Source organism: Daldinia loculata, assembly GCF_022478755.1.
Source record: "Daldinia loculata strain CBS 113971 unplaced genomic scaffold F4817scaffold_32, whole genome shotgun sequence".
NCBI classification, from domain to species: Eukaryota; Fungi; Ascomycota; class Sordariomycetes; order Xylariales; family Hypoxylaceae; genus Daldinia; species Daldinia loculata.
This window is the reverse complement of record NW_026054886.1, coordinates 160,241-409,843: the sequence shown is the minus strand read 5'-3', so window position 1 is coordinate 409,843 and position 249,603 is coordinate 160,241. Positions and strand designations below refer to the sequence as shown.

Here is a 249,603-nt window from a genome sequence, read left to right as displayed (position 1 = left end):
AAATAAATTAAATAAATTAAATAAATTAAATAAATTAAATAAATTAAATAAATTAAATAAATTAAATAAATTAAATAAATTAAATAAATTAAATATATTTAAATACATTAAATACGTTAAATACATTAAATATATTAAATACATTAAATACATTAAATACATTAAATAATTTAAATAATTTAAATAATTTAAATAATTTAATACATTAAATACGTTAAATACATTAATTACGTTAAATACATTAAATACGTTAAATACGTTAAATACATTAAATAAATTAAAAAAAAATTAAATATAAATTATGTATAACAATTAATTTTAAATGATTTATTTTTAAAACTATATTTATTTTTTATACGTATTAATAAAAAGACTATTATAAAGTAATCTATGGAATTATTGGATTTTATTCCTATACAAATCTTTAATCATTGGGATTTGGATAGTGATTATATACCAAATAAATTAAATATTGCATTGTTTTTAACGCTGTCTCGAAAAGTTTAATCCCATACCCCTCTTTTTTTATTACTTAAAAATTTAATTTTGCAGGAAAGTAAACTACGTTTATATTAATTGCTTATAAAAATCTAAACTTAACTTATAAGTTACCTTTGTATATATTATTTGCTTAAATCTCCTCGTTTAAATCCTTTTGCATTTTGTTTTAAAAGTCGTTTATAAGGCTTTAGTAAAGGCTGTATTCATCGTTTTAATAACCTTATTAATAATTTTATTATTATTAATAATCCTTTTATAATCTGTTATAAAAGTTGTTTTCTTAACTATACTTAATAAATTTAACAGGTAATCTTAAATTAATATTATTTTAAAAGTTGTTTACTTACCCGTAATCTTGTTAAAAAACCACTTATTTTTATTATTTATAACCGTTTACTTATCCGTTAGCATACTTTTAACAAACCCCTTATCTTATATATAAATAATCTTTTTAATTATTTTATTTTAAAAAAAAATTTAACTATTAAAAAAAAGTTTAACAAAATATTAACAGTTAAAAAAATAATTTACTACTTACGTTATTAGTAAATTTGGTTTAATATTATATTTGTTATTAATAGTATTTGCAAAAAATATTATATTAAAAATAATAAAAAATAACGTAATAAATTATTTTATTATTTAATAATAAATTATTTAAATTTTAACCTTATTTCTACTTATTTTTCTTTATTTTTATTATTAAAAAAGTAATTTATTATTTATATACACGTTAATATAAATATATATATTATACATATTAATTATTAAATTTAAAAATTAAAATAAAAAAATTAATATATTATTTAAATTTATAATTAATAATATAAATATTGCAGTTATGTAATTTATTTTTTATAAAATACCGGCAAAATTTATAATAAATTTCTTTTATTTTTTAAATATTTAAATATAATTATTTTTTGCTTATATAAATTTAAAATTATATTATAAATAATTTAATAATTCCAAACATAATTTCGCATACAAAAATATATAATCCAAAAATAATTAACTTATCTTTTTATTAATTATTTTAAATATTACAATTTAATTATTAACTAAAAAAACTTAAATTAATTACCGGTAAATATATTTATATTTAATAATTTAAATATTAATAAATTAAAAAATTTAAAAAACGCTTTTATTAAATAAGGTTTAATAGTAAATAAACCCGCATAAAACAATAATATTTATAACAAAACTACCGTTTTAAATATACTACTTAACATACCTAAACTAAAACTTTTTTGCAAAAAAATAAACTGCCAAAACAAATTTAACAATAACAGAAATAAAATTCTTTTAAAAAATCGTAACCTTTACAAAACTTATTAAATATTTATACTTTTTTTCCGTAAAACCCTTTTAAATAAATTTAACTAAATTTAAATACTTTTCTCTTTTACTTATTTTACCTTATATCTTAATAAATTAACCAATTTTATAAAACCAAAACAACGTTTAATTAAATACCAAAATTATATAAACCTTATTATACATTAAAATAACAAATAATTTATTAAATATTACACTTTTTTATATATTACTTTTAATACGTTTATACACAAATAAATTAAAGAATACGTTAGGTTTTACATATAAAAAAACTATTTAATCTTTATTACAAAAACATAACTTTAAAAAATTTTTAACAATTTTAATAAACCGGAAATTTAAACGCTTTTTAACCAAATATCACAATACGTTAACATATTAAAAAAAACGCAGCCTTTTTAATACCGGCATTATAAAAAATGCAAAACATATACATATTATTTAAATATACCATCTATTTTTATAACTTTAATACTAGTTAACCTTTACTAATAAAACCTATATTAATATATGCTTAAATTTAAAAATTAAAAAACCGCTAACAAAATAAAACACATAACAATATTACATTAATTATTTTAAAAAAACTCCTATATTACTACCTAATATTTCTATTTAAAGATTATATTATTTTAAAAAATTATTTTAAAAAAAAAATATAACCTTATAAATTAATAATATTAATTCAAATAATAAAACTACAATTCTAACTACAATTATAAATTAAATTAATATAAAATAAACCTTAAAATTAATATAAATAAAAAAAACCGCATTTATTTTACCAAAATATAAAATTATTATATTAACGCTATAAATTTTATCCCTAAATTTATTAAATATAGGTATAAAAATAATTTATTTAATCTTAATTTTTTAACTATATAAATTATTTAAAACTAATTAAATAACATTATTAACCGTTACTAAAGATATTATTATACTAAGGCCTATTATTTAAGAAAAAATAAAAAAAAAAAGAAAACTGCCGAAAAAAAAGGTAAAACCGCGCCTTTAACCAAATGCCGCTTTAACTTCCCTAAAAAATCACGGGAAAAAACCACATTAATTAAACCAGAAAAAAAAAAATGGTAATTTTTTGAACCGGTTAAAAATAATCCTATTTTAAATTAATATAACCGATTTATATTATTATATTAATTAAAAAATATTAATATATTACCGTATATTAACATATAAATTATTATTAATTATATTACAAAATATTACAGCAAAAAGAAAATAACAACCATAATATATACAAAAATAACCGCCAATATTTTACTTTATATTTTAACCAATAATATAATATTATTATTTATATCAAAAATAATAAATAAATTAATTAAAAAAAAAAATTATTTTATTTAAAAGATTTTTTATATACTATTCGATTTTCTTTTTCAAATAAACAATTAAATTTACCAAAACGTAAATTATTACCTTTTTAATACCTATTTTAAATTTATTAACATATATAAAAAAAATAAACGTTCGTAATTTTTAACTATATATAAAAAATATTTTAAACGTTTATAAACTATAAAAAACGTATCGTACTTTAAATTTTTAAAACGGTAAAACTTTATATCACGTAATTTTAAAAAATAAACGTTATAAAAACATTTTATAAAACCTTATATTTTTATATATTTCCTACAGTATAAACCTATTTACAATTAACTTTAATATAAAGATTTTTATTATATAAAATTAACGTTAAATTATTTCTATTATAAATATACAAATTTTTTTTTTATCGGAAATTTGGAATTTTGCATATACATACACGCATACATATAATGTTAACAAATTTATAAACATTTAGATAATTATTATAAAACTATTAAAAACCTTAACTTAAAACCTAAAAAAAATAAATTTAAAACAGGTAATTTAACCAAAATAAATATTATTTTAAAAAATTGGCAAAAATTAATATAAATAATCTTAAAATTAAATCTTAAATAAAAAAAATTAAATCTTTTTAATTAATAAAATATTAATTTAAATTATAATTAATTAACTTACGTTAATTAATATAAATATTTATTTTTTTTTTTACTTAACTATTAAAAAAAATTATAAAAATAAAATTAAAGAAATTTTAACATTACCCAATTATTTTTAAAAGCCTAGAATATTTTAAATAAGAAATAATATATAATTTACAATATAATAATGGATTATTATTAAAAAGGTTAAAAAAATGGTATAATATTACCCCCGCTTTATATTTAATTTAATAATAAAAGAAAAATTAATAAATTTTATTTTATTAACATTTTCTTTTTACATTTATAAACAACTGCTTTACTTTATAAATCACTTATTATATAAACTATACCTACCAACATAGCCAATAATTTCATTATAAAATAAACTTTACATTTAATTTTACGCTTTTTAATTAAATAAATATATTAGTTTATAACTAATAATCCGGTAATGTTAAAAATAATATAACATTTTTTTAAAGGCGTTTATTACTTAATAATTAATAAAAAAAATATATTTAAATTTTAAACTTTTAATTAAATAAATAAACGTTTTAGGAAAATTTTCTTACATTATTATAATAAATATTTTAAAAAATTAAATATTATTATCATTGGTAATTTCTTTTAATTATTTCCGGTTTTATAAAAATTGCTATTTATAGTAAATAATATTTTAAAAAAAAATAAAATAGTTAAGAGAAACGTTTATTAATTATTTATACATTCCGTTTTTTTAAATATTATATTACATTAATAAAATAAAAAATAAATTGTTTTTAGGTAAATACTTTAAGAATTACATATAATTAAGATGTTAATTGCGTTATAAGAGTTATTAACTTCCTAATACGCGGTAAAATTCCTTTTAGAAAAAGTTAAATAATTTATTAAAACGCCAAAAATATACCTTTTAAAAAAATAAGTTAATATTTATAATTAAAAATATATAATAAATTTAATTACTATTATAATCTATATTAACGCAATAAATAACAATTTTAAAATTACGTAAATAAATTTTTAAATTATCGGAAATTTATTAAAATCTTTTTTTATTTATATTAAATATAAGATTATAATAACCTAAAATGTTTAAAGCTAAGTAAGTTTAATTAATAATATTTAAAATTATATTTATAACATATTATAAATTAAAAAAATTAATATAATTTGGGATTTTTTAAAGGTTATAATAATAATTTTTAATAAATATAAAGGTTTATTTTTTACTTTTTCCAATAGTAATAAACTTTGTAATAATTATAATAACTTTATTATTTTAATTAAACATATATGCTAGGAATTTATTATTTGCAAGGTAAATTATATTAAAGTTTAATTCTTTTTAATAATTTTTTATATTATTATTATTTATAAATTATAAGGTTTTATTTTAAAAAAAGTTGTTTGTAATATTTTTAAACCTAAATTTATTTTAGATTTATTATATATTACGGTATTATAAATGTTTAATTTATTTAGTTTAATATTTAATTATTTATTTAGTTATAACTGTATATATTGCAAAATTTTAATATTTTTGATGTAAATAAAGCTTAATGATAATAAATAAAGACGGCGGTAACAATTAGAAAAGCCTTTATATATGCTTAATTTATAATAATAATTAAAATTATTGCTTAAGTAATTAAAATATTTATTTTTGCAAATAAAATTATTAATATTCCGTTATAGGATTTTATTAAGTTATTATAAAAGTTTTATGTTTATTTTTTATGTTATCTTTATTTTTTTTAATTTAATTATTTTATTTATTAAATTATTTTAAATAATATTTTAAATTAAATTTTTATTATTTTTTTTTGTACCTATAATAATTAAAAGAATAATAAAAAATAAAATTATTATTTAATATTTTAGATATAATATTATATACTTACTTTTATTATAATTTCTTAAATTTTGTAATAAAAATATTAATTATAATTTGGTTTATTATATTATTTATATTATAGCAAGTAACATATGGTTTAATAATCTTATTCTTTATTTAATTAAAAAAAAGAATCGTAATTTGGCATGTATTATTTGTTTAAATAATAGTATTTTCTGCAATAATTAATATTATTTTTATATATTTAAATATAAAACGTGTAAATTTTTATTATAAATATTTATAAATTTTTATTAATTTAATATTAGGTAAATATTTTATTACGTTTTTTTTTAGTAATTAGGTATTTTCTTATAATAATATTCTTCAAATATAACGTAATTTAATTATTAACCAACTTTTTTTAAAAATACGATAATAACTTTTATTAATATTTTGTAAAATAATTATTACCTGCAACAATTTTTGCCAAATAACCTAATTTATTATTATTTTTGAAAAAACCTACGTTATACCTTTTATTAAAACTAATTAATTTATAAAAAATAAAATAGATTAATATAATATAAATTTTTTGAATAAATTAATAATTAATAACGTTGGTAATTTTTTTATATTATGCAGAAATATTTATTAACAATTTAATTAAAAATACTTTATTATAATATTTAAAATTATTGGTAATAAATATAAATTGGTAAATTAAATATTTTAAAAAAATAAAATATATTTATGTAAATAAAAATATCTATTTTATAATTAATTATTTTAATAATTAAATAATATTTTTAGAAAATATTTATTTGTTTATTTTGTTTAATTAATTTTTAATAATATTACCTTATCTTTTTTTCTTATAAATAAACGTTTTTTAATTATTAAATTCTGTTTAAAAATAAAATTTAAAAAAAAATTTAAAAATGAAAAAATTAAACACCTTCTTATTAAACTTTTTATTAAAAGAATATTGTTTATAACTACCTTTCTTAATTTATGCCAAGGATTACCTCCCGGTTTAGAATAAAAATATATTTATGATAAACTAACATAAAAAAGGTAATATAATAATAATATAAATTTATTTTAATCTATTAAAAAAAAGAAACTAATATATATCAATTAAATTAATTATTTATTTGATAAACCTAGTTATAATAAACCTATAATATATAATTTTAAATCTAAAAAACCTATTAAACGTAAACGGGTAAATAAATCCTTTTTATTATGCCCATTTATTCTTTTACTATCTCAATCTATTATTAATTTTAATAATAATTTTAAAAATAAAAGTAGTAATATAGAAAAAAAAGAATAATTTAATAATTATTTAAGGAGGAAATATATAACTATTAAAAAAAAACCTGCAAAATAAATTATATAAAATACATAAATTGCCAGATTTTGTCCTGGTTTTGTCACCTTAACTTATTACTATTCGTACTTAAATTAAATATTTCTTAGTTTTAATTTTTTCGCATTTTATATTTTAATTCCAATTAAGGTAACTTTAATATAAAAAATTACAAAAGATAAAATTTAATTACACACGTAACAATAATTTTAATTTAATTTAAAATAATTAAATAAAAAAATTAATATTAATAAAATAAATATATAATATTTTAATATATATAATATATAATATAATATTAATATATATATTAATAGGTTTTTAATTATAAAATTTTAATAATTTAATTAATAAAACCTTAATTAAAATAATAATAAAAGTTTTAAAAAAATTAAAAAAAATGTAAAAAAATAAATAACAAATTAATTAACTTTTATAAATAATAAATTAAATATATATTAAATAATATAATAAAAAAGAATAATTATTATTTATAAATTAAACAATTAAATTTTATTATTAACTAAATATATTAATTAATAAAAATTAAATAAAAAATTAACAAATAAATATTTAAAATTATTTAAAATAATTAATATAATTAAAAAAAATAATATAATTTATAAATTAAATTTATTAATTAATTATAAAATATATAATATATTTTTAATTAATTTTTTAAAATTATTTTATAATTAAATAAATAAGATATTAAAAAAATAAGTAATAAACTTTATTAAAAAAAACAAAATTTATAAGGTTAAAATTATTTTAATTTATAAAAATATAAACAAAAATAAATAATATTTAATTAAATGGTAAAGATATAATAACGATAAAAATTTATAATAAAAATATAAAAATATAATAAAAAAATTAAAAAAAAATTATAAAAACCATTTAAAATATATAAAATAATTTATTTATTAATTTAATAAAATTATTATAAAATATTGGTTAAATATTAATAAAATAATAATTAAAATTAAATAAAAATATAAAATATTTATATATAATTAATAATAAATAATTATTTATTAAATAAAAATTAATTTAATTATTTATTATTTTTATTATTAATTATATCTTTATTTTTATTTATATTACTTTTTATTATTAAAATATTACGGTTTTATAATATATTAATAATTAATTAACGGTTAAAAAAATAATATTTATAATTTTTTTATATAATTTAATAAAAAATAAAATAATAATAAAAATATTTTATTAATAAATTAATTACTTTTTAACGGCAGTAATAATTTTTTTAATAGTTTTAATATTACGTTTTAAAGTAAAATAATAACGTTTTTTTAATTTAATTATTTTAATTTTAATAATTTTAATAATTTTATAAATAAATAAATTAATTTATATTTTTTTAATTTATAAAGTTTTTTTAATATTAATTTACGCTTTTTTAATAACGTTTTAATTATAAATTAATATAATAAAAAAAAAAAGTATAATAATTAAATTTACGGTAAATTTATTATTATATTTATTTAAAAAAAGTAATAAAATTTATAACTTTTATTTTAAACGTTTTAATAAATTATTAACCATTTAACTGTTAATATATATTAAAATATTAATAATAATTTATAAAAATATAAAGTTTATTTTATTTTTTATAAATGTTATATTTAATAAAATTAGTTAAAATTATTAATATTATATTAGTTAAAAAATAACGATGTATATATAATTATTATTTTTATATTAAATAAATAGCAATTTTTTTTAACTTTTTTAAAAAAATAACGCCGAAAAATAACGATAATATAACACAAAATAATAAAATATTAAAAAAATAATAATAAGGTAATTTTTATTATTATTATTATTATGTTATTAAAATTAAAAAAATATTTAAAAAAATATTTATTTTAAAAATTTTAAAAATATATTTATAAATTTATAAAATTAATTATTTTAATAATTTAAACCAGTAATGCAAAATTTGGATTTGTTTTATTGTATTATTTTAACCACATTACTTTTTAACCAATCATATTTTTGATTTATTTTTAAAAAAAAATTTCGTATTATTAATTTAAATTAATTTAATCGTTTTTACCTTTAAATAAACACTCATTAAAATAGCATTATTATTAAATACAATAATATTAACGCGTTTAAAATAAATAATAATTAATTATATAATAATTATTAACCTTTTTATTAAGTTTATTGATTAAATTTACATATTTTAAGCCTTTTAAGGGTGTTAAAAATGGCTAACATTAACCGCGATATTGGTTATAATATCGATTGTAATATGCGTTATAACGCGGTAACCGTAACACGCAACAAAGTTATACAGGTATAAAAAAAAAATGGGAAAATTTAAGCAATTAAATTACGAGTTTTAGATATAAAATAATTTATTTTATACGTGGTTGTGGTGTTGATAAAAGTGGTTAATATTAGCCGCAATATCGGTTGTAATGTAATAGCTGTAATTTAATAACCGCAATATGCCACAAGGCCGTACGGGTATAAAAAAAAGACAAAAATATTAAAGCAATTAAATAATAACTTTTAAAGTATTTTATATATGGTTACGGGTGTTGTTATGATATTAATTATAATAATAATGTATTAATATTATTTTTTTAACAATTTTTTTAACGTTAAAGTTTAAAATATTATAACGCAATACCGTATAAATATGTAAAAAAAATGGAAAAGTTTAAACAATTAAATAAAAACTTTTAAAGTATTTTATACGTTGTTATAAATGTTGTTACAAGTGTTATAAATATTATTATAATATTAATTACGGTATATTATCGGTTGCGATATTATTTTTACGTTAAACGTTAAAGCTTATAATATTATAACGTAATGCCGTATAAATATGTAAAAAAAATAAAAAAGTAAAAAAAATAAAATATTAACTTTAAATTATAAAAATAAAAACTATTTTATACGTTATTATTAAATATTAAATTATCGTAAACATAATATTTTTAAAAAAATTATGCCATTTTTACAACTTTAACGCTTAAATTAATTTAAACCAAAATTTAAAAAACACTTAAGTCGTGACCCACAAATATAAACACATAAACCATGCGTTTTATAACGCTATAGCGTTAACAAACAAAGCCCGTTTCTCAAATTTTAGTTTAAACTATTAAAATAAAAAATTAATTGTTTTTTTATCTTAAATAACTTTAAACTTAAATTCGTTTTATAAACGGGTTACGCCCGTTTACGCTTGTTAACGCCATAAACGCCACGTAACGCATAACCCGTATAATTGTATTTATAAGTTATAAATAAAACATTTTACAAATTTAAATTTAAAGTTATTTTAAACTTATAAAAAACATTTAACATAAAATTATTAATAAAAAATAAAAAATAACATTTTTAACAATTTAATAAATTATAATAATATATAAAACAGTTTTTATTATAATAACTCGATTTTAATGTTAATTTTTTTTTATTTTTTTAACTTTTTTTTATATTCGTATAACGTTACATTATTATATACCAAGTTTTAATGTTAAAAAAAACATTTAACATAAAAATAATAAAAAATTAACATAATTAACAAATTAATTAATAATATAATATTACGTATAAAATATTTTTTATTTTAACTTTAATTTAATAATATTATTATTTAAACTTTTAAACTTTTTTTTTATATATTTATATAATTTTAACGCATGTTATAACGCGTATTATAACGTATATTACAACCGATGTTATAACCGATATAACTGATATAACCGATGTTATAATTAATATTATAATTAATTTTAACTTAAAATACATATATTTAATTAATAAACTTAATAAAAAAGTTAATAATAATTATATAATTAATTATAATTTATTATAAAAACGCGTTAATATTATTATTTTAATAATTGTTTTAATAATTGTTTTAATAATTTTTTATGCCATAAATTTAATTTTTAAAAAAACGGGTTTTAATAAAACTTTAAACCAAAGTTAAAATATTCAAAATATAAAATAAAGTAAAAGTTTAATTAATTAAAAAGTAATATAGTTAAAAAGGTATAACCAAACAAACGAATATTTTAATTTTAATTTAAAATCATTTAAAATAATTGTTTTTATAAATAAAAATATTTTAATTATAATAATTAACTAATATATTATTAATTATTTTATTATTATATATAATTTTTAAAAATAAAAATATGTTAAAAAAAGTAATTTTATTAAATGATAAAAATTATAATAAACGTATAATATAATAAAAGTTTTAAAATTTAAGCTAAAATTATTTACCAATTAATTATTTATTATATTATATATAAAAAATTTTTGGATTTTTTATAAATTTAAAAAAAAGCAAACGTTAATAATATTAAAAATTATATATATATTATAAATTATTTACTAATTAATTATTTGTTTTTTTATAATGGTTATATATTAAAGGCTGCTTATAATACTTGCTTAATGTGCTCGAGGCAAGTCCAAAGAGGCACCCCTATTATCTGTAGGGCCGGTTTAACGATAGGCCACCCTCTACTTCTCGAATGAAGACCGCAATCATACTACCGTCGTTGTCTAGCTAATGACAATCTAGGACAGTAATGGTGTCTCTACTGGTGAATTTCCCCTTAATAAAACCGGGGGCTTGGTCTGTCTAGCATCTATCACGACGAGAAAGAGTTTTGTATTGACCTCCTTGTCCCTTTAGTAGTATTGGTAGAGAGATTTTAGATACCCCCGTTAGTAATTCCGTATGGTAACCTGTCTTGGTTAATTTTGCAACTTACAACGCGCCCCGAGTTAATAAATTGAACTACAGACGAGGCTAATAGAGGATCCATAAGAGTGCCAGACGAAGATGGATTGGTCTTCATATTCCTTAACAATCTCCTCCTGTAGACTTAGAAACGATCGCTTCTCTTCGCTGTATAGGAGAGGCATAGCGATACCAAAAATTCCGAGTAAGGAGTAGACTTGGTCTTCAATCCGCGTAGTTTCCCTTTGCGAGGCCCAAAATATTTTCTGCGCAATGCTAAAGCGGCCTAAATCGCCGGAACGGAAGGGGTTAATGTTAATTTTAGTAAGATCGGAAATATCATCACGCAGTGTATCTCGAGTTCCAATGTTGACCTAATCTGTTGAGAAGAAGACAGCAACTCTCACATGTAATCAAATACTTTAGGTACGTCCTTCTCGTGACAAGTGCGTTCCTATATACATTACATACGTATATAAGGGCATTTATGTAGGGTACCTTTTTTACACACAAATGTACCACGGTATTAGGTAGTTGCGTATATGTACGTAAGGTTATGTACCCAATCTAGATGGGGTGCTATTGGATATGTATCAATCAAGCCAATGATGCAGTTGAAAAATAAAAGCTTGATTAACCTCACTTATCAAACTGATCGAGAAAATAGAAATGTAATTTTGCACTACAGGCATGCTTTGCAGTAGTTAAAAGTTATTAACATAAAGATAGCTTGTGATATATAACGGAAATCAGTAAGGCCAGTATTGGTAACCTTATTGGCAGTGAGGCTGAATTTAAAAACAATTACTTCTCGGTGTTTAGGTTACCCTTTTACTTGACATTATGGCGTCCTCGATGTACCTTAGGTACTTAAATTAAATTCGTTCTATAGAGAATATTACAAACTTTACTAAGGCGTATTGTTGTTATCGACGCAAATCAAAACGTGTATTATGTAGTGCTACATGTAGCCTCTGTTGCTTCATAAGAGACCTATCTTGGAGCAATGTAAATAGGAGCAATTGTATTAATAGGGGGGTGCGTGACGATCGAAGTATGGTATGTAGCTAGGTACCTAAGGTATAGAAATATAATTATTTGTACGTAAAAAAATTAAATCACTACCCGTATTACGCTGGTAGAATCAGTTCCAGTGTTGATTCTAATTATTATTGATACGTACCTTAGTACTGCGTACTTTGATTTTGATTTTGATTTTGATTTTGAGTTGACAATATATGCGTATCCTAGGTGATGGCCACCTGTTGCGCTGGTGATGTTACTGATTTGATTTACTTAGGTACCTCTGATTTAATCCCCTACTTGAAGATTAAATATTTTTGATCTTCTAGTAATTGATTACATTCCCATCATTCCTAATCACCCCTCCGAAATTTACCTACATAAAGAAGCCCACCAGCAACCAAAATTTATTTCCAACTTCATCCACCTTCAACACATTTCCCAAACCAACCTCTCTTCTTCTATCCATACTACCTCACCAACAACATTCCCAATACCCTTCTAATTAAAGCTTTCATCCATATCGAACTTGTCCTTTAATCCTTACCTTAGTGCACCATACCTATTGACCAACCTCACTCAACTGTACGGCTATTATTTTGTTCTCATTTTCTTGAAAAGGTTTCTCTGAGCTCAGGTACGTGTTGAAATTTTATTTATCCGAACGCGTCTGTTATACTCTGGCAACAAAGTCTACGTGCCTGAAGTTTACACCACGAATGGCACAAGTCATACTTCTTCCTCCTCCTGCTCGCTACCACCACTACCAATTCTTTCCTACTTCATCACAAACCACTCAACATGTTGAAGACTTTCAAACTTCTTATTAAACCCATGAACCTATTCGCTAAATTACATTCACTCCATTACTCGTCTACCTAACCTTACCCTAACTTGTTGCCTAAACCCAGACCTTACACTAAACACCACTACCTTTTATTATTTTTATATTCTCAACCCTTTCCATTCCTTATTCTTAACCTAATCGACTCCGCACTCTTACTGTATTAAAATGCTAACACTTACGCTAGGCCCTCGAGACTTCTTTCTTGATTGTTTACATCTCGGCTCCCCTCGCCCACCTCACTGACTAGCCGCTGACCAACTGCCTCTTACCTCCCCTTTTACCCTGACCTACCTTTGACTAACTTATTACAACCGATAACTACCTTCCTCATTACTAACCACCGAACAATAATAGAATCCCTACTTCCAATACCCTACCTCCTCGCCCTACCTCGCCCTACCCTCGACTGACCAACACTCTTTCCCGACCGACAATCCTCCTCCTCTTCCTCGCCGACAGCCGCCCGACACTCCTCTTCGATCGACCGACCAACCTCCTACCTCCTACCTCCTACCTCCTCTCCCTACCTTCGACCAACCGACCGACCAACCGACCGACACTCTACACTTATACATATACAGGACAGGGATGTGGTGCTTGGTCCTGGGTATGAACTTGCACTAGAGGAATTTGCCCGAACCCAACAGTCAAGGACGCACCTCCGAAGGCTGAATGAAACCCTTTGCAGGGAATCGGCAGTGTGCGGTTAAACCCACGCTCGTACGGCCCGGGTCCCTCGACTTGCTCCCGTATTCTCTTACCTTTTATCTATGAGAGAAGAAATTCCGGTGATCGGTTCGAGTCCGGCACGCGGTGGGAGCGAGATATTGTAAGCCTGGAGAGAAGCGCACTCTGGACTATTTTCTCTCTTACACGCATTGCACTCTCGGCCTAGTAAACTGACCCTGCGGTAACTGAGGTGGGGTGAACGCGGCAGAGGGTATGTGACGCCGGGGTCTTTCACTGCTTTGGCTGTCCTAGGTGTGCCTTGGCTCAGTTGGAAAATGAATTTTTGGAACCTACTTAAAGGCTCGTGTGCGGCCTGTTTCTGGTATTACACTACCTCCAGAAACGAACGCATGCAACTGGGCTCAGTTGGTGAGCGGAATGCTCTAATGCATTCCATAATTTTTTGTATCAACGGCTGCACGTGGCCTGTGTCTCTGACCAAATACATGCACCCCCTTTTTCATTACTCTCTCCAATTTATTGGGGGTGTAAAGAAGAAGCCTAAGTTTAGTCATTATTATTATGTATCGATATTACTCATTGTCTTGTAAGATAGACCCTATGAGGATATCATCGTCCATGATGTTAGGATATGGCCGGTTTAGAGCAATACGACCGTATATTCCTCCCAGTTATGATTGACTGCTTAGGTACGCAAGATGGTTGAAGTTGATTTGTATATCAACGTTCCCCGGCTCGTTCATTTGTTTTTGGAAACATCGACAGCATGCATGTAGGGCTTTTGGTATACATGTATCGATCTTCGATCAAGTCGTTCTCTTTTAGGCTTTAATCTATGAAGGGTTACATTGTGAATGATCGACCCGGGGTGTTGTTGGGCTATGGGCTGTGCTTGACGTTGTACTATAACGTACAAAGCTCAAGAGATGGGCCAATGAGATTCTATCCCGAGCAGAGAGGGGCTGAACTGCTAGACTTGCCAAATATGGTGATTCCGACCGGAGCGGAGAATCAGCTAAGAAGTTTACATTTCCAATCAAGCTCATGCTAATAAGGTTATAAATTAAGGGTTTCCGTCTTATTTGAATTCGGGTTGAAAAGTTATAGAGCATAATTCATATCTAACTGATTACTTAAATCATGGCACCTCTGGGAATAGCAATTATCGGCGGAGGCATCTTCGTCAAAGAGCAGCATATAGTGAGTATTTTGGAGACCCTCGTGGCTTATTGTCCCTGTCAGTCTCTCACCACGGGACCGACGTCATGCAAAATTCTACCCAAGAGGGCTAGACCCCCTGGACAGACACATCCTAAATCTCCCCCCTTAAAAAGTGATATTAGCTAACATACCACCAGCCCGCTGCTCTTGCCTCCCCCCTGCTGTCGATTAAGGCTATCTGGTCTCGGTCTCGTAAGAGCGCAGAAGAAGCCTCATGGCTTGTTTCTGGTGATGCTACTACTCCCTCGGTGGATCTGTACTCGTCGGATTCTGGAGATGGCAAGTCTTATGAAGACCTCCTTAAGCGCGACGATATAACCGGAGTTATAATTGCTCTTCCAATCCTGGATCAGCCCGCATATATCGAAAAGGCCCTGGCAGCCGGAAAGCATGTCCTAGCGGAGAAGCCGATAGCCAAGGATCTTGAAACTGCTAATAAGCTGATCGCATACTCGAAAGAAATTTCGGCTGAGACTAAGGCATCCTTAGCTATAGCGGAAAACTTCCGATTCCAACCAGGCTGGGCCTACGGTGCTGAGGAGGTCAAGAAGCTCGGCAAGGTTACGGGCTTTGTAGTAAGGCTACACTCTATGATGGAGGCAACCAACAAGTACTACCTCACACCGTGGCGGACAACGCCGCAGTACCAGGGTGGGTTCCTTTTAGACGGTGGCGTGCACTTCACAGCCGGCATTAGGAAACTCCTAGGCGCAGAAAATGCCATTGACACCTTGGTGGCCCAAACCGCCTTAGTTTCAAGCCATCTGCCTCCAGTAGACTCCATCAATGCGGTCTTGAAAACGAAGTCTGGTGTAGTGGGTTCGTATATTACATCCGTGGGAACAACTATGGATGCATTCGAATTCGACATCGCCTGCGAACAAGGTGTTGTTAAGGCTGAGGGAGCTAAGGTAGTTACGCTCCGAGGAATTGGGAAAAATGCCGTGGCAGAGGAAAAGGTGTTCGAGAAGACTAGTGGGGTCAAGGAGGAGGTTCATGCCTGGGCTGAGTCCATTGTGTCTGGAGTACCAAATCCCAACCAGACTCCTGAACAAGCACTCGCAGATCTGGAACTGATTGAGAAGATGTTGTCAAGCGGCGAACAGGATGGGGCGCGTCAGAAGCTGGAGTACCAAGATTTCGTATAGGGGGGGCTTTTCACAACTTGCTGGAACTAGGTCCTACATGTAGCTTCTCGAGTCCCTGCCGTAGTTTAGAATCCATACCGTTGGAATTAGGTCGTTGTGTTGAGCGGTCTACGAAGACTTGAACGTATTCGCCCACAGCCTTGACTTGCTCAACGCCCTTCTCGAACAGTGCAATCTCATAGACGACACTGGATTTCCCCAGTTTATTGACCCGAAGGCAGAGTTCGGCAACCTTAGGGTATGATATAGGGGAAAAGTAATTGCAATGCGTTTGGGCCATTAGAGGGTGCTGCGCCGAGGTTGGTGGATGGAGAGCACAATGGTCAATCAAGTAAGAATTAATCACAGAATCAAAGCTAGTAGACGTCTGGTGTTAGAAACCTTTCTACTTAGTACTTAGTGTAATCGGGTTGACTAACAGAAAGTTATATACTGAATTGTTCATATGATCGTACATGTCGTTGTCGCTCCTAGAGAGAGGTGTTAGTCACTTAGAGGTCTGAACATCGTCTTCGGGATGTAGGGATGGGCATACCATCGTGTTCGATATTCAAGCATAAAAGGGTAATCCTTTCTACTTCTACTTTTTAATTCCTTGCTTTGAGCCATGTCTATATAATTACTCGTACCAGATGAATATTTGGTGGATTTCTAGTCGGCTCAGGCTGGAATGTTGAATGTTGTATGTTGTATGTTGTCATCTTATCTTAGGAGGTATTTTTGAACTAAAATCTGTCGGTACCTAAGTAGGTTACATCCATGTTCCGCTCCCGTCCACTCCGGGCGGTTAGGTACTTCGTACAACACCGGATATTTTGGTCGGGCCGTTCTATACTGCCGACGCTCACCGACAAAATTTCCCCAGATACGCAAATGGTCTTTAAATTTGGAACCTTGAATATTACATACTTTAGGAATGTAACAGGGACCCCGCAATTAACCCCAATAGATTAGACTTTGGAGAAAATGTGATGCATTTGTGAATTCTACCATTCTGTACCTAAAGTGCGAGCTTATTTTTACCGAAATAATTCGACGTTGGCAGTGCTTCTTCGATCCATCATCTATCATGAGTCACGTCGCAGAACTGTCGCCTTCCTCGACAACAACCCCTGCGGCAATCATTATGCCGGATATCGAAGCCTTGACCATCACTGAGCCAGCAACGGCCATGAAAAAAGAGAACGGTATATCCTCTAACCTAACTACTCCGTGCGCTGATATTTGGCCGCGGCCATATTACTTCGAGAATGGTTTGCGACGTATCGCTCCGTATCATTTCACGTATAAAACCTGGTGTAAACAGCGATGGAGAGGCAGGAAGCTTATAGACGTGTTCGAGAGCGAGTTTAGAGACCGACCTCTAGCATACTATAAAAACGCCATGGAAACAGGTCAAATATGCGTTAACGGTAAACCGACTAGTCCAGATCATATCCTCAAAAATGGAGAGCTTGTGTCACATACGATACATCGGCACGAGCCACCTGTTACGGCAGATGATATAGGAATTCTCCACGAGGATGAGGATATGATTGTGATTAACAAACCTTCTGGAATCCCGGTCCACCCCGCAGGAAGATATAATTTCAACTCCGTCATCGAAATTATGAAGGCCGAGAGGGGTCCAGACTGGATCGCATATACTTGCAACAGGCTCGACAGGTTAACCAGCGGCATCATGTTCGTCGCAAAGAACCCCAAGGCGGCCGATCGCCTAAGCGAACAGATTAAACAAAGAAGTGTGCGAAAGGAGTATATTGCTAGGGTTATCGGCAACTTCCCCGACGAGGAAGTAGTTTGCAATCAGCCTTTGCTTCAAATTTCCCCAAAACTTGGGTTGAATCGAGTACGGGCAAACGGGAAGACGGCTCGCACGGTTTTCAAAAAGCTAGCATATTATCCCCCACGTGAGCCGCGACGGGAGGGAGATAACGATCCTTCTGAAATAGAAGGCGTTTCCGAAGATAAGGGTAGGCCATGGCTACGTAAAGAAGGATATTCTATTGTGCGATGTCTTCCAGTTACCGGCAGGACTCATCAGATCCGCGTTCACCTCCAGCATTTAGGACACCCTATCCAAAATGATCCCATTTACGCTAACCAAAGGGTTTGGGGAATGAATCTCGGGTACAATGACCCCGAGGCCCTTGAAAACACAGATGAGGATATTATTACACGTCTCAATCGGATGGGAAAAGAAGAAGTGGCAGACGCCGTTGCTTACCATGACGAGATGGTGGACGAGTACTACAAGAGAAAGGCTGAAAAGATGTCTGGTGAGCTCTGTAAGATCTGTGATACACCATTATACACAGATCCCGGACTGCAGGAGCTCTCGCTATGGCTACATAGTCTTCGATACGAGGATGCGGGTGGCGAGTGGAGCTACGTTAGCCCTCTTCCTGGATGGGCTTTACCCCCTTCTGGCATGTCAGGGCCTACAGAAGTCGGAGGTATGGAAGAACTGGTCTCAGCAGTAAAAGATGTCAACCCCGAAATTGTATGACTCCCTACGCGTTAACCCCCAATCGACCACCACCTATCGAATAGTTCGAAGAGAACGAGCAAGTAAGGACAGCATTGCCCATTTGGTCGGTACCGGGCGGGATTTCAAGTACCATTACCTGATTCGCCAGTTTCTTCCGACGTTCACCTACCCGAAGCAATGCGACCCTTTATCACAACCCTTCACGACTAAGTGGGACGTAAAGTCCAAGTACGGAATTGTGCGGTATACTTCTTTACTGCATCACAAATAGTGCTTATAAGGACTAGTCTAGTGAAATGATACTAGTTATCTACCTGGGTACCTTAGCTGGTTAGTGGTGAAAATACACCTGCTTAGAACTACTAATAGGTCTGGAGTCTTGCCCCGCCGCTTGGGTTATTTTCATAGACAGAGTTCAGACGGCATCCAGGCATTGTATGGGGGTCACGGCATCCAGGCATTGTATGGGGGTCACGGCATCACTTTGATCTTGATCTCCATCCCGCGGGTCTTAGCTCCATCGAAGGAGCATTCGCCTTGAACTAGTTTCGGTTTCATTAGGCCACCGTACTTCGTTTCACGCGTCGTTACTTTGACACGCCCGGCAAAGACAATGTGTAGCCCTTTTGGGGCTCTGCGTTAACGTCGGGGATCGTACCTGTTATGAGACTACTCAATAATAGCTATATTACGGAATACGGCTAGAGATCTTAGTGGTATATGTCACTCACGATATAGAAATCATCTTCAGCCGTCACAGCTAGCGAAAAGTTGCAGTAGCGTTTAACAACGGTTGAAGTCGGCGCAAATATTACGGATATAATAATCAAACGCGTCAGCATTCACCTCTATACGTCTTAACATCCTTGCAAATCCGCTGGGAGTAACTTAGGTACCTAATCCGAAGGTCATAAATATGATACAGCTTTCCTTTTCTATGTGGCAACCAAACCTCCGTTTCTACCTACTCAAGAATTATAAGGTCTTACAGCTCTTCAGAGAACATTAAATTTTCCATAAAAATTGAGGTCGCTGAATTCGGAAAGATAAGACCTAGAAAATGTTAGCATCATAGAGGTTGGTCTGTGCAATTATCAACTCGCCCAATTGGTCTCAACTAATCGGACCAACCCGAAGCCTACATTTCCCCCAGATTTTGATGTGATTTCTAGCATTAACCTACTATCTTTGTATAGACGTACTTATGCGCCCTCTTCTTCGCCCATTCCGGGGGTTCGCTCCGAGGGGTCTTCCATAGGCCGGTTCAAAATGGCCTCCATCTAGTGGCGTAGCGTAAAGTCTACTTGGAAACCCTGACCTTGCCGTTAACGCTATATTCCGATGTCCTAGGACACGCGCCTCTGTGTCGCTGCATCGAAGCTTTCTAGCAGACTAGGATTGAGGCTGTCAAGATTACTTAGGCTAGTTTGGAGTGGAACTTTACCTTCGGGTCCGTCGATGGGATAGCTATGTACCTAGCGAGTATGGCCAGAGTATATTCTAGGCTATCTTTCGAAGAACTACTTGTGTACGTAGTAATTTGGTAAATACCTAGGAGGATATTGGCTGTCTGGTTATGAGTTGGATTCCTGTAACCTGTCTGGAATTTACCTCCTTGCAGTACCGGGGGCATCCTTCAAGCTCTAGTCTCCCATGGGGAAGCCGTTTCAAGGATGGTGGGCTAGTTACACTGTTCGTAGCTTTAGTTCTTACCATATGGCAGTTACATGTTTAGTCACCCCATCTAGTTATTATATAACTTCCAGGTTATGTCAACATGATTGTCATCTGATCTTCTGCTATGTAGATCGAAACGACTAGACACATCGTCCAATCCTTAAAATACTTAGTATCACCTATGCTTCCAGACACGCCCTTTTCCATATCATCATCTTACACAAGAGTTATACTGCAGTCAACACTGAATCCGAAATATTTCCAACAGTATGAAGCCCGCAGGAGAGACCAACAAGGCTGGGAAGCGCAAAGGTAGCGTATACCCTATCATTTTTGAGTAGTCTTGGCTGAAGTTGACCTTATGCATATAGGGACCAGGAGTGTATCTACACTTACTCCTACGCAGCTCGCTCGGAAGCGTGCCAACGACAGAGAAGCTCAAAGAGCAATTCGTGCTAGGACGAAAGAACATATTGAAAGCCTTGAGAGAGAAATAGAAGAACTCCGCAGCCATCAAGATCGAGACAAAACTATTCAAACCCTCCTCCGGAGAAATAAAACCCTGGAAAATGAACTTCGTCATCTTAGAGAAAGCATGGGTATTCGTGCTGCTAACACAAGCGAACCATACCACCCTGGTATGCACGATATCTTATATTCAGGGTGCGATTTAGCGACTAACCCTTTTACAGTATTCCACAGTTCTAGCCCTTCGGAACCCCATTCCTTCGGGCAGTCTGGACCCAGCTTCCCCATGATGCAGAACATCTCTTCTTACAACAACATGCCCGATGCTGCAGAAGGTTGGCCATCGACTAGGCCATGTTCCCTTCCATCTACAGTCTCTAGCCCTGTTTCCTCCGTTGGTACAGACGATTTTGGAGGTAATTACATTCCTAGTGGTGCTCCCACCACAGTCTTTGAGCGGTCTAGTCTACCCCCAAATGTACACTCTCCTACCATCTCTTGCGTCAATGGCGAGGCCACCTTTGACGACACGAAGCCAGGTATGTTTCCGACTGCGATATAGCAAGTTTATATCTGAGTTTCTAATTAATATAATTATAGGATTTGGATGCGACCCGATCAACGTCATGCCTGTCAATCCAACTTATCATTTGCAACCGTGGAGTATGTACCCAATGCCGCAATACCAGCCCCAACAGGCTACACTCGGGCACAACTCGCATATACCCCAGATTGGGAGATGCACGTTCTAATCATGAAGGCTTCATGCCGAAATGATGTGCTCCTGATATGATATATCGAGGACTGCCGATGCCTGATTAATATGGCAGGAGAGCGATCGCGATCTGAAGTCATATTTGGTTCGGCGCATCCAGACGCCCGACCACTTCTACGCGAGTCCGCCGAGGCCATGTCCGCCCTTAAGATACAAGGACATCCAACATAGCCTCCATCGAGTAAAGGCAAAATGTTGCTATCACATCCTCTCGTCGACTTAGCTGCTGCGCTGTTTGATTGTGACCACCTGGTTGGGACACTTGAACGCGTAGGTAGCTTATTGTCTGGTTAATCAGACCGATTCACGGAGCATATACTAGACTCAGCAGAGTTTTAACACCTCAGCCGAGTCAGCAGATCATACCACACCGGCAATGGGTCGATTTGCTTTTCCGGCGGGCGCCGCGAGACGCAGTTACCAAGCAACAAGACAGCTTCACAAGGCGTTATCCGGAGTCCACAGGTACAGTCAGTATTGCCACGCACTCACATTAAGCTATCTTGATATAGACTTTTTATGGATTGAGTTATGGATGGGATGAGAAATGATTAATATGAAAGGAATTGGAAGGAAATTCCCGGTGTTTTAGGTGGCCAGTAAGGCAATATGTTAAATACCAAAATACTTATCTTGACTAGATATTAGATATATACTGCACACTCAATTAAAGATCACTACAATAACTACCTCAGTTCTTATTTACACGTTGTGTTCGAAACTTATTATAACAAGCTAGGTGCCAAGCTCAAAAATGATAGGCAAGACTCCTGCACTGTGAGCTTTCGATTCATAATATACGCCATTTCCTACAATAGGTAGATGCTTATTCAGGATGCCAATGTCTGAATTTAGTTTATGTAACGTTCCCTTTGATCTACATGGAGACCTTTGATCTACATGGAGAAAGCAGCAGACCTGGGGTAGTGCAACTCCACATCGACTAGTAGACTCCCTAGGGTACATTATGATAAAAGAGAACACCAACAGAGAGTGGTAAGTCTTTAGCAATGGAATAAGGGCCTTGTTATTATTCCCTACCTTAGGTACCATTCAACCCAATATTCTATCCGCCGATGGAATATTTAATCGTGATCTACGTGTTTTATCCCAACCATTATAATTAGATTTTTATCGAGATTCAGCCTCAATGTCCCTTGCTGACGACTCTGCGTTCCCCAAACACATCATGTGGCTTGTAGGATGAGCCAAGTTCAGGTGTAATCACAACTACGGTGTATTCCGTTGATATCCGAAAACTAGCTGGTGGACTTAACAAACACAAGTAGGTTAAGTGGTTGCACAAACTGCTTAGTTACAATTGGTGATAACTAGGTGGTGGCTAAATAAACTAGACGGCCAAGGTGGCTCTCTGATCCAGACCAAAGTAGACTCTTGTTGACAATCTGGCTACTTCGAACTCTTAACCTTTCCCTTCGTGAATTTTAGCTGATAACCATAACTTCACTTAGCTGGTTAAAATGGTTATTAGGTTAGCCTAATTAAGTCAGCCTGGTATAAATGCTGCTTAGTGTAGAGGCTACCTAAATACCCAAAATGATCACCAGCTAAGTTCTAGCTTCGCATCGACATCCGAATGTAGCCCTCCCGTGTCTAATTTTGCACTAGGTAGGTAAATATATTGCTACTGTCATAACCCGAATATGTCTACCTAGGTAGTTAGTGCTAAAACCGGAGTGTTGTAACGACAGAGTTAATCGGCGCTAAACCACTAAAATATCGAAAGCATACGTGTCCCATCCACACACGACAGCCTCAACGGCTAAACAGTGGTATACGATTCTTGATCCCTAGACTATCACCAAACTAATACACAATTATTAATCCCATTCACGGCTAGCTTAGGGTGCATGCGATATATAAAATCCTGCAAGGAAAGCTGACTACGTTGTTAGTGGTCTATCTTCGCACACTTCAAGATATCTCGCGTGTATGGCGGAATATTGCGGCCACGTATATTATAAAATTCCGATCATGTAGGCCATAGCTTTTCCAGATGATTTCGTAATAGCCTCTACTTGTCCAGTATGAAATAGAGTCATGAGATCATTTCGCATCATTCTTGGCTAAGTGACACGTGGACTAGGAACTCGAATGATCTAGCTGAACTCTACCTGGAGACAGGCATACCTACGGATCCCAACATTCTTACGCGTAAGTTGCAAGGCGTAGATATACCTAGGTTAGCTAAGTACACTACAGACCTTAGCATGGTTTGCAACTAGTAACAAGTAGTAATACTTTCTATTTTACTATAACTACCTGTCTATGTATCAGCCGCAATACGGGTCGTGAATATCCCATCTCCTCTATACCTTCTATTAAGGCTTCAAATATATTATTATAATAACTAAATCGGCAAAGGAAGCAATAAAATATAACTCGTTTATTAAAAAAATCTACAATTATATGTTATAAGCGCCTAATAATCTACTTGTACTATAACTTTATGTTAAGGGCGCACAAGTATCTAGGTCTCTATACAACTTTTCTTCTGGAACCACGGAGAGGATTCGCGGCCAGGAGCTCCATAAAAATATACTACTTATTGTATACTATAACGCTAAGACAATGGGTTTACAATGCCTAGGTACACGTTTAGTCGGTCCTAATAACCTACCAATCATGTGCAATTTTGCCGCTACATCAACGCAATTTTCCCCTACGGAACATAAATAAAGTTTTACTATCCCATGCCGGCGCGGCCCTTCTCGTAGGCTAAAACCGGAGCGACCTCCGGATTACATTGGTTTAGATTCGGAGATGATATCCGATAGGAGTGTAACTACTAGGTACGTAGAAGCAGACTCTTACCCCCACACGGGAGCTATCTACTTTGAGGCACTTATTCATGCTGAAGCCGGACAATATGAATATAAGTTAGTCTGGCCTTACGCAAGGTCCTAAAAACTAAGGCGCCAGTTGCCAATCATCACACGAGCTATTAGGATCTACGGCGGTACCCGTCTTGTCCTTGATCTGGGCGGACAAAGCCTTATTGCCATAGCCGTTGTAGTATCCTAGTGGATTCACATCATAGTATTAGATAGGTACCTATAATATTTAAATAAACAACCCAGGAAACTAGATAGACCTCAGATCTTACCAGTGTCTTTAGCAGCAGATCGATATTTTAAACCAAATACGCACCTCTTAGTAGCTTGTCGACGAGATGGTTGATGGGGTCCTCTGGGATTGTATCTCAGCGAGAATTGATAGTTACCTAAGTTTGGTCATTCCACGGAGCTTTTACGGACAGACCGCAAAGTTGTGGAATATTTCGCAGTAGAGTGACTCGTTTAGTGGCGGAAAAGGAACTACGATATTCCTCTAAGAATTGAAGGATTGCCCTCTGAATATGGAAACCCAGGTTTATGCCTGTACTAGTGTTGCCTTTCTACAGGTGATTTTTGTTAGCACATCTGAAGAGTAATGAGTTCGCCTGTCTCTAGGATCTCTAACCATCCGGTCCAGCGGGATAGGTAACCCTAATAACGCCACTAGAGGTCAATGGTGAAACCGACAACTAAATAAACTAAAGGGCTACTTATTGACTCGCATTCGAGTCGATGCCGAGTTTTTACCTAATATATCATATGGGAATCCATTTAAATACCCTATAACCACAAAGGTTCCTGGCAATATAAAGTTTGCACCTGCTCTAGCTTTTCCCGGCAATCTTATACCCAGTTCTTTACAACCATCGGCCACGTGTGAGCCATGTAGTCCATAAATCTCGTGGGCAGTGAGGTCACCGGAAAACTTGCTCCGATCCTAGTCAGGAGACATCTTGCTGCTGCACAGTCTCCACCGCTCGCCACTGGACCTGGATATTCGGATCCATATTGTGGTACACAAAAGACGTCAACCTTGTGACTTCTCTCATGATTCACTCTTGAAGGGACGACTACGTGGTACCGAGTAACTAGTTGATTTCTGCTGCAGAAATCAATCCCCGGTCAGATCCCGATGCCACCAGACCCCGATGCCACACATTCCATGACGTTCAATGGTAGGCGATGCAGTCATTCTTAGAATATACCTAATGGCGGATGGTTTTCTCCGCTGTATAGTTCGCAAATCTATTGGATCGGGGAAATGGTACCTGGTTGGAAAACCCCTACTGATGAGCGAAATAGGTAAAATACCTAATAGTCAAAACAATTAGTAGTTGCAAAATTGGGCCTCCTTGGATAGTATCTTAACTTAGCCCGCGTTCTTCTTTCCACCATACCTAGCCATAACACCATCAGCATTATGCATTAGAGCTACGGATACAACTCGACTTATCCGTAAGACTGGGTCGCATAAAGCGGTATGCGCAATGATTTCGGTTGATGTAATTGCTACGGAATAGAATAATATTCGACTTTCGGGGGAACTAAGAACCGTGCTATGTAGGTACCTAAGGTAGTAAGAATATGTGTGACGATAGTATGTGTAACTAGGTATATCAGTGATAACTACTATAACTGTTAACTAGATCTTTTACGGTATCACAAGTTTAGTCGTTTAATAAGCCACTGCTTAAAAAAAACTCAAACTTAATATAACTAACTACCAACAATTAAATAACTACACTCTTTATTACGTATTATAGGGTTGATAGGTAACTTAGCTCTTCTAGTCGTTGCACGTTCGGTGTAACTTAGGTACTTAACTACCTAATACTTAACTACCTTAGGTTAGGTAGTTATTCGCAATAAGACAAGAGGTCGCTTTCAGCAAGATTGGTATTTTAGTAGTACAGTCCTACTAGTTGATATTGGACTTTGAGTCCGACGAGTTTTAGGTCTAATAATATAATTTTACTTACCTAATTGCCATGTCGAAGATAGTTGCACGATAGAAACCGTCTGTTGAAGATAGATTAGACTTCGGTACTTGACAAGCCACAAGTTTCACTAACCCTTGTAGAAGCCATGGCTGTGTCTACCAATAATAGACGGAGGAATGACCAAGCTTGGAAAGGGGTCTCAGGCGTGTGGACCCCGCTGCAACTAATAAAGACAGTCAACGGTGCCCAGACTACGGATTACCAGAGCTTCGCTTAGCAATTCTAACTGGTTGATAAGTCTGCAAGGTACACGTTTTTACTCTTCGGCACTTGAGCGTTTAAATGGTCATTCATAAGAGCTACAGGCGCTGGGTGAGGATGATCAGTGTCGCGTCGATGATAAACATCTTTTAAGGGACATGAGGCATCGATGGCAGTGGGGCGAAACCAGGTACCTTAGGTAGACAACATTTCATTTCTGATACTAACGGGGCAAATACACCATTCCCCTTTATGTATCGTGCCTTGTCAGTAGGGATAATATGAGCGATAATATTGAAAGATCTAAAGTCATAATATTTTTGTATTTGTCCTGCCCGAATAGGAAAGCGAGATCTCTTGCAAACAACCTAGAGATCTCTAACCTACATAGTTAGCTAGCTGGGTGGCGTAGCATCAGGGGTACGTTTGGTGATGCGGGCGCGGGGACCCTTGTCTATCGTGGGCCTCGCGCGAGCTCCTATTTGATCCAGCTGTCTTGTAAAACTTGGTAACAAGCTCACAAGGCCCGAATCCATACAGGACCCCTTAAGACATTCTAGATGCAAATGTAGAAGGTCTCAGTCTCTATCCGGGATGGCCGCCCACATGTCACAGGCACACGCTAGAAAAGGAGCCTTTATAATGTTTTGTTCCTGATGAAAGAGTCTCGCGACCCCTGGTCATTCTCGACAATTCCCATTGGTGTTTTGTTTGTTCCCCTCTCAATGCTTTCATGCGCCCGACCATAAATATCCCCTATTTAAATACAAGGGCGCTCTGCAACAATATTATGGTGTCGCGATAGATCCAGATCTAGTCGAGATCTTCATTCATTGTTCGATTCTATATATACTTACCTAGTGTTGATCACTATACAAATTCAGTTCTTCCTTAAACCATTTTTACCTACAGAGACTATCACAGAAATGCGCAATAATATCCTTATCTCAGCCCTTGCCGTCGCGGCGGGGTCTCTCGCAGCAGACTGTAATGGTCATGCTGAGCTCTGCGACCGGCAGTATAGCAAGGTCACCTTCGTGGGGGCGCACAACTCGCCTTTTGTTGGGGTTGGCCCAGCAGACAATCAGTTAACCGACCCGACGGAACAACTAGACCTAGGTGTACGATTCCTTCAGGCGCAGACCCAAGAAAAGGACGGATCGCCCCAGATGTGCCATACCTCGTGGTAAGTTATATCTTAACTCTATTACTTCATCGCACGGACTTAATAGTAATTCTTTGCGAAATAGCTTATTAGAGGATGCCGGCTCATTACAAGACTATCTGGGCCCTATTAAAACTTGGATCGATGCTCACCCAAACGAAGTTGTAACGCTGCTTCTAACAAACCCCGATGCGATTGACATCAACAAGTATGGCGATGTATTCAAGTCGACTGGGCTGGATAACTACGTCTTTACACCGGATAAGACGTTCGGTCTAGATGACTGGCCGACTCTGGGAGATATGATCTCGAGCGGCAAGAGAGTCGTGGTATTTATGGGTATGAGTTACCTATATCCCGAGTTCTTCGACTGGGTAGACGGTAAACTAATAGCTAATAGATTACAACATGGATACTTCCAAGGTCCCGTACATTCTAGACGAGTTCGCCTACTACTTCGAGACTCCTTTTGATCCGACAGAGGATATACTAAGTGGATGCGGCGTTGATAGGCCCTCGGGCGTTTCAGCTGACGGCCGGATGTTCCTCGCCAACCATAACCGGAATGTTGAAGTCTTACCTGATGTCTTAATCCCGGATCTGGTTGAGGCGCACAATACGAACTCGGTAGAGTCTATTACCGAGCAGACAGACACATGCAAGAGTAGCTATGGCCGCGTGCCCAACGTAGTCTTGGTGAGTATACCTGCCTAACATCCTAGCAAAACTGGGGTATTCTAGTCAACGCGTTTCACGGGGAATTGCTAACGAATTGGTGTAGCTTGATTATGTTAGCGTGGGGGACACAATAAAAGCCCAGGACTTACTCAACGGGCTATAGATCTCTTAAGAAAGATCTCTTAAGAAACGAGATTTTATGAGGCGATACTTTATCATAACGATGATGACGACCTTTTATTTTTGAGCGTTACCTATTCCTAGTTCCTTGCATGTTAAGATGATACCCAATTAGTTGGTGGATCATTCATGTCTGGGATCAACGCAGACAACGTTATGGTCTCCGTTAATTTTCATGTATATACTTGAGACTACATTCTCTAAGAGATGGAGTTGTCTGTTGATTAGAATATTTTTGTTATTGACAACCTAAGTTACAATGAGTATACCTATGCGTAGTAGGTACAAAGCATCGACGCCGAATCAACCCAATAATCCTTTATACTTTTACGTCTATTCATAAGTCCTTTGAGGCTTTGACTCTTAACAATCAAGCATTTGCTCCTATGAAGTACTTTTATATCACAGGTATTAATAGTTCAACATTAGAGGTTTGAAGTAACGCTAATTATAATGAGTACTTAGTCGTAAACATAGCTCGACGGCTTCGTCTAAGCTTGGTCTCGACATTATGTACCTAGGTAGGTATCTAGGTTCTATTATTAGTAATATTAGTAATAATAGATTGTACAAAGGAATAACTTAGTATAAGGTCGAGAATGACTACGCGGTACATACATTTTTAACGCGAAGTAAAGCTATGTTGACGAATGAAGGAATTTAGATTCCCCAGCGTGTAAGTTCAGTGTAAGTTCATCAAATCGGCCAATCGCAGGGCAGCTATAAATATCGTTCTCTTCAACAAGCGCGGGCGGCATTCTGGGCGCTTGGCAAAGGTTCTAAAATCCATCGCAGCCAATCAATGTCTCCGCATTACAAGGAACTTCAAAAGTGAACCAATCAGCGCTCTGAAGATAGAAGGAAACTCTAGGGTCCGTAGCTTGCCGCCGGTATGCTACCTTGGATCCAATAGAGAGGCACATCACGATATTCTCGGATCTGGAGCCGCATACGCTATGCCGGTATGCCGGTATGCCGGTATGCCGGGCAAGTATACTTATTTAAAAGGGCCATTGCCGCAAGGAGGAGGAAAGTCAAGAACTCGTTACTACATCATCTCTACTGTCAGTCTGTCATCAGCGTTTCCTTTTGTTCATATTTCTATCTTTGTGGAAAGGTTACGATTTTTATATTTAATCCTTAGTCTCTTAACGTACCTTTGACTTGATCTTAACGCCAATTGATACCCCGATAATATCTTCATATATACGGAAACATGAAGTCCTCTAGTACACTCAGCCGGCTGAGCTTAGTTGCCTCTGCAGGTATGCCTCCTCTCATTACCCTGGACTTATATCAACTACTAACATAGAGTAGCTTTATCGCTCTTCACTACTTTCTCACAAGCACAGGATGCTAATAGTACTTCATCAAATACGACCGCTGGCTCGGTCTTTATCTCACCCCCGCGAGACCTTGCCTTCGCACTCAACGTCCCTAGCGATTCTACCACTGATCTATACTTCTCGCTGATGTTTCCGGAGGGAACGAGTTGGGGAGCCGTTGGACTTGGATCCGATCGTATGGCTGGCTCATTAATTCTGCTGGCATACCCATCAGAATCAGGGCAGAACGTCACATTATCACCACGAATCGCTTCTGGTCACTCAGAACCCGTATATACCCCCGATATCAAGGTTGAAGCATTGGATGGTACTGGGCTCGATAATGGGACGTTCATATTCAATGGGCGTTGTGGCAACTGCCGGTCATGGTCAGATGGGAATGGAAAGATCGATGTTGCGAGCAAGTCGCAGAATATGATATACGCCACGGGCGACAGTAGCACTCTCAAGTCTGATTCGTTCGATGCGCCACTGAGAATGCACTATAACTATGGTACATTCACGTTAGACATGGCCCACGCTACGGGACCGGCGGGCGTTCCGATAATTGACAGGTCGGAGAACAGCACACTAGTCGCTACGACTCAGGGGCTATCAAAGGAAGGTAAAAAGGATGTCGCGGCCTTGATGCACGCGATCATCATGGTTTTCGTGTTCGTTGGTCTATATCCATTCGGCATTTTTGTTCTACGCTTGGGAAGCTGGGTCCGTTGGCACGGGATCAACCAGGGCTTCGCTTTCATTCTCACTATTGTCGGCTCGAGTCTTGGCTTCTCGATCAGCAAGTACTACAATAGGGTACGTGGGCCATTATATCGTGAGCGTTGAAAGATAATACTAACACACTAGTAGTCCAAGAAGGTCAACACTGCTCACCAGGTTATCGGCATTCTCATCTTCATTTTCATTTTCGCCCAGTTTGCTCTGGGCTTCTTGCACCACCGCAATTTCAAGAAGACACAGCAAACGACCAAGATGGCCCCTATTCACGTATGGATGGGCCGCGTGATCATCGTTATGGGTGTCGTTAACGCATTCCTGTAAGCTTCCTCCTCACCCTATTCAGCCCAGATGAAACTTACTAAATGAAACTTACTAACATTGAAACCCAGTGGCTTCCCGCTCGCTCAGGCATCGCAGTACAACTATGTCCTCGCAGGTCTCATTCTTTTCCTCTTCCCAGCCATGATCCTCATCCTCGTTACGAAGAAGTTCATCCAAAAGAGGTGGAATAAGTCTAAGAACGAACCAACTGGTTACAATATGGAGCCGTGGAACCAGCAGAACGGCCAGGCAGGCCAAGGTAACGGCGCCGCGAATACACAACAGCCTATGGGGCAGAACGTGGGCATACCGGGTATGAGCACGTATGCGCCGTATCATGCACAGGGCATGAAGGCAGATCTCGGGCCGCAGCAGAATACTCGGGAATACGTATAAGGAGGTTGTATGATGGACTTAATTAATTACCTAGGCTGTGCCGGTATAAAATGCATCAATAGGGCGTTTGGGTATCGGATCATTCATTTATACTCGGGCGGGCAAGGGACGAGGATAGGTCAATTGGGTAACGGGGCGCAACATGAATACAATGAAAAAGGGGCAGTCATTTCCAACCGGTCACCTCCATGTTTCCATATTTCCAATATTATTGCTCTTTATGATTACCTTAGGTGCCTATAATATGGTAGCAAGAGGCAAACGTACCTAACCATCGTGTACGTCTTAGTCGAAAGTATGATACCGTGCGGTAACGTTCTTGTGTCTCAAGTATACACTGTCTGAATATTCCTCATATGAGCCAGCCCCTATATTCCTACAAATATAGACGCATATCGGTATTTAACGGGTTAGCAATAAATTATAAGGCGGAAAGGGAATCCGATGTTACTGAACACGAGGCTTCAAGATACATTACCCCTTGTTGGTATTCATCAAAAGCTATGCGACACGCTTGATACCCTTATGTGATCTAAAAACGAACCGTTTCTCATGGGTAGCTTTATGGCTGTCAAATATGTTACGAGGTTGAATGCAACGTAACATAATTATGTGTCCTCCTTTTCAATAAATATCTCTATATGCGCCTCGCTACCTCCAGCATGGTATTTGGAGTTAACTTTAGCCTACCTTCGTGGGACTAGCCGTAACCAGGGGGGTTCTGGCAAAATACATAGCCGTGCAGCACTCGTTAACAGCACCCAGGAAAGATGTTAATGGAATGATGAATAAATTGATAAATAGGGAATAAGACTTGCTCTAAAGTACCATCAATTGTTCTAGAAAGTAACTAGTTAATCTATCAGGTAAGTAATGTGCGCATATGGCCTACTTGCAAGTTCGACGGGGTTTCACGGCGCGTACCGAAAGGAGACATAACGGAATGTATAAGACAACATCTAGAATTCGAATATCATCACGGCTAAAACTAGACAATGGAACCACCTAGCCATGAATGCAAGGTGACGATACTAAATCTTACCAGTAACTACGTTTGAAGCTGACGCTTTGCCCTTTTATCTACCAATTAATTTTCTATGCTAGGTTGAAGGCTCGCCTGGGCCGGACTGTTTCCTGCGGTCTAGAAACATGCATCTACAGGCTGAATTGAGCCTATATAGCTTCGCGGCACCTTTAATGGCTCGTTACTAAATGTGCCTACTAGAACCTAGTATTTGGTCCTCGATCTAGCCAGTTACTGGCGTATAGAAATCTGTCAGGGTATTATGGGTCAGGGGTAGCTACAGGGGTCTATCGACTATATAAGAGGCGCGAAGCGCCCTCGTAAGAGGATAGAAGGCCAGGCGTTACAAGATCAATACTATTATTATTACTTGGTCTACCTATCCTAGACACTCACTCTGTGTATGACATCAATCGACGGGTATAAATCCTGACAAAATCCGTTCCACGACAGCCACGACAGCTTACAGCTTTTCGGGCTTCACTCTCACTATTATTAGAAACCACGAGACCATTTAATACTACACCTTGATCACTTACTAGGCCAATTTTAGAGGCTCTTGTCATATCTGCTGTAACTACAAAAGGATAGCTTAGGTAGGTACCTAGCGACTCACCTAAAGCGACCTCCTCGTGATTTAGAGCAGTTCTAAGCCGACAGCGCTTGGTATTTTGTTCTAAAATGGCTTCTCAAATCTCGAGCTTATGGCTTATTCTAAGTCTCTTCACCTTGAGAGCTCTCGCTGCGTGTGCTAGTTACGGTGTAGATTACGTGAACGGCGGTTCATACGACATCGATGCGTCTTCAAACGACAATTTCACATTCACCACTATATTCCAGGGTATAACAGTATTCTTATACACGAACTTGGAATAAACATAGGCTGACGATACTTAGGATGCGATCAAGAGTCTGTAAAGCCAATTCTCATAGATCCTAACGGCGGTCAACACCCCTGCTCTGCTATAAGTACAACACCTGCCGGAACTCAGGTAACCTCAACATGGTGAGACACAACCAGTTTTAACTTGGTGTTAATAAGCTGCTTATTATCATTTAGTGAAATCAAATACTCTGCCATGACTTCCGGGTTATACAAGATAATCATATCTGGAAGTGCAATTGGTGTTCAAAGGACTATTGCCCTGACAGTCGGCACCCCTGATGTGATTACTATCACTGTGAGAATATAATTCGTCAAATACCACGGTCAGTTGTTGCCAATACTAACTTCACTATAGGCCACGCCTACTGTCGTAGTTGGTGTTACCAGCACACCTAACGCAACAAGTACTAAAACCATGCCCAGTTGATTAAGAAATAGAACCTAATATAATAATAGCAATATACAAAACCATTGCCCAAACGCTGACTTCAACTCTGCCACCTGCGACGGTGACGACACCTTGCGATGGCACCACGCAAACAGTGACCATCACACCAACGGCACCAACAATTACTAGCACATATTTGATTACTCGAACTGCTACAGACAAGGTTACAAGCTACTCGACAACCACGATAACAAAGACAGCCTACTGTCACTATCTAACACCTCCATCATTTACTATACCAGATCCTGCCCCTACAATCTGTATCGGACTTGCCTGCTTCCCGAGTGTCGGCATAACCATAGTACCTGACACAGCTACGAAGACCGGCAAGTTAAACGCGGTTGCTGCTGCTGCTTCTGTAGCCGCTACTACTGTGACGGTCACAGAGACTACTTACACCGTTACAAGTACAAGCGTCACTACGATTCCAGCGTCGACAACAACAGAGGATGGTAAGCTCAGATAAATACCCCTATTGGAAGCTAAAGAAGCTAACATACCACTATTAGTCTACCAAACGATTATCGCTACTATGTAAGCTCGGCCTTAACAGTTGCCATTGATATAGCTTCAGTATAAAGTAAATTGCTAACTGAACTAACTGAAGAACACCCGCCCCGACAACGAAGTGTGACGATTCTAGGCCTCCACGTACTGTCACTATCACGAAGCCCTTCGCGACGGTCACGCAAACAGATATCGACTACACTACTACGCATGTCGAGGCTATTATTTGGGTCGGGTACGTAGTTTTCTCTGTTCAATGACTAATTCATCAAGTGCACTTCCGTATAAGTATTGTAGCATAGCTAACATTTCGTAGAAAAACTTCATACAAGACATCGACGGATAAGTCAAGCAAGACATCCTGCTCGAGGAACGGTGGATGGTACGGAGCTGATGGAAGTATGCCAGTCACGGCTACGGCCTAATAAGTTCATGTCTATATTAATTCCTACCATAGGGAGTACGAAAGGTAGTATCTTGTGAGCATCACGCGAGAGAAGGAAGATGATATCCTTGTCGGCCCCCTATTGCGCCCTGGCTTCAGTATCTAGGATTTCTACCTATATTCAACTACGCGAATACCTAAATTATAAGGTGTTCCCTTCATGTGATCCAGCATCTGATAATATTGATAATATCAAGATTACCTAAGATTTATCGGGTTAGGTATCCAAGGTATGCTATGACGGTAAGCCAAATAAAGGGCGCATCGATGCCGCAGTCGCAGCTTTGGTCTCATCATACGACCGCGGATCCGGCCCACGAGAGAGCTGTAGCCCATGGCGTGGTACTGTATCCTTATAGGCATCATCCGGTAGCGACTTTCCGCTGTGGCAGAAGTCACACGAGCAGGGCTGAGGACCGGTGCCGTGGTGATCGCACTAACATGTTATAACGAGAGTTAGTAATTCCTTTCCGCGTAAAAGAGAACCATATATCTCAAGGACAAGAAGTCCGGCCATAGCTAGGTAGTTGTAAATATCAAATACGTACCCCGAAATTCATATCGCTAAGCATGCCGCAGCACGTCCATCGAAAGCCTTGCGGCCAGTACTGATGCATGCGGATGTCATCCGACTTGAAGTCTTCCTCGTATTTGCGCTTCAGTTCCGCCGACTCGGACACGACACAGTTGCCCCAACCCAATTCATCGCCGGTAACTGAGCAAACACCACCCCAGGTGATGAGTTCCAGCTCGCCGAAGTGCGAGCCGCCGTCCTCGCATTTTCGGTACCGGTCGTACCACTGCTTACCCGCCGCCATATCGGCCCTAGCACGACATTCGTCCTTGTGCAATGGCCAGTCTTTTTGCTGACAACTTGTACCTGGAAGTTATGATTAGCTTTGGTAGTCTCGGCTGTGGATATTGAGCTAAAAGGGTGGCTTACTGCAGTAGAAGCTAGCTTTGCATCTCCCGCAGCGCTTAATGGCGATATCTCCCCCTTCGGCTTTTCCACAGACTCCACATTTCGATTTTTCTTGGTTCTCTGACATTATACTAATATTTTTGACTTGCAATATGTCTAGTTGCCGTCTTTGATTTTACTTAACTCTTTAGATTTTACAATAGTTGATGATGCGCATATGTAGGAGGGAGAAAAAAAATTTTGTTACGTGGAAATTTTTGAACCTATCTAAAACTAGACCACTGATAGAGGCAAATCATTGGTCGCCACTAGGTAGAGGTGGCCTATGTTGCCCTCGGTATATAGGTAGATTAAGAAGGCATATAGTGGTCCCTGCGCGCAGCGCATAAAAGAATTAAAAAGGGGCTCGAGTACATTAATCGACGATATGTGTTCGTATATACCTTAGGTGCCTACAGATATTGAACTAATTGGCTAGGTAAACAATGCTTAATTTACTTGTATAATAGTACCAAGTTGTCTTCGTTTCTTTCTTGGCCGCATTTCCATATCATCATTAACAAGAACGAATCACTCATTGATACTATGAAAATTCAATCATCTCCTTTTATCTCCAAGTCGCATCTTCTTTATATAACTTCCCACGAAACATTGGTGTGGTGATGCTTTTCTTTATGATACCCCATGCCTTGACAATGCTCAGTTCTCGCTTAGTAGCAGTATACATTATCTACCATATCGCCACGCGCCCCTAAATTAAAGGGCAAAAATATCACCTGATCATAGTGGTATTATCTATACCTATAATGTATTGTAAAGGGACAAGACCCCAAGAAGACAACTAAAGAGACAAAGTCATGCCAAACACCAGGCAATTTATAAAGCTATTATGACCTGCGAGATGTTTACTTAAAACCCATTTCAGTAACCAATAAGTTAAATAAGAGGAAAACCAAAATTAGAACAAGATGTGCGAATACACGATCCCGGCATTCATATGCGGCTGTCGCGCCGTAGGCCCCTCGAAGCTAAACATGCAGTGCGATGACCCTCGTACTGGCTGTGCAGACACACCATCGATATTGATCTTGCCTCGTCGGTGCGACGATGCTAGGAATCATGTCGATGAATAGATCGTCTAGTACGCATTAAGGGGTATGTTTCGAAAGATAGGGGGCCAAAAGGCATTATCAATCAACAGATTTTTGTACAGCGATAGATAGGGGTAACGAGTTGAGACAGGTATCTAGAACGGTATAAAATAGGTGTACACACAAGTAGGAAGGTAAGCCTAGTAAGGCAAATATAGGGTGATTTCTACAATATCAAACATTTAACGCGTGTTTATCTGCTGACGCATTGCGACTTCAACCCTCCGCTGGAACTCAAGGAATTACTAGCTGCGCGTCGGGGGCGCCTTGTCATTTGAGATTTGATTATGGCAGGAGACTAATTATACAACAGACATCTCACTTCTGTCTCATCCATCACGACTGGCGCTTCCAGTTCTAATAATATTGGTTAGAGCCCTAAAGCGGCCCCTGCTCTGTTGGATGAGACACTGCTCTTCGTAGAGTAACAATGTCGGGGGCTAGATGCTTCGTCACACCCATTCTTGAAAGAAGGGGCCCCGGCATATATGATTCATGATGATAACAGACTCCCTCTATTCACCAATACAATAGCGTCTTACTGCTGCAGGCCATGTAGTACAAGGACGAGTGGCGTTACGGCTGGGTTCGAACAATCACCTAAGGCTCGATTTTCAGCTGCTTATATCTGTGGTGCCGCTGTCTTACATAGGAAAAATTTAAATATATCATGGGGCGGACTTGAAAAAGCAATGTTCAACTTTCTCCAAGTCCTTAGTGGCGTGTGGAGTACCCCCTAAGGATGAGACTTGCTGCCTTGTGCAACTTCGGCAGTGTTATAATTATCAGAAGGATACGAAGATCATCAACTAGGTCTGATTCGGTGAGGGCTTGAACGAGGAAGGGCCTGGGAGCCATTGTTCAGTTTTGGCTGCGCGGTTTCTGCTGGTCTCGTGGGACGTAGCAAGTGCCCTGGTGTTGGAAAAATATAAATACCCTATCAAGATTCCTCTATTTTTCTGTCTATCGGCATCTTCTTGCACATCCTTGACTACTACAATCAAACTACGTTCGACTCTTTCATCTCTACACCATGAAGTCTTTCGGTCTCTTCGGCACTCTAGTTGCCTCTGCCTTGCTTCCCGCAACTCAAGCAACCTGGTGTCAATTCTTCTACGACAGCGGCTGTTCAAACAGCGCCAACGGCAAAACCAACTTCGATTGTGCCAACCACAATGTCTTCGGAAGCGGCGGAGGCTTCGCCAAGTGCCATGGCACGAAAGCAAGCAAGCAATCATGCTTGATCCATCGATGCTCTGACGGGTCATGTTCAAACAGTGAAACATTTAACGTCGCTTCGGACCAGGCCTGTGTCAACATGGGGGGCGCGGGGCCATACTATCAAATATATTTCGCCTAAAGTCTCACGGGTAGGTTTATTATAACAAGCACGGTATAGTCAAAAAGCTGATTAGGATAGTAGTTAATAACATTGTGTATTATTCAGTGGAGAAGTCTCAAACACTATAGATTTATACACTCACAAAAGAAATACGGAAGCTTATGTGGGGAGGGAGAGCCAGGTATCTAGGTAGTTGTATGCTACAATTTACCTAGAGTTGTTCTTTTTCATTGCTGTGTCTAAATTACTTGGTCTAAATGCGAATATCTCTCAAATGTGAAAAGCATAAATCTAAATGTGCGAATTATTCCAAGTAGGTAGTTATGTTGTTTCATAACTATCTTATAAACGTAACTATCATATTTCATCAAACAGGTATATAAAATATTCCGAATATTTAGGTACCCTAAAATATCCCAATGTTCATCGTACTGAAGTTCTATACGTACTATGAGCAGGCTCTTGTAAGCCTTCTTATTGGTTCTTATAAGATACATAGTAGTGTGTCTATTCCCCATTGCGTCTGAAAATTGGCGATCCGACAGCGCCACCTCCGCACTTTTACGAAAACTCCACCTCAACGACCGGCCCGCGATATTCATGTTTCCCCCGGATGAAATACCAAAAAATCGCGAACAAAGTGGTAAACCCAAAAGTAAGAACACTGAAGTTCATGTTCGCTGCAACTACTGGCGTAGCCGGGGGCCAAAAGGCCCAGAACCAAAGAACGAACAGATACACACAAGCAAACACGTTGTTGATCACACCCAGCACTCGCGGGATGCGCCAAGGGCCCCATTGGATATTCCCATAGCCAACCAATGTTGCATCAGAGTCATGTGCCTCGATACCTTGAAGGCGACGCCAAAGGAGCAGGCTACAACTGAGCAGGTAAGAAGAATAGAGTCCAACAACGCTCAAGTTAACGATGTTGCTAAACGCAACGCTTGAACCGAGAATTATGAGAGAAAGTAGTACGGAGACGGTGGTGGTAAAGCCGATAGTGTAGATAGGGATGGAGGTACGCTGATCAAGCTGGACTTGCTCGTTAGATGCCAACTACGTTAAAGCAATAGTGAGGGAATAGAGAACTAGTACCTACCTTGATGAAGTGTTTCCACAAGGGAATTCCTCGGTCCCGTGAAAAGGACCACAGCATTCTAGATGACGATGCTAAAACGCCGACCGTGCTACAGATACCAAGAGCCACAACGACTAGACCCATCACAACAGCTCCAGGTATCGACTGAGTTCCCGCCTGGAACACAAACAAAAATGGGTATCCCAAGGTGTTTTGAGATTCCAGGACCGCGTCCAAGTCTCCGAGGCAGAAAAGATAAGCAAGCAACATTGCGAACCCCAAAACGCCATTGAGTATGATAGTAATCAGGATAGCGCGTGGTACCACGGTAGATGCATTTTTAATTTCCTCCGCCATCTGTACAATTCATTACTCGTTAGCATTTACACTATTAGTGCTAACTTGTGAGTACCCTAGGTAGATAAAGCAGTCGAATTCCTTACGTGCACAGCCGAATCAGCGCCTTAAGTGCTATCAGTCAGCCAACCCATTCCTTAAACTTGACTGATTTCCTTGGTACTCACCGATCAAAGAGAATACAGCACTGGGCAGCCCAACCATGAACGAGAGCCCCTGTGTGGGCCATCCACCCTCGTTGACGAATGTCGTGAATATGGACGCATCGCCATGGGGGGCGAGATACACCAAAGGAATCAAGATGCCGAGAAAACCTAAAATGTGAAGGATCAATATTAACCCTTCAAATTTAGCAAGAGTTTTGCTGGCAACGGTATTGATGAATACTGCAAAAGCTAAAATTGCCCAGAGGAAGAGCATAGCTTGCCATGGTTGAGGGCTGTAATCGGGCTTGGCCAGAATAATAACACTCTGTAGAAGAGTTCCTATCAGATACGCCGCCGAAGCCGTAACGGCTTGCCAGCGGTTGGTGCCCTATGAATATCGTGTTAACAATGCGCATCCTAAAATAGGTGCATGTACCTAGGTAGGGTCATGACTTGCATTGATGCTAATTCTGACAAGATGGCAAACACTGAGATGGTGCCAATCCATACAATAAGATAGCCCCAAATTACGCCTGCTGGGCCGCCGCTACTACTATGAGCTACGTCTATTTTTTGAGCAAAGGGGTGCACATACTTCACGAGGCTCTGAGTTGAGACTCTTCAGGATGTTAGCTCTCGTTCCTACTAAGCAGGTACACGTAGGTACCTAGGTAGGTAGGTAGGTAGGTAGGGTAGATCATGACGAACATCAACATTCCTTCCCATGTTATGAGAACTGTGCACGAGAACCCAAGGACTGACATAAACCCAAAGTTGCGCTATTGATACCAGTTAGTTACAAGATAACAAAAGTCGGAGTGTAAGGCTTGCCTTTAACACCGGCTTTTTGCCTAGCCTCATCAAATCTCTCTCATCTCTGGTGAGTTCTGAGCCCCTTCCGACCAATGAAGCCACTGAAGTTACTACTTTCGCTTGGTTTTGGAGTTCAAAATCCATGGCAGATGATGGTCTTCGAATTGAGACAAAATCACGGATGGTTCAGTCTGATCTGGTTCTGTTTAGTGTGGGTAGAATAGGTTGTCCAGATGGCTTGCAGGAAGGGAATAACAAACGCCTTTGAGGGGGCGACGGAGCAGTACAAGTACACCCCTACCTAGGTTGTGTTACGTCGTATTCTTAATATCTCACATTTAATGACATTTATCTATCATCTACCATTTCTTGAATCGGGGGCAATAAGCCAAATTCGACATGGAATCAGACTCACATTTAACCGATGCAAGGCCAGACTCGCTGATTAATGACGATAATAGGGCCCCGTTGATACAAATTCTCTCGTGGCTCTTCCTCTCCTTCTGCATTCTGTCAGTTGCGGCACAATTTGTAACCAAACTGGCAATGTCAAAACGCTTAGGGGCTCCCGACTTGACACTCGCGGTTGGGTTGGCAAGTATACCTATCCATGTTAATGGGTATCATATATCATACCGTTCTATTACTAATTGGTTTTATGCATAGGTATTAGGTATTGGTCAAATATCCACGGTATTGAGTCCAGCAGGACAGGTTATCGGGAATTCGGCCCCACATTTCCCGGACACGGAGCTGCAGCGGGCTCTTATGGTAGGTTGGCCTAATCCAAAGTTATGACTTGATGCTAAGAACACAAGGTTTTATATTGCAGCGAGATACTCGCTATTCTTACTCTTATGGCTGTCAAAGGTAGCTTACTGGTTGCTCTACTTTCTATCACGCCGGTCTACGTGCACCGAATATCTATATATGGGACAGGTATAATCACCATGGCCTGGGGGATCACTGCGGTATTTTCCGTATCGTTTCAGTGTCCGTCACCAAGGAGGTGGGATGTGATTAACGAAAAGTGCATAAACATCGTAAGTTTGATGAATCAATAACGGAGTGCCTAAGGATGCAGAATTAACCCTCATGTTAGCAGTCTATGAAAACATACAACGCCGTGATGAATATTCTGACCGACGCCGCCTTGTTGATAATCCCGTCAATAATTATCCTGAGTGTGCAGGCTTCCTCTGAAGTCCGTATGAAAATTCTTGTGGGCTTCTTGTTCCGTGGCTTGTATGTTCTGCATAATACTACAAAGTACCTTGTCAACTGCAACCCACTCACCGTTGTGTACAGCGTCATCATAGCAACGATTATACAGATTATCTACATTCAGCATCTTGTTATCGATGGCTATTTCATACACAATGTCTGGCAGGTCGTGATCTGGAACGAAGTTGTGCAGACAGCTAGTATTATGACTGCCTGTATTCCATTTTTGAAGCCGTTCCTTCTGAGTCTAGAGTCGGGGTTCCTTCGCGCTGATGATATGAATCGACGAACAGCTGTAGGTATTGGGTCTGAGAATATTTCTTCCGGGTGGGCGTTGAGGTACATTAAGATGAGAAGTTAGCCAGTTCGTAGTAGGTCAATTGAACTGTGCTGTCTACGTAATTGATTTAAATATTTCGATAGGTATCAAAAGAATAAAAGCAGAAAGTAATATCTTTGAGACTCATTATGATAAAGTTGACACTATAGAACGATCCAACCTTATACGCGTGATTCTACTATTAGATCGTCACAAAACGGTCACTGCCTCTATGCCAATGTCTTCGGTCTACAACAAACCACCCTGATGAAATCATCGAGTTAGGAGAAGGAATCATAAGTTGTAACTTCTCGAAAGATGTCCGATTTAATACATGTACCCGTGCTCGAGATATCAAGTAACCTCCGAGATTAACCATCAACTTCGTCCTGGTCCCAGTCAACTCCACATTGTGAGTTGTAGTAAAAGATTGGAATACTAATTTACGAGCAGCTCATTGCGTCGACACGATCAGACGTAGCCTGATGTGCAAAGCTGATCTAGCAATATATACCGCTTACTGGATTGGAGACCAGAACGCTCTTCCCAGCAAAGAACTTCGGTCAAATTCGGATACCGTATGCGTAAATTGGGAAGCCGTTGAGGTATGGTCGAGGGCGAGGAGTTTGCCAGCGGGTTACAAGGTCAGGCCCGGTCCGTTCGAGAAAGACCAACATGCATCTCAGGGTACCTCAGGTGATAATCAACATACCCGTGGGACGTAAGGGAAATCCATGACTACCTAAGGTACCTAACCTACCTACCTATGTACCTACCTAAGTACGTACCTCGGTAGCATTCAATGTACCTAAGAGTTACATCTTTTATGTGCAACCATCCCAAGACTTCCAATCACTTAGGCAATCAACGTCTCCCTTTACAGCTATTTCTTCTCATACGCCCCCGCCATCTTTACGATTCACTAGGTTACTCATGCCCGAGTTTACGAGGGGTTATTGTGTCGAATTTTTTCCATGGCCCAAATAGGAAAGTAACTCAATGGGCAGTATCTGGCACGTGCACCACTTTTTAAGCGGTTTGATTGGGTGCACGACCTGTATATGTGGGGCATGGCTTGGCGTTTTCGTCGAAACCAGCTCCAAAGGCTAAAATAGCTCTGATTGGGTGCATCACTTGAATGTGGGCCCGACATTGATAAGATAACGCCACGTGACCACATACGTAGCCGCATGTGGCCACGTGACCTGGCGACAGGCCATTAAAAACAAAAGGGATAGACTTTCGCTTACGCTTTCGCTTTCGCTTTCGCTTTCGCTTTCGATGGAGGCAAAGGCAGCGGCGCTTCGCGCCGCTGACTTTGCCTGTTATATAATGCGTTAGGTAATTAAAAAAGGTGCGAGGTTGAGGAATCGAACCTGGGGCCTGGGAAGGTGTGGCCGGGATAATTTCGGGCTATAGTATAGCCAGGTGATTACGTAAGGGTTGTTACGTAAACTCGGGCTATTGTGCAGCCCCCGGGGGTTGCCTCCTGTTTACATCCTCGCAACTTATTATCACCAAAACATATGATACTGCAAGAAGGTTTTTTTTTTTTTTTCTTTTTTCAATTATAGATTCATCGTCATCTCAAATTGGAAAAATGGCAGAGGGCACTGTGCAGTTTGACGTTCCCGGCCTCTCCAAGCCTTGTCATACCTGGTACAAGATTGTCGGTGATCTCGAATCATCTGCCCCTCCTCTAGTTGTCCTACACGGAGGACCCGGAGCATGCCACGATTACCTGCTGCCATTGAGCGATCTTTCATCCTCTAGGCCGCTCATCTTTTACGACCAAATCGGAAACGGGCGCTCGACCCATCTGCCGGAGAAAAATGGCGACGAAGCCTTTTGGTCCGTGGATTTGTTCAAGAATGAGCTCGACAACCTCATCACTAAGCTGAAGCTCAATTCGCGACCGATTGACGTCTACGGACATTCGTGGGGCGGTATGCTTGCTGCAGAGTGGGCGTCAACGCCAACGAGTTCGGGAAACCTCCGACGTCTGGTCCTCTCCAACAGTCTGGCTAGTATGGATACGTGGCGAGAAGGTATCAACACCCTGAGAAAGCAACTCCCCAAGGACGTCCAGGAAACTCTTGACCGCGCAGAAGAGAAGAAGGAGTTTGAGACTCCGGAATACGAGGCAGCCATGGAAGTCTTCTACAAGCAGCATTTCAGCCTCGCAAGGCCGTGGCCGGCGCCGGAGGTTCAGGCGGCTCTTGATTGGTTCGCCAAAGACTCTACGACATACGGCACCATGTAAGATCCAGTACGTTCACCCATAACTAAACAACTCTACTAACCGCATAAAAAGGTACGGCCCAAGCGAGTTGTACATCTCTGGCTCCCTTCGCGACTGGACTTGTATTCCGTCGCTGCACAAAATTCAGGTACCAACACTCTTGATCAATGGAGTACAGGACGAAGCACAGGATGTCACAATGCAGCCATTCTTCGACGAGATCAAGAAGGTCAAATGGATCAAGTTGGATAATGCTGCGCACTTCTCACATGTCGATCAACGGGAGGCGTATATGAAGCATCTAGGGTCATTTCTGGCGGCCTAAATAGTCATATCAACGTTGCCCAGATTGCAGGCACTATATCAAAGTGTTAACTAAATTAGCGATAGGGAATGAATTACGATGATTTGCATGAGAAGAAAGTTAAGAGTACCCAGTTAATACTTAGATAGGTATTACGAGATACTTATACTTAAGACTCCAGATAACTAGGGTTATGATGCGCTCTACCGTGTTGTTCTAAATTTACTCTAAACTTAACCCAACTTGTCTATAAATTCATCATATCATGCCTTATGCCACATGCCTCATGACACTCCCGAATGCTCTAAATGCCGATGCGCACATCATATCTAAAAACAACAGCGAAAAGCATGCAATGCTCATGTACGCCCTTCGTCTTCGTCTTCGTCCCCTTCTAGCCATATCTCATGTCCGTTTCCTTCTCTGACCCAGAAACTCGCAACTAAACCACACAGAGCCACACCGGCAAGGCCCCAAAACACACCGCCGACTATACCGTGGCTCAGGCCAAGACCATAGAGCCATCCGCACATGACCGGTCCAACCGTCCGGGCGAAACTGCTGACACTCTGTCCAAGTCCATGAACAGTGCCTAACACACTAGGGTGCGGCGTGCAATTGTTGACTAGAATCGTTTGGGCGGGGAGTGCGAACGTGCGTCCTGTAACTTGGATGAACAACACGCCGGCAATGGCAGCCCATATCCAAGCACCTGTCTTCTGACTCGGAGGCGGCGTACTCGACGGCACAATTGATAGAAACGGGATTAAGGTGTACGCGATAGGGAAAAGAAATAAACACATGCGCCACGAGCGGACGGTACCCAGTCGCGATGATAGACGAGGGTATAGAAATAGCTGCATCGTAATACCAATTACACCCAGGATCGCCATGGCCATGCCGACAGAACTAGGAGGCAAACCAAGTCCACCCGTGAACCTGAAAGGTAGCTGCGGCTTAAAATCCGGCGGGTCTGGATTTTTTGGATTGTAAACAGGCGTTGAGAGGAAGATGAACCAGAGCGAATTAAAGGTACCAACGTGGAAAGCAAGGAAGAAGTGAGCAACAAATGTAAAGGATACGTTTGATGTGAATATGCGACGGAAGGGAAGTCTAGTCGTGTACCTATGCCTAGATGGCCTCTTCGAAGTCGCCGGCGCATTTTCAGACGAATCCCTCGGTGTAACGGGCGACATTTCCATATTTGTACTTATACTAGAAGTCTGTGAGTGTAGACGCGTATATGCTATATTCGTGCCGCGTTTCTTGAACAGTGGCGTGAATAGTGATGTCAATTTCCGGCCTATGATAATCCCGAAATCCCGCCTGTCTTGCAAGGCATCATGTGTCTGGTATATGTAAGATAGTAGTTCTAGCACGAAATCCGACGCGCGGGGGTATAACATACCTCTTCCAAAAACATCCAGCACATTAATAAAGCGATGAACAGAAACCCTGTGCTAACAAGATTTGGCATAGCATAGGGGAATTTCTGGAGGAATTCTATGTTGCCAAAGGTGTCAGGGTATGAGCCTGCCGGGTCAGATAGGACGCCACCAAGGACTGGGCCAATGATGACGCCGATATTAAACGTCATGGGCAAGATTAGGAACGCCCGGGACTGGTATCTGTAAAGTTGTTAGGTCCAGTATACTAACTACACAGTTTGTAACTAAATTGCAGAACATACTTCTTTTCACGGACAATCTCGCTAATCCTGTAGTTCTCAGTGTCAGTACTACTCACAGTCATTATGGCCGAGATATCGGAACCTACATAGTCCTCATCACTCCAACGTTGCCATTAGTTGCGCCACCTAGAGCTCTAAATAACAGAGCTTGGGAGAAAGACGTCGAGAACCCATATCCAAGACATGAAATGACTGTCTCTCACGTTAGCAAATTTATCATCAAGCCTTGTCTAGAAGGAAAGGGGGAACATACGAGTTCCAAACAATCCTATCATGATAACCGTCTTTCGGCCGGCCCAAGTAGAATCGGCAACCCGGCCCCATATCATAGCAGTGAAGAACTGCGCGGCGGTGAAGCTCGCATGCAAAATACCGGCCTGGCTCGAGATGGTAGAGTCCGGCAGACTTGGGTCGAACCATCGTAGCTGGTAGAACATGTATGACTACCTCATGTCAGCAACTAGAGGTCATCATGCAATATACCTTGGGGAGAGATATGATGGTAGGGTAGGGTCCAAAGGGATTGACACCATACCTGCAGAGACGTCTGGACTAATGGCTCACTGAGCCGGGCTAATGTGATGACTACCAACTGCTTCTTCTTAGGTAGATCACTCCAGGCCACCACTTTCTTAGAGTCACTCGGCCTCCGGCTGCGTTCTTGGTAGTTAGCAACCGCCGCGTTGGTGTCGATAGTTAGGATGCCGGCACGGGATGCCACCAGCCGAGTCCCATCCTGCCCGCTCTCGTCTCGGATGCCGAGCCCGGGATCAACCGCGGCAGATTCCTCTTCGGAATCAAAATCGAAGTCGCTCAAAGGGCCCCGGTCTTCTTCCTCGACGTCATCGTATTTGCGACCGCTCATTGGCCGTCTCACCGGCTTAACAGACAGAGATATCTAGCCTGAGGTCTGGGGTACGCTCACGTAAAGGAAGAGGGTCCTGTTAAGTATTCACAGCGGACAGAAATTTAGATTCGGGGTTCAATTCTAAGTTAGACCAAGCGAAATAATTTAATACTTGAAAATCAATTGAACTGAAGGACGTTCGCTGACTAGAAAACAAAATAGATTACGCTACGTCTATCTCCAGTGTCACCAACAAAGAAAAAAAGAAGAAGAAAAATCGCTGTCAGGTGCGCAGGCCGGGCAGGCTGATCTTCTGGGACCGATCTAGCCGAAGTCTACCTCGCTGCCTCGCCGCCCCAACGTTAAGTGGTGGGAGAGTTCCGACAGCGTTTAGGTGCAGAGGGATACAAGATTGAGATGGGTCCAATGAAAGACCGGCAGCGACACATCGATGAGGCAATCAACGGTCCATTGATGCCACACACTACTTACAAAGTTGAGACATGATTCGCTGGTTTCTAGGATCCAGGATTCAGCAGGGTGGACTCAGTAACTATTAAAGCCAATCAGCTCGTCGCTTTAGAAACCCTTGCAAGACAAACTGGAGCTTGGTTCAACTCTTAACAACGTACGGATCCGTACACGGGCCGGGGATGAGCATTCTCAATCTCATATCCTTACATAATATTTCAAGACATGTCCGACGTAACTGATAGAATGTATCATATCTAAAAAGATGCTGGCTAACTGATATCCGCTATCTATGCGGGTGTGGCGTGTAAATGAATCAGTCTTTCCCAAGTCCTATTCTCTTTCTCTATTTCATACATTTTCTAAATGTTTCCACCGTGGAATCCGTACAGAATTCTAGAAATCTATGTTCCAATTATCATCTCCGAGGAATCCAAACATAAACGGGCTCCATGCTTGATTGTAAGGGGCCCAAGGAGCCCAATTGCTAGAACCGCTAACTATCTGCGGCTCGCCCGGAAGCCCAATATCAGGTACTAGCGTTAGCTGAGTCGAGAACCAGCTCTTGATCCATTCAAGCTTCGTCGCATATTTATAGAAGCGATCAGTTTTTATGTCATCAGCCGTATCCGGTGTGAAGTTTACCCCGAAAGTAGCCGCGGCTTCCGCAGCCCTCTGTCCCTCGAGGTTAATGATGTTCTTGAAAGTCGATATGACACTCTCCATCGTCGCCGGGAAATCGAATGTTTTCCGTGCTTCGGCAAGGTCCCAACCGTCGATCTCCACTAATAGAAGTCGCGAGGCTGCGACGAGGACGAACAGGATCTCGGAAAATGAGGTAAAAGACCGGTATAGAAATCCCTCCGTGCCTATTGAGACTATAGTCGCGAAGAATGATCGAGCTGCTTGTAAACAGTAGAGCATGCACTGTCGTTGAAGCTGTGCTGCTACTTCGTCTTGTGGTGGAGATAGACTTGATGCTGGTAGATATAACCGGACTAGGACGTAGTTATGCATCGCCCAGAATAATACTAAGTAATCGTCAGCACCTAGTGGCAGAGGTCAAATCTTGGGGAAGTCTTACCAAATTGTCTGTGTTCTCGGGCCATATTCGCAAAGAGCTGGTTAAGTTGATTGCGAATTGACTGCATATCCTCGTTCATGGATATGGTAAATACTTTCGAGCGTTCCCCTTCGGATGGCATAGGTAACTTCTCCGATATCTGCTCGACGATCTGCTGGAATCTGACAATTTTATCAAGGATGAAGTCTGTGCCAAAGTCTGTAGGGTGTACTACCGAGTTGAGACAGCGATCTACATAGTCGCCTTTCAGCACGCCATCTCTCCCAAACTGTGATGCGTTCCTAGTCATGTCAGCCCATATGTAGAATAAGGATCCAAGGTGCTTGGTTGCATGCTCACACTGAAAGAAGGTATTTGCAACCCAGAAAAGCTCGCTGTTCTTCAGGGGTATGTGACTCTTCCAAAACTGTCGTCATACTATAACTCATCAATGCTTCCTTCACGTCTTTCTAGTAACCCGAAAAATATTGTGTTAGCTTTGAAATCCTATCATCCTAGAAGTTTCAAACTTATTTCTTAAGCAAGTCAAAATAGTAGGATCATATCACTCACTGCTACGCGTTAGCCGTTGTACATAAAAGAGATCCCGGAAACTATCCGGGAAAGGGGGTTTTGGAGATCACAATACGTAATTCTTTATACATACCCGGGTTTGCTGCTACTGTCATTTTCTGCTGCATCGTGGGAGGCGGCCGCGTGATTGCAAGGTTATGGGCGTATCCCATTGCAAGGTGAGTCAAGTAAGTTATCTTCTGATCGAAGTAGAAATCATGTTCGCCCCTACGCCACAGGTTAGCGAGTACATCATAGAGATATGCGAATACACCTACCAAGCTATGAAAACCAGTAGACCTTGAAGAATGCCTAGATCTCGTTCCTCCATTACCAGCACGTGCTGGCCTACATAGGCGAGTATGCTTTTTCTGATCTCACTTTGCTTCGCGAGCGTAAGATTACTCGCTACCAGCATGATAGCTCTGAATAATAGGGGCTTCTTGGCTAGGATTTCCTGTGCGGTGACATCGGGATCAAGAACGACGAAGGGGAAAAAGGGGGTAAACTTGATTTTGAAGTTAGATACTGCGTGCTCAGCTTGATCCCAAGTTAACCCAAATCCCGGCTGAGAGATCTTCTTAGCAGGTAAGATTGGAAGTGGTTGCGATACTCTAGATGTGGGGCTATAGGGGTTTCCCAGAGTCCGTGTAGCTGTCCCATTGTATGGGGGGCTTTCCGTCACTGGGGGAGCAGGCGGGGGTGTTATGCTCTCAACAGATGAATCATGATCCGACGTCGTGAACGGGCCAGCTTTAAGTAAGATATGCCCATAGTTAGGAGGTCTCATAAAAGCATAGCTATCATTGGCAGGGTCCGCGGGCTCAGTACTACCACAATATTACTTAATGTAGAGTCGGGATTAGTTTTAAACAGGGAACGTACTTGGGAGGCTTAATCTGGCGAGGTCTCCGTAAGCTCTTAGAAGTCTGGGGAGCACAGATGATTTTCATTCGCCGGCACCTAATTTAGCAAGCTGTCAGATCTAGAATTCTACCTATAATAGGAGAGAACTTCTGTAACCTATCACAACCATCTTCAACTTTATTCCCTTCAAAGCGGCAGCGAGCCTTGGCCTTTGTGCAAGGCGCACATGCACGCTGACGCCTTGGTGGACTCGCAGGGCGTTCGGTAATCTGCTGGCGATTGGATATGTTTGCCATCTTCGCGTCTTAATTGGTCCCGGAGCAGCCCCGGACGCCGGGATTCAAACAAAGGAGATAAACGCCGTGCTACCTGCTATCTAGCAAATACTAACCCGGAACTCTTGAAGCTTGTTACACGAGCTTTTGCGCACTGTCCGTAGCGCTGAAGTATTATAATAAACCCGGATGCTTAGTCCGGCGCTTGTCAGGTTTTAGGACGGTCAAGGGAAAGAGTCAATAGTAAGTAAATGAGGTTAAAAGCTAGATTACTTTTAGTATTCAGTATTCCGTGTCTACGTGATAAGAAGTGGCTTAGCGGCAATACCTCGGGTTGTAATATCCTAGCGTTTAATGGGTTTTAAGCGTGGATATAAAGTAAACATTATCCCGGCTTATCCCGATTTTGTTTTTTGGGTCTAGAAGCTTAACCCGGTCCATGTCGGGTTATGAATTACTCCATATACGGCGAAGTAGATCCATCATGTCAGGCTGTTAAACCGCACCGACCAATGACTTGAGGCAAAGACTATTAATATCCTTACCCAATCATACTGATTAAACCAAGGTTGAAGAATGGCATTTGCATGTTTATTGTTCCAATCAAGAGAATGGCTTCTCAATGAGTCCTTAACCTTGATAACTGATAACTTTGCTATCAATATAATTGTTGGGTTTACTTGGTAAGGGCGTTTAATCAAGCCAGCTGATGACATATAATATTGGGAAACTCCTTTTATTGTTCTATTTATTATGACGTCTTATAAATAAGATACTTCTAGCAAACTACATAAATATTAAGCAATAAACTAGAATCCGAACTTATATCTAACAGAAAACTAACGTTGCATGAGCATAAAATATTTAAGAATATTGCAATGGGGTGTTATTAAGCTAATGGTATAGCTTTTTTATATTACAATATTATCAACAGAGAATCATGTCGCTTAAACTACAATGTCAGTAATGTTCCCAATTAAAGGCATTAAATCTTTAGACCATTGAGATTCTCAGGACAAAAGGCTCTTAGCTATTTTAGTAATTTAGTCTCAGCTAAATTTGTGGTATTTCTAGCTTAACAAAATTGCGTCCTTACTAATTGCTTGTATCCTTACGATGTTTAACAATTTAAAGGTTTTACTACGAATATAATCTTAGTCACTTTTCATTTTCCCACTTACAACTGGAGTTCCTAATGTACCTAATTAACTATGTAATCTATAAAATTGTAAAACGTTAGACCTAACATTAGAATTCTCTCGCGGGGAATACTTCAGAGCGTCACACAATGCCTACATGGTGTATGGGCAAAACAAATTAACATATACTAATTTCCCATGGTCTGCTCATTCCATGGCGTTTATTCCACCACGTCGTTGCCTATGAACGCTTTATGAGTTATGCAAGAAAGCAATTATCTTGGTGTTCAAGCAAGTTTAAACAGATTCTAGGCGTTCTCAGAGGGAGAGTAAAAGGTAGACGTATATATACGCATTAGCATCGCTACACCTTGTTCCTTTACATGACCGTACTTCTACAGAATACGAATGGAATAAAACGAAAGGGTATGACAATATTAATACCTAGGTATTATTAACACAGTGTATCGTATATCTAAAGACATGTAAGAGTTAAATTTAGATGTTCTTATACGCTGCTGTGACTCTTGTCCTTATGTTTTCTTTGCAGATATCTGCCACGAATAACGCATAGAATCCTTACGAAACGGCTTATAGGGATGGCCATTGTCTGGGAGCCTGTAAAAGCTGCATAGGACAGTCCTAGCTCAGGCTTCTGTCTCCAGTTGTCCATCTCCTAAGTAGTAGTAGAGCACCCTTCTCAGTCTGTATCACGCCGTTGATATACCTGATAGTATATCCAAACGGCTTCCTCTTTGAAAGGGGGAGCTTCGACTATCACTCACGAACACAAGCTGATGCTTTCGTTCATGTCTTCATCTCTCCATGTACTAGCCAACCCCTAATCCTCATCCCTGTGGGTGATCTCCACTGTCGTGGTATCTCGACCCACGTCGTCGTCGTCCTCAACACCCTTGTGTTACTAATATTCTATGCGTACCTGATAATCGCGATGCGTCTACCCAGCGTTGCGTTTAGCCAGCGCTGCACTTTATTTCTTTCTTCCCCTGCTAGTACCTACAATCTTCAGGTGACCTGCCCTTACCCTTTCTGCACACCACATTCACTGCCACCTTTTTTACTTTTTTAATTCTACACTTTACACATCGTCAAGTGTGCTGCCCATACCAACAGAGCACATTGTCAACCCTCGACACCTTCATCAATACTTTGTCAACTATCAGGAATCTTCCTTCATTTCTGTTCTCATTTCTATCCTTGTTTCCATCCTCGTTTGTATTTTTGTTTCTATTCTTGTTTCTATTCCTACCTCATAATCCAAGGGTTTCTATTTTTTTTTTCACGATGACGAGGATAGGTTCTCTATCCTCTTCAGGTGAGGAACCTTTCCATCTTGAGAAGTATCTTCCAGCCTGTGAAGCAGCCAAAGCTCAGGAGTTAAATCAACGCGCCTCGAAGTCTCCTCAAAACGAAGACACCACTTACATTCAGACTGCTTCAAGTAAGACGCCATCCAAGAAGAAGCATTTCCTCCGCGCCAGCATTGCAACAACACTTGGAAGAAGCAAGGATAAAACTAGTCGTGAGGAGCAGACCGGATTTGGCATCCCATCGTCTTCATCTGAGGGACGTGGCTACAGGAGACTTTCACACAATGTGGTAGCCAAATTCAAGGGCCTGTTCAATGATGACGAATCGATACCTATCACTAAGGAGAATATGCGACTGTTGAATGAGAATCCGACTAATTCCCTCCAGTCTCTAAAGCTACACGAGCCGGTACAGCAGTTGAAAGTCGACCTCTCGCGCACTTCTTCATTGAGGGACATTATCTACAATTACGATCGATATGGAGTCTTGAAAGATGACAACGCAACTCAGGTTGACACATCTAATTCTAATGGACGAAACAGCCTAGAGACGGATAATGGTTTCTTATCGAGGCGGGCTACGATGGACGGCATCATGGGACGATACAATGCACACAGAGACAGCGAGTTTAACCAAGGGGGCATGCGCAGGATGAATGATCTTGAAAGAGCCCACAACGCTCCGAATCTCCTTCAACTGAACAGTCAGGCGATCGAAGCTGGCTACGAAGATATCTCGGACCGTATGGAATATGACCCAGAGTGGGGAGGAAGCCTCGGATACTGGGCAGTTGACATGGCATCAGAAGAAGGTTACTCGACACACCAACAGGGTGAATCGTGCCCCTCTTCTCTAGTCGACAATTGGCTAGAATTTAAGGATTTCGATGGTGTTTTCATATCGTCCGATAATGCATCATCCCGACACGAGTCAATTGACTCTAAGCAGTGGCCACCATTAACCATCGAAGACGGCGCAGATGCAACATATCGTCGCCCGGGCCCCACTATTCCCCGTACCTCAGTTAGAACTCGCACAGATTCTTGGGAATTTAACGAATATAATTTGTTACCTGTAATGCTTCGCGAGGAACAGTTTTCTACTTCCCAGTCTCAATCAGAAAAATCCATTTTCTCGCTCCGACAAGAAACCGAGCGCTACAATAGAGGTTACAATAGAGGTATTTCAGAACCTGGACAAACCGTTGAACAAGCAAATCCCACACATTCGGCATATCTTCCCGACTGTTCCGACTGGTTGTGCTCCCATTGCGGCTTCTTGAACCTCCCGAGACGAACGGCCTGCCTGCAGTGCTGGGAAGAACGTGCAGAACCGCTAGGCGACACAGGTCATCGCAACCGCCGGGTGACTTTCGCAGAGCCCACGAAATTCGAGGGCAAACACGCTTCATCCATGAAGGGATACAACGCAGCCATGGTCGATGCATCGCTCATTCCAGAGCCCCTCAACGTCAAGTCCTGCCTCAAGACAAAGGCTCATCGAGAGTCTAAACCCGCCGACAAGAGTACCCAGACTGGGATTCAGGGCTCTGATGGACCGGCTCCCCATCAGAATCAGCAGACCAATGCCACCAAAGCTATCACTACGTCTAACGAGGCCGAGCAGACCGCCGACGATATCTTCGAGGAAAGACTAAAGAGAATGGAAGCTATCGTGGACAAGACCAAAGAGAACAACGAGAGCATGCAACGCATGCTAGAGTCGATGGAGGAAATATTGCAACAGATTTCCGAGAAGCGTAACGCTGAAGACTAAGCTACCAGCCGCACAGGAGGCAAACCACGCTCCTATTCACAGATCTGCGAGATGGGCCGGATCACATTTGCGTATGCGTTACATGATTTTGAGGTTGAGAGCTGGAGGATGAGTAGGAGGAGATGCTAGGAGACGGGTAGCAAACCATACGGCATAGCAGGAAATGCCAGAAGAAGCCAGTATATGGCGAGATAGCTGGAGCTCATATTACGTAAAGGGAATTCTTCACCCTTTTTCTGGCCTTTTTTGAACATCTAGTTCAATTTGTCCGATCTTGTACAATAGCACGATTGAAAAAAAACGAAAACCAAGATTGAAGATAAAGGGGGGAGAGGTCATTAATGTACGTATGTACTTAGATAAGGCCGATAAGAACAAGCAAGGCACAGACCACGTTGCTTTCGGTCACACTAACTTTATCTTAGAACCTTAGCATTGAACCGCCTACCCTTGAACCGCCTACCCTTAAACCGCTGTCATTAAACCGCCGAACCTTAGATTATCAAGTAAACGAATTCGAGTAGAACCATAGAACCAGCAAGAAATCGCCAAATATGGATCCTTACTCGGCAGAAGGCGAGCTAATAAATATTCACAATCATTTCCACCAGGGCCAGTACCAAGAAGTCATCGACTTTGACACGTCTGCTCTCTCCTCCGAAAATGCCCTACCCGCCCGAGTACTCGCCCTCCGAGCTCGCATTGCTCTAGGACAAGCAGAAGAAGCAATCGCCGACGTTCAAGGAGAATCGGAACCTGAGCTAGTAGCAGTGCGCGCCTTAGCCGAGTACAGCCTGGGGAAGACGGATGCGGCCGTTCAAACTATCGAGGAGCTTGCCTCGTCAGCCAGCGATAACCAGACAGTCCAAGTTCTTGGAGGAACGGTCTTGCAAGCTGCTGGCAAATCAGAGGAGGCTCTCGCGCTCTTGTCACAACACTCTGGTAGCCGTATGTTTATCACTCGACAAGCAATGGCTGTCTGGTCCGAATACTAATAGGTTCTTGTCTAGTTGATGCTGTCGCTTTGATTGCGCAAATCCATCTCCAGCAAAATAGAACCGATTTAGCCCTTAAAGAAGTAGCTGCGGCTAGGAGGTGGGCGCAAGATAGTCTACTTGTCAACTTAGCAGAGTCATGGGTTGGCCTACGACTGGTATGTACTACGTTGAATTGGCCTCTCCAACGGCAGAGCTAACGAATGACTTTGTGCTTAGGGAGGAGATAAGTACCAGCAGGCATTTTACGTATTCGAAGAACTCGCACAAGCTCCCTCTACATCCTCGATCGTCTCCCTCGTCTCCCAGGCAGTATGCGAGTTACATCTAGGCCGCGTCGAGGAAGCACAGAGTGCTCTCGAGCAAGCCGTGCAGAAGCAACCTGTATATGCCGAAGCCATTGCCAATTTGTTGGTTTTGTCAATCATCACCGGCAAAGATGCTGCCGCTGTTTCTGAGCTTACAAAGTATGCTTTTTTTTTTTTCTTTCGAACTAGCCTAAACGTTCCACGCATGCTAATATAATTTCTCTATAGTTCCCTCAAGAAAGCCGCCCCTAAACACACATTCCTAGTCGATCTCGAAGAAAAGAGCGAATCGTTTGACAAGGCGGCCGCTAAGTTTAGTGCAAAGGTGTCGGCTTAAAATAGGAAGGGCGGCTAATACGGGTCTTGGTGAATGTTGATATACTAGTAGACCTTGGGGACGAGGCATAAAGAAAAGGCGAAAATGCTTTGGTTATGATACTCTATGAACATGATGAATACCTCATATTGCGTCGTCCTAATATTGGTTACGTGTCTTGACCACTCTTAATTGCGGGTTGAGGGAAGCACAAGTGATATTCAGCTTAGTCTACGGAATATGATACACCGAATAACTAATCTGACGATGCTTGGAGATATATCCAAATAGGGTATTCCGATATCCACATTTGTTGAGTGACACAAACTATAGAAACCAACTCAACTTAAGTGACATCATTTGTATCTCGGAGCCGTGTTTTCTAAATCATTAAGCTTACATCTAAGAATTTGAGATTATTCAAATGCACAATGACGCTTCTCGGACTATAATATGTGTATAATATGTGAGTGTGCCTTAAAATGATATTGCAAGGGGTAAATAACTGCATCTAATTGATGCAAAAAAGAAAGGGGGTTAGTCGACCTAAGTTGACATGGTTACTGGGTGACAATAATAATACGATAATTATACGGCTCATAGGGAGAAAATACGATACCCCTCATTCACGATGGCCTCCTCGATCTATTGACCGCTCGTGAGATTGTGCTAAGAGCCTCTGGCTGGCGATCTCATCATGCCTGAAACTAACCTCTTTTTGGTATAAAACTTCCGCCATCGCTGCGGCGCTAGTAGCCCATCAATGAACATGCTGGAATTATCGTGGGATTCATCCCAAATGCCGCTTATGACGTCACTACGTCACTCGGCCCTTCTACAAACGGACTCGTCGGAGCTAGATTTGTTCTCAAAAGCCTGCGAGCTAATGCTATCTACATATGTATGTGTGAGTGGGTTATTTATCAAATTAGCGCTAAAGAGGCATTACGAGTCCTTGAGAAAAAGAGAGAACGATTATCATTTATGTAAAAGCTTCAGAAGAATATCTCACAAATGAAAGTTGTTAAAATGAAGATCATACACGCTTTGGTAGACTTGCCACCGGTCTCGAGAGGAATCTAGACTTCGGGAGATGGACATAGAGGCTGATCCGGGACCGCAAAGAACGGGTCTCGACCCATATGTTGTGTAGATAATTTTTACAAGGCCGACAAATCAAGGCGGGTATGTAGGCCGCGTCGGACGCTTGCCCAGCCCGTCCACGTCCACGTCCACGATCTTACAGATTTCTGCAAGCCCCTGGTCTGTAAACCTGGCTAAGAAATTTTGGAAATGCCCGAGTGGACCGGGTGGCGCGCAAATAGGTAACACTGGCTATCCTAGACTATGTCAATGTGCATGCCGATAGGACGATGTCTTCGTTCTCTGCCGAACTGGACCTGCACTCCAAATCGGCGCTTGCATGAAACCCCTGTATACGTTTGATATGACGATGGCTTCGTTGGACTAAGCCTCCTGTCCAGTCTCGTCATCGTGAAGGATCCTCTCGTCCCGCCAAAAGTTGTGGGCTAGGCACTTTCTCCACGATGGCACACTTTTATATAAATCTGTTGTCTCGTCGTATTTCATGACAAGTTCTTCATTACAAGACAAGACATAGAAACATATCCACCAACCCAATTCACCATTACTACATTTGTTTCCGTAGTATAGACTTCGGTTTACATTTCTCTTAGACCATTTAGACTTAAGATCATATATACAGATATATCAACATTCAAGATGCCTATCGCACTTACACCACCTCCGGTTCCTGAGGTCAAAACCCTCGGAGATGCCAAGGCTCAGTCCGCAAACAAGAGAAAGATTATCTGCTTTTCAGGTATGGTACCATATTTATCTAAACACCCTTTTTACATAGACTCGTTTACTAACAATAATATCAGACTTTGATGGCACAATCTTCATGCAAGACACCGGACACGTCCTCTTCGACAACCACGGCTGCGGCTCCACACGAAGAGAGATGCTAGACGAGCAAATCAAGACCGGCGAGCGATCCTTCCGGGACGTCTCGGAAGAGATGTGGGGATCTCTAAATGTCCCCTTCGAAGACGGCTTCCAAGTCATGGAGAAGTCCCTCGAGATCGACCCAGACTTCCAGAGCTTCCACCAATACTGCCTCAAGAACAACATCCCCTTCAACGTCATCTCCGCCGGTCTCAAGCCCATCTTAAGAAGAGTCCTCGACACCTTTTTGGGAGAAGAGGCCTCGTCGCACATCGACATCGTAGCCAACGACGCGCACATCTCGGCCGACGGCTCCGAGTGGAAGCCCATCTGGCGCCACGACACGGAGCTCGGCCACGACAAGGCGCAGTCTATCACGGAGGCCCGCAAGGAGGCGGAGACGGCGTGCGACGACGGCACGGTCCCGCTTATCGTGTTCATCGGCGACGGAGTATCGGACCTGCCCGCCGCCCGGGAGGCCGACGTGCTGTTCGCGCGGCGCGGCCTGCGCCTCGAGGAGTACTGCCGGGAGCACAACATCCCGTACATCCCCTTCGACACCTTCGCCGACGTCCAGCGCGAGATCGAGCGCATCCGGCTAGAGGACGAGAAGAAGACGGGCGGCAAGGGCGTGCCTGTCCGCTTCAACCCCCGCGCTAATCTCTGGCGCAGAGTGTCCAGCAAGAACGCTGTGCCGAGATACGTGCTCATGTCCCCGACTCGGGAGGACAAGATGTTCCTCTGGCCTGAGGCCTTCTCCGAGCTTAAGAAGCCTGAGGTCGAAGTCACTGAGACGTCTATGCCGACGGTTCAGGAGCATGCTGTGAAGCACCCGGTGCAGTCTCAGGTGCAGAGCGCTGCTTAGTTGGAGGGTAACATATCATGGTTGAACATCTATCTTTCTTGGAAGACTATATTGCATATCACGGCGTTCATGTTGGTTTATTTTTATTTGTTTGGCATGGTACAGCGATGTGGAGTTACACGATACCGCCTTGCGATAGCACGAGGAAAGGAAAGGATAGGCGTTTGGGTTAGAACATAACATGGTGAAGCTTGCGGGATACATCTAGATTATATATCATAGTTAAAGAGGGGGGTGTTCTTATAATAGACGACATTGTCAGGTAACTTGAACTTGAGTATTAGTGTTGGTTTCTTGACACGATCAACTACTATTAGGATATTGATAATTTAAGAGTCTGTTTACTAGTTGTCTCATATTGTGCTTAGATTAGGTGATTGTCTTTATTTGCATTGCCACCCACCCCTATATCGCATCATGATACACCTACAGGTTGGTTTCTTTCCTGGTTACGACGTGTCATACACGGTCCTAGACACAAATGGCATTACCCAATTAGTGAGATCGAGCCAATAGGAAGCGCAGGAGTAGCTGCTCTGCCCCCAACCTACGACAGCCTTCTTTAAACAATCATCGATCAGCTCATTTGACGTCCGCCTAGATTTGATCCTACCTCAAGCCAACCCTAGTTAAGCTAAAAATCGGAAAATCGGAACAAAGAGCAGGGAAAAGGACAGAGAGCTGGAACATAGGTAGCTAATGATGCGCATTCCGAGTTCCGTCATGGTAAATTGGTACGTCATATTGCTACCTTTCCCTTATTCATGAATATCATTGAAGGAGAGCGACGGTTTGGTAATAAGAAGGTCGACGGATCTCACGGCAAATGTTTACGTAGTACTTCGCTTTGGTTGCGGTAGACGCGGCATCCGTAATAACACCCATTCCTAATCGTGCTTCTGGAGCTCTCCGAGTAGCCGGTAATCATGTGTCTTCAGAAATCAAATAGACACTTTGCCTCCCCCACAACGGCCTTCACCCGGTCCAGTACGCGGAAGGTAGACAGGTAGATGTCGATAGGCTATACGCAGTTACGTGCCGTTGCATTTTGGCCAGTTGGGATCTTCTGGAACGCGGGATCATCGATCGCCGCCGTCCTGCAGCTAAAGAGGCACAGCCCTATTGCCAATTCGAGGTACATACATCAACAACGACCGATGACCTACCTACCTCGAGCTTGTTACTAATAGTAGATACGTCGTTGTTGTGCGTATGATCTAATATTTGATTATTACCTAGTATCGGTATCGAGTCTTTGTCTAATATTCGCACGGGCTGCACGGGTTAACCAACGCGCATCTTCGGATGAATTGCGGTAAGTTTTGCTATTAAATCTCCGAAATCCCCCCCGGCTCTACTGTATGTAAAAGAAGCTTTTCTAGCAGGGGGTTGTTTACATATGTACATATGCTTTTTAGGTTCTAAACTAGATCGAGATGAGTTTCAGGTTTATGATTAAACTTCGTGTACCTGGTAGACCCAACAATTGTAACTTTTCTTTTTCCTGTTTTATCTAACAAATCTATTTTTATTGTATAGCGACCCTCGGTAAGTTTACGCTTATGTACATTTGGTTCAAGATGTATGTACATACGGATCTGTACGCGCACGTAATTCATCGAGATTAAAGTGAACCTTAGACGTGGGTGTACTTTTGATGGGTGTGTATTTTAGGTATTTAGTGGATCGAGTTCTAGGTACATTAGGTAGCTAGTGTACCTATATGTTGGCTATGGTGACAGTGAAGGCGGGGTGATTGCCAGGCCCAGCGTCAGCGGGCTGACCCTCCTGCCCTTTTGTCCTCAAAGCTTGAAGGTGCCTGGAACAATAGAATTTCGCATGCTTCTCGTACCACGCAAGCTCGCGACACGATTGGATTGGATACCAAAACTAAACTACTGCCCCTCCAAAGGAAACTTGGCAATTAGCTTCAAAAGCATGTTTAGTCCGTAACAGCTTCTTCTATCCCAGCTTGTTTATTTTTCTTTTTTTAGTCTTATTAGTCTTATTAAATATCGTAGCTTACCTTACCTTTAACTACTCCTAAACCATACAATATCCCGCCTATCAAAGCAAATCAAGTAATTCCAAACTCAAAAGTGGTAATCTACTAACTACCAACTTACCTAGATTGGTTCGTCCTGTCCTTAGCCTATCTTACAGTCAACTGCTAGTAGGCTCTAGCCTCTAGCAGCTCTCTTTGACATCATACCGAAACACTAGCGCGTTGAGTTCAGGGCATCACAAGCCCCCGAAGGCTGAAGGGGGACTCAGCTACCAAGCAATTCCAAGACAGGGTCCAGCACAACGTCACCCGCGTTTGCTCCCTTCTTGTTCCTTGGAAATACAACCTTCCATATTTTGTACCTCTACCCTCTTTAGTCCGACTCTCCTGAAAGTCTTCCACCATGGTTCGCATTATCCCTCAACGATTGAAAACCTACACTACTAGTTCTACCAACAATTCCACCGCCAATAGCCGCAGTACAAGCCCTATGCCGTTAAAACTCGATGCCGGTGTTGCGGAGGGCCGTAGGGACACGGGTTTGGTCTTAAAGATTATCATACTTCGAGTAAGGACAACGAATCGATAGATAATATCAATTCTAGTCTCTACTACGGATTCTAACCTGCAATGATATAGGCGAGAAATTTAGCTGCTAAAGATCGTGGAGGCACATCCGACCCCGTATGTCAACACCCGTCTTCCTATTCTTAACTCTAAAAAAGTAATCCGCGGCCATTGCTAATAGTCCGTATTCTCTAGTATCTCCAACTGACCTGCGGCGAAACTAAATTTCTTACACATCATATCCCGAAGACGCTGAATCCCGAGTGGAACGTTATCTGTACTGTACCCATCACTGGCGTAGAGAACCTACTGCTTGATTGCATCTGCTGGGACAAGGATCGCTTTGGCAAAGACTATCTAGGCGAATTCGATCTAGCCCTCGAGGAGATTTTCTCCAACGAAAAGACCGAACAAGAAGCAAAATGGTATCCTCTCAAGAGCAAAAAGCCAGGCAAGAAAAAGAATAATGTCTCAGGGGAGGTTTTACTACAGTGCACTTTATTTGACTCAACAGACAAGGATGCGACAGATGCTCAGATCTTAGAAAAGCTGCACTCACTTGCTACCGCCTTGCCCGAATCTACATCCCGCAATGCCACTCCTAACATGACACCCATGCTTGGCCCGACCTCGACATCCAAGTTTGGCTCATCCCCGTCTCCCCAGTCAAGTCAGAATACCACCGATGGATCCCAGGACGACGATGATGACGACGAGATTCTGGACGATGATGAGACTCCCGAGGATGAGGACCTGAGTAAGCCCGATGCTGTGGAGAAGAGGAAGAGACGGCTCAGGATCAAGGGTTTAAAGCGTAAGAGGAGACAGAATCCTTACGAATTCGTCAACGGCGGTAGTGATGTGGTCGGCTTAATCTTCCTCGAGATTTGCAACATTACCGACCTTCCTCCCGAATCAAACTTCACGAAAACTAGCTTCGATATGGATCCCTTCGTTGTTGCATCTTTAGGCAAAAAAACTTATCGTACACGAGTTGTTCGACATAATCTAAATCCCGTGTTCAATGAGAAGATGCTCTTTCACGTGCTGAACAACGAACAATCATATTCGTTTGCTTTCACGGTTATCGATCGCGACAAATATTCCGGGAATGACTTCATTGCCTCGACCTCCTTTCCCCTACAAGAACTCATCGAAAAGAGCCCTAAAGCTAATCCCGAAACTGGATTGTATGACTTGAAGGAACCAGCTGAGTACGTCCCGGTCCAGAAATCAAGGCTCGCAAGACTCGGCCTCTCAAGGTCGTCTTCAACACAGAGCTTGGGCAAAAATAGGCCGGTGTTACCCAAGAACCCCAGTGTGACTTCGGCAACATCCCAAGAGCAGGTCGAGCCAAAGGCAGCACCTACATCCATTCCAAACCCTAGTTTACTTCAACCAGAGCAAGTGCCGAACCTCAATAGCGGAAACGGAAATGGAAACGGTGAGGGCAGTGAGTTTGACGACACGGATTTTAATGTCTTCACAATCCCCTTGAAGATGAAAAATCTAGAAAAGTGGGAGGCTAAGCACAGCCCGATGCTGACTATCCGCGCCAAGTATATGCCATATCCTGCTTTAAGACAACAGTTCTGGCGGGCTATGTTGCGACAGTACGATGCAGATGAAAGTGGCGAGATTAGCAAAGTCGAGCTGACTACCATGCTCGACACGCTTGGCTCGACTCTGCGAGAATCAACTATCGACAGTTTCTTCCAACGATTCCCTCATAAGGCAGGGAACGGGGAACAAGAACTCACCATGGACGAGGCTGTCATATGTTTGGAAGATCAACTAGATGCCAAGAGTAAATCGGCTCCAGTGACTGACAAGTTAAAGAACATGCTGCCCGACGCAGAAAAAGTGAAGAATTTGCTAAACCCATCAAGCCACACTAGTAGCGCTACGCCTTCAGAGGAAGGGTCTTTTATTCTCAGCGCAGAAGACTCGACCATTCAAGGCACTACACCCGGAACATCAACTATTGTTGTCCCCGATCTCAGCACATCTGGAGAAGAGGGTGATGCGCTAGATAAAGATGACCTAAATATTGACCGTAGCGAGGAACATGTAGTCGAAATTCGAGAGTGTCCAATCTGCCACCAGCCTCGTCTCAACAAGCGGAAAGATGCTGATATCATTACCCACATTGCTACATGCGCCAGCCAGGACTGGCGCCAGGTCAATTCACTCATGATGGGCGGGTTTGTCACGGCAAGCCAAGCGCAAAGAAAGTGGTATTCTAAAGTCATCACCAAGATTTCTTACGGTGGTTATAAACTTGGCGCCAACTCGGCAAACATTCTGGTTCAGGACCGCCTAACTGGACAGATTAATGAGGAAAAGATGAGCGTTTATGTACGACTGGGAATCCGATTACTATACAAGGGATTGAAGTCCAAAGATATGGAGAATAAGCGAAGTGAGTGCTTATGCTGATATATAACATAGAAACCGTCGCTAATAACGCTCTAGTCCGCAAACTTCTGAAGAGTCTAAGTATCAAGCAAGGCAAAAAATACGACGACCCTGCTTCGAAGGCCCAAATTCCAGGTTTCATCCAATTCCACAAGTTAGATATGTCCGAGGTCTTACTCCCCGTCGAGGAATTTAAGAACTTCAATGAATTCTTTTATCGCGCACTCAAGCCAAACGCCCGGCCTTGCTCAGCTCCAGACAATCCTCATATTATTGTGTCGCCGGCCGACTGTCGGTCTGTTGTCTTCAATAGTATCGATTCTGCGACCAACATCTGGATCAAGGGTCGTGAATTCTCCATAAAGCGACTACTCGGCGACGCGTACCCGGAAGACGCTAAGCGCTATGAGAATGGTGCATTAGGTATCTTCCGTCTAGCTCCCCAAGACTACCACCGCTTCCACATTCCTGTGGATGGAATTCTCCGCAAGCCTAAACTCATTGCTGGCGAGTACTATACCGTTAACCCTATGGCAATCCGGTCCGCGCTCGATGTGTACGGCGAGAATGTCCGTGTCCTTTGTCCTATAGACACCGAACTATTCGGACGGGTAATGGTTATCTGCGTCGGAGCCATGATGGTTGGCAGCACGGTAATTACCCGAAACGACGGGGAAGAAGTGAAACGAGCTGAAGAGCTTGGGTATTTCAAGTTTGGTGGCAGCACAATTGTGACACTATTTGAACCCGGCACGATGATGTTTGATGACGACCTTGTGGACAACTCAAACAGCGCTCTGGAAACACTGGTATGATACTTACCCCTCTTAAGCAATGCAAGACTAAATATTGACATACATGCAGATTCGAGCCGGCATGTCGGTTGGGCATTCCCCACAGGTACCTCAGTTTACACCAGATATGCCCAAGGATAAGAAAGACGTTACGGAGGCGGAGAAAGCGGAAGCCCATCGCCGTATCCGTGGTGGTGGTGACAGCCCAGATGAAGTACCTTTACCATAGGAAGACACTCCGTGACAGCTAAGACGGGAAAGGCATCGCATTCGGGCGGCGTTATACCATATAAGCGACGGGTTTTCCCGAAGATTGGATTCCATTGGGTGGATAGACGAGACATTGAGCATGGGATGGGGGGAACTTGCAGCATCTGTCTATCAGAAAAGTGGGCATATAGCAACGAAGAGGGGAAAAGGGGGTTGAACAGCGAGGGGCAATGCAGTTGCTAGCGTTCGTCACACGTTCAGCCAGGGGGAGTAAGCGCAAGCAGACTATTATTGTACATGCAGTCAGATACAGCTATGTGGTAGGTAGTTATAGCCTGTTACGGGGTGATGGTTCGATATCCGACAGTAGGATAACCACAGCCCCGTCGTCGTCCCATTCATAGGCATCAACCCCCCAACGTCAACAGTGGCTTATAAGTCAAGGCGTATATCACGATACGATGTTTTTACCGGGTACTATACAAGGTGTCCTCTTGGGATATCCTCTTGGAATGGTATCATCAGCCCTAGTTTGGATATAAGAGGGGGTTCGTAACTAATTAGGTAAATAGTTAAGACCAATGGGTGCAAATAACACAAATAACACACCGATATTTCCATTTTTGTAGATGCGGTCAAGAAGTCGGTATGCAATGAAAAGCTTCCACGTGCATAGAAGGCGGGATGGATTGCGGGGCGGGAATTGGGATGAAAGATGTCATTTGCTGTTAGTTGCGGTAATTTGGTTCCACGAGACATAAACCCTGTCGGTACGGGGGCAGGTACCTGCGTGCCGGGTAACGGTCATGGCTGTCATGTAGGGTACCTAAAGTACCTAAAGTACCTAACGGCCAGACGGCCAGACGGCTAACCTGGTAGGTACGGTACCCTATTAGGTCACTTAAAGTTTTGTTTACTTTAGACCCCGCATAGCAACGAGATAGCATTTTCAAAGAAAAACATTACTATGTACAAACTTAAGGAATGCCGCGGTATTAACAAATAAATCCACAGAAGTAGACCCTTAGTCTTTAGAGCTATTTTGTACACTAGCTGGGCTCCAGTCGCGAGTGGCCCAGCTTTTACGCATACGACAAGATTTTTTTTCTTCGCGACTCCTGCTTCAATTGTGTAAAAGGGGAAGTAGGCGAACCGGAGTATTGATTGATATTGATTGAAGTTGTCAAATTTATACAAACATTAAAATATCAATCTGCAACAACCCGCATACCACCAATGCAGACAACTCCGAAAGCGAATACCGCATCCTTCGTGGCTTACTCCTGTTCTTAGTCCGATACTGGACGGCAACGGTAGATCCTGAACGGGATCAGATCAAAGGGGAAAGAAATAATCAAGGAGGGAAAAAAAGAGAGACAGGACAAGACAAGATGGTCGACCCAGATAACCTCCGCACGGCGTCGCTGTATATCAACAATCAGCTCCTATCGCGCGGCCTTCTTCGTGATGGCCACAATATCAACTTCGCAGATCCGGAGTTCGGTGATGGAGGAGTACAAGGCACGATGAGCAAGGTCATGAGCGTTATCAATGACCTCATCCTAAGACGCGACGTATGTATTATATTATTATATTGTCCTGATCTTCAATGACAATAAAGGGATAGATAACATGCTAACATTCTTTCTTACGATAGCGCGATGCTGAGAGCCGAGAGTCCTTATCCACAACCCTTCGGACCCTACGGGCTGACTCGCAACGGCAAACGACCGAACTCGTACGACAAACAGAAAAACTGTCTGACGCTCAAAGAAAGCTTGATTCTGCAGAGGCTACAGAGCGTGCCCTCCGTACCCAACTCAAGATTACGGATCAGAACATACACCGCCTAAAAGATGAAGCCATCAAGATGAAGACTATCGTGGCGCAGGCGCGCGCTGCATGCGCTAATGAGATCCGTAAGCGAGACCGCCAGATCGACGGCCTGAAGAAGGCCGTCGCAGATGCTGGTAGAGTAAGAGGCGGCGGTAAGAGCAGGGATGTCCTATGCATCACCGTAATAGGGGAAATCGGCGGCGAGGAGCGTGGAGTGCCTGCTGGTGCAACAGAGGCTGAAGGCTACAGCTTACGCTTGGAGACAAATCAATTCCTCACAGAACTAGCAAGAGGCCTCAGCGAGGAGAACGAAGGTCTACTCGCCTTAGTTAGACGCGTAGTCGACAGGCTACGCGAGATGAGTGGGCTAGAACGTGGTTCGGAGAATCTAAATGGGACCGCATTTGACTACCGCTCAGACAATAACAACGCGGACGTGCTAGTAATGGCATCTCAAAAGAGCGCCGATGAGCTCGCATCAGAGTTGGAAGAGATCATGGAGCATCTTAGGACGATATTAACGAACCCTTCCTTCGTGCCGATCGAAGAGGTTGAGATACGCGAGGAGGCTATCACTCGCCTACGCGCCGGCCTAGAAACAATGGAGTCCCGCTGGAAGGACGCCGTCCATATGATTGACGGCTGGCGGAAACGAATGGTGTCAAGCGGCAAGTCAGTCGATATGGAAGACCTGCAGATGAGCCTCCGACTTAGTCCCGTTAGGGTCAGGGACGTCGAGGAGACAGCAGATATCGTACCTATGAGACTCTCCTGTGTCCAGGAGGAAGAAGAGGAAGAGGAAGAGGAAGAGGAAGAGTATGGTGAAGAAGACAGTCTCGATGCACAGGAAGAAATTCAAGAGGACCAACGGCGGCTAAGGTCTCCAAGCCCGATCGATTCGCTACACCTAATCCCGGTACAAGGATGCCAAGTCGCAGAGAATGAAGAAAACGATTCCGACTCGGATTCTAGCAGCATCTTCCAAGATGATATAGACATAGACGAGCTGGACGCCGAGGAACCAAACGTCCAAGTCCTTCAGGAATCTACATATGCGAACTCGATGGATTCGCCTCCTCTCCCTATGCCACCCCAACTCAGCCCACTTAAGGACTCATATTCGGCAGGAAATAAAGGATTCTCCGAACGTGATTTTGCGTATCGCAAGCATGCAGATTTCACGACTATTATAGAAGAAAACACATGGGAATTGGCAGAAGAGGAAGAGGAGGAGGAGGAGGAGGAGGAGGAACAAGGGCCACCTCCGCCGCCACATGTCATCAAACCCCAGTCTCCTAGGTCTCCCCGGTCTCCGCATCAGCAGAAGAAGTCAGTGTCATACAAAAACTCTCCGCCATGGCAGGACCAATCTCGACCTAGCTCAACCGCCTCATATGAGAGTCCCCTATTCGGTAAATCCGGAGAGAGGCCGTCACAGTCTGATCCTTCCCGCAAACTATTCTCGAAACCCACCCCGAATCTAGGGAAGCAATTATACACCAAATCTCAGCCAGAGCCGGGTAGCACAAACTTTCAGGCTTCTAATAAATCATCGAAGAGGCCAACTTCATCGCCAGATCCATTAGCAGCAGATATAAAACGAACGAACTCAGATCCTACCAACCCACCGTCGCGTCAGCAGCCCTCGTCGAAATCCATTCGTCAAGTCCCTGCTACGACACAGTCGCAACCCATATCCTCGTCTTCTTCCGCCTCTTCCTTGAAATCCGCGGCCAACATAACGGAGCGACCGCAACAACCCACTATTGCACGTCCGCGCTCGCCAGTTCGTAATAACCAAGCCGCCAATACTACCACAAATACCTCCTCACGCCTTCCTCGACCTAACAGCGCGAATCCACCTGCGCAACAGAGCCCCCTAACTATGGCCACTATCGCCGCGAAGCTAGCGGCCTCAGAACGTGAGGCCGATGCTGCTCGTGTCAGGGCTAAGCTGAGGGCCGTCCGGTCTGGAGGTCAGAGACGGAACCCAGCTCTCCGGGCTCCTACTACAGTTGCTCCCGGGTCGCCGCCCCGGGAAACAAAGGTCAACAAAGTTGAAGCCAGGCAAGAGGAAAACAACCTCGCCTCAGTAGACCCCGTCAAGAAGGACAAGGACTTAGCTCAACCTCGTTCCCGAGGTGGGACACCGGCACGACGACTAAATCCTACAGCAGAAGTCGATGAAATTGACGAGCTGTCGGGATCAGCCGAGACTCGAGAGAAGGAGCAGAATAACGGCAGCAGCCCGCTCAAATCCACCAGCGGTAGCCCTCTCAAACTTGTAAAGCGAAGACGCGACCGAAACGAGCGTCATACGAGCAAAGTCGCGTCTCGTCGACGGAGCACGCTAAGCCCCTGGGAGTTGGATGCTCTCATTCAGGGGTCAGGTGCCGGGGTGGACTGTAACTAAGAACGACTAGACGATATCTACCCCCACCTACTTTATAACGACCTATATTTATCGAAGTATGATGATATAGGTAACATGAGGCCTGCTAGAAAGCCAAATACTAGGCTCGCGGTCTTATTTTACTGAAGCAGAAAATGATTATGAATGTTATGGATTATTATGCAACGTTATGCAAAAGGGAAAACAAGAAGGAAGTAACGAATGAATGAGTGAAATAGTATGTCTAGTGGGCATAATAATCTAAGATCCGGAAGCTCAAAGCGAAAGGAAAAATTGGTGTTTGGGGGAGGGAGGTTGGATATTCGGGGTGCCAAGGCGGAATATCATCATGTCACGAAGATCACGCACGAAATTTTTTTGAAACGAAGCTCCATCTGGCAAGTCTCCACGGGCGGGAGGATTGGGCGAGACTGCATATATGCCGTGGATGCTACGACTTACTACAGAACTGACGGCGGGTAGAAGCTGGTCGTTCGCTTACTACCTACAGTATTTACTTTGTCTTATACCAATGAATGAAAGTATGATTAGCTACACTATTTTACGAGTTTTGAGGTGATGATGATGATGATGATGTGTTGAATGTGTTGTATGTAGAAGGGTTGAAGGATATTTTATTCTATTTAGTATTTTACTGAAAACCTTTCGAGTCTTACATTTCATTCATAAACCTCGAGTGTCATCCAGTACCCCTATCCCCGCGATTCAACTCTAAACAGCAAGTTCCTCCGTAACCGTGTAGGGCTCACGCTGGGCATGATATAATATCCATCAGCGACCAGCTCGTGCCTGATCCGATGACCTTGGTTAACAGCCATCATTTGGAGTGTGTATGTGTGTCTGCCGTGGTCTTTTGGCTAGTGGATACATCAGATCCTCGGAGGATGGTAGTGGCCGTTTTCTTCTTTCGTCGTACACCTTCTGGAGATCTCTCTTGATGTTCTCCAACCTCTCGCCCATGGCCCATTTGCGGATATTGCTCCACAGCATCTGACACGCGATATGCTGGTCTGGCTCGTACAAGGCAAAGCTGCGGAACCCCTTCATGATGTACTTGTCGCCGTCCTTCCACATGACGAAGAACTCTGCTAGCCCGACGGGCAGGACGACGACTGTGAAGATGGCTAGGTTTCCTTGGAGTACTTTGCTGCTTAGACGGAGACATGTTGCTGCTGCGCTGAGACACCGGTTTTCGAAGCCGTGCGTGTTCGCGCTGAAACTTACTTCCACGATCATGTAGGGGAAGTATACCTCTGAATCGACGTCCAGATCCGTTCCGAGGGACGACTCGACTGAATTGACGGGTGACATGTCCATGTGGCAAATATGGTATCCAAAGGTGAAGCTGGGTTGTGGAGTGATCACGCCGCGGGGAACAAGGTAGTTGTGGAACTTTTTGTTTATCGACGCCTGCGGGATATCGCAGTCAAATGCCATTCCAAGTGTGTTGTGGCCCAGTAGATCAACGATATTTATAAGCTTCGATTCAGTATCTCCCAGACCTAACTTGGCGTAGCGGAGTTTACCTGCCATATTTTCTTTTGTCATGATGTTCTCGGACGGTTGTTGTAGCTTAGTGATAAGTTCGTCAACCCAAGGAGGTAATTCCCACACTCTCTCCTTATAACAAATCCCGGCAACATTTTCTATGTGTGCTCGATAACAAGTCGAGTCTATATAATGCCATGAGTCTGTATCGTTCGCCTCGTGTTCCGGCTCAGGTGTACTTGACGAGTTACATGGGTCGGCAACTAGATCGGGTTGTTTGCCTGGTAATGGCACACCGAGGTTAGATAATACATTTGGATCAGGTAAATCCGGATCGACATTCTCAGCCTAGCCAGAACATTGTTGAGATGAAGAGGTACCTTTGGCAATCTCTTGTTTCTTAGAGATGTAACGAAGCATTTGCTGTCGAGGACTGTGACGACCCATGATGAGAGAAATATACACAATAGCCAGACACAAGTGTAGACAAGAGTAGTGAGTTCTACAAGAGACAAAGAAGAAGAAGAAGAAGAATGGGACAAGGCCGTTTGTTATCGGAGCAGGAATTGTTATAAGGCCTGTTGCCTAGCAGAACGCAATATAACAGCGTCACACAGAGCACGGCAACCCGCTGCTTCGACGCGTCGACCCCTTGCACTTTCTATACAGTACGCAAAGCTTCGTTAGAGGAGGGAAGAGGGAATAGCTCGTACGGTCATGCGTTAGTACCTAAATAACGTTAAGTTTTACGTACTGTATAGAATCGTAAGATCGCAAGGAGGTGTCCGTTTATTACCAGTTGAAGACATATTAATCTACCAGGAAGTCTGGTGGTTCGATTGTGCTTGGTAGCCAGTAGAAGATTAACGTGCTATCATTTTATCATTATTAGTATTAACGCGCAAGAGTATAACTGCAAATCGTAACTGGTCATACATGAATGAACTCTTCGCAAGAAGCGGGTATCTGAAGCATGCTATTAAACAGAGCTGAAATAATGCAAAGAGGCTATCCTAGCCTATGCCAATACTGTGGGTATTCCGTGGTGGATTCTATGTTGACATCGTCAAAAGCGTTCCCTTCCTGTGCACGCATTCGTTCGTAATTCTACCGAATAGATCACGCATGCTCTATACTCCCCTTTTCATACCCCTAACTAAAGTGAACCACATCTCTACTCAAACGCAGAATCGAAACTACGGTAGCTCGGTATTTGAGAATTGCAAGTGATCGTTGAAGAAGCGTTGTCGATCAGGGTGCATCGATGGCAGGTGAGGCGGCGGCCTACTGATAACCTGAGCATTATAATGAGTAGCAGCCCACTCCTGAAGGTCCGCCTTCGACTGTTTTGCTCGATGGTATATTATCTTAACCCCGCGTTGGATGAACTTTGCGAGTAAAGCATCCGAAAACTGCTCATTAGAGATATCAATACTGCGCAGATTAGGAAAGCGACTGACAAGCTTGAGTAGCCCCTCGTCACACTGCTTGTACTGGCAAAGATTTGCCACGGTCAGTCCTGTAATGCTGAGGTATGTGAGACTTTCGCTTCTAAACCAGTCCGGAATCACAATTCTGAAGAGGCTTCCGAATAGCATAGGCACGGGGAATGGTCGGATGTCGAGCTCTCGCAGAGTACCGGATTCCATGCCAGGTCGAACAATGGTTTCGAATTCAGAGGTAGTGAGGGGGGTGTGCAGTAGTATCGACAATCTCTCAAGTCGACGAAGCTGGGGGAGGACTAAAGGTCCAACATGGATAGTTAGCAACCATGGTGCTTGAGGGTTGCTTGTGACCATAGGAGGGTAACACGTACTGAAGCGTGACTGAACAGACCGACCCTCAAAATGCAGCTCACGCATATCTTCGTTGTAACCACCTTTCACGTCACCTTCACCAATGACAGTGTCCAAGCGAGCACGATTTCCAACAAATATGTATTGCAGTTTTGGCCATTTGGTCATTAGCAGCTTGGACGAGTACGTGAGATTGTCGATCCAGACTTCTTCCACGTTAGGAGCCAACTCCATGATGCCACGCTACATATCGTTAGAATCGTCAAAAAGTCTTCACAACAAAACGAACCTACCAAGTTGGGGAGAGGGTCTGCACGTAATTCGTAATTCGGATATGCGAGTCGAACAACTTTCAGCTTTTCAAGTTTTACCCAGCCAGGATACCATGGCACCTGATCAGATGCCAATCTGTCACAGTGCGGGAGCTCGAAGATTGACAGCTCTTCCAGCGAGCTCCCGCATGCAGTTATCAGTTGCTCTAAAACTTGAGGTCGCGGCCGTACTCCGTAACCCAAGGAGAGGTTAGTGAGCTTTGGTAGCCGTAATTTTGGGGGCAATGATTCCAATTCAAAAGAACCTCGCGGCTCTCGGAGTTTAAGTACCTTGAGTTGCTGAGAGATTTCTATAACTTGTGAGAACTTACACCACTGCAAGAAGTGGGACAGGCCATCGATAGACAACTCTCTCAGAGCATTCTTGCCGTATTTGTTGTACGCTTTGAAGGCAGGTAGCATTCTTCGAATGCCAGGATGACTTCTTTGGGTGAGCTTGTATGTCTGGACATGCCACAAGTCTCTGAGGACGTTTGATTTGGTCAAGATATTGTTCCAAGCCTTAGAAACTCTCAAGCAGCGACTATTGATCGTGTCAGCAAGAAGTAAGAAAAGAAACAGATTGCTGGGGCACCTTACCACAAGGTCTTGAAGTCAAGAAACTCGAATGTCATACGAACAAGTTCGATAGGAAACTTCGTGACGGGATCAAACGCGGCTAAAGCAGCTACCCTATCTCTCTGGACTCGCAACTTCTATTCAATTGGTTAGGAAAATCCAGGGGTAACTCGGCACATATACGCACAGGCAACAAAGAATGATTAGGGTTCTTTCTCTCCACAAGTTCAATGCCTTGTCTATACATGTGGTACGCAAGGGTTTGCTTGCTTTTCAGGCGAAGGATCTTACCGAGACGCAGATAGACCTAAGATAGGTTAATAAACTTGCCGATTTCATCACAAAACCAGCATACCTTGGGTTCCCTCGGGGCGAGGTTAACCATACCCACGGCGAGGTTAAGGCACTTGTCTAATTTGAACAACATCTCGTATGTAGCAATAAGCGAGTCAAGAGCGCGAATATGAACGTGCTTGTCACAGCGTCTGGAACGGGGCGTCAAGGTTGAAAGGACTTCCTTCAATTGGTTGTTTTCAATGCCCGTCAAGATATCTTCGTTCGAGTCTAACAGCATCCCGCCATGGATTTGACAGCTGCAAGAGTTTATAGCCTGGTAAGGTAAGCGCGTGTAGGCATTCGGGTAAATGAATAAAATATAACAAACCTTCTTGAATAATTTCGCTGCAGCCTCGTAGTCTTCCTGCGCATACAGTTCCAAACCCTTCTTAAGGGCGAGAGAGCCCGCTGCCTCTCGGGCTGGCGCGGAGTCCTCTGAAGTTGCCATGTTAAAGGGAAGTTGAAGTTTATTAAAATGTGTCGCGGAAATAGGTTTCGTCAATACAGAACGAAAAACAAATTAGAAGTGCAAAGGGAATTGGCGCATCTTCAAATCCAAACGTTTTATTAGGTAAAAGCCACCAATTATGCAGCGCATTCACACTAGTCGCCAAGAAAGGAACGTATGTTAAAGTAAAAGAAAGTTTTGGTTTAAGGGAAATGTTGCGACCTGGGGCAACGTCGATGGAAAAGCATATGGATGGAAGTCAATAGACGCGGTTTAGATAAGTGAAGCAGCCACGCCGGAGACGCGTTAAGTGCAGTTGCATTAGTGGGGAATACGTCAGCGTAAATTTGAATAGTTAAGATTTGGTGGTTTGGCGGGGTAGCGGGGTTACTATTAGCATACTATGAACCTCACCTACATGTAGCCTCCTATATAAAATACATGCCTAGGTTAGGTAATTACTAATGTACACATAAAACATACATGTATACTTATAATGTCCATGCCTTAAATACATTTACGTAGTTCGTAACTTATATGAAACGTAACGCCAGAAATATCAGGCATCTATCTATATTCTATAGAGGTAAGTATAATACATGTTTATATCCAGCGCTGTCTATATCTAGTACAGGCAGACCTTTTAAATAGATGGAATGTTGGTTTCGTCTCTTAGTTTTAAATTTCATGTGTATACAGCCCTTAAAATTAAAGAGAAAATTAGTTACGACATATCCGTATAACCTAGATGAAGGATTACTAAAAGTTAGTAAAAGAAATCATACCATATGATGGACTAAAATGCGCAAAGTCATTTTACTCCCAAAATCCTGTTTCGTATAAAAACACCGCAATCTTGCTTTATCACGCACAAAATCGTTCATTACTATATTCTATTTCAGTAATCATGTTAAACTTAGCTACCTACCTATATATACTATCCAGGTATATACCACGGCTCTTTTATCAGTGGGGCATAGGAATCCATCATGAAACTTTTCCTAATAAAAGATATATATATATATATATCCTAAAGTGGAGATGTCTCAACGGAGGAGGAGATATAATGAGAAAAGGCCAAGTTCAAGTCTTCGCCTATCCTATATACAGTAATCGATAATAGACAGACATATCGATCCTATATCATGATACCCCGGCCGCGAGATGTGGCACAAACCGTTGCGGGGGCCGGAAAGCGGGAACTCGTGACCTTTTCGACCGCAATCCATCTGATTGTAACAACCTGAAATTAGATAGGCAGATTACTATGTCCCTTTGCCAATTTAACTTTATCAACTATAACTTGGAGCCGCAGCTTCGTGACACATAGCAACACGCAACGAGGCCGAGTAGACCATTTTTGAGCGCTTCCTCTTATACATCCGATGTTACTATCGATATACATAACTAGTATAAATACCTACGCTATACGAACTCGTGACGTACTTACCGTACGACCCCATCCCGCCCAGACGGGAACTCCCTTGTCTCCGTCCGTTAGCATCCCCATAACTTCCCTCTACGCTAGTATTAGTAGTATTAGTATACCAACCTGTATAACAGGAGGAGGCGCTGTTATCGCCGAAGGAGCCATCAAGGCCAAGCCCAGCCAGACCACCCGCCACGGGGCTGTTTCTACGTCCATTCGCGACCAAGCCAGCGCTCTCCGCACCGTCCTTCCCAAGATCCCATCCCGGAGTCTAGGAAATTCGCCTGGCGTCGAGGCGCAGGGACCCTAATTTTCCGATAACCGTACCCCGGTTCGCAAAGTTCCGTCTATGTAGGCTCGGCGAGGATGTTAACGAAAAATTAGAAATTTTGGTTGACAGGCCCTACGGTAGGCCCAGGTTGGTAAATTAGGTACTTAAATCTATCCCAAACCCCCAACCCTCCCTTCCTTCACCCCACTTTATCTTGACCTCTGTAGATCGGAACAAATTCCCTTCGGGTCGCTTATTATCTCCTTTGTTGTTCTTAGCTATATTATACCAGGCGATCCGGCGGTCTACCGGACCTGCCAAGTCTTACCCTCTGTTCTATTCTGCCCTACCTGTCCAGTGCCTCCTACCCATTCCCGGCCACCCTGGGGAACACCGTAAGGCGGACCATACGGGCTGTGACGAGCGAACGATGTGACGAGATCCCAATTGCCCATGGGCAGATGAACATATTCTAATTCAGACCTCCGAAATCCGCGTTGTTGCTGATGCTGGCTGGCTGGCAGGGCGAGGATCATAACTTACCGGGAGACGCCCCATCAGACTTCGTATTGGCAAGAGAGCTCTGCCCTTGCAGGATCGTTCGGCCTCCGATTTCCATATTCGGTTCGGGGATCCTTACTCATAGTTTGTCTTTTATACATAGTTAGTTCGTTTGTAGTCTAGTAAGATTCTTTTTTGGTCTTTCGTCATTCGTCATTCGGCCGATTCGGCCGTTAAACGTCATGGCTATACATAAACTGGAAGTGTAACGTGTATGTGCTATATGTATGTGTGTACATATGTAAAAGTCGTGCAGATATGTTTGTATGTATGTTGCATGTAATACATGCAGTTAGATATTTTACTTGCCACTTAATCAGCTCAGCTTATTTTCCCGATCTTCCAAATCTATGTAAACGCCTCCCCCGTCTACCGATGTTAGATAATCTGGTAAAATTACAACAGCCGAGCTCCGCCCCGCGCGAGTTAAACAACGGTAGCGAGTGGCGAGCGCAAGTAATACATACATACATAAATGCAATGCTCCCAACTCGCGTCTATTCGCGTTTATGGCGTCAAATGCGTCAGCAGCGTCTAACAGCGGCCCCTAAAAGCCACGTGGAACAGCTGCGGTAGAACCAGAAACTAATTGGTATGTATGCCCAGACAGCCGAGGCGCACGGCACCTGAAGCACTTTATTGTTGCGTAAATGACTGGTGCGGCACTTGGATTAGTTCGCATTACCTACCTATGCGATAGACCTGCATCATCCCTATGTACATACATACATCCAGCACCCATAGTGTCAAACGATAGGAGCTGTTTGCATAGGCGGGTCCCGGTGGCGTACGTGTCTGCGTTACGTATGTGGTTCATGGTTCAATTCATACCGCACTTATATCAGCCCACCCACCATCTGTCCTAGATAAATCTAAGCAGATCGAGACGCGGTAAGTTGATTATCTAAGAAATGCCAAGGGGGGTGCCAGTTCGGCTTGCCAAAAATGGAAGAGGTGGAAGAGGTGAGGGAGGAGACTGATAACAAGATTTGACTTTTTCTGGAATGATGAGACTTCCAGTTAAAAGACTTTGTCTGTTTGTACCTCAATATGTCACAAGGCTTGGCACGTAACTTTAGACTTTACCTATTTTTAGCTGCATACTCTAGGTAAGGGAGCCAATGGCAATAGAGGTTCTTTTTTCTAAACTCCGGTACCACAATTCTATCGGGCCGCTAGCCCCACCAAAGCTGATGGATAGCGGGGCTAAGAGATAGATTCTTAGAGGTAAGTTATAAGAGGCAGCTTATTATTGTCTTGTCCAGGGTTTCTACGGAAGAGGCTGGGACATCATCTGCAACCTGATGACGATGATGACGAGTTTTGTTTTTTTTTATTAGAGGTTGTCGTACAGCAATTCCATATAATTCAGGTGAGTACCTCCTACATGAGGTGGGTTACTAGCTTAGGTAGGTACCTATGTACATATTGTTACTCAACAGTTTGTACCACCAAGTACTGTTTGCATGCCATCTACGGGATACATACCCACCGGAACCTATCAAAGGACGACCTCTAATATTTCTCCAACCAGCCGGTTAGGTGGGTTGGGTTGGGTTGGGTTGTAAGCGCGTCGCAGTTCCCGTTCCCCGGGTCTAACTCGTACATATTGTTCGACAGAGATACGAGAACATGACTGGTTCGGCAATGATGGAGATGCTCACGCAGGCACATTTTTATTTGTCTGGCTAGTGTAATATGTAGTGTGCCACTCCGAACCTATCAGCGTATAAGGAGCTGTTTTTTTTGTGCATCCGGTTCGACGCACGTTGTGTTCCCCTGGACATTATAGCGTTGCCATGTATGGAGCGCAGGTACCCACGATCTAAGATGTCTAGGTTAGATGGGTGGCCTCACAACCTGCGAGGCTGGCGAGGCTACACTTTTCAGCCCACTTGGGGGCGAAATTTATAACTACCTACCTACGTATCAAGATATTATTGCAAGGAATTATAGAATTTGTCTCATCCATTGTTCCTACTAGGCTTCCTAAGGTCACGAGATTTCAGTACAATCGTTTTTAATTTACTTCAAACTAGAAATTTAAGGGTGTCTAACATTTAACCCCTCATTTATAATTAACCATATCCTCCATCTGAATAAATCTACCTACCTAGGTAGCAATCTAGTAAAATAGTGTTGTAATAGATGCATGATTATTCAACTATCTAAACCCCCCCAAAAGAAAAATATGTGCTTATTTTGACGCCATCCTTTCCGGCTATACGATTATTTATTCCCGCTATTATAAATTCCTGTTTAGTAGTTAAAACTTGGCGCAGATCAGTTAGACTCACAACTAAATATTTGTAGCGGCATGTTTATAAACCTCTCATGTCGATTAGTCACAGTGATTCGGACGGAATCGTGGCTTAGAAATCAATAGGACTCGGCTAGATTATTCAGCCTTAAGGATGACATAGGCACGCATAGATAATTTATCCCCAGTCATAAACATGGATAATTCTAGGATAGTCCTTAGCTAACTAACGTTTATTGAGCCGCCTCCTGCCGAAATCGCATTGCCTAATCGGTGTATCATCCCCAGGATTGCCCATTGTCCCCCTCTATTCTCGCTGAGAGTTCTAATCTAGATAGTATAAAGTGCGTCTTCGTAGCCGGACGAAACGCCGAGTGCCGTTGCCTGTTGGAATCTGCGGGAGCGAACAACGGGGAACTTAATCGGTTATCGGCTGTTCCGTGCAGACCATGAGAACCGATCAGTGCCGCCGTCTAGAGCGAAGCCAGTTCGTCCTTCTCTCCCTGCATACCAAGACCTAGCTCAACTAATTACAGCCTCGTAAGAAAGGAAATAGTTCGGAATACAAGATGACTGCTCCCAGAGCATAATTATGCTGTAAACTGATGTTACAGATGTGAGCTGCCAGCAGAAACATGTGGTAAGAGATGAGAGAACCCCCGGATAACCCCCAAAAAAACAGACACAAACCCAGGGAAAGAAAAAGAAAGAAAGAAAGTAGATGTGCGGCCCCAATACAGAAGCCACAAAATCCCTTCCAAGGAAATTCGCACTCAAGTCGTGAACCAAATAACTCTTCCCAAATGACGCCTGGTATAACCGGTCCTTCTTCCATGCGTAAATCCAAAGCCAGAAATCATTCGAAGGAAAGGTGTAATCGATCCGGTTCCCGTCGGGTCACTAAACGTTCCTCGTAACATGTGCGTGTGTGCTTTTAAGCTGTGCTGTGACGTGAGCAGTCCCGTGTCGGATACCACATTAACCTCATCTCTTTTGTGTGCCCTCTTAAAAATCCCAATGCAAGAAATATTCCCTCGCCGACGCTATGCTAAATCAATGAATAGAAAAGTAGAAAGTCGAGGGGTTAAATGAAAGTGCTGGGGACGTAGCCCATGAAACCATGGCTGCCGATGACATGCTAAGTAACATTAGGAAATGTAACTGCCGATGAAGGCCGCCAGAGAACCAGCCGCGTCGTCGATTGAGAGAGTTGAAGGTACCATCATATCTCGTTCCGTCTCTGCGTCTTCGATAACTAAATCTGTGCATCATGGCATTCGTAGCATTTTCTTTTTTGTGCCGGATCATACGACAAGGTTCTAAAGGACCCGATGGCTTCATCAAAGGGCGGGAGGAGCCGATGTTGACATAATACGGTCGTGCCCTACAAACAGCATGGATAACTGCGAAGGCTGACGGGAAGGCGACAGGTTTTTGGGTCTGGGTCTAAAGGAGTAAAGGTACGGGACCCAATCCCAAAATTCAAACATCAACAGCGGCGGAGAATGCCACGCGCAGCAGCCCATTACCGAAGACAATACTCTTCATCGTCGGTGGTGGTAGGAGCTATCTCCAGACTGGTTGCTATAGTATCCCGAGTCAGAGTATGTCTGGTTTCCAGAATATGAATGGCTGCTAGACTGTGCATGCTTGGAGCAGGCATATCCCACTAGTATCGTCCGGGTTGTGATGTGATGTCCGGACTGGCCATATGCTGGGCATCGATCGACTGCATGTTGGTAGTAAAGGCAATGGCACGCGGAGTACCGCTCAACTAATTGGTAGCACATTGTGATGTATTGTCGACTTGAGATGATATCGTTGTGGATCAATAACTCTGAAAAACGAGAGCAGGGGAAGCAATTATATATATCTGAGTTGGCAAGGTAGTCGTGGGCTGTGTAGGTGTAGGTGCCTCTTATGTGTTGGCTCTGATACGGTACAGATGTTGTGTGGTCGTTGTTATAAGTGCTCGTTACGAACTAAAGTAAGGGAAGATAAAGAGCTGGTACAAGTTGAACAATGGTGGTGAACGAAATAGAAATAAGAATAAGAAGCCGACCTTAAGAGGATACGAAAGGAAAGGACCGGAAGTGAATGTGTCGTCCAGGTGACTATGATGAGTCGACAGGACTTCTTGCTGCGGTATCAGGGCGAGAAGAGGCATCGTAGCCTTATAGGGCTTGCAGCCTGGCCAGGTTGTTGCGCGTGCCTCAATGGGGGGGACCAGGGAGGGACCATGAGTGACAGGGAAGTGAAGGAGAAGAGGCAGCAGTGACGAAAGCTTACTCGAGTGTACCCGTCTCAACTACATACACTACATACTAACGTAGTCGGTAACTATGTATATTAACTACTACATACGTAGGTCATGTAGGTATGTATCTTCTCTGCTGCATGCAACTTGACCTGCAGGTCCAGCGGAACGTGGACTGACTAGAGAGATCCATCGTGGGTACATAGGTAAGGAAAAAGGCGGCGCAGGGGTGTGTGATAGTAGGAGGGGCGGTAGATGCCTTGCCATGATGAGTAAAGAGTAAAATGCGCAGCAATGAGATTTCAGGTCAAGTTTTGGGTTTGTGGTATGCAGTTTGTAAGAGGGCGAAGGGCGAGGAGGGCGAGGGTAAGTGAAAGGTGAATAAGGTATCCGTATCGGAAAAAGAGGAATAAGAATAGGAATGTGGGTATAAGACCACAGGCACAGGCAACATGTAGACAGACATGTAAACATGCCGGAAACGAGCTGCCGGACACACTAGTGTTGGAAGTGGGCGACGAAGAAGTACAACAAGTACGTAGCTTTTGCATCCTCTACCTAATGCGCTCTCGTTCTTCGGGCAGTCAGGTGAAAGCGGGAGAGAGTGGAGTTAGTTGACTGTATTCTGCTGGTGTCTAAGGTCTAAGCTGGAAACCAGGGTATTGGCTTGGTAGGTAGCAAAAGTAGGTACCTTCTGAACTACGAGTATAACACATGTAGTTGGAATTGTTGCGTTGGCGGTTATCACGTTCGTTCTTGTGCAACGGCAACTAGGTAGAAGCTGAGTTCTAAGAAAGGAAAAAAAATAATTTACCATATTAGAATGCCATTTTTACCCAGGTCGGATTTTAGGTCGAATTATGAACTGGAAAAAAAAATTGAAATTCGGGGATCGACTTCAGGTGCCCTGCTCCCTGCAGGGCTGATCTATGTAGTACCTTAGGTACACTAAGGACTTATGTATACTTGCCCTGTAATGTACCTACCATAGTACCCGGTGTACCAACCCAGGGTACTGCGTAGCTGCAGATTACCAGGGCAGGGATAACCGCCGATGCATGGCACTGTGGCAGCGTACATAGCTGACATGCCATGCCGTATTGCAGGATTACCTAGGTACCTATGTACTTGACAAAAAGTACTTGGCTTGGCAGCAGTCGTGCTACTACATATACATACATACCTCCTCGAAAAACAGACAATAATAATAGTCATAATAAAACAATGCCGCTTACTAGAAATCTCTTCACGCAGATTAAAATTTGCCATGATATAAAACTAATAATACTGTTACTTTTAATGTTATACCTGTAGGTGCTTGGCGTAGCAAAAAACATGGAAGTAATAGACCTACCATATACGTAATAAACCCGGTATTCATATCACTGCGCCTTTTGACAACAGCCGGCATCGACGGATTTAAAGATGGATATGGATTGCTCATACTGGCGAGGGCACGCTCTCGACGTGTTTCAAACAATTTGGGGTCGATTCCGAGGCATCCTGATTGCGTTGCTGGCAATGAATTAGGTAGCTTAGGTGTGCTTACATGGGTATGGTAGGAGAGGGACATAATCAGTAACAATAGCTAACGATAGTAATTATAATAATAATAACTTTAGATGCTTACGACTATCTAGCACCTGGCCCGTTTCTGATAGTCCAACGTAAATTTGACTATACTATCAACTTGTAACACAGTTAGATAACCAATTTACCTGGTGCGTAGTATCCAAGTCCCTTAACTTCTTTAACATCAAAAAGGTTTAACATTCGAGTTAAGCTTCTATTTTAGTGCTCACCGACCCGAAAGTTTGGCGGACCGTGCCTAGAGTCTTTTTTCCTAACAGCCTAACGACTTAACGTACCTTGCGTATTCTATGCACTTCAGAGAGGAAAAAAAAGACTGACGTCAAATTAACAGGAGGAGCTCGGTCTAACATTAACCTAAAGGTGATATTAACAATCCGCCCGACGGCTTGGAAATCGCGACGTCGCGACGTCGCGTAATCGCCTTACCCCCCACCGGGAGCATCGGCGCGCCACGGTGCTGGATAGCCCGGCTCTTGGATCCTACAAGATATATTATAGTCAATACTCAAGAAGTATCGTAGCATTTTCGATAACGACATTATGCCGTCGGATGGCTTGGGATCGGCTTTAGGAAGGCTCATGCATAAGTAGATAAGGGTCGTTTAAACGGATTTAATCATCGCCGAGTAACCAGGTGCTATAAAGTCCCTATTGCCGATTTACCTCGTACCGTTTGTGTTGGTGTGGGTTTAGGTGGTCAGCAAAAAAAGCGTGGTGACGTGCTATGTAGTATTCTGCAAAGTGGCAGTACGCAAAGTAAGCAAGTAGAGTGCTGAGAAGGAGTTCGTTAGAAAGAAACTATACGCTTTGACCTATTAACTATGTACATTTTGTATGACATATTAGGAAGAGATGGGTAAACAAATCTAAAGAGTCATCCTTAGGAACCTCCACGGAATAGTTTGCGTTAGACACTAACTATCGTATAAACAATAAAGGGTATGCAAGTGTACGCATGTATTTTAAATTCGAGTAGGCAAACTTACTATTGCATGTAGTTAGTTAACTGATTCTTCTCAACTTACTCTTTTCTATAAGAGCCCACCGAACTCAAGGATCTATTGGATAGTTGGGGGTTGCACGCGACACCTTCTTTCATGTACCTTTAGGTCTGTAGGTATGTGTGACGATTGGTTATGGTACGGGTTTGTGGTTTTAGCAACCCATGCCTAAAATGCTTGAAATGTGGCAGATGAGGTACAAACCAGTACACTTACCCGCGACACCAGATCCAAATGCGGAATCGTGAGTTTCCTTCAATTCCCATCGTAGGCAAATCTTAATCAGTAATACCATATCCATGGCGGGTGAGGGTGAGGTCGCCCGGGATGATGACGGAATTCCCCTACCCAGGACCCTGGAGACGGGCACACTAGCACTGGTGGCCATCTACCTACCTGGTGCTTAGAAACCCCATGTAAAACTACCTGCTTGGTTCTAATAAGTTTATATGCATGTATGTTTATAGTCAGATGAAGCGCACGATGTCATCCCGTACATCATCAATTCAATTTATAGCGCGTTAACTGATTTGTCTCGCATGTAACTGTGCTAAACGCCGGAGGAGGTACCTAACGTAATACAGCGTAGTCCTGTGTAAATGTACCACATGGTAGAAACAATGAATGTAGGCAGAAGGACTCAATTTGAACTCATCTGACTGCCTATACGCAAACAAAATATTTCGGTAGGCACGTCGAATAAAATGTATCTGCCTTTGAGAACCTCATCACCTATGCTAGGTACCTAAGCTTGCGAAGTGTTGAATTCGTCTAAGTCTATACGCTATCAATGAGGCGGAGCGGACTAAACTGTTTTAGCTAGTAACCCGCCCAAGCTTAGGTAGAACAGTACGTACCTATCTTAGGTAGGTACATGTAGGGCAAGTGCAGGTGCAGGTGCAGGTGCAGGTGTTATGTAGATGCAGTTTAACGCAATCCAATACTGCGTACATGTATGTACCTAATGTAGCATGTTCTTTCCGCGTTAGTATTTCGTAACAGCGCCCAATAGGACTTAACCAACTAAAATTCAGGGACTCATCAGCCTCTCTTAATGTTCTTTTCCATTTTCTGTCCTGCAGCCCTCAGGGCATCTGCATCTTTCTATGCAGGTTATAGATCTACTCTAGCGGGTTGCCTACCTAACCTACCAATGGTCATATACCGATGAACACATCTCAATGGAAACATACTAACGTATGCACCTACATTGGCTTCCCCTGAAACGTGCCTAAGGTATCCAACGTCGAATCTCGATACCTTGACACCTCCCGACGTCTTGATCGACGTGGCTGCAACCCATTCCACTCTCTTGGGTCACCGGAGGACCGTCTCAGGCCTCTCTAGCTGTGAGACCTATCCGATGCCTGCAGATGAATACTATACCTAGTTGGTCTAGGCAGTTCAATTTGGTTTAACTATTTCGTACTCTGCTCACCGAAAGGGTCTAGACCAAGTAGGCATTAGTTTCGAGCTTGGCGCAAGTGACCGGTTGAAGCAATTCCCAAGAGGCGCAGGCGGTTCATAAGGTGAGCATTACGGGTTATCGGCGTGAAACCATGACTCTTCACACAGTTCCTTTTCATTAATCCCCTAGCCAGTGAAAAAGTATCACTACTGACGCACAACATCTCCGCCTGTGTGCAACCTGACAGGATCTTAAATGGATACTACTCGACCGATCTGTCTCAGATCGTCATTGACCATCCTGTCAACCGTTGAATTACCAGTCGCTTATCTTCCTTGGGCATTCTAAATTTGACGACTACTGTGGCTGTCAGCCTGTTCCTGAATCTTTGAACCTCATCACTGAGCAAAGTCAACCTTATCGTTATGGAGCCATAGGAGTCATCAATCATCAATGCCATTGATAAATGGCGATTAGTATTATTTCCATGATTGTGGGGGATTCTTACTGATGTTTCGCAACCCGCCCAATCGCCATCTCTCCGTGTCCCCATTGTTTCCCTAGGTTCTTTTCCTCCCGGGCTTCCTATCCGTACCCCATATAGATGCATGTACTTATGGTACCTGGCTTATTTAGCATCGTGGATGAGTCTTCTCGTCTCTGCAAGTGTGGCATCGCCTGACTCCAACTTCCACGACTGCGCCTCAAAGGTGGCTGTCTGATAGGCCAAGAACGGCCCCCCGACTTTCCACGGCGGATCTCTTCGCAAGGGCCTGAGGAATCAAGTGATGAGTTCTCGACTGGGATAGAGCGGGTGCCTTTTCCCTATTACAAACTATCTATTGCTTCGCACCAAGATAAACCCGGCAAATCCTCCACCAGTGCTCCACCAATTCAGCGGCATCGCCGGCGGAGTCATTAACAAATATCAGATTACTGACACGGTAGCCTCGGGAATTTCTCACAAAGTGCTTCGGAACGAGTTAGGGACCCCCAATAGTCAGGCAGCAATATGCATACCGGCATCACTTAAAATCGTGGTATCGATCATCGTCTACATCATTGCTTACCTGTCCCGAGTTGAATTACGTACACTTCTCCGACGGTCCATGTAGCGTACCAATCCCGTATCCCGTCTCCGAATGCAAGGGAATTGACGGAAGCGCCCGCCTGTTACTATTGTGGACTCTCCCTTAGCTCGGCCCTCTGCGAGATGATCAGCGTCGAGACAGCCTTGCAACCAGTGCAACAGTGTTTGAGCCGTATTCTTGAGGGTTATATCTGTATCCGGTTAGGTCGGATTCCTATATGCTCCATCGCGGGGCTCTGCCTAATTGCTGCGAGATGTCAGCCTCAACAGCTTCACTTAGAGCTATACAGTATTAGCCGATAGCTAAAGGCGGATATCGTCGCGTCAGATATCTTATAGTTCTACCGATATGCAAGAGCCTAGAAGCCAGCGATGTCAACGCCCGGGTAAGCACCCCAGTGTTGCTCACCTACATAGTCTTCTCACCGTTACCCCAATCGGTCGATCGTGCTGATATGTAAAAGCAACCTTGATGAAGCTTACCGTTCCTCCCGGGATTCATCAGCTGGGCTAGGGTATGACGATTCATGACTCCACCGCATCTACAATAATCTAAACTCTAGTCTTACCCCCTAGATTAGTACCTACCGTCAACCAGACTAGATTAGCAAAATTGCCCTATTCCATGTACCTCTATCGCCCATTCTCTAATGGGTAGTCTCGTGGATCAGGTACTAGTTGCAAAATCAAGGCTAACTACCCGGCAGCATTACCTCACCTACATATTCTCATGACCGGTATAGACGCCGGTTTCCGTCAAAAGAGTCATCTTCAATCCAAGCAGCCAGTGGGTCCGCTGGCGTGCTGAACCTAACTGGCCAGCAAGTCAGCAACAACTATATCTTACGATGACATATTACCAATTATTGACTAAATTACATTCTTCCGAACTCCACCCTATTCTAGAGCTATCTATTATGAAAATACCTGTCAATAGGAAAGGAAGCTCCATCTCGGCGGCCTCAAGAGCTTGACTTCGAGCGCCTACCGTGATTTCTTGGCATTGCAAAGTAAGACGGCCTATATACTCTTTTTTAAGAGTATGATGTAACGTAAGTTGTTTGGTTACGATTTCATACTATACTTGACAGGGCGATTCGTGCCATGGCTCTTTGTGTTCAAATGTTTATCTCTATTTTACTAAGCCTCCTTCGCGAAGAATCCTATAAAACAGGGCGAGGGGGCGGGATTCAATTCCCCTTGAAATACGCAGCAGGTAGCAGATTCTAAATGTATGATGGTGTAGTATTTTCAGTACGGACACAGTGTTTCTTTATTCGTACGTCTCATTCGCCATATAATGGAGGGTGAACCAGCCTCGTATAATACTGCTTTGTCGTTGGTGATAGACCGACAAGTCAGCCTTGCCAGGAGTAGCCTCTCCCGAGCCTCAGTGCCGACCAGGAGCGGCCTCTTATTTCAGCCGTAGCCCGAAAGAACACGGAGCCGAACGGCAAATTTGGCGTTTCGGGCGACGCACAGCGGATCTGAGCCTCTCGGTGTTGGTATACAGTTCTTGTGCGCCCCCATCTCGCAGACGTAGGGCTCTGTAATATACCTAAACGCAGCCCTACGAATCCCACGTTTTCGCGTCTGTGGCGTTAACATGTATTACCTGAGAGCACAGCACCATGCAAGTTAAAGATGCTGTGCCGATATGTGCATTCTGCATTCTGCATTCCGCATTCCGCATTGCAGCAGCCTGTTCTACCGGGGCGGCAAATGGCGTTTATCAAAGGAAGGATATTGGTGGGAATGGCGAAAGAATAGACCGAGAGGGCGTTTCCCCCTCATGTCCGACCGTGGCAAAGTTGAAGACATACCACCACGTACGGTATTGCTTGCGAATTGCCGAGGTAGGATTGAGGTCGACTGATGAGTATTATCTTAAATCGTCTCACTGCGTCAATTTAACACAGCCGATAATTATACCTGTTGAATCGCCTCGTAGCAAGCCATCTTGGAAATCCGTTACCGAATATGTATCTGCTAGAAGCTGGCAGCGTTGCAACAGGTCGTACGAGAAACCATTTAGAGGTATTATGGAGGCCTTTGTGTCTTCTTAACATAGCACACGATAGGCGTCTAAGGGGATCAAATACTATTAACGACATGGCCGTTCTGTACATTGCTACTCAATACGTATCGAGTATGCCTAGTCGTATAATCGTGAATATTATGTTTTTTTTTACCGATAGAGATACATATCCATTCGGTGTAATCTTTAAGTGTTGCATTCGAAAGTCTCAAATGTGGAAGTGAGTAGGTTAACTACCACCTAGGTACCTGATCTACTCCTTTCCTTGATTCCATTTTCGCTAGCCCCAATGACCCGTGTAACTAGATATAGACAAGTATATCGGGGAAAGGGGGGACGGAAGGAGTCACGAATACATATAGGTACCTTATAGATAATATTACTCCTATAGACCAGGAGAAATAGCCTACTTCGGAGGATTATAAATATGGGCTATACCCGAGTCCGACGACGCAGCCGGGGCCGCCCGGTTCCCGGCCTCGATTACCCTCCCCCTATCGCCCCCCCTATACAATTCCGCGCGGAACGTACATCTTAGCTGAGACGTGCAGGACGGCTAATAAGTTGGGGCCTACTTAAAGGAGGCCGCTCGCGATACCGAGTCCCGGGTCGCACGGGTAAGCATGTAGGTAATGTAATACATACATACCTACCTAGGTACATATAGAGCAGCAGCAGCAGCAGCAGCAAAAAAAAAAAAAAAAAGGCCGAGAATTTGTGCGTGCCTGAGTCATTACACATACACTTACACTTACACAGACACGGACACGGACACGCATACACTTGCATACGTGCGCGCATGAGGTAGGTATACACTTACACTTACACTTACACTTACATTACACTTACATTACATTACATTACCCATAAGACTAAATGCCGAAATAATTCCACCGTAGGTTCCGGCCCAGCTGAGTGAGTTTAACGCCTGTCCGGCGGTGACCATCATCTCCGACATATACGCGAATATGAGGTACCTACCTACCTCCTAATGTAACGTGCCCATTCTACCACCTCTTCATACCACCTACATACATACATACATACATACATACATACATACATACATACATACATACATACATACATAGCCCCTCTCCTCCATATGTATGTATACCTAGGTATCCTATGCAGCGAGACCGAGAGTCATCTCTATACATATCTGTAAGATATAGGTACCTACCTTAGGTACACAACCAAATACCCCCCCTCCCATTCCCAACGCCCTCGCCACCGGCCCGTACGTGCATAGGGCTTGTGCGACGGCAGCAACCCTCGGCTCGGCTGCTGACATGGTCTATATCCGCCCTTCCCTTCACGTGGTCGGAATAATTAAAATGGGGGTGGCTGCTTAGGTTAGATACTTGCTATTGCTGCGCAGTCAAGTATCGTCAAGTAGACGGATACCTACCTAGGTACCTCATGTATACGTATAGGTATATATGTATGAGGTATGTATATATATCTTATGTAGGTACCTACTCGTATGCAAGTGGGCGTGCGACGGGATACGATAGGTATGTATGTATTATGTAGGTACTGACTGCATATTCGCTTCGCCATGAGGTGAGATTCTCGAACCAGCGATAACCTTCCTTGCCGATTTCTGCTTCGTCAAAGCCAGTCATATAGTCATATATCCACCAACTGACTGACTGACTGCTAGGTATTACGAGAAAGTTGCTATTCCCAACTTACCTCCTTCGTATTAACTAGGTAGTTGAAGTAACCAAGTCGCTTTCAACGGCGTTAAGAGCGTACGAAACTAAGCCCGCCCGAATTAGCATGCATACACGAAAGTCGAGATGAGTAAGTGTGGGCAAAACCCCCAAGTCGCGAAGAGGCACGGGATTTCAAGATATCAATCGAGGTGGGTTTTGATACGTTTTGATAATGCTAGGTAGCAAGGAGCATAGGTATCGGATATCCTCTCTACCTCGTATCTTCACCTTCACCTTCACCTTCACCTACACCTATCTACCCTTCTCTATCGTCATTTGATTGTTGCTTTCGTCTGCAGCGTCCCCCTTTGTCTGTCTTCTAAACATCCACCGCGAAGCCGCCGTTAGGGAAACTCCAAGTCGAGTTCGCCCCTCTATCTGCATTTTACGGCTTGGACCTTCGTCATTATATAAAGTAGGTAGTATAGTACATGCGTTCAAAGGAAAAAAAAAAAGGAGAGTAAAAAATAATAATGTTCATGTCCCTTAACTCAAGGCTATGCTCCGTCTCCGTTTAACTCATGCACGGCAAGCTAGACTTAAAAGCATTATGTGTAGTTGTATATTCACTCGTCATCGGGATCGAATGCGGTGGGCAAACACGGCGAACATTATCCATGTATATAGTAGCAAGGCGACACCGGAAAGGAACTAATAGTAGCGATGGTAGCTATTTAGCTTCGACATGGTAGGTATACTCGATTTTCGGTATTCGTCGTCTTAAAAAACATGTGCAATACATCACGCCGCCCCCCGAGACAGACGTATAAACATGGAAGCTGATTTGACCCCTCTATGGTGTCAATGGAAATAAATGCCTAATTAATCTCATAAAACGTTGCCAGGACACTCGATGTCAAGCTCCTAATGTGTGAATATTTACTCATTCAAGCTCGTCGACTCATAGCAACATTAGCCCCTGCGGAGGCCAGATCTTGTTTGCCGCTAACAGTTCGGCCGGCCACACGGGGAAGGTTGCTGTTGCCTACTGCTGCAACTGTTCCCGCACTAGCTCTTTTTGTACCGGAAGCAAGCCCGGTGAAAGCAGATGTCCGCCTCGCTGCCCCGCCTGGCTTCAGAGGGCTATTATTCGTTTCTCTGGGTCGTAGGGTTGGTCCGCTCTTACCGGGTCCCGGGGGTTCGGGTAGGGGCCGCGGTGTTGAAATGGTATTATGACGCTTGACCGGGGAGGACTCGCGTGTTCTAGGTACGGGAACAGATGTTTTCTGTCCGGTAATGAACTCGTGACGTATAGCCTCTTCAGGCTTAAGACGGCGGTCCGGGTCCCATCGTAAGCACCGTCCAAGGAAGTCGAGGAATGGTTCGTCATCACATTTGATGGCCTGTTGAAGTGTCTTGGAGGATGGGCGGCGCCTCCTACCTTTTGAAGATACGGTCAAGCGCGGCTTGCCCATCGAATCAAAGAAAAGCTTCTTCCTCGTACTCTTCTCAATGAGATGCTTTTCAGGTGGACCAAATACCTCCATGATGCAAGCAAGCTGTTCTTGCTCATTCTCACCGGGAAAGATAGGAACACCGGTGTACAACTCGGCGAGAATACAGCCCAAACTCCACATGTCAATTGGTAGGCCGTAGGTCATTCCTAGAATAACCTCAGGCGATCGATAGAATCGGGATTGAATGTATGTATAAACCTTTTCGTTCTCAAAACAACTGGAACCAAAATCGATGACCTTGATTTCAGAATGCATAGGATGCCGAAGTAAAATGTTTTCCGGCTTAAGATCGCAATGGATCACCTTGTGCTGCTTAAGGAGGTTGAGAGAGCTCAACATCTGTTTGGTGAATCGTCTGATGAGTTTGAGAGAAAACCCGCGGAAGGCATTGGATTTGATGAATTCGTAGAGATTCATGTCAAGAAGCTCGGTCGAAATGCAGAGATGGCCGCGGAAATAGAAACTGTGAGTGAAGTTGACCATACTATGCCTATTTTGAGGATCCTGAAAGTCGATTAGTAAAATCTACAAGTTAGACGAACAATATTAGTAACTTACCCATTCACGAAGCTTTTGTAGAATATTGACTTCGACAAGAGCTTGCTGATGGAACCTCTTCTTATTGCGGATGATCTTCACCGCAACAAGCACGCCAGTTTTGTGATCGATACATCTCACCACTTGGCCAAAACTGCCCTTTCCGAGAACATCGACAATCTCGTAACGATACGCAAGGTGATCACCCACAACAATCGAGTAGTCTCCGCGCTCGTCATCATAACCAAAGTTCGGAAGTTTCGAGTTCAAATCGCCAATGACTTTACTAGCATTTTGAGTGCCGCAGAAATAGACGTCGTTATAGTCGACAATCTCGCCTCTCTCGTAGATGTTTAGCATGGCTATCCGGATTGCTTCATGAGCACCGACACGCTCCTTCGGCGTTGCCCTCTTGCGGAGAGCATCTAGCGTTCGAGCCGCCATTTCCGTCTCCTTCCTCCTCAAGGCTAACTTCCTCATCTCGTCCTCGGCGACCATATCGTCCTTATCCAACTCTGCGGTATAAGAATCCCGGCGCTTAATTGATGCAGTAGACGGCCTTGGACGGAGTATCTTCTGCATAGATAAATTCCGGGGTTGTGATGAAGCCTCAACCATTGAGTTATTACCCACGTCTTCCTTGGAGCTTGTCCAGGCATCGCTACGACTCTTCTGTGTAAACATGGTATTGAGACTAGACGCAGAGCTCTTCCTGCGTCTGGATTCCAAATACGTTCCCGATGATTTCGTGGTGTGGCTCGGACTAGAAGCCTTCGCCGCGCTTATATTTATGGATGCCGAAATTGGTAATCGTGGAGGTGGCATGCTGTCCTGCCGAGCATGCTTCTCGGAGGCCTTGTCAACAGAACTGGCAGACGCATGATGACTACTCTTCGAATTGCTTCTTTTCCAAGACAAGCTTAATTTCCTCCTCAAATTACTCATCGAAGATGGCGTTGGAGGCTCTTCCGGACTATTCTCAGCAGGAGACTTGTTGCCTGCTTTCGTCGACTTTTGCGCCCGGGGACCAGATGGCTTCTGGGGTAGTCGAGCTTCGACAGTAGTATCAATTGAAATAGGCTGATTTAGATCTCCAACCGTTTTAGATTTCGTCAGTCTACTACCAAATATGTCCTTTTTAGGAGGGGCCGTGGAGAGGAATGGCGAGGCAGAGACTTTGCGAATTTGGTTCTTAGCTAGAGACTCAAGTGGCGATTCAGATAAACTTCCTCCGGTTGGACTATCTACCCGGCTGTGGTGAATAGAACTATTACTCCGCAGAACTGTTTTTTCAGATTCTTTATCCGTACGACCTCTAGAGAAGAATGTGCTCCTCGATGCTGTCATTGGCGTAGTGGGCGTCTTGGGAATCATTCGCGAGAGCGGAGGACTGGATTTACCGTCATCTTCGCCTTGGTCTCGTAGAGCTGTGATCTTTGCTTCGTTTATACTTAATGGACCAAGAGTGAGCGGCGGAAGTCGTAGGGGCTGTAGACTCTTTTTCGACTGACTTATGCCAATCTTCTGTTCAATATCCGGACCTGCAAGTGTCTTCCGCGGGGCATGCTTTCGAGTACCGGTTTTACGTTGGTATTTCTTTATTGGTTCTTGTGATGGAGTACCTGAGGGGGTTCCCGTAGAGGTGCTATGAACGCTACTCGAATCTAACGTATACGTCGATTTTCTTTTCTCGAGGAAAGAGATTTCTGCTGGCGAATCCTTGGGTGACTCGTAAACCTTGGGAATTGCAGGCACAGGAGGTACATCCTCCTCCTCTTCACCTGCGGGAGGGTTATGTGCACTTAGCGTTTTTGGAGCAGGTAATCTCGACGCCGGACCGCCTTGCGGGAAGGTCCGCTGAATAGAACCAGTTGAAGTCCGGTGGGTGTTGAAACTGTTCACCGAGGCAACTGACAATCCCGAGCTATAGGATTTTCTATTAGTAAGCTCCGGGGTCGTCCTTAAGGACGAAGGCGTGGAAGTCTTTCGAGGAATCATGGAAGGTGAGCGTGAGTTAGGGCGAACTTCGATAGGCGGTGGCGGAGCGTTTGTAATTTGTGGTACGTTCTGTGTAGGATGGATCGACATGCGCTTCATCCGTTGTGCATCAGTTGGCGAGATAGTTCTGGCACCTAGACCGGTTACATGAGAACCATGAGTTCCAGGCATTACAGACATTCTCCTTGCAGAATTAGGTGTAGAACCTTTACCAGCTGCTCTTGGCGATCTAGGAAATGCTGCCGAAATACGGCTCTGATCTGGAGCAAGACCATTACCGGTACTAGTACTTCCGGAGATGTTGGCCGATATTCTTGGTGCAGGTTGTACCGAACGAGCCTTCGTAGCTCGTGTGTTTGCATAAGCCCTCGTTCCATCACTAGACTGTCCTGAAATATCAATCGAGGTCCGAGCTGAACCCACCACAACTCTCTCCGATCCATCTGATATTAGGCTTGGCCTTCGTTTCGGCACTCTGGTCCCGAAATCCGACTCGATAACACCAGGTCCAATCGACTTCCTCGGTTGCTTACCAATATTAGTGCTGGAAACCGGAGGATAATGGTTCTGGCGCCTATTTCTCATTGCAGCAGGTGCAGTCGGCGCATCGACGACGCTGGAAGACGCAGACGCAGTCACAGTAGAGCCGCTGCTAACCTGGCGATTTGACGTGCTGGGCCTTCTCAGTATTGAACCAGATCTCCCCGGTCTGGTGGCTGCTGCATTGGGGGTAGGGTTTGGTTGAGCTCCTGCACGGGTCGTTGCGCCATTTAGGCTGGTACCCGAAGACTGCCTGACCATTCTGTCTGAGGACTGCTCGTCGAGAATGGTTCCTTGGCCGGATGGCAAAGGAAAATGTGTCAGTTTAAAATCGTTGGAGGCCGACTCAATGCTGCTCTGGAGATCATCGAAACTGACGGAGGGTAGGAACTCGAAAGAGCTGGCGGTGTTGTCTCCTACGTCGCTTGGAGCCCCATTCCGACCGAAGGAGAAGAGTGAATGATTGTTGGACGATGATGCGTGAAGCATTGGCTCGTTATCGATTCTGTTTATAGGGTTGACGTTCTCCTTGGCCCTGGAAAGAAACAACAGGGTTAGTAACCATTACAGAAACAAACAGCAACGCGGTGTTTCTTTTCCTATTGTAACGTGAGACGCGAGGTAAGTGGGAAAACGCACGATCGAGTCGGGGACTGCGCAGCTGGTCTCGGGCCAGCAGGAGCCTTATGATCCCTAATCATAAGGAGTAACACAGTCAAGTATCGTAACGAGAATTGGTGATCGGAACGGGAGTATAATCGACGAGTTTAACGAAAGTCGCGACAGATAGTATTCGCTATGATCTCTAAGCGGCCAAAGCAAAAGCCGATAGAATCCCCTAACTCGACCCAGATCTGAACCTGGAGGCTCGCGATCAATCTCAGTCCGGCTAAGGACCTGAGGGCGGCAATACTGCTACCGCATTCCGGGATGCAAAAAAAGGCAAGACTAACAAAGTAGACGACAAAGTCGCCCGTGCAAAGAAAAAGAAGAAGAAAAGATACGATGGGCTGGCGTTGCGGTTTGACCGACTGTAACTACTATCGAATAGAATTAGGTTCACGAAAAGGGTCGGTGGATTGTTTTCATTAAGGGAAAGAAAATAAGAGGTCGAACGGGGCTGATCCACAGCGTTTTCCCGTACCGGTCAAGTGAGTTTTTAGTCGCCTCCAAACTATCCTAGGACCTAGGTATTAAAGGTATCAGACCCGTTAGGTAGGTACAATTTAGTACGATTACTACCGTACGGTAAGGTAAGGTAAGGTAAGGTAAAGGTCAGGTAAGGAAGGCACAGTTCCCTCCCGCGGTTCATCAAAGTTGGCTGTCTTGGATGTTCCCTATTAAGGTTGGCCCTGTCAGGGACTGGTCGGGGCCACTGTGCACTGATTAAACACACCTAGATGGGATTCCACTTTTATTAATGATACGTACTCCGTACCTAACACAGGTAGGCAGGTACCGATGCTACTAGTACTGCTTGCTGGCAGACACTTGGCAGGACCGGTCTACGGCACGTCAATAGCGGGATATCCTAGGCATGACACTTGGACACTTGGTACAGACGGAAACCCCTTAATTGCTTTGTTCTCATTTGAACACCACCACCTATTTCATAGTCCTTGTATCAATATATGATATAATTATAACCTCATGCAGATGCACATGTGTGTCAGCCGTATTACAAGCTTACGCATGGCATATATATTTATTTTATTATCACGCTTAAGGAAATGCATCTTCATTTCATATTAAATTTGGTATATGTTCGATCGGTATTCACTGCATTTAATTTGTGAAGAGGCGTTTTTACGTGTTATGCTAAGACTCGTCATTGCATGCGAGAGTCCAGATAAAAGAGATCGAGGGAGGAGAAATAAAAAAGTGGGAATACTAAGGAGACCAGTGTATGTATGTATCGCAAGGAAACGTTGAAGATCGAACAATACGGAGAAGCCCACCAGTATCATAAGCTCGGAGATTTATTTCTTGTCTTCTCATTTGATGAGAGAGATCTGCGGGGGACCTGATAACGGTTGTCTTGGTTATTTTCTTATTCTTTTTTGTTTCTCAGTACGTATTGTCTTGCTATGTCACCAGCCACCGACGGGGCCGTCATTATATCTCCAACAAGCTTCGTCTAATTTTCCTAGGGTTGTTGACCGTATAAAGTCGTCAAAGCAAGATGGTTGCCGGGTGAATGGTGATTGATGATTGATGAGAGAGAGGGAAGGACAATCCTGCTTTGTTCGTCTCCATTAACAGAGTTGAATCCAATTTGGTACGGTGTCCGTGCTTCAAGCTCGGTTTTTAGTAAAGTATCTACTCCCGTGTTTTCATCTCATGCCGCATGTTTCACTTGTCCAGTAATATACGCTAACGCTAACAAGGCACCAGACACTAAACATTTCGGCGTTACCGTGTTACCGTGCTATAGTGTTACCGTGCTACAGTGTTACAGTGTTACAGCGATGCAGACAAGGTGTATAAAATACAATAACGCCCACAACGCTTTCGTCACCAGCAACTCGCGAGATGACATGCAAGATTCGAGAGCACTGAGCAGTATATATTCCGCATCTTATCCGTTAACTGGACCCTCGACTTGAAAGGCACCTTTGTTTATGCAGCTAGCCCTTTACTACCTAGGTATGTACATGTAGGTCTTAGTGGGTGGCCAGCCACTTTTATGTACACCTGCATGAACACGTTCTGTGGGGTTGTTTCCTATCAGCCTATGAAAAACATGCCTAAGGACCCTCCCATTTTCTTCTTTAGATCAGGAACGAAGAAAAAAAGGGACTTGCCATTGCCCAAAGCGGCATTGAGCTGATGGAATTGGCTGCAATGCAAGAAAGGGGTTCAGTAGTTTTAGAGCTCTGATCTCTTTTAAAAGTTTTTTTTTTTTTTTTTTTTTTTTTTTTTTTACAGCCCTAACCGACGCGTTAGATAAGACAAATATTTCTACGCGTTTTCCGCGATTGAATAACCTTGTACCTAGATATTTAATATCGCGATAGATTATCAGGTAAGAGATAATTCTTTGTTATTATTCAAGGTCTACTGCCGTGATCCAAGTCAGACCCAACTTTCATCATCTATTCCGTACAACCTGCCGCCACCCCTTTTCAGCTATCCGCCACCAAATTTAACAAATTTATACATAAAAAGTACCTACCTAAGGAGACAGCAGGGAGCGTCGTAGGCCAGCGCCACATCGCCTTGCAGACCACGTGGAAAATGCATAGAGATTTCAACTTTACTTTGATACACAGCCGTTGATGACGCCTCGGGTATCTACTTACCTAGGTACCTAGTCTAACTTACCTCGTGAGACTGTTCTTACAGAAGGTATTTCGAGGAGCGCGTGTAACGAGAGACTGCGAGAATCTAATATAATTAAGATTGATTAGGAGGTAACTAGCCGCTATGTACAGTTAGCTTATAGCGATATATGATATTTTACTAGCTAGTTATCAGATTTGCGAAACTACCAACTTGAGTTGTCTAAAAGTATTAGATTCCAATGACGAGTCAACTCGTATGCGACAAGTCCTCTAATATAGAATCCATACCTATGACACAGCCCGCATTTCCATAATACGGCGAGCGGGGGAATCTTATCTATGATGATTCTCCCGTCCAAGATCATGCCGGGACTCGCATCGTGCAACAGACTGTCATTGACATCCCCCTTCCAATAACACTACATCGGCTCGACCTCATAATCCTAGAGCGCGATCTTTCTAGTAGTAGGCCATAGGCCTAGCGCAAACAACAAGGTCGCTGCGCCGGGCTCCCGTCGCGAAGTCGTGTTGTATAAGAGTGGAGTGGTTCGGTTTTCGTCCCGGTATCCTGCGTCCCGCGGACTACACACAACATCTTAACCCATCATCATTACCCCCTCCCCTATAAGAACAACCTCCAGATGCCCAGCCAAGCCAACCCCAACGACGTAGCCGCGATACCGAATCTCCGACTGCGCATGCCGAACATCGATTTCCTCGCTATGATCTGCGCGCGGTTCTTCTCGAGTTCTCGCTGGCCGGAAAAGTAGCTATAAGCCGCTAGGCCGATAAACGCACCGCCTCCTATAGTTTGTACATCAGCACATGGGTGTTCCGTGTAGTTGTTTGTTTATTTGTTTATTTGTTTGTCGGGGACACCGTTAGAATGCGCGGACTGACCTACAACTCTGCACGGGAGGCAATCTTCGCCCCGATCCTGTTTCAGTAAGTCTTTGAGGGCCTCGGGCCTGTCGAGAGTACCGACTGACGGCACATTATCCCTACTCATGGCGAAAAGTTAGAGCGTGGCTTTAGCGCGCTGAGGGTAGACAGAAGGAATTATTGTAAAACCTTTGATAATGGCGATCTTTTTTGAAAGTTGCTAAAACGCAGCTGAAGCTGAATTGGTCCGTGCACTTTCAGAGCCCCGCTAAGCTTCCGTCTAGACCGACTTGCCCGAGTACCCGAGTATGTACATAATCACTTCCGGAGCCGTAAAATCGGGGACATGACGGCTTTTCATCAAAATATTGGTATAAACCGAGGGCCCCCTTGTGAGGGGAACCATAAGAGCCCAACTTTTAGCAAGGCTCAAGTTCTTCCGAATTTTACTTGTTATAGTTTATCTCAGTTCTCAGACCTGAATTCGTTGAAGCGGGTTGCGCCCGCTTGCGCCACGAAACGCATGGCCCGTGTGTTTGTATCTGTGGGGCATGTGTGTAAGTTTCAACGAATTCAGTGATATTTTTTTGGGGGGGTTGTACGGGTTGTGATTGGTTGGGGGGGTGGTGTGGCTGGGGGGGTACAACCCCACGAACCAAAAAAATTCGAAACTCTGGTCTGAGGTCACCTGAGATAAGTTATAGTTAGGTATTTAAGTATATATTTATGTTTAAATTAAAAAACGGGTTAATATATTACGTTGTTATTTAAAATTATAATTTTATAATATTATAATTGTAATGTTATAATGTTATAATATTATAATTATAAAAAGTAATAAAGATTTAATTATTAAAACGTTATTTTTAATTTTATATATATTATATTTAATTAAATTTATCGAATTTTTTAACCTTATAAATTATTTTGTAAAAATAATTGTTTTAATGTTATTTATAAAAGTAAAACGGCGTATGTTTAAATAAAATAAATGGTTAGTTTATAATAATAATAAATAAGTAAATATTAACAATTAAAAATAACGTATTATATAATATAAAAACATATTTAATAAGTTTTATTTCGTTAATTTTAAGCTTTGTTTCATTATTTTTTTATTAATGTATTTTAATATATGTTAAAAATAAAATTAATTATAATAATAAAAGTTAAAAAAGTTAAAAAAAAGCAATTACTTATGTGTATAAAAGCGATTAAACGTTTAAATTATGTAAAAATTAATAATAATTAAATATAATTAACTGTTATTGTTATAAAATTACTTTTTAATAAAGTTGTTTTTTATTAAAGTAAAGTAATTATTTTACAAATAAATAATATATTAAGGTTTTATTAATTTTAATTTTTTAAATTTACGGATGTTATAAAAAAAGTTGTAAAATGACGTATCCCGGGGAATTTTTTTTAAAATTTATTTTATTATTTTGTACGGTTTAGTCCTTTAGTTAAGATTTGGATTTTTTAAGTGTATAACTTTTTATTTGGATAAAAGTTAAATATTATTAATTGTTATTTAAGTAAAGTTATTATTGTAATAATAAAATTAAATATAATAATAATAAAAAATAATGATGGAAGATAATAATGAAAGATAATAAAAAATAATAATAAAAAATGATTTAAAAAAATTAAAAAAAGTAAGAAAAAAGTAAAGATTTATATAATAACCGGGGCAAATAATATTAAAATATATAAATTAATGATATTATTATTAAAAGATAAATAATTATTATAAAAAAATAACAATTGTTATAAAAAAATAACAATTTTTTTCCGGTATTAATTTATTATAAAAAATAATTAACGTAATTTTTTAATATAATAAAAATAACGTAATTAAAAACTTACGTAAATTTTTTAAGTAATATTAATAAATTAAGTAATAATTTATATATTTGTTGTATAATTTTAAATATAATTTTATTATGTTAAAATCTTTTTTAAATATATTGTAATAAATTTATTAAATGTAAAAATTAATAAAATTAAAAAAATTACTACGTTATATTAAACATATTAAAATTATATGTTTTTTACATTATATAATGTAACTTGACATTTAAACAAAATTATGTTATTAATAACGTTATTGTTATATTTAAAGTTAATTTTTTTAAATTTTATAATATGTAAATTTATTATAACGTTATTGTTTTAACCGTTATTATTAACGGTAATAAAAGATTGTAAAAAAAAAAAGGTAAATTTATTGTTAAAATTATTAAATTGTTAATATTTTTGACCGATATATTTATTATTATCTTTATTATATACGTAATTATATAAGTTAAAATTTATAATTTAATTGTTAAAAAAATAATATTAATAAGTATTATTATTAATTATTTCATTATTTTTATTATTTTTGTCGTTTTTATCGTTTTTATCGTTTTTATTATATATGTTATTATATAAATTAAAATTTATAATTTAATTGTTAATAAAATAATATTAACAGGTATTATTATTAATTATGTCATTGTTTTCATTATTTTTATTATTTTTATTATATATGTTATTATATAAGTTAAAATCTATAATTTAATTGTTAATAAAATAATAATAACGGTTTTTATTATTTCGAAATAAAGATTGTTTTTTTAAAAGTAAGTTTAAGTTTAATAAATTGGTATAAAAAAACAAAAATAAAAGAATTTAATTTAAAAATATATCTTTAATTTAAATTTAAAGATATATTATATTTTTTATAAAAAATAAAAGTTTATATAAACCTTTTCCGGCTTTGTAAATTATAATAATATTTACATAAAAAATAAATTAAATAAAATAAATAAACAAATATTTTTAATAAATTTTATATAAATTTTAACATTTAAAATTATAATATTATTTTTTTATTTTTTTAAAAATAATACAAGTTAATTTTAATATATGGTTAACTAAATAATATTTATTTTTATGTTTTTTAAAAAGTAAAATAATTTTTATATTTTTATTTTATAAATAATAAATGTTTTTACGGAACGTTATTAAATTTTCTATATTATCGATTTTTATAAAATTAATATATAATCTTATTATATTTATTTAATACTACCGGTTTATAAAATTGGGAATTATATAAATACGTTTTAAAATAATATAAAAATTGGTAATTTAATAGGTTTAATTATAGGTTAATATTATTTGTTAATTATTATTATTTAATTTTATAATATAAATTAATTAAAATATGGTTATTTTTTGTTAAAAAAAAGGTAAATTATTGTAAAAAAATATTTAATAATTAAAAGTTAATATAAATAAGTAATATATTGTAATTAATTAATTACAAAAATAAAAATAAAAATGTATTATTTTATTATTATTTATATTATTATAAAAGTAATAAACCGAGTTGGTAAAAATATTATTATTAAAACGGGTAATGGTTTTTTATTTGTTAAGTTTTTTTAAACGTAATAAATAAACGTAGTTAAGTTTTTTACCGTTAAATTATTTATTAATTTTTTTTTGGTTTTTTATTTTAAAAAGTTAAATATTATTAATTATAATATAATAAATATAAATAATTAAATTGTAATTAAAGTTTTTATTAAAATAAATAAATTATAATAACGGATTATTTTTGTTTTTATAATTAAAATATTTAATAATAAAGGTATATTAAAAGTTAATAAAGTTAAAGGAAAAAGTTATATGTGGTAATTTAAAGTGTATATTTATTATAAAGTTAATATATTATAAGTTATTACGGTAAAGAAAAAAGTTATAAAAGATGTAAAAAATAATGTGGTATTAAAATAAAGTTATAAGTTTAAATTAATATATTAAAATAATAACGTATTAAATATATAATAATTAATTAAAATAAAGTATTAATTTTAATTAAATTAAAGTAAATTATATTATAAGTATTAAATAAAATTAAATTTATAATAAATTAAATTTATTATAAATAAAAATCTTTTTTTATTTTTTTAACGTTTTATTTTTTACCTTTTTTTTTTTTGTAAATAGTTGTTTTTATGTTAAAAGTTTAATTTTGGCGTTTTTGTTTAAATAAAAATAATTTGGGATTTTGTTTAAACGGAAATAAATTAAAAAGTGTATTATTTTTTATATTATTATTGTTTATATTAAACCTTTTTTTAAAGTTAGTTATAAATAACGGTTTATGTGTAAGCGTTGGTAAAAATGTTAAAACGGTTAATTTAAATAATTTCGTTTAATTTAAGGAATTGTTAGCTGTAAAAGTAGCTTTTATAGTTTATTTTAGTACTTTTATTTGCGCGGGGATTTGTTTTTTAACCAATTATATTAATTTTTATTATAAAAGAGTTTATTTGTTTAATTGTAAAAAAATGGCCTTTGTTTTTAAAATAATTGTGTTTAATATAATTGTAAAGCGGAATCTTTTTTTAATAATTACGATATAAATCGGGTATTTATTTAATGGTATATTTTATTTATAATTTGTTTTTATAATTAAAAAGCTTTTTAATTTTTTGATAATTTAATTAACGTAATAAATGTATTTATTATTTTAAAAGTTTAATTTATTATTTTTTAAAACTTATTTATATTTTTTATAAACTGATTTGTTAAATAAAAAAAAAATGTAAAAATTATATGTTTATATATGTAAAAGCCTTATTCTTATAATTTTAATTGCGGGGTTAAAATAAAATTAAAGTTTGATAAAAACTTTATGATTTTTTAACTTTTCCATTATATTATTGGTTAGTGTTAAAATAGTTGGGTTAAAGATATTTTATTTTTTATTTAAAAAAAAATAATTAATTTAATTTGTTTGTTAAATATGTTTTTCTGGGTTAATTATTGTTAAATTTTTTAACTTTTTGTTTTAAGTTAATTTTTTATAAAATATATATATAGTTTTTAAAAAATGGCTTAATATTTATATTTAAATGTTATTTAACGATGTTATTAATAATATTTATTAAATGTTATTATTATTAAAAAAATTTTTAATTTTAATTTGGTATTTTTATAAGTATAATGTTTTGTAAATTAAAATATTAATATTTTATTTAAAATTAAATTTATTATTAAATAAATAAACGTATGTAATTATTATTATTTATATTATTTTAATATAATTAAAAATGTTAAAATTTATATTGTTAATAATTAATATAATTATATTATTTGGTAAAGTTATTATTATAAAAATAAGTTAAAATTTTCTAAATTTTATTATTTATTATAATAAATAATTAAACTTTTTTAAAAGTAAAACTGTTGACGCGCAAGCTATTTTTAATTTAAAACCCGCGAAATAACAGGTAATTTATCTTTTTTTTTGTAAAATGGACAGGAATGATATAGTAATTCTTTTTACGTATTATTATGTTAAATAATGAAATATATAAAAACGTATTATATAACAAAATATGTAAAAATATGTTGTTTAATAAAATATTGTTTAAATTATTTATATAAAATTCTTGTTAAAAATAATATTAAAAGTAAAAAAATTTCCAATTTATATATGTAATAATATGGTATTATAATTTTTTTATTTATTAGTTTTTTTTTATATTAATGTTTATTATTTATATTATTTTGTTTAATTATTATTATAGGTATGGTTATTATAAATATAGTTGTTATAAACGTAATTATTGTAAATATAATAATTAATAAAATAAGTTATTTTTTTTTATATAAAATTATTAATAAATTAATTTTTTATGTTATAAAATTTTTTAATATTTTACCATATAATGGAAAATAATTTTAAATGTTTTTTTATTTTTAATATATTAAATATGGTTAATAATTATTTTAATGTAAGTTTTTAATTGTTTTAGCCGTTTAATTTTAATTATGCGGGCGGTAATGTTAAATTAAACGATATATTAAACGATATGTTAAAAAATATGTTAAATAATGTAATTTTTATTAAATTGTTACGGTATAAATAACATATTAACTTATACGGCGTGTATGTTATTTATTTTGTTTTTATTACCAAATTTAAAAATATTAAATTTAAAAATATCAAATTTAAAAACTATAAAAACGTATTTATTTAATAAGTTTAATTGTTATTAAATAATGTTTAAAAGTATTTTTTTAATTACGTTAAAAATAAAGGTAAAATTGTGTTTAATAAATATATGTTTATAGTTAAAAATTTGGAAAAAGTAAAACAATTGCGATACGATGTTTTTACGTAATTTAACTTTTAAAGTATATTTTTAACATAGTAAAGTTTTGTTTTATTACAATAAAGTCTTGTTTTACCTTAATAAAGTTCCGTTTTATTTTAACAAAATTTTGCTTTATTTTAATTTTGTTTTTATCTTGTTTATATTTTGTAATTTTATATTTATAATGTTTAAAATATTTAACCTTTAAAGTTTTATATGCTTTTAATATAACAAGGTTATATTTTTTTACAATTTCTTTTTTATATTATTTAAAATGTTTAATATAATATTTTTTATAATTATTTAACATAGTAAAGTTATACTTTTCTGTAATTTTTTTTTATATTATTTAATTATTATAATTTATTTAATTTTATATTTTTATTAATATGTTTTTAATAATATAAGTTAATAATATATGTTTGTTTTTATTAAAAGAAATATTAAACAATATTTTTTCGCTTTTTATTTTTTATTTTATTAATTATATTTAATTAAATAAAGTTAATATTTTTTAAATATAAATTTTATTAAATATTATTTAATTTTTTACCTTTTATAATATTTTATATTTATAAGTTAATGTTTATTTTTTATGGTTATTATTAAATAATGCTTTATTTTATTTTTTTGTTTATAATGTTATAAACGTATAAATTAATAATATTAACATTAATATATAGCAAATCTTTTTTATATAAGTTAATATTATGTTATATTTTCCGGAATATATTTTTTAAAACGTTACGGTTAATAGTTTTTAATATGTAAAAGTAAATAATTTATTAACGTATTTTATTTAAACATTTATAAATTAACTATAATAAAGGTAATATTATGTTTAACTATAAAATATTTATATTTAAAATAATAATATTAAGATTTATATTATTGTTTTTGAAAATGTAATGGATAAGATTAATTTGGATTTTAAGTATAAAAAAACTAAATTAAAAACGCATTTTTTTCTTTGTTTTATTAATAATTGTTATAAAGTAATTTATATATTTAATTTTTGGAATAAAATATAAAAGTTAATTGTTTTACCATTAAATTAATGTTATTTATATTTTATTTAATGTTCCGAAAGTTATATCGAAATTATATTATTAAATATTTTTTTTGATTGTTTTATTTAAGTTATTTATAAATTTTTTAAAAAATGTTATAATGTTAAGGTTAAAAATTTTAATAATATATTATATTATTATAATTGTTATAATTATTTCTTTTATAATTTAAAATTTGTTTAAATATGTAATAAATATTTTATTAATATTTAAAAAAGGAATTTATTGGTAAATTATTGATTTATTATAATATATATATTATATGTTTACTTTTTCTTTTTTTATTTTAAAAAATTACGCTTTTTTAAAAAGTGGTTTTTAACAGTTAATTACGCGTTTGGTATAATTACAAAATTTATATTAAATTTTTTTTTTAATAAATGGGTTAATAACGTTTATTAAAAAATTACCGGATATATTACCGTTTTCGTTAATAATATGTTTTACGTTACCGAATTTTTACTTTAAAACGTATTAAACGTTTTTAAAAACGTGCACGTTATTTAATATAATTTTAAAAAATTTAAAAAAGTAAATTTAATCTTTTTTTTTAACTTTTGTAAAATTGTAATAATAAACGCGTTATTATGGTTAAAAAGTAATAATTATTTTTATTATGATATATTTTTAAACAATAATTTCTGGGATATGTGGTAAAATAAAAAAAAGATTTTATTTTTTAATATTATTTTAAATATAACCCATGTAATAAATGTAAAAGCAAAATTGGTTAATAAAGTAATTTACGTTTTTGCATTAAATAACAAAAACTTAACTTATAAGAATATAAATAAACTATTACGCGCCGTAATATCCAAATGTTTAAACGGTATTAACAAAGTTAAAACCGAGGAAAGTAATTAAAATAAAGTTTAAATAAAAGTTTTTTAAAAGGTAAAAGGTATTTTATTTGCAAATAATGTAAAAGATAACAGTAAATGTGATATTTATGATAAAACTGTTGCCATAATTAAAAAGGGAAATAAAAACGATATTTTATTAACGATAATTTTTTTTAAGTTTTTTGATTTAATAGGTAAAATAACAAATAACGTAAAAAAAACGCGTTTTATTTAAAAATCCTTTAAAATAAAATTTAACAGTAATTAAACCAATTATAAAAATATTATAAAAAAAATTTACAATAATTAATTATATTTTAAAGTAAAATTAAATTTATAATTTTTAAACTTTTATAATCTCGATTTTTTTGCGTTAATATTTATTTAAATCTTTTTGTATGGTTTAAACGGTTTATTAACTAAAAATGCCAAGGAAATAAAAGAATTTAAAGTTTATAAAAAAAAAAATTTTAACTTTTAAACGTAAGTTTTACCGTGTTATAATTAATTTTTTATATTGTTTTTAATTAATTATTTTATTGTAAGTAAATTGCGATTAAATTGTAATAATATGGTATTTTAACTGTTACTTATCCCGTATTTTTTTTTTTAATGTTTAACCGGATTTTTAAAAATAATAGTTTTTATATTAATACGGTTTAAGTAAAAAAGTTGTCTTTTGTTTAAATCCGGAATATTTGCGAATTTATAATTAAAAAATAGTTAATAAAAGTTAATAATTAATTATGTGATTATAAAAGAATTAAGAATTTTAAGGTTAAAAGGTTATTAAAAAAAATTTCGGTATTTAACCGGTAATAATTATTTTTTAACGAAAAGAAAATTTAAACACGTAATAAAATTAAGAGTTTTGTTATAAAACATGGAGCTTTTTTTATTTGGTTTATTATTAATCTAAACAATATGTTTTCTTTTGTTTGTATTTAAATAAATTGCGAGTTTCGGAGTAATAAATTTTTAAAAAAGTTTTAACAGCGTATAAATTACCATATTATTAACTTGTTTTACGTATAATATAAAAAAATCAATTAAGACTTTGTTACAGTTATATTATGGTTTTACATTTATATAAAAGTCTTTTTTAAAGAATTAATTTGGACTTTTACAAAGGACGGGGTTTTCGGTTTAATAAATAACTATTTTAGATGTATTAAAACGAATGGTTACGGCGTTTTTTACTTGTACGGGTTTTTTTAATATTATAAAAATATCGGTTGTAAAAATTTGTTTGGTAAATTAATCGATTATGGTATAAAAAAAAAGATTGTAACTTTTATATAATATATTAACGAATATTTTTATAAAGATTTTAACGAAAATATTGTTAAAAAAAAGTTTAAAATGTTAAAAATTATTAAAACGTTTAAGTATTTACGTAATAATTTAATTATTTTAAAAGCGGAGTTTAAAACGGAAGTTTATTTTGTTATTTATATTATTTAAGTTTATAAATGTATTATTATATGTTATAAATATTGCTTTAAAAATAAAAAGTAAAGACTTAAGAAAAACGAGTAATGCCGTTTTGGTTTTTTTTGGAAAGTAATTTTATTCATGTATATAAACAAAAACGGTATTATTTATATTTAACGTTATAATAATAATTGTATAAAATGGAATTTAATTATTATTATAATGTGTTATTATAACCATGACTTTATATAAATATTAATTATAATTTAAATATTGGCTTTGTTTTATTATATTATTAATTATGTAATTAAAGTTAAAAGTTTTATGTATTAAAAACCGGTTATAATTACAAAAATTTTAAAAAAATTAAGAAAAGTTTATTTATTTATAAAAAACGATGATAAGTTTAAAAAAGTAAAAAACTTTATATTTAAAATATTAAATTGCGTTTTTTTTAAACGTAAATTGTTTTTCTTTAAAGTTTATAACCATATTTTAGGTTATAATATATATTATTTTTTAAATGTAAAATGGCGTTAGTTTTATTGTAAAACCTTGTATTTTACCGTATGTTAATAATAATTATATTTAAAGTAATTTGTTACCGAGGTTACCGATAAAAATATAAAGTTTACTGTTAAAAAAAATATGTTATATTTTATTAAAAGTATTAAACTAAGTATAATTAACGTTTACTTATACCAAAGCCTCGTATTTAAAGACTTATGTTTATATGATTATACGTTTATTATTAACATAATACCGCGATTTAAACGTTAAACCAATTGCCACGTAAAATTCGAAAATCTATTAAAAGAATAGCAATTTTATTAACATATTATTGCAAAAAATAATATATTAACGTTGTTATTAACCGGATAATATCTTTTTAATTTTTATAATAAAAATATTTATTACCGGACGGTTATTATTTATTTGGTATTATTTATATTTTGGTAAAAATTTTTGTTAGTTAAATTTAAGATAATTATAAATATTTGGGAAAATTTAATCCGTGTTATTTTAAACCGTATTTGATTTTATAACGATAACTTTTTACTGTTAAAAAAAAGTAAAAAAAATGTTATGTAAAATAAGGAAATTTAAAATGTGTAAATGGATGTTAAAAGAAATAATGTTAATAAAAATATTATTTATAATATAAATGTTAAATTTGACGAAAAGGTAAAAAAAAAAAATAAAAAAATAAAAGAATTTTAATAATTAAATAAGTTTAATGTTTTTATTAATAATATTAATTTTAATATTAAATATTTATTAATAATTGGTATATTAATTTTTAAACTTAATATTATACAATTAACGTAAAACTTTAAAATTAATAATATTATTAAAATAAATAATATGTTTATTATTTTAAAATTAAATTGTTATAAAAGGTTAATAAATAATATTAATTTATTAATTTTAAATTTAATAATAATTATAAATTATATTATTAAAATGGTTAATAAAAATATATAAGTTTAAAAAATTAAATTAAATATTTTTAATATTAGTAAATTGCGTAAAATTTTTAAAGTAAATAAAAAATGTATAATATTACCTATTAGTAATTTGGTAAAAAAAAAAGGTAAAGTTTAAAATAATAAGCTTTTTACGTTATTTGTTAATAATTTAATAAAATAAAAAAGCAAAGTTTAAAATAATAACCCGGTTTTTAAAACGTTTGTAAAAATAACAAAATAATTAATTTATATAATTATAAAATATTATTTTAGTTAAATTTAAGCTAATGCCAATGTTATTTTAACGGAAAAAAAAAAGTTAAATAAAAAATAAGTTATAATGTTAAATATTATTTTTTGTTATTTCGATTGTGTTAATGTTTTCTAAACCGGAGTAAACGAAGTTATTAGTAAAAGTATACTTTAATTATTTTATTATTTTAAAGGTAAAAGTAAAATAAAGAAAAGTATAGTTTTGTGTATTTTAATTAAAGCGTTAAAAGGGAAAGGTTATTGTAAGCAGTTTTAAATAACGGTAATGTTTAAATACGTTACCGTATAAGTTAATAATATTATTGTATATTTTGTTATAAGGCTTTTTAAGGATGGTAAAAAAAACATATCCGGTGTTAAAATTGTTATTTAAAAAAACGTTAATATTTTAATTATTAATAAATATTTTATAATGTTAAAGACGTTATTGTATAAAATTTATAAGTAATTGTAAATAATTTAAAAATAACTTGATGTAAATTTTAATAATATGTTTATTGTTATATTATATAGTAATTTTTATTAATTTGGTTTTATTATCGGTAATTTTTTATTATATTTAAATTGGTTTTTTATGCATGAATATTTTAAAAAAACTGGTAAAAAGTTTATAATAAATAATAAAAAGTAATATATAAGTTATAATTTATGGTTTAAATTTATATTAGTAATTATTTTAGATTAATAAATAAAAACGGTAGATTTTTAATTAATCTTTTTTTTTTATTGTTTAAAAAATAATAAGTAAATAATCGAAAATATTAATTTATTAAATTTTAAATTAATTTAATTAAAGGATATTAAGTTTAATAAAAATATTAAAATTATTTATTTTTTAAATAAAATGTGGCATGTTATAAATTTTTAAGTAATATTTATATTTATTAAAGAAAAAAAGTAAATAATTTAAATTTTTTTATTAAATTATATATTTTAAAAGATAAACCATATTATTACTTTCGAGGTAATATATATAATTATAAATAATTTAAACCTTAAAATGCCGGTTTATTTAACTTTTATAAAAAATATATTTATAAATATTACGGAAAATAATCATTAAAGTTTAAAAATGGTAAATAGTGTTTAATATATTATTAAAAGGTTTTTTTTTAACTTTAAAAGTACCATTTTTCATATAAAAGCTAACATTTTCATTATTATAAAGATTTTTTAAACCATCTTAATATTATCTTAATTAATACATAATATTAAACTATTAAAATTAAATTATAACATTTTATTTATTTTTAAAATAAAAGTGTTAATTATTTAAAAAAGGAAATAATTGTTTAATAAAACTAAATTTATTTTAATGTTTACTTTTATAATTATTAATTATAAATTATAAAATTTAACATTATTAAATGCTTTTTTAAACCTTATAAATTAAAAGTTATTTAAAAAAAACTTTAACTTTATAATTATATATGTTTAATTATTTTATATAATTAACTTTAAAAGTTTATATATTTTATTTTTTATAAATTACAAGTATTAAATAAAACTATAACTTTTATTCCAAATAATAAATGGCATTAATAAATTAATAACCTTAATTTAAATAACTTTTAACTAATATTAAAACGTTTTAAAATTGATTTAATAATATTTAAATATACAAAAAAATAACCGAAAAATGTTTGTAAAAAAATATTTTATAATATAAAAAAATTATAATATATAAAATGATTTATATTTTAAATTTTACTTTACTTTTTTTTTATTTTTAATAAATATTACCGCGTATATTATAATTAATTTAAACAATTATTTAAAAAAAAGTATTAAATTTATTTGTTATTTTTATAATAAATATAATAAAATAATTATATAATTATAATTTTAATAATAATATAATTAACTTAATATATTTTAATTTATACGTTTTTATCTTTTTATAATTATATTTTAATAATTATTTTTTACCAATTATATTTAATAAAAATTTACCGCAATTAAAATATATTTAATAATATTTTTGTTTATACTTTTTTTATTATTTTTAAAAAAACATTAAACGTAAAAAACGTTATTTTTTATTTATTAACTATAATTTAAAATATTTATTATATTTAATCTTTTTTTCCTTTTAATTTTAATATATTTATTATATTTTATTATTTATAATATTTAATTAATTATTATATTTATTTAATTTAAATTTAATATACTTATTAATTTTTAATTAATATATATAAAAACGGTTATTACATTTTTTTTATTTTTAATATTTGGTAAGTTTTTTAACAGCATTATTTTTAATTTTTTTACCTTATTTTTAAATGATTATTTTTTATTTAATATACTTTTTTAACTGTTTATTTCTAAAACCTGGATAGATATTATAATTTAACTATTTTAAATATACTTACTTTAGATTTATTGTTTTCTTACTTTTTTTACATTTTTATTTAATTATAAAAAATTAATATTGATTATTTTACTATTTTATTATACTTTTAATTTTAAATTGGTTTAAATTTTATAATAAAAATAATTGTAAAAATAAATTTTAAAATTATTTTTTATTTAAATAAAATATTAATTAGATTAAATATTATAATAATAAAAATTTTCGAAATAATTAATAATTAGTTTATTAATATTTTAAGTTTAAAATTAACGAAATAAAACATAAGTTTAACTTAATCCGTTAAAAGATTTAAATCTTAACTTTATTTTTAACTTTATTACTAATTTAAAAATAATTAAAGGTAACATTATTGTTTTCTTTTTTTTCGTTTATTATTTACCAACGGTATTTAATATACATATTAGCCAGTTACATATTTTAAAAAGTAAAAATTTGGTAGATTTTCCAATTTACCGCATTATTTATAAAATTGTTTACCTAAAAAAACCTATAAATTTAAATCTTATTAATATTAATACCAAAATAATACAATGGTTTAACAATATAATTTGTTAACGTCTCACTTTTATTTCCCAAAATAAATTTAATTATAAAATTATATTATAACATTTTCTTACCTTTTACTTATTAATTATCTCAAAAATATATTTTAATATATGGTACAATAAATTTATATTAATTTATAATATAATCAAACGTTTTAATAACTAGAAATATTTTTTAAATTTTAAATTACAATTAATATTATAACTTATAACTAAAAATTATACTTATTTATTATTTTAAACCTTTAATTATTTTATATTAAATATTAATATTATACGTTTATTAAATATTAAATAATTTAATAGCGTTTACCACATAAGTTTAATTATTTATTTATTAAAGTTTATTAACAGTAAAAATTATTATAAAGTTATTATTTTTAATTTTTAAAACCAAAAATAGTTGTTTGTTAATTTTTAAGTTATTTACCAAAAAACGTAATTTAATTTAATTATTTAATAATTATAAAAATAGTTTATTAAAAACTATTTAATTTTAAATTATTATAATATTAAACGTTTTTAAAATTAAAAAACCATATTTTAAATTATTAAATAAATAAGTTTATAAATTTATAATTTAATTATTTTTAAGTTCGTTTAATTGTTTATAAAGTTAAAAACAGGCAATTAAATTAACTAACAGATTATAAATAAAAAATTAACCAAATAATTAATTATTAACTCTTAAGGTTTTTAATTTTACCAGGAGTTAAGTTATAATAAAAACATTATTATACGTTAATTTTTTATTTTAACACTTATTTACAATTAATATTTATAACAATATTAACAATAAATAATGCTGCTACCGTTAAATAATTTGGCAAGACGGTTATAGTAAAATTCGTTAAACTTATTATTTTTAAGATTTATTTTTTTAAATCACCCATTTTAAAATCTTCGGAAAAGTACAAAAAACCAACCCATAAATATTAATTCTTTAATAATATTAAATTTACTACCTGGAAATTTTTTCCAAAAATTATAATTCGAAATTATTAATTTAACCAATTTATCTCCTTTTTTTAACAATCTTAAAAAACGTTAATAAAAAGTTAAATTTAAAGGTTAAATAATAAAATAATATTAAAAATAATATTAAAAAATAAAAAAAGTTAAAAAAACAATTATATATAAATTAATAAATATTATATTTTTATACGTTAATATTAAAAAAATTAAATAATATTAATTTATTTAAAACTTATATATAATAATAATAAATAATAATATTTTTATATATATATAAAATTTAAATTTAAAGTTATAAATTATTTTTTCCAATCTTTTTTTTATTTTTTTTATTAAAAGTTTTATTTTTTTATTAACTTATTAAAAACTTTATCCTTTTATTAATTTATTAAAGGTTTTATCTTTTTATTAACTTATTAAAAATTTTATTTTTTATTAAAAATACGTATTATTTAAAATTTTTAAATTAAAATTAATTTAATATTAATCATACAATTAAAACTTTAACCTTATTATTTAATTTATTATAATACTTAAAACCTATAACTAAAAGGCATTAATGGGTGCACAAACAAATTGCTTAATTAAGAAATATCCTTAACTTGGCCTGCTATAATAACCCTTTTAAAAGTCGGGCATTAACATAAATCAAGAATTATGTACAAGTTTAAGTCCAAATTTAATTAATATTCACAAAGCTACCTGTATCAAAGCTTAAAGCTACTACTCGACGCAGCCTTTGCTGCCTTTGCCTTATTACCTTCCATATCCACAATCTCGCCCTTCTTATTGATAACTTTAACACCGCCCAGCTTGAGATCACCAAGAGTCTGCTTCTGTGCCTGAGCCTTCGCGCTCTTAGGTTTCTTATCTTCAAGACCGCCAGCCTTCCGTATCCTCTCCTTCTCTCTCCTGCGTCTTCTAACCTTGTCCTCTCTACTCATCTCTTCCTTAGCAACAGGTAGACCGCTCTTGGCAACCACCTCACCCTTTTCAGCAGTGTCCTTGCCAGCCTTATAGATTTCTTGCGGGGCCAGAGTATGGTCACCACCGCTAACACCCTGGGAGGTCGTGGGTTGAGCGTCTTCCATGCTAATCGTTGCCACATCCGATACGACTGTGAGTGAGGGTGCGGCGGGCTTAGGTTTGTAGTGCCAGCTAGTGAGAGCATCAAGGCTCGCGCTAACTTCCTTCCACATCTGCTCAATTTCCTTCTCTTCTTTTCCAAGTTTCTCGTCAGCCTTGCTCACGTAAGAATCTGGATTTGTGTTCTTGACGTGCTCCTCCTCGTACATCTCCGCAAGTGACTGCTTAGCTTTGGTGTCGTCTAGATCGACAAGTCCTCGTCTAGTATTGGACGAGAACTCGGAGGCGTCGGGACGTCGTTTAACAACTTCGTCAAATTCTTGGGCTAGAATACGACGTTTAATCATATCCTCGATACTCTCGCTCACTTCAGCCGTAATGACCGGTACAGGCTTGCCCACGTGCTCAAAGTCGAGATCCTCCCCTAATAGAGAGTTCATCGGCCTATCAATAGCTTTAGCTTCTCCAGACATTGCCCATTGCCTCTTAGCCACATTTGCAGCTTCAAGCTGCCGAATCTCTTCTGCTAGTTTGGCTTGCCGCCTTTCGTGCGCCGATTTCCTGGATTTGGGGTCGCCCGCAGAAGCGTCAGACAGAGCATCTTCCGAGTCTTCTCTCTCTGATTCGTCTTCGAACAAATCTCGCCGGACATCAGCCATTGCGCGGTCAACATCGTTGTCGTCTGGTTTCGTGGGCCGGGGCTCTCTGAACTGCTTGGCTTTGCTGTTTTTAGCCCCCTTCCGCTGCGGGGGGGCGAAGAAATCTTTATAATAGATCTCGTTAGCGTTGGAATCATCTTCACCATCCATTTCGTCGCCTTCTTCTTCTTCGCTCTCTCCTTCTGGCGCATCTAGATCCATGTTACCGAAGGTGGGTCCTCCATCTTCCTCGTCGTCTTCGATATCGGAAAGCATCTCGTCATCAACGTCATCAGTAGGTTTCTTGGACGCCTTTCCGTTACTGGATGGCTTTATAGAGCGTGGGTCGGCGTGCCAATCTACTTCATCGTCGTCACTTGCATGATCAACATCCGGGTCTCCTCGGGCATCCGCATCCTCAAACAACTGGGTCTGTTTGTTGAAGTCGTCGATAGAAAAGAAACCATCGTTGAGACCATTGGGATCTTCAACCAGCTCCTGTGAGGCCTCTTCAGGCTCATCTTCGTCGTCGATCTCATCTTCTTCCTCATCGATGTCCTCTAGACCTCCCTCTATATCATTCTCTGATAATTCGGCATCATCCTCGAGGTCTTCCTCATCTATCTCCTCGTCATCCTCGGCATCCTCGGCATTTTCTATAAGTCCTTCCGAATCATCCATCTCCGAGGCAGACTCGTAGTCAGCCGAATCATCGTCGGAGACATCCACAGCCGGTTGGTCGATATCGATATGCGCATCTCCGTTAATGCCGTTCACCTGGATTTCCTTCTGGTCTTCTAATTCTTGGAGTGCACTTTTCGAATCCTGTAGTGCGCTTGTGATAATTCTTCTCGCCTGTTGCCAAACTTGACCACTTTCGAACCCATCAACATGAAGCTTCCTGATCTTTAGTATTTCGCCTTTGCCTAGCCCGTTCTCAGCTCGTTTCCGCTTCTTGCTCTCTTCCCTTTGGCGCTGTTGTTGTTCGTCGCATATTTGTCCAGCATATGCATCGAGCGTGGCCTTCGCAAGCTGCAACGAAGCATTTGGGATTGCAGAGGCTGGCTGTAGGAAGCTGTGCCGGTTGCCGGACTTGATAGCCTCGAAAAGTTCTAGCATCTCTACGGCGCTAGATGGTTTTGAGGAGTCGACGAAAGAAGATAGAAATCCTACTGATGGTGCATGTGTTAAAGTATGTGAAGTTGAGGTCATGGAAGACGTGGTGCTAGCAGGCCCCGCCATTGCTTGTTACTCCAGCGAGGAGGGGAGGAGGGGAGGATGAATATAAACACTGGACTTTTCTTAATCAATGGTTCGGCGAATCGAGAAAAATTGACCGGTTTAGAAAAACTTTCCTAGTTCTTAACTTCTTAGGATGAAGCAAGGACCCCACAGGGTTCGATGCTTATCGATAAAGAATAAGTTAACGGGTCGGTCCACAATTTACCTAAGTCTCGGACCCTCTGACGGAGTACCTCTCTCTTAGTTGTACCTTGAAATATTTAGCCTTATCTTCTAGATCTAATGATGTGCATAGCAACCCGGCCACCATGAACGGTGTAATAGAGGCGCTGCACATCTACGATGAGCATAAGTTAGTCCCCTCCCTCTTATCCCTCTTAGAATATTATATTTTAAACTCCTTTCCAACTGCAACTGACAATAACCGTATAGTCGTGCGATACTCTCCCATACCTATACATCACGCCCTCTTTCGGCCGCCGTCCTTCTTCCCCTGTATCTCGAACATCCGGCTCCGAGACCCAACTTAATATACCTACCAAATACCAACCCTCCGACCCTTGTATTTAGTCTTATACATGCAAATATACTTTACTTGGCAACCTCTTCTTCTGAGATAGAGCCTCTTCTCGTCCTCGAGTTCCTCCATCGCATAATCGACGCTCTTGAAGAGTTCCTCGGCGCGCCGGTCCTAGCGCATAAGATCGAAGCGAATTACGATGTCGTTGCTCAACTTCTTACCGAGATGTGCGATGCCGGCACTGTTAACACCACAGAACCGAACGCATTGAGGGATGTGGTCGAAGTAGAAGGTCTACTAGGGAAGCTATTAGGTAGCATTAATATACCTGGCAAATCCCCTAGTAACTCAAACACACCGTCCCTTATAGCTCAAACTACGCCGGCTCTCCCCTGGAGGCGAGCAAATGTGCGACATACATCAAATGAGCTCTACGCCGATATTGTGGAGACGTTGTCTGTCACTCTTGCACCATCTGGTAGGCCAATCGCTGCATATGCGAATGGTACTATTGCATTTACGTCTAAGGTATCTGGAGTCCCGGATATCCTCATAAATATCACTGGGCCCTCGGGAAAGCATAACCTAAACAGCGTTATGGAATTGCCAGTATTCCACCCATGTGTACGATTAAACAGATGGAAGGAGAATCCAGGAGAACTCAGCTTCATACCCCCGGATGGACGCTTCATCCTTGCAGGCTATGAAGTGGATTTACTACCTTTCACCAACGGAAAGAGCGGGAACTTGAGTTCGAACAGCCTAAGACTTCCAGTAAATATTGAGGTTAAAACAGGGTTGGGATCAACCGGCTCAGACTTCGAAGTTCGGCTTAATATCAACAAGAACTTTGGACCTTCTAGTTCTTCAATATCAGGGTCATCTGGTAGAGGTGGCGGCTCAGGTAGCAGAGGATTCGGGGGACCACACCCAGGCTCGGCCGGCGCGCCACTATTGCAAGACCTTATCGTCTCAGTGCCGCTACCTTCCGAAGTTAGGAACCTTTCAGATATTCGACCGAGTAAAGGAGACGCTAGTTTTAGTGCAGGAGATAGGGTATTGGAATGGCATATACCCACAAAGGAACTTTCCACCGGGACATCTTACTATGGCCTTCGATGCTCAGTCCAGGGTCCTCTAGCTGAAGGTCAAGAAGATACTGATCCTAATGGGTTCGGTTTCGGCAAGGACTATACTTACGACGAGCCATATCAAAGCAATGCCAACGAGAAGCCCAAAGTTGGCGAAGCAAGCTCGGACAGTGAGAAGGACGCAAAAAGAATTGCCCAGAACAAGATCCTTATGCCGAGCTCTGCGTCTGTTAGCTTCTCTGTCAAGGGGTGGCTATCAAGTGGAATCAAGGTCGAGAGCATCCTCATTGACCCGAGAAAGAGTCGAGGTATCGGCGAAGGAATAAAACCGTATAAGGGTGTGAAGTATCTTACTATCAGCAAGGGGGGAGTTGAGACCAGATGTTAAAAGGTACGTAGGGCATATTTACGGTTACATCTGGAGTTGCACTATCCAGTAGTGCTCCAGTACATGTAATGCGTTGCATGCATGCATGATCGGCGTTTTGGTGTGCATGCTGAGGACATGGAGCTATAAGATATCACTACGCATAGATCAGCAGCGTCAAGCTAGGTACTATTGAATGATTATATCCGTTCCCTCAAGATCAAACCGGGTTCGGACTTTAGTAAAACTCCAAGTAAGTGAAGAACGAACAAGCATCACAAAGACTACTGTGTCGCCGAAGTATTTAATGAAATCGTTTTAACGGATACCTTCGGATGTATATACATCTAATAGAGCCTACCTGTAGAGACATGGTACATGTACTGAGCTAGACCTGGGGAAGAATGTGGGGGGAGACCTTGGCAATTGCGGGCAGCTTAGCATCTGTCGAACATGGGCCGAGGTAGCTGTAGGTACCTAAGGTACCTAAGGTATGTACCTCAATACCTCAACAACTACATGTAGAGTCATCAATCCAAGCTTCGACTTTACAGCTTCTGAACTTTTGCTCCTTTAACCCGAATCTCCTTTCGCACCAATTACTATTTTATCTTCTTGCTCAACGGCTTAGCCAAGGTTCACATTCGATGACCGTGAGAATTGATCACCGCAGCGCAAACGTAACTGGCCTGCGGTGATGAGTGTGCTCATTTCCCCGTTGCGCCGGCCCATCCGCGCCGCGGGTAGGGTATGTCGCCGGCTCAGCTCAACCGACTTTCTCAGTGCGGCGGTATACTCCATGGGTCCAATTGGCCGTCGAAATTACGTATCAACAAAAGGGAAGAGACCGCGGACTGCTATCTTCTTTCCAGGTTAGGATTCCAATGATTCCAATGAAACCCCTCAAGAACTAAACTAATTAACTCTACCGTTATTATAGGCCAAGGAGTCCAGAAAGTCGGAATGCTTACGCCCTGGATCGAAGCCTTCCCAGCTAGAGCCGCGCAAATAATTGATGAGATAGATAGTTATATGGGATACAAGCTGTCCGACATAATACAAAATGGCCCAAGCCGAGTACTAACCGCAACGCCCAACGCCCAGCCGGCGATCATGGCAACCTCCATCCTCATTCTCCGCATCCTCGAGAACGAATTCAACTTTGATATATCCAAGCGAGTAGATGTATCGCTCGGGCATTCACTGGGCGAATTCGCAGCTTTAGTAGCAGGTGGTGTATTAGAATTCGAGGACGCTTTATATATGGTGCGCAAACGCGCGGAGGCTATGGCGGAGGCTACCCAGAAGGCCAAAGAAAAATACGGAGGAGAATATGGCATGGTAGCCGTCGTTACGGAGCCCGAGTATTTAACGCAACTGATCGAGGCTATAGACGACTTCGTGGGATACCGCAGTGCTGGCGCGAGGAGTGAGAGCGCCGACTCCATGAAGCCTATCGACCAAGTGCTTATCGCAAATATCAACAGCAAGAATCAGATTGTGCTGAGTGGGAATATACAAAGGATCAAGGAACTGACAGCTCATGTCCGACAATTCCTTGGCCACGACCCTAGAGCGGTTCGATTACATAGCGACAGTCCATTCCACAGTCCAATCGTGAGACCGGCAGTCAACGTGATGCGAGAACTAGTCTCGAGGAAGAGTAGAGTAAAGGGCCGCGAAGACAAGGATGTCATCACGTTTCCGGGCCGACTTCAATGTGTAAGCAACGTGAGTGCGCGGCCATTCGAAGACGCCGCGGATGTGAAAGACCTACTGGCGCGACAATGTCTCGAAACTGTCAGATGGTGGGACAGCATCAAGTATCTGGATCAAGAGCAGAAGGTTAGAAGGTGGATTGGTATTGGGCCTGGAAAAGTTGGTAGGAATCTTGTAGGAAAGGAGGTGGGCATGCGCGGGATGGACTCGGTTAAAGGGGGCGGCGTCTGGGCCATCACCGACCCAGTCGAGATCGAGGATGTCTTGAAAGGATTGGAAGAGACTGAGTCAGTACAAGAGGAGGAAGAGGAGGAGTAGTGACGTCTACATGATACTACGTGGGACAAGATGCCAAAAAAAGAAAAAAACATGGTGTCTTATAGACGATGTTCTATGATAGGAGGAGGTGGTATTAGATCTCTCAAGGTTCATCGAGCCTTTTAAAATAACTATGTGCTATTACATTGTAGGTACCTAGATATCATGCTAGATAAGGATACGTACAGGCGTCTTTAAGATGATAGATACTACTCGAATAATAAACATTTGCATTTATATCTCTGTTATATTTAGTGGTTATACCCCTGAAGATACATAGATGTTATGTCCCCCTTTGATTCACTGAAGACGAAATAGTGGGGCAGCCTCAAGCTCACTATCGATAGCTCAACTTCACCAAACCCAAGCACTCAATTATCTTTACATCTTTCCATCTTCCCAATCCCAACGCATACGCATACACAGCAGCGCAAACCCGGCAGCACATGTAGCGATGGCGACCGCAATACCCTCTATAGCCTGCCTAGGTGTCATAGGGCGAAATGTACGTTCCTTTATCATTTTCCCCCCTACCTCCCCTACCTCCCCTCTATCCTAACCTACCTATACGCGCAACCTCACTCACCCGTTTATTTCCACTCCGCGAAACCACCCAAACCACTCCGACCACCACACCACCGCTCCTCGCTAACATGAAAACGCAACTAGAACAACCCCCTCCACATAACCATATTCCCCTCCTACGACCCCGCGAGCAACACCCGCGCCCCCCTGCGCACGCCCCTGCAATTCTCCCTCCTCCTCAGCAGCACCCTCGACATCTTCGAAACGCGCGCCCGCCGCGCCGGCACCGCGCCCACAGCCGGCGCCACCGCCACCGCCACTACTGCCACGACCACCACGACCCCCATTCTCAGCGGCGATTTCGGCCTCCTGCATGCCGTGGACGAGCGCCTGGCCGCGTACGGCTTCGAGACGAACACGGGCGTCAAGTTCGTCGCCGTAGTCGATATGCGGGGCCGCGTGGCCGGAGGAGGGGGAGGGGCTGGGTCCGCGGGGATTATTAGAGGCGGTGTTGGTCTTAGGGAGACGGAGCTGCGCGTTGTGTTTCGCGCTATGCAGACTGCGTATGTCCGGCTGCTGCAGAATCCGTTCTACGACCCTGACGAGCACGCGCCGCTGGTGTTGCCGCCGGGGGGCGGCGTGGGGGGGAAGAGGATTACGAGCCGTAAGTTTGCCGAGGAGATGAGGCGGATTGGGGAGGGGTGGGTGCCGGGATTGACGAATTTGTAGTTGGGTGGAGGGGTATAGGGAAGAAAGGGAAAGATGAAGGGTGAGTTTGGGTTTAGGAGAGAGTGGTTGTTCGAATGCGCATGCATGTATAGTGGCGTTATGGGCTGGCATAGAGCATGGAGTCTAGGTGTTCGTGATGGAATGATATTTGATATTTCGTTTATACGGTGGTACTTGGGCATTTATGTACGTGCTCTATCTAGACATGATATGTACAATTCTATGGATTAGATCCTTACTCCTGGTCGCGACTTTTCGCTTGGCCCTCCCCCGAGAAGGTCTTCTTTAAATATTCGAGGCGTAGCCGTTGTAGACCTGCAGGTTCTTCGAGCTCTACTGACGGTCCCATGCTAGCATCATCCCCTCGGACAATCGGCGAGGCTGACCACGGCCGCGGTTTAGAAACTGGCGAACCTTCCCAATGCCGTGCTTCTGGAGGAAGTGGTTGCCACCAGTTGTCCCCTGTGCGGCTATGCCATTGAGCTCCGCAAAGTTCCCAGAGCCGACTCGTGGCTCGCTTGTAGGCGAATCGTTCATCCTCTCCAGTAAACGCACTGGTGTTACTGAAGTCTACTTTGGACTTTTGTTCTACACCAAAGTCGGAATCCTGATCCGGATCATAATCCGTATTTCTCGAGTCGGTGTATGACGAGATGTTCGGCCTGAAGGGCGACATTGTATCCTGGTAAACCTCGGCAACCGTCTCGGAGTGTATTACGTCTCCGTCAATACTCTCGCCTCTTTTAGGAGCATCCCGTTTCACGGGTGAGGGAACAACCTTCGCTTCCGGGAAGAATAGATCATCGGGAGCGGCTTCGGCACGGATAACTAATTTACACTTGGCTTCATATAATGCGTCCAATAATGTAATGAGTCTTCTTGCCTCGTTCTTTTTAAGAATCGTTAAGATAGGCACGCCATCGATGATGAAAGTATGAAAAGTTGAGGCCATTGTAATATAGTCGGCTGGTCCGAAGGAGGAGACGAGGTCCTTAAAGTCCCATAAAACAGATCCGCCGTAATGCTGAGGAATAGTGATAGCCCGGCCATAAACGGTCACTGTTAAGGACTCCCAAGGTATTTCGTGCTTTTCAGGTGGCAAAATCAAGCTGTTTAATGTTTCCACCCATAAAGCTTCATCCGTCTCACCTATGAGGAAATAATTCCTTGGTGTTGTAATGGATAGACTTGATTCGCCTGTCTCTTGAGTCTTCGTATCAGAAGAAAGCACTGTCGCGGAAGTTATTACTGACTCGTCAGATATATAATTCTCAATAGGGGTCTTAACACGTTGGCTCAGCAACTCGCTAGCTTCACGGCGCCTCCAGTCTTTACCTCCTTCCATTTGCCAGAATTCACATCTTGCTTTCAAAACTTCAAGAAATGATGCAAAATCACTAGTAGAGCCGAATAGTTCTCCTTTTCCACGCGTCTGTCTTAACCCCAAGACTTGACCTATGAGACTGCCAGTCGTTGGAGGAACATATTCGACTCCGGTAGCTTTTTCCAGCTCGTCTGGCATACGATTGGACGAAGCAACGAGGACGCCGCCTAGTTGAAAGAATGCAATGAATAGATTGCTTAGGATTTTGCTTGCCGCTCTATCTGGGAGTTGAAACTCATCCAGGAAGAGAATTGGCGATTTCTCAACCATATCCTTAGCCATCCAGAGTAACGAATATTCTTGATCACCGCGGTCTAGATGTGAATGTGACTTCCGATAACGCTCAAGCTGAGACAGCGTATACAGCATGAAAGTATTAAAATGCCATCGTCTTTTGCGACTCGTAGGCAACCCGTCAGCCAGGAGGTCAAGCAGCATTGACTTGCCAGTGCCAACTTCACCTGATAGGAATAAGCCTTGCGGCGAATCTATTTGAATCGCCTCTTCGTGGCTCGTGAGAACTTTTATAAGAGCTAGAGTATCCTTACTCTCATCGCGAGCGAAGAACCGAGAAAAAAGGGGGTTGCGCCAGATAGGATGGCTCTCGACTGCGAGAGTGCGCGATGGGTCTTTATCTTCCTTTCTAGCGCTGTCCAGGGCACTGGTAATGGCTTTTAATCTAACACGGTACTCATGTGATGGTGAATAATCTTTGAGCCGATGATAGACTTTTTGAAGATGGATCGCTAACCGATACTGAGCAGCATCGGGAGAACAGATCCCAGTCGCTAGTAGTGACTGATACTTCACCAGGGGATCTGTAATCGTAACTGAACTGATGCTTCGTCTCATCTTGAGTTCTTGTATAGCACTAGTATCCCTTTCAGATGATATGCGCGATTTGTAGCCTAAGCTGATATAATTGCTAGGGGTAGCTCCCCGAGATTACCTGGCTACCATGGAGGAACTAGGAATTACACGTAAGAAGTGCAAAGTCCAATCCCCCAGTAGAGTATAGCATCAGTGCTAAACATCTAATGGAGCTATCCACGTTGCTAGATTTTTCAATATCTTCTAGTAAATAGGGAGGTGGTGAACATGAACATTTCGAGAGGACAAACTTGAAATATTCACTTTCCTAAAGAGGCAAATGAAGAAATAGTAGGGACAACCAATCTTTGTTATTCTTGATATATTCGTGAGTGTCTTGGAATGTTATAAATCAATCGTCATAATGAAATGACTTTACGTTGAGAGGAGTTGTATGAAGTTAGATTACGGAACAATACGGAATAAGTTAGAAATATGTCGAGGATTGAGGTTGTCGTTAAAGTCGAGGCTCAAACATTAGGTTAGAACATTAGGTTAGAGGTTGCCCCGGATTTGTTAAGTCCTTGCGATTGGTTGCTTGGTCCGTGCTAAGCTGCCAGCGCACGAGCCACATGACGGTTGCAAAGCATTTGATCCGTCCCGGCTCGTCCACAAGCGGCGAGCACAGGGGTCTTGAAGGTTCTAAAACGGTCTAGCTTCAGCCGCGCCTGCGAAAGTTACTGGTAAATGCCAGAGCAACGTAGCTCCAGCTAGGTAACCCAATTTCTAGTGAGGTAGGTATGTGTTTTTTTTTTTCCTCCCCGTCCCTACAGGTACCCAGCCAAGGTGAAGCAGCGGCCCAATCAATCGTAGCCAAACATTTGTCGGCCTCGTCATTCTTTCGCGAAACGAAGGCCTTCACCATTCAATCATCATCTTTTTTTTTACACCTTCACACCTCACACCTTCTCCAACATTTTATCCACGCCCACGCCCACGACTTCTTCCGCCTCCTTTTCGTCTCCTCACGATGAGCACGTATTTTCTACATCAATCGATCCATCGATAATAACGGTTTTCATCGCTAAAAGTATTCGATTGCATCCTTGTTTCGATCCTGTTGCTCATCCTAAGGACTCATACTGCAGAATTGTTACATCATGTTTTCGGCTACTGTCAACGGCGCTGAAAATCCGTCGCCTGCCGTAACGGCAACCCGTGGCCGACGACGTCAACGACCCGTGAGCTCAGATAACTCGGTGCAGCAACCTAAAGCGAAGCGACCGAGAATACCATTGAACGATCAAACCTTCGCGAATCCCATTGCTACTCCTGAGACGTACGAAGTCAAGTCCGCGAAGCCTTCGATAGTCGAATTGAAGCAAGATGGAATTGAGGAATCGCCTGCACCGAAGCAGGAACTCAGTTTTCGATCGAAGAAAGTTCGGCCAGGCGAGCGTCTTAGCAAGGGGGATGGTAGTACGCTTTTAGTAAGTTTAGTATCAAAGAGCTCCCGGCGACCTTGAGTTTAAATGGCTGACACGTCAACCTATAGTCAACTAATATCGCGTTTGATGTCCGAAAACTCCCGGCTCTACCTGATCGATTAAAGTTGGACACTGGTAGTATGTTACTTCACCGCTCGTCGATTCGTTGACTGTTTATATCACTAACTCTATCGCGTAGGTCGTCAGCATGGTTCCGTCGACAGCTCCACAGGATATGCCCTAAGCATTTCCCATACTCATGCCATCGTATGGCCATATGCGACACCCGCTCAGTCTCCTGAATCCTTTACCTTTGCGTTACCGTATCCCTCGAAGTCCTCGAGCGATCTTTTACCCCTGGGCGAGCTCGTCCCTCCGTCTGCTTCCTCTTCCGAGCCGGGTTTAGTAGTAGTAATGCCTACTAATGGTAAGGTGACCTACTGGGAATCGATATCAAGCGCGACGACACTGGATTTCATGCGCCAACAGCAAAATGGCGTTGAAGGTTCTATCACAGGAATGTTTTCTGGAGAGGCTGTCATTCAGATCACCCATGCCGAATCCGCGGCTGGTTTCATCCTCGCATTTAGTAGTGGACGCCTGGCATACTTGAGCGTCCGAGACACGCATGGCCGCCCGAAAATCTCGACACAGTTCTTGCGCACCAACCTTGGCCCTGCTAACAGCGGGTTCTTTGGAAGTCTCCGACATGCGCTGTCACAGACTGCTTCTCAGGGAGATATCGCTGCCGTCCGTTCAGAAAAGTCATCCAAGCAAGGCGAGTGTACTGTCGTCGCTGTTACGTCGAAAGGTCGCCTGCATTCTTGGAGGGTGCACCGGGGAGGCCACCATGACCTTCTGGTCGAGGTAGATGCTCGCAATACCATCCTCGGAGCTCTCCAGCAGATGGACAGCGTAAGCGCCAAGTTACCTGCGGAGTCGCTAAAGATACTTGACTTCTGCTTCGTACCCAGGGGCCTAGAGCAAAAATATAGAGAGATGAGTCAGCTTCGTGAACCCTCTGAGTCTGAGGACCAGCAACACTTGGTACTCCTTGTTTCGTTGTCTAACAAGCAAGGATGGCGTTATACGCTGATTGAAGTCGTATTGTATTCTGGGCTTTCATCAGAAAACCCCATTGACGTTGGCATGGTTCGACCGATATCTACTTACTCTACTGCACCAGATTCCCAGGCTCTTGCTAAACCTCGACTCTATCTCCCTCGGCCAAATATCATTGCTTTTCTTGTCTTCGACCACGCTGCCGTGATAGCCTCAATTGCCCAGCCCCCCGACTCCCCCGATTCACAAATACTCGAGGACAACCATATCATACCTGCATCTTTCGAGGATGTCGTCGATCTGCGTACGGACCCCACACTCGAAATTGTCGGCTCTGGAACCGAAGAGCCCAGGACCCAAGGTTTCAGTTCTGGTGAAGGGAGAGCGCCTCGTATCAGGCCTAAAAATCCCGCCGCTATACTCTTGGTTCGAGGTGCAGGTGCTCTCCGTATTGCATTAACAGATGTTGAACGATTTGCAAGTGAGAAGCCTCCGGAGGTTACAGCCAAAGCGAAGCTCGAACAGGCCGTATTTTTCGGTGTTAGGGAGGATAACCCCCTCGTATTCGATAGACAGCACGGCCTTCGTTTCACCGATGCGGAATATGGTGCTGCTGCTCTGGAGTTGAGCCGAGAAATTCTCACATCTGCCGGCAAACACTTTTCAACTCTAGCCGCACGGGTCGATACTAACATCAAGGAGCGTGTGCAGTACTTGGAGAAGATAATGACACAGATCGCAAGCCTTAAAGTGAACCTCGATCGTGTTACCAAATGGCAGTTACTTTGGAACGCGGAAAAACTACATGTTGCTAACGTCATCTGGCACAAGCACGAAGAGTTCACCACTCAGCGATCTGCAACTTCTAAAAAGAGCATCGTTGCCGAAATCGTCGAGTACATCCGATCCGAGGAAAAGTCTGAACCGAACGTCGCGAAAGGGGAAGTCGATGAGCTGCGTCACTGGTTCATTCGCGATGTTGATCGCATGCAAATATTCATCGCTTGGGCTTACGAAGTTATAAAACACAATTCTAAGGCCAACCTAGATCAGGCATCTCTAACGCGGTTGATATACGAAGCTGCAGAGATTTACAATAGCGCAATACGAGATGCCTTCACATTCCGCACGAGGAACCTTCAACTCTATGGTCTGGCCGGCGAGAAAATGGACCACGGGATTTTAGCTAGCGATTATGTTGGGCTCCCGACTCCCTGGACTTGCCACCCTTTCATTGCCAACAATGTAAAGAGGCAAGTGGAACTGTCTACTGAGTGGGTTAAGCAACACTGGTCAGCAGATTCCGAAGGGCAAAGCGCCATGGTTCAGAAGACTCGCGAGCTTTTACCAGAAATGACTGAAGTCTACTTAACTGTCGTTCAAGAATTATCTCGATCATACCTCGCCAGCGACGATCCAAAGAAGGCTGCGGACGGTCAGAAGTACGCGAGCATCTATGAGCAAGACCGCCATGACAAGGTCGTCCTTCTTGCTCAGACTGAAAACTGGGAAGCTGGAATCAGGATTGCCGAGAACCATGATTCTCTTCCTGCACTCGCGGAGATTCTCACTCGTGAAATCGACGGACTTCGACACCAACTTGAGACACCTGGCCTGTCTCCTGAGCGTCTCGAAAGTTTGGAAGCCAAGATGACTGCGAAAGAAGAGCAAGTGCGTGAGTACTTCATAACATATGGCAAAGACTTTGCCTTCCCATTCTACGAATACCTATTCACTACGTTCGGAGTTGATGCCCTGCTCGAGTATGATGGGGATAAGAAGTTCAAAACGATGTATCTTCGGACCAAACCAGAATTGGCCAAAGTTTCCTGGATTAACGACATTATCAGCGAAGAGGACATTGACCATGCCGCCGACACGCTTCTCGACCTTGGCCTGGCGCGCGAGCAGCAGGTCTGGAACAAGAAGATCGAGTTAAGTTTAGGCAAGCTAGCTAGGATGGCCGAATCATCCCGGCCGTCTAGCAAAGCATCTATGAGCATACAAGATGCGAGTGTCAACGGGACAGCTGAGGATGCTCAGGTGGACGCCATCGATAAAGAACTTGCCATCATTGGTGTTCAGGACGACCTATACAACACTCAAATCCGCCCAGTGATCAGCTTGGCGCTCGAAGGGGAAGAGTTAAGCGTTGTACAAGAAACATTCGCGCTCAAGATACCCAAGAAGTATAAGATACTCTCGCAAATATTTGACGACGCATTACGACGGCTCTTGAACCACGAGGCTCTGGACCCACTCACGCTCATTGACCTGCTTACATTAATCACTCTACCACAGGAGACGCGGGAACACATGCCGGACCAGTTTTTCTCGGCTCTCAGCGTAGCTTATAACGGCCTCACTGGCGCAGAGCGTGTACAAGCCGAGCGGCTCATATGGCGCAGATGTTTCCTAAGAGAAGACTGGACGCGACTCAACAACACTACACTCAAGAAAGACAATGATATCGTAGAGGTCCTTGGTCAGACAGACCTCTTCCAGTTCTACTGTACACTATATGCGAATCGTAAGTCAAAACGAACATGATGCTCGGTAGTAGCAGTACTAATGAAGAAAACAGAGCAAAGTGGCGGGGACAAAAACGATTACCGGCGGCTGTCTCCATCAGAGGTCGCTGGGGTGTATACGGAAAATCTTGACCGTCGATTTGAGAAAATGGAGAAAAACTATCGTGAGAAGGTACTGGAGGCGATGAGGTGGGAGGATAACAACCTGCTTAAGCATATCGAAAAGCACCGGTTGGAGCAATGGGCCAAGGAAACGCGGAAATATGCCGAGGAAGCCGTCAACCAGCAGTATGACGAAACTACTGCCGCTGGAGCAGCGTTAAGCCCGCCCAGATCGGGGTCTGCACGAAGGCAAACCAAGGCGTCCGACAGCATGAATGGCAAAAACGGCACACACTAGAAGTATTCATCATTAGGACCGCGAGTCCCGCAAGTCCCGCGAAAAGTTTAATGCACAGGAGCGTCGGAGTTATTTGAAATTTTCATTTCTTGTACCATACTGCATATGCTCGTTTGTTTATATAATTGCCGTGAGGCACGGGCAAAGGGAAAAGTTGACGAGAATAAAGGGGGATCATCATCCACGGCTAGGCTTCCTCCACGCAAGAACACGATACCGAGGCTTTTATGTAGCGTATACAGGGTAGCTTCGCTAACTCTCGCTTAAGCCGATATTCCTTTCTGTTTTGTTGTAATTTGTGTTGAGCGCTGCTCGTCATTCATATGACAATCATGGTTTTAGTCTTATGGTGACAATTCGTTACTTGAAATAGCAACTCGAGTATGTTGGATGCCCGTAATATCAAGAAGCGATAGTTTCTTAGTTTAACTAGGTATTTTAAGCTATGCTTATCAGAAGCTTCTAACATTCAAAACGAATAACTACCCTTCCCTTCTATATGGTTTCATTTTTTCTTGCTTTAGGTACCTAGGCTTACACTTCACTCCGAGCTGTAACCTCTCCTATTCCAGTGGCGTAATTATCCCCAGCCTCATCAGCATCAAGTCTATCTAGCGCTCTATCAACCTCCTTGTCCCATTTACTTAACCCGACAATCACCCACTCAAGGATTCCAACTAGGTATAGAGCAACACATTGTCCAACCCATAGGCCTTGAAGACCCCATCCATGGAAAGCAAGGTAGATTCCCGCTGGTAGCGCACCGCCGTAGTAGCTGAGTAGATTAACAAGAGCACCAATCCATTGTCGCCCCATGCCTCGGAGTACACCACCGCAACTCCCGTTCAGCCCATCAGCGATCTGGAACAGGGCGACAAAAGGCATGACGTCTGCGACGAGCCGGACTACGCGGTCATCGTCGTTAAAGATCCTGCCAAAAACATTTCTAGTGCTCATCAGAATGGTGAGTATAACGGCGCCCAGAATCGTAGATAAGATGGCAGCGCAGTGGGCAGCGCGTGCTGCATCGCGGGGCTTCCGTGCTCCTAGGAGGTTACCTATCCGAGCCGAGGCGGCGACGCCTAGACCGAAAGGGATCGTGTTGATGACCTGATCGGCCGTCATGATGACGGACTGTGCGGCGAGCGCGATAGTGCCAAGTCTGCCAGCAGCCAGAGCAACAATCTCAAAAGCCCACCACTCCGTGCCCACGTGAATAACTCCCAAGAAGGCCAGACGTGCGAACGGCCAAAGATTCGAGGCCGCGCGACGGGGAGCAAAGCCACCCCAGCATTCGTGGCCGTGTATGAAGGTTGCGTATGCGACGAGAAGCAGGAACGAAATCCAGTATGATATACCCGTTGCAAGAGGGGCACCGTAGAGGCCCAAACCAAGAGGATAAATGAAGAGGTAGTTGAGCAATGCATTAAGCGGCGACGTGATCAGGAGCACATATGTTCCCGGCCTGTATATCTCCTGCGCCTGTAAATACTTCTTCATCGATTCGAACCACACGTATCCCAGGCCTCCTGGGATTAGAATATGTAGAAACTTGCTCCCTTCGACGCAGATGAATTCTTCCTGTCCAAGGACTCGGAATAAGGGACCGGAAAACCCCCATATTACGGTTACGACGGCGTAGAATGCGGTCAGTACTATGATGCCGCGTTGTAGCAGGATTCCAAGGTCATGCTTGTCTTGAGAGCCGGTGAAGCTCGTCGATGCGAGGGTGTCTAGCGCTGTTGTGCCGCCCATGGCGACTAACCAGCCTGTGGCCATTGCGAACACTACATGTGGGTTTCGCGTGTTAGATACTATATTAGGTACTTTTTAAATACGTTAAGGGGAATGCCGGATTTATGGAATCTACCTCATATTTAAAGATAGGTACCTAAGGTATCTTGATGGTATGAGACGGTTTTAGATTATACTAACTGTAGCAGAAAGCAGCCGTAGCTAATGCTTCTGGAGAGAGACGGCCTACGATCAAGACAGAGATGGTCTGAAGGCTGTTTTGGAGTGTATAAGCCAATATCACGGGGATAGACGCCTTGGTCAAGAGCCATATTTCAGCTAGCCATTGCCGATATTGGGGAGTATTAGTTTGTGCACCAGCCAGAGGCACCTTTGGTAGAAGCGCGGTCGATTCATCGTTGAAAGGTATACTTGAAGGAGACTCTGGAGTTGGCATCGATGACGAGAAATCATCAGCCATTTCGAAGGAGATGTGAGGTGAGAGCTTGAAGAAGCTTGGACAGAACAGTATACGAAACAGAGCGTCTGTGAAATCTCAAACACGGCAAGATAAAGGTAGGAGAATCGTACATACCTAGGTAGGTACATTAGGTACTCTTATCCTTTGTTATGAATGGAAAGTTCCACTTCGATATCTAATTGCCTTTTGGGAATAACCTTCAACTAGCATGGATACCTAGGGATACCTAGGGATACATTCCTTAAGAGGTTAGAAAGACGAAACATCTTGAGGAGCTGTATACTACTATCCCTTTACGTTTTTCGACTTGTCTAGAGGTATTCATATTAGCATGCGGTTTTATTCATATGATCAAAGGCAAAACACAGGTCCTGGATAGCGGCAAGACGTAGATACGTAGATAAGCATGCAGATAGAAGAGCTCATGGAGTCGTGGGATGAAGTGTAAACAACCAATAAGCGAGTATCTACTCGGTAACTTATTGAGTAAATGCCCGTGATATCGAGTTGTACTCGGGACTAGTGCCACAACGAGGGCCGAATGAGATGCCGTGCATATGAGCAGTCAGTGACGGGCAGCGGGCTGCCGTAGAAGACGGCGGATGGTAGTGTAACCGAGATTCCCGATTTGCCAATTCGTCCCGCCAAGAAGAATGGCGAAAGCCGGCGTGGGCCTCTGCTGGGTAGTGTACGATGTAGAGCCCCGTCTCCGCCGTTCTATCATAGGTTACTGGACATGCGGGCATTATCTAAGACCAATTGGTATCAAGGAATGAGTTGGCATTGCATTGATACCGGGAGCCGGCCGTGTTTGGTAGGTATTATAGCACGAAATTGCTAATGGTTATAAGTATGGAGTCCAATGATGCATGATTTCCATGATATGTTAGCAAACGTATCCGTAACCTCGGGGGCTTCAATTACTTACGGGAAAGGTAAGAGATATATAGGCGGTGATGTCACGTATCTTATTATTCTTATTATTCTTATCTACTCTTTTCGAGTTGAGATATCAAATGATAACGGTATCTCTTAGTATAACGCCTTTGACTAAAATCAAGACGTAATGGTAGATTTATAAAAACGTAATCATTATAAAGAGTATTTAATCCCCAAGAAATAATAAAAAGAGGCAGAGTAAAGGGGAGAAGTAGAACTTCTCCCTTGACTAGACTAGACTCACTAGAGAGTATATTAATGTATATTGATGATTATAATTAGTATAATATAGGGAAATTCCCAGGCAAAGCCTAATACTAAGAAACTTTACCCAATCAACAGCATTTCCCGCCATATCCCACCATATCCCACCATATCCCACCATATTACTACAACTCCAGCCAACCCGCCAATAATCGCCATGCCAATGTTAACACCAAGAATCAATAGGCCATTATGCGAATGAAGTAAAATGCAGAAATTATAAAGTATGATCGGGTCGCCCATACACATGGTACCGAGACAGGGGATAGAAGGAGAACGAGTCCCAATACCCCGAGTTACCCCAGATCTATACCGGACTAACCGTAGTTACCTCCGCAATTCGACGGACAATTATAGATCTACTCGGTTGAATTAAGCCAGGATCACCGAACACCAGTTATTAACCGCTAAGCGACGATGTATTTATTAATAGGAATAGGGTCCCATCGCATGGACGGTAGCCTAGCTGACTACCTACATTCGCGTCTCACCCTAGCTGAAGGAGTGAAAAGAGGAGGAAACACACGATGAGGTTCTTCTCGTTGGTGAACGTCCGCTTGGCGTTCCTCGCGTCTGTAGCTTCATCCACGGCGGTGCAGGTCGGCAATTCTACCTATTATAACCCGGTGTTACCAGGCTGGCACTCGGATCCGTCGTGCACGCAGGTCGACGGGACCTTCTTCTGCGTGACGTCTACCTTCGTATCCTTCCCCGGGCTTCCCCTATACGCATCGAAGGACCTGATAAATTGGAAGGTAATCAGCCATGCGTGGAACCGCGAGAGCCAGCTCCCCGGAATCAGTTGGAACACGACTGGCCAGCAGCAGGGCATGTACGCGGCGACCATCCGCCACCACGACGGGCAGTTCTACGTGATATGCGATTATATTGGTACGTCGAAGGGGAGCATTGGCGTAGTCTTCAAGTCGGACGACCCCTTCAGCGACGAAGCTTGGGGCGACCCGGTTACTTTCTCGACAGACAAGATCGATCCGGACCTATTCTGGGACGACGACGGTAAGGCTTATATGGCCACGCAGAGCATCATCCTCCAGGAAATCAATCTTGAAACCGGTGAAGTTAGCCAGCCGCCTATCAGCCTCTGGAATGGAACAGGAGGCGTATGGCCCGAAGGCCCGCATCTGTATAAGAAGGATGGCTGGTATTATTTGATGATCGCCGAGGGTGGTACTGAGACAAACCATTCGATCACGATCGCTCGATCTCGTAATCTGACCGGTCCTTACGAAGCATACGAGAATAATCCTATTCTAACGAACCGCGGCACCGACGAGTACTTCCAGACCGTCGGCCACGGCGACCTATTCCAAGACGCCAGCGGGAATTGGTGGGGTATGGCGCTCGCCACCCGCTCAGGGCCCCAATTCGAGATCTACCCGATGGGTCGGGAAGCGGTGCTCTTCCCGGTGACGTGGGAAGAGGGCGAGTGGCCTGTATTACAGCCGGTTCGGGGTAAGATGACCGGGTGGGCATTACCCCCAACCGACCGCGAAATCCCCGGCGACGGCCCCTTCAACTCCGACCCCGACGCATACGATTTCGAAGAGGGCACGGCGATCCCACGTAACATGGTCTACTGGCGCGTGCCTCGGGACGGCGCATTCTCCGTGACACCCCAAGGCCTGCAAATCGTGCCGAGCCGGAACAACCTAACCGGAACACCCTTCTCCTCGACCACACCCGAGCTCAGCGGCCAGCAGGGCCTTTCCTTCATCGGCCGACGCCAGACCGACACGCTGTTCAGCTTCAGCGTAGACCTAACCTTCGCCCCGCGGCAAGTTGGCCAAGAGGCCGGCGTCACCGTCTTCCTCACGCAGGTCAACCACATCGACCTCGGCGTCGTGCTCCTACCCGAGATCTCGAATCCAACGTGCGAGGAAGCCAAGACAACACAACTGGCACTGCGGTTCCGCGCCGAGGGCACCGGCATGCCCCCCGAGCCGCGAACTGTTGTTGTTCCGGGGGACTGGCTTGATGGGCCTATCAGGCTGCACATCGAGACGGCGAACGCGACGCATTATCGTCTTGCTGCTGCGCCGGCTGCGGATCCGGATGCTAGGATGCTTGTTGGTGCGGCGTCTGCGGGGTTGGTGAGTGGTGGTAATGGCTCTTTTGTTGGCAGCTTGGTTGGTGCGTACGCGACGTGCAATGGAGCTGGTGTTGGGGTGGAGGTGGAGTGTCCGCAGGGCGGGGAGGCTTATTTTACTCGCTGGAGGTATTCTGGCGCGGGTCAGTATGTTTCGGCGACGGAGGTGGTGTAGATAATTTACATATTTATATTAATAGGTAGGTACCTACGGTATATTTATATCTGTCCGGTTGTGCTTCTATTCGTCCTGGATACCTGGTTATAGGACTTATAAGCTCCCTCTCTCTTGTAAGTTCTCTTGACAGAGTGATGTTGCTACGCTCAGAATCCTGTATAGAATCCGTATACACAGAGGATCTCTCGGTCTGCGAACGAAATGATCTGAGAGACTCGACGGGCTGCTGGCGACGTCTTTTAATTAGTCTTGAGAATAGCCCCCTCTTCTGCTGCTGCTGCTTTCCTCCAATGCATGATGAGCATTGGCATGATAGGTATGAAGAGCTCCTATACGAATCCGTATACGAACTCGGGCGGGACGTAGGTACACTGTAAATTTGCCTTGTTCTAAGAATTTCTGATACCATCCCTAGACTCTAGTGGCCGTAAAGCCCACCTGAATAGTCTGTTTCTCTTTAGATATCGCATTGGGCTCGAATGTCTATCGAATGAGCCTCGAGAGTTTCTACGGAAGGCGACATCATCTTGCGAGATAATTAACAACACCGGGTCTTCGGCTATATTATGAGAATGGGGTGAGCTAACGTACTCTTCATATAAACGGTATTATCCTTAATTCCGATGATATTCTCCTTAACGTCTCCGATAGTAATCCTATATGAATATAGAGTAAGTGATACGCTCAATCCACGTTAAGACGACGAGCATACAAGTTGGCAATGTCTAATGCCATGCCCAAAGCAAACCTATGCGTATTAAGACTGTTTTTCAGCCTTTCCAAGCTCTTTTTGCCGGTAGATACCCAACGAAATATTCTTGTGCCAAGTGGAGGATGGTAGTAGGAGAGAATCCCATGGATTTCGTTGATGGTTTTGCCACAACTGGCTACAACATCCGATATCTTGCCTCTTAGATGCTCAGGTGTTCGCTCTAAGAAGTCTTGGTTGAGAAGCTTTATCGTTGCGCTTATTGATTCGAATTCCGATATTATCTCGTTGACATCGGCTTCAGCTGTTCGTATAGGTACCACGCACGCACAAAAGAAGCGGCCACCCCAGAGACCTTGGATATAAGCCCCCCTAGAGTTATGCACGCCATTGAAATAGATAAGGGATCCATTTTAGTTGCACCCGTAGGCACTTAATGGAATATTGTAGCATGATAACACTAGTTATACGGCTAGCGAAGTTGATGATAATCTATTAGTTATATAAACCCATCTCTTCTTCTCCTATCAGGAGAATTTCCCGTTGGGCTCTCTGCGGGGCCTATCTGCCTTGGCCTTCAGACGAAGCTGTCCAAGCTTTAACCAATAGAGAGGTGCGGTTACAATAACAATGCAGGCAAAGTCGCGAGCCATATGAGTGCTAGAAAGAACCTGTGGTTCTCGTGTTCAACACCAACCACCCCGAGAAGCGACATCCAGTGAGAATTTAAATGATACGGGGCTAAAAGAATGCTTCTACCAAGGCAGATCTAAATGATGTAAGGAGAAGCAGCTCAACAACTATAAACTATTGGTTGCTATTTGTCTAAGCCGGTGTCATATCTGTAACGTGGGGGCAAGATAATACCTATGCTAGAGGGTAAGAATTTGGCTTGTTAATACTTACCTAGGTAGTTGGTCACGTCGCTTCTCTGTTGTGCATTCTGATATCTTGATAGGAGGTTTAGGCTCGAAAAACAAATATTATAGATACCCTATTGGTACCCCAATTATTTAACTAGGTACTCGACTAATTCAAACATGATTATTTTTTCTTTTTGTGCATAATCCAAGGCCCTATACACTGGTTGTATTTCTCGCGTAAACGACAAAATTAAGCAACCAAGGTGTATAAAACTCATCCAATGCCTTTAGAACTATTTCGGAATAAAGCTTTCAGCGCCCGCGCAGGACATGGGATTACATCAGGGGACTTGCCCCTGAGAATGCATGTCGATCCGAACGCCAAGCCCGTCTTCCCCGTGTTTATTCATAACTCTGCACCCCTTGGTCATACACTCAATAACCGAACCCCCAAATTTAGCATGCATTACTCGCTCGTAAAGTCGTAGCATACTCCCTACCGGTCCTAGAGAAATAGTGATTGTCGATCCGATCAGCAGCCTATACGCCGATCTGGGACATATTAGGACCGCGAACGGAACCACCGCCGCGCCGGAGCTCTCTTAAGACAAAGAAGAGGCTAGCGGCGAAGGCGGCGAAGAGAAACCATAAGAATACAGTGCTAGCCTGGATCTCACGGCATCGCTTCTCGGTATCTCCTGAACCAAATGCAATATAGTCGCTGGTTTTGTGTCCCTAGCCAAAATAGTTAGTAAACAAGATCGAGATCATGTTGAATTAGATGGATGAGAGCTACATACTATATTGGAGCAGTTCACTGCCTGTAATTTTGCGGAGAAGACAATGGCACCGATGAAGGTGAAGAGAGTCGCGGCGCTATCGAGAGCCAGGGCTACGACGGGGATTGCGATGGCGGCAACGAAGTGCGAAACCAGACCATAGATGATGGCAATCCAGGAGAGGGCGCACACGAACATGATAAAGTTAATAGCGGATTCAGATCCGGTGACGTTGCTTGCGATGACATTGCCGACGAGGGCGGTGGTGAGCAGGACGAGAAGGAACTGCACGATGCGCAGCACGGACTTGATCATGGTCTCCATATTGATGATAGCTCGCTTATATCGCGAGATGGTAAAGTGTTTATTTGGTAACAAAAGCTATAGATGATGGCCGACGACTATATGTAGCGCCTGGGTGGGTATGTTCTGTAGATACCTATCTAAGGTAGCTTGGCCGAGCTGGTTTACTGGTGAAAGTAAACGATGAAGACTTAGATTGTTGCTTGGTGTTTTCTTAGGTTGGTTGTTGTGGCTCTCGCGGGGAATAACGGGGATAGATGGTCCTACGAATGACGGAAGATGGGATTTGGATTCGAGGAGGAATTGTGATTCAATCTGTTGACGAGAGTGTGCTATTGGTCGATATGTAGTTTGAGTCTAAGGTATGGATGGGGTTTGGTTGATGTCGATCAAATGATGCGCATTGATGTTGTTGCTAAAAAGGTTTAGAAACTGGAGAAATATGTATGGAGATGTAAAGATGTAAAGATGTAGAGATGTAGAGATGTAAAGATGTACACTAGAGATGCAGTGAAAGAAAAGGTGACTAGGTGATTCGTGATCGGCAGTTGCGGGATAACAGCTTACCTTCCCTATGTACGTCCCTTAAAAGAATATGCCATAGGTACCTAATGCTGCTTTGCTGGCTCTATCTGTTGCTGTTTCTGAATTCGCAAACTATGACCTCATTGGGTTTTTCCTTACTATTCTAGAAGCAGTGACGTACACAATAACCCGCGGCGCATATGCTAATTCGGCTGTTTTTGAACGCGGACTGATAAGGAGAAAGCTTCAAATGGTTACTCGAGATTTACGGATACAGAACTGGTTATTCTAGCATCAATGATCCTTAAATTATTCGGATGCGGCCTACAATGTTATTATTACCAAGTTTCTTTGACATAAAGACCCTGCACCAAGTCGTACATAGTATCCTTGGACATCAGTGTCGTACTGAATTCCATGGTTGGCCGGGCAGTCAGCCCACGGGCGGGCCAATCATGCCGACATCTCGCAACTCCGCACCATCTGCATCATTCAAGGCTCCGTTCCTGATAAGATCTCATAATTCCGAATGATTGGCTCTTAATGGTTTGTTTCCCCAAGTTTAACACTCTGACCCAGCAACCGCGAGCCGCGCGGGACCTTGCATCTTCTTCATTCCAATCCATTTATAGCTCAGTTAACCTTGGAAATGTTTTATCATTTGCAACATACCCTTCCATATCATGTAAATAAGGTAAGGTATGTACTATATAAGTCCATTCCTATCTCGAAGTATCATTATCACCCGAGCTTTAGCCGATACCACACAAGTTACCTAATGGCCTTCCGCGATGGCAGTGTGGCCTTAAAAAACAACCCAACAAATACCGTATCATTTACTGAGAGGCTTTTCCCTCGTTAGGTTTACTTTCCTATTAATGCACCTAATTAACATGCTTTATTTCACATTCGGCCTAGTTAATCTTTATCTAAACTTCCAATTTACGCGACTTTACAAGTATAAAAAAAAACTGGAGAAACAATCCGATATGATGACCCTCGTTAAAACTCCGGGCATTAAGGGATCCAGACAGGTCGGTACCTAGGTACATCCTTGGGAGTGGGTTGACACCTCGTTGCATCACCATGCATGTACGTACTACGTTAGGTTTTAATTGAACAAAGCTTTTAATTTTTTTTCCCGGTTCCGAGTTCCTGAGCTCACCGTCGTGTCAACCGTCGTGTCATGATATTACGGCTCTTCGAAAGAGCTACGGTTTTGAACAATTTATAATTGGCAACCGTCACGAGGTAGGGGATGCTTATTTTCCTTTCCTTTGTAACGTCCAATCGGATTTTATATTACCTAGCTGCGTCCCGCAGTCTTCCTGGCGGCGTAACCGGATATAGGTCTCACTAACCTTCCGAAGCTTCTCGTCCGAATCCACCGGCGCTATTATCAGATACTTCTTTCTACACTACGTTTACAACCCACTTGCCGTGTCCATGCCCGTGGCTATTCGACGTAAGCATCGTATTTACTAACTTTTAAAAAGAGGTTATATAAAATGCCTCCGGTTTACTCCCGTTTGTTCCAACCAATGTGGGCGCGTGTATTACGACAGACGACACCAAACTTAGAGAGAGCAGCATGGAAGCGCACTTTCGTCTCCGGGTCGCAACAGACTGTCCCATCTGCGATACGACAACCGACTATATTTAGTTTTCTATCCAAATCTTCCAAATCTTCCAAATCACCGTTACGCTCGACCCGGCGATCATTTCACCGAACTTCCCGCTTACGAGACGCAAAACCTTCCCCGAAAGATGCTCCAGCTCAAGAACCGCAGGGGATCACAGCAAGGCTAAAGAAGCTATCGAGAGAATATGGATGGGCCGCCTTGGGAGTTTATCTAGGCTTAACTGTTCTAGATTTTCCGTTCTGCTTCCTACTAGTGCGGTCGGTAGGGACGGATAGAATAGGTCCGTGTTAATAGTACTGAGAGAAGGGGGATATCACTGACAGAGCCTAGGCGCAATCGAACACTGGGTCGTATCAAATGCCTCCAAATTAATACCACAATCCGTCCGGACCAGGTGGCGTGAATACCGCGAAGCCCTCAAAGAAGCCGAAAAGGAAAACCTCGAGGACACCGAGATCAGCGAAGATGCCGAAATGGCTGGCTGGGGTGTAGAGGAGGCTGAGAAAAGGCACAAGGCCGAAGCCAGTAAGTTTCATGGAGGATACATCTACTTCAACCCTACTCACATAACTTTCAGGCCTCGGGACCCAGTTAGCTCTTGCTTATGCTGTGCATAAAAGCTTCATATTCCTTCGAGTTCCCTTAACCGCTGCGATAACGCCCAAGGTAGTTAAGGTCCTTAGGTCATGGGGCTGGAAAATCGGAAAGCGACCAAGCAAGCGGTGACCGGAGTTTATTCTCCAGTAAACGAGAGCTTTATTAGTCACAGCAGTCTCTTCATGAGTTATGATGTGTTCTTACATGGTTTAATACCTGAACGGATGACTTGTAAAATAGGCGTGAGGCGGTGTACGATCGATAAAAGACCATTAGACTCACTCCACATAGAAGATAAACGTCGAAAACAAAATTACCTAATTCAAGGATGCACTCTGTATAATTTACACGAAGAATGAGTTAACGAACGATCTCGAATGTTATTTAGGTGCATATCTTAAGAAGCGCAACTGACAATAAACGCAGCTAGTTTGGATACGTGGAAGCCGGTGGCTACCCTAGTTTAATAGTTTGACTCTGTTCAGCGATATTTGTTACAAGGTGGCGACATTCGGTAGATAAAAAAGTTAGACACAACTCATTAAAGTTTGGACTGGCTTCGATTCCATCTCACTGGAAAATATTCTATTCGACTACATACGAGTTGGTGGATCTAACTACATACGCCCTTGTTTACTCCAGCAAGTGGTGTTAGGTAGCGTGAGAACCAAGTACGAATTCTGGATATCAGATGGAGAATAAGGTTACAGCTAGTTAGGAATCTGTACAAAGGGCAACTCATGTTCAAAAAAAAAAAAAAAAAAAAAAAAAGAACATTGAATATGACCAGGTAGTTGAGTAGTTAAGTCCGGCTTCCCCTAAAAATAGCAAGTCCCATTATATTTTGCCTTATTTATGGAGGATAATTCGTAATGCACATTGCACCTCGTATGCTATAGGCTAGGATATTATGCTCCTCTAAAAGTACTAGAGTAAAAATGGACTCAAGCCACTGACCATGAAAATTTAGCGCAACGGAAATAAATTATCTTCTTAGCTGGCGTAAGAGAAGTGCTTCTATCAAGAATAAAGTTCAATAGGCCATCTTGGCATAACGGCAATCTCGCCATTCATCATATCCTCTATAAGTGCCCCATAGCTCTATTGCAGTGAGACTGGTATAGCCACGGTTAGGTCTCAATGGTAGTTAGTGAGAGGACCAAGCCAGTGGCCATATCATCCATCACAGTATACGTAACTCTAACTAAACGGTCGAATACAAGTCTCCTAACTTATAGGATATTGAAAAGTTCTATCCTACTCACATGACTGATGATTCATTCTCTTATTATTGGAGGTTATTTGCTAGTTATAATCATCTGTTCGACTGTTTCGGACATAACTCGGCTTACCATGACCAGTGTCCCTAGAGAGGACGGTCAGAATTCTCCGGTGGCCATAGTGAAACTTACTCGATCGTAATCTATATGTCATGTGCCTGAATAAGTTCGTTACATCTAAAACCAGCACGTTGTTGCAGGGATTGCGTGTACGGGACCAGGCGCTACTACGGAATCTATTGTCCTGAAAAGCGCCTACAGTGATCCCGGGGAAATAGAACAGGGGTAAGAGAGTAAGAACAAAAACCAAAATCATGACTCGAAACATGTTATCGACCAGATTTAGCAGGTCACCGAGTAGATGGACTACGTCTAGCGTGCCATATTCCAATCTTCTAGATGCCGTAAAGTTCCCCAATGTTAATAGCGGGAGACACGTTTCTTAGCGAAAGGTAATATAGACATGCAACTTGATGAAAAAAAAACCGGATGGCCCCAGTGTTAGCTTCACTTCGAAAGATCAACTTTCATTATAGGTAATTATGTACTAGGTATCTTGAGTCGGAAGGAATGATGCTCTTTAATTATTTAAAGGTAACGGCCTGCTGGAAAATAAGAGAAACTGCATACCTTTAGATATCCATGCGTACCCGCGGACCTAAACCTCAACTTACATATATACCTAGGTACCTAACCTAATACTTTATTTTATTCTCTGTATATTCATCAACTATAATTCGAACAGGAGCTACCTTTAACGATTGCACGTCATTGAAGTTACTGCTCTACATGCCTTATATAGACTCAGAACTGCTCCTTAATTCCAATTGTTCTCCTGGGACACATCACAGAACACAATCTTGGATAACAACATACTCAGAACCAGAAACACCATTGCCGAACATGAAGAATAGTATGTTTACCGCCCGCATGTTTTTCTTTATTATTACCTCTGCCTCTTGGGTTGTTGCAACACCAGAAAGTCCCGATTCGGCGTGCATCACACATATATACACCATACCAGATCCTATGCTAACGAAACAGGTACGGGCAACAACAAGAGCTCACCACGACTCATGAATCCAGAGTCCGAATTTGATATGAATACAGAGTTTGGTCTTCCCGGAAACGCGACGCGTCGTGTCATGTTTGCACTAGATATCGCAAGAGAATGCTCCGACGCCTTTAGCAATCCGAAAATCGAAGCCATACTGAGAGAAGCGCTAAATAGGATCTGGCTAAAGCTCTTAACGATACGGTCTTATGTCATGACGAGAAACGAATTCGCGGTTTTCAACTTCTTCCAAGATCTAAATCTCGATAGTACGATGGCTGAGATAGCTACTAGAGCGAGGGCAATTTATTGGGACCAGACTTATGGTAATAGCCAAGGTTGACTTACAGGAATTCCGGTTATGTCCTTAGGTGCAAGGGAGACACGGCGCTAGGTTGGACTACCTACTCTTACAAACATGAGTAATTTTGATTGGCTTAGAAATCCATAATAGCTTCACTTAACAACAGCAACTGTTCATAGAGCCACCGACAGACTTAAATTAATAATAAAATGGTATTAGTCATACTTAAGCTTTGAAGCTTTCGAATATTTATGCGTTTTTTTCGTGGTTTTATCTAAACCTTGTTTAAATTTATGTGATAACCTACGGCGCATATAAAATTACCTTAAGGTTTCTGGATCTTTTGAGGCTTGTTATTTGCATCACAGCCACATACTGCCCCTCGCCTTAGGTAATCCTCATATTATGACGGCTGACTTACATATGTACCTTAGGTACCTAAGCAGCTAAGGTACGCGCTTTGATTGAAGTTTTGAGGAACAGGTACCTCCTTCTCTGACTTATCAAGGGGAAATAAACAAACCTTTTCCTCCCTAAATTCTACTTTTATAGTTGGACTTATAATGATAATTCAATTTTCGCTTATTTACTTTTTATTAGCAGGCTACCACGGACTTTGCTATACCCACTCATTTCTAGCATGAAATACTTAAGTATATTAGGTAGTTAATTACGTATCTTCGCTCTCGGGTCCATCAATGATTCAATACGCATCAAGATGATACCCCGGACTCCCGAGAAGGCAGTGTCCGATATCGAGGCTCAGCATCATCCTCGTCATCAACACTACCATGCCTTGAGGAAACCTACCATCGCTATTGAGGACCGGCCGAGGCTGAAGCTAATTTTGGCTCTTTTTGGCCTTCTTTCGCTCGCTTGGTTTATAAAATTAAATTTTAAACAATGTCCTTCTATTTTAGATATCAAACAGGTCACCCGGTCAGAATTCGAACATGAAATCTCACGTCCGATTCCTGCTTCGCTGCAGACTCAGACGCCGCTGGAGTGCTTTCAAGTCGCGCAACCTGTGCTCACCTCTAATGGTCCATCCGGTAGTAGGTCCAAATCCGCAGAGGAACCCTCGCCAGATAAGGCTTGTTCAGTCCTATTAATGGAACATGTTTTTGCATTCAGCTATGGCACGCCATTCGTTGGTACGTTACCTTAGGTACCTGGCAGACTCTCATGTGTGTGTTGAACAATAATCTCTAATGGTTAATAGGAAATTATACACCGCCTAGCTGCCCTTTTAATCGAGTTATTATGAACTTCACTGTTGTCTCTCAAGGCCGCCAATTCGATCGCCTGGCATTGATGTATTTTGGCGACACCGAAGTATGGCGTACTTCGACTGCGGAGCCAACATTACCTCCAGGTATACGTTGGACATTCTTGAAGGATATGACCGAGTACCTTTACTTTTGGAAATCTCACCAGAAATTAATTTTCGACCTAGGCAACCTGGTAGACGACAAGTATACCGGGTCGTTCAATGCCACTCTAACTGCAACCTTTTTTATGGCCGATATTGGGACTGACGAAGCACCCCCTGCAGACTTGGTTATCCCGATATCTGCGAGAAAAGGGGGCGCGAATGGGGCAAGCCATTTTACGCTTCCAGCAGACGATGCGACTAACACTGTTAGTTTTCCTCGGAACGCTAATCGAGCCTTCTTCACTGTCTCGGCAAACGGACAAGCTTCGGAGGAGTTCTGGTGGGGAAATGTTCCGCAAAGCGATACTCTCGCGTTTAGCCAGACTGCTGGACAACTACCTGGACTGTCTCCCTTTCGCGAAGTCCAATTGCTCATCGACGGTAAGCTCGCTGGAGCCCAATGGCCGTTCCCGGTGATATTCACCGGCGGAGTAGTGCCTAGTCTGCATCGGCCTATCGTTGGTTTACAGGCTTTTGACTTAAGAGAGCATCAGATCGATATCACCCCATGGTTACCTACGTTATGCGATGGAGCTGATCACACATTTGCCATAAGGGTCGCCGGCTTAAATAATTCGGAAAATAGTACCGACCTTACACTGACAGAAAGGGTCAACGACAGCTGGTACGTTACGGGTAAAATATTCGTATGGCTAGATGAAGAAGGATCGGTGACCACTGGTACCGGCCCTTCAGTAGAGATCGTCGGACCAATCATTTCGCTTTCGAGCCAAATTACACAGAATGCAACCGGGTTTAACGAATCGCTGGCTTTTAACATGACCGTTCAGAGGACGATTACTATCAAATCAGCTATCAAGTCGAAGGGTCAAAACGGAGAGAGTACTTGGTCTCAAAATCTCTCCTATTCGAACCGAGCCCTAATGTCGAACTTTGGAACCACTCAAATCAATGACTTTAGTATTACTGGAACCGATTCTACTACCGGGCCTACCACCTCTTACAAGGCGATCTATAGTTATCCGCTATATTGCAATCAAACATACTTAAGGTCACCCCAGGGTAACCTGACGATAAGTGCACACCTAATAGAAGGACTTGATCTTCAAGTAGAGGGAGACTCCGTCTTCCCTACAGGCTTCGAAGCTTTTGGAGCTAGCACTACTGGAAATAATTCGTACTCTACTTCACATCTTAAAACTCACCGCGACGGTACCGCATTCTTCTTCCAGACAGGAGATGGTAGGAATAGTTCTGGCTATGGTTCAACTAGTCAAATCTTCTACTTCGGTGGCTCCAGTGAGAACGCTACTCTAGAGGGTGGAAGTGATGTTGACGAGCTCTACTTCCGAAATGTGACGGCGGTGAATGGCACCGTTGTGTTCGACTCAGAGAGGATGGAAGGGGTAGAGACTTATGGTTTCAACCGGGTATCAGAGCTTCATAGTCCTGTCGAGGCAGCGTTGACCCTATTTGCCCATGTCCCCGCCAAGGTGCCAGGGTCGAACATTTCGATAGGAAAAGATACGGATGACCACAGAACACATAATAAGCCTTCAGGACAAGTTCAACTTCCCTAAGGAGGTACCTAGCTACACTATTAAGGAAGGTCTACTGTATTATTATAATAGAGCTTGAAGGATAGCTATAATCATCATAGATAGAAGGTTATATCTTAATTGTTAATTTTATATTTGACTCCGAGGTTGCGGTCTATACTATAACTATGATAGGAGTTTTACATTTAGTCTTTGTTGGGGGTTTCCCAGTAACTAACCCCTTATGTCTTCAACATTTGATGCCCCAACTAGTCGAATAATTCTGAACCTACCTAATACATGTTCATCTCGATACGAACTTTAATCCAATTTCGGTCATCGTTACGGAAATTGGTTATTCAAATCTAACTTTAATATTCATACCTGGGTATCCATTACTTGTTCAGTTAACACGTGTCCTCTCTCGGACCAGTCCAACCAATAACCTCATTACAGAATCCAAGAGCTAGGATCGTACCGGAAATCCATATAAACCAACATAATGCGTAATGTCATGGGTGGGGTATATGCTAATATAGTAGCAAGTAATTCCCATCGAAAACAAGATCAAGTTCCAAACGCCATGCTGAAAACGCTTGAACACGGGCCTAATACCTGTACATCTCATCCGTCCATCCATTCCAAAGCAAAGCCATGAAGAAAATACCAACCGACTTAGGGCAGCCTACGCGCCGTCGTCCGCGAGCCCGTCGACTTTGTCAGCTGCCACAAAGTAATTCCGGCGATCGGCCTCCTTGAGGCCCTCGTAGAACACATCGGCCATCTTCCTGTACCCGGCGTCGTTGGGGTGGGTGCCGTCCGTGTTCAGGTCGTCGACCTTGGGCCCCAGGTCGCTCTGCATGTCGACGACGACGAGGCGCTTCTTGTCGGCCTGGAGCTGGAGCTGGTTCCCGAGCTTCTCGAGCTGCGAGTTGAAGTCCTGGACGCGGCGCTGCACGGCCGGGTCCTTGTTGACGAGCAGCGTGGACAGGACGACGGTGGCCTTGGGCGACTCGGCGTATAGCGAGTCGAGGAGGCTCTGGAGGCGCTTCCCGGCGCTGGGCAGGTCTTTGTTTTGCACGCAGTCGTTGGTCCCGACGTTGACGAGGATGACGTTGGGCTTGTACTTGGGCACGGAGGCGTCTGCTTTGTCGTGCACCTGGTCGACCGTGTAGCTCTTCCAGCCCTCCGTGTCGTTGTCCTTCATGGTCCCGGACGGGTTGTTCCCGACCATGTTGACCTTGTTCCCGTTGGCTTCGATCTTGTCGCGTATGTCCTTCCGGTACCCGTTGTTGTCGGAGGACCCGAAACCGAAGGTGATGGAAGCTCCTAAGGGCATGATTCGCAGGGGAACTCCGTTTCCGAATCCCTTTGCTCGAGTTGCAAGGGCGTCCCTTGGTAGGGTCCCGTTGTGGTTTTGAGATGCTGGCGTTGGTAAAGCGAGGCCTGGGTTTTGTTAGGATATGGTGATTAAGGGATATATATATATATATACCTATATATATATTGGATTAGAACTTACCGCTCGTTATTTGTGATGCGAATGCTAAGACACACCACAGTAGTTGCTTGTGAACCGACATTGTAGCAACGACAAGATTGGCAATATAATGATCCCGAATAGTATGCCAAGCTTCTCTGTCAACTATAGTCTTTGATCGACTACTGTCTGCTCGTCGTGATCTACTGTGTGCAAGCTCCTGATTGCGCGGTTTCCGAGTCTCCATCCCTGGGGAGCGTGGCAGCGGACTATTTATCGTTGCTACAAGCCTGCATTCCAGGCCGGAGTCTAGAAGCTCCTTCGATGTCTCTCCGAGGATCAAGTGGGCCAGCACTCATGGCTCTGCAAGGCTGGTCACCTCCATCATGGACCCGTCCGGCCAGCAGGCTGGTTGAAGTGAAGGCTAAGCATTTTTCGATCGACGCTACGGCACTGCAAGGTTGTAAGTTGGGATCTAAGAGATCCCGGGTATTATGGATCGTGGGTAGAACTCGGGGGTCTAGACTTCAGGGGGTCACGTTGCTTGCTAGCTTTGTTTATTAGATGTCTTACATGCAGTATTCCGTGCATTATCGATCCCATGCTACTACCCGAGTCCAGCCATATTTTCCTTGTGGTACGTCGATAAGGGTTTTTTTTTTGTTTATATTGGTTACATCGGGTTCATAATCCTATAATTATTGCAGGTTTTCTTGATGTTGATTCTGAATAGGGGTTTTACGAGTAAGCATCCTGCGTTCAGCAATTGTGGGAGACGGGTCCGGCAGGTTCGGTAATTGAAAACTTGTTGCTTCCATTCCGAATTGTAGGAAGAATCCAAAGGAGTAGGATCCTCTGAATACGTCAAGATTCTTTAAGAGATATTATACATGGATATGGGATCAGCAAGCCGTTGTAGCTTGCTTCTAATAAAAGGCAATGTTCAAGATGGGCTGGGTTTGCTGAAGCAGGACGATCATTTCTCTTTTTAGCTGAGATCCCTGTTCCACGTTGTAAGCTCGACCAACCTCGGAAATGTCAATGTCGGGACGGTTGATCTAGAAGCCAGATAGCGTTTGCGGATTCTGATCACGTTGGTAAGATATCTCGGCTGAATTACAAGGCTAATAGCTCGTAATACCTAGCTTTCTATATATATTAAAAGGCACTTACACAATAAATACTTCCACCAATTCATTGGTAGCCAATGATCAAGACTCAATATTTATGTACATTAGGTAGGAGATACCACTCTAGAGTCACGCCATGTAGCCTGTAGGGGTATGTCGAACGTATCTCAAGAATTAGAATTCGCCGCGAGACAAACACTGTGGTGCTATACCGGGATTAAAACTTGGAGATCTGTACGCCTAACATTTCTCTCGGATTTGTTGGAGAATCTCCCGGGACGCAAAACATAGTAAAGTGAAGATCCTGCGTGTTTGCCTTCGGTATCTTGTTTTCGTCCCATTTTCGAGGCTGTTTTAACCATAGGATTCGTTAAACCAATTCTGACATCAGCTGTTACCCTTATCTTATGACTTGCTGGTTAGTGAGCATCATCTTCTAACATAGCCTCGCTCCTCTTGGCAGATCTCTTGTACGAATAAGCATCCGTATTCCATTTCCTTGAGAGATCTGTACATATAAGGTCGTATGTAGAGCGACATTCGGGCCTCACCTTACCTCGCTCCACCCACCGCCGACCTAATTACATCATTAATAGAAGCCTTATGTAGCCTAGTCTGTAGCTTTTTGACGTCGATCAGCTCAATACGTGCTCACTAACTTAGGTACCTAGGTAAATCCTATTTAATCCGTGATACGATATATGCTATTCTCGGCACAGGCACATATGACGATCATCCACCTAGCTTGCATTGGCTGCGCCAGACGCTCGGTTCCTTATAACTCGCGAAGGTCAGCGGGTTGATATAGATGGCTATATTGCCGACCTATTTGTTGATCACATCGTCTTCGGATAGTAGATCAACATTCTGCTTTTGCAGTACCGCCCGCAATATCCCTGATCTAGCAAGCAGCTGTTCTATATTTACTTCCCAGTGCCTTTAGTTTAGGTTGGTCGCTTTCAATATTTACGAATGTCTATCCAGATAAACAGATAAACGAGGCTGAACTTAAAGCTTAGGCTGAGAGTAAGTAAGTAACCCCTTTCCTACCTAATACTATCATGTCGATCTCGGTTCCCATATCATGATGGTAATTTGGTATGGATCGCCATACTCCTCTCCAGTTAACTCCTTGAGGTCAAAAGTCAACCGGTCCACCTCCTGGAAGCCCAATTTCTCATACACTCCTTTGCCGTTAGGCGTAGCCTCCAGATAGGACTTGAGGCCATGAGCATCGGCGATAGCTAGCATGGGCAGCAACAGCGCTTTCGCGGCTCCTCTCCGGTAATATTTAGGCGATGTGCATAGAAGTGATAGACCTGCATGTACGTATATAATACTCTCTTTAGCCATTGAAACATATTCAAACAATGATCATCGTCTTTACTCACCCAACATCTCATCTGCATTGTGCTTATCCGAGGCGACTTTCAACGCATCGAAGAAGACCTGGCATAGCTCTGGCCGGCTGCCTTTTGGGTAATCCGCAACAGGGGGGTTAATAGCTTCGACAGGTGCACTATTCGCTGGCGGGTTCTCTCCCGTAACCTCTCCCGGTGCAACGATCTGGGAGACATCCACGGCGGTCTCCTTATTTCCGACCCATTCCCCAAAGGCTTTCTCGTAGCCTTCGGGAATGTCCCATCTAGCGAATGCAACTACGTCACCGCTCTGGTCATCCGTAATTTTGAAGTGTCGGACGCTTCGGTCATCCATCTTGCGGCGGATGCGGCGCTTCATCCAAGTAAACATATCCTCCTTGTTTGGCGGCCACCAGAAGGCGTTGCGCTTGTCTGTCGCAAACGCATCGTAGTATATATCTGCAATGATATCCACATCGGCAGCTGTACAATAGGACATGGAGAATCCCTTGGAAAGAGATGAGGGTATCGGAAAAGGTAACGCCATTGCTTAGAATTTTATTTCCTTCTAGTCTCTAATTTTTACTTGGTCTTGAAGGGTAAGTAATAAGTTGGACTTTTCGACAACTCATCTAAACGAAGAGCAGACGAGCAGACGAGGCTGTATTAAATTGATATATTTTCTCCTGAAGAGGAAGTAATCCGGATGCACTAGTTATAGCGGTATCGTCGGTTGCGGAGTATCGCCCGAACTGGCGGTCTAAGCTATACCATGTAATGTACTTCGTAGTATATCAACCAATCGAGACTCGGGTGGTTAGCTAGAAACTATACGACCTTCCGAATAAGTCTTCTGCTTTGGTTTTGATTGGTCATATCCTGCGTCATACGCCGATGACTCTATCGGCGAACAGAGATAAAATATCATATTATGCAGCAAAGCCGTATTTCTTCATCATACTCTCTCGCTGACCCAAATTGCACCCCTACATCCTAACCGTATCACGCCAGTTAATAACCAGTGCGGCTCGGCCTTCTTCGCATCATTATCAACGGCATGGTCTAGATGCTCTAGCTCTTCATCTCGTATCCTCCGTAATGTTGTAACTAGATCTTGTAGCTCTTCGCCTACTTCGTACCCTTCGGCCTCCCACTGTTCGAACATTTCTAGTAATGTCCGTATTTGGTTATTATAATGCCCGCCGATCTCTGTCTCGACAGCTTCTGTACAAGCCATTGCGGCCTCCCTCCCCATAACTGCCGTCGACCATCCTAGCCCCGATGCTAAGACGGACCAAACTGGGTAGAGGGCTGTTGGGCGCACGCGGTGTTTAGCGATGAGGGAGTTGAATGTGTTGAAGTGGCCCTCTTCTTGGGCGTACATATGGGCTAGTAAGGGCCGAAGATGGGGATGCGCATTGACAAGCGGCGGCGTCTGGGCGGTATAGATCAAGGTAGCAGCTAATTCTCCGGCTTGGTTCACACGGAGCTTGATAGACGGCATCTTAGCACGAGTCGTAGGAATTCAATGACTAAGGAGGTGCTATCTAAGGCGGCCTTACAGCTGAAGAGAGGAAATCGCGCTGCTCCTTTGTCAGAGGCTTCCGTTTAGGCTGGGATCCTGACGGGCCAGTCGAAGAAGACGAGGCCGACGAGGCCGACGATACCGTTGCATTATTCTTCGTCGTTGTGCTTAAGAATTGTCTTCGGGTCGGCTGGGACAAAGTAGGGAGGAAGGAGGATTGAAGAGTTTGGCGCACTGCGCATGTTTTTATTCTTGGCAGGGACATGGCAGGCTAAGCAGCACAATTGAAGAGGAAATATGTTAGGAGGTAGATCTCGAGATTAAGATACCATTTCATGAAGTAGGTACGTAGCAGACCAGAAGCCGGGAACGGCGGACCTGGTTTCTAGCTCCCGATGGTTACATATGATCTACCTACCTGTGTAACAATTCCTTATCTGATAACTAAGGTTGATAAGGTTAGATCGTGCATCACTTAAGGTTCATCTCGGGAAAATGATTAGGTAAGGAGATAAAATCCACCCAATGGGAACAAACAATGGGAAGAACAAATACAACAGCCAGACGTGGTCCTCCAAATGCAAGCTCAATGAGGCTGTAAATTCAACAACTCAAATCCTTTAACTTTAGTAAATTATCTGACGCCTTCCACAAATAGGGGAACTAGCACCCAACTCTCTCAACCAAATCTTCTTTTCTCACTATGTTATAAGTATCTTCATTTAATTTACCTACCTTTCCCTCACAAAAACTATTTCCTCTTTACAATCAAGAAACCATCGACCCTACGACTTCCACGAGTACTCGCCGTCGCGCATCGCGCATCACATTTTCCAGACGTTTGCATCTAATCCGAGTCGCCTTCGCGAACTAAACATCCTATCATCATGGCCGATGTAGATGATGAACTTCTAGCCCTCGTCGGAGGCGACGAGTCGTCTGATGAGGAGCAAGAACAGCCTGCGAGTCCTAGTCGTTCTGTATCTGGTTCACCCGACCCCGAAGCCAAGGATCAAACATCAAGCAAGACAAAGCACAAGCCTAGCAAGAAAAAACATGACGATTCAGATGAGGAGGAAGGCGAGGCGTGAGTTCCCTAGTTATCTTACTACTTCCATCAACCCCACGCATCCTATTATTCAATACACGCTCTCTTCTCAATCGTTGTTGCTATGCAACAGGCAGAATATAAGGACAGCCTTCTTTCGCTTCGTCCAAGTCAGCCAACCTTCACATTAACCCCACTCAATGCCTCGCAACTCCTACTTAAAATCACACTACAATTCGTTTATTAAGTTTATTTCTTAACATTCAATAAACGAACTAAGCTAACTCACGCGCGCCATGCCTCACAACAGTTCTTCTATTGCCTCTCCTGCCTCGCAGAATTCTGCACCCATGGACGAATCTGATTCCGAGTCGGATACCCTGCAGGCTACTAACACCAACGGCAAGATGGACGATGATGATGATAACAAATACCCCATCGATGGAATTTATGCAAATGAGGCAGAGAAGGAAGAGATTTTAGCTATGCCCGAACTCGAGCGAGAGCAGTTGCTTGCTAGACGTCAGGAGGAAGTTGATCGCCAGCGACAAAACACCTTACTTCGTCGGCTGCTGAAAACGAGAGAGGACGATAGTCAGTCGGTTAAGAAGCGCAAAGCCAGTGCTGCTGACCTAGATGAATCCCAGCGCAAGCCCTCACGACAGCGAACAAGAGTTGGTGGTTCAAGAGTGGGCGAGACGAGCTCTGGCATTGAGTCGCTCCGCCGCGCTCGAGCCGAGAAGAACGATCGGCAGCGCCGTAGAGAAGAAGATCGAGAGCGCAATAAGAAGTCACACTCTTCTCGCGACAGCCCTGGTCGCGATGTTGATGATGATAGCGATGTCGACTGGGCTGGTAGATCAAGGGACAGATTTTCCAAGTCACGAACTCCCGAAGTGAAAGAGACCCCCCTCGCCGATATCCGTGATTTCGAGCGCGTACGACTTGGCCGCAGCCGATTCGCTCGAGTTTGTTTCTACCCTGGTTTTAACGAAGCCATCACCGGATGCTACGTCCGTATCGCTCTTGGTCCAGGTTCTGATGGCTCTAATGTCTACCGGATGGCTCTTGTTAAAGGTATAGTCTAGCCATACACCTCTAGTCTCTTCATTACTAACCGTGCTATCCCAGGATTCACACAGGGGAAACCATATGCCATGGAGAAGTCAAACGGTCAGAACTTTGTCACCGATCAGTACATCAAAGCCGCACATGGCAAATCTGAAAGGGACTGGCCTTTTATTAGTTGTTCCGACTCACCTTTTACAGAGGTTTGTGACAATCCTGCCGCTCTATTCTATGTTTGCATGTCTAATTTTTTATTATAGGCTGAGTTCAACCGCTATAAGAAGGTTTGCCAAGACGAGGGCGTTATCTTTCCCAAGAGACCGACACTAGACGCTAAAATCGACGATATCAATGCTCTAGTGAATCGCTCCTGGACTGACGCAGAGGTGAATGCCAAGATCGAGCGAGAGCGAAGTCTGCTCAGTAAATTCATGCCTACTGAGCGAAACCGATTAGTTGACTTGATTGAGGAAGCCAGACGACGCGGAGATGACGCACGAGTTTCGGAACTCCAAGACAAGCTGGACTCCCTCGAAACTCCACGTCTAGCTTTCAAGACCAGCCTCGCGCCATCAAATAAGTCGACCAGCTCAACGCCAACACAGCAGGAACGATTAGCAGCTTTGAATGCTGAAAACCGTCGACGTAACGTGGAGGCTGTCCGTAAGGCACAGCTAATGGAGAAAGCGAAGGCGCGCCAAATTGAAGCACGCGTTGCGCGTGGAGAAGATGTCAATGAAGACACTTCACGACGTCTCAGAACCAAGCCTAAGTTTAGGCAGGACATTAATGAGTCGGCCGACTTGAAGTCGACGCCAGCCAATGGTAGTGGTGCATCGACACCTGCAAACGGCACACCAAAGCAGAGTGCTACTACGAAAGCACCACTTCTACCTCATCTGCAGAAGCTGCAGCTACAAAACCACCAGACAGGGAAAGATAAGAAGGGGATCCCTCAGATTCATAAACCAATTGTGGATGATGATATCATCGCGGCTTTGGATCTTGACATTGAGGTTGACATTGATTAGACGAAGCGAGCAATTTTCTGCATAGTTAGACTAGATTCTGATTTCCTAGTCAATGTTTTCTCTTTAAAGTGTACGTTAAAGGACGAAGTTTTCCATCCATATGCTCTCGGAAAACGAATCACAAAGTTAGGTTATTATTTAACTAAGGGCAGCTCTACCTGAGACATAGGTCTAGGTTAGGAGATTGCGTAGATGGCGTTGAGGATAGGTTCAATCGGATGGTAGCAGAAGATAGGAGCATAGCATCAATATTGGACATAGCATACATATAATCCTTGCTACCTCTTTCAGCTAGTGCATGATAATTAATATACTATGTTGATGGTCGTGAAACTCCCCGGCGCTGCGGTGGCGGGTGGCCGTGGCTAGCTTGGAATGCCGTGGGATTCCACGGAGTTTGATGGTTTGCCGTGGCCTTATTGGTAACATTTGTAATCCTGACTAAAATCAGGACCCGGAGCCGCAACTTAGTGGCATCCCGGCGGAGACTTATTTATGGCTTAGTGTAAATCAGCCATTCTAGACTCGGTCCTCAGAGGCTCAGACAAATTTTTAGTTTATGACGATTGACTATGCGGAATTTGAATACTGCCCGAGACGGGGCGGCAGCGGTTGAATCTCTATACCGCTATTTGTCAGGATGGCAACATACGATGCTACGTACTAAGGAGATGGACGCAGATGAATTTAGTATTTTAGTATTTAATGTAGCTAGGGCTCGCAAATATTTTCGAATGGTAGAAGAAATCATCATCAGAAGCAAAGCTGCCTTGTCAAGACTACCTTAACCTACTCGAAGTACCCGAATATAAAACATCTTAAGTTGCCATCTTTTACCCTAAATCAAAATGCCTGCTAGACGCCACGATTCAGCCGTCGTCGATGTTGCGCCTCTGGGCCAACCTCTCAAGTTCGAGTTCTCCGGGAAAGTCGCAAAGAATCGCTTTTACAAAGCCTCGATGGCTGAGGATCTAGCATCCTGGAGTGTTGAGAATTTCGAGGAGCGTGGTATCCCGACTAAGGAGCTTATTGAACTATATCGAATGTAAGGATGACAAAGGCCAGACACATGTATCCTGATTCCTCATAGAGACTAATACGAGCACTTAGATGGGGAGAGAATGAGTGGGGTATTATTGCTACTGGAAACATTGATATCGAGTTTGATATACTAGATGCTGTCGGCGATGGCATCATTACTCCAGAATGCCCCTTTTCAGGCCCACGCTTTGAAGCGTTTCAAGAGATGGCCAAGGTATCCAAGGCGAATGGTAGCTTGATCGTGGCTCAGGTTACACACCCTGGACGCCAGCTAGCCGCCAGGATTAAAAAGGACACGATTTCAGCGTCGGCGATTCAGCACCGTACGTAAATATCCCCTTTTTCCCATGTATCCTGACGATAAGGCGTTAACAAGCATTATGTACCTCATGATAGCCCCGAAGCATGGTACGGTCTATGCCACGCCCCGGGAGGCCACGAAGGAAGATATCGCACGTGTTATCGACGGGTTTGCACACGCCGCCGAGTACCTAGATAAAGCTGGGTTCGACGGCATTCAACTTCACGGAGCACACGGATACTTGATCGCACAGTTCCTGTCCGAGCTTTCAAACCATCGTACCGACGAGTACGGCGGTAGCATATCGAACCGCCTACGTTTCGTGTCCGAGATCGCTAGGGAGATCAAGAGACGTGTGCGCCCAAGCTTCATCGTCGGTATCAAGGTGAACTCGGTCGAGTTCCAAGAGAAGGGCATCAAGCCGGCAGAAGCCCGAATTATGTGCGAGACCTTCCAGGAGCTGGAATTCGACTACGTCGAGCTCTCGGGCGGTAACCACGAGGACATCGGGTATGGCTCCAAGAAGGAGACTACGCTGAAGCGCGAGGCGTACTTCCTCGAGTTCGTCCGCGATATCGTCCCGCACCTCTCCAAGACCAAGAAGATCCTCACCGGCGGGTTCCGCACGACGGCCGCCATGGTGGACGCCCTCAATATCCTCGACGGGATCGGCATCGGTCGTCCCGCCGCGCAGGAACCGCGCCTCGCGCGTGATATCCTATCCGGGAAGGTCACGAGCGCCATCCGGCCGGTCGACGGCATCGTGAACGATGTCATCCTCTCCTTAATGAGCGCGGGTTCGCAGATGACACAAATAGTCAGGGGTCAGGAGCCGTTCGATCTTAGCGACGAGAAGGCGGTTGCTAGCTTCCAGGCGGACCTGGGGGCTCATTTCCAGAAGTTCGCGGCGGCCAATGGAAGCCTGGAATTCCGCGGCTTCCCGGAGCTGAGCGACCCTAATACGACTTCGCATCCGTATGGCGTTCCTTACTAGATACCTAGATCAGATGGTTTAGACTGACTGGTACGGCTGTTGGGTTTCTGCGCTTAAGTGTTATTACTAGGTACCTGCTTTGAGTATTTTGGTTAGCAGCTCGACATAGAGAAGGTCATGTGTTAATAGATAAATACGATAGAGAATGCATATATTATCGGTACTTTCTTAACCCTTTATTACTTCAAATATAAGAGAGTTGATAAGATGAGGCTCAAGACATCCATTGATGGCGATGCTGACCACGACTCCTCCTTGAAATATTGCAACGCATACGCGAATAATGACTTTTAGGTACATACCTAGGTATATATGCAATATTTAATGCCAAGACTTTCTCGTCCATGACCAGAAAACCAGAAAACCAGATGCGCCATTTGTCAGCAGTCCGTGTACCTCGGCGCCCCTTATTCTCACGAGAGCTATTCTCACGAGAGCTGACCAATTCACCTGTAGTTTTTAATTTTTAATTGCTTTTCTTCCGTCTGCCGAGTAGGCACTTTCTATATTGTATATTGTCTTTTCCCCTGAAACTAATTCCCAGAAAGGATCTACTATTCAAAGTTGTTTATAAGTCCACTGCCTAATAAAGATGGAGACCAGTTCTCGTCGTAAAGCATGTAGGTCACTATAGGTCACTATATATCTATTCTCTTAAAACCTCGCTAACGATCGCTTATATAATAGGCGATACTTGCTTCAAGAAGAAAATCAAGTGTGACATGCTGAAACCAGCATGCTCGAACTGTTTACTATATAAAGTGCCATGTAGCACAACTGTAGTTCGAAGAAGAGTAGCCCCGGTTGTTCAGAGGGAATCACGGGCAGCAAGCACCACGGTGGATGGCGATAGCCTTGAGGCTCGTCTTGCGCGGATCGAGGCAAAGTTAGACAGGATTGGCGATCCCAACGTTGCCACCATTGTAGATCAAGGGTCTGGTAACACATCAAATCAAGCTGTGGGATCTGCCATTTCGTCAGTTGATATCTCCTCAGGGGCATCTAGTCCGTGTCTTTTGGAACGCCACGGGGAACACTGCCTGCCGCCTCTCACTGAGATATTACCGGTTATTGAGGACTACTTCCGTGATTTCAATACTGCCTTGCCGCTGTTTCACCAACAGCATTTCATGCAAATGCTTTTGGACTTCTATTCCGAACAGGAGCCTACTAAGAAGTCTAGGGCCGTCTGGGCTGCGATAAACGTAGTCCTTGCCCTTGGTCTCCGCATCCGTACGGTTGAGACAGACGAAATCATAGTTAGATTCGACGATACTAAAATCAAACATTGCATCGACAATGCCCAGAAAGAACTGGACGAGCTTGTGACCCGAGAAGAAGACACCCTTGGGATAGAAGTTCTCTTGGGTCTGGTTTGTAAGTCTCAAACTAAATTCTAAACATCATTTATGGATAGGATCACTGACCAAATGTGCTTTAGTGCTCTTCCAGACAAATACTGACCAGAAACCAGCGTCAGTTCTGATTAGCACTGCTGTTCGACTAGCCCACAGGCTCGGGCTTCACATGAAATCAACCTTATCCCAATATTCACCCGAGGTTGCACGTCACAGAAGCAATATATTCTGGCTCTGTTACTATTTAGACAAAGTAACCCTAACATCTCCATTTTTAACACCTTCTATAGCTGATATGATTTAGGACATCTGCTTCCGCTCGAATATCCCCTCTATCCAATGCGATTATGATTTAGACTTGGACCTACCCGAGGACAATAGCAACTATCTTCAAAGTATTGATGGGCATTCACAACTCAACTATCTCCGGGCCAGGGTCCAACTTGCCTACCTGCAGGGAAAGATCTATGACTACCTGCTCAGCAATCGGTCGTCGAGATTATCGGTTGGGGCTCGCCAGGAGAGAGTTTCTCATCTTGCCGGACTCCTAAACCAATGGGTACTAACAATACCAGAATCAATGCAGCTCGAAAAGATAACAGAGACTGTGGCAAAGGCACCGCTCTCTCATATGATACTTCTATACCACACTTATCTAATGTGCTATACGGTACTTAACGGCCTCTACTCTCTCGACTCGCCTTGGTTAAAAGCGATCAATGGCGTCAGCGGTTCGGTTCTTCGAAGTTTCGATAATCAAGCAAACGCTTGTATGAGGCATCATACACCACTGCTGCCTCGTTTTTGGGATACGTGCGTGAGAGCTAGTCGCGGATGTTTGAATATACTAAATAATAAATCCTATAGTGGATGTAACCTATGGTGAGCAGACTACCAAACCGCGCCTTATGGACACCGTCGTCGCTAAAGATATAAATCCTCGTAGGCTCGGTGGCTGTGCCTACTTTTCTGCATTCATCGTCTTGCTAGCTAATATAGTATACTATCCTTCGCACGAGCTAGTTGATCATGATCGGGAACTTACCACGATAACAAAAGAGCGTGTTGGGAGGCTACTAGACTACACCAGGTCCGAGTCTTTTAAGACTCTCCAAATCGTCCTTACAAGCTTAGAGCAGGCCGCGAATTACGCGGTCGAGCGGGCGAAGAGCCTCGACAGGACTTTTGTTCCTGTGCCGTCTGCCGCACATTCCCATTACTCATATGCTCCGTCGCAGTTTAGGACATTTTCCAACGACGTAAGCCAGAACTTGAACTTGGTTAGTGAGAGTGAGCCCCAATATAGTGTGCTAGGCGCGGGGAATTATAACTAAACATATACAAATGTTATCTAGATTGGTCATCCCGAGGTACCAGCTCAGGAGGCCGCGTGGCCCCAAGATTCGACTTTCGGGATTCCAGGCAGCACGCTTGCTGGGTTCGATTTCAGCGATGAGCTATCAGTGCCGGATTTTATGCGAGGACTCTTCTGAGAAAAGGGCATATATAAGATATATATATATATATATATATATAATGAGAGGGAAACTAAAAGGAGGGATATTGTTCTGATTGAAACATATAATAACTATAGGTGAGAAAACCCCTGATGTAATTTGTCAATTTGTCAATTTGACATTTACACTAGAACGGATCCAAACGGCGATGACGATATGAAGCTAACAATTCTAAGAAGGGGAATATTATTGATGTGATTATTGATGTGCCCATGCAGCATTGTAATTGGATAGCTTGACAATGGACTTGAATGATAGCATATCTGGAACATTGAACGGATGATTGGCTCGAGCTATGCTGAGAAATGTGGAACACGGGAAAGTCAAGTTGAATTATGATGTCATGAGTTGGTGAACAAACATAACTCTGGCCATTGAGAAGGTTGGGATTACAACTCCTGGTCAATACAAAGTGTCTAAGGACGCATGCAAGGATGCATTACGACATGGGAGTTACATAAGTATGTACCTATAATGTACCTATAGAGCCACAGGGCAGTGATGGAATACTTGATCGGTGATGGGAAGAAATAATAGAAGATGATGATGATGAAAGTTCAAGCCGTTGATTTGACCTCGAACCATTTGATTCCTGACCCCTCAGTTACGATACCTCCTTGTTTCTTCTACATTGCACTTGGTTGGCTACACACCTGCATATGTCGTCCTCTTTATGATTTTAGTCTAACATATTATTCGTAATAAGATATCCAGATATCCTTCTTTCCCTCCTCTTCTGCCGTCCCGTCTTATTTCATGAATCCCGCCAGATCCCTCTTGCGACCTTCTATAGCTCGTATCTTCCTTAAGCCTAGGCTCGCTCCTAACTATAAATTGCAAACCAATAATTGCACTAGACTCATATCTGTATCTGCAGTTAGAGCAGTTAGAGCTATGCCTCAATTCAAGCTGAAAGATGTATCCTCCTTGTCACTGCAGCCTGGTGACAAGCAAGAGGTCGAAGTTGAGGGTGTCGAGGGCGGCAAAGTTCTTCTCCTCAATGCCGCTGGCAAGATCCAAGCTATGGGACCAAAGTGCACACATTACGGAGCTCCCCTCGTAAAGGGCGTTTTAACTAAGGGCGGTCGATTGACCTGCCCGTGGCACGGAGGTTGGTTTTCCCTCTCGACCTTTTTCTTGTAGGCAACGAACCAGTATAACTAACCTTACCTTTCTCCTATCTATATAGCTTGCTTTAACGGCCAGACCGGTGATATCGAGAACGCCCCTGCCTTAGACGCCCTCCCCGTCTTCAAAGTAGTTGAGAAGGATGGTGCCGTGTATATCGAAGGCGAGGAGGCGACGATCAAAGCCGCGAGACGGAAACCTAACTTCAAGTGTGGTACCAGCGGCGGGGCACAAGCTGATAGAGTTGTCGTAGTTGGCGGCGGCAGCGGAGCAATTGGTGCTATTGAAGGTCTAAGGGAGAAGGGTTTCTCTGGCCCTATTACTATGATATCTAACGAAGGCTATCTGCCCATCGATCGAACTAAGCTATCTAAAGCCTTAATTACAGACCACACCAAGATCCAGTTGAGGGACGAGGAGTGGTTCAAGTCGGGCTCGGTCGAAGTAGTGTATGACGAAGTTGTCGACGTCGATCTTGTCAGCAAGGCTGTTACCACTAAGAATAAGGAGAGATTTGTATACTCTAAGCTGGTTTTGGCTACTGGAGGCTCACCGCGGAATCTGCCCATGCAGGGATTTAAAGTGCTCGAGAACATCTTCCTACTTAGGACAGTTCATGATGCAAAGAAGATTGTGGATGCTATCGGTGATAAAGGTAAAAAGATTGTCGTCGTTGGTAGTAGCTTCATTGGCATGGAAGTGGCAAAAGCGACGGCTGCCGAAAACGAGGTGACGGTAGTTGGTCAAGAAAGCGTCCCGCTGGAGAGAGTATTGGGCCAGGAAGTTGGTGCCGGATTACAGAAGTTATTGGAAGAGAAAGGGGTCAAATTCTACATGTCAGCAGGAGTGGACAAAGCTGAACCATCTGGCTCGAGTCCATCCAGAGTGGGCTCGGTGCATCTGAAGGACGGCACAAAACTCGAAGCCGATCTGGTCGTGTTGGGTGTTGGTGTCGCACCGTCAACGGGATATCTTAGAGAGAATAAGGTAATCCGATTAGAAGAAGATGGATCATTAAAGACGGATGAGAACTTCCTCGTGGTAGGAGTAGGACTGAAGGATGTCTATGCGATCGGAGACATTGCCTCGTATCCTTATCACGGTCCCGGAGGTCAGGGCAACTTCACACGAATCGAACATTGGAACGTGGCGCAGAATCAGGGACGACTTGTAGCCCATCACATCGTCAACCCGTCGTTGAAATCAGACTTCTTCACACCAATATTCTGGTCGGCTCTGACGGGACAATTGCGATATTGCGGTAATTCGATGAACGGGTGGGACGAGCTTGTCTTGCAGGGTAATCCGGGAGAAGGCAAATTTGTGGCATATTACTGCAAAGGAGAGACTGTGGTAGCGATGGCTAGTATGGGAGTGGATCCAGCTATGTCCAAGTCGGCCGAGCTTATGAAGATGGGCGCTATGCCATCTAAGACGGAGCTTAAGGGAGGGCTAGACATTTTGGCTGTTCCGTTACCGGCTTAGGGATGTACTTCGTAGTGTTCCTGAGTTAGCGTCTGATCCAAGCCGCCGGGGAATTAGTTAGCTAGGTACTAGTGCGATTTATGTATTAATTGGGCTAAAGTGCGTCATCGCGCACCCCTCGGCGCGACGTATCACAGGATAGGTAATCTAGAGGATGGCCAAGACGATCGACTACAACCAAAAACACGGTAACATGGTGATTTGTCCATGTGACTGACTAGGTATTTACCAACCACTTCATTCAGACAGGACATTTATATGAAATAGACTTGCATTCCCTTTACGAGTAGTTGTCTCATTTGCTTCCCGACTTGCGCCCTTTATCGTAGAATGTTTTACCTGTTAACTAAGACATTGATTAACTCAACGTATTACTTTCAAGTACCCGACAACTTCAAGGCTAAGCTACCTAACGCAAAGTATCTAAAGTACCTACCTAGGCAACCTTAGTAATCTTACATGTTGAAGTTAAAGTAGCTAACTTTAATATTGATTACGGACCCCACACCTGATCTAATCATCCTTCACTCCACCCACTCACGACCACTTACACGAAGCGACGCGGGAAAGCCATCTTCACCTATACACCTAACTAACCTAGCTTCAATTTTGGCTTTCTTTTTGCCTCTTTGTTTTTTTCTTTTTTCTTATACCTTTTTCTTTACTTTTTTTTATATTTTTATTTTTTTTTGCATCTTTTCTTTCGGCTTCCCTCCCTCTTTGTCCTTCTCGTGGCTGGCTGGACTCGAAGAGATTCGCGTCGAATAGTCTCAGCCCTTTCGCATTTTCCCGGACGGGCGAGTTGGGTGAGCGTGTCTCGCTCCACCCGTCTCGTCCACTGTGCGCCGGACAATCAAAGGAGACGTCTTTGGCTGCCCTTACCTTGGCGACCCCCTTAATCCAGCATGCTGATCTCTCGGCTGAACACGCGCAACGAAGCGATCTATTAGCCATCGTCATCGTCATGGCTGAATTTTGTCATCCCGCCGCGGCCGCCGACCGCGAAGACGCCGATCTGTCCGCCGAACCCCAAGAACCAGGACCCCTGAAGTGCTGCTGTGGTTCTGTGGAGTGCATCTTTCTAAGACATAATTACTCTGTTCTCGCTAGTGTCGAGAAGGATGTCCACAATGCTGCCCGGATGGGCCAGGTACGTCTTCTGTTACGTGGTCATTACCTGTATGTCGGGTGTGTCGAGATACAAGCCACAAGAGCTCCTGTAGTAGTAGTAGTCTAGTCGGCTTCGCCTGCAGCTCTCTTATATCATATCACATCACATCACATCACATTCCATAGTTTGTTTATCCCCTACTATAGGCAATAGGCAATAGGCAATAGGCGAAGTGCTACTTTAGGAATGTGCCTTGGCGTCGCTGTGTCGTTTTACTCGTTGTGTATTTGCAATCTGCATTCCAGAACACCTGCGTCGTAACAACTCTCTGCGCAAGCAGTCAGCCATGACGGTCTACCAGTCTCTAACATTTGCGTTGCAGGCCTTGCTCGCGCGTCACGAAGCTTACATGGCAGATGCGGAACGAGATCGTGCTGAGCTCGCTGCTCGGATTGAGCAGTTAGAAGTTGATAACAGGGAGTTGGAGGCTAAGAATGCGAAGACGATTGAGGATAACAGAAACTTACTCGACCAGCTCGAGGCGCTCAACAACACGGTCATCGATTCTGAAAGTCACATTAGATCCCTCGAGGCCTCCGTCCTTTCCTCGCAACAGTCAGTTCGTAGGCTCGAGGGCGAAACGGCGCGTGCTGCTGCATTAGAGCGCCAACTTCTAGTCCTGGAACAGGAGCAGGCCGAGCTACAGAGCCACCTGAGTTCCTCTCGTGAAGAGGCTAAATCTGCCGTATCGAGATGGAAGCGAGCCGAAAGGGGTATCAGTGACTTACAAGAACAGCTTGAGCGAATGGAAAGAGAAACGCAAGAAGAGAGAGAATACCACGTTGAAATGATAGGCAGAGTAGAAAGACAGCGTGAGATGGAAAAGGAGTTGAATACTGCCGCTGGCCGACTAAAGGGAGCAGCAGCAGCTAAATCGCTCGATCGCGTCATCGGAGGAGGGAGCAATGCCGTATCGCACTTTGTCCGTGATCTGCTCCAAGACAACGCCAACCTGCAATATGGTATCGCCGAGTTGCGGGAGATGCTTATGAATTCCAACGACGAGATCCAGGCTTTGCGCGACCAGCTCATGTATCACCAGCCATTAGGAGACGAACTAGCCAATGCTGCCTGCACGCTTAGCGCGGAGCTCGAGTCTGAAAAGGAGTCGCCTGAGAGGATACCTCCTAAGACTCCACATGAGCTTCATATCCACCACCATTTCCATTTACCGAAATCGAAACAGGAAGCGAAAAAGCCGCGGAAGAAACGTCAAGGAATTGCACCAAGCACACCTCCAAGTGGCCCCACGCGATCACAGCTTGGTTCGCATACGCATACGCATAGAGATTCGCTCCTCTCCAATTGTTGGTCAACATATTCAGACCAACCGTCTGATTTTGCACTCTCATCAGTCCCGAGCTCGCCTCTGTCAAACCGCCGAAATTCACTTTTCGACCACCATACAATAGACTCATTCCCCACTTCACCCACGACCAGTATCGACCCATTATCTCCTACGTGGCATGCTACTCACCAGAAGCAGCTGTCGAGCGTATCTTCGCGAAGTTTTCGATTCTCAACAACATCAGCCCTCGTACAACCATTCGTTACTGACACCCATCCAATTATCGAAGAATCTGACGATGGGGATAACCCTCCAGATCTAACCTCAGCTACCGACGAGTCTACCGTAGAAGATGCAGCTTCTTCCGGGGACCAAGACGCTATGATCGATGATGTTTCTGCCGTAGACGTAGATGAGCCAGGTGGTAATCCAATACCGATAGTCCGGCTACGTAGAGCTCTATCGCACGAATCCATCATATCGCTCTCCGGCGGCCTCGATATCCACACATTAAAGTCTCGGCCGAGTCAGCTGAAAATCCGCCACATAGGTTCGGCCTCTTCTGTGACGGGGAGTAGTCATATTACAGCGCGGCCTATGTTGTTACGCGATAGCGCAAAGCGAAGTAGCACGCTACTCCGTGAAAGATATGCCTTATCGCCGGTAGGAAGTTTGCAATCCGTCTCAGACTCATCCATGCTAGGTTTCGGGTCGTCAAAACTTAGTAAATGGGTTGGCTGGCGGCCGTGGGGTGGTGGTGGTGGTGCTGGTGGTGGTGCCGGTGGAGATAGTAGTTCTACCGCGAGTAGTACATCCGCAAGAACGGTCAAAGATAATAGTCAAAAGTCGAGTGATCGTCCTCCTGGTCGTCTTCCTGGTATCAATCAGCAGGGCGCGATACCCGGGTTTTCCGAATACTTAGCTGCGGCTCAACGAAGAGTGCCGCCCCCCAAGATCCGACCTGACGATGTGGATCGCGATGCGTTAAGGGAAGGGCTCGGAGGATAACGACATTGGCGTATGCTAGCTTGGAACTCGATTATCGGGATGCAGTGTCCCGTGTTTTCACCTGTACTACACATCAAACCCTGCAAGCCCTGGCTCCGAACACGCTGTTTGGTTATTTTATCCTGAACTGCATATGTATGCGCATACCCGATGTTAGGTTATTGGATAGGACGCACTATCAAGCTACCTTTTTTTATTAATATTTCTCTTTTGCACACTCAGCATCGCGGGGGAGTTGGTCGTTGGTCGTTGGTCGTTGGACATATTCAGGCGAGAGAAGACCTCAAAGCCGAAAAGCATTATAGGATGGGATGGTATAAACATGGACATAATGATACCCCTGAGAACAGCCAGTCGGCTTATTCGCCAGCTCTCATCGTACTTTCTTTTGTCTGTCCATATCATTAAGGTAACGTAATGTAATGTAATGTATTTTTTTTTTTTTTTTTTTTTTGCCGCAAATACGTTGGCTTGCCTTGTACTGTATATTCTGCGTCTAGATACGGGATTTGCTGGGAGGGATGTACAGATAGTTAGATAACTACCTAGTAAGACGGATGTTTGTCGCGCAGAGAGTGAGGGAGATAGGGGAGAAATAGCAAGAAATAATAGCAATGTATACTTGTTTTACGTCCGCCGGCCTGTATGAATATATGGCTTCTTGAAATTCCTAGATAGTGGTATGAGCTGTGAGAGAATGACATTATAGGTACGCTGAGTTAATGTTAATTACAACAACAATTCAGCATGTGAAAACCCCGCTATCGCTATCACTTCGTCTATCTAAGTTGCTTTTGACCTTAATTCTGCATATGAATTACGACTCACATGGAGTTTAATCTTCATTACTTGGTATCGGATATATCGAACTCCAATATTCACGCCCCGCCCTTTTACAAAAACACCACGGAGTATTGCGATATAAAACTACAAAAATTATCTTTTGTTATATTCCTCAAGACCGAGTAAAAGCATGACGAGACGCAATGTACAAATACGACTACATATATGAGGTATATATAGGTACGCATCTCAATCCCAAGCCAGAGTGCTAGCAGTCTCCCCATGCGTGGCCAATTACAATATTATGAGCATATAGTGTAGGTATATACCTAGGTAGGTGCCTAATGTATGTAAACCACCCTAATAAAGACAACAAGTGTAAGATAGGGCAAATTCCCTCCGCTTAGTCTAATACGCAGAAACAACCAGATTACAAGCTATAGGATAGGATAGGATAGGTAAATAAAAGATGATAACTCCTCTATCCGCCCTTCGCCCTTCGCCATGCTTATTCCGCACTCGGTATACCCGGGGAGCTTATAGTAGATAAATAGCCCTTGTAGGCCTAGAACGGAAAGGGTGTCGTTTAGTCACTGTTAATTCGTTAGCCGTTTCGATGCCTCTTATCATCGAGAGATGCGCAAGATTGATGGGTAATACGTACTATATTTCCTTAGGCGCCAACAGGTCGGCCTGATACAGCCAATGGTTATCCTTCTCCTCGACTTCGAGCCAGTCGTAGGGAAACTGCACCAGCGTCCCTTGAATCAATCCACACAGCTCCTCCGCCTCATCGCGGCTGAGGAGTTCATACGGGAAGGTCGGTCCGCGTCGGCTACCCTTAGTAGTGGCTCGTCGGCGGCGCCTCGTTGAATTGTGGTTGTAGGGGTTAGCGGTGCTGCTAGATTCTGGCGCGGATTTCTCGGCCGATGAAAACGTGGCCCGCCGATCCCGCTTCTCACCCTGGGGTTCCAGGTATGTGGAATCGACCTGGCCCTCATACGCCGGGAATGGGGTATCTCCGGCGGGCTGTACTAGCGATGGTGTTTCGAGAGAATTCTTGGTACGAACCCTCTCTGGGTCCAAGCCAATATCAGGCCCCTCTTTTTCAGGAGAATGATTGCCCTCGGAGATCGGAGCCTTTTCGTTCAAAACAGTCATGTTTCCATTAGAAACTACGACTTTGGGATTGCTCTCCGTGTGTTGATCATGGAGCTTTTCGGAGATATCAGGAGCTCCCTGTGCCGCGGCTGGCGCCGCGATACCTGCTGCTGCTCCACCAATGTGGCTCATCTGACTCGCCTCAGACTCATCATTCCTTGGTCCTACCATGCTCTCCCTAAATCGGCGCGCATAATCTTCAAACTCGTTATATTCCTTCCACGTGGTTACCTCACTATCAGGCATACATCGGAAAACCCGTCGATACAGCTTCGTATTATTTGAGGCAACTCTCATCCAGATATCATCCCAGAAAGCAGAGTTAACAGGATCACGCATGCAGTCCTTGTCAATCCGAGCTTGTACGATGTCCGCAACTAGAGGGTTCAGGGGCTCATTTGTAGGCTTTCCCGAATCGTCCAATCTCATCGGAGGGCCGCCTATATCGGTATCATCCAAGACTGGCAATGCTGGAAGCTGTACAGGATGCGGTAATTGAGACCTCGCTGACGGGTCTGACTGGACCGGGGGCAATTCATCATTCCCCTTGCTAAGGTTACGCTGTGATGAACCCTTAGAAGACGTCTCCGGATGCAGCTCGCTAGTCTTAGTGTCTGCCTTATGATTCTTGGAGCGACCCTTTCTATGAAGGAGGACCTCGTGCCCGTTCATAACAACTGAATCACTTCCAAGATCAATTCCTTTAGCTTGCGCCGCCTTCCAGTTATCCGGCCCATAACCCTCGACGTCCTTCTTATGCCTTTCATCGTGTACTCGTGGATCACGCTCTGGTGAGTTGCCTCTTGAACTAGACGAAACAGACGACGCCGCAGAAGAGGCAGACGCAGAGCCAGGGCCTTCTTCTGCGGCAACGTCATGGTTAAAACTTCGTCCGCGATGGTACTTGCTTGGCCCTGCGGGCTCTGAACTCTCCGCAGCTGGATTTTCATCGTCATCTCCATACAATTGGTTCATCTCGGCTTCGAAGCGGGCTTCGGCACTGAGCTCTGCCTGCCTCTCTTCTTCTGTTATCTCATCTACGTCCAGCCCAAGATGCTCTCTCATCAGACGCATACGAAGAGTGTGGGCGAATCGGCCAACCTGGTAAGTCTCTCCTGCCATTGTTGACCACATCATATCCGTATCTCGAACAATGGCAGCAACTTCAGAGTCTCGGTTGCCTAGCATTGAGCGTTCGTTGATATTTGCTGACCCAATCAATGCAACACGGTCATCCACGATGATGGTCTTAGCGTGAATATAGAGTTGCTCGGTCACGATCTGATTATGAGCACCGATCCGACCCCATTGCCTCAAACTAAAGAACGAGATATAATCTTCTGGTTCTATACCAACGGCCTGTAACCGTCCAAAAATCGAATTTGGGCCTCGGCATATGCTTCGGTATTGGAATTGCATGATCAAACGAACGCTACTGCCCTCGGCTTGATCTACCGTATTCTGGAAACCAGGCACGAGGGGGATTAAGATGCAACAACGCCACTCCTCGCCTTTCTCGTGGGCTCTAATAATGCGCTCGACTAGGGCATCCCCGATACGGTTGACCACCCTAGTGTTCATAGTCTCGGTACTCGTAATGAAAAATTGGTTTTCCATATAGACGAAGTGCTCAGATTCTTCAATGAGCTTTACATATGCTGACTGGATACTGTGCTCCCTTATGTCTTTCGGATAACCCAGGGACCAATCGCCTGCCGAACGCAGGATCTGGACTTCGCATGTTCCAGACAGACCAAGAGCCTCAAGGTCTACCGGGTTAGCATCGGGGGGGGGAAGTAAGAAGGGGGTAGGCCGAGTAGGTTTGCGTTCACGCCGTAGGTAATTCCATCGTTGTACAAAATGGCGGGTAAGATCACGCGCCGGCTGGCCAACTACTTGCATCGCAATATCATGCCAAGGCATCCTCGGTACGTTGCTCCTATCGTACATTTCTTCATAAGGCTCGTTGAGTTTGAAGAAGTCCAAGACACGGGGATTCGAATAATCCTTGCCAGGGAAAAGTTGACAATGTTCTGCGTCTCGGGGGCTGTCTCCGTCTGGCTCCATGCCGGTTGGCCGATCATCTGCAATTGGGTGCTGCGGGTTATCCCAACGGCCGAAACAAAGATCGATTCCTCCAAGGAAGGCTACATCGTGGTCCACGATGCAAACCTTCTCGTGATGGGCGTAAAAGAATTGGTTCTTTTTCAGCTGATTCGGCGACCTCAGGACTAGGATATTATCGTGGAGGTTAAGGAGCGAGAATTTTGTGTACTCCGAGTCTATAGGTATAGCTTGCTCCACGTTTCTGTAAATAATGATAAATATCTTGACGCCTTCTCTGGCTTTCCTCTGGAGCAACCGATCCAGACGCCACTTCTGGCTAATGCACGCCGGTCGTCGCATATACAACTCGGGGCTCAACCACCAGTCATGAATGTAAATGACATCTTGCGCCATGCTTATAGCACGGGAAACATTCCACATATAGTCACGCCCATCGACTAGCCACTGAGCAAATGCTGCCTTCCGTACAGGTGCAAAACTGTCAAATCTGTGAGGCTCGTGCCATTGAGTCTGCTTCAGCATATCAATGACAGATTCTTCAAATTGTCGAAGTACTGTCTGATTACGGGAGAACAACTTGATTTTTCGATCCGCAGAATATAGCTTTAGCGTGTGGTGTTTCCCATGGGATTCTTCGTCGGTAAGATGATTGTCATCGTCTCCTCTATCTTTCTCGACTTTCAACTTTGCCCCGAAACGTTTGAGCTTGTTCTTCTTAGATACGACGCGGAAAAGCGGATCGACAAGATAAACATCATAAATATTCATAGTTGCCGGCGATTCGACAACAGCGATATAATTCTGTCGGACTAAAAACCATTTTCGAGAGTGCCGTGCTATGACCTTTTGCGGATTGAGCACTCGTCGAAAGTCGATACCTTTCGTGGATTGTATATGCAAGTAGCATTCTTTTCCGTGAAAACTGCCTTCGGCAGCTAGTCGCACACCGAGAGCGGAGAGCTCTAAGAATTTGCAGAGGCGATTACTGTCAGCACGGAACATGAGCCAGTGAACCATCTCTTGTAGGTATTTCTCCAAGGTTTTCCTCTGCCTCTCGATATATTTCTTCTTTAGTGCTGCCGAATTCTGAGCACCCGCAAGTGACGTCTCCCCGTTGTCTCCAAGTCCTGTGGATTGTCGGCGTGGCAAGAATGTGTTGATGCGCGATCTCTTCCTAGAGCTATTTACCCGCCGATCGTTGTCGCTAGCTGTGTTTTCAGCGGCGGTTCCTTCGCCTGCGGTGCCTTCAGCAACTGTATCATCAGCTCTAGTCCCCGGCGGCTTTTCTTCGTCGTCGGATTCCTCAAGGTTTTGGTAAGTCCGTAAATAGGGGAAAGCCTTTCTAGGAAATCGAGGCTGTTTAGGGCGATTCCGTTGGTTTACCGTAGTCTGAAGCGTGATGTCGTTTTTTAGAGATAATCTGTACTTCCAATGAATATTCCAAATTTCTCTAACGCTGCGGGTAACGGTCCATCTCATTCGACTGAGCCCACTACCATACTCCAGGGCGATTGTAAAGATAGTATGTCTCTCGCTGGTACTATCTTCTGGACGACTGTCGATGACTCGTAGGTTAAGCTGCTCGAGAAGGACAGGTATGCGCTTGTTCCCATGCTCGTCTCTCTGCAGCATACTGGCGAGGATGACAACAGCCGGCGTCACAGCCCGTAGTTCAGCCATGAGTTCGGCAGACTTGTAGAAATCGAACTGATCTGTCCTCCTCTTGCCAAGCATTTTCAGTGTATGCTTCACCTGCCTCCATCTCTGAGCACCGAAAGTTGCAGCTCGATCCGCGCCTAAGAACGGTCGTCTTGGTGCTGCCAACCAGTCGCCATCCGATACTCCGCCACCTGCTCCAAACATCTCAGAAATGCGACGGCGATGACCAGGTGTACGAGGCTGAGGAATATCAGCATCATCGGCACTGGGATGTCCAGTCCGCTGAGAACCAATCCACGAGCTCCCACGCGTCCACGCAGGCCGCCGACCGATTAGGTGGTCACGACCTTCTCCCTCAGACATCCCACCACGATGCTCGGCGGCCTCGGGCATCGTCGAGCGTCTAACCATAGTGTTCAAACGGCCCGTCCTGGGTGATTCAAGATCATCAATCCGCGGAGAATTCGGAGCAGTAAACATCTCCAACTGCTTTAAACGGCGTCGCATCCTCTTCCTTTTGCTCTTGGGCGCATCCCTATCTTGGCCTTCGTCAGCACTCGCCTCCACGTCAGCATCGCTTCCTTCCTCTTCATCCAGAGTATTCGGAACACGATGAGACCGGCCTACGACTGGAGAAGCATTAGCCGGGGCGGATGCCTGCTCAGAAGCTCCAGGGGACTTGGGTGGCTGGAGGGTACCAGAGCTGCCCAGAGTCGATCTCAGCCTTGAAATCCATCTCTCGCTACGAGATCTATTCTTTGTATCCTCGTCCTCCTCGTCCCATGAACCATGTCTAACATGGCGTGGAGGCTCAAGCAGCACATCCGTGCGAGCAAACTGTACACTACGCCGTCCAGTTGAAGTTGGTTCCCCCTGTGCTATAGCATCTCCGTCCGGTATTTGCACTTCGGAATTTCTAAGGGGAGACGGGGATCGTACGGCGGCGGCCTGGCTTAAGAAAGTAGGCGTTGAACTATTGAAGGGGGAGAGGCTGTCGTGCGGCCGCCCCCCGTTTACATAGTCGGTTGGTTGTTCCGAGTCCGACTTCGAAGTAGATTGGGTCGACGATGCATCAGGAAGTGATAGAGTATGAACGGGTACGGCAGCGGTTGGTAGATTGTCGCTCGGAGATGTAGAGGAGGGCGCGTTAAGCCGTGTATGTATGGGAGAAGAGGCACGGGGACTCCGCGTCATAGGTGAAACCGAATCATCTCGGTCTGGAGTGGACATATTACGTGCCAGGTCAGTGTCCAATTGCTAGAGGACGTAAGGTTTCTGTTGCAACTTGAAGCCAGTCTAAGTCTAGGCTTTTCCGACTGAGCGGAAGATGCAGACGTCCCTTGCAGCTCTGACCGTTTTCTTACTTGCGTTAGATAGTATTTACATTCCCACGGACGAGCTGTAACAGGATTTGCTAGTGTCGAGTCTCGCGTGGATTCGAATTAGATGCGTAGCTGTCAAATAAAAAGGAGTGCAGTTTGTCCAGAGTGAATTATATTGATGTAAGAGGTAGGTTAGGTAGGTATGGATAGTGCAGGTATGCATGCAGGTGGATGCTTGGATGCTACAAAGTACATGTATGTAAATTGTCCCTATTTCTAAATGTAAATGTACGATACATACCTAATGTAATGTATGATATCAAGGTACTTCGTACTTCGTACTGCGTCTTATGTCTACACGCCAGGGGCCCACTAAAGAGTAAAGCTAGCTGAGGGGACTAATCAAGCTAAGAATTTACAACCAACAGGGGCTCCCCATGCCTTATCGATAGGCTAGTTAAGGTTCATTTCAGGGGTTCTCATTATCTGCTAACCTTGTCCCAATTTTGGAAGAGCTCTTTTGGAAGTGGGACGTCATCAAAGCAGCAAAGCCGGTTCCAAGAACATAAAAGTTTGAGTTACTTTTCTGGCCAAACGTTCTCCTATCATTATATCAGCATCGCGACCATCGCACTTAGTTCCGATACCTGATCGACTACATAGGTCACAGACCTTTTCCCCCTACCACTAATACCCAAGATTGGTTTTAGGAGATGAGCGATTATATCTTACTAGTAATAACTTCCCGCCCCCCTAACAACACAACCATGCCAGTGAGGTTAGAGATATCTAGACCTAAAATGCTATATTATCTGAGCAGTTTAGATAGAACTGGGCTTAGATAAGCTTCGGAGTAGATACTTACATAGGTAGTATTATACCTAACTACCTTAACTAACTAATATAAGCTAGGTATCGCGGTCCAATGATAGCGTTAGAATAGACCTTATACTACACTTAACACGAACTGTTGTAAGTTAAAACAATATTTAAACAGGTATCTCAACCCAATATTTTCTAAATACCTTCTATAGAAGTTAAATCTTGCTAGAACATTTTAAACAAGACATTGTCTCTTGATTTAATTTGGCTATTTCTTTCGAGTATTAATTTCCAGCTCTTCATATGCGAAGAGGAAGAACTAGCCAAATATCTAATATGTCTTTCCTAGCCCAAGTTATAGATATACAAACCATATAAATGTATAACTATTCCGGTATGTCTCGTTTAAATAAGGCTCGAAGGCACTCACAAGAAGTAGCAAAGATGCTACATCTCCGCCTAACATCGGAGAAGAGAGTGAGGTGTACTAATGACATGTCTCCAGATTTATCTCATCAATTATTAGGTACTTATTAGAAAAACTCGGTGTCTCGATAGGCTTTAGATAATTTAAATGGCCGAGTCACTAACTCACAAAGCTCCAGAAAAGACTTAGGCCGGACTCATAGGGGGCGTACATATAAGAGAAGAAGCCATCTCAGTGTGTATATATAATGTCATGTGTTTGCTCACGCTAGTTCTTGAATCATAAGGGGTAATAATATACCTAACGTTTCTGAATAACCGCTCGCATCTATATCCCTGATATAGAGCTATCTGTGAAATGTTTCCTTAGATGCCATCAGAAATCATAGAGTAGTCACCGTTAGCATTAATAAGGCGACAACTATACCGACCCCCTATGCGTGTCTCCTTCATACCACGGCAGCTACATATATATTCTCAATACACTTGATTGCTCGTACGATTTTCCTCTGCCAGCACGAACTTCGCATCCTCGCGCATTTCGGTCTTATGCTCGCAAGGCGCGAACATGCGATAGCTAAGTGGTAACACCATAGCTACCTTAGATAATTTCATCTATTTGGTTACATATTGAAGTTGTAGTGGAATAAAAGGGGCTTACACCGAGATGCTTATACGACGGCGTATCATAACCTCGGCCATATGCGACACCGGCTTCCTACCTACAAGAGATAACTGCTTGCGTAGTTCAGGTTCCCTTTCAAGTATACGCAGCGCAACCACATATCATAATTTGTTCTATGAGGGTTGCGTCCCTCGTTGTCGATCTCGACCAAATGGTGGAGATAGCTGAGCCATATCTTACGCCCTATCGACGACACGGGATTCGGGTGTGGAGAACCCACTTCGAATAATATCTTACGTTGTAGCCCTACAACAATAAGGATATAACCCGGGAATTGCCCTTCGGGTATAGCTAAGGTAGGCAACCCTATGTGGATGACATGTGTCCATAGAACGGTGTCTCGAGGATATCCATCAACAACTACAACGACTCTCATGACCATTCGCAAGGCGATATTGTTCTTAGTAACTGACGTCGGCAGTAGTGAAATGGAAAAGGTCCGGAGTTACTAGAGTTATGATAACACTTCATTTCAGCGAGGACTTTGGCTTGCTAGTTGTATTAAGAACCTCTAGTCTGATATAAAACCGTCGTCATCCCTCGCCTTTATTGTAGAGATCCTGACTAGTTTCCTCAACTCAAGTCATAGCAAGCTCACCGATACTCCTATCGACTGGACAACCCCTTTTACCTACAGTTTTCATCATCGCTTTGCAAACCAAGCCTCCCGAGGTGTTTCAGAGTCCAAAATGGCCAACATATCTCCCCAAACTGTAGACGAGAGAATTAGCAAGTTCGGCAAACTATGGATGATCGATGACCTTATCCGCGAGCGAGGAAAAGACGACGAGCAAGTTCCGATTCTTGGGTATCCCCGGTACGACCATAGTGCTGCTGAATATGAGTACTTCACGGGCAAAGATCTCGATCGTATGGTTGATGGTGCCTGTCGAGCTCTGGTACAATCTGGCATTGGAGTAAACTCGAGAAAGACAGTTGCACTTTTTGCACCTTCGGACTTGTCTTTCGCCATCATATTTTTCGCCCTGTTCCGCTTGGGATATAAGGTCCTGGCTTTGTCGATTCGCCTGAATCCGCCAGCATGTCTCCATCTACTCCACCAAGCTGGGTGCGACACTATACTTTACGGAACGACTGCTCGCATTGATTCGGTTATGGCTGACATTAGGGAGGCCCGTCAGGACCTCATGTTCATCCCAATGCTAGCTAGGGCAGATTTCGACAGGCACGAAGCTTCTCCGGAGCCTTTTTTGCGTGATATCCCTATCAAAGAGATGGAACACGTCCAGGCGACACTAATGATGCATTCATCTGGATCTACTGGCCTTCCCAAGCTATTGTTTCTATCTCATCGGAGTCTTTTGGCATCTGTGGTCTCAGGAACTGGTCTCAAGGCGTTCAACCCCTTGCCCTGGCATCACCTACATGGTCTGATAACTTCCATACAAGCCATGTGGATGCGTAAGACGGCTCACTTGTTTAATGCGCACTTGCCGTTAACGGCAGATAATCTGATTTCAGCTCTCAAGTCGGTTCAGCCCGAGATTTGTCATACGGTCCCCTATACGCTGAAGTTAATAGCAGAGAGACAGGACGGAGTAGATGTCCTGAAGAGGTGCAAGTTTGTGACATCAGCCGGGGCTAGGACTCCGGACGAACTTGGAAATCGAGTAATCGAGCAGGGTGTAAAGCTTGGTCTCATATTTGGCTTGTTCGTCCCCCCTCACAATTACACACCATGTTATCAGGCTAACCTGTTTTAGGAACTGAAGTCGGCCATATGGGTGGTTCCATCCATCGTGAACCCGGCGATGATTCTTGGAATTATATCCGGCCATACGCTAACTTGCGCGAGCACATGGCCTTCAAGAAGTTCGACGATAGTACATACGAGATTATATACCTGAATACTCATCCTGCACTTATGACTACTAATGCGGATGACCCGCCTGGCTCTTTTCATTCAGGTGACCTCTTCGTCCCTCACCCTACGATGGATTGGGCCTGGAAGTACGTTGCCCGTGCCGATGATAGGGTGACGCTTCTGAGCGGAGAAAAGATTCTTCCATTGGGCATGGAGGGCACTGTTCGCGAGAGTCCACTTGTGAGAGATGCCCTAATGGTTGGTAATGATCGTCTCGTGCCTGGCCTTTTGGTGTTTCGCTCTATGGCCGCCGCTGGTTTATCAGACAATGAGGTTATCGAGGCCATTCGACCCTATGTAGATAGAGCGAACAATATCGCCGACGAGTTTGCGCGTATCACTCCCGACATGATAGTTCCGCTCGCTGCTAATGTTGAATATCCCGTTACCGACAAAAATAATATCATCCGTGCTGCCGCATACGCTCGTTTCGAAAATGTAATCGAGGACCTATACACAGGAGACAAGGATACCACCAATGGGCAGGAGCGCAAAAACCTAGCGCTCGATATTGGGCAACTTGAACAGTTCATACTAGGACTCATCCGCGAGCAAGCAGGCATCGAAGTACCAGACATCGAAACCGATCTCTTTGGCGCGGGAATAGATAGTTTACGTGCTGCTCAGATACGCAGATTATTGCAACGAGACCTTGACCTTGGCGGACATTCACTACGTACTAACATCGTCTACGATGCAGGGTCTGTAGCAAGCCTCGCCCGGCTCCTCTATGCAATGCGCACCGGCGAGGAACTTGAGAATACACGTCTAAGTGACGATGATGAAATAGTGAAGATGCAGAGGATCATTGCCGACTATAGTAAATTTCAAATGTGGTCACCAGGGAGTCTGTCGGCACCTGAAAGAGATATTGTGGTAAGCCTTTCCCATGAACCTCTCTCCTTTCTTCCCGCCTTTCCTCCGGTGTTTGTGGGTAACAAATGAACATAGATTCTCACGGGTGCGACCGGCAGCCTCGGCGCGCACTTACTCAACCAACTCCTCGACGACCCTAAGGTAGAGCGTGTCGTTTGCCTTGTACGGGGTAGCGGCGCCTTGGCTCGTATCGCCGAGTCCATGAAGATTCGGAAACATGACGCACGTGTGAGCAGCAACAAGAAGCTGACAGCTCTGACAACAAACAACCTAGGCGCCCTAAATCTTGGCCTCCCGCCAGAAAGCTACTCAGACCTGCAGCAGTCGGCAACCCTTATCATCCACGCAGCATGGCCGGTAAACTTCAACGTGTCTCTCACGAGCATGATCCCTCACATAGCTGGACTGCATAATCTCCTGAAGTTGTCATTAAGAGTTCCATTCAGCCGTCCCGCGCGTCTCCTATTCGCAAGCAGTATCTCGACCGCGTTCCAAATGCCCACGCCCGCCAACGTACCCGAAGGGCCCTTGTCATCTCTCAGCTTCGCAGCGCCGACAGGGTATTCGCGCTCAAAGCTCATAGGCGAGCGTATCTGTGCGGCCGCCGCAGCGTGCGGGGGTGCGGTTGGCGTCTTACGCATAGGCCAAATTTCAGCCGACACTGTCAACGGAATCTGGAACGATAAAGAGGCTATCCCGATCCTAGTCCGGAGTGCGACAGAGGTCCATGTGCTACCTCGTCTCGAGGGAGACCACGACATTTGTGATTCGATGCCGGTGGACACGGTGGCTCATGCGTGTCTGCAGCTTGCCGAGAAGCTCGATACAAACACGAACAAACCGTCATTCTATAATATTAAACCACCGCATAAGTTTTCCTGGAACGAAGGTTTCTTGCCGGCATTGCGGAAGGCAGGTTTGCAATTCGAGGATGTTGATCTCGGAGAGTGGCTAGCGAAGTTGCGCTTTCGAGCTGCGGATCTAGGGCCGGCTGCTGAAGTAAAACTGCCTGCGGTTAAGCTCGCGGACTACTACGAAGACACGTATAGCGGCTTGGGTGTTGGCTTAGGTCCTGGGTTGGAATTTGATATACAGAAGGCTTGTTGTGATAATAGTGCTCTCCGCCTGTGTCCAAATGTCTTAGACGCCGATCTTGTGCCAAAGATGTTGTGGCATTGGTTGGGCGGCACTACTACAAATAAACAACAGTGAAGACATGGTATTGCAAGGGATGGAGTAGTTATATCTTGCTATATATTGTGTAGAGTAAAGCGACGTAAATAAATTAGGGGGGTATCAATTGGGCGATCTCTCCTCAGGCTATTGACACTATGGCAGGTTGAATATATACCTAGGTGCTCATAAGACTCATGACGCGTTATACAGAAGTAAGGACGACCTAGCTTTAATATAGGCAGTTCTGTAATTCAGAGGAGGCTCTTAATCCAGGCCTAAACTCCGATAAGTTCCAATGGGAGAATAATCATTACAATAACCTCATCATATCGGCATCAGAACCCGTAACACCTAATCATGACTCGTCACCAACCGGGCTACCAACTCTCATCATCCATGCCTACTCGCCTCGACTCCGATAGTTACCCATCTTCTCGATGGAACTCATGATGCCGCTCCGCATAGCCGTGCCACTACCGGGGCGTGGCAGACCCCCCTGAGATCCGCCATTCCTACTCCGGTCATGAGCAATGCCGCCAATCCTACTGTCCGTCGGTTTCTTTACCGACCCGGGAGCTCTGAGACCCGACGGCCGGCTGCCGATGCTGTTGCGGAAATTCTCGGGGCGAGTGTGCTGGGTCTTGGTAACAGTCGGCTGTGACGGCGGCGGCGGCGGCGGTTCCGTCTGGACAAAACTCTGCATCGACATCAGTTCTTCCGCTAAGATGACAAGCTCGCCCTTCTCGACGCGCTCCTTTTCGAGGAGCTGGCGGAGATCATGATTATCCATCTTAATGCTGTCGATGACAGCTTCGAGTTTCTCGATCTCGGCGCCCATTTCCTTGATCTGCGCTGAGTTCCTGATAGCCTGGACCTTGCGTTCCTCGTCTGCGAGGGTTTGATCGGGATCAACCCTGGTCATGGTGACGTCCTGGTTGAGTCTTAGTTTCTCGTTCTCCTCGGCAAGCCCCTCGATTCTAGACTCGAGCTCGTGGACCTTCTTTTCCCAGCGGTTCTCGTAGCTCTTCTTCAAGGCCGCAACCTTGGCCTCATGCTTGCTTTTGTAAAGCACGTGTAATTCACGAGCCACACGCTCCACAGCGATTTCGACCTCGCGAGATCCGGTATTCTTAGTCTTATCGGGAGACTTGTTACCACTCTCCGCTTCTGAGGTGGCTTTGCCAGCGCGCATGCCTGCCATTTTACTCTCTGCCTCCTGCGCCATAATCTCGGCGGCCTCGCGTCGTTTCTCACTCTCATCTAACTTGGACTCTAGTTCCTCGCGCTCTCGCTGGCTCATTACGATTTCTTCTTTAACCTTGCGGAGTACAGTCTCCATCTCCCGGCTGCGCGCCTCCCAATTCTCCCTCTCCTCGGCCATCGCTTCCTTCATCGCCCTTTCTTCACGAACCTGTTCCATGCTTTCGCCCACCCGTTTTTCAGCATCACCCACCGCCGTCTTCAGAGCCAAAACTTCGGCTTCTTTACCGCTAAGGGAAGCCTTAAGGCTACTAATTTCGGAGAGGAATCCCGACTTGAGCGACTCCAATTCTCTGGGTGTTACGGTAGGTATACTACGGGGCGTGGGAAGAGGCGGGATATCGAAGTCGAGCAAGTTAGATTGTTGGCGCTGAGGCGTTGCGGCAATAGAATGCCTCGGATTTCTGTCGAATGATTGACTCTGGTTCGGTGTCTGTTGTACATATCTGGACGAAAAGCCACCCATCTGTTCTGTAAAGTCCATGAGGAGATTGGTGGTGTTTCCGGATTCGTGCATCGTAGGAGGCCGAGAAGTCCTCAAAGGCGATGGTTCCGGTCTACTCCGCATGGCGAGGGGAGTAGCACCCGTGTTAGCGAACTTGGTAGGACTATGTCCAATTCTTGCGAACATGGTCATATTTGGCACCGCGGAGAAATTACTTAATGTGCTGATCATGGTATCGTCCGGGCCCAAGGATTCATTGCCGACTGGCTGATCGCCAATTGACGTAGACGTAGTGTCGACTTCGTTATCTTCGCCATCATCAAGCGTAGTATCATCGTCTTCAAAGATCTTGATAGCAGTTGCTAAACCCTCGTTTCGAAGAAGCGCTTCGTCAATGGATAAATGATGCTCCTTAACTTGGTGTTTCTGGATCTCCGGGGTTGGGGATGGGCTGCTATTGATTTTAACTGGGAAACGTTTCTCGGGGGATATCTTTCTAGAGCTCTTAGCAGCCGCGAACTTTCTGGGTGTAGGGGACTCCTCCTCGGCAGTGTTCTCTTTTGTAATTAAAATCTTCAAAGGGGAAAGTTCCGTGCCGGACAATATTCTAGAATGTCGCGACTTGGAGGGTGAAAAGTTTTCATGGCTTTGGCCGACCTTGTCTTTTTCCTCGTGCGCCTGAGATGCGAGGACAGGACTCGAGCCGCTAGTATCGCTAGCGATGTGTTCGCTACTCATGTTGGGGGAATGCGAGCTGATGTTGTATATATTAACTTGACGGTTAGTTGGAAGCGTTGTAAAATTCAGCACACCGGTACTAGAAAGACAAAGCGGTGAAGCCATTCAGGCTCAAGGAAAAGCGCTAGTATTTGCTGTCAAGACAGTTAAGAGGATTGTGAGGGAATAATGGAGACGAGTAGTTACTCTAGATGTATCTTGAATCTACAGTTTAATGCATAGCATACATGTAGGTAGCTCAAGAGCGGAGGAGGGCGGAGGGTGCCGGAAATTGGTTTCTTTTAGTTGTGCCCACTGCAATTTAATTGATTTAAATGTTTGTTTCATTTCTGGTTGACGGAGAAACGGGTAGTAGTACCTGTGCGTCAGGGCATCCACATACGTAATCCCTGCACCAATGCTCAATTTAGGGCTTAGCGTCATCCCTTGTACCACGTGAGGTAACGAGATGAGAGATAAAGACTGATAAGGGGGACTTACTGATAAGCAGGAAGGTCCTGTCCATCTGCTGTGTCCCTCAGGAGAAGGTTCCAAGTCCCTAAGGAGGTACGAAATACATCGATATTGGTAATGTTAATGTTGTGCAACATTGCCAACATCCAACATCCAACTAGCATCCCCCTTTTTCTTTAGTCAAACAAAATTGAATATATTTCAACTCATCTCCTAACCTTAGGTACCTTACCTAGCGTCATGCATCATGTATCCATACCTTGATCATTGATGTATCCATACCACTAGTATAGACTGTTTATTTCATACATAGGAGATTTTAATAGCCCAATCAGACATGCAACAAGCCAAACAAATGGCACTGTGGCGGGTAAGTTCTTCCACGGCTCGAAAAATTAAGACAGTATTCTAATTCTCTCTCTCAGAGTGGTCTAACGCGTGTGACTCGAAATCACATCTCTTCGGAGGCGCCCGTTCGAATCGGGCCAGTGTCGCGCATCATTTTTTTAATATCCAAAATATATTACCCCTTTCCTACCTACTTACTGATCCCGATGATATCCTTCCGTACCCAGGTATATATCACCCAATACCCTCTTATATCCTCCCCACAACATAAAATAGATGCTCGCTCTATCGTGGCAGATTACTCGAGTCTACCTCGTTCTGCGTCTTCGAGATGGCCGCTCCTCTGGCTCTTCAGAATCATCATCGTCATCATTCAAGATCCTCCGTATCGACGGTCTGTCGAGGAAGTCCAAATCTTTTAACTCTTGTAACTTCCAGTAGACCCACCAGAATCTACAGCGGGTAGCTGATTAGAACGGCTCAATCGAGGCGATAGTCAAAGGTTCGGGTAAAACTTACGAGTTCCCACTGTTGGTTAGTTCGTCGATCAACCACAATGCTAGTGGTTCACGAGCTGATCGAGATAAGTCGTAGAATTGCGGGTCGTTATAAATGCTTCTGGTAACATAACCCCGTATAATCCCCCCCACGGTGTTATGATTACAGGTTATCTCGTTCCACTCCCCCCAGCGCCTTATGGGATTTCTGATCCTTGGCGTATCCCGACTGGATATCAGTAAGTGAAAATGCTGGAAGTCGCGCGCCCTTATTTCTCTGATGAGCTCTAGATATGGGCTCTGTCTGTTTCTGGGAAGTTTGTCGAACCCGTCAATCACTAGGTACGTCTCGCCCGGTTCGACCCGCTCATTTGGCACAGGGAATTTCTCGCGACCCAGATCGCCTATGATTCTCAGGAGGACATCTCGAAGTTCTACATTGGTAGGATGCCTTGCAGGATGGAATTCTGTACACGTAGTATATAATTCCCGAAGGGCTGGGTATACGGTCTGGGGTGGGCAGAGTTGATCAATAACTGTACGACAAAATGCGCTGAAGTCGTGGTAGACAGGCGTCGACTCTTTCTCAAACACGTCATGTGTAGCGCAGAAGAAGTAGGCGAGAGAGTCTCGGGACCGGCCAGGGGACTCTAAACGACAGTTCTGCCTTGTACTGTCTATGACCGAGGTACAGAAGATTGTCTTGCCAAATCCCCCTGTAAATTTATACAATTAGCAACACCGATTTAAGAATACAACAAAACTACCTGGGTACCTAGACATACCATTACCTGTCAACCATACGAACGAAGACCTGTCCGTCTCCCAAAAATTCGGGAGGTTTGTGACCGATTGGTGAAATGGGGTTATTTTGTCCTGGACATCCGAGTTGTCATTAAGAAACTGGGTTTGGTCGAGAGGAGAAAGCCAACGGTGGATATTCATCCGCTCGACGTTCTCTAGATTATCGTGTACTTCAGGCTTGAGTTAGATTTATCATAAGTTTGTCTTCTCAAACTACTTACTAATACCCTCGCGTAGCTCACTCGGCTCCAGTAAGCCCTTCAGCCAGAGAGAAATATCATCGCGAGTCTCACACGTAAGATAATTCAACGGCATGTGAGGTATCTCGTTTCCCACTGTTTTTGGAAACAACACATAATGGACGGGCCCTCTGTTTTGGTATTTCTCCCCGACCCAACGCAAAAGCTGACCCCAATTAGGGTCATCTAAACCTCCGCCTGCTCCGACTGCGCGGATAAAACATGCCATGTTAGCTTTCAGGGCTTCTTACACAACTATATCATCCAGATAGACGCTGGAGAGAATTTGTAGGAATAGTGATCATTCCACTTACTGCCATATGTTAGCTGCTGTGGATGGACTTAGAGAAAGAAAAGAATGGCACAGTATTGGAAAGCCCAGGGTTACTCATACATACCCGACTACACGAAAAAACAAAAATCATGTCAGTTAGTTTCAACTTTCCTAAAGAATATTACTTGGAGGGAACAACAATGTAATCCTGCTTACTATTAGATGTTAGTTGGTGCGGATGAATTACTAAACGAAGGGTCAATTGGGTGTTCATTCAACGTACCATAAAATGGTTCTTGTAGAAATTATATTCATCAAAGCCTCCTGGACTGCTTCGTCTTGGACCACGTCCTAATGGGATAAGAAAACGTCCTGTTAGCTTCCAAAACCTAATATTTATATGGGTAGTGAGCGTATTCTCTAATGATCTCTGTAGAATATCGTCAAGAGCGAGTAATGATTTATTTAACTTACTATAATATGTTAACTTGGTACTTTACCCATCGAATTATTCAAGCACCCTGGGGAATCAACGTCTTGGGATAGATCTAACGTACCCTGATAATGTCGTGCAGACAAAACGATGTTTTCGGGATCCCTCCAGTGACCATGAGGATGGAAAACGCCATCAAAAGATTTTCGTTGGAATGATACTAGGTCATATTCATCCGACCTCCCGACAGGAGGGATCCCGCAATGCTTTTCAAGTAGGTCATCATAATTAGTAGTCAACAGCATCGCACCATGCCGGTGAAGTTGTCTCAGGCTGTCAAGAATACTTCTGTCGACAGTGATGTCGTATAAAGAGTGGAATTGATGTTTTAACCAACCCGCAAAAAGATCGGGACGTTTAGTAAAAAGCCCCTCCAGCCTGTTTATGGCTTCGAATTGGTCCTGCATTGTCCGATCCGGGAGGCTCAGCAATTCTCTCGCTCGCTCGATGTCGCGTCTATGTCGATCGGCGATTTGCTTAGCTTGGTCTTCGACATATTGAAATCCATTCTCGATTAGACCACCCCACTATGTAGAAGACGGCAAAAGTTAGATCATTCTCTTAGTAGGGGATTTTTCATAGTGTTGGATAAATCTTTTACGTTATGCACCCTGGGAAGCCCTAGTCAAAGCCCAGTCACAATTAAGTCACGCTGTGAAGAAAACAAATTTGGGTCACATACTCCCATACGTCTTCTCTCGGTGCTAGGGACCGCGTGTAGAGTTACTCCAGATCCAACGCATATTACCAACCTCCCAGCTTTTAATTCTTGTTGAAGTTTATGTATAGCTTCTGCTTGTCTTCTGTTGGCTTCTTTTTCCCTCTCAAGTTGATCAGGATCGGGGACATTTTTAGTCTGGCTTGGCTGAGGCGCTGGTTGCGGTGTCGGTGTAGGTGCCGGTGCCGGTACCGGTGCCGGTGCAGGAGCAGGAGCAGGAGCAGGAGCAGGAGAAGGAACTTGAGCTGGAGCTGGAGTTGGAGCTGGTGCTGGTGCTGGTGCTGGTGCTGGTTGTGGTGCCGGCTGTCCGGGTGGTGTTCTAGGTGTGGCGGGTGTAGCGGGTGTAGAGGGTGTTCCTATCGGCTGCTGCTGCGGCGTACTTGATCCCACAGGCCTCGGTCCTACCGTCTGTCTTGGGGTTGCCATAGTCTAGATGTGTTACTTTTAGTGTTCTCGTAAATGTGTGTGTATTCTTCAAGTTCTACAATTGGGGGCAACAATGGGCTATTGAACTACGTTTAACATAAGCTGCTTAAACCATGTATTCAACAAAGAACATAGATAATATACTTGAATTACAATCCAGGAAAATGAAAACGGTTCTATATGAAAATTGATTATGTAAAGTGAAAGAGAAAGATACCGGAAACGGGCGTTACACAGGCGACAAGTACCTCACTTACATACCAGGTTAGGTACCTGTATATATGTAGGTGGTATAGCAAACGATATCATGTAGTGTTATGTTCTATAATTTATTCTACATTTATCTCCCCATACTCTGTAACGGAGGAAAAAGAAACCGAAAAAAAGCTCCAACTTAAGGCCGAGCCCTGGCGTGATAGCTTCATCTTTAATTTATGTCGCACTAGCAATACCTTGAGTACTAAGATGTCATTGTCAAACATCAAATGGAGTAGGGTTTCATGGTCAACGTACGGGCGAACTTTACTTTAGCAAGAACCATTTATGTACTCCCATTTACACCATCTGACGATATCACTCAGGAGCTTACTGACCAATCATCAGGTGCAGCTTAGATATATTCGCTTGCTGGGCTCCTTGTAACACTATGACTTTGTACGTGCGGGAACATACTACTTGGGTAGACGCACTTACATGTAGATATCGTAGCTTATAGGAGGTATGCACGTACCTAATGTAGGTCACATACAGCACGGTAGAAGAAAAAAACCATCACGGCCAGCGTCTCTATCAGGATAAGGCTCCTCAAATAAAAAGATTTGAGCATAATAACTAATTGTACCTAAAACTCGGGAACTCGGGTATTTATGGGATTTCCCTTTTTCGAATTCGTGACTTTACGCACTTGTAAAAGACAAAGCTCGAATCGAGCCACCTAGCTTCTTGGTGGCATAGTTGAAAATGCCAAAGCGATAGCCCATAAAATATGCCCAGTTGGTATACATCGTGTAAGGTTCCCCTAATTGGGTGAACTTTTGCCCGTCTATACTGTATGAGAAATTGGCCGCGTAACTACCACTCGCTCGAGCGTCCAGCGACGCCCGAAGCCAAATTGTCTTATCTTTAGGGATATCTGTTGTTGTTGCTACTATGTTACCGAGGTTGGTCGTATTCCATGCAGATTCTTCCTGCGTGATGTTGTGCACGATGGATAATGTGTAATTGGATCCATCACGATGGATACCGATATAAGCAGTGCGATCCCGGAAAGCCGCAAGGCCAAATCGGTCACCGTCGGCCATATTAGTAAAATCAACTTGAAGAGTACCGACGGGGAACTCTCCATGAATGCGATGGGTTAGGGTGTTGCGTGCTGCGTACAAGTCGTCCGTCACAGTCGCAGTAGATAAAGTCACCCCGCCATTGCCAGCCTTGTACTTTGTCTCATCAGGATTATGATTCCATTCCCAGTCTGGGCCTAAGGTGCTGTCATCGAAAGTGTCAGTACGAGTCCATTTTTGGACGGCTTTGAGAGGAAGTGGTGCCGGATAAGATGAACCCCATCCACCAGACTCGTCGGCAACAAAAAAGGGGAAGCCATCATCACCCCACTTGACTGGAGCCAGAACAGGTATACGGCCACTTGGATATGCCCATGTGAAAGACATGTAGTACCAGTCACCTGTTGACGCCTGAATGAGACTTCCTTGATGCGGAGCTCCGCCATTAGGTACTGGAGATTTGACACCGTTAACTAGTATCTTGCTCTCATAGGGACCCCAGGGGCTTTCGGATTTCCATATATAGGTAATATCGCCTGGATGGTCGTCAAGGATGTAGTAGAGCCCATCCTTTTTGTACATGCGGTTTCCTTCAATTCCATTTTTCCCTACATCAGAGGCACTGAAGATGTGTTTGGTCTCTACTTGGCTGAGTCCGTCTTTAGATAGCTGGGCTATAGACACGTCCGTGGCACCATATACGACATACATGGTATCGTCGTCATCGATAAGGAGGCCACAGTCATAGTAACATGTGCCGCCCGGGAGTACAGCCGCGCGGGTCCATGGCCCGGTGGCGTCCTTGGCGGTATAAATGTAAGTGTACCAGAAGTTAACGCAGCCGATCCAGTACCAAAGCCCAGTGCTCTCACGAAAGCGCATCGTGGACGCCCATGTTCCACCTCTATATGCATGGCCATTCGTCAGATTATACTTTTCGCCGAAATCAAGACTGGGCACAGAGTGACCAATAAGTTCCCAGTTGACAAGATCACCAGATCTTAAGATCGGAGCACCTGGACTGTAATGCATATTGGAGGCAGAGAAGTAATATAATCCGTCTGGACCAACAGAGACATCATTATCGGCAAAGTCTTCATATACCACTGGATTTTGGAAAGAGTCTGCTCGTTTCTGTAGTAAAGGTTCGGTAGCCGAAATGGTATCTAGCTCGCTCAAAGACGGAGAAACACCCGTCCATGCTAGGTTAGCTTGTAACAAGCCACAGAACAGGAGAGTGTTTCTCATTTTCATATTGATCATCCAGGGGTCCTTCGTACACTAGGAGGATGGGTATCTTCTAGGCTCAAAAAGAATAAATAATAGTATTCTCTCGACAATGCATATTTATTAAGATTGTTTATTAATTAGACCTCTATGTCTTCTCTGGGAGGTACTACTTTTATATATTTTTCAGGCGTTGCGCTGTGGTATGTTCGTACCTACTAAACCGCACGTTGCATTTTTCAATGCAACTCTGCTAAAGGAGGATGTTCTACCGAGGTCGCATTGCGATTAGTTCTATAATGCTAGGAACTGCCCATATAGTTTCCACAACTAAGCAACTATCTAGGCAATAATTACGGGGCTGTTGGGATGTGCTTGAATGTTCTCTTGTTAGAGTAGAACCGGCGACTTTATTAAGTCAGTTTTCCGACATGCAGCTAGGGACACACGAGGCTATATAGAAAAAGGCACATATAATTACATATATAATTCACTTGAATCTTTCTTTAACATTTAATAAATTAAAAATTCAATTGATTTACCTTTCAACTTGCGCAGTTGGAATTGATCGGTTCAAATGACGTGTTGGGCATGTTAGGTTGATGTCTACATTCGTAGTTGAAGGTTAAGATTCCAAGTAATAACTCCATAAATATACAATTGACACTTACTTGAGACTAGTTGCTATATATTAGAAACTTATGACGAATACTATGAGATGAGATAATATCAACGTACCTAATAAGATAAAGCGATCAAGTCTATTTAAGTGTTATGTAACTACAACAATATAGGAATTGCTCTCAAAGTAGTGCTACGACTCTTTCCATAATGAGGAACGACAAATGATATGATTTAAAGCCCCAAAGGGTTATCCGAAGAGTAATCCTAGCAAACTAATGAGGGGAGGGATTATTATAAAGATTGGGACTCGAGAAAAAAATGACGTTTAATAGGTAGATTCTGCCACGTTATCCACGTTATCCACGTTATCAAGCTCGCGGAGAAAATAGCTAAGGTTAGGTACCTACCTTAGGTACACTACCTAACTATGGAAGTCTTAAACTTCCACAGGACAGGGATGCCGGGCTAAATTTACAGGTCGGGTTTTGAAATAGTGGGGACCCCCAGAAACCTCTAAACCAATGGCATTACGAGCGGCATAGTAGCCCCCGGAATTTACACCCAAGAGCCTGTAATTCGGCGAAATATTGTACCTGGGTACTTTAGCTCCTTCGCCTAAACACCAATGCCTGCAGTCGCCTTGGTTCATCTCTTATCTCCTTCTACTCCTTCTACTTACGAGGCTCTCGCCTCAATTGATTTGGCGCTGATCCGTAGCTGGATAATTCTGCATTTGAGTGGCCGGAAGAATTACTTGGAAGCACTAGGGAATTTTTCCCGAGCCTTAGGTACTTTGGCTGGTTTTCTAATCACCGCATTCGTAGCTTCGCCTCGTGGCCTCCCACTTGCGACCTCAATAGGTACTTTCAGCTTTCTAAGAGTGGAGGCTTGTATATATCTACCTTCGTCTCGAACCTCAAGATGTCTCTTACGATACCTTATAAGGCCGTATGAGTTGACCTATTCATAACTCGCCGATAACTCCGGACAAAATACCTACGGTACCTAGATATCATTCTACCAATACGGCGCTGATGCTCGTTGTTTTCACACGACAAGTTTCCCGACCGAACGTAAGCTCAAGGGCACGTCTGCCATGAAGAAGAGCCTGTCGCCCGAGACGATCCCGATATTCAGCCGTTCATAGTATTAATATCGCTGGTCATTCGGATCAATTAAATCACTCCCCAAGCCTAGAGATCTACCTCTGTTAACGCGGGGACGTCGTCTATTAGGGCAGTATGGCGACAGTCCAACAGCTACACCAGGCTCCTACGCCAGCCTGCCCGCTTAACAATGCCGGCGCATCAATCTCAACCGTAGAAATAGATATAGAGCGAAACTTGCGACCGAGAGCTATGAAGGGGTCTAAGACTACGACCGGATTGCAAAAAGGCGATACTAGAACGGCTGTTATCATCTATGGTCCCGGCCAGGAGCGCATAGTATCAGTTTTCGCAGACGTCTTAGGGAAACCGTATCGCATGGCCGACAGCTTTCAGGGCATAACTTCTATAGAGCAAGAATTGGTACTTGGAATATCATCAGGGAGCGCCAAGATTGATATTTCTTCGCGAAATCGAGATGCGGTTGTTGCGATTAATGCTCACTGCGTCAATCTCGGGATGCCTCCGGACACTTATATATCTGCGCAGTGCGACTACGAGTTCTTGTATCCCGAAGCGTCATTCTCACGTCGAGACCTAGCCCGCTTTATTTCCTTCACCCTCGGTCAGATTAACCACCATGACGCATTAATGTCAAAGCCGCGCACTTATTTCATTTCGACCACATTTCCTGATGTTCGGGCAGCCCTTCCTAACATAGATATTCTCACAGTTGGTGCTGACGCTGTAGAACTACGTGTCGATCTCCTCAAAGAACCTTTAAATGATGGTAGTTTTGCGCCGATACCTAGTCTAAGTTACGTTGGGGAACAAGTTATGCTGTTGCGCCAGAGGACAGAATTGCCCATCATTTTCACGACAAGATGTACGAAGGAGAACGGTCGGTTTCCGATGGATAATCCCGACTTGTATTACGAATACCTCTTCCGGGCTATCCAGTGGGGTGTCGAATATATCGATGTCGAGCTTTGGCTTCCGGAACATATCCGTCGGAGGCTGTACGAAAAACGCGGGAGCAGTCGTATTATGTCTGCGTTCCACGACTTTTCTGGCACATTCAGATGGCCTTCGGCCCAAGCAGAGTCTATCTTCCTCGAGTCTCGAAAATTTGCTGATATCATAAAAATGATATCAATAATCAACGATCACAACGAAAATTTCGAGTTGGAATACTTCCGCTCGAAAATTCGAGGCGAATATCCAGACTCGCCCCCCCTTTCAGCCGTCAATATGGGTGAAACTGGTCAGTTCTCGAGAACTCTAAACAAGGTCTTCACACCTATCACCCACCCTCTTCTTCCGATAATTGCAGCGCCAGGTCAGATGAGTGCTGCTGAGATTAACGCCGCACTGTCATTGCTTGGCCAACTTCCAAAGAAGAGTCTCTACGGAATTAGTAGCCCATTCTCCCGTATTGCGACTCCTCACGCGCCCTTCTACGAGAAGTGTTTCAACGAGCTTGGCTTACCACACCAATTTGCTGTTGTCGAAAGACACCTTAAGGGACCTACCTGCGTGGAGGCGTTGTGCAATCAAAAATCCTTCGGCGGGGCATATTTGAGTCCGCCAGTATCTTTGGCAAGTCTCATGTATGAGAGCTCTTTCTTTGCGAGACTCAATAATGGATTGGGCCCATCACTCACTGAAGCTGCTCGTACGATTGGTATGGTTGATACCATCGTTGTTCAATCTCGGTCGTCTCCACCATCCTCAGCACCTCCCGCCACTCCTTCAGGTTCTGACCGGAGTGTTGACACGTCCCTAAACTTTGGCATCGGCAATTGTAACGGGCTACCACCAAGCTCGACACTAATTTTTGATAACGCAAATTGGCGTGGCATCGTCAGTACTCTGACGCGTGATCTTGCGCCCTCAGCTTACTCTGGTCGTGCGGCAGTTGTCCTGGCAGCAAATTCCGACGATGCAGCGTCAGCTATGTACGCATTGAAAGCGCTTCGAATTGGTAAGGTATATACTGTTGGTTTCAAGACACCCCCTAGTCTAGCCCGCGGCCTCGAAGTCGAGCCCTTCAACAGTTTAGAGAGTCTCCAAAGAGCGAGGATGGTGCGTGATAAGGCTAGCCCTTTCGTAATCATCTCTGCTCTGGGACCCGAGAAATCCAATATCGTCGGGATGCTTGTGCGTGTGTTTGGAGGCTCAAGAGGCTCGTCCACGCAGATTCGCAAGGTATTCCTGGACCTGGCCGATGGACCGAGGAAAGGAGACCCAAGCGCGGTTGCTGAACAGAGTGGCTTCGCCGCGTACGGCGTAGCAGATACGACAGCATTCACAACCGTAGAAACTCTTAGGTTGCTCGTCGGGCAAAATGTACCCTACAGCTTTGTGCGGCTTGCGGGCGGCCAGGGAATGTTTTAAAGGAATCATATATATATACCTATATACCCCGGGGAGAGTTGGCAGGATATTAGATGCATAGTGCTTAGGATTCAATATATGCAGATTACCGGCGAACTGTGTATGATGCGATTAGATATAATTCTTCTGACTTTAGGCCAGCCAGTTGTGGACATATCTCGGAGACCTACTTAGAAAAATTCTATATAGGCGTCTTCTCCAGAGTATGCTGCCCACACCCTTTCTTCATCCCGTTTCTCTGTATTTACAAGTTCAAGTGAACTGGAGATTCTTCCGAGAACGTAGTCCCGACATACGGAACCAAGGGGCTACGAAACCATCCGTTAAGGGTATTCGGTGTAGCATGCCTGGGTATTCTCGTAATTGGGTAGGCTTATCCAAGGCCGAGAAATACTATGCTCGTATTGCTTAACCTACGCTTATACTTGGTTAGGTACGATGATTCATTAATACCGAACTAAAGCGCCGGACGAGTATAGAAACCTTGGAGTGCGCATATGTAACCACATACTCTTTGGAGATGCCATTGAACCCCCACGCCCTTGTCTCCTGTTCTACGCCTGTGTACTACCCTACTCCTTCCGTTAGGTGTTGATGCCGAAGTGCTAGAGTCAATCCACACTATAGTAGCTCGGAGTTTTTACCAAAGCCTAGAGGTGATTTTCGTGAATGCCGAATTTGCGTTGGAACCCGAACAATTCTCCGGGTGGCTGCTGAAATGAGTAGTCAAGCCCAGTGCAGCGAGGTGAGAAATTTGATAAATCGAGATGCAAAAGCTGAGTAATGGACGCTTATGCTATGCGGTTAAGACCGGCTTATTGCAGATACACTCAGACTAATATAAACTCATACGATGCTCCAGTGGGCTTGATATATAGCCTACGGGTACCTGAGTCGGCGCATAGGATGATAATAGTTTTTAAAGATACTGCAGACGTTTTGTAGGGGTCCGGCAGGGTACTTCGTATGTTTCGTATGTTTCGTATATTATACCCGCATGCGGTATAAGTCGTTCAATTAAAAGAGCCTGAATATCAGGATTCAGGATATATAAGTCGAGATGGCACTCCAGGAGCCGAAGCCGCATGCAGCCAGCCATGGCCCATAATAAAAGGGTTACCCACATCGAGACGATGTGGAGAGAATTTGATGCTCCACGGCATCTATCCCGAGTCCGAGTTCGTGATAAAGGTGTGTTGGGACGTATTTACGCCCTATCGTTTTCAAGAGAAAATAAGGGTATCGTTCGACTTCTGACATGTGCGACGCAGGTGCAACATGTCAATATTGCACGTCAGTACCAGCCAGCAGGCTATTCAGGGACCGGATCTGTCACTAACCTAAATGGCTGTGGCCGGGGAACTGGGCATTACATACCCTAAAGCAAGGGGCTGTTCTAGACATAAATCTTGTTCCTTGTAAAAATCTTGGTTCACATTACGAGCCGATGCGACTTTACGTTAGAGGTATACTCGAGCATCACTTTCATAGGATAACTCGATTAGTTCCATGCATCCTCAAGTATATAACTTTGCATACAAGTATTGGCTCTTACAATTGATGTGTGTGCGTTCTAGATACTATTAGGTACCTGTACTTTAGGTGAGGTATGTAGAATAAAGCAGACGCCCGCATATCTTTTGGAGGGCATAAAATAAACATATAAACATCCGTTCCTAGGTATTTCCAAATGCAAATAACCTCGTTAAATACTTAGAACACCTTAGGTATTCCGTAATTGTATAATATTTTAGACTAAGGGGAAAAAGAGGGGCACAAAGTGGACTCGGGTCTTCTGGCGGCGAGCATTAACCCGGTCCGGCTTCTACAGCAACGGGCCCTAAATATCTTGAACATCTTGAACATACATACCTTAACGTTAAATTTTAATTACCTAATGTACTGAATGTTAACCTTAAACATCGCAACACCCCTGCTTTGCCAACTCCCGGAATACATACCCGCGTCTCCTTCCGAGATGAGTCTTAAGAGGCCTCAACTCAAACAAGACATCCGGTATCTAGTATCACACGTGTCATCGTCACGATCGTGAACCACACAATCTACGATCTAGATACGCGCAGTACCAATGACGTGGAACTGCATCTTACGAGATGTCCTCGAAAACCCTGTACAAGCCTACGTGATGACAGAATCCCAAAACATGGACCGGATTGGCTCTATAATTTACCTACGATCGGCTTTGCAACATCAAACGCGCCTAGATATGATATATCGACCCACTGCCATCTATTCGGGTACTCCCTAACCTTTAAACCGTCCCAACTCTTGACATATGGATGCATGATTACTGGGTCCCGCCGGTTAGCACCGCTACTCCCACGCTGTCGGTATCCGCCTCGAACAGGGCATCAATTCCCCAGATCCAATGGAGCCATTGTAATTATTATGAGGAGCCGTTCGGACTCGGTTCAAGTATCAGCAAGACAACACACCAAGCGCTATCGTCTCTGAATGGGCGCTTCGAGTTCACGTCTTCAGGAACCCGGTTAGACCTACCTAGTTCAAACGGATGAATGCCTAGGGTCTTTTACAGTCCTTCTCGTAACGAATACTTACATATCTTGTTCCTGCTCCGCCAACTCCCGGTGTATCAACGCGGCTACATAAGTTAGTTACCCTGTTTAGCTGCGTCCTGATATCTCGGGGTGGGTCTCACGGGGTCATCGTCATCATCGGTGCCGGGAACAATGGCGTCCAATCCGACAGAGAAAGATACATACTTGGAAGCTCTCAAGTTTATTATTAGCCCAAAAGAAAAGTGGAAGCTCCGGCACGTCACAACTAGCCTGGAGGAATAATAGCCTATCGCGAGTTCACCCGGCGTCCTGTTGTCTCGAAACAGTAAGCCAGCTAAACTTAGAGCACTAGTAGAGACCATTCGCGGGGAAGTTGTTAAGATCCAGAGCTTATGCGCCTATATGTACCAACCGCAAACGCGCAGATATGAATAATGTAAGAGCTCGTGTGCCTGCATATTTGCCTCCAACTATTTACCTAGCTGTTTGTAGAATGAAGTAGTTCCATGTCAGCCACCAGGTCTAGCTTCATACATCAGAGGCGACTAGTGTCTCTGACATTAGCGGTCAATATTCAACTCTCATGACTCTGGGGTCATGCTGGTATACAACATTCCTGCATCGGGGCCAGCATAAGTAAGGTCAAGCCAATTAGTACCGGTCTTGAATCTTAGTTGGGCAACCGGGACTGCATTTCCTGTTATTCCAGGAAGTCTCTGGTTCTGCGCAGCACCAAATTACGAATAAACTCCTTCAAACGGGAGACTTGATGGGAACTAGCATGTGCTTGGTTGAGTTATGTTTAAGGTGGTTCAAGCCACAATACATCCGACTTGGACAACAGCTTAAAATAGTTCTCAATGTGGCATCATCCACCCATAAATCGCTTAAGATTGGCCAGTGGAAAGCTCGCTCGTACGATAAAGAAAATATGGGCATAAGACTTAGGAAATTCCACGACGAGGATCGATAACTCTAAACGGCTTTTCACGAGGGCAGCGGAGTCGGCGCTTTTACGGCTTCAACTACCAGGATAGAACTGTTAGTCAGAATTAGGGAGGTCGATGGGGATAGATTTCTATTGGCGCGCAACAGTTGATGCCGCCATCTCTAGCACGTGGCATACTTCTCGAAGAGTTAGAGCTCTCCTCCACCCCTATCACCACCACCACTACTACTACTACTACTACTACTACTACCAACTCCTCCGTATTCCTTTTGTGTCCTTCCCATTGCGTATAGCACAGCACAAGAACCTAGCTAAATAGCATTAAGCTCAAGACCGTAGTAACGGCAAGCGGCCCCTCTTATTAACATGGGCCGAGAATGAAGTCTGCAAGAACCCCGTTTTGGTCGCCTTCCGACGGCTTGGTCCCAGTTCGTAGCCAATCCAAAATCCCTGCTCTTGTCGCCCTTTCAGTTCCCTGTAATCTTCCCCAGTTTACCCCGTCAGGTCCCGCATTGACAAGGGCTTCACGAGCCGAGTGGGTAATGAACAGGATCGTGCCAGAAGCAGGCCCTTGCTGAGGCCGGTAAAGAGTCAGTCACTAAACCCCAATCGTCCACAAGCCGTCTCCCACATCTTCAGCGTCTCTCCGCATAAACTATGCCCCATCTTTTCCCATCTGAATAAAGGACCACAAATTTCAACATGCATTGCGCGGTCGTGAGCCCTTCTTCTTATTAGTCCTTCTCCGCCGTACATATTTCTCCATGTCTCCAAATTCTAGCAAAATAGTAGTAGTATTGGGCGCGTCAACATCGCTACTAAGTACAATACAATATGCAACGAACACTATAACACCGTATCAACACAGAGATCCAAACTAAGTAGCCGGCAATCGGTCAAGGATAAGGATGAGAGGTTCATTTACGATTCAATGAGAAACTCTATCTCTATAGAGGAAGGATAAGGAGAAAGAGAAAGAGAAAGAGAGAGAAAGGGATTGGACGCGCAGATTCGACAACGACAGTCCCAATTCCGGCCTCCAGAAACCCTTAAACGAGGAGATACATTTAGAATCGGTAATCATGAGTATCGCACCTCTCCCCGGAATTCAACCCATCATCATGTCGCGGCCACAAGTCGGCATCGAGCGATTACCAGGTCGCCGTATGGGCAACGAGCCACGAGAAGCAATGAATTGCAAGTCATGTCGGAAGCGGAAAGTAAGGCTCCTTACATCGGCCGGATCGAATCCAATTCGCCCAGTTTTGATCTTAATCTAACGAACGGCATTCTCCGTGTAGATTAAATGCAATCGAATGCGTCCATCCTGCGAAGCTTGCCAAGTTTTCCAATGCCCCTGTATCTACGGTGCGTAATTAGCTTTCTCTCGCCCGTGGGAGAGCCCCTTTATGATAGATCCCAACATTGGAGCTAATTTTACCTTGATTTCGATCTTTACAGACGCTATACCAAAAAAACGAGGCCCCAAGACAGATGTATTGGAGGCATTGCTAAAAAGGGTAGACGGTTTAGAAGCTCAGCTCAAAGATCACAGAAAGGCCGATGCTTCACCAACCACTGAAAAGCTTCCGCATATTAGTACGGAAGAAACGTCTCCTGGTGCCAGACTGGCAGCAGACGATTCAGATTCTGGGCCAAAATCAAAGCGTCCGACTCTAGACATTTCTCGAGCAACAGAGATAGCTTCGGAATCTGCTATATACTCACCTACGATTTCTAGCGAGCCCTCCCCTGGCGTACAGATAGATACGCTCCTTGACACTTACTTTTCCCGGTTCCATGCGAAACCCTACCATATCCTTGATGAATCGTCGGTGCGGCAACGGCTACAACTCAACCAATTGCCTAGTTACTTAATATATGCCATCTATTCTGTCGCTGCTAGGTTCGCTTCCATCCCGTTACCTTAGGTACCTCCTAAGCATGTATGTACTAAGATTTGATTAGATACACAACGCACCCTAGCGGATGTCAGTCCGCTGCTAAGTTGAGTGAGGAATATGCATTACGATCGAGGGGTGGGATTGATGCAGACGAGCCATCCATCGATGCTCTTCAAGCTCTCCTTCTCCTCGTCACTGCGTTTACGGCAGCAGGCAAGGGTAAAAAGGCATATATGCTCCTAAGTAAGTCCCCCAGATGAGAATGGCGATGTTCAGTGCAATCTATAGACTCATAAACTAATTATCATATCAAGCAATTGCCATCGGAATGGCCATAGCCCTTGAGTTACATCGGGAGGTAAACCTACAAGCTAGGATAACAGCTGTGGAACGTGAAATGAGAAGACGCTTGTTCTGGACTTGTTATCTCCTCGATAGATTCATGACATGTGGCTCAAAACGCCCCTGTCTTATCAGCGACAGGACTATCCTTCTACGTCTTCCATGCTGGTCTCCGAATCCATCCACTTTGCCTGTCGAAGGAGACTTTTTTCAGAACGGATCGAACCTTCAGCACCTACAAGGTAACGGCAGGAAGTCTCAGGGGAGCAGCGGAATGCTCATCGACATCAGCCGTATTCTAGGAATTACAAATAGGTATCTTGCAGCGGGAGGTGTAAAAGGCGATTCCCACTTCCCTTGGCACGCCCTTTCTGAACTTTCCAAAATCAGGCAGGATCTCGATATATGGGCCTCGGGGACTGCCGACGTCTTCTCGAGTGTAGATACCCTCTTCGGGCAACCTGATTCGACTGTTCTTGTTCTCGGAAAACTCGTCTACCACCTAATTCATTGTCTTATATACAGACCCTTCCTCCCAATTGACCTTGCGGAACTGGCTGGAACGGGCCAACATCAATCTTGGCAAATAGAAGCCACGAACATCTGTTTCTTGCATGCCAATGCGATTGCTGAGCTAGTCGAGCTCGGTAGACAGATGCCATCCATCGAATGGCCCGCTTTCGTTGGTTATTGTATCTGCACCGCAGGTACAGTCCATATACATGGAACACATTACAATAAGAACGGAGGGGGAGAAACTATGGGTGTTCTATCATCATCGTCAGAGTTCCTATCCCGAGAACTGCAGCAACTAAGCGAGCTGAGTTATACTTGGGCAAGTGTGCAACACCAACGCGATACCTTGCAAAGCATATACAGTGCCCATGCCGAATTAGTCAAGGGTCTTGCTAATAATTCAATGCGGTATTCCCCGGCTTTCAATCTTGAAGACTTCTTCGACCGCTACTCGACTATTAGTAGGCCAGGAGGTCGTCCGTTCACGTTCGACGCTACGAATCTTAGCCTTTCAGATATCGCTACTAATTTCGCCACTGATACCTACTCGGGACCTGATTTATATTCGCCGCGTATCAATACTGATTTCGAACGGCCAAATCTAAAGCGAAAGAATACTGCTCTTGGCCAAAGACGACCCGACATAAGAAGCTTAACCCCAGTTAACTCAGCTAACAACAGACCCCTGACTCCTGGACTGCCTACCCCTGGCGCCCATCCTCGGCATTTCTCTTTCTCTACAGCCCCTCATACATCATCGATGATCCACACCTCTAGCTCATTGCTTCCACACGCAGATAATATGCCCAGTAGTACTACCCTATCAATACAACAACGACGCGAAATGGTCGATAATCAGGCTGCCAGCGCTACCGCCGGATTTAATCCAGCATCCTACCAGCCAGCCCAGTCGCAAATAGAAGCCATGTCGGCGGTCCCCTTCTCCCCGTCGTATCAATACGCGACCCCCAGCCCGAGTGGCGACAACGAAAGCAGCCTCGGCGTCGCTAGCTACGACCCGATGTTCGGAACCGTACCGACCAACACCTTCTCCTCCCCCACGCCCTGGCACGGCGAAGAGGACCCCCGCAAGCCGCCGTCGCACTTAGCCGCGGTCCCGAGCCCGGGGGCAGGCAGCCACAACGGTAGTCCGGCCACCGCTCCCGGGGAGGACAAGGATCCGTTCTTGAGCTTGCTGGAACAGCTTGCGGAGAACGAGCATGCTATTGGGCAGGGCAAGGAGATTGATTTCTTCCTGGCGGGGGCGCAGGGGTGAGGTGGGCGAATGCTTTGGGGCCCGTCTATTTGCCGTGGTATTGATGTAGCGAGGCGGCGGGATTGGAGTTAGATTGGCATTTGGACGAGCTCTGGTGTTTATTTACGGGAGTGTACCATATGGTTGGTTCAATATTGGTCTAGCGGTACTTCATCAGCGAGCGAGCGATTTGGGAGATGTCACGACTGTTTGGGTTAGTTTTTTTTTTTTTTTTATTATTGATAGGCATCGTGTTTGTGTAATTAATTGTGTGATATGGGGGGTCAGGGAAGAGATATGACGAAGAAAATATGTATTTATAGGGTTGGGAAAATAGGAGGACGGCATACATACATAGTATATATGATCCGCGCTTGATTGGGTAGAGCAGCGTTTTGACGTGGGTTTCTGGGGCATTGATGATTTGTCTATGCGGTCGGTCCCTGGTGATTGAGGGGTTTTGATGTATATGGTAGTGAGAGTATGATATTAGAGAGTCGGTTCGTTTATTGGGAACTTATAATAGGTCTTAGGAAAGGAAAGCGAATCGATACCATTGGACTAGGTTAGGAGGTACCTAAGGTAGGTAATTCGGTAAATAACTATATGTTTACTAAGTTAATTAATAGGATGAAAGTAAAGGTGAAGTTGAGGAGTGAGACGGCCCCCTAGCAAGCAACTTGGAGACGGTCTAACTAGGTACCTAACCAAGGGTTCCGAACGGAGGAACATGAACATCTAGGAAGTTAGAAACTGGCTGTAATGTGATATAAACCGAAGCCAAGTCATGCCATGTCAACAACCTATTGTTAGTTTACTCCTCTATCTTTCAGCTGTCCCCGATGTAGGTCGCTTGTGTGGTGCGAAATCTAACAGGGGAAAATCTGCAATCGGCTTAACATATAGTTGATCATTGGTAGTAGACTACCTGTTATGTATGTAGATCTAATTAATTCTAAGTACGTCTCATGAGGATAACTCTATTGTGTTGACTTTCGAATATGAAGGTTATAGTTATATTTTTTTCAAGTTAATATTAAAGTAGGTAGCTCCTATTGTCTATGTTTTCAGCGTCCATATTCAAGATCAATAAAGGCACTTACAAAGTTATCCCAGTGCTAAGAGGTACCTACCTACCTCCTATCTAAACTGTATTACAATTCGAGCTTGTACTAAACACCGGCTTCATTCCGTATCATCACAGAATAGGCGAACCACCTAACATTACGCTTAATGGTTTAACTAAATTGTGACAATTCTTACAGCAAGTAAAATTCTGTAGCAACAACATCGCTCATCCCAACTCTTATTATCATTACAAAATGCTCTATCGGTACCTAGTAGTCATATTAGGTTTTGGCATTACTTTGCGGACTTCCGATCACCCAGTTCCCGATTGCCTTTGTCTGTTGATTGATCCGGCGGTAGCCCGTCTCTCCGTCTTCATATACGGCACTGGGCTAAGACGTAAGAGGATATTCTACTTTATATCCCCCGATATGGGCAATTTCTCCGAAATAACTATGTCCAGCTAAATATCAAATTCGGACATGACTAGAGACATAATAGCTGGGAGGCCATACACCTTGACGGATCCGATGAGGTTGGTGCACACTCATAAAGAGCTGGAAACTCACTCCTATTTACCCAGGGATATGAATCAGAATGTGGGAATTTGTTGGGAAATAAGGTATATTGATGAAGAACATTCATTTATTAGTCCATGGTAGCCCTTGGTCATATCGTTACCGCGAAGCTGTATATATTTTATAGTCACTCTTTTATTTCTTACTACATGTCGGGTTCAACACCCAATTAAAAATCCCAGTCATTCGTTTCTATAACTTCTATTACGTTATAATATTGATTGACATGTCTATTTAAAGAAGTGTTATATTCTCTGTATACGTGTACCACATACTCCGCGAATACGCCTATCTCTATGCGAACACTTCCCTTTACTATAAACAGAAGCTCTCCTTAGCTCTCCACAAGGCTGTGGATGGACTTGAAAGCATTTCACAATGGAGCGTCACGACCTCGGGTTATTTCTTGGCAAGTAACTTCAGATAGTATTGTTTGTTGAAGGTCGATAATGCGGATATCATGCTCCGCGGGCATTCTTTCGGTAAGGGGATAGATAACCCCATCACAAGTTGGCTAATACTGATAGAATTTCCTGCTCTCACAGCCTTTTCTTCTCAATATATCTATGAGTGTACGTTAAAACGCTCTGAAACGCTTGCTCTATATCCTCAAGCTTAATATATCGTCACTGGCCATTGATAATTTAGTATAACACCTAATCTCCTGGTATCAGCAGCCACTTCCCTTGCTGTCTCGTCCCAGTCCTTATCTTCCTTAGGTAACTAAAGCGCAATACCAAAAGGGCGTGGTGTACCGCAAGCTAATACTAATGCGTGTAGCATGAAGAATGTTCTGGGTCCTATACACTGAATTAAACATGCTGCTTCCATTGTTCTTCGCACCACTCCCAGAACGCAGTAGCTTTGCCTTCGGACGCTTTCAATATATCCAGTCGCGCAATTGGCCGGATTCGACCCCACGGCCAGATATACGCACCGTTAGAATCTTCGCTCACCTCAGGAGACAGACCAGAGTACAACATAATAATCCTCATACGTGACCGTGGTGGGTTTCTCGATGCGTGCGAAGTCGATACCACGCTGAGGCGCGCACATGTCGATCTGTGCAGAGCCTGACCATACAATCCTCACACTGCCCGGAGCATCGGTAGGAGTTCCTGCGTGAAGAGCAGCGGAGCAACGCAGTTCGCACCTACATGCGCCTCGATGCCCTGCTTCGTTACGCTTCCTGGCGGGCATCCATTGCCAGCGTTATTCCACAGGATATCTAGGCGCGTTTCTTGCGCTGCGAACAACGCCGCTGCTGGTTCGATTGTCTCTAGATTGGAGAGATCGAGAAATAGGGATTTAAGATTCGATGGCGTTGTGGGAGAGGGCAAGGCGGAATCAACTTCGGCTATGGCAGCCTGAAGTTTAATGGGCGAGCGTCCTGCGAGGTAAATGGTGGCGCCGGTAGGATAGAGGAGCTTTACGAGAGAGAGTCCAATACCTGAATTGGCGCCGGTGATGACAAAGACTTTGCCGACTTGACTCCCGGAACCAACATCCCTTTCCGTGAAGGCGGGGGCTGGTGGGAAGAATTGCTGCCAGAGAGCCCAAAGACCGGATAAGGTGGGCATCGTGAATTTGTGCTGGGTGCCTACAACATGAACAGAAGTTGTGTATGCGATATCCTCCTCTCCTGAAATACATCTGCAGTAATAGACTTGACCTAAACTTCAAATATCCCATTTACGATGTTGTTTCTACTCTCGTCAGTCGTATTCTATGGCATGTATAATCCGAAGTAGCGTCCGAAGTAAGACGAGTTTATGACCCGGGTCACTAATAATTTTAGGTTGAAGAAAGCCGGCGGCCGGCGGCCGGCCCCACTATAATACGGGAGACGGCCGGGGCAGGTGGAACCTAGGTGAGTCAGTAGACGTAGATGCGCCATATGTGAGATATTGGTTTGCTTCTCAGGTAATTGAGGTACCTATGATAAATACTCTGTAGTGATACTATATTGGAACTAAGTATCCAACTTCGTAGAGACCTTGAAGATTGCGACGGCACGGAATACTACTTATGGGCATTACATGTAAATCAATGCCAAATGTCTTGGACGAACCTTGCAAAGAAACACTTAAAGGGGCGGCTATCCACCTAAAGAGATTACTGTTTGTCCGTTTTTGTTAAGGTCATTTTCCGACTAACCGTCTCAAGCACGGTAAAACATATAGACGTACATACCTACCTAGGTACCTAGGTAGGTAGGCACTTAATATACTACCTAGGTAGTATACCCCCGTATACTATCTCCTGTGACGCAACTTATAAGGCTAGGCCACGTGGAGGTTAATTATTCTTCTCAAGAGCTGGCCTGGGAGGTCTTTCCTGCGGGCTACCCACAGCATGTTAAAGATATGCCCGCAGGGTAAAGAGCTTCATCTATTGGGGGGCTTACCAATGACCCCCTCGTCACTCTACTTGGGGGTCTTCTACTTTGGAAACTTAAAGTAAACACTAAGGGGTCTATCTTGATAGGTGCCTTTATTAAACCGTCTACTATAGTACGACATCCTCCCCTTAGTAGTGTACTAGATGTATTATATCTTCTCTTATGTAAACGAGGACGGGACGGGGATGTAGGAGTAATAGATGATGACTCAGGCTCGACTTATACATACCTAGACAGCCACCATCGCCACGGCGCCACACAAAAGCTTAGAGCTTGCAGTTTGCAGCTTGCAGCTTGCAGCTCGCAATTAACCTGATGCGTTCCGATCAGCTGGACTTCTAACTGGCCCGCCTTGTCTCCGCCTACTCAAGGAAAGGTTTCAACAAAGCAACATTTAACTACCGAATCTAAGATGTGCCAAGAGAGCTCATATCTTGTATGATGTCACGTACAAGCTACTGTGTAAACGCTAATCGTGGTAGCCAGGTGGTAATTCAAGATTGCGCATAGAGCTATTCCCGTGTATGAAAAAATGGCATTTTTACTGATACGTCACCTAGTGGTGGTCTCATACTCAATTCTCTTCAATGAGAACTGAGACCTAATGCCCGTCTAACTGCTACCCGAGGCAACCTAGAAGACCTGTCACATATCAGCTATCCCTCAGGTAGACCGGTCAAAAAGCCTAACTACCTACCTATGTATGTATGTATAAGCAGATCGCCAACGACACAGGGGAAGGCTCGGCGTATGCAGATGGACGTTTGTAGAAGGATAGGACATGATATCTAAGAAGGTCCAGAACGACCCCGTCCGGATATACGGCGTTGTTCGTCGCCACTCACGCGCGTACCCCGGAGGATGGATCGTCGCGGCAGCTGTCGGCGCAATAGATTGCGAAACACAAGACTGCGTCATTATCTTCTTATATTGTAGGTATGTGGAAAGGCGGGATCCTTCCAACCAGAGCCAATGTAGATAGATGATTCGAGATCGAGCGCCGACCATGCGACCACCCGAAGCGCACGCGTTATCCGCTTACGGTGGTGCATGTGGATGACTGGGATTGGCTTGCGAGACTCGGCGGGAAAAAAAAAAGGTGAAGAGGGGGGGCAATAAGATCATTGAAGGGCGCCCCCTCCTGCAAGATTGCATGGAGAAATCGAGAGATCGGGTCAAGTTGCTCAGACCAAAAAAGTTAAATGAAACGACAGGTCTCTTTTCTCTCCCTTTTCCTTCTTCCGAACCCTCGATAATGGGCCGCGGGAATCTGATGGTCAGCTTACCACCTCAACGCCACTCCGTCCAGCAGGGCAACGGATTACTGTGAGTCTCGACAGTTACATCGCTGGTGGATTTGTAGCGACGATTGCATTGCATGGAAGGCTAGCAGGGCGTATAGCTTGTTGTGTATAAGTAGCCCGGGGTTCGTTGGTTCGTTAGTTGGTTGTCTCGGTTGACTGCATCTTACCGTCTGTCCCTTGCTCACCTGCACGCTTCGAGGCTAGACGAGACGGGAACTTTAGGGGATCACGTAGCGTGTAGGCAATTCATAGGTTGGTGATAGGATCAGCGGCGCAAAGCTGATCTATGCGCGAAACAGATGAAATTAGATACGAAGGCGTAACTACCTACTCATGAGTGCAACGAAGACGCTGTATATGCTATACACTTTTGTGCAGATATCCTGCTCTAGGTAGGTGAATATGATAGGTATAATAGTGAATATAGGATGGGTAGCGATAAGGCGCCCACCTGGAAGAATCTGCATGTTCTTTTGGCTACGTAGTTGCGCCTATCGGCTGGAGAGGGCAAGTTAAGACATACATGAAGATGAAGATGTATGAGGAATTCTATTGGGTAGTAAACAGAAGGGCTATATTGACAGTAAGGCTGAAACAACGGCTTGAGACAATGTTGTCAGTATCTTACATAATTATTAATTTATATATAAGTATCGTACCACATGCTGGACGGGTAGGGGATCCAGAGCTCAGGTAGATTATCTCGATGCATAGGATCGTGATCTAAGATATCTCGAACGGGAGAACGTAAAGATTTGGCATAAGGAAGAGGCGGTCGTACGTGTAGCTTTCTCATCCGCAAGCAGCCGAGGTATCAGCAAAGAGAATTGCTGATGGTGATTACGGCATAAGCCAAGCGTACCGATACAAATGCATAGGTACATTGAATCGGGGGGGGGGGGAACATTATCGGCGATCACTTTTCCAGCGTGGTTTACATAGGAGATGCTGGTTTAGGTATTTTGACCAAGTAAAGACCGTGCGTCCCGATATGCGGAACGGTGATTAGAGAATCAAGAGTGTGGTAGCACTCATCTCTAATCAGCGGCCTTTGTACCACGTATAGTTCCTTAGAATTATACCAGTGATTTGCAGTAGTTGACAACTCACCCCCGTTCGCTCTTGAACCTCTCACTTCGTGGGAAAGTGATAAGTGACAAAATGGTATGTTTTACGACGATAGGTCCTTCGGCTTCGGCTATAGAACACAACGTCAGAGCTGACCCCTACCCCGGGGATATATCAGATGTATGCATAGTAGAGTACCCGCAGAGGAAGCCGGCTGCTGAAGACTTGCCCGACGCTCCATGACTTGAGATGACTTAAGGGGGAGGCTATTGGTTAGTCCAGGATCGCCTATGAGAGTAGCTAGCCCCTGACCCCAGGCGAGGCGAGAGCGCTGTATGGAGGACTGAGTTAAAAGTCAGATCCTGCAATGCATCCATCTACATAATAGAAGCGGCAGGGAGAAAACGGTCCCGATCTAATTTATTAATTCATTCAAGGACCAGGCTCTGGGATTATCTGGTGGGCGGTAGGCTGGGTAGGCTCCAACAATCGCTCACAACCACTCCTTTCACCGGAGTTTGCTGCGCCAATAGGAGCTCATGAATACCCTGAATACCCTAGATACCCTAGATACCCTTGTCTTCTTCCCTGTCACCCTCCTTCGCCGTGATAAGCATGCAGTGGGTATAGTGGAACCCCCAGTGATCGCCGGGTCCAAAGCCACAGAGTCGCATTCTTAGTTTCTCGAGCGTCGCATTGGGAGAGTTCCATCGTGTTAGGTAAGGAAAGCTCATGTGATATTCCCTAGATTCATTAAGACTTGGCTTCAGGTGCTATAAGGCCCTATCGAAGAACATAAGAGGGCAACCTGGTTACGTGCCCGGCCACCTCCGGATTTTGCCTACTGGTCTAACTGGTCTAACTGGTCTACTACTAGTGTATTATCATCTGTCGACTTTGTGTTGCCCCTGGCCTTGATTACGTAGTGCCTTGCCTCTTACACAGAGGAGTCTCAAGCTTCCCAACTCTCAAACTCAAGATACGTTCGACCCACTCGACACCTGCCGGCTACATACGATGCTGTACTGTACGATTGTACATGACGCCCTCTAGTGGACCGTATTCACCAGTTGCATCCAATAGTCCTGAGCCACGGAAACAATTAGTGCCCACCGCAGAACCATATAAATTTATGCTTGTTCCCCTGCGAAGAGAAAAAAAATGATATATCATAAAACACACCCGGGCAAGCGGATGACAGAACAATTTGCATGCTTTGAACCCTACTGCTTGCTATCCGTACCATACAATATGATGGGGATATTATAGGACCGGGGCAAGGCGACGTCGTAGCGGGATATGTCGTAGTTTTATTATGTGCGAAGTATGTATGCGCATTAATGCGACAATATGTACATACGTAACGGTCAAAGCTCGCCTATGGACGGATAGCGTAGGGACTGGATTGGCTTGGCTAAGTCATCCGAGAGGAACGCAAGGGTACGCCGGGTGCTCGCTTCAGAGCGCATGCAACAAACATATTGCGGCAACGCTGGCGGCAACGGGACTCCCGAGGCCGGAAGAGCTTCTGCACGGCAGCACCGCCGAGAGGTGAGCTAGCCAGTATCAGTATCATTATACATTGCATACATGCATTCGAGGAATGGCCAGGTCGTTTAAAGAGGGGATTAGGTTACAGAAGCAGAAATGAGGGACATGGAGGTCTATTACCTACGCCTAGACAATCCTACCCTACGAATCGACATACACCGTATGGGGATGTAATCTATCAAGATAAAGACAATGGAGTTTTCTGGCGTAGAATTCGGCTGAGTCAAGCACCCCTTATTCAGCAGGCATACCCAGGGCAAGCCGATTCAGCTTCCAGATCCGGCCAAGAGAAAGGCAATATCGGATAGTTGGTTACCTAAATGGGCCACCGTTGCGACACCATTTATATGGTGAGATAAGAAGAGGGTGGTAGCTATGAGGAAACGGGAAGCGCCCCACGCTAGATCTACTATAAGATCAGGCGATCATACACGTTGGGTATCATTGGCTCGCGGCCAGAGATCCAGATTCCAAAAAAGAAGGGTTTCCCCTTCAGCCTAATCAGGTAGTTAGGAGGACGTGTTTGGCAAACGGAAACACGAGGTGGTCTACGCCCACGAATCGCGCTGCAAAAGTCTATATTTGAGCATCATATATAATTTTAAATCTTAGATACCTACCTAGGTAGCTTTTACCATGATATAAGACTCTATATTATTTCAATGGGGAAACGATTTACCTTGAAGATATGAAGCGGGAAAAAGGTAGGCGAAGGGTCATCTGCCAGCTCATCCCGACACGTGCGAGACTGGTCATGATGGATGGCATAATCCTTTAGTGAGCGATTTTCAATATCCGCCGGATGTTGAGATGTATCAAACCGATCACGGAACGGTAATGGTACTAACTTACAAAGCGCTATGCATGTTGGGCAATGTTTTGTTTTGTTTTGTTTTGTTTTGTATAACAAGATGATGGCTGGCTCGGGGGCAAGATCCGAGAATGCAATGTATGGCTTCTCGCACGTAGATGATGGTGGTCACGCTTTTTCCCTTATAATAATGATTGCACACACACTATTGAGCACGAGGGATCAACGTCACGAGAGTATGTATGTATTCCTCGGCTCCTCGCAGTGAAACCACACCCCGTGGGAGGGCGCGGGGCATCATGAAAGTGAAACGCCAGCAAATCTGGTAGTCTGGTAGTCTGGTACCGGTCAAGACGATTGCTGGAAGAACGGAAGACCCCGGTCGGTACCAAAGTAGCGGAAGGAAGAAGGAAAAAGAATAAGAAATAATCCTTCTACGAGGGCGAGACAGATCTGGTGGTCTGCATACATATCTAGGCCGCCTTGGGATCCAGATTACGCCGTGGTCTTGGGTCGATGGCTGACGTTAGGCACCCAGTTTTCCAGAGCTTGCACCGTACCACTTCTCGCAACCAATGTTGGTGGATCGGGGGAGCGCGGAAGTTAACTCATCCTATCATAGGTTCCGGGTGCAACGCTAGGACGTTGGAAGCTCGCCTCATCACCGGGGGAACTTGTCTAACTGAGCTCCTAACGTTAGCATACCTACCTCGTGGTTCGTAGCAAACAATTTCACCAGTTCCGACGTCGTGCAGCGTTGCTGCGAGTTTGACAGCTGGCCCTAACGTGATCTTGAGAGTGAGGCTCTTGATGAAGCTTTCTCCGGGAGTTGGACTCTCGGCGAAAGGCAATCCTAGCACATGGTGTCCACAAAATGACATACATCGTGAGATGCTATTGGTGGACGTAGACGAAGCACGACTCATTATCTTGCCTGCCGGATGTTGAGCTGAGTCATTCATTTCTTTCATACATAGGAGAATAAACTAGTGTTCGGCAAGATACTACCTACTTGGTACTTTCTAGGACACAGCGCTCTGAACAATCCGGCGTAGCCGTTCGATATAGCTGTGGTCGAGAGGATGAGAAAAGTAATATGCATAATATTCTAAAGGGTAGGCCTCCCGGGTATTTTGGGTATGATCTCTTTACCAGATCTCATCGAGTGTAAAGCTTTTTGTCAACCTAATCGCCTGTGTACTTAGATGATACATAGGATCTAGTCTAGGCATCTCAAACTCCTAACCGAAAAGAGATATGGTCTATCGCATATGACGATCGCCCCCGATTTGGGACGGCTTCAGGGATATTAATTCCTGAATCGGATGTAAACCCGGCAGTCTGGGGCATCTTCTAGTTTTTCTAGACCTTCTAACGTCGACTAGGGACCTCCGCGCGTGGGGTTCGAATGATTCAAACACACAAGCTGACCAGGGACCGTTACGGCGGTGGATGGGAGATCTAGTGTACATAGTATACGTCGTAACCTCTCCCTTTCACCTCTCGCCTGTGTAATAATTATGACCCACATGCTCTCCTAGAGCAGATCCCGAATACTGGCCGAGATTAGTACATAGAGCAAATCCCGGATCGTTAAAAGGGCCACTTATATTATTAGCCTTACCTGTCATTTCGATGGCACAGCGCAGCATTGTGTTCACCGTCCCTACCTGATGTGTAGATAGGTAGGTACGTATGTAGAACGGATAGTTCGCCGACATACCCGTACCCGTTTCGTGGGAACAAGTCGTCCATATCGCTACTAATAAGCTTCAAAATCTCATGAACTGATGAACGAACAGGGTAGCCAAGTAGTATCTTCTACCATTTTCACCAAGTGGACCTGGGATATATTAATAATTTATCACTAGTGCGTGTGAAGTCAACATAGTGAAAGTTGTAGGACTTCGTTCCGCCAATGAGAACCTAACCGGCGGGTTCCTTTTGGTAGTAGGGGATGCCTCTTCGAGTACTCAAGCAGGGTATTTCACGCTTGCAGGCTTCGAGTATTTTCTTAAGTGGAGGTAGCCAGGCAATGACAACGCCCTATCCTGTCAGGCTGCTCAGGCCAGCCCTCAAATACATATGAACGGACAACTGTTTGAACTGGCGATCTTAGCTTACTTTACGACGTCCACGTGCAACTCGTACATACCATACGGGGTTCCCGAATGAATACACTTATATGTATTCGTATGAATAGAATGAACTGGAAAGGGCCTGTCGTCGTGGCTGGACAGGCTGATAAGTAGCGAGTTTATATTAATAATAAAAAACACATACATTAATAGATGCATGCGATATGGTGCTGACAGGAGAGTATCACATCGGTAATGTCTTTTTTTATGTAAGAAGGTAATGTATGGAACGAACGCGTAGCTGGAGAGGGGTGTTCCCTGTCGGTGGTCACAAATCTGGTCTCGATTCATCGATCTGGAATTTTTCTCCCTTTTTAGATATACCCGATAGTTTCTAGATCGCACCAACTTCTTTTAAGATAGTATTTGTGACTTATTACGTGTTCCCGCCTCCAGGAGGGTTTGTTTACCAGCATAAACGTTACACGAAGTCGTAAACACATGCCCTGTGCTTCTTCCATTGCGTCCGGACCTCGTGTTGATATGTTCAACGTCACGCGCACCATAAAAAGACTGAGACCAGTGTTATGACGCAAGAATAACTACCAGTTGACTGACCCCTTGAGGATCGTCCTTCGTTTGACTCACAAGCACAATCCTGTATGTATAACACTCCGGCTGGACAGAACCTATCATTGACAATCCATCGGGAGACATGGCATCTCTGGGCACCGAAACCTATATACGCTCTAATCTAAGCTTCTTCCCCTTATACTTAGGTAGTTAGGATAGGAATTTGCGAGTTATGCAAATTTACTCAGGGGAAGAATCCGAGATGCAAGATGGTCGAGTCGTATTGCTCCATATTTCGCTCAACCTAACTACACACCTGGGCATAAACCAGTAAGGGCCTTCCTTCGGCATACAGCGCTAAGAGCTTGTTGGATGGTCTCGCTGTACCCTGCTTGTACAGCCACGAAGATCGGATCTTCGCCCTGCGAGGCTAGGTCTTTCTGGTGAGATATATTCCGTGAAGAGTTAGTCATTGCACATTGTGGTTCGGCAGTTTTGCGTGCAAGATCAGTTGGATGCAGCCTGCCGCAATCTGATCGAAACCTAACAAGAAAAATGTACACGCGAGTGTGATTTGCCTGCCCGGGGGGTATCATAGGCATAGCAATTTGGTCCAAGTAGCATGTAAATTGGGACCCATCGCAGTCGTGTACAACGCCGGCAAATTACCTTAAGGTACGCATTGTGATGCGAAAACTCGTAGTCATTGCAGGTATTTCGCATAATGAATTATGCTCAAAATAGTAGCGCGTTTAAAAGTATCCGGAATATTAGAGAAATGTTATGACTGATATTAAGTCTTTTGCACTTTAGCTTTATTGAGTCTAGAGATCTTTGATGATAAGTCTCGACTCGACTGCGGAGATGCAGGACCAATACCTCGGGAATTGACTTGTACTTTTGTTAAATTTCCAACTCGACGCAATTTTCCGGCATCGATAGCCTACACGGTAATATGCTCGCGACAGCGTACAGACGGACACGTCTACCTAAGTAGAGAAGCACAACAAAGCCGTCTTAATGGAATGTGTCATACATACCCAAGTGTTCTAAATATCCGTTACTGATTCCAGCCGGGCGGTTCAACTCATCAAGTTACCTTTCAGCGTATCGGTCGCTAATCTGTCGAAACAAGCCAATCTGAATGCGAGATCTCCGAAAAAAATGTTTAGTAGCATGGGGGCGCAGGCAATCTAGCCGAGAACGAGTCCTGATCGATTAATTGCACGCTAACCGCAGTCGAACCATTTGTCCACATGGTTCTCCAAATCTGACCGAAACCCCGGGATGGAATGGCGATCTTGGATTGGCTGATAACAACAACAGCAGCGAGAGATGCCTTAGGTATTAATTATCATATATTTATCATCATGTATTCGCAACAAGATGACGTTAGCTTCTATCGGCAATAACATTGATGGTTGGTTGGTATGAGTTAATAAAAGAAAAAAAAAGGCTGGAGTAGAAGAGTAAGAGTTAAATATATTTCGATATATGGCGCGCAAGTAAAGGTTGAATGCAAATGTATTTGAATTGTTATACCGAGTTACCTGTTATATTAGGTACATATACATGTACCTCTTACATGTAGGTACGCTACGGGAGGTACGTACCTATTCTAATATTTAGATGTATTTTCCGATATGTATTCCCGACCCTAACGGTTGCATATGTATGTATCTACTTCAATATGCGTCTTGTGTCTCAAAAAACGAACAGAAAAAAAAGGCAGGATTTAGCGGGCAACACAAGTTGTCAACCTCAATGTTCAAGATGTATGTTCTATACTTAGGTACCTAGGTACTTAAATATGTATGTATGCTGGAAGTACATATCTTAAATAGCACTTTTACTACATAAACGTTATCGCAATCTACGATTTATCTGATCTGATCTGATTTTAATCTTGCCCATACACACACCGGGGATTTTCCTCAGCGAACCTCCTCATCACCTTGGATTGTTTCCCGCGAATGTGTCTGAAAGAGAACATACTCGAAGACTTCCATGAAAAGCTTGAGCCCGTCCGACCCACAAAAGCATTCCGGCAAGGCTTTATCTCAACCGGATTAAGGATATTTATACGGTACACGGGGTTTTACCTTTACGTTAAGGTAGATATCATATGTCCGGCTGCAACCTAGTTCTTAATTACCGCAAGTTAAATGCTCCCTCATAAGCAAATGTAGTTGTAGCATATAAAATAAATGAATACGTGTTTGATCTAGAATCTTTAATGCGCGGCGTCGGGCGTTTTGGGCTTAATAGTGTAGTGTAACTACATTATTTCTATATTACTATGTAATGATTTAAGAGATAATCACGATTGATAGCGGTATTAGAATGGAAATAAGAAAATAGATTCGTCGAGAAACGCATAGAGAAACACATGACAGGCTAAGTTAAGAACGTACATATGTAGGGGGTAGGTACCTACCTATATATATGTAAACTTAGATGCGTCTTAAGTACTTGCATGCATAGCTAATATATTACACGTAGGCAGAAAAAAAATAAACAGAAAAAGTTCAGGTGTAGCCTCAAAAGGGATCGAGCGGTACTCCAAGTGTACATGCACTTTCGGCATCTTGCAGCAAGGCCATACCTGGTTCCTGTCAACCTTCTCCACCAGACTAAAGTAAAGGGTAGTGTAGATTTCGACTGCTGCAGTGGACAGCTAAACCCATGCGAAGGAGCGACCCATAAAGACCCATATTTTTAGTAGAGATCCATCTGGATATCCATCTACGGAATACATACATGTGGCTAAGGTACCTTGATGTACCTAACGTACTTAACGTACCTAACGTACCTACATCTTTGTACACCTAAATTATGTACCTATGTAATGTACCTAACCTTAGGTACCTAAGGTAGTAATAATGGTAATAATAGGTAACTTCAGCCCATGCAACAGTGGACGACTGCCATGCTCGCTCGCCATGCTCTCTCTTCGTTAAACCCCGTCTTTCCCATCCCCATGTCCACACCCCATGTCTCCGAATCTTACAAAATTTTTTCTTCTTCTTCGCCGAACAAGCAATGATGCTCGCCTGCAGCTTCCTTTAGAACCTTGTACATATCTACCAAGGTCAATAGGGTACCCGCAGGTCCTTCGTCGCCCAAGAACAAAGTTGTTCGACTCGAAATTCTGCATTAGATGTATGATGTAAGTTAGATTATCAGCAGATTCCGAATTATCTACATCTCACACACTATGGTATCATATTTCCAGTTGGTGCCATTACTCCTCTAAAACATCCGCATCCTTCTTGGATTACGGATTGTCACCGAGAGATCGTCATGATGGTCGGGTTCCTTAGGCGTACCTAGGCATACCGAATCATACCCATCTTCCCCAATCAGGCACACTCCCTTTGCGGAACCCCTCCCCTGGTCATCCTCTAGGGTCTACCGCCATCTCATCTTCGATCTGAGCTGCCAAAAGGTTGTTAAGAGATGCTAGTCGATGGACCCATCGCCACCAAAGAGCCCCGTAACCTTCACCGTCTAACCCGTCTACATGTCTACATACGGATCCGTACGCAGCCCTGGATTGCTAAAAAGTGGTGCCACCTTATTTCGCTGTGAGGATAATGGCGTGACCTGACAGGTTTCGGGACTCGCTATTCCTACGCAAGCCAGGTGCTATACCTATATTGTATTGGTCCCTAAGACTTGGGCCTTCGGGAGCGATCCGTTCGCGTTCAGATTCGCCCACAAGTCCCATACAACTGGGGCTACCATAATGTTTGAAAAACAAAAGATCGTCATCTAACTATTCCCAGCTCATCATAGCCGACCATATCACTAGCATCTGAACGTGGTCGTTCTACCCTTTTATGTGCCTTCTTATCCGGGTATTGCCAGATTGCACCCACGCCTATCTCCGCAGCCACAGCACTTTTTCGATGAGCCTGCGAGGTTTTGGCTGCGATGTTGAAGGCTCAGAGTTGAAGGTGGGGGAAGGGGAGTGGCAGAGTGGCAGAGTGGCAGAGTGGCTCAGAATCTCAGGCAATCTCTGCTTTCCCTAACCTCTAGGATTCTGACAGAAGCCAAGGTCCGCCGTACCAACTGACTGGCTGCGAAGCCCTGACTTGTAGATTCTTACCCTTGTCCTGACTACATATTTCGTGCCCCCGTCTCCCCCACTTCAAGCGACCCAAGCAGCCAAGGTCGAAGTCTCCGTACCATACTGTGGTTGCTGCACGTAGTGTACAGATGATACATACCTTGAGGTAGTGAATGGCCAGACAGGGGTGTCCTGGGTTATGTACGTGCACAGGTTAGTGTTCCTTATTAGTTACGCATAGTTTATTTGCCCATCTACATATGTATGGTACATCATACTGTAGTAGCATACATCTCGCTCCAATCTGCTGTGCTTATTTCTCTGAACCTGAAGTCTCTTAATACCTACAACACGTCGCCTGCGTTTTCGTCATTACTTTCGAACCTTTTTCTTCTCTTCCTCTTCCTCTTCCTCCCCATTCGATTGTCACGACTAAGTAACCCCGAAGATATCGACACTCTGAAATCTTGGTTCGCTTACCGCGTCCTACCATAGACAGACGTCATCTCCAATCCTGCTGGATACTTTACCCATCTGTTCTATTTTCTGTACGATACAGTATCCCGGAAGCCCTGTTGCAACATTCGATATATTTTAGACTACCTAACTAAGAGGAGGACACCCTTCAGAAGCAACATCAACTACTCGGGAATCTGAGACGGAGTATATTAGCGAGACGTCCACAGCGATACACGTATCCGAAGATCAAAAGCAGAATATCGTCTTCGGGCTATATTCCAGACCCACTTAGTGGTTAAGGTAAGAGTTGTTTCTAAGAATGTCTTAAGGGCAAAAGTCGTGCCGCCACTACTCGTGGTGATTCGATTTAGTGTCGTATTCCAGACGTTCTTGTCTTAACGTCTAGGCAAAGAAGAAAGACGGCACACTATTATAATCACTCTTCCCGCCCTACTATATTTGTATTACTTACACCTGAGCCTTTCTAACTAAACGGGATCTAAAGATAGTGAAAACATATTTGCGCTGCTATTCCGTATATATTCGTATCATTCTAGAGAGTACTCCTTCAGGCTTGCCGTGAACTCGGATCGTGTCACGGAAACCATCCCGAATCGACTTTGTCCTCTTCCTAGTTTCGCATCCACACAGCTCTTGAGACATCGGAAAGTTCAACCGCAGGGTTGTTATTAGGGTTACTTACTTCGCACCCGCGAGTGCCCCGGCCAGCTTAGATGCATAAGCCGTCCTAGCTGATCTGTTGGATATTTTGGCACCGCCATTGGTAGTAGTCCCGCTATGGAAGCGGGTGAATCTGGCACTAGGCAAAGGTCCGTTCTTATCTGGAGCTACTCGCTCTAGCGCGCCCGGCATCGTTTTGTCGAACTCAAGTTGATCAATATATTCATATCCAGTGGTTTTTCCTCCGCTAGCAGACTTGATACGTATAGCCAGCGACTTCCAGAACCAGCAGAGCGGCATCGCGAAGTGCCAATGATGGCAGCCACCGCTTTAATGAATCCAGCTCCCGTATACCATCCTCATAAGCCTCCATTTCCACCCGCTTACCATCAACAACCACCGCCACCGATGCCTGGCATGATTTCACCTGGGGAGAGTAGGAGAACGCCGAATGAGGTGGAACCCGCCCAACGGCAATCCCTCCCGTCTATATCAGAAGTTTTCTCGGGGGCCAAGCCAAGTCATTATTCACCGACTCCTACAACCTTGGCCGGTGCTCATAGTCTTCCTCCCCCATTAAGAGCTGAGCCGCCACCGGAATCACGGTCGGTTCCGCCAGCACATGAAGATAAGTTCTTCCGTTATCCTCAGCGATCAGATATCGGGCCACCGCCAGGCCCTCCTGGGCCTCCAAATTCAACATATGCGTTCCAAGAGCAGCGCGATCCTGCTAAGCCGCCAGAATCGGTATCAAATTCTCATGCGAACCCTCCGCCTCCATACCCGCCAGGTCAATACCCACTACCTGGGGCACCGATCTCTCCTCATCATCTTGGTCCTTCTTTGCCGCCTTACGATCAATCACGGCCACCTCCTCACAGCGATGAAGAGTATGGGATGCATAGAAGCCGGTATGATTCTGCTACTCTAAATCGGCATTTTGAGTCGTGGGGCTACCAGGATTGTTTAAACAAGGTCAGTCTTTCGCCTTTGGATTTTACATTGTGTCGTAGCTGACGGATACAGCAGTTGGTGTGGACTTCAAGAACGGTCTGCAATTTCGCTGAGGCGTATAGTAAGATTGCGTCGGAGCAGCACGGCGGGCAGCCCATCCCAGAACGCTTGCCAAGTGACCAGGAGGTTTCAAGCATGCTCGGAAATGTAGAATTTATTAAGCGTTCCCTCGAAAACCTCCGAGAAATAGTACAACATAGTTTAGCGACTGAAAAGGCCCGGGAAGGTCGCGGTAAGGGGCCGTACGAAGGGGATGACGATATAAGCATGTATGGCGATGGCATGAAACAACCATACGGGCTTAGCGAGGTCAAAAAGCGACGAGGCGTAAGTCGGTCCATCTCATAATTAACATTTAAAATTACTCACCGTGTCATAGCGTGCAGCACCTCCTGGTCGGTGTCATAGCTGCAACAGAATTGATACTCCAGAATGGCGACGGGGACCCGACGGTGCAAGAACATTGTGCAATGCATGCGGACTTCATTACGCTAAACTCGAAAGGAAACGCCAGATGGAGCAACGCTCTATTCGACCCAAAACCGTCGAAGAGCGCGTTTAAGTTCAGCATCCGGATTTTGATCCAAATAATCCAAAGCTGCGGTATTACAATAATTCATTGTCCTAGCCTCTCAGGGGCAGGGCAAAGGTGATGTGTGGTCATTATTCTGGAACATGACCAGTCAATAATTTCATCGACATCTACCTTCTCGATCTTCCGAGATTTACCATGCAGCTATCAGCAAATATCGCACTTGTATCCTACTCCGGAACATATAACGTGTTAATTATTATACCCGATTCGGAGCTACGCTTTTCAGTCAGTTCTATTGTTGCTACTGTCACTTTCGTTGTATATACCCTCATCTGGGCAAAGGAACTCGGGAGATCACGTCAGGGCATCGTTTGGCGTCTGGCTGTTTCTCAATTTGACGTTCTGGGTGGGTTTATGAAATCCAGACAATGGGGAACTGGCTGGTGGAGTTACATATATGGGAGGTTACATTTAGCATCTTAGCAGCGCAAGTACGATGAGCCAAGAGATGGCATGGGCAAACCAAAAAGAAAAAAACTCGACCCGTTATGTGGTGATAGACAGGGATACGATTTTCCCTCTTTATATTCAGAGATAGTGACGCGAGTCCTCTTTTGGTCTGGTAGATAAGATCCGACTTATTCACCTCTCCGTCGTACCACAGTGACGACTTTGTCTAGACTCAGCTCGTTAGTAGCATTCCCGATAGGATTCCTACTGGAATCTTAGTATAAATATAGACGTTAATACCATAACCTTTGATATCCGGGTTGTCGTGGTCGTGATCGAACAGAACACGGCTACTCAGCTAAATGCTTCAAAAGAGAAAGCCACGCATAATCGCAACACAGTAAATATCAGCAAAGCAGTCAGAAAAGAACTCGCTCTTACTTTTCCTTATGCGCCCTTCTAATCTCCTGTTGTACGTAGTACGCGACGCAGGCAATCGTATGACAGGTATCTATCTATTCAGCCTATCTCACTCTTAATTCTACTATATCCGGTAGCTCTAATACGTTTATACGTTTATACATAAATACTTGGCATCATCTTCCAACTTCCTCCCCTCTTCCCTCTTCCTGTAACTTCTAAGGTACCTAGGTACCTGCTATGTGTAGTACGTGGTGATACCTTTGGTACGAAGTAGAAGAATGTATCTGGATGAGGCGCTCTAAGCGATTGCCGCTACTAAGAGGTACCCATACGGCGGGAAGGGGACCTTTTCACAGATGCCGTGCGACATGACCTGTCAGATTGATGACATGCGCTTCGAACCGTTAAACCGATGTCGCTATATGCGCATGCTGGTATGATAGGTAACCAAGGCCTTAGCTTCACTATGTAGGTACCTAAGGATACAAGACCGGACAAAATGAGAATTCATAGCTGGTTTCTAGTAGAAACCCCGGTGGCTTTGCCTTAGGTACCTATTACCTTAACTATCAAAGTTCCTAACACTGGGGTAATTCCGAATTAGAGGCTACCTCATAGGTAGGTTTGTGAGACATGGATCTGAGACCTAAGGGTCCTTTGCTTGCTAATGCGTCTACGCGTGCGGCTGGCACGATCATACCCGCATAAAGATATACACGGCTATTATATAGAGTGTCATTATATATATATATACGGTAAAAATGAACGGGCAAGGATCTTGTGGATCAACGCGAGATCATATTCCATCGAGGCAGATCTACTTTCACTGCAACTCTACTCAGTCGTCAGCTAACCATTTCCACGACGGGCCCCCTCCCCCCTCCCCATATGGGACACGGCCGCGTAGTCCAGCCAAAGAAAACTAAAAAGCCATCAAGCCCTCTCTTCTGGGCTACCGTGTCGCAAGCCTACCTACAGGATCGGGACGAAAACGCGAAAGAAGCCCATTCGCCCGTCGAGCTAGGTAGTCATTCCTGAACCCACTACTGCTGGCGTCACGGCAGGAAAACGAGACTATAGCACTAGCGAAGAAATAATCTTGGCTCGCAGTTGCTCAGCTGTGATTTCCTACGCCCAGCTAAGGTTGTGGAGCCTGAGGCTCATATATATAATACTACCGGATGCTCGACCGCTCCCCTACGTGGCTGCAACGAGACGCTGTCGCCCTCCGCACGTCATCGCCTCGACGCAATATGCCTAGGCCCCCCCCCCCCTTCCTTTCTTTGGTCTTGCGGTGGTTGGCATGGCATAGCATATTATAGCTATAAGTTACGTATGTAGGTAGGTAGGTATGTATGTAAATAAATAAATATATATATATATATATATACCTATGTATGTACGTGAGGGTGATTGCATTCCGTCCCGCTTCGCTCCTAATGCATTGGATGCGCGAAGACGGAATAGGAGTCTACGGAGACGCGCGCGAGAGCAATAGAGGCTTGGCCAACAATCAGTAGATAGTAGACGGAGGTGACAGGTCATCATCGTCCCTCCCTACGCTAGGTACCTACCCGTTCCACATGTGTTCCCCGGATGCGCTAGAGAGGGGGCTGCATGAAATCAGGTTCGCCGCGATGCAGGGCCAGGCGGGATCTGCACAGTCCCCCCAAACTAGATCTTGTCTGTCAAACATCCCGATGGAGGATCGTAGCCTCTACAGGTATTAAAAAAAAAAAAAGGGGGGGGGGGGGGGGAGAGAGGGGGATTATGGCCGGAATGAAGAGATAGTGTTTCGTCGACTCTCACGCCGAGAACCATCATTTCTCTATTCCACTCTACCCCATCATGACGTGTTGTTTCTAAGGAACAGGACGAAAGTACAGGACGGGTACAGTCCACTAAGCTACGAAGTACATACATACATACATACCTCTACTCGCCCTCTTGCCGGGTGGGCGGCAAGTCGCATGCCACACCCTCCAATATTTTCTCCCCGTGCGTTAAGCCGCACTTTTTGTCATCCATCTCAAAATAGGTCTGATGTAACGTCGGGACTGGTCTGGTCGCTCTACATAGTACTACATAGCTTTGTAGAGGCGCACAAGGGGCGTTGGCACGAATTGCTTTGTGCGTTCTGTCGCCGCAGGGGTTAGTTACATCTCAAGATCGGCCAGGAGCTGCAATCGGTATGCGATCTCTCCCCCCCCCCCCCCTAAATCTTAAATCTCACCCTCTGATGTACCTAAACTATACGGTACGCATTATCTCTCCGTTAGGGGCGAGTAAGATGTGTAAGTACCTAGGTATGGAATAGACCAAGGGCCGAATGGTTCCTAGATATGAATGAATCAGCGTTACGTGGCTTGTTACGGTCTCCTATACACAATAGTTTAGGTACCTATTCATAGAAGATTAGAATTCGCCAAAGTTGGCTGCTTCACGTGGTTATTCTTATCTCGACGGCTGTCAAGCCATTTCGGTCTTGGATCTGTCTTTCCCGGTTGGATAACAGAGTTAGGTTTCTGTCAGGACTCCGTCCGGCCTGAAACTCAACCTTGTTAATTTCTTCTAGGACAGTTTGACACGCGTAAGATTCGTCCGATGTTTTTAAGGTAAGTCGGAGTAAGCTTATCTCGTCTTTTCGACAGATGCGTCGCGGGGAAGGTTTAAGTTTAGATCATGACTTACGGGATGCTAGATGTCAGATGTCAGATGTCAGATGTCGGTGTCTATCTCGAGATTAGGTTTTAGTAGTCAACTAGGGTAGTCAACTAGTCAACTTATCAACTTGTCGACTATGCATAATTCATCATCGTTCCTTTCAATATTAATCATATATTTAATCACTTACAAGTCGTAAAGAATCTACGATACGAAGTCGAATGTTTTGCTTCCACCTGCCTAGCCCTCTTGTTATGCCCCTATCCTATGCACTTACATGTATTCCTTTCCCAACTATCTTCCTGCATGGTGTCTCTTATATTGCCTTGTCTCTTATAAGTCCCTCTTTTTACACATCCCACCTCGTACAAATCTAAGACATGGCTCGATCCTTGACTTACTCTTAGATCAATTGGCGACGATCTTATCCTATATCGAACATGACACGAACGGGGGAGCTTTGAGCTAACTTTAGGGAGCCGAACTAAAAAGAGACACACGCAGCTATGTTGCTGTCAAGTTTCAACCAACCCATTCGGCTTATACGCCCCGAGTATTAATATAGGTAATATAGGTGACAACTCAAATTTATTATGATGGGTAGGGCGTACACGTACTATTCGGCTCGCTTCGAGCTTCCCATATCTCTTTCTTGGCTCATGCAAGAGGAGTTACCTATATGCCAGTTAATATTAAACCTATATGTTTGTTTATAGTTTATAACCATCTTTGGGCTTCTTGTGGTAGATATGCGAGTCACGAAACATGGCTTTAGGGCTGCGTCTTTGTTACTCGCTAGATGTGTGCATGTTGGAGCTTAGTTGAATAGAATTATACCTAAAGATATGGAAGGTATATAGGTATAATATGGAACATTCGGTATATAGATAACTACACTTATAGCACCTTTAGCGGTACCTGATGGTTAAGTACCTGTACTTTGCCACCACGTGGCTTAGCAAGTCATCCATTTCTGCCAATCGAGATCCCTTCCAGATCCCAGATCAACCCCACTCTCCATCTTGCATTGTTAGGTACCTCCTAAGGTAGGAGATAAGTATCAGTACACGATACAGCATCCCTTCCCCCCCCCCATTCTTGGGCTTTCTCCAACCCAATCTACCAATACAATCCGATACAATCCACAATCTACGAAGTAAGATCCGTCCCATAATACATTAGGTATCTATGTACCTAACATGCCGATGTTCCCATGATCTAATCTTACCAATCCTACCCACCAAAAAAAGCCTGCCCCGAATTTTTCTTCCTTAAACCATCTCGCCAATGACGACGACATCCACGGCTTTTCTACTTCGGCCTTGCCGGCCGGGACCAGAATGTCAATGGACAAAATATTCCCTGCACTGCGCCGCGCGTCTACATTTACCTATCTAAGATGCAGCCCGCTACTAGTTTCAATCCGATGTTCCGTAGTTGCACGCCGGTGGCTCCTTTTCATCCTTCCGTATGTTCCGCCCGCTATGCCGGGTGATGTGGCGGGCATATCTCCGGAATGCTTATTTACAACCATGTACCTAGGTAAATAGCCGACCTAGCCTAGCCTACCTAGCCTACCTAGCCTACCCGACGTCGACGGCCGTGTACCTTATTCGTACTAGTTATTCTAGTATAATCTCTGCGTTGTCAGATATTGACTCCGCCACGAGAACCCAGATCCACCTCGTAACCGCCGCGAGTAATGGGAATCACTGTCACTGCCTAGTGCCGCGCCATCTTTTGACAGGCTGGTAACGCTACTGCAAACAACCTTACCCTTTCGTATTCATGCCCGGCACTTGTACAATCAAGTACTAGATTATAATTGGGTACCTATTATCACCTCCGTTAGGAATTTCAAGATAGCCGACTTCAGGATCCAATTTCGATTCTTCCCTATTGGATGGCTACGCACTAAAATCAATCACGATGGTCTTTGCCCAGAACTAGAAATACTATTCCCTACGGGGTTGGGCGAATGAAAATTTACATACCAGGTACTTTACCTACCTTACATAGTAGGTAGTTGCTCGAGACCAGACCACTTAAATCCCCTCAGGGGTATGTTTGGAAAAGTAGGTGAGTGTTTTTTCAAAACATGTTCCTTTCGATCCGAGTGTAATTCGACTTACATGGTACCCTCTCATAAACCACGATGCCGGATGCCCACTCTCCTGTCGAGCTACGGCCACTAGCAGACTCAATATCGGGTGATCGCATTTGAGTTTGAGATCCTACTCAACACTAAAAGTCACCAAACCAGCCCAAGAGAGGAAGCTGGCGTAGTGGGGCTCTTCAAGGTCAAGGGGTTGATAGTCGTGACAAAGTCGGTAGCCGGTGATACGAGTCAATCCCATTGCGAATTGTATACGCATGCGTCGTTGGGTGGTCTCTGTCAATACGAACTTGTATCTGGGCGTATGGGCTGAGATTTCCTTGATGTCTCATTGATCTTAGGACCTTGACGGAAGGGTGAAACCTGTATTACTTACGCCAGTAACGTGATCCTGTCGCAGCGTAAGGCATTGAGTTGAATATTGGGGATTCACGACATATGCCCAGCGTGTTTGCGCATGAAAATAAGACGGGTCTAGAGTATATTATGTTACTCATCAATAGCCGCGAGCCGTTAACAGGTTGATTAAGTAGCCTCGCGTTATATTACCCTTCTTCTGTATTGTTATAGTCGATAGATTCGTGCTGATGTATCTAACTGGGGGTATGCAAGGAAAAATAAATTAAGTAGTAAAACGCCAGAGAGAATAGTCCATGTTTACCCCATTTAATACCAGTCCTCAACCTCAACGTGCATACTCTGTATCTGGTCATATCACCCAAGTTGGTCGTATGACGAAACAGTCACACCTGGAATATGCATACTGTACTCACGTAGGAATGATCTTCAGGATCTTTACACGTTATTTCGTCCCGCCAGGGAACACCAAACGTTACTCGCGTCCTGCAAGATCTTGTACGAGATCTGATCCGTTCCTAGCCGAAACAGCTTCCTTGACTTATCTAGACATGTCTCTCATTACGAGACCGAGACCTAACGGCTCATGAGGCGGGGGAGCTAGACAGCAGCAGTAAGAATTATCACAAGCAGAAACATGTTTTATTTTATTCGTTTTTCCCTGTTCGCCTCTTTGCGGTCCGGCCCGGCTGTGCCACGAGCATAGTCATACGTGATCAAAGACAACACGGCCCAGTTAAACTTCCACGCAGGGAACCGCCCTTCTGAAACAACACGTAAGCCGCCACCTGCTTTGCTTGATAGAGCGCAAAGCGTCTCGACTAGGTAAACGTCCCCTAGGATGGGAAATGGGAAATGCGAGCTGCAGCTTTCGGGCACCGTCTTGCAGAGATCGGGAGTTGCCCTTTTACCGGTCGTCCAATATGGAGTCTAAATTCGACTCGATGTAGGAAACCAAGATGGCGCTGCAGATGGCTCGGCAATCCGGGCCGGGCGGCGCAGATGATGCTCGGACTTAAGCCATGCCCGCCACATAGTTAGATCTCGTTTCGACTAAAGGGCGGAGTCTGAGACGATATTAAAATCTGACTTCAAGCCCGCTGACTACCTTAGGTACATAAGACTAGATACAATATGCTATAATTGAAGCAAGTTGCAGTTGCCGCTCGGGTTGTTATAATTCCCGGTTGACCGCTCGTTATCTTACAGAGTGAAAGATACCTAGGATACCTAGGCTGGTTGAAGGATATGTGACATTGGTCTACTAGAGTTGTAAGTCTGTACTTGATCTGCATATTCTCATATCCCTAAGCTTTGGCAAGGGGCTTTATCCTTCTCTACCTAAACCAATAAGAAGGTAGCCAGAAATGTAATGCTAAATCGATAGCAGATAGTACCTACCAATGTAAGGGATTAGTTACCTACCTCCTAGTTATATAGTCTATCGCTGATCGAAAGAGGTACTATCTTAACTACTACCCATAAACTTACAGACACCGAATAGTACAGACTAAAGGCTTTAAAATATAGTAGTAATTGTTCCTATATAGCAGGCTTATCCCAGTATCAAGAGTAGTTGAAGCATTTGCCTTAAGGCCTATATTATATATAGGAAGACCTATGTTTGAAACCAGGTCAATTACTTTGATTCCATCCCGTACGCTTCTGGGGACCGACTAATCGTGGGCTGAAAGATAACTGGTAGAAGACAGGTAGGCACTAGACTATACAGCTAGACGTAAATTTCAATTGCAATGACCAGGAGTGGTAAGGGAGGACAGGTCGCTCCTAACTAATAGCACATTGTTCTCTCACTTAATGTCTCCTTATACTACAGAACCTCCCTAGTACCTGTCACTAGCAAACGTAGAGTCCTGACCGGTCAGCTCACTTCAGCAAGGAGCGTGTTCGCTGAATAATAGAACATCTCGCTTCCAAAGGTTTAATCTGAAAAGTAACTGTAGGCCTACTATTTCATCTAGGATGGCCCTAACTAGTATTTATATATATTAATGTATCTCAACGAAATTCAGTAACTGTAAGTGAACTGGAGCTGGATAGGTAGCATGGATGCTCCCACTTGGCCCTATCCTAGAAAACACCGTTACTAAACAATGCATAGGACGTCTTTGGCGACGACCCAGGAAGTTAGCTAGCGAGCTACTTCAGGCAGGGCCCCTAGAAGACTTGGTGGTTGCCGCTATATTCTCAGAGTTAATCGTATCGACCCTGAGAACGTGAATCTTCTTGCTACTACTATGTTGAGCTATGCCTAGGTCAGTGAAGTACAAGTAGTATATATATAGACGTAGCCGGTCACTTGAATGATAACTCCACAATTCCTTTGGCGAGAAAGCCGCCATACATCAAATTGATCAAGATAAATTTAAAATCAGTCGCTGTCTATGCTTGGTATAGGATATACCTAGGGGAAATCTACGGGCAAAATAATCGCCAACGAACAAATCCATCGTGTATGCACCTCGGCAACATAACGCCATAGCGATCAAATAGGCATGCGTAGTCGACCTGCTTGACGACATCGACATGCCACTAGTTCATATCACGTCATCCTGGCATGGAGTCTGAACCTCTCACTTGGCCCGACCGGCTCTCAGCCTATGAACCTCCACATCCGCTGCTTCTAAACCGCCCGAGTAGGTGCTCTACGTCGGGGATTGGGAGGTCTTTCCAACCCATACCTTCCTGCTCCCTATCGCCGATGTCTATAACGGCGCTTACGAGGCTCTTGGTGATCTCGTCTGTCACCGTGCTGTCGTGGTTGTACCCCGGGTGCTTGTCTACGAAGTGCCGGATCCACTTCGCTGCCGTCCAGAGCTCACCGCTGGCGCGCATACGAATGAGGTCGAGATACGTTGAGAGCTCGCACCGCGTCTGTACGTCCACATTCACGGAGTCAAGGTAGCTCTCTACAATGGGAATAAGACCCGGGAAGCTGTGCTCGTCCGATTGTGAACCGTTGATGATCTCGTCGACCGTCATGAGCGTATACTCATCCTCGACAGGCCCGAAGGGTGTAGAAGGTCGGCTAGCCGTGGGCGAACCCGAACGGGACGTAGCGCTACTGCGCACCTGTCTGTTCGGGAATGGGTTCTTCCGGAAGTAGAATTTCTTCTCCAGGACGGCGTCTCTAGCATGAGCGGTCTCCATATTCTCATCTACCTTGACGATTGGGATATAGAAGTTCAAATCGAAGCTTAGGATTGCGCGTGTTATTAGAACCATGAAGACGGCAAAAGCCGCGTTCTCGAAGTCCGTGATCTGGATCTCCATTGGGCGAAACTCGACTCGCCAGCCGATATCAGAGCCCGGTGGCGGCGGCTTGAACCGCATATGTTGCCAGTTGGTGCTCTGGATGTTCTCGAAATGATCGGCCTTTGTTAAATCAAGTTCCTTAAGATCTTCACTGAAGATTACAATAGGATCTCGGATGAACAGGTGCGCAAAGTGTGTCGCAAGGCGATCGTCCATGCCACCTTCGAGGAGCTCTGCCTTAATATCTTCATCGATAACAAGGTTAGGATCGAAGTACTCCTGTCGAAGGCGCTCATCGGTGCTTATATAAGTGGAGTTAGATGCGTAACGCGATTTGGGTATGCGCCATCGGCTGTTTTTCAGGGGCTTGACAATAATTAGTTACTTAGAGCCGGTTGAGTTGTTTATAGGTTAGGTAGGCATGAACTCACCTTCTCTCCTAATTCTTCAGGGGTTCGATCATCTACGGCTCGGCTGATTTGGTTCCAGCGGACATCGGTATCGGCTAGGAACCCCTTATAAATAGGGGTCGCTGCCGTTAGAGCCAACATGATGGGGCCAATTGGACTTAGCTGGTCATACATCCTTCTACCCTCGATGATGTTCTTCGCCTGGAACGTAATCTGTAAGCAGCAGCTTCCCATTCCAAATGCCATAGCGTCCATGTGGATAAAATTGTCCGGGGCTGCACCGTTTCTCACATCGTCGTCCTCCGGCCAGTTGTGCAGATCATAGTTCACCGTAGGATCCTTCCAAGGAATTGGCGTCTTTTGATCGTGGAAGACTGGAACGTTCACCTGAACCTTCCGCCCGCGCCTCCAGCGGATATTCGCCGCTAGCGTTGGAAACCGAATATGCGGATTAGCAATCTCGTCTGGCACGAATTGTGACCGCAGCTTTGGCCCGGATGGTGGGTAGTAAGGATCCGTAAAGACACCCGGAACACCTAGGCGAGGGAATGTTGTGAGTGTAATAGGATATTCTTCAGCCTGCATGTGTTCTTTGGCTATCTTCCTCCTAGGATCTAGTTAGCTTAGAGTAAGAACGCGACGCGCAAAGTACAAGATGAGAATACCTGTTTTTCATATCGGGCTCGACGCCCAAAAGTTCCTTGAATCCGATGCCCCATGGCTTGCCTGGAGTAGCCTCAAGCATAAATCTACCAAATTCAGGGTGGAACACCGGTAACGGATTCGATCTCTGCGACTCGAGTTCCTGTAGTGCCGGAACGCATCCGCCTTTATCGGAGAGTTCTTCATCGGCCGCCAAGGCTTTGAGGATATCGGCCTGCCGAAGCGAAAGGAGAACTTTAGGATCATCCTTAGAATATTTCACGACCAAGTACTCTATCTACGGAGTCGTTAACAGGACTACCTTCTTAGTGGCACAACATGGTGCAAGAGGTACCTCATCACCCCACAACATAGCATCTCGTTCCTTATGCTTAGCCTTATTCCAAATCTCTAGGAGTTGCTACGATAGGTCAGCTAGTTTTCAGAACAGTAGCAGGGGCTGCGGTGATAAGGAACTACCTTGATGCCCCATTCCCTAACCTGATGCGCATGCTGCTGTGCGTCCGGCCAATCAAGAGCCGTTCCTAAAGCTCTATAAATCGATGTTAATGACCTCATAACTAGATCGGTCCCTAGATCGGTCCCCGTGTATCAATCGATCAAGGAAATACGTACAGTAAACCCATATTTGCCGTTGAAAATCCGCCGCTGTATGGCCTGATGAGATAAAAGTAGTATTCCTTCTTTGATAAGTTCCAGAGCTCGGATAGATACGTCGGTATATTTATCGACGAGATGCTAAGTGATGATGTTTGCTTGGGGAGGAGAACAGGACTTTTAAGATAAAGATAATTAATAGGAATGGATAATCAACTGGCAACTTCGAGGGCCGTTAGTATTTAATCTTAAACTTCCAAATTTGCTCTACCGCAAGCTCTAGTTGTATCGCCTACCCTATCCGTATTACGGACTGGCCGTATCGTGAAAGGAGACAGGCTTTTTGAGCGGCGTCGACAGCCGGCTCTTACAGTGCTGTCATAAAATACGCCTCTTTTCCTTCAGATTGTAACCCCCACGAATTAGAGTCAGGCTTTCGAAGCCATAATCACGAATAGGAATATAGATGCAAGCTGGTGGGTGGTACGGTGTTGTCAACTGCGCATCGAAGCACGCAATTCCTCAATCATACCACTGGTCCGACTGACGCTTTTTCTCTAGATCTAGAGCTCTTAGCGGCAATCCCTTGTTTCTTGATGCGTAAAATAATTGCAGGAGACGTGGGAGTGTTGAAAGAAGCGAAGTCAGATTGGCACCAAGCTGACAAGATATATATTTGAGTGGTTCGTCTTATTATGAACTTATTATTAGTGTTTTTTTTTTTTCCTCTCTTCTTTTTCTTTTCCCCCCCTAGTTTGCCTACTCCTTTGTGGGGGGCTCTAGGCTCTAGAATTGATTATTAAGGGCCAGATGCCGACCGAAGCCGCAAATGGATTAGAAATACAAATTTACATTTACAGCATTAGTAGCATCGATTGATCATACTATCATAGAAGCTGGAGTGAGATTAGATCAAAGTCTAGTTCCCCGATAACAGCTGCCCATTACATAACCCCATTAACCCCGGCGCGGCCCGCCTCGGCAAATGAGAAGAGATGTGGCAGTGCACACTTTTATCCTACGGTACCTGGGTACCTAGGTAGGTACCTACTTAAGCCTGTGGCGCTATCACCTACTTCATCATTAACACCATTAACACCCCATGTATATCATGACCTCGAGGATCAATTACTTATTGCGTCGACCCAAATGCAACCTTGGAGATGTTCTGCAGTGCCCCTGATGGCGGCTAAGCATGAGTCTGACTGGACAATCCAGCCAGCTCGGTGTCAATGAGGCGCAGATGCATCCACGAATCGAAGAGGATAATTCTTGGTAAAAGTGAAGTAGGACATAATATAGGTCCTAGGACATGTTCATAAATGCAACTCTCTTTTACCGATTTAACACGATTTTACACTTTACAAACTGATGTTAGAGACCTTAATATTAACAACCCAGCTATGTATAAGTTAATTGCCCTGAACAACGCGGATGATATAAGTGAGAACCTAGAAACCTCACTATCTACTCAACCTACCCTTGCTAGTCAAGGCAGTTTTCAGAGCCTTGCGAATACCAGGTCACACGCCCGAGCACTAGACCATTCTCTTTCAATATCTACTACAGAGCGGAACCGCTCTCAAGTCGGGAATTACACTCGTCGGTCTTCCAGACTATACAAACGTTATCATATAAATCTCAACAGGAAAAGGCCAAACTCATCTAATCAGTCATCAAGCAAAGACCGTTTTTATTCAAAATGTATATCACCCGAAGAGCAAGGGGTCGGAGGTCACCACCTCGAAAGCATCCTCCAGCGACTTTCAGAAACGGCAGTAAACCAGGATCGGCTTCTAACTTTACTTCATAGAACGCATGATAAACAAGGAAGCTTAACATTCCCGTTCTCTCATGTCCATGTCAACCATTCCCGGCCAAACCCTATCAAATTCAGCCCTTCATCTCTGCAGAAGTACGTTCAGAATACGTTGCATCCAGACTCGGTCCGGTTATGTGATATGTTCTTAGCAAGATACAACCTTCCACATGTTCTATCCGGATCATATGATCCGATCGAACTAATCCATGCACACGGCTGGGAGCAGGAAGGTTGCGGCGAAACCACCTTGGTAATTCAAGATCCTAGTGAGGACGCGCAGATGATAGAAGTGCCATGGAAACACATTGACTAGACCGGAGAACCGCTTCTCGCCTTGAAGCTCACCCGAGTCGCGTCCCTGATTAAAAAACATTGGTTATATCAAGGGAGGTCGATACGGAACTTGGATGAAGTTGGGGTACCGTTCGAAACAGACGAGTTTGCAGATTCTGTTATCTTCCTAAATTGTCCGGGCTTCACGAAAGCTTTGTTATACCAGTCAGGTTACGATTCCTATGGCGCTCATTTTTCTCGAGAACCCTGGCTGAGCGGGAAACGCTCGCTTTTGCGTCAACTCCAGGTGACATTGAACCCTAGCCCTGCAAGACGCGTATAGCTGACAAGGAATACTAGCCTGACGATGATAGGTTGCATGTTGATCGATCTTGTCCTTGGGATGGGAAAGTTTTCGGACGAATATGGTAAGTCACCTTCTTCGAAACCCGACGAATAGCCACATCTAATTCGGTAAATCAAGGCAAGTGTTCCACACCCGACGGCTCCTTAGCTTCGCTTGCATATACCTCGCTCTATCTCAGATGAGTGTTGCTGGCGACACTAGGCAAGGGATACTAGGAACCAAGAAGGCATTGCGCTTCCTGAGCCGTCACACGTCTAACTGGCCGCGGTTCATGCAAACCAGCGAAGTCTGGCTGTCATCCAGCTGGATTCATATTCATTTCCACCTCCGGGTTCTATCGGCGGGGAAGAAGTACTTACCCAGTACCAACAAACTTTGGCCAAAAAATGGACTTCGTCCTTCCCGCGTCTCCGGCGTGCTTGCCTCCCTAGACGGCGTAGATAGCATCGGAATCATCGAGGAGAGGTTTTCTCTTGCGATAGTAACTTCTCACACGGCAGATATGCCACCATATACCATCTTTTACCTTAGCGACTCCGAGTACCGGCGCCTCTTCATGGAAAGCGAACAACCGCTGGACATGCCCAGTCAAGGAAGATTTACGGGAATTGCCGTATATCTTAAAGTTCTACTTTCCATCTTCCCTATATGGAAGCGTAAGTGGGTTGAGACGCTGAATGAAATTGATAAGTTAGTTGGTGTAGAGGTAATAGCCTATTAAATATTCCCCTTTTAAGGCCTCGCTGACGTAGTCAGATCGATGAGTTATTTGACCCGAAACGCGACGGCGCTACCATGATGTTTGATAGCACCTTCGAGAGGTCTCGGCTTTACTTCACAGTTCTCCAGGCGCTGAGGATATTTTCCGAATGGATTCAGGAGAGTGGACGGGAGCTCCAACAGCTCAAGCAAGACTTTGATGCGAATATCCAATCTAGCGGAACTCGCCGTGGCTCTATTGGTTCGAGCTCCGGCAGCGAATCCCCAAACTTTTTCATGATCATGAAAGAGATCGACGAGGCGTGGGAGAAGGTTATATCAATTCACGGCGCCTCTTCAAAGTCCCTCATAGATCGTATAGAAAAGAAGGAAGAAGAGATCAAAAGTTTTAGAGACGGCGTGAGTACATGTCTAAGGTCGATATATATCTTAGAGTTCGCTAATAAGATTATGTACTCAGCTCTTCAGTGCTACTTCAGTGCGCGAGGCATCACGAGCAACGATCTTGAACCAGTACATTCTAGTATTCACAATCGTCACCATATTCTATCTTCCCCTAAGCTACGTTTCTGTACGTTCCCCCATCACCTCCTACGCGAAATAACTTCTTATCTAATTATATCATCCCAAGTCTTTATTTAGCATGGGCATATTCGCCTACGACGATGCTGGACTAGGGCAATCTTCGTTCCTAATTTCCACAGTCCTGATAGCGCTGGCCACCTGGACGATATCAGCTATCGTACTTTGGTTAGTTCACGACGACAAAAGGCTATCTAAATTCAAGCTGTTACTAGGAAGCCTTCGATGGAAGACATTTCATTCTCCGCGAAGGCGTGCGTTTGAGGAGAAAACAGAATCTATATTTCACAGCGTATAAAACATAGCAGAATCTCCCTCGGTGGACGTTTTTGGGGGATATAAATCGTGCGGCCTACGTACTTCAACACGAATAAGTTTAATCATGCCGAGGATCATGCCGAGGTAGATGTATACCGTAGCCACGTACTCTCGGGAGAAACTAGCCCAGAACCCCAAGTTCTCTTCTATTTTATTATTTTATTATTTTTCTATGTTTTTTCTTTTCTGATATTCTAATCCACCTTCCGCAGCGAATTATAATGCTCCCCAAGGCCGTACCCATGGCGATAATACGCCAGCCATATCCTCTGCCTCTCCGCACCCCCCCCCTTATCCGTACTCGGCTCGATGGTCTCCGTCCGCCCGTCCTGCAGCACCTTAATCTCGACATCGTACGCGTTCGCCAATGCCGATAACTCAAGTTGCCCTCCCCACTCCGCTGTGTCCCGGATCTTCGGCACGTACGTGTCCAGCGGCTCCTCCAGGAACGGCGCGAAGTCGTCCGCGTGCGCTTCCATGTAGTCCGTTGCTGCCTGCCGTACTACTCTGTACGCCGGCTTGCCTTTTGTCTCTGTGTCCGGGCCGAGTGGTATGTCTCGCGTTTGTAGCTGGTCTGCTATGGCGGAGAATAGACAGTGCCCGTCTGGCTGTATCTCCTTCTCGACTAGGTTGTTAGCCTTGAATTCTTTGAGCAGGTATGTCTTCTCGATTTTCCGGTGGTCTGTCATGTTGGCTGCCTCTTGCTCGGCGGCTATGGTGGCTGCTTCTTGTTCTGCTGCCCTCCGCGCCATCCGCTCCTTTTGGCGGTTCCGCTTCTTGGGCTGCTGTTGTTGTGTCGCCGGGTCGGATTCTGGTGGCGGGGAGATGGTTATATCTTTTAATTGCTCTGTTATCCCATTCGTCGCGCCTCTGTTGAGATTTTGTTCTTGCAAAGCTTCTTGTTGTTCTTGTTGTTCTTGTTCCTCTATTTCGCCCGTTGCACGTCCCTCGCTGTCGCCGTCGCCATCTCCGTTTATCGCAGCAATCTCTTGTTCCTGTTTCCCTTTTAACTGCCTCTCAAGCTCGGCGCATTCATCGTTGACACCCTTCCGCGTCTTTTTTGTCGCATTCTTCTTCTTGTTCGTGATTCGCGCTTGCAATTCGCGCTGTTCTTTACGATGCCGAGCCTGAATAGCCTCTAAGGACTCCATGATAGTTTGAAGGGAGGATATCGTCTCAATTTATTTGGCGGTCGTGGTTTAATCTTAGGAAGTCAACTAGGGGTCCTTAGAGACTCTTCAATATCGTAAACGATTTCGAGTTGAAATCTAGATAATCTAGATAATCTAGATAGAAGGTTAAATTATTTATTTCAACGCGGGGTGAAGTCGTTATTTTCAATGGTTATTTTCAATGGCAGGCCACAAGCTATAGGTACCTAGGTACAACTTTACGCGGTATAGTGGGGTAGCTCACCCAAGTACCACTAAGGTACCACCTAAGGAGGCACTTTATTAGGAGGTACCTTAAGGCTTAAGCACATATTCATACATGCCATGGCATAACTTCGATATTCTCAAGGATAAAACATATCAATACACAACTCATACTCGAAAGCATAAAGCATATAATTAATCAGACTTGAAATCATCTCATGAATGCCATAAAAACTCATCGATTTGCTAGAATGGTTCGTAAGCAACTGACCTAACTATTCAGTTTAGAGACATTAGGTATATATAAAAGGAGAATGTCAATAACGCCCAAACAATGACACACGGTTAACGGTCCACTGGCGTAACCGCAACTTTTCTGAATCCCCCTATACCCTATCTTGCAAACCGAGTCATATCGCCCGTCTATCCAGCATAGAAAAAGTGTTTGACGCCAGGTCCTGGAGATAGGCTACATTTGTACATATCCTAGGCGTATAAATCTCAAAAGACCTAATTACGCTCTGAGTCTCAGCCGCTTTACCGTCTGGAGAAGCAGCACATGATTCCGGTTCGGCCCAAGAACCAGCAACATCCGATGAAACGGACGAGGGACATGGCTGCGGTGGCGATAAGAAGGAACTTGAAGAATTGCGCCGTTCGGTCTGACGTAGTACCCTATGATTCAGTTAGCATAAAACTCTTCGCCATCTATTTCAACTAACGAATCAAACTTACCCCAACACCGAATGTGGATAGCTTGTCACTAGTTACACCCACGATAAGAGCGCAGTTCGAGAACAACCACGCAACGACTAGCGATGTTCGGAAGGACTTGTACGAGTCCTCAAGATCCTTGCTGTCATCCTCAGGCTCCGGCTTGAAGGGAGCCAAAGCACGCTTGACTGTCTGCTCAAACTGGCTGTCGATATCCTCCTGGGGCTTGTCGATTTCTTCAATGGCGGCTTCACCCTTTTCATCCTTCACAACCTGAGCCTTTGGTAAGGCTTCGGCTTTATCCGAACCCTTGGTACCCCATGAGACATCGTGCCAGTTGTTGAAAGCGTAAACCATCAGAATGTTGATGTACGTCGACATGAGGACCAGGTACTGCGGGAACGAGTGGAACATGTGCCACGGGTCCAGGTACATGAACGATGCGATGAAGTACAAACCAAATGTCGCAAGTAACGCCAGGATAATAATAGCCACCTCAGATTGGCCCGTAAACATATCCTTGAGAGCATCGCCAGCACTTTCGCCCGAGGGCAAATTTTGCGGCTGGAAAGCATTTACGACAAGATAACCAGACAAGATGAGGACGTAGATCTGAATAAATCCGAACAAGCCAAACGACGCAATGTATGACCACTTGGAACCCTTGGGACGATTACCAAGCGCCAGGATAAACTGAAGAATCAGGAAGGCAATGTACAGGTACTCGAGGATGATGTTGACAATAGGGGTAGCAGTATCACCGAAAGGCCATCCGTGTTTCTCAGCAGAAGTCGAACTGGCTTCCGTGTGTGCTCCGACCAAATCCATAAGAACCGTTGTTGTCAGGTAATACGATGCCAAACTAAACCAGGTGAACAATACGTTTGCGATGTTGTAGATAAGCTGAATGTGCAAGAAGAACATGCGGACGATGTTATGACCACTCTTGTACATACGACCGAAGTGCATCAGCGAGTAAAGCGAGGCGGCGAACGAACCGTTGAGCCAACGTCGTCGCTGACTGATGAATTCGGGAGCACCTTCAGGAACATCAGTCTCACCCTTGGCAGCTTTGATATACGACAGATGCCATTTAGACCCAGCTTTGGCGACAAGCTCGAAACACAAGATACGATCTTCGGCCAAGAACATGTTCTTCTTGAAGATGTTCATGCCTTCGATACCCTTGGGGCCGAGAATCTTGGAAAGAGTATGGTCACCGTGGAAGTATTGGTCCAGAGGTCGACCCATGATAGCTCGGAATCGGTATGCCGAGAAGGCACCAGGCAACACAGACACGTAGCCGAAAGAGCTTTCTAGAGGCTTGTCCAAAATATTAGAGATCTTGTACTCGAAATTCTGGACGGCGACAAGAGGGTTCATCAACTTCTTGCCGCCTTTGCCTAACATAGCGTGGATTTCACCACAAGCTCCACCAAGATCCTTGTCGTTGTAAAAGCCTTCCCAAAGCGCAAGGAGCGACTTGGGTCCCGGTTTGGTACCAGCATCAAGAAGAATGCACACTTCAGGGTTCAAGATCCTGCCAAATGCATTAAATAACCAACGATGAGAGTTGATCTTCTTGGTGTTCTTCTGCTTTAGACAGAAAATCATCTGGACGGGCGGCAAGGTCTGGGGGCTGTCGTCCACTGGTCTAATGAGCTGTTGGTTTGGCGTAACAGACAGCTGAGTAGTGTACTCGAAGACATGAGCAACAGTCTCTTTGCCATTGACCTCCTTTTTCACGACACCATCCTGGAAGACACCAATGGTGGCCAAGACGTCTAGTGTTTCCTTGTCTGCCTTGTCAATACCATCGAAAACAAAACAGACTACAATCTTTTGCCAGGCAGGGCCGCCCTTATTCCAGAAAGTAGATTTCTTCAGGTTGACGATGTCGCGAACATTCTGCATAACACCGTGAAGTGTTCGCGAAAAAAGTTGCTTGTCTTCGTTGTAGTAAGTAATAGCGATCAGAAGCTCTGTGTGTCTGTTATACATTCGAGGCCGAAGATCGTAACCGTTTTTCAGAGTAAAATCGTTCGGGTCGCAGGTAGCAGCAGTGTATCGCATGTTGAGAAACTCGCCGCTGCCGCTCTCAGTATCCCGGTACTTGGCCTGTACAGCGTTCTTGATAGCACTGGGTACGGGATAATCGGCGCTGAGAACGGACCCTTGAACTAGTTTAACCCTTCGGGTAGCATAACGCTTTAAACCACCGCCAGCACCGCCTGGTTGCTGACGACGTAGCCAACCCTCATCGCTGTCGACAGTAGATGCAGGTCTGCCATATCCGAAGCCGGTATCCTCAAGCTGATGCCCACCATAGCCACCTGCAAACTCACCGGGATATTGAGGTGCTGGCGACTGTGTAGGGGGAGGAGCGGTTGTAGCGTACGACTCGGTAAGACTGTAAGCCGAGACTGGGCGTGCGGGAGGAGTATTGGTACCCAGCCGATCCTGTTCGTAATGAAGACCAGGAGTCTGTCCTAGGAGATGACGCTGTGATTCATCATCGTCCTGCTCAAGGGGAGGTAGATGATACTGTATGCGACGAGGTACAAATTAGCTGTGTGACCTTGCAGATGGACGAACCCAAAGCGATGGTTAAGGTTAAAACTTTACCGTGCTGCTAGCAGGCATGTCTTGAAGACGGTGCCCGTCGTAGTCGTCACCGTGACCACCGTTGTAAGCCATTTTGACTATCGGCTACACCAGCCAGTCTTAAACAACAAGGTCGCAACCCGTTTAATTTATATTATTTAGTATTTGTTTTCCGATGCTCGGTGTTGTGTTGATTCCTCAACACTGCGACGAACAATGCAAGATCCAGGGGCCACGCGAGAATCAAGGTTTCCCCCCCACACGATAAAGTATTAAAGTGAAAGCGGCCGGTCTGCAGGTGAGACCAATACTGCAAGAATAAGTAATAAAAGAGGGAAGGGTATCGAGCGATTTGATGAATCAATCACCCAGTGCTCGAAGACATAGGGGGAAGTCTTGCGATGGGTGAAAACAGGTGTAGGTGTTCTAAGGGGAAAGATGAAGAAAGGGCGGTCGTTCGTATTTTTCTTTTTCAGGTTGGGATGGGATCCGCGTCGGGACAGAGAGGCCCCTAACACAAGTACATAAAAGGAGACATGCAGGAAAAGAGACTGAGTATGTACATGTACCTCCTGTAGTACCCACCACCAGCAGGCTCGCAGACCTGATAGCACTTATTCACACTTATTTTTACCAGGGCTGATGTGGCTTAGCACGAATTACAAGTGACTCAGCCGTTACGTTACTGCTATGCAGCCCGCTGTGAAGCAGGTCGCCTTTGTCATGCTCTATGTATCATCTGCGCTAGTATAATAGTACAGTTACCAAGCTGCATCTTAATTGGTTGAAATGAAACCCGCATACCTGTTTTCCAACTGCCAGATACTTAGGTAGGTACTTAACGGGCACAAAACTCATCCGTCACCTGCTTTCCTTAAGAGACAAACATGTCACCTACATCACTTAGTTAATATGATATGCATCTAGTTCTCGTGATGGCCTACTAGATGTTTGTTAATGTTATTCTATGTTGATTTCTTTAAGCATCTCCTATAGTGTCACAATGTCAGTAAGACAGGTAGAGGACCTGGGAAGTGAAAAAAAGAAGTGCATGCAGTAATGGAAGACTTCAACTTGCAGGTTTTTGAGATGGATCCAACCTTCAGGCTATCAGCCACAAATACGAGCTAGCAAATAGCATCAACACATACGTACAGGTCAGCACAGGGATAACGTATAAGACAAGCGGCGGGCAGGCATCCCTACTGACTAACATCCTGCCTTTTTCAAATTCTCTAGAAATATCATAGTTTAGGTGCCTAAGTAACTAATGTTTTCCGGTTATATTCCAGTAATTATGTGGTAAATACTACCTCTAAGAACTAAGATGCATGTAGGTATGCACCGCAAGTTTGTCCTCTATTAAAGAATAAGTACGAATTATGGCCAATCTGTTAAGTGCACATTCCCTGTATTGTAATTTTTTCAGGGGATGGCTGATTTGTCTGTTGGCAACCTCAGCTTGCCGTTAGCTTGAAACTGAGTCTCCATATTTTCCCCAATGCCCTACGTGTACTGCTTATACGTACCTAATTCACCTAGTAAGGTGCCTAATAAGTAATAACATTGCTGAATAGAAACACTATGTAATATATATTCCTTGGCTTATTTCTGTAAATCTAAAAAAAAATAGTTCGTAAATACCTTCAAGCACCATATTTACAACAGTCACGGTTAAGTTGAACGTACGGAATACATGTTTGTATCTCATGTCAAGATATAAGGGTCCCTTTGGGCTAAAAATAGCCAGAAATAGGAGAGCTTGGTGGAGATTTAGTAGCCTCATTGGGTGGAGTGAATCCCCTTCCTTGTGGATACGAAGAATGAGGCGGTGCAAGATTCGGTAACAATAACTTCCTCGTCGCGTATGTCGATCTTATCTGCCTCTACTATCTCACATCAGTATCATGCTAGCCTTCGCTGGTTATGTGCCATAGAGTCACTATGTACGGATGAGAGCAACAGCAACCTTACTTATAAACCTTGGCCATCCCGTACATAATAATCAACAATTACTACGTATATAGTCACTAACAAGCGTTGCATCCAGCCTTACAAACGTTTAGGTACTTTTAGATCTACCTACATGTACTTCTTCCATAAGCTGTATATATGAAGTCAGCTACACAACTCCTCGAGTTTCATGTGGGATGGATTAGACATATATTTCAGGTAGGTATCTGTGTAGGTATTGTCAAGTGTATTGGTCCATTTCGCATTCAGCCTCGGTGTTAGGGCCACCAAGTTAACTCATCAGGATTTTTGGCCATTCTACCGCATTAGTGCGTGTCTTGTACACTTTACCTTTCACTATGCTTCATCGCTAGAGAGGTCTAAAGATCAAACCCGACATACTATCTATAATAGCATGCTGAACAAGACTAATAGATTGTACACTCAACCGTCGGTCTACCTGTAAGTATGACTTGTTTATAGTTACATCTATCCCCCTCGTCGGGATACGGGCGCAATCGTCTTATAGGCAAAGTCTATGGCGTCCCTCTACTATTTTCAACGTTTCTCGCCATGTTGTTTTGGACGGATTCCTTCGACAAATACACTGGAGCCTTAAATCTCTTAAAACTCCAATTTACTTGGGCCAAATCGTATATCGGCACTGTTCATATTTCTACAAATTGTCTTTTATACAATTCCCTGCCTATAAGATTTTTTTTTTTAAAAAAATGCATGATCTAATCTACACCCGTTTCTTACAATTTTGTCCACTCCAAGCAGCTACGTTTATGCAATTGTTAAGCGATCTTTCTTGGGAGATGTAAAAAGAAAATAGCTAGGGGACTATTTATATTTAATCCCCATTGTTCGCGGGAAAAAAGGCAAGGCAACCCCCAAAATCTCGGGGAGGCAGAAGTACGAAAATACTAGACGGCACTTGGAGGACGCGGGCAATGATTCGCCCTAATTAGATTGATTGATTGATTGATTGATTGATTGATTGATTGCTTGCTGACCCAAGATGCCGGCGATATAATTCCATCTCCGGGAGCGAACATCCAATTCGATGATATTCTAGGCGAGGGACCGGATCATTTAAAAAAGATATTGCTTCGTACGCCACCAAGAACTTGGTCTTAGAATACTATAGTATCTAGGTACCTACCTCATAACGTAACACCCTCACGTGCAGGCAGAGCAGACAAGTAAAAAAATAAAAATTAATAATAAATAAAAATAAAAATAAAAATCATTGAACGGCCTGTCGCGTGGGTCTATAGATCTATGTAAAAGTTCTAGCCCTACCCAATTACATTCGGTACATAACAACATATGTACACGAATGTGTGTATGTACATGGTGCGCAAACTTGTCAAAGATGATTCTTTCTACTCCGTATAGGTTTTATTTTCTATTTCGGGACTCTTTGAGTGAAGACGGATAGAAATGCTTATTCTACAAGAGTAACTTGGAAATATGGAAATGATTGATGATGTAGTCTTTGTTCTCTCCTCTTTGACACATGTCTATTTTCGATTGTGTTTTAAGCTGTTCCTGGATCAGAAGGTACAAAATATCTACAGTCCTGGAGGATTATTTAGCAGCGACTAGCGGTCCAATGAAAAAGCGCCGTTGGTCCCTGCCAGACCAGTTTGTTTCGCCTAATTTAGCAATTTTGTTATTCTGTACAACGCTCTCGCGCTGGGCAAGTGGTACGTACCCGTAAATCGATCCATTATTCTTGCTCCTTATGGGTGTTTCGCCCAGGACTACAGGACTACAAGGCATATCCCTCAATTAATGAAGCCGAACTAACCTTGTCCGCTATGCTCCCATCTGCCCATCGGCCCCATCCCCTCTTGCAGTTCGCAGTTCGCAGTTCGTAGTGTAGTTCGCACTCTCCCACCTTCCAGGCCTTCTTTCCCACGCACCCCCCCTCTGCCCACTCTGTACTCTGTGGGATCCATCCTCATTCAATTCTCTTTCCTCTTGCCAATTCATCTCTCCTGTCATACTCTAACCACGCTGCAAATTCAAATAAAAAGTATCGCTCGCACAAGCTGCAATCGATACTACAGTGGACTTCGTTAAATGTTCTTTTCCATGGCAACCTAGGTTGCACTTATTCGAATTCATTTCTTTGAGCTAGTCTCTCTGTCACTCGTTTATCTTCCCATCAATTAAATCATTGCCTATAACGCCAACATTCCCGCGCGGCCCCCTTCTTCCATCCAAACCCACTCAATTCAACATCACGACGAACACGACCGACGCTTGACGCTTCCGTGTCGTTCAATCTCACTTTATAACCATCGAGGCGAAAAAAAGAACGAAGACGTTGCGCTTAGATACCTATTAATCGCCAATTAAGACGCTTTAGTCAGGTAGACCGATCTGCAGTAAGGTCCATCTTACCGCCAAGCCAAATTCTTCAACGTCTAGCATCATATTGTCGATCCTTATCGAGGCATCGATTCCGAGTCCCTTAAAAGTCTAGACCGTCAAGTCATCTTTTTACGTCAGGGCCAGAGTTTCCCTCTTCCAGGTAGCAATGGCAGGCGTTCCCGGCTTCGTTGGGTTCTCCCTAAGTAAGTTTAGTTCTCTTCATTCTAGATTACCACCTCTAACACCTGATGTCCAGACGAAGATGTCCCGTCATCCTTCTCCAAAAGACAAAATGGCTGCGTAAAGTGCGAGAGTGGTGCGCCGACGTGTCCCAGTTGTGCCGACGATGAAATATGCCAATTTAGTGTTCAGACCTGCACTGATTGCCCCCAGGCCTTCTGTTTAAAAGATCCAACCGCCGATACTACTGCTCCCCAAGTCAGTAAAGGACCGAATTCTGGTGCGATTGCGGGTGGCGTGGTGGGAGGCTTGGCTGCTGTCGCAATTATCACTTATTTAGTCTGGAGGTTCTGTATCAAGAGTAAGAGGTCTCGATATGAAGCAGAGCCGTGGCAAGGAGACGTGGAGCATACGAAGGAGGCTATGAGTATGCCAAATGAGTTAGACGCATCAGGCCGATCGAAGCGAGCATCGACACATACCGTACACTCTATCGCATCTACCGTCCTAACCCGCGCTTCGAACATTATCCAGATCGCATACATTCCTGGAGTAACCAACCGAGCTACGCCTACATCACCAACTCTACTTGTTCCTCCAGTACCACCGATTCCTATCGCGCACTCGGACAGCGGCAGCAACTCGCCCTTCGACGAACAGCGTTTCTTCGTTCCTGGCGACCTTCGAGACTCGACGTACTCGGGCATATCCGGTTACAGTGACCGTTCGTCAGTTGCCCGAACGTCGTATGCTCCACGATCGAGTGTTGCATCTACTATATATGGAAAGAACGCCGTTATTTCCCCTCTCCCAGCTCAGAAGGGCAATTTCCTCAAACCGTCCATCATCAGCGTTAAGTCGCGCGCTCCTAGCAGTAATAGCGGCAGTTCAACGCCGCCTGTGCCAGCTGTCGACTACGAAAAATACGATCAACCACCTGTTTCTCCAGCCTTCAGTATCGGCGCTACCTTTTTCAAAAACGCTAGCGCTTCAACAGCGACTGCTGTGCGGCCTCAAATGGTCCGTGTTGGCAGCGGACCCAAGACAGTTGATGTAAAATCGAAATCTTCCCCCGACGATATTGAAGGGTCCGATAACCCGCACAAGGAGAGAGAGTCAAATGCGGTGACAATAATTGAGGATACGCCGGTTGTAGATCAGGGTCCCTTTGCAGATCCACCTAGCCGTGCGAACAAAAACAACAGCTCCCTTAGTGCAGTAATGGGAGACTCGAACAGAAGGGTCGACAGAAGCAAATCCTTGACAGGGCGAGACGGCAGCCCGTTCGGCGACGAAAATGCCTTACGAGACTAATCTAACCGCGATCTAACATGACGTCTACCATCATGACGGGATATGGGAAATGCGTGACAAATGGGGATATACTCGTCTACTTGACACTACTTCTAGTATTTACTTAGTCTGGACTTTTTTTTTCTTTGATATTGTTAGTCGGTCGGCAAGCCAGCTTTTGTTGATTCTTTTCATACCACCTACTGCGACCTTGGGATCGCAGTGGGACGAGTGCTGGGCTGGATCTTTACGGTACGGCGTCTCGGTTTGGAGATACGAATGAAATGGGACAGTTTATAGTGCCCTCGTGTAGATGGTTGCTGATGTCGCCATTGCGGCTAGCCTGTCTTTTGCTACCTATGTATTGTGTTGCGCCTTTTTTGTAAGCCTCTAGGGCCCCGAGGACAAACAATACGATCTATTCCAACGCTACCATACTTTGATAGTTATCATCAATGTGACTTAGGTCTTATAAATCTGTGGAACTGTGCTGAGATTATTCGTAAAGGGTAAGAAAATAATATTAATAGCCACCTTTACCCTATACGAGTCGTATGCGTTGTTCATTAATAGCAATCCCTACAACAGCGTAAATGCAGCTTTGAAGGGTCTTTCAAAACAGTGGCAGTCCTATTGTCTATTTAATCGACATACCAAGTCCAAAATAACATCAAGGCGAGTACCTTGGATACAATTCACCGCGGTTTTACTCCATACCAACTAGTATAGAAAGTCCTAACAATAAGATCAGTGTTAGCCACGTATTCTTAATATTGCGTCTTATCTTACCCCCTTTACCTCGGTCTGACAGTCCGGCCAGTGTGGTATCGATCTCAGCAGTTTCTCAAGTTGAAATGGACCTTATAATTACGGTATGGGACTGATGTTATATCATATATATTCGTAGCCCCATGCACTTGCGGTGTATATAACCCTTTGGTCTTGACCAGGCCGCGATGGCCAGCATGATGCCGAAATAACGCTAAAATACTCTTACGTACCTCCAGCCCGAGTGTAATTCCACTAGCATTCTTAGTGCTCTCGGCTAGCCGAACCGAGTCGACATATTCTTACAAGCTCAGGCTCGCATTACGCGTCTCGGGTTCCGTACTTTCATTAGATCACTAACTAGGCTGGGTAGACAGGTTAGACAGGTAAGTATATCTGCCCGACGCGGCATGATGCTTATGCCAAGGTGTTGATGTTGACATAGCGGCCCGAGGAAGACTCGTACTGCAGGCTTTCAAGTACTCGCTGCATGCACCCATCCGTTGTCCGACCGGAGAGGCGTCCAGGCGGAGAGAGATTATAAGTGGTATATACCTAGGTACCTAAGTTATATTGGATGAAGAATATAAGTATATCTCTCTACTATGCCGCTGCTGCTTAATGTTTCCATCGGAGAACGGAGTAGATGGTGGGCGTCTGGTATGTATCCAGATATTCAAACCCACCAGTGATGTTCATACCACTCCCTAATGAGAGCATAATGTGCTACCCTTACTATATATCCCTATCTTAATCATATGTACTTAGTCGGATAAGGGGTATACGCATTTTTATAAGCCATCTCGATCCAATGTTCTGGAACACCAAAACATACATACCTAGGCAGACGGGATAACTAGAATTCTCTCTTGAAATATCGACATTTACATCATGCATTAGATAGGTATCCATGGATGCAGTCTGTCTATCTGTCTATATGCCAATTATATAAGTATATGCGCTAGACATCATAAGAAACTAATGCATTTACATGCACGTATGTTATCGGTTCGCACAGCTAAAACTCCCGATTTCCATTTTTAGATAGACAGAAAGGCTTTTGTGACGAGAATACAGTTTGCTTATGTTAGGTAGTAACTTAATACTTAACTATATGCTCCATGTCTCTGTCAGTACCCGAATGCGCGTATACCCACGCTCCCTAGGCAATATATTGAAGAGTGAGTCCATCTAGTTAACTTGGGCAATTTTCCTCAGTTTACTACTACTCACCAAGGACAATTAGAACGTGCTAAAATAGAGTTATGCTGTACCACAATAGAGAATCCAAGCCGAGATGCCAGTGAAGAAGGTAAACATTACCTTAGGAGGTACTTATTTGACAAAGACAGGTAACCCTACATGTACGTTGTTAGGTGTATCGGCCTCTTGCATCTGCATCTGCAACTGCAACCATCTCATGGCCTCCCCCGGCTGCTGCATGTATAGGTAAATACCTCTTAACCTATCACACCGGGGGCAAACTATACATTAGCAACTATTCTTAGATTCAGTAGTAATATTGCCTGTACAACAGCAATAGTTGTTGTGTGAGCGAACGGTTGGAACGGGGGCTTTTCCTTTCTGGTAATGGAAGCTACGAGATCACGTACAGACCGGTTGTTAGTATCATATACTAATCGTAGCACACGTAGGTACCTTAGGTACTTATATGTATATACTCTATTAGGATTCCAGATGAGATGAGACATCTAGAACAACGGATACTTTCAGTATATATGCCTAGGTATTTAAGGTACCTAGGTAGCCACGAGCTCCCGTGGTTTAGTCTTGGAGTTTCTTGCGGAACGACAAAGTCATTTCTATGCCTTCTAGGTTTACCTCATCATATATGCCGAGTAACCTACTAGACAACTGTTGCTTCCCGAATAATAGGTTCTCCCCTGAGCAATATTGTCCCTTTGTGGAGGGAGGGAAGTTACTATTCCACGTCTCCATTCTGAAATCGAAGAACATACCACTTATTCTTACGGATAACCAACTGATTTACATGTGTAAATAAATGGAGACATAGTCAAGTGTTAATACTACTTGTTGTACCGTTAATAAACATTGTGGGTGTCTTTTGTAGGTTTAGGTGTCTCACTATATAGCCCATTAGACTGATGGAAATCTTACCTATATACATTCGTACAGCGTATAAGCTAGTAGAAAACCCCTTTCTATATATGTTCGAGTTAAAGAAAAGGGAGTCTTTATAGTATGTCTTGTTACTACTTATATGTGTACTAGAAACTTGTATGATACATCCTATGATAGTTTATGCTTTGAAAACGGGAATCCTAAGTATGCCACTATGGGAATAATAATATACCTATCTATTCAAAGTGGCTTTGGCCTTTCATAATCAATATAAGCTTGCTATTAACACATTATACTTGTCCTTATTGTCTAGTTAAACGTGGCAATTTAGTAAAATAGGAGCTGTAGACTTTAACGCGTTGGTATTTGATAGATACCTATGTTTATATTTGGTCTTTTCTGGCACGTCCTATGAAGACACAGGTTAGGATCTGCTAGACATGATTGGGTTACGGATGTGCTTTCGAGATGTAGGTTTAACGGAAACGGGTTTCTACAAGACCGAATACACACACATATATATAACAGATACAACATATCTGGGAGTAATAATTACTAGAGCTGACAACGCGGAGTCGCATCGATCTTAAGATTCGACATGATAACAGATTACTATCCTCTTCCGGAATTATTGCCTAGGTACCTAAGGCAATGATACACAAGCTCCGGATTTGTCAAGTGTGAAGGAAGACAAGAAAAAAGGGGAAATGGGGGTGAAACCCTAGATCTATCTACTGGATGCACTCCGCATTCTAGAAGGAGAAATATCTGTGGCAAACATTCTTAATGCTTACTCTGCATGAACAACAGCATTCTCCCTGCAGGTAAACGAGTCTCATATCTAGATAGATTTCCAGGGGACGACCACCCACGTAGAGGAATGCAGGTTCGACAGCCGTGGGGGAAGCGTGGGAGGCAAGCCATATGCCAGCCACTTATGCAGCGTGACGTACGTATATACATCCCATTTATGTAAGGTGAATCTTCCGAGCCTAGAAATGGGCAAAGATGGGGGACGCTTAAAGTGCTTGGCCAAGGTACCTGTTTTATAGGGGTCTATATTTGGAATGCGTATCTTTCCTTGCGTTGGACTAACCGGCTCTTACCTGCATGCTTTATCAAGATGTATCTTGATATCATGAGTGGAAACGGCATTACGACTTCTCCTATATCTTTAAGATCACCGTTCATAATGCGGATGGGGAGACACCAACGCTGACAGTACGAACACTCTTCAGCTTATGTATGCAAGACCTACCGCATAAGGTAAAAGCGACCCCCGCAAGAAGACTCGGAAGCCCCCCAAGACATGATCCCACGCCCAGCTAAAGCATAAACATGGCTAGATTCCCTTACGTTAAGGGGGGAAACTTCTCATGCAGCGAAAACGCCGACCGTTAGGCCCGAAATTATACGGTCGAAGAGAGCGCATATGGCGTTGCCGACGAAAAGGATGTGCGCCGCGCTGAAAAAAAAAAAAATGGACGTGTTTTCTCTTACTAACTACCACGCGGTGTCCAAGCGCACAAGCTTGAAAGACAAGAAAAAAAAAAAAAAAAGCCCCGAAGGAAGTCGGCGATAATCCCTTGCCGGCGGGGAGGAAAAGGTTCGAGAATTGTTCCGCGTGCTCGGCGTAAAACTCGATCCTATTCGTGGATGGGTAGGCGGGCAGCGTGGACGAAGGGAAAAAAAAAAAAAAAAAAGACGTCGAGACTTACCGTAAATGCCGACATCGAAGCCGCGCTCGCCCGCGTCCACACACGCACGTACCAGCACAGGCTCGCTGTCGGGAAGGATCGCGACCCCTGGGCGAGTTTTCGCTGCTCGCACACCGGTCAATAGTGGGAGACGGGACGGCCCGGCCGAGAAAGGAAGGAGAAACAGCGCAGGGATTTATAGGATGGGAAAAGGGAAACCTTTTCCTACCCTCCCCCAAGAGTTCTCTCTGGAATTCCGCGGCAGATGTTGGTTAAATCAGCCAGATCATGGGACAACCGTAGCGTTTGCGTTTCTGCAGCACGACTGAAACGGTAGAGACAACTGCTCTCCTTTTGTATGTAGACGGCGATGTGTCCTGTACCGTGGACATATGTACCACGTGCTGACGTGGTAATGCTCGCTTGCTCAGATACCTGTTATATCTACGTGCTCCCGAGCAGCCAGCCCACTCTCGACGTATGTACATACGTCCTCGAGTTTTCCGGCTCGGATGTACGCTAAGCGTTGTTATGTGCAGATGATGCTTAAGCCAACGTGGCACGTGGGGGGGGGGGGGGGGGGGGGGGGGGGCAACCCGCCAAGGTTTTTAAGGGAGGGTATGATTGAATTTATGAAGGGTGGATGGGGGGGTTATGTTTTTTGTGGTTTTATTTTCACATCA

General features: G+C 43.1%; 58 protein-coding genes across 58 annotated transcripts; 33 read left to right on the top strand and 25 right to left on the bottom strand.

The window, feature by feature from the left end:
• The first annotated feature begins 15,317 nt into the window (after positions 1-15,317).
• Positions 15,318-17,433, top strand: F4817DRAFT_341194 (NAD(P)-binding protein). Its single transcript, XM_049303722.1, has 5 exons — positions 15,318-15,558; positions 15,717-17,083; positions 17,147-17,197; positions 17,263-17,304; positions 17,357-17,433. Exons 1-2 carry the CDS (start codon positions 15,499-15,501, stop codon positions 16,725-16,727), a joined length of 1,071 nt encoding a protein of 356 aa, XP_049158044.1. The 5' UTR covers positions 15,318-15,498; the 3' UTR covers positions 16,728-17,083; positions 17,147-17,197; positions 17,263-17,304; positions 17,357-17,433.
• Positions 16,733-17,433, bottom strand: F4817DRAFT_150851 (thioesterase family protein). Its single transcript, XM_049297979.1, has 3 exons — positions 17,263-17,433; positions 17,147-17,197; positions 16,733-17,083 (listed from the first exon to the last, which is right to left on the bottom strand). Exons 1-3 carry the CDS (start codon positions 17,334-17,336, stop codon positions 16,738-16,740), a joined length of 471 nt encoding a protein of 156 aa, XP_049158045.1. The 5' UTR covers positions 17,337-17,433; the 3' UTR covers positions 16,733-16,737.
• Positions 17,434-17,641: 208 nt separating this feature from the next.
• On the top strand, positions 17,642-19,936 carry F4817DRAFT_150832 (pseudouridine synthase). The gene has a single exon (XM_049297978.1). The coding sequence runs from the start codon at positions 17,797-17,799 to the stop codon at positions 19,234-19,236; it is 1,440 nt and encodes a 479-aa protein (XP_049158043.1). The 5' UTR covers positions 17,642-17,796; the 3' UTR covers positions 19,237-19,936.
• A 1,228-nt stretch (positions 19,937-21,164) lies between these two features.
• On the top strand, positions 21,165-22,115 carry F4817DRAFT_366155 (uncharacterized protein; the record flags this gene model as incomplete). The annotated part of the gene is made up of 4 exons (XM_049306952.1): positions 21,165-21,207; positions 21,267-21,533; positions 21,588-21,902; positions 21,964-22,115. The coding sequence occupies 4 exons, from the start codon at positions 21,165-21,167 to the stop codon at positions 22,113-22,115; spliced, it is 777 nt and encodes a 258-aa protein (XP_049158042.1).
• Positions 22,116-27,709: 5,594 nt separating this feature from the next.
• Positions 27,710-29,628, top strand: F4817DRAFT_341187 (PLC-like phosphodiesterase). Its single transcript, XM_049303721.1, has 4 exons — positions 27,710-28,383; positions 28,448-28,701; positions 28,763-29,058; positions 29,144-29,628. Exons 1-4 carry the CDS (start codon positions 28,124-28,126, stop codon positions 29,201-29,203), a joined length of 870 nt encoding a protein of 289 aa, XP_049158041.1. The 5' UTR covers positions 27,710-28,123; the 3' UTR covers positions 29,204-29,628.
• Positions 29,629-29,720: 92 nt separating this feature from the next.
• F4817DRAFT_341186 (putative iron reductase domain protein) lies at positions 29,721-32,415 on the top strand. The gene is made up of 6 exons (XM_049303720.1): positions 29,721-29,741; positions 29,796-29,896; positions 30,016-30,485; positions 30,538-31,364; positions 31,419-31,606; positions 31,679-32,415. Exons 3-6 carry the CDS (start codon positions 30,437-30,439, stop codon positions 32,004-32,006), a joined length of 1,392 nt encoding a protein of 463 aa, XP_049158040.1. The 5' UTR covers positions 29,721-29,741; positions 29,796-29,896; positions 30,016-30,436; the 3' UTR covers positions 32,007-32,415.
• A 1,296-nt stretch (positions 32,416-33,711) lies between these two features.
• Positions 33,712-35,296, top strand: F4817DRAFT_366153 (uncharacterized protein; the record flags this gene model as incomplete). The annotated part of the gene is made up of 8 exons (XM_049306951.1): positions 33,712-33,871; positions 33,928-34,036; positions 34,091-34,211; positions 34,272-34,320; positions 34,373-34,816; positions 34,874-34,898; positions 34,972-35,106; positions 35,188-35,296. 8 exons carry the CDS (start codon positions 33,712-33,714, stop codon positions 35,294-35,296), a joined length of 1,152 nt encoding a protein of 383 aa, XP_049158039.1.
• Positions 35,297-36,512, bottom strand: F4817DRAFT_150779 (uncharacterized protein). Its single transcript, XM_049297977.1, has 3 exons — positions 36,260-36,512; positions 35,865-36,196; positions 35,297-35,752 (listed from the first exon to the last, which is right to left on the bottom strand). Exons 1-3 carry the CDS (start codon positions 36,363-36,365, stop codon positions 35,552-35,554), a joined length of 639 nt encoding a protein of 212 aa, XP_049158038.1. The 5' UTR covers positions 36,366-36,512; the 3' UTR covers positions 35,297-35,551.
• Positions 36,513-38,111: 1,599 nt separating this feature from the next.
• On the top strand, positions 38,112-38,995 carry F4817DRAFT_150777 (uncharacterized protein). The gene is made up of 2 exons (XM_049297976.1): positions 38,112-38,759; positions 38,813-38,995. The coding sequence occupies exon 1, from the start codon at positions 38,423-38,425 to the stop codon at positions 38,747-38,749; it is 327 nt and encodes a 108-aa protein (XP_049158037.1). The 5' UTR covers positions 38,112-38,422; the 3' UTR covers positions 38,750-38,759; positions 38,813-38,995.
• Positions 38,996-39,292: 297 nt separating this feature from the next.
• F4817DRAFT_359517 (putative GABA permease) lies at positions 39,293-41,637 on the bottom strand (the record flags this gene model as incomplete). The annotated part of the gene is made up of 9 exons (XM_049306173.1): positions 39,293-39,766; positions 39,834-40,169; positions 40,256-40,275; positions 40,337-40,703; positions 40,769-40,862; positions 40,911-40,934; positions 41,024-41,094; positions 41,147-41,229; positions 41,544-41,637. The coding sequence occupies 9 exons, from the start codon at positions 41,635-41,637 to the stop codon at positions 39,293-39,295; spliced, it is 1,563 nt and encodes a 520-aa protein (XP_049158036.1).
• A 415-nt stretch (positions 41,638-42,052) lies between these two features.
• On the top strand, positions 42,053-42,795 carry F4817DRAFT_341178 (uncharacterized protein). Its single transcript, XM_049303719.1, has 3 exons — positions 42,053-42,171; positions 42,231-42,373; positions 42,437-42,795. The coding sequence occupies exons 1-3, from the start codon at positions 42,079-42,081 to the stop codon at positions 42,711-42,713; spliced, it is 513 nt and encodes a 170-aa protein (XP_049158035.1). The 5' UTR covers positions 42,053-42,078; the 3' UTR covers positions 42,714-42,795.
• A 196-nt stretch (positions 42,796-42,991) lies between these two features.
• On the top strand, positions 42,992-43,595 carry F4817DRAFT_341177 (uncharacterized protein). Its single transcript, XM_049303718.1, has one exon. It carries the CDS (start codon positions 43,157-43,159, stop codon positions 43,394-43,396), a length of 240 nt encoding a protein of 79 aa, XP_049158034.1. The 5' UTR covers positions 42,992-43,156; the 3' UTR covers positions 43,397-43,595.
• Positions 43,596-44,160: 565 nt separating this feature from the next.
• Positions 44,161-45,407, top strand: F4817DRAFT_150720 (proline-specific peptidase). Its single transcript, XM_049297975.1, has 2 exons — positions 44,161-44,930; positions 44,986-45,407. Exons 1-2 carry the CDS (start codon positions 44,272-44,274, stop codon positions 45,236-45,238), a joined length of 912 nt encoding a protein of 303 aa, XP_049158033.1. The 5' UTR covers positions 44,161-44,271; the 3' UTR covers positions 45,239-45,407.
• Positions 45,408-45,576: 169 nt separating this feature from the next.
• F4817DRAFT_317028 (MFS general substrate transporter) lies at positions 45,577-47,772 on the bottom strand (the record flags this gene model as incomplete). Its single annotated transcript, XM_049300759.1, has 6 exons — positions 45,577-46,566; positions 46,626-46,845; positions 46,908-46,934; positions 46,994-47,099; positions 47,161-47,350; positions 47,443-47,772. 6 exons carry the CDS (start codon positions 47,770-47,772, stop codon positions 45,577-45,579), a joined length of 1,863 nt encoding a protein of 620 aa, XP_049158032.1.
• A 586-nt stretch (positions 47,773-48,358) lies between these two features.
• F4817DRAFT_341143 (uncharacterized protein) lies at positions 48,359-51,245 on the bottom strand. Its single transcript, XM_049303717.1, has 7 exons — positions 50,885-51,245; positions 50,747-50,824; positions 50,140-50,691; positions 49,958-50,089; positions 49,649-49,759; positions 49,310-49,590; positions 48,359-49,256 (listed from the first exon to the last, which is right to left on the bottom strand). The coding sequence occupies exons 1-7, from the start codon at positions 51,022-51,024 to the stop codon at positions 48,622-48,624; spliced, it is 1,929 nt and encodes a 642-aa protein (XP_049158031.1). The 5' UTR covers positions 51,025-51,245; the 3' UTR covers positions 48,359-48,621.
• A 2,738-nt stretch (positions 51,246-53,983) lies between these two features.
• F4817DRAFT_341141 (uncharacterized protein) lies at positions 53,984-55,569 on the top strand (the record flags this gene model as incomplete). Its single annotated transcript, XM_049303716.1, has 2 exons — positions 53,984-54,480; positions 54,547-55,569. Coding segments are annotated over exons 1-2 (1,121 nt in total), but the record flags the coding sequence as incomplete, so codon positions are not given.
• Positions 55,570-55,679: 110 nt separating this feature from the next.
• Positions 55,680-57,202, top strand: F4817DRAFT_341140 (coatomer epsilon subunit-domain-containing protein). The gene is made up of 4 exons (XM_049303715.1): positions 55,680-56,198; positions 56,261-56,403; positions 56,465-56,712; positions 56,782-57,202. The coding sequence occupies exons 1-4, from the start codon at positions 55,805-55,807 to the stop codon at positions 56,888-56,890; spliced, it is 894 nt and encodes a 297-aa protein (XP_049158029.1). The 5' UTR covers positions 55,680-55,804; the 3' UTR covers positions 56,891-57,202.
• A 1,172-nt stretch (positions 57,203-58,374) lies between these two features.
• F4817DRAFT_341138 (HAD-like domain-containing protein) lies at positions 58,375-60,053 on the top strand. The gene is made up of 2 exons (XM_049303714.1): positions 58,375-58,712; positions 58,777-60,053. Exons 1-2 carry the CDS (start codon positions 58,613-58,615, stop codon positions 59,703-59,705), a joined length of 1,029 nt encoding a protein of 342 aa, XP_049158028.1. The 5' UTR covers positions 58,375-58,612; the 3' UTR covers positions 59,706-60,053.
• A 1,525-nt stretch (positions 60,054-61,578) lies between these two features.
• On the top strand, positions 61,579-66,319 carry F4817DRAFT_341133 (phosphatidylserine decarboxylase-domain-containing protein). Its single transcript, XM_049303713.1, has 5 exons — positions 61,579-62,278; positions 62,350-62,394; positions 62,473-64,699; positions 64,753-65,504; positions 65,560-66,319. Exons 1-5 carry the CDS (start codon positions 62,114-62,116, stop codon positions 65,716-65,718), a joined length of 3,348 nt encoding a protein of 1,115 aa, XP_049158027.1. The 5' UTR covers positions 61,579-62,113; the 3' UTR covers positions 65,719-66,319.
• Positions 66,320-66,657: 338 nt separating this feature from the next.
• On the top strand, positions 66,658-70,058 carry F4817DRAFT_150561 (Afadin and alpha-actinin-binding-domain-containing protein). Its single transcript, XM_049297974.1, has 2 exons — positions 66,658-67,273; positions 67,357-70,058. The coding sequence occupies exons 1-2, from the start codon at positions 67,091-67,093 to the stop codon at positions 69,946-69,948; spliced, it is 2,775 nt and encodes a 924-aa protein (XP_049158026.1). The 5' UTR covers positions 66,658-67,090; the 3' UTR covers positions 69,949-70,058.
• A 524-nt stretch (positions 70,059-70,582) lies between these two features.
• On the bottom strand, positions 70,583-72,320 carry F4817DRAFT_150558 (uncharacterized protein). The gene is made up of 2 exons (XM_049297973.1): positions 71,817-72,320; positions 70,583-71,717 (listed from the first exon to the last, which is right to left on the bottom strand). The coding sequence occupies exons 1-2, from the start codon at positions 71,881-71,883 to the stop codon at positions 70,756-70,758; spliced, it is 1,029 nt and encodes a 342-aa protein (XP_049158025.1). The 5' UTR covers positions 71,884-72,320; the 3' UTR covers positions 70,583-70,755.
• Positions 72,321-72,632: 312 nt separating this feature from the next.
• Positions 72,633-75,210, bottom strand: F4817DRAFT_366140 (uncharacterized protein; the record flags this gene model as incomplete). Its single annotated transcript, XM_049306950.1, has 6 exons — positions 74,787-75,210; positions 74,478-74,732; positions 74,310-74,429; positions 74,144-74,259; positions 73,526-74,087; positions 72,633-73,475 (listed from the first exon to the last, which is right to left on the bottom strand). The coding sequence occupies exons 1-6, from the start codon at positions 74,904-74,906 to the stop codon at positions 72,633-72,635; spliced, it is 2,016 nt and encodes a 671-aa protein (XP_049158024.1). The 5' UTR covers positions 74,907-75,210.
• Positions 75,211-80,869: 5,659 nt separating this feature from the next.
• Positions 80,870-81,309, bottom strand: F4817DRAFT_150547 (uncharacterized protein). The gene has a single exon (XM_049297972.1). The coding sequence runs from the start codon at positions 81,215-81,217 to the stop codon at positions 80,972-80,974; it is 246 nt and encodes an 81-aa protein (XP_049158023.1). The 5' UTR covers positions 81,218-81,309; the 3' UTR covers positions 80,870-80,971.
• A 9,482-nt stretch (positions 81,310-90,791) lies between these two features.
• On the bottom strand, positions 90,792-96,384 carry F4817DRAFT_341111 (uncharacterized protein). Its single transcript, XM_049303712.1, has 3 exons — positions 95,707-96,384; positions 92,551-95,602; positions 90,792-92,496 (listed from the first exon to the last, which is right to left on the bottom strand). The coding sequence occupies exons 1-3, from the start codon at positions 95,766-95,768 to the stop codon at positions 91,423-91,425; spliced, it is 4,188 nt and encodes a 1,395-aa protein (XP_049158022.1). The 5' UTR covers positions 95,769-96,384; the 3' UTR covers positions 90,792-91,422.
• Positions 96,385-98,408: 2,024 nt separating this feature from the next.
• On the bottom strand, positions 98,409-99,779 carry F4817DRAFT_341108 (uncharacterized protein). Its single transcript, XM_049303711.1, has 2 exons — positions 99,252-99,779; positions 98,409-99,155 (listed from the first exon to the last, which is right to left on the bottom strand). Exons 1-2 carry the CDS (start codon positions 99,358-99,360, stop codon positions 98,974-98,976), a joined length of 291 nt encoding a protein of 96 aa, XP_049158021.1. The 5' UTR covers positions 99,361-99,779; the 3' UTR covers positions 98,409-98,973.
• A 15,162-nt stretch (positions 99,780-114,941) lies between these two features.
• Positions 114,942-117,446, bottom strand: F4817DRAFT_150437 (Mpp10 protein). The gene has a single exon (XM_049297971.1). The coding sequence runs from the start codon at positions 117,343-117,345 to the stop codon at positions 115,087-115,089; it is 2,259 nt and encodes a 752-aa protein (XP_049158020.1). The 5' UTR covers positions 117,346-117,446; the 3' UTR covers positions 114,942-115,086.
• A 207-nt stretch (positions 117,447-117,653) lies between these two features.
• Positions 117,654-121,360, top strand: F4817DRAFT_359502 (Adaptor complexes medium subunit family-domain-containing protein; the record flags this gene model as incomplete). The annotated part of the gene is made up of 5 exons (XM_049306172.1): positions 117,654-117,697; positions 117,778-119,326; positions 119,997-120,026; positions 120,071-120,195; positions 120,232-121,360. 5 exons carry the CDS (start codon positions 117,654-117,656, stop codon positions 121,358-121,360), a joined length of 2,877 nt encoding a protein of 958 aa, XP_049158019.1.
• Positions 121,361-121,626: 266 nt separating this feature from the next.
• On the top strand, positions 121,627-122,694 carry F4817DRAFT_150411 (snare-like protein). Its single transcript, XM_049297969.1, has 2 exons — positions 121,627-121,865; positions 122,030-122,694. Exons 1-2 carry the CDS (start codon positions 121,815-121,817, stop codon positions 122,612-122,614), a joined length of 636 nt encoding a protein of 211 aa, XP_049158018.1. The 5' UTR covers positions 121,627-121,814; the 3' UTR covers positions 122,615-122,694.
• Positions 122,695-122,732: 38 nt separating this feature from the next.
• F4817DRAFT_150416 (AFG1-like ATPase-domain-containing protein) lies at positions 122,733-125,056 on the bottom strand. The gene has a single exon (XM_049297970.1). It carries the CDS (start codon positions 124,848-124,850, stop codon positions 122,850-122,852), a length of 2,001 nt encoding a protein of 666 aa, XP_049158017.1. The 5' UTR covers positions 124,851-125,056; the 3' UTR covers positions 122,733-122,849.
• A 795-nt stretch (positions 125,057-125,851) lies between these two features.
• On the top strand, positions 125,852-130,555 carry F4817DRAFT_150229 (Nup133 N terminal like-domain-containing protein). The gene is made up of 4 exons (XM_049297966.1): positions 125,852-126,298; positions 126,364-126,433; positions 126,495-129,887; positions 129,942-130,555. Exons 1-4 carry the CDS (start codon positions 125,969-125,971, stop codon positions 130,286-130,288), a joined length of 4,140 nt encoding a protein of 1,379 aa, XP_049158016.1. The 5' UTR covers positions 125,852-125,968; the 3' UTR covers positions 130,289-130,555.
• Positions 130,556-130,822: 267 nt separating this feature from the next.
• Positions 130,823-132,503, bottom strand: F4817DRAFT_359499 (MATE efflux family protein; the record flags this gene model as incomplete). Its single annotated transcript, XM_049306171.1, has 2 exons — positions 130,823-132,075; positions 132,224-132,503. The coding sequence occupies 2 exons, from the start codon at positions 132,501-132,503 to the stop codon at positions 130,823-130,825; spliced, it is 1,533 nt and encodes a 510-aa protein (XP_049158015.1).
• Positions 132,504-134,094: 1,591 nt separating this feature from the next.
• Positions 134,095-135,995, top strand: F4817DRAFT_150300 (glycoside hydrolase family 43 protein). The gene has a single exon (XM_049297967.1). The coding sequence runs from the start codon at positions 134,234-134,236 to the stop codon at positions 135,986-135,988; it is 1,755 nt and encodes a 584-aa protein (XP_049158014.1). The 5' UTR covers positions 134,095-134,233; the 3' UTR covers positions 135,989-135,995.
• A 2,108-nt stretch (positions 135,996-138,103) lies between these two features.
• On the bottom strand, positions 138,104-138,666 carry F4817DRAFT_317007 (marvel domain-containing protein; the record flags this gene model as incomplete). Its single annotated transcript, XM_049300758.1, has 2 exons — positions 138,104-138,298; positions 138,364-138,666. 2 exons carry the CDS (start codon positions 138,664-138,666, stop codon positions 138,104-138,106), a joined length of 498 nt encoding a protein of 165 aa, XP_049158013.1.
• Positions 138,667-140,468: 1,802 nt separating this feature from the next.
• F4817DRAFT_150191 (uncharacterized protein) lies at positions 140,469-141,781 on the top strand. The gene is made up of 3 exons (XM_049297965.1): positions 140,469-141,093; positions 141,144-141,338; positions 141,391-141,781. Exons 1-3 carry the CDS (start codon positions 140,679-140,681, stop codon positions 141,537-141,539), a joined length of 759 nt encoding a protein of 252 aa, XP_049158012.1. The 5' UTR covers positions 140,469-140,678; the 3' UTR covers positions 141,540-141,781.
• A 1,812-nt stretch (positions 141,782-143,593) lies between these two features.
• F4817DRAFT_317005 (uncharacterized protein) lies at positions 143,594-144,087 on the top strand (the record flags this gene model as incomplete). Its single annotated transcript, XM_049300757.1, has 2 exons — positions 143,594-143,603; positions 143,735-144,087. The coding sequence occupies 2 exons, from the start codon at positions 143,594-143,596 to the stop codon at positions 144,085-144,087; spliced, it is 363 nt and encodes a 120-aa protein (XP_049158011.1).
• A 468-nt stretch (positions 144,088-144,555) lies between these two features.
• Positions 144,556-147,148, top strand: F4817DRAFT_341084 (peptide-N4-(N-acetyl-beta-glucosaminyl)asparagine amidase A). The gene is made up of 2 exons (XM_049303710.1): positions 144,556-145,202; positions 145,271-147,148. The coding sequence occupies exons 1-2, from the start codon at positions 144,767-144,769 to the stop codon at positions 147,022-147,024; spliced, it is 2,190 nt and encodes a 729-aa protein (XP_049158010.1). The 5' UTR covers positions 144,556-144,766; the 3' UTR covers positions 147,025-147,148.
• Positions 147,149-147,667: 519 nt separating this feature from the next.
• F4817DRAFT_317003 (carbohydrate esterase family 3 protein) lies at positions 147,668-148,565 on the bottom strand (the record flags this gene model as incomplete). The annotated part of the gene is made up of 2 exons (XM_049300756.1): positions 147,668-148,428; positions 148,505-148,565. The coding sequence occupies 2 exons, from the start codon at positions 148,563-148,565 to the stop codon at positions 147,668-147,670; spliced, it is 822 nt and encodes a 273-aa protein (XP_049158009.1).
• Positions 148,566-150,248: 1,683 nt separating this feature from the next.
• On the bottom strand, positions 150,249-151,704 carry F4817DRAFT_150144 (acyl-CoA N-acyltransferase). Its single transcript, XM_049297964.1, has 2 exons — positions 150,984-151,704; positions 150,249-150,911 (listed from the first exon to the last, which is right to left on the bottom strand). The coding sequence occupies exons 1-2, from the start codon at positions 151,498-151,500 to the stop codon at positions 150,652-150,654; spliced, it is 777 nt and encodes a 258-aa protein (XP_049158008.1). The 5' UTR covers positions 151,501-151,704; the 3' UTR covers positions 150,249-150,651.
• F4817DRAFT_150143 (COQ7-domain-containing protein) lies at positions 151,705-152,917 on the bottom strand. Its single transcript, XM_049297963.1, has 2 exons — positions 152,516-152,917; positions 151,705-152,442 (listed from the first exon to the last, which is right to left on the bottom strand). The coding sequence occupies exons 1-2, from the start codon at positions 152,741-152,743 to the stop codon at positions 151,909-151,911; spliced, it is 762 nt and encodes a 253-aa protein (XP_049158007.1). The 5' UTR covers positions 152,744-152,917; the 3' UTR covers positions 151,705-151,908.
• A 448-nt stretch (positions 152,918-153,365) lies between these two features.
• Positions 153,366-155,625, top strand: F4817DRAFT_359495 (plus-3-domain-containing protein; the record flags this gene model as incomplete). Its single annotated transcript, XM_049306170.1, has 4 exons — positions 153,366-153,565; positions 153,837-154,603; positions 154,658-154,797; positions 154,855-155,625. The coding sequence occupies 4 exons, from the start codon at positions 153,366-153,368 to the stop codon at positions 155,623-155,625; spliced, it is 1,878 nt and encodes a 625-aa protein (XP_049158006.1).
• A 681-nt stretch (positions 155,626-156,306) lies between these two features.
• On the top strand, positions 156,307-158,230 carry F4817DRAFT_341074 (FMN-linked oxidoreductase). The gene is made up of 2 exons (XM_049303709.1): positions 156,307-158,035; positions 158,099-158,230. The coding sequence occupies exon 1, from the start codon at positions 157,014-157,016 to the stop codon at positions 157,959-157,961; it is 948 nt and encodes a 315-aa protein (XP_049158005.1). The 5' UTR covers positions 156,307-157,013; the 3' UTR covers positions 157,962-158,035; positions 158,099-158,230.
• A 323-nt stretch (positions 158,231-158,553) lies between these two features.
• On the top strand, positions 158,554-160,812 carry F4817DRAFT_359493 (fungal-specific transcription factor domain-containing protein; the record flags this gene model as incomplete). The annotated part of the gene is made up of 6 exons (XM_049306169.1): positions 158,554-158,581; positions 158,649-159,338; positions 159,403-159,572; positions 159,624-160,201; positions 160,266-160,599; positions 160,675-160,812. 6 exons carry the CDS (start codon positions 158,554-158,556, stop codon positions 160,810-160,812), a joined length of 1,938 nt encoding a protein of 645 aa, XP_049158004.1.
• Positions 160,813-161,730: 918 nt separating this feature from the next.
• On the top strand, positions 161,731-163,449 carry F4817DRAFT_316997 (uncharacterized protein; the record flags this gene model as incomplete). Its single annotated transcript, XM_049300755.1, has 2 exons — positions 161,731-161,947; positions 162,026-163,449. 2 exons carry the CDS (start codon positions 161,731-161,733, stop codon positions 163,447-163,449), a joined length of 1,641 nt encoding a protein of 546 aa, XP_049158003.1.
• Positions 163,450-163,741: 292 nt separating this feature from the next.
• Positions 163,742-167,370, top strand: F4817DRAFT_341070 (uncharacterized protein). The gene is made up of 2 exons (XM_049303708.1): positions 163,742-164,599; positions 164,943-167,370. The coding sequence occupies exons 1-2, from the start codon at positions 164,414-164,416 to the stop codon at positions 166,914-166,916; spliced, it is 2,160 nt and encodes a 719-aa protein (XP_049158002.1). The 5' UTR covers positions 163,742-164,413; the 3' UTR covers positions 166,917-167,370.
• A 764-nt stretch (positions 167,371-168,134) lies between these two features.
• Positions 168,135-174,154, bottom strand: F4817DRAFT_150001 (phospholipase D). The gene is made up of 2 exons (XM_049297962.1): positions 168,364-174,154; positions 168,135-168,292 (listed from the first exon to the last, which is right to left on the bottom strand). The coding sequence occupies exons 1-2, from the start codon at positions 173,814-173,816 to the stop codon at positions 168,286-168,288; spliced, it is 5,460 nt and encodes a 1,819-aa protein (XP_049158001.1). The 5' UTR covers positions 173,817-174,154; the 3' UTR covers positions 168,135-168,285.
• A 2,376-nt stretch (positions 174,155-176,530) lies between these two features.
• F4817DRAFT_316994 (acetyl-CoA synthetase-like protein) lies at positions 176,531-179,814 on the top strand (the record flags this gene model as incomplete). Its single annotated transcript, XM_049300754.1, has 3 exons — positions 176,531-177,497; positions 177,566-178,602; positions 178,678-179,814. The coding sequence occupies 3 exons, from the start codon at positions 176,531-176,533 to the stop codon at positions 179,812-179,814; spliced, it is 3,141 nt and encodes a 1,046-aa protein (XP_049158000.1).
• Positions 179,815-179,996: 182 nt separating this feature from the next.
• F4817DRAFT_149989 (uncharacterized protein) lies at positions 179,997-182,559 on the bottom strand. The gene has a single exon (XM_049297961.1). It carries the CDS (start codon positions 182,324-182,326, stop codon positions 180,179-180,181), a length of 2,148 nt encoding a protein of 715 aa, XP_049157999.1. The 5' UTR covers positions 182,327-182,559; the 3' UTR covers positions 179,997-180,178.
• A 539-nt stretch (positions 182,560-183,098) lies between these two features.
• F4817DRAFT_366130 (uncharacterized protein) lies at positions 183,099-186,496 on the bottom strand. Its single transcript, XM_049306949.1, has 6 exons — positions 186,012-186,496; positions 185,394-185,856; positions 184,545-184,769; positions 184,305-184,493; positions 183,542-184,235; positions 183,099-183,475 (listed from the first exon to the last, which is right to left on the bottom strand). Exons 1-6 carry the CDS (start codon positions 186,471-186,473, stop codon positions 183,331-183,333), a joined length of 2,178 nt encoding a protein of 725 aa, XP_049157998.1. The 5' UTR covers positions 186,474-186,496; the 3' UTR covers positions 183,099-183,330.
• A 681-nt stretch (positions 186,497-187,177) lies between these two features.
• Positions 187,178-189,183, bottom strand: F4817DRAFT_341049 (glycoside hydrolase family 43 protein). Its single transcript, XM_049303707.1, has one exon. The coding sequence runs from the start codon at positions 189,014-189,016 to the stop codon at positions 187,370-187,372; it is 1,647 nt and encodes a 548-aa protein (XP_049157997.1). The 5' UTR covers positions 189,017-189,183; the 3' UTR covers positions 187,178-187,369.
• Positions 189,184-190,962: 1,779 nt separating this feature from the next.
• On the top strand, positions 190,963-193,107 carry F4817DRAFT_359486 (aldolase; the record flags this gene model as incomplete). Its single annotated transcript, XM_049306168.1, has 1 exon — positions 190,963-193,107. One exon carries the CDS (start codon positions 190,963-190,965, stop codon positions 193,105-193,107), a length of 2,145 nt encoding a protein of 714 aa, XP_049157996.1.
• Positions 193,108-197,515: 4,408 nt separating this feature from the next.
• Positions 197,516-200,711, top strand: F4817DRAFT_149801 (fungal-specific transcription factor domain-containing protein). Its single transcript, XM_049297960.1, has 5 exons — positions 197,516-197,816; positions 197,898-197,964; positions 198,058-198,502; positions 198,565-198,743; positions 198,815-200,711. The coding sequence occupies exons 1-5, from the start codon at positions 197,679-197,681 to the stop codon at positions 200,632-200,634; spliced, it is 2,649 nt and encodes an 882-aa protein (XP_049157995.1). The 5' UTR covers positions 197,516-197,678; the 3' UTR covers positions 200,635-200,711.
• A 1,959-nt stretch (positions 200,712-202,670) lies between these two features.
• Positions 202,671-204,420, bottom strand: F4817DRAFT_341034 (uncharacterized protein). Its single transcript, XM_049303706.1, has one exon. It carries the CDS (start codon positions 203,837-203,839, stop codon positions 203,348-203,350), a length of 492 nt encoding a protein of 163 aa, XP_049157994.1. The 5' UTR covers positions 203,840-204,420; the 3' UTR covers positions 202,671-203,347.
• Positions 204,421-217,590: 13,170 nt separating this feature from the next.
• F4817DRAFT_366120 (uncharacterized protein) lies at positions 217,591-219,579 on the top strand (the record flags this gene model as incomplete). The annotated part of the gene is made up of 3 exons (XM_049306948.1): positions 217,591-218,232; positions 218,287-218,598; positions 218,651-219,579. The coding sequence occupies 3 exons, from the start codon at positions 217,591-217,593 to the stop codon at positions 218,831-218,833; spliced, it is 1,137 nt and encodes a 378-aa protein (XP_049157993.1). The 3' UTR covers positions 218,834-219,579.
• A 7,856-nt stretch (positions 219,580-227,435) lies between these two features.
• On the bottom strand, positions 227,436-229,791 carry F4817DRAFT_359484 (GCS-domain-containing protein; the record flags this gene model as incomplete). Its single annotated transcript, XM_049306167.1, has 6 exons — positions 227,436-228,458; positions 228,524-229,109; positions 229,168-229,442; positions 229,500-229,565; positions 229,625-229,697; positions 229,781-229,791. The coding sequence occupies 6 exons, from the start codon at positions 229,789-229,791 to the stop codon at positions 227,436-227,438; spliced, it is 2,034 nt and encodes a 677-aa protein (XP_049157992.1).
• A 2,428-nt stretch (positions 229,792-232,219) lies between these two features.
• On the top strand, positions 232,220-233,931 carry F4817DRAFT_149355 (uncharacterized protein). The gene is made up of 5 exons (XM_049297958.1): positions 232,220-232,285; positions 232,342-232,930; positions 232,981-233,343; positions 233,405-233,515; positions 233,576-233,931. The coding sequence occupies exons 2-5, from the start codon at positions 232,403-232,405 to the stop codon at positions 233,822-233,824; spliced, it is 1,251 nt and encodes a 416-aa protein (XP_049157991.1). The 5' UTR covers positions 232,220-232,285; positions 232,342-232,402; the 3' UTR covers positions 233,825-233,931.
• F4817DRAFT_149368 (cysteine proteinase) lies at positions 233,813-235,172 on the bottom strand. Its single transcript, XM_049297959.1, has one exon. It carries the CDS (start codon positions 234,993-234,995, stop codon positions 234,039-234,041), a length of 957 nt encoding a protein of 318 aa, XP_049157990.1. The 5' UTR covers positions 234,996-235,172; the 3' UTR covers positions 233,813-234,038.
• Positions 235,173-235,308: 136 nt separating this feature from the next.
• Positions 235,309-239,069, bottom strand: F4817DRAFT_340980 (glycosyltransferase family 2 protein). The gene is made up of 3 exons (XM_049303704.1): positions 238,560-239,069; positions 235,956-238,478; positions 235,309-235,895 (listed from the first exon to the last, which is right to left on the bottom strand). Exons 1-3 carry the CDS (start codon positions 238,629-238,631, stop codon positions 235,758-235,760), a joined length of 2,733 nt encoding a protein of 910 aa, XP_049157989.1. The 5' UTR covers positions 238,632-239,069; the 3' UTR covers positions 235,309-235,757.
• Positions 239,070-243,045: 3,976 nt separating this feature from the next.
• F4817DRAFT_316980 (uncharacterized protein) lies at positions 243,046-244,373 on the top strand (the record flags this gene model as incomplete). The annotated part of the gene is made up of 2 exons (XM_049300753.1): positions 243,046-243,082; positions 243,136-244,373. The coding sequence occupies 2 exons, from the start codon at positions 243,046-243,048 to the stop codon at positions 244,371-244,373; spliced, it is 1,275 nt and encodes a 424-aa protein (XP_049157988.1).
• Positions 244,374-249,603: the final 5,230 nt, after the last annotated feature.

Coding starts and splice junctions, on each gene's coding strand:
- F4817DRAFT_341194 (XM_049303722.1), top strand. CDS start 15,499: ATGGCACCTCTGGGAATAGCAATTATCGGCGGAGGCATCTTCGTCAAA. Junction 15,559..15,716: donor TCGTCAAAGAGCAGCATATA/GTGAGTATTTTG, acceptor ACATACCACCAG/CCCGCTGCTCTTGCCTCCCC.
- F4817DRAFT_150851 (XM_049297979.1), bottom strand. CDS start 17,336: ATGGCTCAAAGCAAGGAATTAAAAAGTAGAAGTAGAAAGGATTACCCT. Junction 17,198..17,262: donor CTTGAATATCGAACACGATG/GTATGCCCATCC, acceptor ACCTCTCTCTAG/GAGCGACAACGACATGTACG. Junction 17,084..17,146: donor AATTCAGTATATAACTTTCT/GTTAGTCAACCC, acceptor GACGTCTACTAG/CTTTGATTCTGTGATTAATT.
- F4817DRAFT_150832 (XM_049297978.1), top strand. CDS start 17,797: ATGAGTCACGTCGCAGAACTGTCGCCTTCCTCGACAACAACCCCTGCG.
- F4817DRAFT_341187 (XM_049303721.1), top strand. CDS start 28,124: ATGCGCAATAATATCCTTATCTCAGCCCTTGCCGTCGCGGCGGGGTCT. Junction 28,384..28,447: donor CAGATGTGCCATACCTCGTG/GTAAGTTATATC, acceptor TTTGCGAAATAG/CTTATTAGAGGATGCCGGCT. Junction 28,702..28,762: donor GAGAGTCGTGGTATTTATGG/GTATGAGTTACC, acceptor AATAGCTAATAG/ATTACAACATGGATACTTCC.
- F4817DRAFT_341186 (XM_049303720.1), top strand. CDS start 30,437: ATGAAGTCCTCTAGTACACTCAGCCGGCTGAGCTTAGTTGCCTCTGCA. Junction 31,365..31,418: donor TCAGCAAGTACTACAATAGG/GTACGTGGGCCA, acceptor ACACACTAGTAG/TCCAAGAAGGTCAACACTGC. Junction 31,607..31,678: donor GGTGTCGTTAACGCATTCCT/GTAAGCTTCCTC, acceptor ATTGAAACCCAG/TGGCTTCCCGCTCGCTCAGG.
- F4817DRAFT_150779 (XM_049297977.1), bottom strand. CDS start 36,365: ATGTCAGAGAACCAAGAAAAATCGAAATGTGGAGTCTGTGGAAAAGCC. Junction 36,197..36,259: donor CAAAGCTAGCTTCTACTGCA/GTAAGCCACCCT, acceptor CATAACTTCCAG/GTACAAGTTGTCAGCAAAAA. Junction 35,753..35,864: donor TTAGCGATATGAATTTCGGG/GTACGTATTTGA, acceptor ATAACATGTTAG/TGCGATCACCACGGCACCGG.
- F4817DRAFT_150777 (XM_049297976.1), top strand. CDS start 38,423: ATGAAGTCTTTCGGTCTCTTCGGCACTCTAGTTGCCTCTGCCTTGCTT.
- F4817DRAFT_341178 (XM_049303719.1), top strand. CDS start 42,079: ATGGCCTGGGGGATCACTGCGGTATTTTCCGTATCGTTTCAGTGTCCG. Junction 42,172..42,230: donor ACGAAAAGTGCATAAACATC/GTAAGTTTGATG, acceptor CCCTCATGTTAG/CAGTCTATGAAAACATACAA. Junction 42,374..42,436: donor GGCTTCTTGTTCCGTGGCTT/GTATGTTCTGCA, acceptor CGTTGTGTACAG/CGTCATCATAGCAACGATTA.
- F4817DRAFT_341177 (XM_049303718.1), top strand. CDS start 43,157: ATGTGCAAAGCTGATCTAGCAATATATACCGCTTACTGGATTGGAGAC.
- F4817DRAFT_150720 (XM_049297975.1), top strand. CDS start 44,272: ATGGCAGAGGGCACTGTGCAGTTTGACGTTCCCGGCCTCTCCAAGCCT. Junction 44,931..44,985: donor TCTACGACATACGGCACCAT/GTAAGATCCAGT, acceptor CCGCATAAAAAG/GTACGGCCCAAGCGAGTTGT.
- F4817DRAFT_341143 (XM_049303717.1), bottom strand. CDS start 51,024: ATGGCAAACATATCCAATCGCCAGCAGATTACCGAACGCCCTGCGAGT. Junction 50,692..50,746: donor CGCCAGATTAAGCCTCCCAA/GTACGTTCCCTG, acceptor ATATTGTGGTAG/TACTGAGCCCGCGGACCCTG. Junction 50,090..50,139: donor CTACTGGTTTTCATAGCTTG/GTAGGTGTATTC, acceptor CCTGTGGCGTAG/GGGCGAACATGATTTCTACT.
- F4817DRAFT_341140 (XM_049303715.1), top strand. CDS start 55,805: ATGGATCCTTACTCGGCAGAAGGCGAGCTAATAAATATTCACAATCAT. Junction 56,199..56,260: donor GTCACAACACTCTGGTAGCC/GTATGTTTATCA, acceptor GTTCTTGTCTAG/TTGATGCTGTCGCTTTGATT. Junction 56,404..56,464: donor CATGGGTTGGCCTACGACTG/GTATGTACTACG, acceptor CTTTGTGCTTAG/GGAGGAGATAAGTACCAGCA.
- F4817DRAFT_341138 (XM_049303714.1), top strand. CDS start 58,613: ATGCCTATCGCACTTACACCACCTCCGGTTCCTGAGGTCAAAACCCTC. Junction 58,713..58,776: donor AAAGATTATCTGCTTTTCAG/GTATGGTACCAT, acceptor CAATAATATCAG/ACTTTGATGGCACAATCTTC.
- F4817DRAFT_341133 (XM_049303713.1), top strand. CDS start 62,114: ATGGTTCGCATTATCCCTCAACGATTGAAAACCTACACTACTAGTTCT. Junction 62,395..62,472: donor GTGGAGGCACATCCGACCCC/GTATGTCAACAC, acceptor CGTATTCTCTAG/TATCTCCAACTGACCTGCGG. Junction 65,505..65,559: donor ACAGCGCTCTGGAAACACTG/GTATGATACTTA, acceptor ACATACATGCAG/ATTCGAGCCGGCATGTCGGT.
- F4817DRAFT_150561 (XM_049297974.1), top strand. CDS start 67,091: ATGGTCGACCCAGATAACCTCCGCACGGCGTCGCTGTATATCAACAAT. Junction 67,274..67,356: donor ACCTCATCCTAAGACGCGAC/GTATGTATTATA, acceptor TTCTTACGATAG/CGCGATGCTGAGAGCCGAGA.
- F4817DRAFT_150558 (XM_049297973.1), bottom strand. CDS start 71,883: ATGGGTCGTCACAGTCCTCGACAGCAAATGCTTCGTTACATCTCTAAG. Junction 71,718..71,816: donor GAAACAAGAGATTGCCAAAG/GTACCTCTTCAT, acceptor TGCCATTACCAG/GCAAACAACCCGATCTAGTT.
- F4817DRAFT_150547 (XM_049297972.1), bottom strand. CDS start 81,217: ATGTGCTACCAATTAGTTGAGCGGTACTCCGCGTGCCATTGCCTTTAC.
- F4817DRAFT_341111 (XM_049303712.1), bottom strand. CDS start 95,768: ATGATTAGGGATCATAAGGCTCCTGCTGGCCCGAGACCAGCTGCGCAG. Junction 95,603..95,706: donor GCGCAGTCCCCGACTCGATC/GTGCGTTTTCCC, acceptor GTTTCTTTCCAG/GGCCAAGGAGAACGTCAACC. Junction 92,497..92,550: donor TACAAAAGCTTCGTGAATGG/GTAAGTTACTAA, acceptor ATCGACTTTCAG/GATCCTCAAAATAGGCATAG.
- F4817DRAFT_341108 (XM_049303711.1), bottom strand. CDS start 99,360: ATGAGTAGGGATAATGTGCCGTCAGTCGGTACTCTCGACAGGCCCGAG. Junction 99,156..99,251: donor CCTCCCGTGCAGAGTTGTAG/GTCAGTCCGCGC, acceptor TACAAACTATAG/GAGGCGGTGCGTTTATCGGC.
- F4817DRAFT_150437 (XM_049297971.1), bottom strand. CDS start 117,345: ATGGCGGGGCCTGCTAGCACCACGTCTTCCATGACCTCAACTTCACAT.
- F4817DRAFT_150411 (XM_049297969.1), top strand. CDS start 121,815: ATGGCGACCGCAATACCCTCTATAGCCTGCCTAGGTGTCATAGGGCGA. Junction 121,866..122,029: donor TAGGTGTCATAGGGCGAAAT/GTACGTTCCTTT, acceptor AAACGCAACTAG/AACAACCCCCTCCACATAAC.
- F4817DRAFT_150416 (XM_049297970.1), bottom strand. CDS start 124,850: ATGAGACGAAGCATCAGTTCAGTTACGATTACAGATCCCCTGGTGAAG.
- F4817DRAFT_150229 (XM_049297966.1), top strand. CDS start 125,969: ATGTTTTCGGCTACTGTCAACGGCGCTGAAAATCCGTCGCCTGCCGTA. Junction 126,434..126,494: donor ATTAAAGTTGGACACTGGTA/GTATGTTACTTC, acceptor TCTATCGCGTAG/GTCGTCAGCATGGTTCCGTC. Junction 129,888..129,941: donor CTGTACACTATATGCGAATC/GTAAGTCAAAAC, acceptor TGAAGAAAACAG/AGCAAAGTGGCGGGGACAAA.
- F4817DRAFT_150300 (XM_049297967.1), top strand. CDS start 134,234: ATGAGGTTCTTCTCGTTGGTGAACGTCCGCTTGGCGTTCCTCGCGTCT.
- F4817DRAFT_150191 (XM_049297965.1), top strand. CDS start 140,679: ATGCCTCCGGTTTACTCCCGTTTGTTCCAACCAATGTGGGCGCGTGTA. Junction 141,094..141,143: donor GGTAGGGACGGATAGAATAG/GTCCGTGTTAAT, acceptor GACAGAGCCTAG/GCGCAATCGAACACTGGGTC. Junction 141,339..141,390: donor AAGGCACAAGGCCGAAGCCA/GTAAGTTTCATG, acceptor CATAACTTTCAG/GCCTCGGGACCCAGTTAGCT.
- F4817DRAFT_341084 (XM_049303710.1), top strand. CDS start 144,767: ATGATACCCCGGACTCCCGAGAAGGCAGTGTCCGATATCGAGGCTCAG. Junction 145,203..145,270: donor CTATGGCACGCCATTCGTTG/GTACGTTACCTT, acceptor AATGGTTAATAG/GAAATTATACACCGCCTAGC.
- F4817DRAFT_150144 (XM_049297964.1), bottom strand. CDS start 151,500: ATGGCGTTACCTTTTCCGATACCCTCATCTCTTTCCAAGGGATTCTCC. Junction 150,912..150,983: donor CAATGCAGATGAGATGTTGG/GTGAGTAAAGAC, acceptor ACGTACATGCAG/GTCTATCACTTCTATGCACA.
- F4817DRAFT_150143 (XM_049297963.1), bottom strand. CDS start 152,743: ATGTCCCTGCCAAGAATAAAAACATGCGCAGTGCGCCAAACTCTTCAA. Junction 152,443..152,515: donor GCGATTTCCTCTCTTCAGCT/GTAAGGCCGCCT, acceptor CCGTCTATCAAG/CTCCGTGTGAACCAAGCCGG.
- F4817DRAFT_341074 (XM_049303709.1), top strand. CDS start 157,014: ATGTATCCTGACGATAAGGCGTTAACAAGCATTATGTACCTCATGATA.
- F4817DRAFT_341070 (XM_049303708.1), top strand. CDS start 164,414: ATGGCTGAATTTTGTCATCCCGCCGCGGCCGCCGACCGCGAAGACGCC. Junction 164,600..164,942: donor ATGCTGCCCGGATGGGCCAG/GTACGTCTTCTG, acceptor TTTGCGTTGCAG/GCCTTGCTCGCGCGTCACGA.
- F4817DRAFT_150001 (XM_049297962.1), bottom strand. CDS start 173,816: ATGTCCACTCCAGACCGAGATGATTCGGTTTCACCTATGACGCGGAGT.
- F4817DRAFT_149989 (XM_049297961.1), bottom strand. CDS start 182,326: ATGGCTTCACCGCTTTGTCTTTCTAGTACCGGTGTGCTGAATTTTACA.
- F4817DRAFT_366130 (XM_049306949.1), bottom strand. CDS start 186,473: ATGGCAACCCCAAGACAGACGGTAGGACCGAGGCCTGTGGGATCAAGT. Junction 184,770..185,393: donor GTCTGCACGACATTATCAGG/GTACGTTAGATC, acceptor TTATCCGCGCAG/TCGGAGCAGGCGGAGGTTTA. Junction 184,494..184,544: donor TGAGCTACGCGAGGGTATTA/GTAAGTAGTTTG, acceptor TCAAGCCTGAAG/TACACGATAATCTAGAGAAC.
- F4817DRAFT_341049 (XM_049303707.1), bottom strand. CDS start 189,016: ATGATCAATATGAAAATGAGAAACACTCTCCTGTTCTGTGGCTTGTTA.
- F4817DRAFT_149801 (XM_049297960.1), top strand. CDS start 197,679: ATGAGTATCGCACCTCTCCCCGGAATTCAACCCATCATCATGTCGCGG. Junction 197,965..198,057: donor CCAATGCCCCTGTATCTACG/GTGCGTAATTAG, acceptor CGATCTTTACAG/ACGCTATACCAAAAAAACGA. Junction 198,744..198,814: donor AAAGGCATATATGCTCCTAA/GTAAGTCCCCCA, acceptor TATCATATCAAG/CAATTGCCATCGGAATGGCC.
- F4817DRAFT_341034 (XM_049303706.1), bottom strand. CDS start 203,839: ATGCCCACCTTATCCGGTCTTTGGGCTCTCTGGCAGCAATTCTTCCCA.
- F4817DRAFT_149355 (XM_049297958.1), top strand. CDS start 232,403: ATGAGTGTTGCTGGCGACACTAGGCAAGGGATACTAGGAACCAAGAAG. Junction 233,344..233,404: donor TCAAAAGTTTTAGAGACGGC/GTGAGTACATGT, acceptor TTATGTACTCAG/CTCTTCAGTGCTACTTCAGT. Junction 233,516..233,575: donor TTCCCCTAAGCTACGTTTCT/GTACGTTCCCCC, acceptor TATCATCCCAAG/TCTTTATTTAGCATGGGCAT.
- F4817DRAFT_149368 (XM_049297959.1), bottom strand. CDS start 234,995: ATGGAGTCCTTAGAGGCTATTCAGGCTCGGCATCGTAAAGAACAGCGC.
- F4817DRAFT_340980 (XM_049303704.1), bottom strand. CDS start 238,631: ATGGCTTACAACGGTGGTCACGGTGACGACTACGACGGGCACCGTCTT. Junction 238,479..238,559: donor ACATGCCTGCTAGCAGCACG/GTAAAGTTTTAA, acceptor CGTCGCATACAG/TATCATCTACCTCCCCTTGA. Junction 235,896..235,955: donor TATCCACATTCGGTGTTGGG/GTAAGTTTGATT, acceptor ACTGAATCATAG/GGTACTACGTCAGACCGAAC.